This window comes from Anastrepha obliqua, chromosome 3, assembly GCF_027943255.1.
Source record: "Anastrepha obliqua isolate idAnaObli1 chromosome 3, idAnaObli1_1.0, whole genome shotgun sequence".
In the NCBI taxonomy this organism is placed as follows: Eukaryota; Metazoa; Arthropoda; class Insecta; order Diptera; family Tephritidae; genus Anastrepha; species Anastrepha obliqua.
Window position 1 is genome coordinate 7,332,178 of NC_072894.1, and position 288,358 is coordinate 7,620,535.

Consider the following 288,358-nt stretch of genomic DNA (forward strand, 5'->3'; position numbering starts at 1 on the left):
CTCAATGAAGTGCGCGCGAATGCAGCGCATGAGGAACTGCTAATTCAACTGATTGAAGAGCGTGCGTGTGCTGTGCGCCACTGCAATTCACTCAAATAGGTTTCGCTTCAAATACATTATAGACGCCGAAGGGGTATACAATCACCAGATGCTCCAGCAGGAGTAATACACTTGTAAGAATGCGCGCATTTCCACATTACAGGTATGTATGTGCGAGTACATGCCAGCATACCCTACAGCAAATCGGCTTATGCGCAGACCAGCGCGTATCTACTACGCATTCAGTGCCCAGCAAATCCGTGTACTATTGACAAAACCACTTATCTCGACTTAGCACTTTCTATCTGTCTACCGGTGGAACTATCACATAACCACATAGGCAGCTTACAAAGGCATTGTAATAAGAGTTGAATTAAAATGTAAAATTTTTGTACAAAATTTCACAGTTTATTGGTCTAAAAGCAAGACACGAAACATCAAATGACAGAGAAAATACTTTTTCTAATAGCGCTCGGCTCTCGACAGGCTATGGCAAACTTACGAGTGAATTTCTGATATGAAAATGCGCTGTAAAGGCGGTGTAATACTGTGCGTCCCTGTACGTTGCGGAACACATCGAGATGCATACCACAAATAGGAGGAGAAGCTCGGCCAAACACCCAATACAAGGTGTATGCGCCAATTAAATACGGGTGATCAGATTGTTGGTACTTTTTCCAAGAGGATGTTTGTGACAGATCACGCGTGACTACTGTCAAACTAAATACATAGTTTTTTTCAGTATTCATAGACGCTTTGTCATGGAAAGACTTACGCCTCAACAACGTTTACAAATCGCACAAATTTATTACGAAAATCTACGCTCTGTGAAAAGTGTTCATCGCGCGCTCAGGCCAACTTATGGTGTACATAACCGTCCAATCGAACGCACTATTCGGCAAACCATCGGCAAAACTGAGACTAATTTTACATTATTGGATGATACTCGACCGATTAGACCACGTGTGGCCCTAAGCGAAGAGAATACGGTGACTGTAAATGAGAGTTTTACCGAAGATCCGGAAGAATTGATTTGGCGCCGATCTCAACAACTATAGTGCTATAGGACTACTTGGATGATTTTACGCAAAGATCTTGGTTTGAAAGCTAGCCCAAGATTTGAAGCTGGCCAATCTTTTAAAGCGTTATAATCTCAGTTGTTGGACTCTTGAAAAACCCGCCGCAAATCCGCATTTTTGGACCCGAATTTTGTTCAGCGATGAGGGCCATTTTCGGCTTAATGGCTATATCAACAGGCAAATTTGCTACATTTGCACTAAAGAACAACCTGAAGCCATTCAAGAACGGCCAATATACCCATTGAAAATAACCGCTTGGTGCGGCCCATGAGCTGGAGGAATCAGCGGCCCATATTTCTTCAAAGACAAGGCTGGTGCCAATGTAACAGTGAATGGCGAACGCTAGCGCGCCATGGTGAACGACTGTTTGAAGCCGGCCCATATAGCCTATGCAACAATTTATTTACTTCGTTTTCGTTTCGGTGAGTAATTTATCTCTAGTCTGGGACCAGTGGATTGGCCACCAAGATCGTGTGATAGCACAGCTTTCGACTTTTATTTGTTGAGGTATTGCAAGGCTAAATGCTTTGTGAATAAACCAGCTTCGATTGAGGCATTGGAACCCAACATTACTAAAGTTATTCACGAGATACTGCCCGTACCAGTTGGAAACACCAAGTGAAGCCAAGTCCTTCTCCACCTAATCTTTTCAGTGCAGAGGAGCCGTTCCTATTCCTCTGCTACCACCAACTGGTACCGCATCGTTTGTATCTATTCATCGGATATTGTCATCGTCCAATCTTGGAATGAAATGACAGATAAATTGGCTGGGAAAGGGCTAGCCGCCCAAATTATAGACCCAGAGTTATTTTGTAATCTCTTTTATAAGAAAGTAGCGGATTTATTGCAATCAAAATCAATGATAGGTAGCTTCGACCTAAGCGGATTTAGATATTGTATGGAATTAAAGAAGTATAATTTTAGAATCATAATAGGAATTATAAATAGGCTTTGTAGATTGAGTTATCGTCTATTTAAAATGGTATTATACTCCAGTGGAACTTGCAAATTCCATAGAGTGGAAGATGAAACCATCAAAACTGTGCTGATGCATAAGTGGCACAAATACCTGGGTACACAAATGTCTATCAGAGGGAGAAAAATACTAAAACTACCAAAAATGCAAATACTAAAATTTATAAAGAAAGTTGGGCTCAAAAGTACGCTCTAAGTCCACGAATCCAATTGGGTTTTCAGGTCGCCGTGCCAAATTATCTCATTTTAGTAATTATCATTTCATTCATTGTTTTCTTGAGTCTCTAGCGGGACATAGGGCAGCAACAAAATCTACGTGCCATCTCTTCCGATTACTAGATATCGCCTTCACTATATTCCAGCTTAACTCGACTTGAGCCGCCTCGCGATCCACAGTTTTTTTTCCAGGATTCCCTTGGTCTACCAGCCGCTTTTTCTTTCGCTGTGAGTGAGTTCCATTCAAATTTCATGCGCTACCCGACATCTTCTTCTTCTTGCCGAAGTTTTAGGCAGTACTCTCCGGCAGCAGAAGTAAGAGTCTCGCGGCGAATCTTCTGGCTGTCTGTTGCGATTGCAGCTTTACGATATTGAACATTCTCTGGGTAGTATTTGACTGCAACAAAATTATGATCCGAGTTGATGTTCGGCCCTCGGATTGTACGTACATCTATACGTGTCTCCCATCTATCACAACTTGATTGATCAGGTTTCGCTATTTTCGCTCAAGAGACAGCCACGTAGCTGGGTGTATTTTTTTATGCTGGAATCATATTTCAGGCCCCGGGGAAGTCGATCTGCCTTTGTTTCGTTGTGCGGACTGAATTTTCCGACTGTGTGGCCAAAAATTCCCTCCCTGTCCTTCCTGGCATTGAAGTTGGCAAGCATGGTTTTTATTGCATGGCAGGGGCAGCGCTCATAGGAACGTTCCAGGCGCTTATAGAAGGAATCTTTGGTCGCATCATACTTCTCTGCCATGGGGGCGTGGGCGCAAATGAGCGAGATGTTGAGAAATCTTGCTTTGATGCCGATTATTGCAAGACTCTCGTCCACCGGAGTTAACGGAAGTACTTGGCGACGAAGTCTCTCTTCCAGTATAAATTGAGCTCCAGAGGATGCTTGGGCGGAGCCCAGAAGTTGTGAGCTGATTGATTCTTACGCAGAAGAATCATCCTGGCCACTTCCAAGTGAGTATAAATCAGCGACTTGCGTGGACTTATATACGCGGAACCATCGTCCCAACCTGTCCGACATCAGTGCCTTTTATAGCTCGGGCGTAACCCTAACTTCTTGCTAAATCTGGCTTAGAACTAACTCCAGATTACAGATAAACCAACGATGGTCGGCGTAATCTAAACAGCACGAGAACTGTGACCTAAATTAACGCCATCTCCATTATTGCTCTGCGCGGGCTCAAAAAGGCTACTTCTTTGCTTACCAGTGGAATTTTTAGAGTTTGTTAACTTCAAAATGAGAATTGTTTCTAGGAGAACTTCAAAGTGCGGAACGAACCTCAAAAACAGCAGCATGACAATAGAACCCTTGTACCTAAAAGCGCTTAAGCTTGCATGCCAAAGTTGCTGCTGTTTATAAGTTCCTAGACAAGGATAAAGTTGAACCCTAATTAATTGCCTACTTTCAGCATTCATTTTGTTTATAGACAATGGAGGTATACGAGTACTTATTGCTGCTGCTGGACATCCACAACTTTCTTATTTTTTTAATTCTTTTCACACCAGTTACGAGATGGCTATTACATAATAGATCTTTTATGAAATGGAGCCGAATTTTTTTGCAGTGTATGCATCTCCTTGTGTGCGTATTTGTGCGCTGGCCAGTACCGTGAGGTTCAGCTGGGTTGTGGGTATGCTTTGATTATTCTCGATTTCTGTGATACCACTTGGTGGTTGCTTATTGCTTTTTGCCGCTTATTATTGTTGCTCGGCAGACATTTACTCGTACACAGTTGCTTGTAAATCGAAATTATGATATTGCCATTGCATAGGCTTAGAAGTTCAATCAAAATATTAACTTGTATACAATACAAACTCATTTCTTTGTAATGAGTTTTGTATGGCCAAGAGTGGAAGGTTTGGTTGGGGGATGATTAGTGATGGAATGGAAAAGAAACAACAATAATAACTATACAGGAAAATCAATTTGGTTCAATTCACGTTGTTTGCAGAAGAAAATCATAGTATTGACATACATAATCCATCTCTATCAATGGAAGAATAGATCTGAATCGCCAATTGTATTAATCTATCGTAAATATTAGGATTTAATATGAAATGTAGAGTAGTGGGGAAAATGATAAAGAGAGTGTTTGTTTCCCTTTTCGCATAAGTAATCATTATTTTATAAATTTCAATGAAAAAAGTCAAAAGCTTTCGAATATCGAAGAACAATTTAAATATACGTATACATATTTACATGTACTTATAAAGGGTGGTTAATTTTTAAAGGCCGGTGTTGATTTTGAATAAAATACAATTTTTTTTAGGAAATTATTGTCATTTCTCTTTATTATGATAATATTGGTAAAGCTCAATTACGTATAGAAAAGTATCGGATAAATGGCCGCCGCGGCCTCGGCGGCACGCCTCCATCCGATGGTCCAAATTTTCGATTACGCTGAGGCATGATTGAGGTTCAATGCCGTTAATGTGCAGAATTATCTCATCCTTTAGCTCTTCAATTGTTGCTGACTTATCGACGTATACCTTTTCTTTCAAATAACCCCAAAGAAAGCAGTCCAACGGTGTCAAATCACATGAACCTGGCGGCCAATTGACATCCCCGCGACGTGAGATTATTCGGCCATCAAATTTTTCGCGCAAAAGAGCCATTGTTTCGTTAGCTGTATGACACCAATGATGAACAGTTTTTTCTTTGGTACATTTTCGGTTAGTGTTTTCGACTTAGTAACTGACTTATCACTGAATAGAAATAAAACAGATAGTTTGATATTTCAGGAAACGAAGCATTTTTTATTTTTCTTGCTTCTTTCATTAAAATAGAACTTTTCACTCTAAGCCAGCGATATGGCATTTGAGTTTGATGGACAGAATAATGATTTTTGAATAAGGTGGTCACAAAGTATTTAACAAACAAAACAAAAAACAAACATAAAAAATAAGGAAATATCCGGCTTTCAGAGGAGGCATAACACTGTAATCCCTCTATTTGCAAGAGATATCAGGTGCTTACTGATATCCAATCGGAGGAGGATTCAAGTCATCATGAATTGTTGATCGCCAGAACAACACTTCCAAATTGCGGAAATTTACTTCGCAAAAAAAAATAACAGTCTAATGGTTAGACGCGATAGAAGTGAAACCTTCCGTAAAACAAACTGAGAGAGAATGAGACGAAAGCAGCATTAGAAGCGGGATAATTATAGGTTCATTATAATATTGCTCTAAAGTTCATATTTTATTCATCCTCAATGTTTTCAATTTCAACAAATGATATAAGTGGCTTATGATAGCTAAAATATGATACAAATGCTTTGGTTTCGATGTTGTCAACATATCTTTCAAATAACGCGTCAATTGTTGTTTTTGATCGTGTTGTCGATTCAGTGCGATTGTTACACATTTTTAAATTGAATGTTGTATTGAGAAAGTCAATTAAAGGAACCGCTGTGTCCAATGCAAAATTTACGTTAAAATCGCCACTTAAAATCATTGGAACTTTATCGTAATCTTTTCTAAGTATCCGCGATACTTCTGGTGTATACTTTATTAAATTTTCGTGAATGAATTCCGTGATGCTATTTATTGCGGTTTTTTTAGTTTTATTTTCTTTTTGTTTTTTTTTTTCTGTCGATTTTCACGACACTTTTCTGCATTATTTTTCGGCATAATTGCGGTAAATATTTAAAAATGAAAATATTTACGAATATAAAAATACGGACGCAATACAGCACACGCGGTTGCTATTATGAGCGTCGTAACGCGTATAGGTATTACACAGACGTACTAACATACACACAAACATTCGTAGGACGCTTGGTCTAAGCAAGTATTAGGTAGTGTAGTATAGGTATACATAATGCCTTCTCGCTCACCGTGGCTCCGTAATACGCAGGCGCGCACACATACGTACTAGCATACATACAAACATACATACGTATGACGCTTGAACTAAACACCAAAGCAAGTAATAGGCAGCGTAGTACATACTACAATACTCACTATACTAGCGTGGCTCAGCAGTACGCAGCCACACACATATACGTATATCAACATATAACGCTTCGTAGCCAAGAGTGGGGAGGCTACGAAGCACCGCACAAAGAGGAGACGGAGAATAGGGAACGCTGTATAACTGTGTTCTATCTCATTCTCTCCCAGGCTATATACTATAAGATCTATATGTATATCTCTTTTTAGTGTCGCTTTTTCGTTTCATCGAGTCTCAAGTCACTCCCAACCATTCTAAAGAGGTTTTCACTTCAAAAAAAAAAGGTTCATAGAGAACTAGAGACATCATTGGTACTTATTTCTTTCGAATTGAGGCAAGAGCCATGCTGACTGAATTTTTGTTTCCAAAAATTACACAATTCCAGCTACACATCGACGACATTTGGTTCCAAAAAGGCGCTGCGACTTGCCATACAGCGCGCTTAACAATCGATTTATTGCAATATTCAAGCATCTATAGACGCCACACAACCAGATAAGCAAAAGACCAGACCTACCTACCCTAAATTCAACAACAGTAGATACTTTTATACATTGATTAAAGGATTTTTCTAATAAAATTTCGCTTTAACGGGCAATGCTGTTGGCAACACTATGAGCACAGTTGGTGCATTTGGTGAAGGCATCTTTTGGCCTAACAGATTAACCTAATGTAACTAATCATGATTCGAAATTCACTATGCCCATTGATGTTGGTGTTTTGTATGTAATGTCACTTGCTATTATACTCAACATAACAGAACATTGCAAAATGCACTCGGCTATTTAACGTATTCGGAATACACAAGCAAACTTACATATACATGTACGAGTATGTGTGTGTGTGTGGATTTTTCGTAAGGAGCATGCCCATCTCCATCTCCATCTCTATCTCTATATTCATTATCATTTCATGTTTTTATTGTAATTTCTTTTCATTGCAAATAGTAATTGATTATAATTTACCACGACATAATGTCATTTTGAACAAGATAAAATGCATCTGGGATCGAAAGAGGACAGCTTAAGCCATGGGTACAAGAAGTTCCATGCGTACTCGTATATTCCTATGTATCAAAATATACCCGTAATATGCATATCTGTGTGTGTGTGTGTGTGTGTGTGTGTGTATTGCATATGGGCTACAGTTGCATGCATTGCCTTTGGATTCAGCAGATGGCCAAAAGTTGTGTAACTACTCACTATTTACGAGCCTATTTCGCTGTAAAATCATAAATGTTGTTGCTGTTGGAATTGGAATTGGGCGAGTGGTGAATAATTGAGGCGTGTAGTAAAGTGTTGCAACATAAAAATATACAATGTGGCATATACTAATTGCAAGCGACGAGTGTTTGGCAAGTGAAAGCACTTGCCATCTTAGGTTTGCGTCACAAAGCGTTTAGTCTATTTGATAATAAAGAATTGGTCAAGTTGGCTTAGCTATTTGTGTTCACGCCACAAATACTCATACATACATGCGCACATGTGGAAAGACGGTCGTACAAGTCGTGCTTACAAATGTATCTTACAAATAACCCAGCTAACACACACACACACACACACACACACGTAATAGGTTCATTCGTTATGCCATGAATGATTATGCGCGGTGATTATTCATATCAGCCTGACTGCTCAGTAGGTCTGTTCGGACGCGTCATTTAGTTCGGACATACGCACGTACCTATGCATACATATGCGCATGTATGTATGTGTAGATGGTAGCACTCATACCGCAAGTGGTAACAGGCAAAAGGCAGGCAGCCACGCAATCCCTCTTGCCAACCTGCTTCATCTTTATAGCTAAGCTAAACGCTTTATGGCAAAAAGGACTGCAACGGATTGACTGATACAGGCCATGTTATTAATCTGGTGGGCACTGCTTCTGTGCTAAGCGCACGCGTACACCTTGAATGCTTTGATTGCTTAAGATTTATGTCGGTCATATTGCATCATAAAGGGTTATTGTGATTGTACAGCAAAAAATAGAGCGGCATACAGACACATAAATATGCATACATAGTGTGAGCTTTAAAACATAAAAACAAAGATAAGCGGCTATTTTGTTTGTGTTAAAAACAACAGAAAGTTCTGCACAGTTATTGATACAAATTAAAATCTAATAAGGCGCATATGGACAACAGTGAAAGCATGGACTTTGATCAAACGATCTTCGCCATGCCGCTTGTCTCCATACTATCAAGAGTCGTACCCGGAAAAAAGATACAGTGTGGTGTTGCCAGCGGCACAATTGTGGTGAAACTCTGAAAATAAGCCCGGGAAACACTGTTTTCGCATTTTCATGGGTGGCTCCAGGACCAAGCATGGTTCCGGCTCTGTAAACGACAAGGAATCCAGCGGGACAAAAGTACACTACGCTCCTGGAATGCACGCATCTGTGATTCAAGCGGAAGTGTATACTGTTCAAGAACCGATGAACTTTATTGCGAAGAACAGTTAAAGTGGCAGATGTGTCTGCATCGCACAGACATCGCTCCAACCACTTCAAAGGTAGTTGAGTCCTGTAAATCCAGTCTGAACTATGTCGGTAGACATAATAGCCCGAGCTAACATGGGTCCCGGAAATCGTAGGTATCGCGTGTAACGAGATCTCTGCCTCTTTAGCTAGGATGGGCTCTGAAGCCAACTTCTTTGGCCTGGAGCCCGTTCTGCCAACCGCTTCTACAGCCATCAAAGTGGCCAAAAGCGAGCCTAGCAAGCTAAGAGAGGTTGCAGATGGACAAAACTGAGTTACCTGTCTTTAAGCAGAAGGGACTGTAGGCAGCTGGTTGGACTAATAATAAGCCACTTTTTATGAGAGAAGCACATGAAAAAGGTAGGCATCTGGGAGAGTGCTCTCTGACCGCCATGTGGAGAGGAGAATGAGACGGCCTTCGCTCGAATAAGACTTGAGATATTTGTCACTGATGTGTTAAGAAGCGGCCACCTTGGCTCCTTGGCACCCAAAGATCTACGCAGATTTCCTCGAAGGTCTATTAGACCTCCGCCAGCGCTTTATGGATTTCGCGAACAGATTTATTCAATATTTCATAGTACATTCTGTGTCAGAAGAAAATAATCGGTTTTTTCTTGTAACTTCAAGATATAAGTATTTCATTCTGCTTTTTGCTGCGTAATAGTCGCACTCAAGGGATACGACGCCAGTGCTAACTCAGGTTAGTGTCGTTCGAAACGTTCCCATTAACGCAACCAAACAAAAATGAGTGAGAAGTACGCGAAGCGTTTTGTGGCGGTATTTTTATGCACGCATTCGAAAGGGCCGAAATTATCTTACGACGCGGCTACAAAAGTAATTAAAAAATCAAAAAAGTTTGTTGTGATGTGGAATCAGCGGTATAAGGTGTACAAAAATGTTGATGACTTTTCCGAGCGTGGCTTGAAGCCAGTGACAACAAAAAGGCAGGATAAAGTGATCGTCCAACTTTTTAAGCGGGAACCTTCTTTGTGACTACGCCAAGCACGATCAGTTCTTGCTAAAAAGGGAATAGATGTGAGATGTGAGTATCGAACGTCGACTGAAATAGGCGAACATATCCTACCGTCCCACATCATCAAAACCACTGCTCTGAGAAAAACACATTGAGAAACAACAAAACAAGAAAATGGCGTCACAGTATTGGACTGGACTTCCTAGTCCCCAGACGCCAAACCCTTTGAAAATGTGTGGGGATTTATGAAAACGCATCTTTTCGGAAGGCCAATCCATGCTTTAAGGCAACTCGTGCATCAAGTTCGCAAAATCTGGTCCTCTTTGTCGACGAGCTACGCCAAAAAACTGTTTTAAAGCATGAAGAAGATGCCAACGATGAAGACTACACGGCTTATTGAGTAATTGCGACTCGTAGGTTTGTACATACCCCGACTAGAATTACAGTGAGGCATGCCGAATAATCAGTTAGGCCCGAATTAGGCAGGCCTTACTGAGGCATACCTCACTATTATCTTACCAGGCCTACGTTACGCAAGGCAAAGATTGGCATGCCAGAACAATACCAAATTTGGTTGTGGTCACGAAAATCTGTGGCAGTGTCGCACTTAGGCATAAATTGGAATCCCTAACTGATTTGTAAAAGGGCATCCGGAGTATTACCGAAGTTTGGTTTTTCGAACCTGCGCCTAATGAGGAAGATGTGGCGATATTTTTCGGGACTTGGGCCTAGTTTGGCTGCCTTATGACGCGCAAATTTGGAATGCGTTCTGCCTTATTTGCGCCTAATCACCGCCTTACCAAAATTTCTAGTCGGGACTTTCATGTAAAAAAATTTTAAATAAATATCTTTTATACTTCATGAATAACCGCGGTTCCTTTTTTCTGACACAGACTGTAGATTTGCCCAATTTGGAAGTGTTGTTCTGTCGTTCAACAATTCATGATGATATGTCAAACATTCTTCTTCTTTTCTTAGCATCACAGTCCTTGGAGAACCATTGTTTCATTCACAACCTTTCGCCACCCGTCTCTAGCTAAGGCTACTTCCTTCTGCCGCCGCACGTTCATCTTCAACGTCTTCGAGCCATCTCTTTCTAGGGCGTCCCCTTCTTCGGCCTCCAACAGCGCGCAATTCAACTGCCTTTCGAGTTGTTCTCTCTTTGGGCATTCTAACACGTGTTTAAACCATCATATCCTCTGAGATTTTATAAATCTTATCACAGTTTCGTTATTTGCTAAAAGTTCCAGTTCATGATTATATCTTATTCGATAAGTGCCGTCCTGCTTACTTATTGGTCCACAAATTGTTCGCAAAATATTTCCCAAACAGAAAATTTCAATACAGTTTGCCATTCTCGGCCGTCAAGCCATAGTTACAAAGATCGATAGCAGTGGAAATTGTCAAAATTTTCATCACGTCGTGTATGGATGGCACACCCTGTACGTGCATATGCATAAGTAGCATACGGTCATACTGTGAAAAACGCTACTTTTTCCGCAAAATCTTTCAACAATTGTTCGATATACTCACACATATGCGAGTATGACCACATTTGCAATAATAAGCCTCGGAGATTTCCTGTCCAATTATGTGCTCATGAATAGACATCACGAAGACATCATTAAAATAGTTTATTGCACTGCATACAGATTAAGTAAAAGCCAAACTCTGCACAAAGTTACATAACTCAAAGTAAAATAAAAACTCAATCCCACACAAAGCCTCGCTCATCCTCGTCCACATACTCCTCCACTTCCGGATATTCGTCGCTCTCATTGCTTTCGTCGCTGCTGCGCGAGAAATGATTGAATACCATATCGCCATAACCATGTGGTCCATCGCCACATCTTCCCGCCATCGCGCCACCGCCATGGTAATTATCATCGTAACTAGTATCACCGTGGCTGTGATCATATGCGCCTCCGTGACTGCCAACAAATTCTTTCTCATAGCCACCATCGCCGCCCGCATGCGAGCTCTTGTGTGCGACGTGTCCACCGCCATGTCCACTATGCCCGCTAAAGTCTTTGCCTTGCATGGCAAAGCTTAGTATTTTATAGATCGTTTGTTTTGTGCCAGTGCCGCTGCCCTTGCCATTATCTCCGCCGCCACCACCACTGCTACTGGCACTGCGTATATGTGAATAGACTGTGTGCGTGTGGTGGTGTGTTTTAATCCTGAAAGGTACATGTATGATGAGGCGCTTATGTGCACGACGCGTTGAGGCGCTTGTGAGTGACAGCAAAAGGATAAGTGTAAGCGCCGCAACCATGGGCACTAAGCGCTCGTATAGGGAGCCGTATTTATGGTAGGATATGATTTTCACGCTACCGTCGGTGGGTGACTGCGTCTCGGTTCGACCGCTTTGCTGGAATAAGAAATGGGTGGGAATTAAATCAAACTTTGGTTTTTTTTTTAATTTTTTTTGTGTAAAATAATCACCCAGCTTTTTGCAAATTTAATACGATAGCTTTCACGGAAAGGATGAAAAGAAGGCGCACTTTTTTGATTTACTTGAAAAATGTGCATTATGCGAGCGCTAGGAAACAACTGCACAAACTGTTTGACTCAACACATCGCGTTTCTTTCACCGCCCTAGCTTATGCTGTACTGTGGAAATATTTTGCATATCTCGTGCATTTTATATGCCAAATTTTGCACAAGTTTTGATTGCAGCGCAAGTTCAGCGGCCGGCGAAGGCAACATTTATGATTTAATTTTGAGTCGTTAACTGCCAAAGATGGATGATAAAAGTTGAGTGCAATTATGATCATGAAACACATGCTAATTTTCAAAATGTGTACATAAAGCAAGGGTGAGACAGCAGGATTTTTAAAAATTATTACATTTTATTTATCGTTAAATTTAGTTTTCCCATTTAAATGAATATAAGAATCTAAGCGACATTAAATTTTCTCGGCCTAACGAGCCACTTTTCCAAATTTACCTAGTTTCCCTGTTTCTAAAAAAAAGTCCATTACTCAACACCAAAAACTTATTCTTTCCACCCTTGCTCCCGCACAATAGTCAGCGCATATGCATTGTGGCTGCGAAAGCAAGCAAAAAAACAAAGAAAAAGACGCAGTTACACATTGCATCAGTGGCGCCAGCAACAGGAAGCGGGCGATCGTGGTAATAGCGCAGACACACGAAATTTAGCGAAGTCCTCAACCATCTATGCAATCCTTCTGCCAGAAAAATGTGAAACACAGATGGTGCTCCAAGCAGTAAAGAAGGCATTCCCACTATTTAGGACTAGTAGCGGCATGCTAATCCCCTACCCTATCAGAAATCAAAATAGATTAACGAAACCAACGCAAGACTGAGTCTTGTCGAGGTGCTATGCTCCCGAGAGGAGGGAACAAGGAGAAAATAAAAAAAAAGAACAAGCGGACTCCCTTTGCACGTTGGCGACACCAAATATCGCAGACGATGGAACGATAAGCTGTATGAGCTTTGCGACGTCAAAACATGGCGCAGCGAATAAAGATCCAGTGGCTACGTTGACTTGGTCATGTCGTCCGAATGGATACAAACGCTCCGGCTCTGAAAGAATTCGATAAAGTACCAGCTGATGGTAGCAGAGTAAGTCTGCTCTACGTTGGAATGAGTAGATGGGGAAGCACTCGGTTGCACTTGGTGTGCCCAACTGGCGCCGGTTAGCACGAGAAAGAAACGACTCGTGCTTTGTTAAACTCGACTAAAATCGCACAAGAAAAAAGAAGAAGAAGATTTAGTTATGAAACGGAGTGTAGTTGCATCGCACAGTTGCAAAAAATTTGATTTGCGAAAATCCCACAAACCCATCAAAAAAGTAGGATGGACCACGTTGGCATGTAGCATGCAACATACCGTTGCCATACACTTTTTCACACTGCATAATATCTTAAATGTGTGCGGAATAACAAATAAAAGAAAATATGAACAAAGTCGTAGCTGAAAGCTCAGAGGCATTAACTGTAAAGCGCTTTAACTGCAAGCAAAGTTAGTAATCAAAATAAAAAAAAGTGTTGAGAGTAGATCCGCATATGCTTGGATAAAAGCTGGTAAATGTGGCCTGTGGCTTATGTCTACATTGGTTTAGCGATGCACCTGTGACGTGTTTGAAATGGCTGAATTCAAAATATGTAATTATTAAAATTTTGCTATAATAGTAAAAATAGCAATAATCATCACATGCACCATTGAATATTTGAGCAAAAGAGGTTGCTCAGATACTAGGGTGATGCCTTGCTATTTTTTGCATGTAATTGGGAAAATTTATTCTGGAAAATAAATCACTGTAATAAAAAATCAACGTCGGCCTGTGAGTTATTTCATTCTTTATTGCCTTTAAATACCATCATTTTTGGGTTAAAAGAGGATAAGCAAAAAATTCTTCTTTTTGAAAAGAAAATATCTTAACTGCAACATGGGTTTTTAAATTAATAAACCAGAAATATCGCACAAGTTGTTAATACACGAGACTCACCTTAAAATATTGGCCGAAGGATAAAAGCTAACAAGTTGAGAAGGACGACGAATCGACATTTCAGCGCCTTCTTCAACACTTCGCTCTATGAACTTCGTGAAAAGATTTTTTTTTTTTTCAAAGTAAATTTTCAAATTCCGAAGCGTTGTTCTGGCATTAAACGATTCATGATGACTTACCAAACCTTATACGTATTTAAATACAGGGTACTGCACTCGAAGTGTAACCACTTTCAGACCGCTCGTGCAGCTGATGCACGGGTCATCAAAAGACTGCAACGTCACGTGAAATGATTCAAAAAGTGAAGAAGCGACTTGAGCGAAACTCGTCGTGCCAACCAAATGGCGAAAGAACTGAAAACATCTGACCGCAGCATCCAGCGCATACTGAAAAATTATGTCAAAGCCAAGTCTTACAAGATCCAAAAGGCGCATGATCTCACACCAAAGCAACAACAAGTCAGACTTGAGAGAGCGAAGAAGTTGCTTGGCTTGGCCGAAAGCGGTAAATTTCCGAACATTGTGTTTTCTGACGAGAAATTTTTTCAAATGAAGCAATTCGTGAACTCCCAAAACGATAGGGTTTTTTTGATCAACCGTTCATACGAGAATTTTAGTCATCGATTGGCCACCAGGAGGCAGCACCCGCCACAGGTATTGGTTTGGGCCGCTGTAACCGCAGATGGGCGTTCTCCAATCGTTTTTCATTTTCATCGAGCCTGGCGTCAAGGTGCGTCAATGCGAAATATTGTCGGGAAAGTATTCTGGAGGCTGCTTTGAAGCCGTGGGCAGACAAACATTTCGGTGGCAGACCATGGATGTTTCAACAGAACTCGGCACCTTCTCTCAAAGCTCGTGTGAAGCAAGAGGGGCTAAAAAATGACGTTCCGAACTGCATAACGTCCACACAATGGCTCTCAAATTCACCACACGCGAAGCGGATGAATCATTCTCTTTGAGCCATTTTGCAGAGCAAAGTCCGAACTAAAAGATTCACCAGTCTCGAGGCGCTGAAAAAGGCCAATGTCCGCAAGTGACCCAAAGTACCTGCGAGTCACATTCGGGCAGCTTGCAATTCGTTTCTGGAACGTCTCAAGGCCATAGACATGACAATAGCTGGTCATATCGAGCAAAAGTAAATAGATTCTTAATTTTATATTATTTTCACACATTTTTTAATTAGAATTGAATAAAAGTAATTTTCCAAACTAAATTTATGGCCTTTTTAATTGGTTACACTTCGAGTGCCGAGTTTTTTGGGTGTTTGCCCAGGTTCCTCCTTCAATTTTTAGGGCGTGCCTTGATCTTGTTCCACAAATAAAGGGTCTACCATTTTATGCCGTTTTCGAACGCCTTTTCTTGGCAGAAATCCACTCACAGGTGTGCCAATGCCTGCCGAGAGGCGACCGCTATTAGAAAACAAATGTTTCTATCATGACTGGAGATTCAAGAGCGTACCCTTTTGAATGGTAGTTATGCCAACTCAGTCGACTACGGCGACCGTCACTGTATGTATGTATTTGGTGTGGTAAAAAGTTTACAACTTTTTTGAATTTTATATCGAATTTTCTCTTTTATTACCCTTATTTTGAAAAGCGGCAACACACAACAAGAAGTTTTTTGAAGCATAATGCCACATTTAGATCACTCTGAGACATTCAGAGCTTTACCTAATATACAAGTATTTTATGAGCTCCTTATAAGATGGTATTTACATCTGTATATACAAATTTACTTACTTATTTATGTAGATGAGTAAAAGAGTAATGCTGCCAACAATTTACCACTTTTCCCAGGTAACTCTGTCTAAACTCAAATAACAGCCCAAACTTGTTAACAACTATTCGCATTTCATTTGATTTTATGCTTCCAACTTTTTTGTTGTCATTTCATTATTTAGTTTTGACACAATTTAGGCGAAACTTGATATAAAAACTTCCATTTTATGGCTTATTCGTTCTGATTGTGTTACGTTTAATGGCAATAAGAAGTGTCTATGGAGACAAAGTCAACAAAAAGTAGGAAGTGAAAATATGAACAACAACAACAATATGTGCAAAAGTTAGAATTTAGATTATTGTAAGTGGCATACTATTGGATTGGAGTTAAAGCTCCTGGAACTTTTATGTATTCGGTTGGGGAATAACTTCATAGCGTTTTTATATTTTATTTAATTTTTTTTAACTATCTGTTTGCTGTAAGTATTCATTCGAGAGAACGCTTTCTGCTCTACAAAACTATGTGAATTGTATTTATTTAATTTTTTATTAGTCTTGAGACTTAGAAATAGAATACCCAAAAGGCAAAAATCAACAATTTCGACACCTTCTCTTCTCTCATCCTGCTTTTCGTCGCGGTCAAATAGCTGTCGAAGCAGCTCGGGACATTTGCGAGGTGTATGGAGAAGCTGTCATGGGCAAGTACAGAGATGGTTTGCAAAATTCAAAAATGCCGACTTTGACGTCGATGGCACGTCTCGCAGCGGAAGGCCATCTAAATTCGTGGCAGAACGTCTCAAATCACTTTGTGAACGGTCGCCAAACCAGTCGTGAATTGGCGGTAAATGAACTGCGATCAAAAATCGTTTCCCAATCACCTTCATTCAACGGGATTTACCGAAAAATTGGAAATCTGTGTGCCTCACAAGCTCAACGAAAAACACAAAGAAAGTCGTCTTAAAATTACTTCTCAACGCGTCATAAACAGCACTTTTTGTACCGAATCGTCAAGGAAGATGAGAAATGGTGCCAATACATCAAGATGAAACAAGGAAAGGAGTGGGTGGCTCCAGGAGATACACCAAAGACGAGAGTCAAGCCGTATGTTCATCCAAAGAAGATCCTGATAAGTGTTTGGTCGGACTGGGAGGGCATGGTGCACTGGGAAATGCTCGAAAAGAGGGCCAGGGTCAACAAGAAGCTCTACCAGCTACACCGCGTGGATGAGGCTATTCGACTGAGAAGACCTAATCGGCATGGTCAAACCGAACTCCTTCACGACAACGCCAGACCCCATGTTGCTGAAGTCATCAAAATCGCATTCCAAAAGATCGAAAGTGAGGTCATTCGCACCCGCCGTATTCTCCGGACCTTGCACCGATCGCTTATCATCTCCTCCGCTCCTCGTCAAACCATATGAAGGGCGAAAGGGCGTTACCTTCGATAACAAAGAGGCCCTTAAAAACTAACTCAACAACTTCTTTGACACCAGACCAGGTTAGGTTAGGTTAGGTAGTGGTGGTTACCCAGAGAGTGGGCTCACTTGGACGAAAGAGTTTGGTTCATCCTTTGTGATACCATTGCAAGAGGGGAGAAAGAGGTGAAGGAAATGGACAATAGGACGAAAGGGAAAGTGTTGGGGAGGACTGAGTGTTTGTGTACTGTGAACGGTGACTGGTCTGCGGTTGTGTTAACTTCTCTATGCTGCTGATGAAGTTCATCAGTTTTTTGTTATCCAGACCCGCTATATCAGCAGGCGCAGAAAAGAAGTGAGAATCAAGATGCTTGAATCTTAGTCACGTGAGAGCTGGGCAGCTGAGGAGCAGGTGCTGAGATGATTCCACTTCATCCTCCATACAGCTGACGCAAAAAGGACTCGAAGGGATTCCGAGTCTCACGGCATGTGTACGCCGCGGGCAGTGCCCCGTGTGGATGCCCACGAAATTTGAGAGATGATATTTCGTCATCCTCAGAATATCCCTCGAACGCCTCCTATCCAAACGTGGCCAGAAGGACTTTGCGACCCTTTCCCAGCGCTCGCTGAGTTGGTGCAAAGCCCATCCTTCCAGGAGTAGAGCGCAGGTTGTCAAGGGGATCCCCATCCTCTCCTTTTGCGGGCACACCGCCTCACAGGTCCCTTGTCTGGCCAGCTCGTCGGCTTCGCAGTTTCCAGCAATGTCACTGTTGCCAGGTACCCAAATTATCTGTATATCGAAAAATTCTGATGCAATCGAGAGAGAGACCAGGCGTTCCCTGACCAGTTTCGAGTGCACCATAATAGGGCCCTAATTGCCGCTTGGCTATCGGAGTAAATATTTACCTTCTTAACAGTTATTGCGCTAGTAAGTAACCAGACCAGGCATCAAAAAATTGGTCGAGAGGTAGGAAGAGGTTGTAAACAGGTCTGAAACCAAATTTGTCGGCATAACTACTCGTAATAAGTATTTTCTTGACTATTTATGCTAAAGAAAATAATAACAAGTAAATAAATAATATAATTTTCTTTAATTTGCAAATTTTCTAATATACTTTAGCAAAAATGATTAGTGTTGCTGAATTCGGATTAAAAAAGCATATATTTGCAATACTAGAATGGGTGGGTTGTATGGTGATAGCTTACGCCGATGATGTTGTTATTGCTGTGTCTGGTAAATTTGTATCTCCATAAGAGTACCCGCAAGGGAGCGATGGATCAAAAAACACTTGGAGAAGGTCGATGTTGCGCAAACTAGCAGATGCCGACATCTCATGGGACGGTGCAAAAACAATAGCATAGAACCGTGTACGATGGAAGAGTCTTGTCTTATGGTACTATGCTCCCGGGAGTTGTGAACAAGTAAAAAAAAAAAAAGATATACTTTCTAGGTGGACAGAAAAGTGTGGTCTAGGAGTCAACCCAGGCAAAACACAACTCATATTGTTCACAAGGAAACATAGAATTCCTCAGTTAAGTCTTATTATGCTCAAGGGGGAAACTCTTGTAATTTCGGAAGAAACCAAGTACTTGGGTCCAACCTAATAGATAGGAAATTGACTTGGAAGTCAAATATCTTAGAAAGTGTTAGGAAAGCGAGCCTAGGTAAGACCTGGGGAATTGAACCTAAGATTGCTCATTGGTTTTATACTGCAGTTGTCAGATCCATTCTTCTAAATGAAAATGTTGTCTGGTGATGTGTTATGCAGAAAAATACCTATTCCAATTTATTGCGTACTGTTCAGACATAAGCGGATTTAGAAATATGTGGCGTTATGGAAACCACGCCATCCATGGCTTTGCACATCAAGTCACATCTGCCACCCCTGGATCTCTTCTGCAATTACTTAGCGGCTTGTTCCGCTTTAAGGCTCGGAGCGAGCTCACAATGGTAGACATTCAACATGAAAAACGAATATTCAACCATCTTAGACTTCTATACCCAGTGATTGTGTGATTATCACCCTCCCATTCTCTGCTTTGATAGGAATTTTTCAGTGAAAATCCCTTTTAGTCTAAAATGGCTTGAAGAAGGTCCATCATCTAATACCCCCCGTTAAGATCTACACGGCGGGATCTAAAATGGATACCGGTGTAGGATCAGGACTATATTGCGGAGAGCTTTTTACCAGCGAACCTTTTGAACTACCGGATCGCTGAAGCCTAGAAAGTTGGAGATAAACAGAATATCACTAGCAGATATCTGCATTCTATCAAACATTCAAGCTGCCCCAAGAGCTCTGGATGCATTCCAAATAACTTCAATGAACTAACAATAAGCTTCTTGTTATGGACGCACTAATCAATTATGTAAATCAAAAATCCGTGAAATTGCTAAGTAAACATGACCAAGCCTACATCTACGTACATCCAAGAATATTATAAAATAGAGTAGACTTCAAAGTAGGACCTTAGGACCTCACAGGACATTGTCTCATAGAAAATCACGCTAGGAGATTAGGAATGCGAAGGAGTTGGAAACAATTCAACATCTTTTTTGCACATGCCCGGGTCTAGCCAGAAGCAGGAACCGATATTTAAGATCCTACTTCTTAATGAATATAGATAATCTATACACTTTGTCCAGAGCTCAGGATGGTTCAATCTGAAAGGGGAAATGTAGCCCAGCCCAGCGCCTGTGGCTCACAACGGGCCGATTTCGTAGTATAAGTCGCATCGCTGTCCGTATGTGCAATGCGGCTGCCAAATATAGCCTAACCTAACAATGCATGTAAGAGTCTGTATGTATACATACATATGTATCTCTAGTCGATTAATTTTCTCTTCGAATAGCTCCACATATTTTCTCTCCACCTGAGTTCAATGTAGAATTGGACCTTTTTCAATTTACTTTTTTCTTCGATTTTGCTCAAACGACTGCGGTTAATATGCATGAAAATGTTAAGCTCACCGCATCAAAATTAAGGATCGCGATTTGCGAACTGGAATTTCTGATTTGTCGGCATTCCAAGCGAACACCACTTTTAGAAGCACTTTTGTACATATAAACACATAAGAATGTATGAATGTATGTATTGAGTCGCGGGCGTACTAAGATATTCATTCTTCTCCTATAGCGAAAAAATACACTGGTGCCCGTGGCCTGTGGCATTGATGTTGACGCTCGTGTTGCCATGACTGAAGCGTAGCAAACCAGAAGAAAAACAACCGGTGGTGGTAGCTAACCGTTCGTTTGAGTAGTAAACACCATCATTACTGCCACCCATAGGCCACCCAAGCAGGAAGCGTTGCACAAATGCTGCTGAGGCGTGGTATGACGACGATTTTCCACAGCTACACAGCTACTGATGGCATGACCGAACATTGAGAGCAGAGCTGAGCAGAGCAGCGGCAACAGCCGCAACCATAGTACGAGCAAACGAAGAGCTTGGAAAGTATTTGGTCCGGCGCAACAACTGTCGTTGATTTTCGGCTGGTTCATAGCTGTTAACTTTTTACATAATAAAAGTTTATGAAGCAATAAGCAAAATACTGAAGTGTTATTAGACGTAACGAAGACAGCGCACACGCCAAGAAGAAAGTCAAGGTCCAGATGCTTAACTGAAACGCCTAACGACGCTATGTACTCGTATGTAGTCAACAGCGACTGCGACTGTTGCTTCTACTGTTACACAAATTGTTGTTGGTGCTTGTGTTATTGATGCTATTATTGTTGATTTTTATATACAGAGTATGTACAAATGTTTGTGTGTGTGTGTGTGTGTGTATGGGAGAGCAGTAGATTTCCACTAAGATTTTAACGGTTATTACAATGAGTTGCAACAATATGCCAATTATGCAATTGAAATTTATCATCGTGATAAAATCCGTGCAAACATACAAACTTACATCTAACAGCACAACTTTGTTTGCAAGGATTTTCTTCGAAAAACAACTTCAAATGTAAAAACGGCAAACCGATGCCGGGGCACTTAACTATGCAATGACTAATTTGGAGCATAAGCGAACTGCTGCCGATTCCTAAAACTTGTATAGAAGGGATGCCGGGATACTCGAAAATACTATATAACGAGAAAGCCGACGTCCCTTAGATTAGATTAGATTAGATTTGTGGGGCGGTTGGTCAAGTCCAAGCACTCAGTCAGGCAGACCATTGTCCTACACCCGGATAGTTTACAGTGGAAGGAATAAAGAGACAGGATGGATATAGTGTGGATGGTAAGACGGAGAAATTGGTTGGAGTTCACTCTTCTGCGAATCTTTTGGTTTCATTCATGAATCTTAAGAGATCCGGAAGAGGAAGAGTATGAACTTCATCCATGCTCAGAACAGCGCACCCCAACAGCCTACGTCTGATTCTAGAGAACGCCGAACAGCTACAGAGAAAATACACAGAGCAGTGTCCTCATTTCAATGACAAGACAGGGATATTAGGTCGTCAATGATATGCTGACCACAGGCGTTGTGCCCTGTGATAAGACCTACCAGAACTCTCGGGTTCTTTCTAACAGGTGGCGCTAAAGTAATCCTCCTATCAGAAAATGCTATAAATTTTGCGAGTGGCCCCTAATGTCAGTTCTGTTTTGACATTTGTGTAGTAAGCACATGCGAAATACACGTTAATAAACAATGTTACGCTACACTGCTCCAGAACGCGAAATATTGCTGACTATTTATTTGACCAATAATCGGTCGGTGACTTTGGCACACCGTGAATTTCGTCACAGATTTCCTCGCCGTCCAACGCCGAAGAGACTGGCACAACACGAGATGCTGCCAGGCGTGGCAGACCCCGGAGTAGCCGTTCTGCAGAGAATATTGCTGCTGTAGCCGAGGATGTCATGAAAGCGCCGTCGACATCGACCAGACGACGTGCCACGCAAATGGGTATCAGTCGACGGTCTTTACAGCGAATTTTGGTACAAGATTTGAAGATGTTTCCGTACAAAGTCCGAACGGTGCATCAGCTGTTAGCTGCTGACCGCCAATCGCATCTAACATACGCTCAAGCCATCCTTAATCACCACCAAGAGGAAGATGATTTTTCATCAAAAATAATCATGAGTGATGAGGCCCATTTCCATCTTAGCGGGTACGTAAATAAGCAAAATTTACGCTTCTGGGGCACTGAAAATCCGCGTGTAACCCACGAAGAGCCATTACACCCGCTCAAAGTCACTTTATGGTGTGCTGTTTTCGCTGGAGGAGTCATCGGACCTTTTTTCTTCGAAGACGTCGCGGGCCAAACGGTTACTGTGAATGGTGAGCGCTACAGAGCAATGATCAACGAGTTCTTTTTGCCGCAACTTGATGAATTGGGATTGGAAAACATGTGATTCTAACAGGGCGGTGCAACGGCACACACTGCACGTGCCACAACCGATATGCTGAAGGATGCATTTCCCGGGCGCCTAATCTCCCGTTTTGACTATTTGCGCTGGCCAGCAAGATCGCCTGATTTGACCGCTCCAGACTTCTTTTTGTGGGGCTTTTTGAAGTCGCGGGTTTATGTCAACAAGCCTCAGACTCTTGCAGCTCTTAAAGACAATATCCGTCAAGAATGTGAGGACCTATCGCCGGAAGTTTTGGCCAAAGTGATGTAAAATGCCATAAAAAGGGCTCAAATGGCAATCAACTGTGGCGGCGGCCATTTACATGACATCATATTCTCGACTTGATGTAAAAAAAATTAAAAGACCAAATAAAAATAATCCACAAGAAGAATCAAAGTTTTTCATTTTTTTTTTAATTACAGCCAAAAAACATCGCAAGGTTACTTTTGCGCCACCTTGTACTAAGTTTTAGGAGAAAGCTCGCTAATTTCCTGTGTGGTTCTTTCACTTAAAAACACTTAGCTACTCTGCAGGAGCCCAACTCAGAACAGCCCCTTCTATGGGTAGACCGCATGAAGTAGTCAATCTATAGTTGATCCGTTGCAGAATTGACCCCTAGGAAGGGTTCAGACAATTCAAAAGACAAGTTTATTACTCAAAAGTTATATCGCCTTCCAAATACTCTCCATCAACTGCAACGTTTGTTCCAGTTCTCGAAACATTTCTGGAATTCTATTTTCGGTGTATCCTTCAGAGCCGTCTTTGTTTTTTTCCATTAGTTTTTTTTGGCTGTAAAACGAGTTCCCTGTAGCAGTTTTTTGACTCGTTCAAACAGAAAGAAATTGCTTGAGGTCATATCAGCTGAACTCGATGGCTTTTAGATGCTATTCGTTTCGTTTTTGGTCATAAATTCATGGATAATGCCAAATTTACAAGCTGTTTTCCGACAAATCCTTTCTTTTTTGACGAATTTCTTCACGTAAATGCCTTACAACGTCCTAATAATAATCCTTATCAACTGTCTGACTTTCTACATATAACTCGTGGTGTACAATACCATTATAATCCATAAAAATCGTGAGCAACGATCTCTCTTGTTGGACTGAAAGCGTCGTGGTTTTTGCTCTTGGTTCATTAGGAGCTCACCACTCGGTCCTCTGTTGTCCGGATTGCATGTCCTACTCATAAACACGTCTCGTTGCTGCTGTTGTTGTAGCAGCATAAATATTTACCAGCATAAATATATACCAGTACATATACGGGAAATGCTGCTGATCTGACACTCCTTGGCTGGATATAAATCCGGGTCGTTCCGATAACGCATAACCGACTGTCATGGAAATGATCCACGTCTCGTCGTTAGTAATGATACGTTTCATGAATGTTGTGTCGGTTTCAGCCTTGGAAATCATGTCTTTGGCGATATCAACGGGTTGCCTTTTCTGTATGTAATTCGGATCCGACTTCGCAGCAACATGGCGCAAACCCAAATTATTAACTACTTACAATGCCTTGAATGGATCCATAAGCAAGTTTAAGTACTCTACCAGCTCTCAGATGGTTTGCGGTTATTGATCAACTTTTCTTTCACTTGGTTGATGTTTTCATCAGTTTGCGGCATCGACGGCCTGCCACCACGTTTGTCATTCTCCATGGGCTCACGAACTCTTCTGAAGCGTTCATGTCACTCGTAAGTGGCTGTAGAGGATCACTACCGAAAAAATGTTCTAACTTTTCTGAAGTTTTCGCACCATTGAGTCCATTTTCAAAGCAAAATTTAATACCAACTCGTTGTGTAAATTCAAATCCATTTTTAAAACTGTAAAAAATCGAAAAAACGTGCAGAGGTGGATTTGCTCAAGACGGCGTAACTTTTACAAATGTCAGGCAATGGCTATAAAATTTTGGTAGGAATATTAATCACAGATATGGCAACCGGATAAAAAAACAAAGCAGAACTCGAATCAGAACTCAAATCAGTTGACTTAGAACGGCATCTGGTGATTGTTCCGGGAACTTTTGGATCAAGGTGGTGGGTACATATGCATACATACATATGTATGAAGGTATACATGTATGTATGCATATATGTATATATGTTAAATAATCACATTTCAAGAATTCAATTAAGTCTATTTATGCACTCATCGGACAAAACCCAAAATGTGTTGCATTAAATTACTTCCCTAAAACTAATTACCAGTATCCGTCTAATTTTCTTTAATTTAACGAAAATACTCAAATATCCAAGTATGCAAAAGAACTACTGCCACTAACCACTCACAATTTTTGGGCTTATGCACTGCATATATGCCCATACTTAGGCTACTTATAAGTCTGAGCGTATTTTATGTGAGTGTTTGACGCTTTGTAAATATGTATGCAAGTGGTTTATATGTATGTGTGCAAGCAAGAGTATGTAAGTGAGTATTTAAATAGCGGTCAATGGCTGCTTACTTCGAAATTCTCAAGGAGCTTGCAAACTGAGTAAACTTAAGCGTCGTTCGCAAAGGAATACTCCCATTTAAATTTGAAATTCTTCACAAATTACAAGGAACCTAAAGGAAACCAAGTGAGGATATCAAGGAGCATTTACCCTGCAAACCAACTACCTGCTATTTACCCTGCTAACTTGTGGGTATCGTTCACCTGTGAAGTTGTGAGCTTTGTAGTAATTTTATATTCTACGCCGTGCACTTTCTACCTACTTCCAGTCTATACGTGTGATGATTTTATTCGCTCGCACTAACAGAAATTTTTCAATACTGCTGTGCTGCTCTAATTGACATTCAAGTTGTGAATGATGTGGGTAACATGTAGTGAACAAAACCTTCTGAACTCATGAATGTTGTTGTTAACATGTAGTGAACAGAATTTCATGAACTAGTGAATTTCGTTGTTAACATGTAGTGAACAGAATCTTTTGGGCCGGTGAATGTTGTTGTTAACATGTAGTGAACAGAATCTTTTGGGCTGGTGAATGTTATTGCTAACATGTAGTTAACAGAATTTCATAAACTAGTGAATTTCGTTGTTAACATGTAGCTAACAGAATCTCATGAATAAGTGAATTTCGTTGTTAACACATAGTTAACAGAATCTCTTCAAAAGGGTAATTTTGTAGGTAATACTTACGGATCCTATATACAATAATCCTTCAAAATTACTGATACAAATGGTTATTTATTGAATATTGAATCATTTTAATATTTATTTAGTTAATTTTTTGTTTCTAAAGAAAATTAATACAATTAATATAATAATTTTTTTAGTATGTTCTATTTATGTACAGCTATTAATTTACTATTTACATTATAAAATTACGTTAAGTTTTAGTTATTTATTTTAATATTTACATTATAAAATTAGGTTTGGTGTTAGACAAATTTTAGTTTTAGTTATTTATATACATTAATTAGTTAAGTTATTAGAAAAGTTTACGGTTTAGTTTTTATGTACATAAAGTAGTATAATATTTACATTCTTAAATTAGGTTTGGTGTTACAAAGTGAACACGAATTAAAGTAATTTGACATAAATTAGTATAATATTTACATTTGATTACTCTTTTCTAATAAAATTTTATTTAGTACCTGAAGAATAGTTTTGTCTAAAATGGTTTGGTTAAATAGTTTGCTTTTATGCCGGTATTTAAAATATCTATTTTACAGAAATTTAAATTGATGCCTAATTAAATAAATAGCAATTGCATGTTTTTTCTATTTTCGCATAAAGTTTAAAATTGTTCGCATTTTACTTCTAACTCCTCTACGGGGTTTCTCGCACTGTTTTGTTCAATTGTGGCCGCTTCGCTTTGAATGTTGGTGTGAGTAGTCCATTTTGTACCGAAAACGGATCGGGATGCAAATATATATCCTTGACCTGGTATATAAATACAAAATTTGTAATTATTATTAATTTTAAATTATGATATTATTACCACGTCATACGCTACTAGTATAAGTAGATATGCACTGGGCTACTTACCTGTTCGAAGGATTTCAGTCCGCTCTGCTTACCCCAATTCAGCATATCGCTCCTGATGAGTTCTCTTACTTGTGGATTATTGCAAGGCACCGAAAGTGTGCCCTTGACGCGATTGTCGTTCGCCCACTGCTTGAGAACATCCACATCAGGCACGACGACGGCTATGATGCAGCTCTAAGTGGAAATTGTTAATTTTCTCTAAGTTAGTTTTAGTCACAGAAATCAAGTTCGCACAAGAAGAAACCATTATTTGCTTAAATTATCAACACCTACCCGTGGAATACGTTAGAACCGCGCACGCACACCTCCCCAGTGTTTTGACTGGCGAAATACTCCATCTCCTGCACATCCACAAGCTGTAAAAGATTTGTTGATATCAACTCTCTGTATGTAGAAGTATATGCAATTTGTGAAATTGAATTGCTTTTGATGCACCTCTTTTTCTGAAAATAAAAATACATTTTATTAGTGTAAATATATATATAATTGCAAAATTTACTAAAAATTGTTCAACTTACCTTTTCGCTTGGAGATTTTCACAGAATTAAACGCGATTCATTTTTGTATTTGACATTTGCAACTTGTTTTTTGCTGTCACTTTCGCACTCACTATAGTTAAGTTTAATAAGTATTCACGAAAATTATGAGATAAATATATGTATAACCCATCGAAAATGACAAAAGAATTAAATGTGATTGTGTGGGTATTATTGGAAAAATTGTGTGAATGTGTTGGTAAAATTGGAAAAACTGGTGAACGTTGGTTTGCAGGGTAGCATTTGAAAGCAAATAGCAAAATACTACTACTACCATATAGTGAAATGGCGAATGAATGAGGACAAAAAACAAAAAACACACGCAGCTCAGAGAGGAGCAGAAGCTCGTACAATACTCGTACAAGTGGAGGAATACGTGCATTAGGGTTGCTTTAGGTATTTTCAATATTCGAATGAAAACCTATGTAGTATGGCCCACTTGTTCATACTTTGTGTTTGTTAGTGTTCGGGCGAAATGTAAGGTGAATCGAAAGCAAGCGTATACAGGTCAACAACCTACGGTTAGATTTCGCATAACTCCGCACATCTGTGTTGGAGCATTGGATGAGAAAATAAAAAGTAAATATTTTTCACTTCAATGCGCTGCGGAAATCTGAAATTTATTTATTTCAAAACAAATGACATTACATAAATCTTGCTGAAAGCCCCAGAGAAGTTGATTGATCTGCACTTAAGGTGTGTAATTCGTCGAGAGGATTTATCGTACGCTCAACATGCCTATTGTAAAGGCAGATCGGTAGAGTCGGCCATGCACACTATTGTTAAAAATATCGAGGTGTCCCTCTCTCAGAAAGAGTTCACAGTGGGTGCCTTTATCGACGTTAGAAGGCTTTTACCAATGTCCTCCCGAAGACAATCACTAGATCTCTGGATACAATAGGATCGAAACCGTCCTTATTAGGCACTTCTCTGGGTTGTTGTGTTCAGTGGCTTGCTAAAGGAGCTGGAAAAGAGAGGCTGTAAGGTTATTGTTTACGCGGATGAAGTGGCCCTTATTGTCAGAGAAAAATTCTTAGATACTCTGTGATGGAACTGATACAGAGCTATCCGAATCTAGTTGTGAAATGTACTGCAAATTGCGGTCTCTCGATAAATCCTCTAAAGACGGAGGTCATCCTATTTGCGAAGGAATATAAAATACTTAAAGTTCTTCTCCCCTCAATAGCAGGCGCCCGTTGATGCTCTCTGGCAAGGTCAAGCACCTGGGACTTATCTTTGGCAGAGGGCTAACGTGGAAGCCTAACCTTGAGGAGAGAATTAAGAAGGCAACAGTTGCCTTGGATGGTTTTAGGAGCGCTATCGGCAAAAGATGGGGCCTCTCGCCTAAATTTACTGTTTTGCTTTATAACACAATTATAAAACAAATTTTGCTGTACGGAGTCCTTGTCTAGTGGAACTCGCTGGAAAGGACGAGATCAGTTAAGCAGTTCGATAGGGTCCAAAGGTCTACCCTCATTGGAATCAGTGGGGCGCTTCGTACCGCTCCTAATCCTACTGTAAGAAAAACTGCTGCTGCTCCTGCCGCAATCAGCTACGGATACTCAAGGATTCTTAAAATTGTTTAGTTCATATCCATGGTGCTGGATTATTGTACTCCCACGCTAGATTCGAGCGAACTTTTTCCATACACATTCCTTCAAGGGAGGAGTGGGCGAGGTGTAACATTTGGAGGCAAGGCATGGCTCCCCATCAAGCTCAAATTTAGACATGTGTAGTGTTTTCCAAGCGGAAGTAGCCGCTGTAAGGAAGCAGTAGATTGGCTGATCGCTTCTGTAATTACCGTGAAGGAGGTAAACATCTATTCCTACAGTCAAGCGGTAATTGGGGCCTTAGGCTCGCGTGCGTAAGAAATTTGTCGGGGAATGGTTGACTTCTCTCTCGATTGTATCGAAATACTTCATTTGGGTTACCGGTCACAGCGGCATAGAGGGAAATTGCAGGGCTAGACAGAGGAACCTAGAGATGGCTTTATTGCAACAGGATAGGATAGGAGTTCCCTAGAGAACCTGTGGTCTACTACTGGAAAGATGGGCCTCGCGTCAACTCAGCAAGCGCTGTGCTAGTGCGCAAACGTGCAAAATCGCGAGATCCTTCTTGCCACGGGTGGGTCGGGGGCGTTCGAGAGAACTTCCAGAACTAACAACGCCGCAGCTATAGAGCTTGGTACTATAAGTATCCTTACCGGACATTGTACGTTAGGTGTCCATGCGGTGAGGCTTGGGTTTGCTTCAAGTCCTTTCTGCAGAAGCTGTATGGAGGCCGAGGTCGAATCATCTCAACACCTTCGTCTTAGCTGCTTTGCTCTCGTCGGGCTTAGACATCTGGGCTCTCACTTTTTCGCTACACCTGCGGGTATTGCGAGTTTATATTGGTCGTCATACTCTAATCCAAAGTCCCTTCTTCCTTTTCTTCATCTTGTCTGGTTCCTTCCCTTCTACTTCCCGGACAAATTTTGTTTTGTCCAAGTGGGACCAAGCTATCAATTGCTCGAACTTCGAACTCGATATACTTTGATGACAATAACCGAAATCAATAAGCAAGGAGAAGCATACCCTCAATACCAGAAAGTTACAGGATTCCATGCAAATAAGAACACCCCTAATGCATGCATTATGTGGATCGTTGTTGCTATAGCACTGCGTTGGTTGCGATGGTGTAAAAACAAAGGAAAAATGCCTGAGACGTATAGTCAAAATTAAGTTAACAAAAATAAAAGGAAAGGAGCATTAAGAGCGTAGGCACAGGCTTTAAGCTGCTGCACTAACAAAAAGCATGGGGTAACAGTAGCAGGGAATTTGGTAGCAAACAAGCGAGTGAGCGCTATTGAAAAGCTGCTATTTCACGTACATTTTTTCCACCGATGCTATCCCTGAATTTGTTTTATAGCAAAGAAAGTGAGGTAGTTGAGCGATTCAAGTTGTCAAGTGATAAGCTGGCTAGTATTACTCGTATACTACTGTGGGCAAAAAGTAAGGTGAATTTGGTTGTAAAAATAAAAATCTTTATTTATTCTCGTAAATCAATTTCATCCCCTTCAAAATAATCCACTCTCAATGCAATACACTTATGCCAACGACTTTTCCAATCCCCGAAACATGCCAAATAGTCCATTTCCGGTATAGCCATCAGCACCTTCTTCGATTCAGCTTTTATCTCCTCAATCGACTCGAAACGCGTTCCCCGGAGTGGTCTCTTGAGTTTTGGGAATAGCCAGAAGTCACACGGAGCCAAATCAGGCGAATACGGTGGTTGCGGAACGATATGCGAGGAATTTTTGGCGAAATGGTCACGAAGAACGAGTGCAGTGTGAGACGGTGCATTACCGTGATGCAAAAACCAAGAGTTGCTGGCCCATAATTCTGGTCTTTTTAGACGAATTGCTTCACGTAAACGACGCATAACGCTCAAAAAATATTCCTTATTAACAGTTTGGCCAGGTGGAAGGAATTTATAGTGCACCACACCACGAAAATCGAAAAAAACTGTCATCATGACCTTTATTTTTGAATGACTTTGACGTGCTCTTTTCGGTCTGGCCTCGCCTTTAGCACGATATTCGCTTGATTGGTCGGTTGTTTCAGGGTCGTAAGCATAAATCCCCGTCTCATCTCTCGTAATGATGCATTTGAGCTTGTCCTGATAGTCTGAAAGCATTGTTTCACACACATCAACGCGACGACTTTTTTCCAAGAAATTGAGAGTTTTCGGTACCAAACGAGATTTGAGTTTTCGTAGGCCCAAATGGTTTTTCAAAATGGTTTTCACAGATCCTTCTGATATTCCGATCATATCAGTAAGGTGTTTAACAGTCAACCGACGATTTTTGAGCACTAACTCCTCCTTTATTGACGTGTTGGTCATCTGTTGACGTCGATGGTCGACATGGTCGAATCACCAAATGCCTTCTGCAACATGCTAAACGTTTCCGCAGCCGAAATTTCATTCCGCAAACAACATTTGATGGCACTTCTCTGCTCAATCAAATCAGACATTGTAAAAATCGAAAAATGCACTCTTGGTCGTTTGGTAAACACAAGCGTAAATATATTACTGATAATGACATTCACGTGAAAGTTGGTCCAGATGTTATTAACAGTGCTGCCAACTCATGGAAAAAATAACTAGAGCGAAATTTTAATCCCGCGAAGTTTGACAAACAAATTCACCTTACTTTTTGCCCAAAGTAGTATATAGTAAGTATTATGGACATTGTTGTCAATTCTTCTAAAAATTGGTTTTATTTGTAGACTTGTGAAGACTGAATTGAAATGAAGTAAATTGAAAAATGTTGTAAATAATTGCATAATTTTGAGACTTATTCATTGTTGTAGATTTTGGTATAGAATGTTTTAAAGTGAAATACGTACGGTTATTTTTGGCTTTTTTAGATTTATTTCTCAAAAAAATTTTTTTTTTAATAATTTTATCCTTAAAAATGAAAAAATTTGAAAAATGTCAAAAAAAATTGCAGATATTTCATTTAAAAAACTCTAAAACAAAATTGAATTTTTTAGTTTATAATTTTTGTCCGATTATTTTGCTGTTAAATTTTTGAAACCTCACAGTTTTGTCTTATTTATTAATAGTTGGGACTATGCTCAGTAATCCCTGCAAGATTCATAATACAATTCTCATAACTTTTCGGCTTATCTTCAACTAAGCAAGACAATTATGAAGGAAAATGAAGGAAAGGTGAGACTAAATTATACCGATCTATTAACATTTTATTTTAAACTAGCTGTACCCGGCGCGCGTTGCTACGCCAACAACTAAAATATATTTAAAGAAAAATCAGTACACAAATATTCAATTCATTCCAAACCATTTTATTGATTTTGTTTATTTCGAAAAAATTGTAACCGTTATAAAGTTTAGTTTCAATTCGATGTTTATTCAAGTGCTGTGGGATACACAATATTTCTTGTTTTTCCATCTGGTGCGTAGACGAATAAATCAGAAGGTTTTCCGACACGTGAGCAAGCCACATAGAGCTGTCAATGGGAGAAGCATGGATTCTCCAAATTTAATCCACATACTTGTAACGATTGTCCTTGTGCTTTGTTAATAGCAATTGCGAAAGCGAATCGCACCGGGAACTGTAAACGTTTGAGTTCGAATGGCATATCTGTCGGGATCATTGGGATACGTGGCAATTGTTGCCTCGATAACATTGTTCATCATTTTCTTGACTGAGAGTCTGGTTCCGTTGCAGAGTCGTGGTGGATTTATGTTTCGAAGAAGAATGATGGATACGCCAATTTTCAATATAAGAACGTGTGGCGGCATCCCTGGCAAATCAAGCGAATTCAAGAATTCAGTTGCATAGTTGACAACCTCGTCTTGATTGTCCACATCGATGGACTTATATGTTGTCGTTTCACTGGGTATTCCATGCTGAATGATGAAGTGGATGGTATTGACATCGATGTTTTTGGGCCATATAGCGTTTGCTTTTAGAACCACCTATTTTTTTGAGAATGGTAACACAAATGACATGTCAAATGTGTTCATAATTTACTTAAAGGTTTGACATTTACGAAATGGTACGCTATACGCTTGAACAAAATTGGGAAATATTGAAAACCTATTTCCAAAGTCGTGAGTCTTCTTCTTCTTTTCTGATTTTCACATCGGTGGCTACGTCAATAAGCAAAATTGTCGGATTTGGGGCTCAGAAAATTCACACGTTACTGTAGAGAAGCAAATGCATCCACAACGAGTCACTGTTTGGTGCGGTTCTTGGTCTGGCGGCATCATCGGGCCATTTGTTTTTCGAAAATGAGCGAGGAGCCGGGGTTACAGTAAATGGCGAGCGTTACCGTGACATGCTCAAGGTGTTTTTGTTTCCAAAAATTGAAGAGGATGACATAGACGACATTTGGTTTCAACAGGACGGTGCAACTTGTCACACTGCCAAAGTTACACTCGAACTTTTGGCTACCGTTTTTGAAAACCGAATAATCAGCCGAAATTCCGATATCAATTGGCCGCCTCGGAGCTGTGATTTAAGCCCGTTGGACTATTTTTTGTGGGGAGCCGTTAAGGACAAATTCTATACGAACCACGAAAGATACGATTGATGCTTTAAAACAGTTGCCATTCATGAAATTGGAGCCCAAACAATCGAAAATGTGCTTAAAAATTGGGTTGATCGAATGGCCTACTGTAAAGCCAGTCGTGGCAGTCATTTGAACGATATTATTTTTCATTCATAAATGACAATGTTCAATCTTCAAAATAAAAAAAAAAAGTTTGAAAAAATATTGATTAGTTTTATAGGCGATTCAAAAAGCAAATTTTACATGGCCCACCCTAGAGTTAAAAAATCATGTTCCACACCTTTTTTCGTCCACACAATGGCTTTCGAGTTCGCCAGACGCAAATCCCATGGACTATTCCATCTGGTCCATTTTGTAGAGCAAAGTGAAGACTAAAAAATATGCCAGTATGGATGCGCTGAAAAAATCGATTATACGAGAATGGGCCAAAATACCTCAAGATCACACTCGTGCAGCATGCAACTCATTTTTTGACAGTTTGAAGGCTATAGTCAAGGCGAAAAGGTGGTCATATCGAGCTAAAGTGAATATATGTTAAAATTGTAATCATTTTTGAACAATTTTGTCTTTGAAATCAATAAAAACTAATTTCACACAAAAAAGTTATGGTGCTTTGAATAGTAACACCCTGTATTTTCAGCTGATTTGCTGTACGCATTTGAATATAACTTAAAAAGTTAAGTAAATGGAATACCTTTTTTTCATTTTTTAAATTAATTTTATTTACTCGTACTGTCAACGTCTTGAAATTTACAATTGAATTTCCACGTGAAAAATGTACTTTTCCATATATGTGGTATAAAATGTTAACGTATCGATATAATTTAATCACACCTCTTACTTTCACTTCACAAAAGTCTTGAAAATTACATCCTATTCATTATTAAATCAAAAGTAATTTTAACTATTTTTTTTATAAAACAAATAAAAAATTTGGCTTACACTTCTATTAGGAGTTTGGCGGAGGTACTGCTCCTATTTTTGGTATGCGTCTTGATATTTTTCCTCAAATGGAGCGACCTACAGTTCTAAGCTAACTCCGTATGGTAAATGGTTTTTTTAGGAGCTTTTTCATGGCAGAAATACACTCAGAGTTTTGCCATTACCTGCCGAGGGATGAGCGCTGTTAGAAAAAACGTTTTGTTGTTGTTGTAGCATAACCATTCCCCATACATGTACGGGGAATACTGCTGAAGTGACAGTCTTTGACCAGATATACTTGAAAATCCGGGGCGTTCCGGTTATGAAGAACCGACTGTCGTGGGAACGAAAAAACTTTCCCTATCATTTTGCTGTTTCCTGCGCGGAGACTCGAACCTAGCATTTTTTTATATACGAGAGGGCTTCAATAAGTACCCGTTATAGAAATACCCATTTTTTTTCAAAAAATTGTTTTTTATTTTTCAACTAGTCCTTTTACCCTTAATACCACTCAACATTTAAAATAATATTAAAAATCAAAAAACAAAAATTTGTTTCTCGTTTGGTTTTTATTCCCTTTGACTTAAAATATTTTTATTAACAAAATCATGTATTATTATACATAAATATATACGTATGTATGTATATGAGTATTGTTCAAACAATTTATTGTTCAAGTTCGTTTTTTTTTCACCTGAAATATTGCAGTTTTATTCTTAGTACTTCCGAATTTCAATTAAATTTTCTGGCAACTGCATTGAAATTCTCTCGGAAGTGAATTCCAGAACCTGCCCAATTCCTACAGTTTACTCTTCCTCTTTTGCCTTGGGCTCTCAAATATTTGAATGAGAACTGCGAAAGCTTCGGCGTGCATGCTCCTCACACACACACACGTTTATGTACAAGTATGCAGCATGTAAATGACACATAAAAATGAAATAAAAATCACTTCAAAGCGAATAAGAGTAGTGCCTTGAGGGCAATGAAAATGCATGAATTGACATGAATATACATACATACATACATAAGCATCGCACTGTGAGTAATATGTAAAGCATGTGGAATGTCCTTCAGTGTTCCTGCACAAGCGAAAGCAAAGCGGAACGGAAGCAAAATACAAAGTAGACACACGCAAGTGAGTTCATTTTTCTATCAAACATATTTTGTTTGGTTTGGTTTCCTTCTGTGCAGGTGTATGTGTATGTGCTTCCCTCTTTGCTCGAATTTTCTTAGCATGCTGAAAGTCAAGGATACGTCGGAGGCTGTACACAATTACTGAACTGTGATATCTTTCATCTGCTATCTTTGTGATAGATCTACGGCACGATTGAGACGAATTTACCCATAGCAATAAAGAGCGAACATTAATTGATTCCCTACATCTTTTAGAATTGCCGGTACGTCGCTGAGTTTCATCAGTCACTTTATAATATGCTGACATTCAAAATGTAAATTCTCATTGGAAGACATTGCATCAAATGGATTTTAAAAATTATGTTATGATTTCACGAACACGACTTGAAATGAGCGATTCTTTCTCCAAAATATAAAAAAATATTACTGCATTATTAGTTAGAATTTAAAACAGTTATACGCGGTTTCACCAAAGAACTTTAACATTTATCAGCCTGTGTTATCAGTCTTTTTGATACATATTAATTTTCATATTTTAATTTCTTTTATTTCAATTGTTTCTTAATTTTTATGTTTGTCTAAAATTTATAAATATTTCTGATTTACAGTGAAAACTCGAATCTTCCACGTAATTAAAACCGGACTCAGTGCAAGTTTTGTGGTTGCCGCAAGTACTGAGGTTTTTCTTCCATACTAATTAAAATAGTTTTTTTACTGAAAGCAATCCAAATTTACCCAAGACCCAAGAAAAGAGAATCGATACACAACAACTTTTTGTCGATTTCAAAGCTATGACTCGATCTCTGAATTTGATATCGCGGCAAAACTAATACGGCTATGAAAAATGACGCTGCAGCGCCGGCACAATTAGGAAGGACCTCTCTGAGCCGTTTGATAGTAAACGAGGTTTCACACAGTGTGACTCTCTGTCGTATGACTTCTTTAACCTGAAGCTGGAAAAGATCATGCGTGCTGAAGAACTTAATCACTCAGGCACAGTTTTTTTTATAATAGCGTGCAATTGTTGGCGTACGCCGATGATATTGACATCATCGGCCTTAATAATCACGCTGTTGGTTTTGCCTTTTCCAAACTGGATAAGAAGCGAATGGGTCTGGTGATGAACGTGGACAAAACGAGGTACCTCTTGTCTTCAAACACTCGCCAATCGGCACCCACGTCACTGTTGACAATTATGATTTCGAGAATGTAAGAGACTTCGTTTATCTAGGAACCAGCATGACAACATACGATGAAGCGTCACTTGGAGTGTTTGAGAGAAAGACTCCTTGCACGTTAGCGCCGGCGAATATCGCAGGCGAGGAACAATGAGCTTTGCGACGACAGAGACATTCCGTAGCGAATAAAGATCCAGCGGCTTGGTTGGCTGGGTCGTGTCGTCCGAATGAATACAAACGCTCCGGGTCTGAAAGTATTCGATGCGGTAGCAGATTTATTCGGTGGCAGCAGAGTAAGAGGATGGCCTCCTCTGCATTGGAAAGATCAAGTGGCGAAGAACTTGACTTCACTTGGTGTGTCCAACTGCCGCCGGGGCTGTTGATTTCGTTTTACTGCGAGTTATTGTTGCTTTATGCACGTGAAAGTTTACAATTAATGCATTAATCTTAGTTTCCGCATTTAATTCTAAGCAGCGCAAATGTTCTCTTTGCCATTATGAGGCCGCACCATGCACAAGTTAACGCAAAACTGTCAATTTTTCAGCAAGTGAATTGGACTGCACTTATGGGCTAATTAACTCAGTTGATTAAATTCAAAAAATCCAATTACCAGAATGACATCGACGGTACTTCGCAAGGAGAATCTATTAAATGTGGTATCTTAGAATGATAGAGAAAGGATTGCGCTATCTGAATTTGCCGTGTCGTAAGAGTCCATCAATAAACAAACAAAAGGTAGGGGAATTACTTGTTTGTAAAGCAGAAGAGTAGGCGAAAACAATGGAAACAACCAAACACAAGATACGAACACATTATACGCTCTCACACTTACTTTCTAGCCACGGCGTCTTCCGCATAAAAACGCAAAAAACTTCATTTGAAGGCGTTATATTCGTTTGTGCTTTACCAATTTAACACGCGGCACTTCGTTTTCATTAGTTTGCTTAGTTTAAATGCCACAAATCACAATATTGCCAAGCCATTCACTGAATTTTCCCAAACATATAGTTTTTCCTACTTTTGATTGTTTTGCTCGTTTGTTTTATATTGCGGTTTTCAGTTGACGTCAGACTTGTCAAAATTGCGAAAAATAATGTAACTGTTTTTTAATGACGCCACCGTTGATACTCTATTCGCTTTGGGTGCTATCGGTAAATCAGCTGATTTGTTGTTTTTATTTCGCCGTGTTCATGTGGCTGTCAGCACAGAATGAAACAAGGCGAATTTATTCTTTGCTTTCTACTTTGGCGTGATAATCAAACGTACAAAACAGTTTGGTCTAGTGACGCCACCTTTAATGAATGCGCATTGGCACTCCCCCAGGTTTATTCTCAAAAATACAACGTAAAAAGAGCAAGAGCGAAAGATAAAACAAAAAATGTTCCAAGTACATTTTCGAACGTCCCAAGTACTGAGTACGCAATGAAAAAGAAAGTTGTGTCGCAAGTATCGAGTATTGTTGTTATTTTAACAGTAATAGAAGCTCCGTCAGTGTAGGGTATATCATCGGTCGTCTTCGTCGGGCACATGTAAAGGTAGGCCCAGGAAACAAGCTGTTTCGACGGGTTGGATTCAGAGGGCGAAGGGTGTTAGATGAGTAGGTTTTAAAGAGCATGTGAAAATGTGGTTAGTCTCGTGCGGGGTACCTTCATATGCCGGGCATATGTTTGGTATGTTCGGGGTCAATTCTGTATAAGTAGGAGTTTAACCTGCTACAGTATCCAGAACGTAGTTGTAACAGTGGTTCGCGTGCCTCACGGGGAAGCTGGAGATCTTCATCTGCAATAGGTGGTGGTTGGACTCCGATTACGGCATTCACAGGACGGGAGCTTAAGAAAGTGGTGACGGTCTCCCGGTGAATGTCGTTTATTGACTGTCTGAACAGTGTCTGGTCCAGTAGATTTCTGTCAGCTTTGTTCTGGATCTCATCGGCATAGTATTTATAAAAGATGTTTGCTGACGTACCTAGGAGGCGGCTCTGGATCAAACAGGTGCCTGCAAGGGTGAAACCCCCGGTGGCACCCTAGCAGGAACTGCTTGCTGAGCAGTTTATTGTGCTCCATTACAGGGAGCATTTGTGCCTCATTGGGAAGGTGTTGAATAGGGTACATCAGGAGGCAACCCGTCGCTGTCCGAATGGCAGTATTTTGGCATGTCTGTAGCTTTATCCACTGCGTGTCACTAGTTCCAGGCGATCAGACAGGAGCAGCATAGTTTAGAATGGGCCGACCAATTGCCTTAAATGTCGATAGCAACAATTCTTTGTCTTTGCTCCAAGTGCTACCGGCAAGCGATTTGAGGACTTTGTTGCGGTTTTTGGACTTTAGTGGCAATTGCGGTTGTGTGCGCTGAGAAGGAGAGCAAACTGTCGAAGGTTATATCCAACATTTTGGGATTGTTTACCGCCGGAATTGGTTTGTCATCGACTTTTACCTTGAGGGACAGTATAACCTCCTTTTTCCAGGTGGTAAAGAGGGTCGCCGTGGCTAAGAGGGTCGCGGGGGAAAGTTGGAGATTCCTCGTAGTGGAAAAGCTGCCATTCCCATGGCAGCCGGTTCTACGTTACCGGATTGACTCGCGTTTTTCCCGACCAAGAGCTGCCGCCCCAGTAAACTAGCCCTGTCTAGTGAACAGTATCGAGTGTTTACTGTATTCATGTTTTTTGTTTTTTTGGAGTATGAAACAAATGTTCTTTCTTTTCTTTCTCTTCAATTGGCAGATTTTGACAGAATTATTCTGGCAACTCTATATAGAGTTGCTTATAACGGTAAAACGAGTAGTCATTTGAAACGAGTACTCATTAGGAAGCGACTACGTCACCTGAAGGGCGCCAAAAGAATATTATTTTCCTGCAGGGAATTCACTTGTGGGCTGCTGTTATTCTTAACCATTTATTACATTTAAATTTTCTTCTTTTGTGCCATAAATTTGAATAAAACAGAGCATGTGCGGCATTTAAATTACTTTTTGGGCACTTTAATATGTTATTATTTACATTTTTGCATTCTAACGCATATATTTTTCAAAGCGAACATTTTTCAAACCTTTCACGGTATTTAATTTCAAAATTGATATACGCAATGCGCGCTCTGGAAGAGTTCCCTCCGAATTTAGCACATTATTATACAGTTACATGTCGTGTATATGTATGAACATGCATAGCTACATAAATACATACATATGTCCATGCGCAAATTGTAAGTCTGAATGTACGCCTACATATGTGCGTGGATAAGTACTTACATACATACATACGTATATGCATAAATTAAACAGGCGTTTGCTTTTGCCCGCAAGACACGCTCTAAAAATGTCAACAGAATTTCGCTGGAAATTAATTTTGTAATTACAAATGCAAATTATTGAGATTAAATTTTTAAGCCGGGCAGAAAAAAATGTTGGGGAAAATGGAAATGTGAATACGAGGGCTGCCTTTTGTATTATACGAGCGTTTTGTGCCTTTGCAACACTGCTTGTGATGAGCTGTCATTCGACATTTCTATCGGACGCTTTTGTATTTTTTAGCATAAATTTGCTTATAACAATTTTACCTACGAGCTTTATTTATTTTTTTTACAATGAGTTGAAAAATTCATCTCGCCCAAAAGATGAAATTGACTCGGAAACATTTTTGTGCGATGATTTATTACGATATTCGAGACAGGAGTATACTGATCAACTTGCTTCGACTTTTGGCGTTGAAGCGCCACACTTAGTCACTGTGAAACGCTGCTACAACAAGACTCAAAGTGGCCGTCGATCCTTGTAGGATGAATGTCGTGAAGGTCGTCCAAAAAGGATTGTCATGTCAGATCGTCATGTAACATATCGTGAGATAGAGGCGTCCCTAGGCATTAGTGGGACCAATATACAAAGTTTGATTGAAAAGTAATGAGCCTTCCCGCGCGGAGCGTCTGCCAAGCGATTAACCGAATCGGCTTGTGGGGGAAAATGATCGTTGGACCTTCCACTTCCACTAGAAACCGGTCCCAGTTCGCTGGCAACAGCGGTGCAGTCAACATCGCTCCGCGAGTGAAAGCTGTTTTAAAAATGTGTTAGGATTTTGCAGTGGCGAAAATGCAGCGATCGTTACAGCAACGTTATTCGATCAAATTTTGCGTACAGCTAAACAAAACGAGTACCGAAACCATTGGGCTACTCAAGGAGGCTTACGGGGACCAATCTCTGTCCAGTGCTCAGGTAAAACGGTGGCACAACTCATTCAAGGAAGGCCGTTTCAAGGGCGTCGAAGACGAACAGCGATCTGGAAGGCCTTCGACGACGTAAACAGAAGATGTGAACCGGGTTCGTGAATTTTTGAACATTGACCGTCGTGCCAGTCTACGTGAGATCAGTGAAGAGTTAAATTTAACTTATTACAATGTGCGGGAAATCGGCCCGACCTCGTTAACAGATGGACCCTTCCGGTAGATCTGCAGGCAATATATAACGCACGCAGTGCAGCACTCTAAATAAGTAGTCAAACACGGATTATGTCCACGGTAAAATCCTGCCTGGCACTTTGGGGCTTCCCGGACTGGTGGACTATGCACTCACGCCTATACTTGCCATTCGATCGTTTACGACCCTCCTACCCTCCAGGGAAGAGTGGGAACGGGACGATGTGAGACAGGGCGAGTCCATCCATGTATACACAGATGACTCAAAGCTCGAGGGGAGGGTGGGCGGAGGTGTATATTCCAAACATCTGGGGATCTCCTTCAGTTTTCGACTCCCCGACTACTGTAGTGTCTTTCAGGCTTAACAGATGGCAGCGACTCTGATACAGTGTGATGCGATATCCGGAAATGATATCTACATTTTCACTGATAGCCAAGCAGCGATAAAATCCCTCACAAAACAGTCGACAACCTCCAAGGTAGCCATGAAATGCCGCCCATTTCTTAACGAGATGGCTGAGTCATTTCACCTAAAGGTAACATGGGTTCCTGGCCATCGCGACATTGAGGGTAACTGTACAGCCGATGAACTAGCAAGACTCGGCACTAAATTGTCTGACGAGCACATAGATAATGACATAGGGATACCCTTACAAACATGTAAGCTACTCATCCTTGAAGAAATTGTAAAGAAAGCAAACGAAAGATGGCGCAAAATCGCCCGTCAATTGTGGCCGACTCTAAATGCTAAACGCACAGAATCTCTGCTAAGCCAAAATAAACACATCTTAGCACATTGACCTCAGTCAAACGGGGCACTGCCTAATAGGTAGACACGCCCAAAGGATGGGTGTGCAAACACATGACTTCTGTAAAAGTTGTCTAGATGAGTACTAGGAAGAGACAATCTCGCACCTACTGCGGCACTGTCCTGCTCTATCCAAACGTAGGTTTACTATTCTGGGTAGACAATTTTTTAATGAGTTGGAAGATCTCAGTTCTACAGAAATCAGAGATATTTTAAAATTTTTGAAAAGCACACACTGGTTTTAGAAGTGATAGGGACAAGCTCCCTACGCGGCATCACAATGGGCTATGAGCCTGAGTGTGTCCCAAAGGACAACCGCTTCAACCTATCCTGAAAATTGATTCAAGCGAATGTATGTAGGTTCGGCTAGGTTAACCCACATGGCATTAAGTCACGTATAGATCTTTTGGTCCCTAGCGATACCAGACGTAGACTGATTTAAAGTCTACTTCTACATCACGTAGGTTATCAACGCTTTTAGCAAACCTAAGCAACGCAGAAGGAGCTATTTTGAGATATCCTCCAGACCCTCAAACTGTGTTCCTCCCAGACATTTCGAGCGCATTTTTTGATAATGTCGGACAAAAACACAGAAGATGCTCTAAAGTTTTCTCTATATTCTTTCTGCACTTCCTGCATTTGTCCGTCTTAGCAATCCTTAACTTGTACGCATGTGCCGCCAATAGATTATGACCTGTCAGCATACCTATAATAGTTCTGCAGTGTTTTCGCGAGAGCGTAAGTACGAATTGAGTAAGTTTTTTGTCATTAGTTCTACACATGACATTTGCAGCTTTGCATGTCATCAGATTAGTCTATCTAGCATCCGCTTGCCTTTTCATGCAATCGTCCATTTCATTGTAAATTATATTTAGCGGGTTTTGTATGTCGTTCCTTTTTTTAAAAGCTAGGTTAGCAGCAGTTTTAACTATTTCGTTTCCTACGATGCCTTTGTGACCCGATAGCCAATAGATGTGCAGCCTTCTGTTTATGGCTAGCCTCTCTACATATTGTTTCCCTGCTCCGTGGGATATTTTTGGACTTAATACAATATGAGATTATTGCTTTTATTGCTGCTTGACTGTCCACGTAAATATTAATTATTGAGTTATTTTCAGTTTTTTCAGCAAAAACTTCCGCTTGGAAAATACTGCTCTGATCCGGCAGCTTAATTGCCTGTCTAATCCCTAGTTTTGAACAGTAAATACCCGCTACCACTTCGTTTAAAGTTTTAGAGCCGTCTGAACTACGGTCAGGGTTCATGCCTTTGTGCCATCCTTCCTCTTCAATTGTAATATGAAACCTTAACTCCCAATTAAAGCGCGGAGTCATATAGTCTGTGGAACCTGTACTCCTCTTTCCTATTGAACAAAGACTGAAGGTTCTGTAAGTAAATACTCCAGCAGCCACTGTCCTTCCCGCGGATTTTGCTGCAAAATTTTCCGCCATAAGTTCAGTAGGTGGTGTGCTAAGTATCGTTTCTAGTGCCACCGTAGGAGAGGTTTTCATTGCTCCTGTTATGTACAGGGCAGCGAGTCGCTGAATCCTCTCCAATTAAATATGTCCATTTTCTTGTTGTCTAGCACCAATGCATGAGTGAGGGCGATAGACCCCAAATAACGCGAATGTATGACTTCTAAGGAGGTAATAAAAAAGCCATTTTGATTGTTATTTTACTCTAATTCTATTATTTTTATTAGGTGCAAAATATTATATAAAAGGCAACCCTCGTATAAATATGTATATAGATACCCGTATTACAGCTTCGTTTTTGTTTTTGTTTTGCCTACTCCTTTGAGCCCAGCAAAATTTAATAATTGCGATTACGTACTCCATTATTTTCAACTTAGGCTTTACATTTTATTTACAATAAATCGTAATCTCTTTCTTTTGCGAAGGAACTCAAATGAAAAGACTCCTATTTTGCGTGTGTAATAAAGTGGGTAATTAAAATTAGATTCGCATCTCAATGGCTTCCCATGAAAATTATTCATTTTACAGCCGAGCTATTTAGGCGTGCGTTTTACGTATAGAATCATGCTGCTGAATGGAAAATTTTTTTTTACAGGGCCTTCAAATGTACCTACTAGAATTATTTGGTTGGGGTAACTGTTTTATGTTTTTGCGAATTTATTGCGCAAAACAGTGAGGCTTAGAATTGCACAAAAAGCGTATTTATTGGTTTATTTTTGATTCAGGTTGTAGGGTTTAGCAACGCATAATAGGATGCCATAGGATGATGAAAATGCTTAGTATCAGAGGGCGTTTGGAAGATGCGGAATACAGGGGATGCAACCGTCACAAACATTCGCGTTTATTCGCAGTTTATAATACATATTTTCATTACTCTCCGCTGTATATTTGAGCACCGGGTTTGAATTGTACAAGACTGGCCTGTTCTTATGATTTAGAAAAAAGTTGTACAGAGTGGGCCATATAGCGTTTGCTTTTTGAACCACCTATTTTTTTGAGAATGGTAACACAAATGACATGTCAAATGTGTTCATAATTTACTTAAAGGGTTGACAATGGGAAATTTTGAAAACCCATTTCCAAATTGGTGAGTCTTCTAGAGACTCTAGAGACAAACTGTGAGAAATTTGAAAAAAAAATAAAAAAAAAAGATTTGCCAAAAAGACAGTTTGTGAATCAATTTGTTAATCGTGTTCGTGTAAGTGGATCGTTAATGGATAAAACAACACGTGAACGTGCTCCTACAGTGCGTACACCCGAAAACATTGCTGATGTAGCCGAAAATGTGCGTGAACATCCAACAACCTCAACTCGTCATCGTTCTCAAGAATTGAACATTTCACGCACTTCTTTGAGGAGAATTTTGCATAAAGACCTCGGTATGAAGGCTTTCAAAGTTCAATTGGTGCAAGAACTGAAGCCTAATGACCATCCAATGCGTTTTCGGTTCGTTCAATGGGCAGAAAATCGTTTGACCGAAGATGAGCATTTTTACCGAAAAATCATCTTTTCTGATGAAGCTCATTCTCACATCGGTGGCTACGTCAATAAGCAAAATTGTCGGATTTGGGGCTCAGAAAATCCACACGTTACTGTAGAGAAGCAAATGCATCCACAACGAGTCACTGTTTGGTGCGGTTTTTGGTCTGGCGGCATCATCGGGCCATTTTTTTCGAAAATGAGCGAGGAGCCGCGGTTACAGTAAATGGCGAGCGTTACCGTGACATGCTCAAGGAGTTGTTTCCAAAAATTGAAGAGGATGACATGGACGACATTTGGTTTCAACAGGACGGTGCAACTTGTCACACTGCCAAAGTTACACTCGAACTTTTGGCTACCGTTTTTGAAAACCGAATAATCAGCCGAAATTCCGATATCAAGTGGCCGCCTCGGAGCTGTGATTTAAACCCGTTGGACTATTTTTTGTGGGGAGCCGTTAAGGAAAAATGCTATGCGAACCATCCAGAGACGATTGATGTTTTAAAATAGGAAATCGAAGTTGTCATTCAGGAAATTGGAGCCCAAACAATCGAAAATATGCTTAAAAATTGGGTTGATCGAATGACCTACTGTAAAGCCAGTTGTGGCAGTCATTTAAACGATATTATTTTTCATTCATAAATGACAATGTTCAATCTTTAAAACAAAAAAAAAAGTTTGAAAAAATATTGATTGGTTTTTTTTTTTTATAGCCGATTCAAAAAGCAAATTTTACATGGCCCACCCTATAGTTTTGTATTGTATCGCAAAGGTTTTTGTAGGCAGAATTACCTGTAAATAAATATGGTCTACAATCATTTTTCGAGGCAGTTGTGACGCCGTTCACCACTGTCTTTGGTATTTCTATTTATGCCCATCTGTGAATTCTGTAAGCGCACGACCATATGCCGTTCGTTCGCAACCAAATTTGAATATTTTTTGCTACTTGGCGGGGTGAAAAAGTGGCTTAAAGTGATTTTATTATCGCACTTTAATAAGTTGTTTAGAAATAATGATTAAAGTAAAGAGGTACTAACAATTTGAAATAATAAATAAAAATAAAGTATTTGTGAAAGTGAATCAATTGAGATCAGTGCACATCTTCATAGGGGAATGGCGTTGTGCAAATATGGCATCACAAAAGTGGTTATCATATCGCGATAACGCTCCTGATTGACGGTAACAGCTTAACCATCTTCATTTTCGAAGAAAAACGCGCAATAATCGTTTTCGCACTAACGCCGCACCAAACAGTGACTTTTTCCCTTGTTTACCGTCTCATTCAATAAGAAATGAGCCTCATCGGACATGATGATTTTCTTCCAAAATTGCTCGTCATCTTCAGCCATTTCGATGACTCTTTGGGCCCATTCCAATCGACGAGGCTCGTCCGCAGGCAACAATCTTTGCGTCAATTGAATCTTATACGGGAATATTATTTTTATTATTTTATTATTATTTATTGTTCGACTTTCTTAAAATAAACATTACATTTCATTTTTAATCATTAACATTAGAACGTACGACAATGACACTAGGTCGTTTGTCGAAAGAAAAAATAAAAAAAAAAAAACAAAATCTTACATTTTACATATGTTACTATGGTACTATGCATTGAATTCGCTTAAAATTAATTTTCTATATTCTATAGCACCAGTGATGAACTTAAATAAGTTATTATATCCAGAAGGGCAAACACCATTTAAAATGTCTATGATTTCATCTCGGTTTAAACTATATTTTCCAAAAAATCTTTGACGAATTCTTTTAAGTATCGGGCATTTTCCTAAGAAATGTGTGATGTCTTCTAATTCATTTAAGTTATATTACATAAAGTGCAATTTAAATCCCTTTGGCTTCCCAAGTATATTAAATCACATCTGGCTTTCATAATTCACATAATTTTATAGATTCCAGTATTATCGTTTAAATAGCTTCTGGCGTTGTTATGGTCTAATTCCTTATATAATCGGGTGCTTTGGTGTGCCCTTTCCCATAAAGTTCGAATATTCGAATCATGAAGATTTTCTATTATTGAAATTATATTTCTATTCCACTCTCTTTTATTTGAAGTGCCCCAGTTACATGTTATATTTAACGGGAATAAATGCAATTCAATGCGGATAATTCGTTGTAAAGTGGTCCGAGCAATGCCCAACTGCTGAGAGCGGCAATTTTGAGATGTCCTTGGCGACGCCTTGGTCGGTTTTGATTTGACCTCTTTGGATTTAGAAAGAGCATCACCAATCGAAAACCTTTCATGCAAACGTTTAATGATGCTCTTAGAAGGCGCACTTTTCACATTGTTTAATTTTGTATACGCACGTTGAGTTTTCACAATTGACTTCTTTTGTTGAATGTAAATTTCAACAATTTGGGAGCGCTCGCGTGGCGTGTACTGTTCCATGGTAAAAAATTGATTGGACTGACGCTTCCAACGCGGTATGTCACTAAGCGATCTGACGTCTCTGTCAAAAGATACAGAGTTGCCAGATGGGTCCCGCGAATATGGGCAACCCTGTGCATTCAACTTGAATAACTAGAAAACTATTAGCTTCCGGCAGCTAAGCGTGGTCATATTTGTTGAGAAGAGGACCGTAACTCTCCAACAGTACCATTTTTGCCTCCAAAACGTTTGTCCTTATTTCAAAGCCGGCCCTTATGAAATATTAATTTACATATTTCTAGCGCATTAAACTAAAGAGATTGATGCTAAAGAGCCTGAAATTTTAAGTTTCATGTATTCACTCAACGCTTCCAAGTTTATATTTTCGTTATGTAGTGCGTAGGAGATTAGCTCGCGCACATGTACGTATGTATGTTCGTATGCTCGTGCGATGCCAATACGCCCATATGCATGTCGTATATTTCTTTATTTAACATCCCGTAAGTAAATTCCCGCGGGTGCTCAAACCTCAGTCCTCCTGATTTACGTCTCGATTTCTTGCATTCCATTTGATAAAAGTAAGCAAAAACATGCATACACCAATTACTATGCTCTGATATCTTGTAACGAAGCTTTTAATAAAGTTTTATTTGTTGTTGTTGCTCTAAGTAATTGGCGTAATAGGAGATACAAATGTAAGATCCAGCTTTTAATGCCATAAAAATCATATGTAATTGCCATAACTAAAATAAAGTTTCATTTTGTGCCAAAAAAAAATTGTAAAAATAAATATTATACAAGGAGGAAATTCAAAGTGAAGACGAAACCAAAGAAGCTGTTCATTTAGCCCACGCCACTGCCATATTTCTACTAAAATGGAATATTACGTTTACATACATACGAGTATTTATGTGTGTACAAGCACCAAAGGTATAGGGATGGTGCAAAAATTTATGAATGAATGAAAAAATGCTCAAGGGGCAGGTAGAGACATTCCAAGAGCAGCACGCGTAAACTTAATCCGAATAAAGCTAAAAGTTGCCATGGCCCATTCGAGTGTACCTCTCAGTACAGTGTTCGTGTATGAATGGTAACTCGACACAGTAAAGTATGTGTGTGTGTGTGTGTGTGTGTGTGTGTGTGAGTATTCATTTATAAATACATTACCAGACTGTTGTGCTGCTTTTATTGCTGGCCTGAAATGTATTATTTTGCGCTACAAGGTAGTGGCCCGCCAAATAATCCCTGAGGTCCTTAACTACTATAAAAATGTGGACTACAACTAAAAAGTTCGCAACTATGGCGAATGTATCAGGTGTTTTTTTAAGAACTTGAGAACTTAAAATGACAATAAAAAAGAGAAATAATCTAGTAGATAAATGAATTTCATGGCATTTACTATATTTTCGAATGCATCGGGTGGTTTTTTAAGAACTTGAGAACTTAAAATGATAATACAAAACAGAAATAATCTGGTAGATGGACAGATTTCATGGCATTTACTAAATTTTCGAATGTAACGGGTGCTTTTTTAAGAACTTGAGAACTTTTAATGAAAATACAAAAGAGAAATAATCTGGTAGAAAAATAAATTTCATGGAATTTACTATATTTTCGAATGTAACGGGTGCTTTTTAAGAACTTGAGAACTTAAAATGACAATACAAAACAGAAATAATCTGGTAGATAGACAGATTTCATGGCATTTACTATATTTTCGAATGTAATGGGTGCTTTTTTAAGAACTTGAGAACTTAAAATTACATTTACTATACATATTTTCTGGCACTTACTATATTTTCGAATGTATTGGGTGCTTTTTTAAGAACTTGAGAACTTAAAATGACAATACAAAACAAAAATAATCTGGTAGATAGATAGGTTTCATGGCATAATACTTTATATTCTGATATCCGTTATGTATCCGCCGCGGCTAAAAGTTACCCGTTTTTTTTTTGTTTTTTTTTCTTAATTTGGTAGATAATTTCATGACAATAATTTTTTTGTATTTGTTATCCGGCATACGAGTATGTCCGCCGCGGCTACGAATTACCTGGCCCATTCAATCTGTCCCACTTTTGACGACTTTTTCCCATAAATCTACTCGTACGGCGTCAATGGTGGCTTAAATATTGCAATAAATCGATTGTTAAGCGCGTTAAATGGCAAGTTGCGCCATCTTCATCATCATCATGCATAGCACTACAGTTCGGTGTGAGCCTTAGCTTACTCCACAATTTTCTTCCATACATCTCACTGTAGTTCGTCGCTCCTATGCTTCTTAGATCGTTCTCAACATTGCCTGACCATATTTTCTGCGGTCACCCTCTTCGCTTTTCGCCATTTATGTACTCGTATGCGTGCATCCAAAACTTTATGAGATATTCGTTCATCTTACATTCTGCAAACGTCTCCTAGTCATCGGATGCGATGCGATTTAACAAATTGCATGAAGTTTTCACCTTGTCGGTATTCCTCTAGTTCGTTATTATATCTGATGCGCTAGAGACCATTTTCTTCTTTTGCTAAACCCAGTATACTTCTCTTTTGCGCTGTCTCTTAGCAAACAAATGTCGTCGATGTTTAGCTGTTGAATTTTTGGAAATAAAAATTCAGTCAGCATAGCTCGATAGCGTTCGCCATTCAACGTAACGACAGCTCCTTCTTCATTGCGAATGAAATAAGGAGGGATGATGCCGCCAGTGCAGCATGAACTTCGCGAACAGTTCTTCTTATTTACTATTTTACTTTTATTTTTTCAAACTAAATTTCTACAATTTGAAAGCGTTTTTCGATCGTTAAACGATCCATGATGACTTGCCAAACTTTATTGTATAGAAAAATCAACATAGTTCGCCATTCTTAGCTGTGAAAGCATAGTTATCGATATAGAAAGCTCTCATGTAGCTAAAAGAAACACCCGATATAAGTATATACTATCTACGGGAGGGCTGGATGGATGAAGCAACTGAAGCGCATCAAATTAGGTTTGCCACTGTATGGCAGAGTGGAAATGTTCAGCAAGTCCAAGGAAGCGGAAGTGGCAATGACTGCATGTATCCAACATCCAACATCCTAAATATTTTTATTTTATTGTTTTTCTTCGTTCACAATATTCCAATGTTCATATATATGCATTTATGTATTTACTTTTGCTTGTACTCGAAAGTAAATACGCAAGTACCTTTGTGCATTAGGTGCTGCCGAAATTAATATGCTTTTAACAGCAAGCAAAATGCGGGAGTTTGAGTTTGAGTTAAAACTTAGTAGGTTAACATAGAAAGTAACGCCAACAGGCTCATGTTCTTAGGGAAGTGAATGAAGTCGCATACTATTATGTAGCACACACAAACATACTTACGAAGGTGGTTAGTACTAAAATTCCCAAATCTGAACTGCCAGTTTCTGCGTTTTTCTAAGCAGTTTTCTTTTCTGAAAAATTAAAACTCTATAACGCATTGATAGGGCCGTGGTGTGTTCACTGCACCAGCGACCACCTCTTTTGGTAACAACAAGGCCAGACCCAGCTGGAAACAGGTAAATCAGTGTTGTAAGTGCGGGCGGAACAAACCATATAAGGTGTTGGGACACGTGTATTTGAATCAGTCGCGCGCTATGCGCTGTCAGAGTCATTTTTGTTGAGGGTGCATGAGACACGTGAATGAACTGCAGAAATGATACATCAATTGGTATTGCAAATATGGTTACGAGAAAAACTCCCTACAGGATGGGAAGAAAGTGTATTTGTACCAATACATTTAATAGCTGATAAAACCAAGTGTAGAAACTATAGAAGCGTCTCCTTGCTGAATACTTCTTGCTACAAAATACTTACAAATCATCTCTACAATAAGCTAAATGGATATGCTGAAAAAACTATCAACGACTATCAGTGCGGCTTCAGGGCAGAACGACCAACAATTGACCAATGTTTCTCGCTGTCCCAGGTATTTGAAAAATGGCACGAATACAAAATTATGCTATGCTGGCTTTTTATAGACTTCCAATAGGCATTTGACAAAGTTACCCGAATTCATATTGAACATCATTTAAAGATGTTAGGCATACCTTGTAAACTAGTACGCCTGATTGGCATAACTTTAGCAAACACTTGGGCAAAAGTGAGAATCCAAGGTAATGTCACCGACCGTTTTGAAGTAATCTCAGGTGTAAAATAGGGAGATGCGCTTTCAACCCTGCTTTTGAACCTGTCGTGGTTTCGGTGAGCAATTTATCTCTCGTATGAAATCACCTTGTACCTGTATATGAAAAATGGATCTCCCTCATGTTCGGCAAATACACAAGTGCGGAAAGCGATGTACATATCTACATACATATTTACAAGGTATACGGGCTGGACGATTGTTACGGTACGGGTAGCTTTGACGCGTCCTGGTGTAACATAATTTAAGGCTCGTAAATTTTCTCAATTACTTAGGCGGGTGTCAGTGATCCTAACAGTAAGTTATATGCGACAGCTATGGGCTCAAATAAAAATGGTTGTACAAATTAAGCTTAAAAATATGATAAGCAGAGCGCTTCGTGCGTCTTAATTTTCTCACGTTTGCTTTGAATTTACTTTCGAAACATAATATGGAAAAATAATGATATTAAGATATTTTTCGAAATAAAATTCAACAGTCCAAAATATCAGCCAATCAAAGACTATTCTTATAATTTAAACAAAACTGGTTTTTAGGTCTACGCGCAATTTCGCCCCAGGGTATTAAACAGTTCCGCACATAACGGTTGTATGTATGTAATAGCATACAAGTTTAAAAATATTTATAGACACATACAGTAAAACCTCTGCTAACGGATACCTTTATTAGTGGGACATCTCCATTGGCCGGACATCTCCCTTGGGCGAACTCTATTTCCTATACCAGGTTTTAAGTATGAAATTGCTCTCTCTTTTAAGCGGATATTCTCTTGGCTGAACACGTACAGTTATTTTTTGTCGAATTGACACAAAAACCTATATTAAGCGGACGCGAACCTCTTATAAGAAGACACTAAGATTTTTTTCATAACAAAACAAAGAAAATCTCTGTTGAGCGGACGCGAAGTCCTCATAGACAGACAAAATATTATATTAAAATTGTGAGCAAGCAGTGACTTGCACACATTTCGTTTGGTTTCCGGAGTGATTTGTTGTTGTTTAAGTTAAGCATACCCTGGTAAGCATAAAGACTGGCTTGAGTAAAAAAAAATTGAAATGGCTTAGAGACAAAACATTTCGTAAACGAAGCCTGCGTAAAGATTCAAACGGAAACCACGATAAACTGTCTCCAAAAGCAGGTTTTGGCCAAAATAGAAATGTGTCAATTGAATTTAAGCCGGAAGATGACTTGACGCTAGCAACGCTGGCTTCGTTATTTGTGTTATCAAAAATTCTTGCGGAATCTAATTCAAATGGACCGAAAACCTAGATTTCGGGTTGAATTTTGTTGCTGATGAAAACATGGAAACTATTGACGAACATAGTACTAAAACTGAGAGTATTACCGAAGAATCAAATGAAATTTTCTCAAACGAAACAGTGTTGAATGCAGTTTCAAACTTAGCCCTTATGTCAATAACCGGGTACCCGGGTACCCTTTTCCATCTTAGAGATAGTACAGTTCAAACACTGCTTGATAAAAAAATGTTTCCTCCCGGATCCTCGTTATTTGGTCAATTCTACATCCATCTATGCTTTTAACTTTTTTTTATGAAAATAGCATTTGATTCCTGGGGCTCAAACGTACCCGGGTACCCACTTGATTCCAGTGTATTGCTCGTGCTGTAATTGTAATAAAATCAATATTGAAAGTGTCAAATTGGAGAAAGGGTATCAAGAATTACTACATACAAATCATTATTATTGATAAAAAAAAATGTATGAAAAATATTTACTGAACATTAAAACATTCAAGACATTTACAAATAGATTTTGAATGCTCGTCACAAACAGGCTTATTACATTCTGAGCATGATTTTCGTGTTTTTCTCCTCTTTCTTAATTCACCTTTATAACATATGTAGCACGAGCCTACAATAATTTTTCGTCTGGAATTATCGAGTGCTTGTGGTTGATGTTGACTGGTCGATGCAACAGTCGGAGGTGCCAGAGGTTGTCCAATGACACTTTCAATTGCATTTCTCTGTAGGCGTCAAATCTTTCCACACATACTGTTTTCTTTTTCCAGGATTTGCTTCATTATACTTCTGGTACTCCATGTTTGCTTTCCTGTTAGTGTGTCGTATAATAATATCAACCATTTCATTCGTGACAATCAATCACATCTCTGGCGAATTATATTTCGAGCTGCAGTTTGAGGTTGGATTGAAGTTGCTGTTTTATTCCATATTGTACTGTCCTTGGCCACAACAAAATCAGGCTCCGATTCATGTGATGTGCCCATTTCAGTAGGCTCGTCGTCATCTTCCTCTTGCTCGACTTCGCTATCACGGTCACCTGGTATCTCTTCACTGTCAGAAGTCTCAGTCTGACGTTGTGACTGTTCTCTCGCTAACAGAAACCACTCTTCATCCTCACTATCTGACGTGGAACTCTCAGGGCCTGACTCATCTCCCAGTAACGCGGCCAAATACGCTGACCTCTCTACAGCAGTCAACCTAATAATGAAATACATAAAAGATCATTTTTTTTACTTTCATCAAAGTCGTAAATTTATACCGAAGTACTAATTTTATATAAGTTTACCTTGCGAATTCTTGCTTAGATAGTTCTTCCATTTTCTTCTCAATTAGGTTTTTTGTTTTGAATCACACTGAACTCGTCTACACTTCTCAACTACTCAGCGAATACTAAGTGAAATAGACGCCAAAGACGCGGTCACATTACAACCCAGGTACCTTATGACGTCAGGTCTTGACGTCATAGGGCTCGGATAGTCGCACATCTGCCTACTATTTGTAGGTGAGCGTGCGACTAACTGAAAAGCCGATACGTTATAAGAATAGACCTGTTAAAATGCAAAGAAAAAAGATCTGAAAAATACTGTACTTGTTCATTCAGCTACAGATCTTTCAATTATGTATACATAGTTTAACAATAAAAAAAAAACCCGTGTGCACCACTAAATACGCATATACGCATTTTATATAAGGTCGGTACCCGGGTATCCCGGTTATAGAACAATGTCGAAAAAGTTGGTTATAGACAAGGGGGTTAAAGCGATTTTGCAGCGACAACTTAACTGCTTTCAAATTGTAAAAAAAGATAGAAATCCAAAGTAATATATCCAGCTATATGTAATTTATCCTGTAAATCCTGGCTGAACTATGTCGCAGCTGGTGGTAGCGGAGAAAGAGGAAGGCCTCCTCTGCGTTGGTGTGTCCAACTGGTGCCGGTTAGCACGAGAAAGGAACGACTGGCGCGCTTTGTTAAACTCGGCCAAAATCGCGTAAGCGGTTATCGCGCCAATTAAGAACAAGAAGAAAGTCACACACTGACTAAGGCTTTCGATCGCTTTTACACCTCATTAACCCTTTCACTACATCTTTTTATTGCGCCATCCAAAAAATCCAAATTTTTGTCTGAGTATTTATTTTAGGACCAATAACAATAAAAATAAATTTTTTTTATTTTTTTTGTTAAGTGCTTTTTTTTAATGTTACCATATGGCAACAAATGTTTTGTATCGGTTTCAATCGCAAATAAACTTCTTCTGCTATCTAATGCAAGTTAACACCTTACGAGAAATTTGTTGCCATATGGCAACAAGCTTAGTTTTAAAAATTAGCACAGCTTTTAAAACTGCGAGGGAAAAAATATTTATACGCCAAATGACAGATTGAACATTTTTCTATATACTTTATTCAAAAATTGTTGAAAACATTTGCCCAAAATGCCTCAAAAATCTAAAAATGCAAAATACAAATTTCAGAGTGAAGTGCTATATGCCAGAAGGCTTTCTTTAAAAATGTTGTATTACCGATATATTATATAATGGGCGGTTATTATTTATTTTATTTCTGTTTAACCATTAAACTTCAATTTTTGAAAATATGTAACAAAAAAGTTGATATGTTTTACAAGAGAGTGTTGACGGCCTTTTAAAGTTTACTGTTGCCATATGGCAACAATATCGCGAAAGGGTTAAAAAAGAGCCGATTGGCTATTTGAGTATATATTTCTTTCCCTTGTAGAGAGCACACTTTTCTTTAATACCAACAGGCTTTCTTCGATAGCCAGAATTTCAGCTTGAAATACACTGCAATGATCCGGTAGCCGGAAGGAAATGTTACTAACAAACTGTTACTAAGGCAATCATCGTGGGTCCACTATTAATCTTTAAACACAAATCCTCAACTAGACCGACGCCACTGAACAAAAGTAATTGAATATCATCAGCATTGAACATGAACATGAACATTGACACACTGACACAGAGAGAATATATCATTTATAAAAAGACTAAACAAAAGGAGACCAAGGATAGGAGCTTGCAACATACCGGAGCCAACAAAACAAGACGTGGAATAGCTAGCTTTGAGTGCACTACCTTTTGAGTTCTTTCTGTTTGGTCTGTTCTTTCACCTTTTGAACTCCTCCTAAAGGTAGTTGATCATAAGTTTCACAGAGCTATCAAAAAATCCAAGCATTTTGTAACAAAAATTATGATTTACCGAATGAAATGCGGAAAGCAAGGAAAAGTAGACAGTCGGTTCCACGTTACCGGAACGACTCAGATTTACTACATACCTGACCCAGGACGGAGTGACAGGCAACACTCCTCTTATATGGGGAATATTTTTGCTGCTACAGCAAATTTGTTGGATTTTTCTAAACTTTGCATAAAGTTTGAGAATTTTATTTTACGTTTTTGGTTATAGAGTGAATCAAATTAAAAATAACAAAAAAATTTTAACTCGAAAAACGTTGTAAATATTAAAGAAGTCGTCAAGAACCCTGTTATGCTCGCCACTGTAGATGCCACTATTGCATCGCGAGTTAATCGAAATATTCGAAAGTTATGAGTGTACACAAAAAGCCACACGTGACTATAACAACAACAATGAGTAACCCATTAAGCAAGTCAGTTGTAAATAAAATTTTAAATTTTTTTCTTTAATAAAAACTACAACTAACATTCGGAGTGCCTAAAAACTTTCTCCTGCCGCAAACTTTGTGTATTAATTCACGCTTCATCGATTAAAATCAATAAAAGCGAAAAACTTTTCATGGTGGTAAAAAACTCAAACACTTCTGAAAGCTAAAAAAATTTAAGGTTTAAATAAAGAGCTATGCAGAATCTGAAAAGCTCCAGCACTCCACTAAAAGCAATTAGTAAATTTCACGATAAAAGTGATTTGATTTAAGCTTTTAACTAAATTAAATTTGGAATTTTTTTTTTTTTTTTTTGGTTGCAAAATTTCAAAATATTCGCAAAGAGTATTAAACGTAGATGGGCAAGTGTATGTGCATCCAAACGCATGGAAAATTGCAATAAAGTTAAAAGTATGGCAATAAAATATATTAATTTATTTAAAAAGCCGACAGCGGTTATGCATTTAAGCCAGCCGAAGTTGTTAAGCCCAAATGAATGGTCGTCGCGTATGGTAAAGCCGTATTGGTCACATTAATGTCATTTGCGAATTTTATAACCGCAAATATGGGCATCTATGTAGGTGAAAAAGTGCGCAAATCCGCAATTCAATATATGGCCAACCGCCATCGTCTGTGGATTACACTGAGTATTTAAAGCTTAACGCAGTGAAATTAAATGCCGGCAAACATTCCGGCCACTCAGCATGACATGTACCCACCATATACACATACATACTCGTATATGTATGTATATGTGGTGTACCCACTTGCTAGACAAACAACATCTTCGCAATCTTAATGCAACCCATTATAGTACACATAAATTTTTTTGTTCACTTACCAAACCATGTAAAAACTTTAATTTGCCATAAAGTCCTAGTTAAGTAGTGCATAAGTATAACTTTATGTGCCCATTCCGCATCTGCTCCCACATCCATTCATTTGCTGCGCGTCCAACTCTTCTGCGCTTGTACGCAAAGGCAACATACCTCGCGTCATTACGCTGTGGCAGAAGCGGAGCATAAATGTTCCGGGAAGGCTGACAAGCTCGCAAATACATGCATGCATGCATAGGAGTATTTACAAGTTTGGCGCACCAAAAGCTTCTGTGTTGGTATTTGTGTAAGAATTTTATACATAAATTTGTACATTTAATTGTCGTTTGCGGCCGTTGCCTTTGGTGTTCGCTTGACTGCCCTGGGTGATAAACTACAGTAAGGCACATCAGTTATTGGTGTTATTGTTGTAGCTGCCAACGCCATCAGCGCCGCCACAGGTACCCATGGCGCACACAGGTGGCAAGTTAATCAGATATAGGTGCATATATGCAAATATACATACAAACATGCATTAAGGTGACCCTCTACAGGCGCCTTAAGAATACATACAGTAGACCTGCTTTACTGACATGAGCAGACAAATTCAGAATTTATCTATTCATTCTTTCATCAATTCGGCAAACCTCACTAAAACTAGTATTGTCCTCTTCACCAGAAGGAGGAAGCTTGATGGACTCATTCTGCCTAAACTGAAAGGAGTCACAATCTATGTAGCTATCCAAAGAAATCAAATATCTTGGAGTAATCCTCGATAGTAAACTCCTTTGCACGTCACACGTTGGAACAAAGACATCCAAAGCAGTGACAGCCTTCTAGCAATGCAAGGGTATTTTTGGGAAAACGTGGGGTCTTTCTGCTAGCAAAATCCGATGGATCTACATGGCTATAATAAGATCTATTATCACCTATGCATCAGTGGTCTGGATGAGTAGATTCTCTCTAGTGGGAGTTAGGAGAACCTTATCGAGACTGCAACGCACTGTGGCCGTCTGTTGCACCGGAGCTTTTCCGACTACTTCAGCTACGCCATTAGATACTTTGGTTAGTCTACAACCACTTGATGTTTTCATCCAAGGAGAAGCCTTGAAGACCATCTGCAGGCTAAAACGCAATGGGAATTGGTACGGTCCCTATCCGGCATTGGACAACAGAGTAGGCATGGACTTCGATCCAACGATCCTTGTCATGCCCCTTGACTTCGTGCCATCCAGAGTCGTGCTTAACAAGAGATAAAGTGTGGTGGTGCCAGAGACTCAACTGCGGTCAAACTCAGAAAATGAGTCCGGCAAACTCTGTTTTCGCATTTTCACGGATGGCTCCAGGGCTGAGCACGGTTCCGGCTTTGGTGTCTACGTGGAATCAAGCGGGACAAAACTACACTTCGCTAGTGGAATGCATGCATCTGTGTTTCAAGCGGAGGTGTATGCTGTTCAAGAAGCGATGAACTTTATTATGGAAAACAGATGGAGAGGCAGATCTGTATGTGTCTGTAGCGACAGCAAAGCTACGCTCATGGTCTAAGACAGCCCTTCAACCACTTCAAGGGTAGTCGAGCAAAAAGTAGGTTGAATTTTGTTGTAAAATGAAAAATCTTTATTTATTCTTGTAAATCAATTTCATCCCCTTCAAAATAATCCCCTCTCGATGAAATACACTTATGCCAACGATTTTTCCAATCCCCGAAACATGCCAAATAATCCATTTCCGGTAGAGCCATCAGCACCTTCTTCGATTCAGCTTTTATCTCCTCAATCGACTCGAAACGCGTTCCCCGGAGTAGTCTCTTAAGTTTTGGGAATAGCCAGAAGTCACACGGAGCCAAATCAGACGAATACGGTGGTTGCGGAACGATATGCGTGGAATTTTCGGCGAAATGGTCACGAAGAACCAGTGCAGTGTGAGACGGTGCATTATCGTGATGCAAAAATCAAGAGTTGTTGGCCCATAATTCTGGTCTTTTTAGACGAATTGCTTCACGTAAACGACGCATAACGCTCAAATAATATTCCTTATTAACAGTTTGGCCAGGTGGAAGGAATTCATAGTGCACCACACCACGAAAATCGAAAAAAACTGTCATCATGACCTTTATTTTTGAACGACTTTGACGTGCTCTTTTCGGTCTGGCCTCGCCTTTAGCACGATATTCGCTTGATTGGTCGGTTGTTTCAGGGTCGTAAGCATAAATCCAAGTCTCATCTCCCGTAATGATGCATTTGAGCTTGTCCTGATAGTCTGAAAGCATTGTTTCACACACATCAACGCGACGACTTTTTTCCGAGAAATTGAGAGTTTTCGGTACCAAACGAGATTTTACTTTTCGTAGGCCCAAACGGTCTTTCAAAATGGTTTTCACAGATCCTTCTGATATTCCGATCATATCAGTAAGGTCTTTAACAGTCAACCGACGATTTTTGAGTACTAACTCCTTCACTTTATTGATGTGTTGGTCATCTGTTGACGTCGATGGTCGTCCGGAGCGCTCCAAGTCATCAACACGTTCTCGACCCTCTTTGAAGTCTTTGTACCACTTATAAACATTTTTCTGCGAAATCACCAAATGCCTTCTGTAACATGCTAAACGTTTCCGCAGCCGAAATTTCATTCCGCAAACAAAATTTGATGGCACTTCTCTGCTCAATCAAATCAGATATTGGTTGTTTGGTAAACACAAGCGTAAATATATTACTGATAATGACATTCACATAAAAGTTGGTCCAGATGTTATTAAGAGTGCTGCCAACTCATGAAAAAAATAACTAGAGCGAAATTTTAATCCCGCGAACTTTGACAAATAAATTCACCTTACTTTTTGCCCACAGTCGGCAGACTTCATATCCTGATGTTATCATGAACCCGTTCTGCCACTCCCTTCTTCAGCCATTAAAGCCACGGTTAGCAAACGGGTTCCTCTAACCCACAAGCGAGCCTGGCAGGCTGAGAGGGGACTGTAGGCAGCTGATTGGACTGATAAAGGGCCGATTTCTATGGGCGAAGCACAGTGCGCTCTGTCCACCATATGGAGAGGAGGATGAGTCGGCGGTCCCTTTCTGTGCATCTGCCCGGCCTTCGCTCGAAGCAAGCTTGAGGTCTTGGGCACTGATATGTAAAGAAATGATCATCGTGCCTCCTTGGTACCACAAGTTACTCGAATATTCAGATTTCTTCGAGGTCGAGTAGATTTAAAGAAAATTAAAAAGGAAACCCGAGTGCAGTACCATGAACTTAATTGTGTCTGAGTGCTGTACTTGATCGTCAAAATTGATTAGACTGCCTTATACAACGTGTAAGCGGCTCATTACGACTAAAATTCGTCTTGTGTTAAGGTAAATAGAACATACGAGGTGTGTTCAAAAATTAAGGTGTATTTTAATTTTTCTCAAAAAAAATCTATTTATACATCAATTTCTATTTTATCATCTTCAAAATTATCCCCCTCAGATATAATATACTTGTGCCAGCGTGTTCTCCCATCCTCGAGAGGGTTCTGATATACACTTTTTGGTATGTCCTTGAGCTCTCTCAGCGATTCGGTTTTTATCTCCTCAATCGCCGCATCCGCCGTCCACCCATGGGTCTCTTCAATCTTGGGAACAGGAAAAAGTTGCAAGGGGTCAAACCTCTTCAGTACGGTGGCTGTGGCATGATAAGGGTGTTAATTTTGGCCAAATAATCTCTCACAAGCAAATATGAGTGAGCAGGTGCATGCTCATGATGCAAAAGCCATGCATTTTTTTCCACAACTCCGGGCGTTTCGAATCGCCTCACGCAAATGGCGCAGAGCTTCAAGATAGTACTCCTTATTTACCGTACGACTTAATGGTAAGAACTCCTGATGCACATGGTAATCGAAGAAAACAGTCTGCAGAACCTTGATATTTTATCAAACTTGGCATGCTTTGTTTGGACTTGGCCCTCCTCGACTCTTGCATTGGGACGATTGGGCTTTGGTTTCGATGTAATAAACATACGAATATGTATACCCATGACTTGTCACCAGTTATGACCCTTTTAGGCAAATCTGGATCATCGTTGATGTCATTTAACAATTCCATGCGACGTTCTTTTTGGTCAACATTCAGCAATTTTGGAACGAACTTCGCTGCCACACGCTTCATGAACGAATTTTCCGAAAAGAGTGAATGGCATGAGCCAACCGATATGCCAACATTTTCAGCAATTTCTCTAATTGTGATTCGACGATTCTCCATAACAGTTTTCTTTACTTTCTCAACATTTTCATCGGTTGTTGATCTGCTGGGTCGTCCAGAGGGAGCGTCGTCATTCACATCTTCTCGCCCTTCTGTGAAAAGCTTGTACCACTTGTAAACATTTTTTGCGACTTCTTTAATTCATTTTTTTCGACAGCAGAAAATCGCCGAACACGCAAAACACTTCTCTTCTGTATGCGTCTCACGAGGCAACTAAAGACCCTGTATTGCTAAAACCGTGAACATATCTTCTAGGCGAGTGTACCAACATAAAAAGAGTAATAGTCGAAAGTCGAATGTACATACATACGTAGCCCGCGAAATTTGAAAGTTCGCCTTATTTTTTGAACACACCTCGTATACTAAGCGATGTATTTGATCGATCGTGGAATGTTTTTCTCTAAAACCAAATTGGTGAGAAGGTATTCGTTTTCCAAATAGCTTTCCGATTACTGGAAGTAGTGACTTCATTGGGGGGTTTTCCCGACTTTGGAATCATTTTGATTTCAGAAATTTCCAGTGCATTGGTATATATTTGAATTTCAAGCATGCATTCCTTATTGAAGTTAGTTTTATTAATGCTTTAGGTGATAAAATTTTTAAGCAAACCGGCTGTGATTAAGTCATATCCTGGACTTTTCTTTAATTTTAAGCTTGAATTTCCTTGGTAAAACTTTCAATTTCAAGATATTCTTGGATAGTGGGAGGTGGCAAGGGATAAAGAGGCAAAGCGAATGTGTCTGCTGGTGAACGAGGACAAAACGAAGTACCTCCTGTCTTCAAACAAACAGTCGGCGCACTCGCGTATCGGCACCCACGTCACTGTTGACAGTTATAATTTTGAGGTCGTAAAAGACTTTGTGTATTTAGGAACCAGCATTAACACCGAAAACAATGTCAGCCTTGAAATCCAACGCAGAATCTCTCTTGCCAACAAGTGCTACTTTGGACTGAGTAAGCAATTGAGCAGTAAAGTCCTCTCTCGACGAACAAAACTAACACTCTACAAGACTCTCATCATACCCGTCCTAACGTATGGCGCAGAAGCGTGGACGATGACAACAACCGATGAAGCTACGCTTGGAGTGTTCTAGAGAAAAATTCTGCGGAAGATTTTTGGACCTTTGCACGTTGGCAACGACGAATATCGCAGGCGATGGAACGATGAGCTGTATGAGCTTTACGACGACATAGACATAGCGCAGCGAGTAAAGATCCAGCGGCTACGTTGGCTGGGTCATGTCGTCCGAATGGATGCAAACGCTACGGCTTTCAAAGAATTCGATGCGGTACCAGCTGGTGGTAGTAGAGGAAGAGGAAGGCCTCCTGTACGTTGGAAATATCAGGTGGAGAAGGACTTGGCTTTCCTTGGTGTGTCAAATTGGCGCCGGTTAGCACGAGAAATAAACTACTGGCGCACTTTGTTAAACTCGGCCAAAATCGCGTAAGCGGTTATCGCGCCAATTAAGAAGAAGAAGAAGATAACTTTTTCTTTTTCATGTTGTTCGTTTTTTTTTTATTATTATAATGGTATGAAGAGTGTTGTTAAGAACGAGAGTTGCTGTTGTGCCAAATACATTCCCCATACAATTTTCGACCGAATATAAATTCGAATCGGCTCTCTAAAGTAGACCCAACTGTGCGACTTTATTTTGCAGTTTACGTTTTTCGAAATCCTTTCTGATGTAGCGTAGGCATCTTTATCTCTATTTTTGTCATATTAGCAACGATTTCTCTGCCTCTAATATATTTTGATCGACTCGTGGTCAATAAAAATTCAAACATCGCGGAGATGTAAAAAACGTGACGAGAATTCGCAGTCGATATGTGAAAAAATTGGGTGATGATCGCGTTGGTTAAGACTGAGGCTGCATACATATGCATATATGCTTGTATGTGTGTGTGCACATACACTTCAATGGACAAACGTCAGTCAACGGCAAACGAAGTATTGGAGGAAGGAGCGTATCGCGATGCAATTATTTCTGCCGCAACGACGGCTGCGCAATGATCGTCTGCTGCATGGTGTGTCAATTGGCAATAATTTGTGGAATATAGTAGAACTACTACAATGTTGCTATCTAAACACGAATGCCAACGGCCATATGACTCTACCTCCACTGCTGCTGGTGGCATTGCCACTCTGGCCATCGAACAATCAAGTGTGGAAGGTAGACGAAGAAGTGGTTTTGCTAAAAATATTCATAAAATGAAAATCGAAATTGTGTTACGTTAAATCTGAGGTCATGCAAAAGTGTATACAAATGTGCCGGTTGCTTTCCTCTGGCCAGCTTTGATGACAGCCACCGAAGCAGTGTGTGTGTGTGTGAACCAATCATAAGTGACTTGACTGAGTGTATTACAACAATGATTTCCCCTAAAATCGCATATATCATGTCGTAATTTAACGACCTTTACATGATCAACGCCAAAGCTAAGCTAATCATAGTGCGCGCATTGATCGGCAAGTACATTCATGTGTAGTAAGTTGGGTATGTATGTATGTAGATATAGGTATGGCCAATGTATACTACAACAACTTAGGCAAAGCGGTGGAGTGGCGGAGAACAAATTATTCAGTGAGTACGACGCTTTTGAGCGGAAATTCGGCTGATAATGGTTTCAATGGAACACATCGTATTCGTATGCGGACTGCCAGAGTTAAGCAATCGTGCGCTGCACAGTGACTTCGTTTGTTTTGATGATCTGAAAATAAGCCTTTTTTATATTGGGTTGAGGAATAAGTTCGTAAAGCGTTTTTACCGTTCATTTGTTTTATTTAAACAAAAAACAATAATGATATCAAAAAGTTAATCATTTATATATTCGCCGATGCTGTTTACAACCTCTTCTCACCTCTCGACCAATTTGTTGATGCCGTTCCGCCAAAAATCGCCTAGTCTGGTGTCGAAGAATTTGTTGAGCCAGTTTTTAAGGGCAACAAAGAAGGTAACGCCCTTCAAATGGTTTGACAGGGAGCGGAAACGATGATAATCGGTCGATGCAAGGTCCGGAGAATACGACAGATACTGAAGGGCATCCCATTCGAGCTCTTGGAGTGCGGATTTGACGACTTGTGCGACATGGGACCTGGACCACACCAAGTCAAGCAAATTTATTCTAAGCCTGATGTGCACCTTAAAGCAGATCTTTATTTTAATCTCTATCATCAGTGAGTACCACATCCAATACTTTCAGAGCTAGGGTGCTTATAGCCGAGGGATCTTTATTCGCTGCGTTATTTATATGTCGTTTTAAAGCTCATAGATCCATCGTCTGCGCTTTTCGCTGTCAAATATCCAAAAATTTCTGGGGCACTCCCATAACCGCCTCACCGGATATTGCCATCGTCAAAGCTACTGCGCCATACAATAGGATCAGAGGCTCATAAATAGTGACAAAAAAAATTTTGGAACTCATTTGACAGCGAGAAACTAATAAATAAAATTTTGATTTCCATTCAAAATTATTTTCATCAAATGAGGTTAAATAGAGCAAAGAGAGGAAACTCAGTTTATCTAAGTCAATCTTAATGCACAGCAAAACTCTTGCCTAAAATGAGATCAGGATCCTCAAAAGAAAGCTAAACAGCAAAACTGTATAGATTCGGTTTGACTAGTTGAGGTAGGATATCTAGTTTTAGGTTCCTGGTCTTTTTTAATACTGCACGGGAGTATAGAGTCGCAATTGCATACTCAAGGCACTTTACATTTAAAACGATTTTCACAAGGTTCTGCCTTTTAGAAGAGATTTCTGTCGAGTATTTCAGCCTTCGGATAAGTAGTGCCAGAGAATGGCAGAAAAGGTATTGTATTGTCTCCTTCTCTTGCACATGCCGACAATTTAAGTCTAGATGAGTTTTTGAAAGGCTACGGTTACAGTATTGGAAGGAGAGAGGAAGAAAAATACAGAATGCCGGCGGATCTGTTCACATAACTTTGCAAACTTACCACTCGTTAAACCGAGAAATGTGAAATCGACTGAGAAATTCGGATTTATTTGGAACTCTGAAAAAGGAGGCACCGAGGTGCACGGCCTTCAGAAACGAGCCATTGTTTCGTTAGCTGTGTGACAATTTGCACCGTCCTATTGAAACCACATATCGTCCACATCCATATCTTCCAATTCGGGCCATAAAAAATTCGTTATCATCTCACGATAGCGAACACTATTCACAGTAACTGCCTGACCGGCCTCATTTTGGAAAAAATACGGCCCAATGATACCGCCGGCTCATAAACCGCACCAAACAGTCACTATTTGTGGGTACATTGGTTTTTCGGCAATCACTCTTGGATTATCATTCACCCAAATGCGGCAATTCTGCCTATTGACGAATCCACTGAGGTGAAAATGTGCCTCATCACTGAAGATGAAGTGCGCGATATGCATTTTGATTTGAACGCCTGTTTTCATAATAAGCCTGAATAACTTTAACGCATTGTTCGATTGTGGTTCGAGTGTGGTTCAAATTGAGTTAGTCTGAAATTGAAAAATGTCAAATGAAATGTAAAAAAAACTTGACGTTTAGTTGTGGTCACATTCAACATCGGCCCTTGAATATATACTTTATATATACTTAATTATTTGCGGTAAACCTCTTTTTATTTTTCGACATATTATAGTCTCCTTTTTGGGTGATATACCTTATACAAGACTGCTCTAGTTTGTAGATGCCTTCCGAATAATAGGAAAAATAGCCATTTCATTCATTCATCTCCTCGTTTTAATAAAATATTTTTAATATTTTTCTCATCCGCCATTTTTTTCAAATTGGAGAACGAATAGTAGCCCAAGGGATCAGAGGAACTCTATTTCCATTATTTTTGCACAACTGCTGAGGCGTGTGCTGGAGTGTTGTCAGGATGGAAATGGAAAATCACTCGACTTCTTCGATTCAAACGAATGGCAATCACAAAGAAATAGTAATTTCAATTGACGTTTTGGCTGATGAAGATATGCTACTAACTAAACATAGTCTCGATACAAGCTACGAATAATTAATTAATTCCTCTTACTATAAAGTATGGGTACATACGTACATGGGTACATCGGAGTTGGCACTTGTGAACTAGACAGCCTGTTTGGCCAAGCTCCTCCTCGTATTTTTGGCATGCGTCTTGATGTTGTTCCACAAATAGAGGAACTCCGACTCCAAACAGCAAAGGGTTTTGTATGAGAAGCTTTTTCATGGCAGAAATACGCTCAGAAGTTTGCTATTGCCTGCCCGAGAGGCGATCGCTATAAGAAAAAACTGTTTCTTTAATTTTGCTGTTTCATGCACGGAGACTCTAACCTGAGCACTCCCGGATGATTAATTCCATAAACTGTGTTATTGGTTTTCATACTGTCGTTTATCATCAATAATCCGGGCACTCCAGTAATCCACACGTCCTCGTGATGCTGGCTGTACGTATTACCGAGTCAGCACTGCATATAAATGTATTTACTCACATGCTTTGCTAAATTATCTCTTAGAAAGGCACTGTGCGCAGCCGCGGTGAGAATTGTTTTTGTTGCTCTATACTGCATTTCTCACTGATAGGTGTCTCTTTGCTTTCATTGCAAGGCGAAGGTGCTCTATGGTTTACGCAGATCGTGCAAGAATCGTGTTAATGCCATTGTTACTCCTTTTCGTTGTTGTTGTTCTTTTTTTTTTTGTTTTTGCTTGTTCCAGCTCATTGAGGTTTCGTTGTTGGTTTCATGTGAGCAATTTAAGTTGTTTAGTATTTTTGTTTTTATTTTGCTTTGGCGGGTAATGAAAGTGTGCCCTTGAGGGCGTGTCAACAGTCGTGCCAAGCATATTGACGACGACCACAATAATACAACGCCAACAACACAACAACAACAACCACAGTTTTCTACATAGCCAATGATGTTTAGTATTGTTTTAGTTGTTGTCGTTGCTCCACGTAGCGATTTTTGGCGCGCATGCGTTTCACATTAATGCGATTGGAATGCACAAACTACAGCAACAACAACAACCATATATGTATAATATGTGCATATGTATGTGATTGAACATATTGTATGTATGTATTTATATTGCAAGCTAAATTGCAATGCCTTGGATTGCTTTTCTATTTGGGTATTCGTGTATTGCTTGTTGTTGCCAAAACAACGTCACTGCACTTCAATAATGTGGCTAATAGTTTTTGTTGCTGTTGCTGTTGCTGCTGTATCGATGCAGCAGCGGCTATTAATGATAATCATGACGATTCGTTCTGCCCCTCCAAGAAGTTTTAATGGGGTTTACGTGATTTTGATGATGAGTTGCGACCGGCTTTCGCGGAACTAATGTGCAACAAGCAGCGGCAGCAAATGCAACAACACAATTGTATTAAAACGCCTCCACTCAATGTATTATATGGTATATGCATACATGTGTATGTATGTATGTATGTATGTACAAATGTATAACTTGGCAAGTCTCCCGTCTCACCTTACCACTTCTGCCTTACAACACTCCACAGTGCTTTAGTTATTTGTGGCACTCTGCATGTTTTATGGCAAAAAATGAAAGTGTTTCGATGTTGCATGCAACCTAATTAAGTTTTGCACATTTCCTAATTTGCTTTTATGCACCCATTTGTTACAGTAAAGGCTGGTACCACTCATTGAGCAGTGGCATTAATACGTTCCCGTATCAGAATGCTGTGCTGCTCATGGCACCAGCAACAGATTGCAGTTTATTGCTATGCAGCAAAGCACAGCAACAACAACAACCATATCAGGCACTGCAAGCATCAAAAACAGTAGTCAATGTGCTGCCAAGGCGACAAATGTTGCAAATAGAGACATAAATAACTGGTATTCGACAAGCGTGTAACATGAATGATCAGTTGCAATAAAGCAATAACGAAAAATGTTGCATGCTCGGCTGCTGGCATTACACGCCGGTGACAAATTGTCTGAGCAGTGATGAAAATATCAACGTCAGCACAACAAGTCGATTGAAGTGGAGTGGAAAAGTAGTTTATACTACAAATGTACATATATATCGGGTGTTTTTTTAAGATTTGTGAACTTAAAATGATACTAAGCAACAGAAATATTGTTAGAATGAATTTTTTTATTATAAAATGGTAGATAACTTCATGCCATTTATTAGGTTGGGGAATAAGTTCGTAGCGTTTTTATCGAAGATTTTTATTGAAACAAAAAACAATAATTATATCAATCGGTTAATCAATTATATGTTCGCCGTTGCTGTTTACAACCTCTTCCCACCGCTTGACCAATTTATTGATGCCGTTCCGCCAAAAATCGCCTAGTATGGTGTCGAAGAATTTGTTGAGCCAGTTTTTAAGGGCCTCTTTGTTATCGAAGGTAACGCCCTTTAAATGGTTTGGCAGGGAGCGGAAAAGATGGTAATCGGTCGATGCAAGAACACGGAGAATACGCCAGATGCTGAAGGACATACCATTCGAGCTCTTGGAGTGCGGTTTTGACGACTTGTGTAACATGGGAACTGCCGTTGTCTTGTGGTTTGACCATGTCGATCAGGTCCTTTCAGTCGAATAGCCTCATTCACGCGGTGTAGCTGGGCAATACAGAGCTCCTTGTTGACCGTGGCATTCTTTTCGAGCATTTCCCAGCGCGCCATGCCCTCTCAGTTCCACCAAACACATATCAGGATCTTCTTTTGATGAAGAACCGACTTGACTCTCAGCTTTGCCGTATTTCCTGGAGCCACCCACTCCTTTCTTCGCTTCATATTGATGTATAGGCATCATTTCTCATTTCTCGTGACGATTCGGTACAAAAAGCGTTGTTTATGACAGCGTGTTGCTCGATGACGGGCGAGATGCGGAGAAGGCAGCTTTCTCAGTTTTTTCGTTGAGCTCGTAAGGCACCCAGGCTCCCAATGAATGAAGATGATTGATCGTTTTATGATCGCAGCTCATTTTTTCCGCCAAGTCACGACTGGTTTGGCCGTCGTTCTCCTTCAAACGAGAATTGAGACGTTCTTCAGTGAATTCAGAAGGCCTTTCGCTGCGGTCGCCATTTTTGAACTTTGCAAACCATTTTACTGGCTGTAGTCTCGCGACTCGCTTATAACATCTTCTCCATACACGTCGCAAATGTCCCGTGCTGTTTCACAGCTTTTTGACCTCGATGAAAAGCAAAGAAGAGCAGGTTTCGAAAGTGTTGATTTTTGCCTCCTGGGTACTCCATTTCGAAGCCATAAAACTAATAAAAAATTAGATAACTCAAAAATACAATTAACATAGTTTCGTAGAGCAGAAAGAGTTCTATCGACTGCATAGTTACCCTTTGCCAAATAGCAACTAAATCGTTGTAAAATAAAAGAAGAAAAAAATATAAAAACGCTATGAACTTATTCCCCAGCCCTATATTTATGATATCCAGCACATGTCCACAGCTGCTACGAGTTGCATGGTCCATTCAATCAGTCCAATTTTTGACTACTTTTTATTATAAATTTGCCCGCATGGCGTCAATGGTGGCTTGAATATTGCAAGAAATCGATTGTTCACTGCGCTGAATGGCAAAGTGCGCCGTTTTGTTGGAACCAAATGTCGTCGCTGTTTAGCTGATTAAATAAATAAATAAATAAAATTCAAACAGCATAGCTCGATAGCGCTCGCAATTTACTGTAACGAGAGCTGCCGTTCCTCAGCTCGAGCTGCCGTTCCTCATCTCTAGAGAAATAAGGACCTATGATGCCGCCAGTGCACCATGAACTTCGCGAACAGAATTGTTTTTTGTTTCAAAGTAAGTTTCCACAATATGGAAGTGTTGCTCTGGCGTTAAATGATCCATGATGACTTGTCAAACCTCACTGAACAGAAATGTCGACATGTCTATCGTTGTCATGCAGCTAAAAAAGCACCCAATAGTACTAAGTGTTAGCACCAACTTTAACTTTTCAATACTAGCTATGCTGCAAAGACTGCATGGACCTTTCAAACGAATCTCGCATGAAGCTTTATTTGTGTGAGTGTATTTGTGTGCATATATTTTACTAAGCAGGCAAATCGGAATAATAAATAAGCAAAAACGATTTATTTCTCTAAAAGATTTCAAGTGCAAATTTTCGCAAACAGATAAAACAAAAAAACACTTTGAAAGCAACAATAAAAAAAAACCAAAAATTGAGCATTTAAAAAAACGAATAAGTACTTTGAAGCCATCAAAGGAAGCTCAAGTTTAGTAATTAAAAAAAATATGCTACAAAGGCGAGTCATACAATGCACATGCACACACACACACACCTGTATGCATACATGCCCTGAAATGTTATATGGATATAAAAACAATAAAAGAAAAAATTAGAACCCGCCGCAGCATATTTTAGCAAAACCTGTGGGGTTGCTTGGAGTTATTCAAATACTTCGTAACACTAATTTGCGTATTTGCTTTTGAATTGCTTGCGAAGCAATAGAATACCAAAAATATTCCATACACCAAAACCCATCCCCCTGCAAGTAACATTCGCAACCCTAAATAGATTTGCAACTTTTTCTCTTTTAATCTCTTGGCATTCAGTTTCATTGTTATCTTTTGCCTTTTCATTTAATTTGCAGAACGCCAAGGACAGCACAGACACAGACATAGCCAAGAGCAAGGGCAAGTACATCAGCAACAACAACAACAGCGAGGAGCCCAACGTAGTCCATTGCCATCCTCATCAACAACCCTAACATCCGGTGAAGCTCTTACGCTTCGCGTGGTAAATCCTTTAGACAACTTGACGACACACCAACCACGAGGCATACGAGAAGGCAACGTGAGTGAGCGGAATCAATTTGGTAATCGGGTGTTGTGCAGAACTCCACCACCAGTCTACGATTCACTGCCAGCCACACCACCACCCTCTTATACGCCGCATAGTGGTGTGGATGTGGGTGTTGCTGGTGGGGCTACAGCTGATGGTGGTGTGATTGTAAACGCTGTTGCACGTAGTCCAGAGATCTGGCAACAATGTCAACCTTTCAGCGCTCAACTGGGCCATAATGCCGCAGATTATCGTGAAGTTGTGTTGCCGGCAAATAGTATTGTATATCATCAACAGCAACAAAGACAGCAATTAGTGCAACATAGTGAGAATGTGGCGGCAACAGTTGAGCAGCAAGAGCAAGAGCAACAGCAAGAGCGATTACTTGAAGCACATTTGCAGCTTGGAGAGCAACAACAGCAGCAGCAACAACAACAATTGCGCCGTCGCAGGCGTTTACATTTGCTGCAGCAACAGCGTCTATCGAATATTAACGCCGCAAGCACAGACAGCACCAGCAGCAGCAACTGCAGCTTTGACTATAGGCACAACAACAATTATCATTTTAACAGCAGCAATCAACTCGGCGGTAGCAGCAGCGATAGCGAGGCTTATGCTCGTTTGCCAGTTGGTAGTGAACGACGCCAACAGTGCCGTCAACAGCGTATTGGCCGCGGCTTAAGAGGTATGCCCACTGTCAATTCGATGACATATCGATGGTTTTCGAGAAAAGTGACATAATTCAAAAATACAAAATACTGAGTTAGGTCAGTTTTTTAGATAAGTAACGCGCCAATTCGATCACCTGACAAAACAACACTAACGCCATCTCTCAGAATTGCTTCAAGATTCGCTTATGACGCTTTTCCAGATAAAAATATATAAACTCTGTAGTTGATTTTTGCTTTTAACGGCAAAACTCCGAATTTTGAGTTAATTTTGAGTTATGTCGCTTTTCTCGAAAACCATCGATATGAAGTTGTCGATGGCACATGCCAGCCTTTTCGCTTTTTTACTAACTAATTTTCATGTCACTAAAATTTTAATGCATTACTGAAATTTTAAAATCTCTTTCATATTGAGGCCCAACACATTTTTATGTCATAAAGCCATCATCTTATTCCACCGAACGAAATGAATACATAGCCTACTTCGCTCCACTTAAGCAATTGCAAGTCCAACAAATTCTCCTCCTATTTACTCTTACTTTTTTACTGTATTTCCCATTTTAACGTATGGATGCCTGGTTTGGTGGGAAGCTCTTCGGAAGCGCTATAATATCACTAAGCTGAGGAACAAAAGGACTGAATGTCGTTTTGTACTTACTTCCCGTCAATTTTAAAGTTATTTCCTTCCCTGCTCAAAGTGCAATCAGGTTGAAAGAGGTTGGTCGCTGGAGACAGTCGCTCAAGGGGCATGGTAGCAGTTTTAGGCAGTATTTATCGTATTTCTCTCTCATGCACTTCTCCAAACTTCGTACATAGCTCTCTATGATCAAACTGCAGTTTGAGGCTCGTGCCAGGGAAATCTTTCCAAGTAGGTAGAATTGGAATGAGGAGAAAATCTGCACTGAAGTTGGTAAACTGTCTACGCAGGCGGCTCCAAATGGAATCGGGAGACGGAGCAGAGGTGTTCTCTAAATCAGCCAATATAACTATTTCCTTAAAACTGCCGAAAACTGTGTTTTTCAGACAGAAGTCTTTGCCATCCGCCAGGCATGCGAGGGGAATATTAACACGATAGTCAAGCCGCGATTAAAGCTCTAATGACGCCATGGTGATACAAACTGGTCAACTACTGTAAGGAGGAGATCAAATCTGGGTTCCAGGACATAGGAACATAGAGGGGAAAAAAATTGCTGATGAGCTCGCCGGGGTCGACTGAATTGGTCTCAGAGACCTCCTCCTCGGCCATTGCCATCCCACTGACTGTTGTTAAAGGGGAACTACACAACTTATTTCGCAAGAAAACGCAGAAGCGATGTAGCTCCATCTCTTCATGTGCTATTTCGGAAACCATGTGGCTCCGATACAATAAACGGAAGATTCAGAAAGTCCTCAAAGTTCCCATTCACGCCATTCATTTTTCCAAACTCTTAGCTGTGTTTATCGGTCATTAGACGACCCGCACACATGCGGAAAAGCTAGGTTTACCATTAAATCCCCATTGCAGAAGTTGTGGGGACCTTTCAGAGAAGAATACTGTTGACCTCTTTCTCTGTAAATGTCCGGGTTTGGTGGCTAGATGATTAAGATTCCTGAGTGCTCCTTTCCTCGAAAACCTGGGGCAATGCACCAACCTAAAGGTTGGCTCTGGTTGGCTTTAGATATCTGCCTGTTGGGGGTCTCATACTGGCGCTTTACTGCTACTTGGTGAGTGCGAGACTGATACATCTAAATAAGCTTTTGTGTAGCTTTTGGAGGTAGTTAGAAACAATATTAATAGGGTAGGTCAATAAATCAATCGTTTGACAATTTAAAGATGATACTCAATCGCAATCCGAAAGGGTTTTTGCGACGAAGCGAAATCGCCATTAGTTGCTGAAATCAGAGTTCTCCTTCTTCTTGATTGGCGCGATAACTGCTTACCCGATTTCGACCGAGTTTAACAAGGAGCGTCAGTCGTTTCTTTCTCGTGTTAACCGGCGCCAATTGGACACACCAAGTGAAGCCAAGTTCTGCTCCACCTGATATTTCCAACGCAGAGGAGGTCTTCCTCTTCCTCTACTACCACCAGCTGGTACCGCATCGAGAACTTTTTCCATCCAGGAGCATTTGTAACCATTCGGACGACATGACCCACCTAACGAAGCCGCTGGATCTTTATTCGCTGCGCTATGTCTATGTCACAGTAAAGCTCATACAGCTCATCGTTCCATCGCCTGCGATATTCGCCATTGCCAATGTGCAAAGGTCCAAAAATCTTACGCAGAATGTCTCTCTCAAACACTCCAAGCGTCGCTTCATCGGATATTGTCATCGTCCAAGCTTCTGCATCAGACAATAGGACGAGCGTGTTGAGAGTCTTGTAGAGTGTTAGTTTTGTTCGTTGAGGGAGGACTTTCCTACTCAAATGCCTACTTAGTCCAAAGTAGCTTTTGTTGCTTTTCATTGCATTTTATTTATCAAACCGCGCTGGAAGGTGTAGCAAAATATTCTGTTAGTTGAACCCTATTTGACCGCAGCCCCAATTATAATACTAAAAGTCAAAATATTTTAGACTTAGTTCGTAAAGATAAAATCACCAACGACGACTTACGACAACTCATTCCCATGGCAGTCAGTTCTACACACCGGAATGACCCGGGTTTCTCCCGACCAAGGGCTGCCATCCCAATAAACTTGCCCTGTCCAGCGCGCTGAACCTCACTGAGGACAACTTTACTAATATTTCTTGCTCTGCCTCCTTATCGAAACACACACGATTGCTTTGGTTCTTAACTCAAGTTCTTCTTTTTGTTTTCATAGATGCCTATTGCCCTGACTTGCTACACGCCTGCTCTCTTATCCTTCATCAACATCTCGAACAGCCGATTGAAGCCAATGACACTAGCGACAGCTCTGTGAGCAATTTTACGCCTACGCCACCAGCTCGCACCCAAAGTCGGTGCTCAACAGATTATGTGGAAATAGAAGAAATCCGTCCAGTGACTCGCGATCGGGAAGCTGAACTATTTAGAGAGCTCCAGCCTGGTAGTTGGCAGATTCAGGCTGCTCGAGCGATTAGCACACCTGAACTAGTCTGTAGGAACGATGTTGGCGCACCGTTAAACGTGGCATGCGTTAAAAGCCCAGACGTCGAGTACCAAAGATTAATAAAGAATTCAACTCAACGGGACATGGGTCAGAATTTGAGCCTACGCCGGCCGCGTATCTCACTGACTTGGGTATTAAGAGAGCAACAACAACAGAGCCAACAGCAACAACCAAACGAAGTACAAACGCCAACAAATGATGGTGACGACGAACCGGGTACTACGAAAAAACTCGGTAATGGCACAGCCGAAACACCGAATAATAATAACGGTTGTGTGATTGGTACGGCCGAACCGAAGCAACGCACCGAAGTGGTACCGACACAGTTGACCACCACGTCGACTACAAATACGGCTACTACCACAACAACAACCACAACAACGAAACGATATCGTCTAAAACAATTGCCCGGTAGTAATGACCCACTAAACGGGTATGCTACCACGCCCACCGCTTATATGCCAGCTAATGCTTTGGCACCACAAAAATTTTTCAGCAATCAAAATTTGCTGGAATACAGGGATAAGTCACGTGCACCCTCCCGCGAGCTATTATTCGTCTGTACACCACAACGACTGCCGAAGAGTTACGATACCAGCGACGCGCTTTCATTGGCCAAGAAACGCAATGAGATACGTAAGAGGCTGGCATCTAAAATGGCAACATTGCAGGCGAACGGCAGAGCCAAGGCGGATGGTGCTGAGGCAAATCAATTGGCGAAAAATGGTTGCGCGTCGGTAGCAGCATCGGGTGCGGCCAACACCAATTGCGTTGTTTTGGAAAAGGATGAGCTAAAGTCTTTGAAAGGCACTTACTCCGAACCAAGTCTAATAGCGGCATCGGACGGCCATCAACGTCGACACCGGCATCGCAAACGACGCGAACGCAATCGTGGTCCAAAGTTCGGTTACGAGATTAGCAATGTGGATGAGTTTCTCTCGAAGTGTTCGCTAGCTTCGCCCGGCAACATACCGGTCGTATTATCGACACCCAGTACTTTGTACCAAACGCGGCCTGGGCAACATCAAATCGAAATTCCACTACCACTGGGCATGGTCGTGAATGCGGTTTTCAAAAACCAAAATTGGTTATATGTACAAACGCCACACGCGGAAGAGGGTTATGTTGGCTATTCCTGTTGTCTGCCCCTCGGCATACTACCGCCCAGCGCGCGTAGCGGCAGCACGAGCAACAACAAGCCAGCACCCTGTTGGGAGTCCAATGGCGATATATTTCCTCGACCTGGTGGCAATATGACCGATTCCGAAAAGGAGATACGACTACGCGGTGGTACACGTTCCGATGGCGCACGCACGCCACGCGGCAAGCGCGGCGATGCAGTCGGCACCGATGACGATGCGAAAAATGGCAATACCTCAGTCATTTCCGCCGCTGCCTCCACTTGCGGTGAACATCAGGTGGATAGTTTGTATTTACGCGCAGCATCACAGCCGCGACTAGTCGAAAAGGCATACGCACAGCTCAAATCCACCAAACAAGCGCTGGCTTTGCGCAACAGCGGTAACGATGAATACGTCACGCTCCAGCAGCAGCAACACAAGTCAAAGTTGCATGTGCAGAAACATATGCAACAACAACAACAACAACTACAGCAGTTGCACCAGAAGCACCTGATCACTGGGCCGTACATCACGAACGGCCATAACGGTCAACACCTTCATCCAAAGAACGCGAACATTTCGACTATGGGTAGTGTTTCGCAAGCTGCTAGCGTAGCCTCTGTGTCGCACAGCGCCAGCTTTGCGGCGAAGACTCCAATCAACGGGAGCGTGCACGACACCAATCAACAGCAAAACGCCGGCGTCTTACACATGGCCAGCAGAAAGCAGCATGGCTTACGTCAAACGCTTGTCGCCATCAATACTGATTATTCCACCGACAGCATTGTGCTGCACAAGGGCGAAATAGTAACGCTTTGTGAGTGTCGGGAGTCCAAAGATCATCAGCAGTGGTTCTACGTGCGCACCCGGGATGGGCGTGAGGGCTACATACCAGCCGAAGTGGCCGGACACGGCTACTTGTAGGCGCACACCGGATTCACGACCACTTTTTGCATACTAATCATTTAAATACGAGTATAAAAGATTTTTCTAGTTGTAAGTTGCACACTCATTCCAGTCGCTTAGTCTGTAGCAGCTTAATACTTCTTAATATCAATTATGAATAAAAGCAAAACAAACAAAAAACAAAAGAAAAACAAAAGAAAAAAAATAAGAAATCGGCTCAAGAAGACAAATGGTGGATATATTAACTATGAATGCTAATAAAAATGTTATATGTACTTTAAGTATACAAGTGTTGTTTGTATGTATGTGTATGAACTAAACGATAATTGCAATGAAAGCTGTTTACAAATATAATATGAAATAAATTATCATTCATCATCACACCAATTTAAATTTCGATAAGTGTTTGATTTTGACACTAAACATACCAAAAGGAGTAACTACTCCTACGGCAGCACTTGAAAGAATACTCAACCTACCACCGATTGACATTGCGGCAGAAGGTGTAGCAGCTCGACCTGCCGCAAGACGTAACGCAAGGGTGAATTTACCTGTAAAATATTCGGACATAGCTCAATAGGTATGAGTTATCGGACCAATATAGTCATGTAGAAGAGATTCCGAACAACCATAGAAGAGGGATGGAAAAGAGGTATGAAACCTAGCCCCAATGCACTTAATACAGAATGAACGATATGAAGTGTTACCTATTCAAAACACCATAACTTTTTTGTGTGAAATTAGTTTTTATTGATTTCAAAGACAAAATTGTTCAAAAATGATTACAACTTTGAAATATATTCACTTTAGCTCGATATGACCACCTTTTGCCTTGACTATAGTTGCTTTCTGCACGAATGTGATCTTGAGGTATTTTGGCCCACTCCCGTATAATTGCTTTTTTCAGCGCATCCATACTGGCATATTTCTTAGTCCTCACCTTGCTCTCTAAAATGGTCCATCGGATTTGCGTCTGGCGAATTCGAAAGCCGTCGTGTGGACGAAATGAAGTGTGGAACATGATTTTTTAACTATTCTCACTATCTTAACTATTCACACGAGCTTTATGAGTCGGTGCCGAGTCCTGTTGGAACGTCCATGGTCTTCTAAAACATTTTCCCGATAATAAGTCGCATTCACTTTGACACCAGGCTCGATAAAAACGATTGGAGAGCGTCCATCAGCGGTCACTGCGGCCCAAACCATTACTTGCGATGGGAAATTGCTTCGAGTGGCCATACGTAGGCTCAAATTCTCGTATGAGCGTTCGGTCAAGCAAACACGATCGTTTTGAGTGTGTATGAACTGCTCAATTGGGGAATTTTTTTCATCAGAAAACAAAATTTTAGGAAATTCGCCATGTTCGTACAAGCGCAACAACTCCTTTGCTCTTTCGCACCGAACTTTTTTTGCTGGGGTAAAAAATCGTGCGCTGTTTGGAACTTGTAAGCCTTGACCTTAAGCTCATTTTTCAATATGCGTCGAATGCTGTCTTGCGATATTTTCAGTTCTTTGGCCATTTTTCTTCCACTTGGACGTGGATTTCGTTCAAGTCGAGCCTTCACTTTCCGAACCATTTCTGGCGTTGTTGCGGTTTTTTTGGTCCACCTCCATAGCGTTTTGCAATGCTACCAGTATCATTGTAACGATTTACAGTGCGATACACAAAAATTTTATTCACTTTGAGGTGACTGAGCTCACGAACAATGGCTGGTTGTGGTTTTCCAGCCAAATATAATGCAATCACACTATTACGTTTGAATTCCATCACAGAAAAAAAAATCAACTAAACTGAGACGCAAATGATGATGATTTTGATGGCTTATAAACAATATATTGAACTGTCATTAGAACAATTTTGATGTTGATGGTGAGCTGTTTTAGAGATGCAGGCAGTGTGAAGTTGGTAACACTTCATATCGTTCACCCTGTATATTTACTGACGGCTCGAAAAGGATGGACGGTGTAGATGTAGGGATTTATTGCGCAGAGCTGAACATCAGGCGGCCAATTAAGCTCCCTGACCATTGCAGTAGTTTTCAAGTAGAAGTCTTTGCGGTAGGAAAACACTAGCAAGGGCATCGACCAACTCCAACATAAATATATACGTTGACAGTCAAGCGGCAATAAAGGCAATAAACTCATATGAAATTTCATCTAAAAACGTTCTTAGGACCAGGGAAACCATAGAGAGACTAGTCGCAGACAGACGGGTTACACATCTATTGGGTACCCGGACATAAGGGCATTGCAGGAAACGAAATTGTAGATGCGATTGCCAAAAGCGCTGTACAATTCGAAAAAGAAAACGACATACTGTCCCCTTTAAATACGGTATACAATGGCATTGCTGCGGACATGAAAACACGGATAGACAGGAGTTGGAATAATCTAGCCACTTCTTAAACCGCGAAAATTATGTGTACACAGAGTGCTGATAAATACGCCAGATTCGTACTAACCCTATCTAGAAAGGACAGCAGAACTATCGTAGGTATACTGATCGACCACAATTTGTTAGCGGCACACGCATCCGAGATAGGAATTACAAACAACGATAACTGCAGATTTTGCAATGAACTAGAAGAGAGGGAAACTCTCGAACACTTTCTATGTTCTCGCCCTGCATTAGCTTTAACGCGAATGAAATGTTTAGGAACTCTATAATATGAGAGATTAGAATGTCAGTCGGGTTTAAAGCTTCAGAGCTTACTTAGATTCGCAAAAGACGCAGGCTTATTACAAGAAGCCCATTACAAGGAAGCGTAAGGGTCAAGCTCTTATCTTACCTTATACCATAACGGGTTAAATGAGCCATTTTGAACTTTTGCATTGGAAATGCAAGTATCGCTTTTGCACATTTGACTTCATAACTTTTTGGTGATCAGGAACCCAAATCATTTTCACCAAAAGGTGGCTGCATGGAAAACAGTTTTTCATTGCTTAGCCAGCCCTGATTTATTTGTAAAATCGAAGCAAAATCAGGGAGATGGAGTGTGGGCTCGGGAAAATAGGAACACTAACCTCATCTCCCCGGAGATGCCTTGATAATTAATCTACAGTCATGATACCATTTTTTTTATATTGCTGATCGTATTGTAGTCGGTAAGTTGCACATTTCTGCGAATACTGTTGCGTAAAGTAGTTCAATCAAGTTCTAGCTGAAAATAATTTCAAGAAAATATTAAAATTTTAGATTGAAAGTAGCTACCAAAAATTGAAAGTTTTGGTAAGTAGCTCATATTTTATTTCGATTGCTTTAGTAATACTCTAAATTACTATAGATAATTATTAAATAAATTTAAAAAAAATGGTTAGAAATTTATAAAATTCATTCTTTGACAACGAAAAGATGCCAAGCGGAATAGAACTCGAGACCTCATTGAATTTAAGAAATTTAAGATGAAATGGGTAAGTATTGCGTAGGGATCTAGTAGGAATATGAAAATGAATAAAGCGATGAACAATCAATTTCTTATTTAATTACACTAAAAACAAGAGACAGTGAGATTATACGAGTAGACCTTCCACTCCCTAGAGACTTTAAGTTAATTAAAATCAAACGGGAATTAAAGGAAGGGATAGGATTTGAGAATTTTAATGACCTGAGAGGATATTTGAGGAACACCTTCCGTGTACGTTCAATTATCTCAATTGCAAATTGGTGGCAAGGCCTCTAGATAAATTTTGCATATTCTAATCTAGAGCAAAGAAAGGAAGTAAAGAGTAATTTGTAAGTGTAGGGGTACGAGAACATCGAGCTATTACGCCGTATAAAACCCAATATTGAGTAAGAAGTGGATACAGTAAAGTTAATGTGACTATTGAACGAAAAATGGGAGTCAAAGATCACACCCAGATCTTTGAATTTATGAACCGATTGAAGTAAAGTATTATCAATGCTATAAGATGACTGGAAAACATTTTGAGTTATAGCTGAGAAAGTGACATTAAAACATTTCTTAACCGATTTTACGCAAATATCTGAGTTTGAAAGCGTATAAAATACAGCTACTTCAAGATTTCAAGACGGCCGATCTTCCAAAGCGTCATAATCAGCCCAATCATAGAATCCGTCGTAGACTGTTTTTCTTAGAACCTAAGAAATTGTGATCATACAATTCGAATAGCTCCAAACGTATGTACATTCGAAATTCGCAGAGTAGCATTTACCGAGTATACTCGTAACGTCAAATCTTAGAGTTTCGTACAATTTTTCTACGACGACGTTAGACTAACGGACAAAAATTAGAACGAGTAATAAAAAGAGGATTTAAAAGGAAACAACTAAAAGAGCTATAAAATGTGAGTCCTAACTAAACTATAAATAAAAAGAAATTTTTGAAGTATATGTTCTTTTATGTGGCTTCCACAGGTGTAAAGTTGTAACAACGCGGTAGAAGTATGCTACTTTGTTGGAGCTAATAAAGGAGAAATCAATTATGGCATTGCTCCTGTAGGATCATCATAGGGCTAGGTTGCAGTAGAGGAATTTTTCTTTAGTCATCATCATCATCAGGTAGCGATTAGAGCTCAGGGTGAGCTTTAGCTTCATCCACAATCCTCTTCCTAACTCGTAGCTTTTTCAGGTCGGCTATGGCTTGGTTAAGCCAGGGATTTAATGTATTTCACGACGTCTTCTCCCTGGCATAAGTTTAGCAACTCATCGTCGTAGCGTATGGGGCCAAACACCCTTCGGTGTACTTTTCCTTCCAAAACTCTTAAGCTACTTTCGTCTTTGCTTGTCAATGTCCAGCACTCGCAGCCGTAGGACAGCACTTGGATGTACAACACCACTAAAGTACAACACCATTAAATTAGAGAGAGTGCAGATAACTGCATGTGTGGGCATCACTGGTGCTTGTAGAATATGTTCCACTGCTGCGCTCAACGTTATTCTGCACTTACTTCCTGTGGATCTGCAGGTTAAATCCTTTGCTGCTCAGAGCGCTATCAGGTTGAAGAAGCTTGGCCTCAGGAGACAATTTCCTGTAGAACATAGTAGCATCTTGAAGCAGATCTTCCATTCCTTCTCTGTTCTTCGCACTGATCTCTCCATCCGCAAACTGTGTTTTGAGGGTTGTGCTAGGGCTATCTTTCCGAGCAGGCAAGACTGGAAGGAGGGGAGAGTCGGCACGGATATAGGTACCTCCATCTTCACTGACGAATCCAAAATGGAGTCTAGAGTGGGAGCGGAGGTTTTTTTCTAAATCAGCCAGCATTTCGGTCTCCTTTAAACTGCCGGAAATGAGCAGCGTTTTTCCACCAGAGGACTTCGCGATCCTGCAGGCATGCAAAATGCTTCAAGATCGCTGTGGGGAGGGAAATATTAATATTTTTTTCGATAGCCAATCTGCGATTAAGGCCCTGTCGTCGCCGTATTACAGCTCTCTTCTGGTGAACTCCTGTAAGGAGGAACTCAAACATCTCGGTCGAGCAGGAAACATCTCCCTTATCTGGGTTCCTGGGCACAGGAATATAGAGGGACATGAAATTGCTAATGAGCTTGCCAGGAAGGGGTCGACAGAACCAGTTTCAGATGTCCCACGTCTCAGACATCGTTGTCCCTTTGTCCGTTGTTAAAGGGAAACTGCACAATTAATTTCTAAACAAAGCGCAAGACAGATGGAGGTCTGTCTCATCGTGCGCTATTTCGCAAACACTATGGCGCCAATACGAATAGAAACAGAACGCTTAAGGTGATGGGAATCCCCCGCCATTCAATTTTCAAACTCATTGCGGAGTTCACTGATCACTGGGTGATCGGTACTGATGCGGAGAAACTTGGAATTCCGTACAACTCCTATTGCAGAAGCTGTGGGGATCCTGCAGAGAAAGAGACTGTTAAAACACTTTCTCTGCAAATGTCCGGCTCTGGCGGTTAGGCGCTTGAGATTCCTTAGCGTGCCCTTGGGGGATGACTTGAAGAAATTCTCCAGCCTAGATCACTTTTCCTTCGTCCACTACATCAACAGCACTGGATGGCTGTAGAAGGGTTTCTCTTACCAATAATTTTTCTTTGGTCCACTTTATGGTATCGAAATGGCATGTAAGTGCTACTTGAAGTGCGACTGTGGCACTCTTGCCCTTTTACCTACCATAAGAACATTGGGATTTAGCACAGGACCTGTGCTACGCAGTCACCGTGGAATTTACATACAAAAGTGATTTTTGTTTATTTCAAAATATTTATTTTATATATTATGTATGTAAGTATTCTTCTTCTTCACTATTGTAATATGTATACCATTACTGATTGTAAATAAACAGGTTAACCCCATCAGACATTTGCTAATATTTTTTAAATGCTGCAGTAGGGCTACTACAAACTCGTATGAATAAACTTTAACTCCTCTTGAACCATGTGAAATTGAATGATTTGTTTCCTTCCTCGGTACACATCCTATTCCACTTAGCCTTACGTACAATGTAGATGCTTTGCATTTTCTTAGGGCTAATATTTTTTTAATTACAATTTTTAGGTATAACCTAAGTTATTTGTATCTATATGCGTACTTGTAGAAGTTATAGTTATTACAACAAATTACTAATTACTAAAATTACTACTAAAATTTGGCGAATTTAATTTTTACTTGACTGTGGAAATATTACAGCTTTGCAATATTTAAACTCTTAATCTAAAGACATAGTAGTGTTAATTTATTAAATTTTAAAAATTATAAAATTTTATTTAAATATTTTTATTTAACAGTTTTGGTTGTTTTTTTCTTTTTTTTTTGTTTCGCTTCGAATTTTGCACTGATCAATTAGTATAATTATGTTTTGTAAAAATTTTAAAAATTTTGAATATCTAATTTTAATTATTGCTTCATCTCACTCATTCATTTATGTATGTATATTTGTATGTATGTATGTGTGTATGCATGTGTATGTGTATGCACACACATCTGTATATAAATAGAATTTCGATATATGATTTATAGTTGCTTGATTATAAATTGTTTAAATAACGGGAAGAGGTACCTGTTTCATGACTGACAACATTTTACATATGTATGTATATATGTACATATGTATGTATGTATGTATTTATATTACAATATTTAATATATCATTTATTAATTGCTTTTCATCGCACACCATAGAATTGAGCAAAATTCGTCGATGCTTTTAGTAGCAAAATATGACTTGCGAATCCTTTAAAGCCGACCACTTACAAGCAATTCACTTGTCCAGTTTTTCTTTCGGTTATAATTACACGAATTTATTTTCTTTCTTTTCCTATTCAACATGAAGAATGTTCATTCTCTATCAACATACTCTACTTTAGCTGATGTAAAGCAACACCGTGAAAATTTAAATAGAATTTTCGTCGAGTTCCGGTGCACTTTTGGAGTAGCTGTTAAAATCTATTGCTATGCTTTGGACAGTAGAGCTATGGCCTTGCCGCCGAAATCACACAGTTCAGGCAACAATTGCTACTATCGCTGCTGCCACACAAGTTACTCCAGGCGCTTGGGCAAAAAATGTGTCTGTCCAAACAAGTATTAGCAGTCATTCATAACAGGCAGTATTGCGTGCATATTTGAATTTTCCCCCCTTTAGAGCTTTTAACCATCAGGACCCCGGTCTAGAATTTTTGGAAAAATCCATTTTTTTGATATTTCGAGATTATAGGCTTTTAAGAATATACTGTGAAATTACTGGGAATTTTCGACTTTACAGCCGTTTTAACAGGTAGAGTCAGATTCGTCACGCGGCCACTCTCAAAACTTTAAACTCGATTACCTCGAAAGTACTTTTTTCGGTCAGGTGTTGCAAACAAAAAACAAAAAACAAAAAACAAAAAAACAAAAAAAAAAAAAAAAAAAAAACTGTTCAACCGAATCGTCTTTACTATTTTGTTCACATCAATGGCTATCGCCCGTATTATCATATTATTATTTCAATTGTTTTAATTAAAAAACTGAAAGAACCCCGATTTTTAGAGTGTCAAATTCAAAACCGCACCATTTTGTCATTTTTTTATTCTAGTGCGGGACATACATATTTTGCCACAGTCATACGAATTAATAATTTTTTTGGTTTTTGTACTTCACATAAATATAAGAGCTAAAATGGACAACATCGTCCACAGGTCCAATTTTTCGGGAGGGTCAACTTCATCAACCATTTTTAAAATTATTCAAATTAAAAAAAAACTTTTGAATTAAAAAACAAAGAAATTTTTAAATTAAATAAAAAAAATTTATTTAAAAAAAATTTAATTTTTGTATGTAAAAGAAGTTAAATAAAAAGCTTAAAAAATTTAAATATCGTTTTTTTATTTATTTTTTATTGTAAAAAAAAAATTCCTGAAAATACCCTAAATTTTCGAGCTCTACACCACCAGAACCCCTTAAGGTAGGTAGGTACGTGAAATGGTTGAAGTGCCAGTCTGGCACTCCTCAAGTACACAAAAGCGTCGTTTTAATACCATTGCGAGACCTCCGACAGGCAGATATCTACAGCCAGCCAGAGCTATTGATATTATATAATGGAGAAGATTGGTGGGATTGAGGTTGGCGCACTGCCCCAGGCTGTCGAAGAAAGTAGCACTCAGGGATCTTAATCGTCTAGCTACCAAATGCGGACATTTACAGAGAAAGTGCTCTACAGTGCAAAGGATATAATGATAAATGATAAACCTAGCTTTTCCACGTGTGTGCCCAACGTCCAATGACCGGTAAACACAGCTGCGAGTTTGAAAATTGAATAGCATGTAGACCTCAGGACTTTCTGAATCCTCCGTTTATTGTATCGGAGCCACATGGTTTCCGAAATAGCACACGAAGAGATGGAGCTACATTGCTTCTGCGCTTTCTTGCGAAATAACTTGTGTAGCTCTCCCTTAACAACAGTCAAGGGATGCGGATGGCCGGGTAGGAGATGTTGTTGTTTTAACAGTAATAGAAGCCCCGTCAGTGTAGGGTATATCACCGGTCGTCTTCGTCTGGCTCATCTAAAGGTAGGCCCAGGAAACAAGCTGTTTCGACGGGTTGGGTCCAGAGGGAGGGGGGTGTTAGATAAGTAGGTTTAAGAGGGTATGTGAAGAGGTGGTTATTGTCGTGCGGAGTATCTTCACATGCCGGACATATGTTTGGTATGTCCGGGTCGATTCTGGATAAGTAGGAGTTTAACCTGCTACAGTATCCAGAACGTAATTGTGCCAGTGTTACGCGTGTCTCTCGGGGAAGCTGGGGCTCTTCATCTGCAATGGGTGGTGGTTGGTCTCCGATTACGGCATTCACAGGGCAGGAGCTTAAGAAGGTGGTGACGGTCTCCCGGTGAATGTCGTTTATTGACTGTCCAAATACTGTCTGGTCCAGTAGATTTTTGTCAGTTTTGCCTGGATCTCGTCGGTATAGTTTAAAAGGCGTCTCCTGACGCGCCTTAGAGGCGGCTCTGGCTCAAACAGGTGTCTGCAAGGGTGAAACCTGCGGTAACATCCCAGCAGGAACTGCTTGCTGAGCAGTTTATTGTGCTCCATTACATTCATTCCCATGGCAGCCGGTTCTACGTTACCGGAATGACTCGGGTTTTTCCCGACCAAGGGCTGCCGACCCAGTAAACTAGCCCTGTCTAGTGAACAGTATATCACCTGGGTAGGAGATCTCTGAGACCAATTTAGTACCCTTCCTGGCAAGCTCATCAACAATTTAATTTTCCTATATATTCCTATGCCTTGGAACCCAGATCAGAGAAATGGGACCTGCACATCCAATGGTTTTCACCTCCTCCTTACAGTAGTTGACCAGTTTGGATTTTCACCACGGCGTCATTAGGGCTTTGATCACGGCTTTAATATCAGAAAAAATTTTAATATATCCCTAGGTACCACGTTCTTTAAGCATCTTGCATGCTTGGCATATCGCAAAGACTTTTAAGAAAATATGTGAATAAATTAACTGAGAGGAAACCTCTAGTGAAGACAGAGGTTTCAGCTTCGGTGCAGATATTTCCCTTGTTTCAATCTTTTAGGTGTTAACTGCTTAAAAATGCTACCATGTCCCTTGAGAGATTGCCTCCAGACGACTTAAATTACAAGACCATTAATTCTGCTTGCATTTTTCGCCTGCTTAGTTCGTGTTTTGTGTACGAGGTGTGTTCAAAAAGTATCGCGAATTTTGTGTATTTTCAAAAGTTATTTATTTACTCATAAATATCTATTTTGTCCCCTTCAAAGTAATCCCCATGAGATATTATGCACTTGTGCCAACGTTTTTTCCAATCTTCGAAGCACTTCAAAAAATAATTTTTTTTTATCTTGTTCAACTCCTCCTTCGACGCCGTCTTTATCTCGTCAATCGTAGCGTTGCGTCGTCCTTTCATGGACCTCTTCAGTTTCGGGAACAAGAAAAAGCCACAGAGGGCCAGATCTAGGGAATACGGTGGCTGTGGCATCATTAGTGTGTTGTTTTCGGCCAAAAAGTCGCGCACAAGCAACGATGTATGAGCCGGGGCGTTATCGTGATGCAAGAGCCAATTTTTGTTCTTCCACAAATCCGGGCGTTTCTGGCGGATTGCTTCGCGCAAATTGCACATAACTTGCAGGTAATATTCCTTATTGACCGTTTTAGCCTGTGGCAAGAACTCATGATGCACAACGCCCATGCAATCGAAGAAAACGGTAAGCAAAACTTTTACATTCGAACGAACTTGTCGCGCTTTTCTCGGGTCTTGGTGCGTGCGGCAGCTTTCATTGAAATAATTGCGCTTTGATTTCCACGTCATAACCATAAACCCACGATTCGTCACCAGTTATGACCCTCTGGAGCAAATTTGGGTCGTCGCGGGCAGAGTCTAACATCTCATTAGCAATGAGCAGTTTTGGTACGAATTATGCGGCGACCCATCTCATGTCCAAATCATTGAAAAATCGAATGCCACGAGCCAATCGATATGTCTAGTTCCTCAGCGGCTTCTCTAACGGTGATTCGACGATTGGCTAATACCATTTTCTTCACTTCATCAATTTTTTCGTCTGCGTCTGTTGTTGAAGTGCTTGGGCGTCCGGCACGCTTTTCGTCATTCACATCTTCTCGGCTTTCTGAGAACATTTTGCACCACCGATAAACGTTGCTTTGATCCAAAGTAGCTTCTCCGTATGACACAGTCAACATTCGGAATGCATTCGCTCACTTAATTTCGTTTTTCACACAAAATTTGATACAGGTTTTTTGATCCATCTTTTTGAATAGGCAAAAATCGAAGACGAGCCGAAAGACGTGCATGCAAAGCAGCTGTCAACAATTAACTGAACATTCAAAATGGCCGAACTCGTCGGCATGAGTGAGAGACGTGAGTACGAACATATCGCCACAAAAAAATCGAAATTCGAATATACGCAATCTGCGAAAATTCAAAATTAGGGATTCTTTTTGAACACACCTCGTATGTGATCAAATAATTTCAAAACACTTCAAACTATAATTTTTTATTTAAGTTTTTGAAGCATGAAAATTCATCACTTTAAGCTCCAGCCTCATGACAAAAATATAGTAAAATAAAAATGTGCTCTCAATTCGGCGGCCAATATTTATTTAGTGTTTTTTGTGTATTTCTGTTGTGTTTTTAAACTAATATGTAAATGGATTTCGAAACAAATACATATGTACATACTTAATGAGCAATAAATGTAAAACAAAACAAACAAAAATATCAGTGATATCAGCCACACAATAAAGTAAGGATCAACACAGGCTTTCCAGGTGGAATAAAGCTAAATTTTGTTCAATTTAAAATCGCTAAACATAATTGAGCAAATTACAAAAAACCGAAAAAATATCAAAATATCAACAGCGTTCGAAAATCATTTTGTTCGCTCGCTATTATTGTTTATTTTTTCGCGCAATAATAAAAATATACAGTATTATTCGAGCGTATATATGTACAATTACATTGGCATAATAATGGTGTATATAGTTTCAAAATAAATAATACACAATCACATAAATATTTAAAGAAATAAAATAAAAAATATATATGAAATAAGCTATGCTGCAGCCCCACTGGATTTGCAGCGAGGCTATTGGGGCACATAGCACTTACATGTTAGCGTGAACAAATACAATCCGCTTTCAAAGGTATTGCTTTTCAGATTGAACACCAACTACTGATGCATTTTCATCAAGTGCCGCCTAAGAAAAGTGCCGGCTTTGTAAAATACATGAAATGCAAAGCAGCAGATGAGACTCAATAGAGCAGATGAGCAATCGATGCGCGCATGAATCGGACACTTTGGGAAGCGGTCATATGGCTTATAGCACTGGGCTGGCTGTTGCTATGATCGCCCGCGGTCACTCGCATTAATCCAAAGTGCCACTAAGAGAGAAATAAGTGTAGGAGTACTCCATTTTAGATGAAACTTTTAGTAATTTTATATAAAATTTGCCGCTACGAAAAATATTGTTTTTTATAGCATGAAAATAATTAGTTTTCTCTTACTGTTAAAATACTAATTCTCAGCTAAGGAATGCTTGAGAATTACAAAAGCCCTCAAAGATTTGAGAAAAATAGATATGATGATCTTAAATAAACTTCTATAAAAAAATTGTTTCTCTCTTTGATAAATGTTTTTTGTTTTCTTTTTGTTATTTACTGAATTTTTCCATGCAACAGTTGTTAGTGTTCACGCGGCAGAGACTTTTTTAAATTTTACGTTACAACTAAACGCATTTACACACACACACACGCACTATAGAAAAATCCAGAAATTTTTATATAACATGACTTGGACTGGAGCTAGGCGAGGCAGTCAATGCATTATCACAAATGCTCTCGTTCGTCTCATCCTCCACGCCTGCCTGATACGACTTGGCCAATGCGGCCAATGACGTTGATGCTGTTTCAGCTTCTTCCGCTGCTTCATCAAATGCGCCTGCTGCTATGTTATTTACAGTTCGGGGTTCTAGTAGATGACTCATCGCTTTCAAATTGCTCGGCTTCTCCTCGTCACGATTTATGTTAAGCACTGTATCGTTCATGCAATGATAATGCGGCTTCTGCGATGTACTTGGACGCGAGTAGTCCAAGTGATCATATTCATCTGTGAATAGGAGAAAATGCAAATATTAGATTTTAGTATAAACAAGAAAAACCAAAAGAGCAAAACAAAACTAAAAGAGGCACAAGTAACAAATAACGAATCTGAGACATTTGAGAAGGTGAGATGTGACAGTGCGTTTAGGAATGAGTTACTCGTATTAAATGCAAAGGAAATAGGCTGTGCCATGTAAAACCTGAAGATGCCACTGAAAAAACTAAGTTGTTGTGAAATTTGTATCATGTTAACCAAGGCACATTGAGCAGGTAATGGCAGTAGAGCAGCTGATTTGATTTTGTTTAATTATTTTCGTAAATTATCAAATTTTGCTTAAGAGGGAACGCCACTATGAAAATTCAAAAAAATCGATTTTTTTTGCATAAATTGTTAGCATCACTTCTCAAGAAAATGTGGTACAAATTTTAAAGCGAAATTCGCTTTATTCCCGTCTCGATGTGCACTTAAGTGAGCGCCCGTAGCGCTTACGATACGATGCTTTATTTCAAACGCGTTTTTCTCGAAACGACTTTTTTTGATGCGGTGGCAATGATTTCTCGAAGACTAATGAACCGATTTTAATTTTCTTTTTTTCAACATTTTTGCTATCGCGTTGGCTATCGTTGTACGTAGTCGATTTTCAAAATTTTGAAAATAACTATTTTTTTGGGTCTGTTGAAAATCAAAAAAATGGTGAAAAACACACACATCGAAATTCAAATCACCACCATTTTGTCAAAACAAAAAAAAAAAAAACACAAAAAAAAAAACGGCTACGTACAACGAAAGCCACTATTGTGTAGAATAATAAACTTTTTGGTTTTTTGATTTCAGATGATTATTTATTACCGTATCGCTGCCATCAGATGACGACATTTTTTTAGCTCGTTACGTTTATTTACAATACATAAATTTGTCAATTTTCAATATTTTTTAATAAAAATTTACATCAACATAGTTTAATACATATATAATAAATTGTCTTTTGTCCGATCCTCGAATAATCATACCTACTCACAAAAAAAAATTCTCAAAAATCGACTATTTTTTACCCTCCCCAGTGGCGTTCCCCCTTAAGGGGTTAGGGGTAGTCAGAATTTTCAAAAAATCGATTTTTTTTTTTGCATTTTCTTAAAGTATAATGTTTTAAAAATATTGTGTAAAAATTTGAAGTGAATCCGACAAATATTTTTCAAGTTATTCAACAATTAACAAAGGGCGCTCGGCCGCTCCGGAGCCGATAGCAAAACTTTAAATGCGTTTTTCTCAAAACTATGTTTTTCAAACTGGTGAACACTGTAACTTAAAAACCGCTACGTAGATTTCAATAAAATTTATACAGCTTTTGAAAAACATAAAAAACTTGTGCCTGATCGAAGGATTTTTTTTTTTTGCAAAAATTTCGATTTTTTTTTAACAATTAACTGTTGGTTTTTTTTTCTAAAATCTGGAAAAAATTTTCTGAGGCCGCCATTTTGTTCATTTTGAAAAAAAAAAGCTTCGATCCGGCTCGAGATTATCTATCAATAAAAATAATTTTTCTCATCCGATTGGTTTTAGATGAATCTGCAAGGACTTGTGATGTTCACCGCAAGGGACTTCTGGAGAAACGGGCTTCACACAAACAGCGATAACTTTTGCAATTATTAATTTTTTTTTTTTTGAAATTTTGGTGAAGTCAAGTTAAAACATGATGTTTTTATGCTATGTTTTTATTTTTGTTAAATAAATTAATTAAGTGGCAAAAAAAAATTCGTGAAAATCATCATTTTTTCGGGCCTCTGACTACCCCTAACCCCTTAAATTACTCCAAACTGTCAATATTTGTTGGTAGATTTTGACATTAAAAATACAAAACAAACTACATCACTCTTGTTGTTTTTTGCTCTACTGCTACTACTCCTTCAATGGACCTCGATATGAACAATTAATATCATTTTACATATCGCACTTGTTACGTTAAAGCGTAACAACTCAAAATCTGAACATTTTCAGTAGAGACGAAAAACTGTTTCCGTAAATATTAATAATATATTACAAGGAAAAAAATATGTAATTGCACGAAAATATCATTAAAAGCAATATAACGATTGTTTCATTCTTATTTGTTTAGTAGTTGCGCTAAAATAACAAATTTTTGAGTTGTTACTCTTTTCCTGAAACTTTCTTATGCACTTAGTGGTGCTATTTTGAGTTGTCTCTGTTTAACTGAAAAAATAACACGTGACTTAAACAAACCGTTTGGTTGTAAACAGGCACAATTCAAAATGTTACACTTTATGTGACTCAAATTTGTTCAAACACTTGGAGACAACTAAAAATGTAACTCTTTAGTTGAGACAAAAGAAGTCATTCTGAAAACAAAGAGAGAGTCATAACGGTTTTTTTAACGAAAGACTAGACAAACCACTGAATGATTTTTACAGTGGGTAGAGATGGCCACTGTACATTGTTTTCTTGCAAAAAACTAAAATTTGGAAATTTTGAGTTACTACGCTTTAACGTAACAAGTGCGATATGTATTTTGTGTATGTAAAAACGGTTTGTAGCAGAGAAAAAAAAAAGACACACCACCTATCCAGATTTAAAACAGGAAAAAACAAGAAACTACGATTTTTACTCTCTAACAAAAGCTATCTTGAGAAATTTCACAACAAAAAAAAATAATCATAATAATAATAATTGGTTTCAATTCGATGGTTGTACAGCGAAGTTTCCTATTCTAGTTTTGCTAGCGGAATAGGCCGCGATTACAGCTTCCTCTCTGTATAAGATGTTTGGTACTAGCTGGTGATTGAACCAAATTTAGTGAACTAAATATTTATAAATGAAAATAAACAATATTGATTAAGGTTCCTTGGCAACGTAATTGAAAAAAATAAAAGAATAAAAATTAACAAAAAAAACAATTTGATTACTTGTTTTCTCTATATACACAAATTGTTCGATAAGTAGATAAGTGCATGGCATTCGGGTAGAATTACTGCATTTTCGACAGCCCGTGAAGCAGAAATACCACCAGTTGGTTAAAATTTTTACATATATTCTGATAAAAAAAAAACTAATAAAAAAAATAAAAACCAAAAAAAAAAAATAAATAAATAAAAAAAAACATAAAATAAAAATTAAAAAAAAAAAACAAAAAAAATAAAAACAAAAAAAAAAACAAAAAACATAAAAACAAAAAAAAATAAAATAAAAACAAATAAAAAAATAAAAAAACTATAAACAAAAAAATACAAATAATAGAAACCATAAAATAAAAAAAAATAAAAACCAAAAAAAAAAAAAACAAAAATAAAAATAAAAACCAAAAAATAAAAAACAAAAATAAAACAGACAAAAAAATGAAAAAAAAAATTAAAAAAAAAATTAAAAAAAAAACAAAAAAAAATGAAAACAAAAACCCAAAAACCAAAAAAACAACAAAAAAAACGAACAAAACGAACAAAACGCGTTCAAAAAAAAAAAAAAATAAAAGCCAAAATAAAAAAAACCAAAGGAAAAAATCAAACAAAAAAACAAAAATAAAAACAAAAAAAACAAAACATAAAATAAAATATATAAAATATATAAAAATAAAAAACAAAAACAAAAAATAAATAAAAAACAAAAAAAAATTAAAAAAATAAAAATCCAACAAAAAACGTTCAAAAAACCAAAAAAAAAACTTTCAAAAAACAAAAAAGCACTCAAAACCTAAAGTTAGTTTGCTATTAATTTATAGAAATCTTTCACTTCTATGTTTACATTATTAAGGGTTACCCTGACATTCTAACCGGAAGTTAACTTATAAATACAGTCAGCGCCAAACAAAAGCGTACGACACATATTGACAAGTTTTGACTATTTCTCTTTTACTTTCAATCTTTTTTCTTAAAAATGTACTTTCAATTATTTTTTCATAAAAATGTAGTTTATACTCCAACAAAGCCCATGCAGTGCAAAGTTTGAAACTTTGTAAAAAAAAATTATATTTTCGTCTTCCAGCAAGATTCCGCTCCAGCCGATAAGACAAAACCCACTCACCAGTGGCTAAAAAACAAAACAATATTCGCAGAAAATTAGAAATCTGGAAGTCCAGGTCTGAATCCATTGAACTACAGGTTGTGGTCAGAATTGGAGAACTTGGCCTGTCGAAGAACTCACAGAAATTTGGAGTCTCAAACAATCTTTGGTGCGAGCAGCGACGCCAACATCCATGGAAACCGTGCGTGCTACAATAGCTGAATGGCCTAATCGTTTGAAGGCATATGTAAAAGCAAATAGTGTCCATTTCGAAAGAAAATTTAAAATTCTTTTCTTTAGTATTTACATGATTAAATAAAACTAACTTCATTAAAATAAAAGTATTATAATTTCATATCTATAACGGACTTAACTTGTAACAGAACTTATGGCAGGACTAAGTGATATTTCTAATAAAGCAAAAATCATAGCAAACAAGTGAAAGTTTTTTTTTGACATTTCAAAAAAGAAACTATTCGTTAATTAAGGAGGGCATCTCCTACAGAACTTTCAAATTAAAAATTTTGTTTTCTTTAAAAATTGATTTACAATCTAAAGAGTATCTTTTCAATGTTTTAATCTGGAAAGAAAGTATAAAAATTCCCATAAAGTCAGTGAAGTGATGAGCGTCGAACGAAAGCTTTTTTTTTTTTGTTTTTTGTTAAAGCGAAATACAGTTTGTCAAGAATATCTTTGCATAGTGAAGAAAGATTTAAAATTTTAGCTTTGATCGAGAATTCCAACAATAAATAAAAAAGCAAACAAAAAATGTATACACACTAGAGCGGGTCGATTTAAAAATCGCTCATTGCTCTGTGAAAATCGTATTCTAGGGATCAAAATAAGAAACTTTGCCGAAGGAACCATACCTCTAAAACGAATTCTGATGTCCTCCAATTTGGGTCGAACGAAAAATCCCACTTTGACCCATTTAGAGTGCTCCAATCGAGTACAAATGTATGACCGACCCCCACTAACTTTGGACGGCCGATCCACCCATGCCAGTGGCACACCCCCTGGAACTAACCTGGGGGGTTCCCCATTCAATCATTTCAAAATATCACTATTTTTGGCCTTTACATGAGAAAAGAAACTAAAAAGTTCGACCCAAATTGGGGGACATCAGAATTCGTTTTAGAGGTATGGTTCCTTCGGCAAAGTTTCTTATTTTGATCCCTAGAATATGATTTTCACAGAGAAATGGGCGATTTTTTCGCCTCCCCACAAATGGACCCGGCCTAATACACACATTCCATTACTGTAATTGTCTACGACTATTAGGCGCCATTATTAAAAACACACACATTACAAAAACAACAACAAAACAAGATGTTTACTCTATTTAAAAAGTGTCAAAAAAATCTTTGCATAACTGATGAAAACAACAAAAAATGTAGTTATTTTCCGCGAATTTCATTAATTTGAGTTTTTTTGCAAATGGTATGGAATGTGAAAGGGGTAAGAACTTATTTAGTAATAAGTTTAGTTGTGTCTTCAGTGCTACAAGTGATCTCAGATTTGAATAAAAAAAAAGCCAGGAAAATGAGTTTCAAAAAATATTAATCAATTAGTGTATTTCAATCACTGCAACGGCAAATCAGCCAGAGAAATCGCCGATATGTTCTCCCTCAATATTAGAACTGTATATAATATAATGACGCAGCGAATTGAACGTAAAATTATTAAAACTATTTATAATAGCCCGCAAAGCAGTACAAGAGGATTAGCTCTTCAAGTGGAAAAAGACTACGGGTCAAGAGTTTCTCATGAAACTGTTCGACAAGTGTTGCAAAAACACAAATATTCTTCAAGAGTGGTTAGTAAAAACCCCCTGTTATCAGCACAAAACGTTGATAAAAGATTGCGATTTGCGACCGAGCACATATCACCTCCCACAGAGTACTGGGATGACGTTATCTTCTCAGATGAGACGAAAATGTTGCTCTACTTCCATGATGGACCCCAGAGAGTTTGGCGTAAGCCTCTCACAGCACTACAAAACACAAATATTATCCCTACAGTAAAGTTTGGAAAACTGTCAGTAATGGTTTGGGGTTGTATATCAACACTCCCATGGTGAAATCAAAATTTTGGACGAAATAATGACCAAGGAGTATATCTTTATATTTTAAAAAACGAATTGACTTCCAGTATTAGAAAATTCGGCTTTGTTGACCCGGAAAATTCGAACAAATTTAAATACAAATACTATCAAGGTAATGATCCCAAACATAAATCTTATTTATGCAGCTCCTGGTTACTCTACAACTGCACCAAAGTTATTGATACTCCCGCCCAAAGTCCCGACATTAACCCAATCGAAAATTTGTGGGTTCATTTAAAAAGAAAAGTAGGAAAAAGATCGCCAACTATTAAAACTGAATTAATAAGATTCATCAGAGAAGAGTGGGGGAAAATACCATTGGAATGATATTCCGCAACTATTTAAATCGAATGCGAAGTCGTCTTCAAGCGTGGACATACAAAATATTAACCCCAAAATACTGCATTTTTTGTTGTTTTCATCAGTTATGTAAAGATGTTTTTGATACTTTTTAAATAGAGAAAACATCTCTTTTTGTTGTTGTTTTTGTAATGTGTGTTTATTTAAAAACTGTTGGCGCCTAATAGTCGTAGACAAGTACAGTAATGGAATGGTGTATACATTTTTTGTTTGCTTTTTTATTTATTAATGGAATTCTCGATCAAAGCTAAAATTTTAAATTTTTCTGCACTATGCATATTCTTGACAAACTGTAACTTATTTTAGTAAAAAAAAATTGTCTGGTTGATTTAAGTTGATTACAAGATGCTGTACATTTTAAGCCGCCATTTTTTTTTTTTTGTTTTTTGTGAAAAAAATTTTTGTATATTCGTTTAAGCATGAATATTAATATGTAATTTATTTTACATAAGATAATAAATACTTTCAGTTTTTTGCAAAACATGATTGAAAAATTCGTTGTCTGGAGGAGCTGCCCCCCTTAATAGTAAATGCTAAAAAACTTATACCAAAAAAAAAGAGGAATTCTTTGCAAGTGTTTGCCTCAAGATAGACAAAGTGTCAACTATGTAATACAAAAAAAACTACTAAACATAAGCAACTTTTAGGAAATTTACAAAATAATTGAATACATTGACGATAGTTATACGCACACCAAACCACATATGACTGTTTGCTTGAATTTGCTTTCTTACCCTCAGGGAAGAGTTTCTTGCAATACACTTTGACTATGTACGTTTGTCGTAAAATTAGCGTTTGCGGATTTGCATGTTAGAATTGATGAAATTAAAAATGTGATTAAGTAAAAGCGGAAAATATATTCAACATTCAAACACTTACCAGGGTTGTTGCAACCCTCTTTCTGTTTAATTTCATCGTAGACATGCTCCTCTTTCAAAGGATCTTCGTACGGATTGTATACATTCGGATTGGTGAGATCGGCATTTAGATTCTTGGCAAGCATATCGTGTGAAAAATTCACCGAATACGAAGCAGCTATACATCGAAAACAAAATAGTGTACAAATATTAAATGTCATCACACCTCAATCGCTGGTCAAATTTATGCAACTCACATCCAGTGCTAGCATTTGAATTGTCTGCGTACATGCCGCTACGATCCAAGTTGTTGATTTTCGGTCGCATATTGTTGAGTAAACGCTGTTGTTGTTGGTCTTGATAGCCGTAAACGGGATTGTCGAAATTGTGACGATCTCCCATACCTTGACTGGTATCGCTAATGTACTGCACGTGCTGGATTTCAGTTTTCAAGTTAGAAACGCGTCGACGATAGTAAATGACGATCATAATGCAGCCGAATAGAATAAGAAAGATAAAGCAGCCCCAAATGATACCCAATTTATTGGCTGCGGAATTTTGATATGAAAAAAATAAATAAATATAAATTTTGATATGAATTAATAAAAAAAAATTAATCAAATACACTAAGTGTGAATATATACTTACAACCAGCATTCGCTTCTTGTATGCGCTCTTCAGCCGCAAGCATATCACAATTTTCGCCCGTATATCCCTTGCGACACACACAACCGACTGCAATGTGACAGACGAAGTTCTGTGATGCACACTCGCATTGCGTGATACAGTGTTTGCCGTAGAAGCCCTCGGGACAGACTATCGATAAGTAAGTAATGCTACATATAAAAATGTCTATGTAATATTTTTATTGCAAAAAATTTACCTTCTTCACAACGCGTGCCCATCCAACCAGCTGGACACACACAAAAGCCATCGTTCTTGCGACAAGTGCCACCGTTTTGGCAACGACAATGCTGGCCGCAATTCGGTCCATAGTATTCATCGGGACAAGAAATGTTGCAATTGGCGCCAGTCCAACCGGGCAAACACAGACATTGACCGGAAACATGATTGCACTCACCGCCATTTTCGCAATGGCATTGGTTCTTACAGCCAGGACCATAGTAACCGCTCGGGCAGGGGTGTTTACAAGTCAAACCAATGTAGCCGGCACGGCAGACAATCTCGCCGGTAATGTGGTCGCAGCTGGTATTGTCTAGCATAAGTATAAACATACATATATTTAGATATGTATACATACGTACATATGGGCATGTATGTGTAGAAAAGAGTAGAAGTTAAACCGGTCTGTTCTGCTTTTTGATTAGGTTCAAAAACATCAATCAGTTTGTGGCGATTTTCGCGATTCCGAAGACTATTCAAACTCGGTCCATTCCATTCCGAAGTAAATCTTTATGTTAACGAATTTAGCTGCATTTACAGAGCATTTGAATATGTTGAATACGGGGAGCGTTTGGTTACCTTTCAAAGTTTCAAATGGATGCAATCTATACAGATTTTTCAAAGATTTTTGCTAGGGTAGCTCACCCAATATTAACAGCTAATCTCAATTTTTTGAGTGGTTAATTTCCTATCCTAATAATAGACACTGTGCCGTTCAACTCGATAATGTATCGCCTTATTATTTTGTTGCTTTGTCTGGTGGCGCTCAAATTTAGTTCAAACGAGGGAGTCAACGCCGACACCGAGGCGTATTTTGGAGAGTTCGACAAATCCTATTTTTTGGAGGGGTTAAAAAAATGTAAGGACCGTTGGGGGAAGTGCATCTTTCTAAAAGGGAACTATGTTGAAAAAAATATATATACAGGGTTTGATTGAAAAGTAATGAGCATTCCCGCGCGGAGCGTCAGCCAAGCGATCAACCGAATCGGCTGCTGGGGGAAAATGATCGTTGGACCTTCCACTTCCACTAGAAACTTGTCCCAGTTCGCTGGCAACAGCGCTGCAGTCAACATCGCTCCGCGCGTGAAAGCTGTTTTAAAAGTGTGCTGGATTTTGCAGTGGCGAAAATGCAGCGATCGTTGGAGCAACGTTACTCGATCAAATTTTGCGTAAAGCTAAACAAAACGAGTACCGAAACCATTGGGCTACTCAAGGAGGCTTACGGAGACCAATCTCAGTTTAGTGCCCAGGTAAAACGGTGGCACAAGTGGTTCAAGGAAGACCGGGAGGACGTCGAAGACGAAAAGCGATCTGGAAGGCCTTCGACGACGCAAACAGACGAAGATGTGAACCGGGTTCGTGAATTTTTGAAAATTGACCGTCGTGCTAGTCTACGTGAGATCAGTGAAGAGTTAAATTTAACTTATTACAATGTGCGAAAAATCGGCCCGACCTCGTCAACAATTGGACCCTTCATCACGACAATGCGCCGGCGCACACCGCCTTTCTCTGCACCTCTGCATTGGCCAAGATGGGGGTTCCGGTGCTTCCCCGCCCTCCCTACAGCCCAGACCTGTCCCCTCCGGACTTCTTCTTGTTCCCGCGCCTGAAAAGAAGGCTGAAGGGGAGACGTTTCGACTTCATCAAGGCGATCCAAAAAAACTGTGACAGCCGAATGGAGTGCGATTCCGGCGGATGAGTTTAAAAAATGTTTCCTGCAGTGGAAGGTGTATTGACGCTTAAGGGTCCTATTTTGAAGAATATTAGTTATATAAGCCAAACGGTTTAATAAAACTGCTTAAAAAAAATAAGGCTCATTACTTTTCAATCAAACCTTGTATTTTCAAAAAAAAAAATGGTGTCTTCACGGGTACTTATTGAACCCCCTCGTAAATAAAATTAAAAAAATAAATAAAATTAAATAAAATAAAATTAAAAAGAAAATTTGAAATATCTAATAAAAAAGATAAAATAATTGAGAACTCAAATTTTTAATAAAGTGTAAAATTCATTTTGATTTCGCTCAAATATTTCTGAATCAAAATGCAGACACAGACCGTAAAGTGTTTTTCAAATGAATAATGTCACTTACTTTGCGCCGACTCCGGGCAACGTTCTCTGCACCCAACACCGAAGAAACCATGCGCGCATGGCTCGGAGCAGTCAACACCAGTCCAACCAGCAGCACAAATGCAACGCCCACTATCTGGATCGCAGGAAGAGTTATTCAAGCATCTGCAAACTTGATCACAATTTTCACCATAATAGCCAGTTGGACAATTTGTTTCGCAATGTACACCTTTTTTTGTTTTTGCATACGTTTCATATAGTTTTTATGTCCACAATTACAACGTTAACGTAAACGTAAACAACGCAAGTCAAATGAACGAACAATAAATACAGCAACATATTGAGCGTAAATGGGGGAAATAAAGAATAAAAATTAACATGAATAATAGGGGTTGTATTTTATAAGGTTTGGGTATGAAAGTATGTGTATATGTACGTATGAATTAAGGAATGTATGAATGCAGCGGGATGAAAAGGTGCCTTGATGAGAATGGGTTTTGATGAAATTCAAGATATGCCGTCCGATTTATACAAGACCATTAGAAAGCCACGATGTGAGTTAAATGTTAAACTTTTCGAGAAGTTTTTGCAATTAAGTAGTTCATATGAATTTTTCACATAATTTAATGGGTTAATGATGAGTCAAATAAACAATATTGAATTGCTCTTGTGTTATATGAAATATATAGGGTTGGGGAATAAGTTCATAGCGTTTCTATATATTATTTCATTTTACAACGATTTGTTTGCTGTTTGGCACAAGGTAAGTATTCAGTCGATAGAACTCTTTCTGCTCTACAAAACTATGTTAACTGTATTTTTGAGTTATTTAATTTTTTATTATTTTTGAGTCTTAGAAATGGAATAACCAAGAGGCAAAAATCAAAATTTTCGAAGCAAATAAAATAATTATTTGCCTTTCATCGAGATCAAAAAGCTACCGAAGTAGCACAGGATATTTGCGACGTGTATGGAGAAGATGTTATAAGCGAGTCGCGAGTCTACAGCCAGTAAAATGGTTTGAAAAATTCAAAAATGACACGTCCCGCAGCGGAAGGACCTCTGAATTCGATGAAGAATGTCTCAAATCACTTTTGAAGGAGAACGGTCGCCAAACCAGTCATTAATTGGCGGAAGAAAAGAACTGCGATCATAAAATGGTTATCTCAATCATCTTCATTCATTGGGAGCCTGGGTGCCTCACGAGCTCAACGAAAAAAAAAAAAGAAAGTCACCTTCAAATTTCTTCTCAGCATCTCGCCCGCCATCGAGCAACACGCGGCCATAAATAGCGCTTTTTGTACCGAATCGTCACGGCAGATGAGAAATGGTGCCCATAAATCAATATGAAGCAATGAGAGGAGTGGGTGGCTCCAGGAGATACGCCAAAGCCGAGTGTCAAACCGGATCTTCATTCAAATATGTGTTTGGTGGGACTGGAAGGGCATGGTGCACTAGGAAATGCTCGAAAAGAATGTCACGGTCAACAAGGAGCTTGCATTGCCCAGCTACACTGCGTGAATGAGGCTGTTCGACTGAAAAAAACTGATCGACATGGTCAAACCAGGACTCTCAGCATGTGGCGTATTCTCCGAACTTTACACCGACCATCTTTTGCGCTCCCTGTCAAATCATATGAAAAGCGAAAGGGCGTTGCCTTCGATAACAAAGAGATCCTTAAAAACTAGTGCAAAACTTCTTTGACACCAGACTAGGAGATTTTTGCAGGAACGGCATCAAAAAATTGGTCGAGAGGTGGGAAGAGCTACGGGGAATATAGAATTGATTAACTTATTGATGTAATTATTGTTTTTTGTTTCAATAAACGTCTTCGGTAAAAATGCTACGAACTTATTCCCCAACCTTATAAATACAATAAAGTTCGATTATTATAATAAAACTTGTTAAAAAAAAAAAACAAAAAAAAAAGGTACCAAACCAAATGTTACTGTTGAAAGTCGTCAGCATATTAGGAAAATTAATAAAAATTTATTTTCAAATATAATATTTTTAAAGGTGTCAGCCTTCAAAAAATGGCCTTCATATGGAAAATGGAAACAGATATAGCCGGTTCTGCTGAACCGATTTTGATGAAATAAAATTTAAATGACGTAGAATTGATGTCGTTATCGTGTGAAATACGATCATTCGAAAAAAAAAGAAAGTGTGTGGTAGTTCACGGAACCCGCACGATTGAAGTGAAACTTCTTTTATCAACAAATCAATAATTTAACTATTATTTCAATATAATGCATGCAGAAGTCATGGAAAGCATGGAATGGAATTTTATTAAACAGAATTATTTATTTATTTTAATATAAAAAGAAATGAATTTATTGTACTCAATTACATTTGGTTCTCGGCATTGTCATTATCATTATTGGATTCGTTTTCCAAAAATGAAACAAGGGCTTTATGGTAACTGAAATACGTAAAAAATGATCTACATTCTAATCTATCAAGGTATCGATGAAATACTGCATCAATGGTAGTTCCGCATCTTGTTGTTGGTACTACAAATTATCACTTATCGTACAACCGGAGGATTCACTGTCACGGTGTTCAACAGTAGCTCTTAATTTTTTACGCTCCAAATACTCACGTTGCCGTTCAGCACCTGTTTTCGGTTTCCGTTTTTGTTGATTTGATGCCATATTTAACAGAAATCAATCAACAAAACAAAATATGTTTGTAAGATTTGCTCAAAACTACACACACACTCTATGACGCGTCTCGCGTTACTAATAATATTGTGTTTGGGATAACTGTCAACTGTTTCCACCGAAATGCGTTCGCAAAGTGTATGGTCTTTGGTATGGTAAACAGATTTATGATACATTATTTTGCGGCGACAGCACAGCGCGATAGCCCAGCGGCTAGCAATGTGGGCTTCCGATCCGAAATCCTTGGTTCGAATCACAAGAAAATTTTTTTTTTTTTTTATACATTTATTTCATTTTGTTTTATGATATGTTTATGAGCAGATTTTTTTCATGGCAGAAATACACTCGGAGGTTTGCCATTGCCTGCCGAGGGGCGACCGCTATTAGAAAAATGTTTTCATTAATTTTGCTTTCACCGAGATTCGAACCAACGACCTCTCTGTGAATTCCGAATGGTGATCACGCACCAACCCACTCGGCTACGGCGGCCGTCAATCAAATGTCATATTTACAAATTACATTCGATAAGAATGCAATAATAAACGACCGCATTACATTCACGACGACACGCCACGCCAGTCTTTTAACAGATGGCGCTGGCATAGCGTGAGTTTTACGTAGTTTAGCGTAGTTTTACTCCTCACAGCGTTTCATCCACGCCACGCTTTTAACAGATGGCGCTGGCGTAGCGTCACATGTCGATGAAACGCTATGGTTTTACTCCTCACAGCGTTTCATCCTTCGAGACAAAAGAAGTTTCACTTCAAAATGTAGTATTTTTTCGGACCGTTAAATTCAAAAAAGGGCCAAAAAAAGGTTTTTCATCTTTGTCAAAAATTTTTTTTAAGTTCGTAGTTCACACGATAACGTTCACGATCGACGTTCACACGATGTTCATACTGAACACGAACTCTTTTGTCTTTCTGACTTCAGAAAGGAAACCGTGCCGCTAGCGACATCCCTTTTTTGTGAAGACCATTTTTTGAAGGCTGATAACTTTTTGAACGAACCTCGCCTCGTATGACCAAAAAAAAATTTTATTTTTCAACAATGAATCAAAAAATAAAAAGCAAAAATAAAAAATTTCTTTTCGTTTCCCTTTTACACGCTTTGAAAGAAACATCCAAAAAACACCCCTTCAAATGAGGCGAGGGCCTTAAGTTAAACTAATGGTGTGAAAGGTAAATATTATAAATAAATGGAAAATACTTAAGATGAAGTCATAACGCGCACTTAAAATCACCAAATTGCAGGTACAATTGTTTACCTTTTCGAATTCTTCGTGTAATATTTTGTATAATTTTAAGTTAACGCTTTGACCTCTTCTCAGATAGTCTTAAATTCGATGCGGTTGTAGTATGAAGGAGTGTGATCGGTTGTGAGTATGTATGCATGAATGAATGTGTCTAACTAATGAGGGGAATTTTAGACGATGCAGCTGCTCCACCCACATAACGAAACACCTACCTCCCCAGCCCTGCTTGCACACACATTTTCCCGTGGCCGAATCACAGGCGATCGTATTGCTGGCATCGCATTCGCATTGCAATTCACATCCGAGGCCAAACGTGAACGCCTCACATTTCTGATCACATTTTTCGCCAGTCCAGCCAGGTGCACAAGTGCATGTGCCGTTTTGCGGATTACAACCTGCATTATTTTTGCAATCACACTTGAATTTACAATTTTCACCATAATAGTTTAAGTCGCAAGGACGATCACATTTGATGTTTCTCCAACCGGCAGTACAACTACATTGTCCCGTTTCGGGTGAGCAAGCGGCGCCATTCTCACAATCGCATTTTTGAGCGCAATCCTGTCCATAACGTCCCTCCGCACAACGCTCTGCGCATCTCTCACCTTGGAAACCCGGTGCGCATATGCAGGTACCATTGATCGGCGAACAACGCGCGAAATTTTCACAATCACAATTCAATTCACAATTTGGTCCGTATTTAAGGAATGGGCATGGCCGATTGCATTGGGCACCACTCCAGCCATCCTTACAGTAGCACTTGCCCGACTCTGGATGACAGAGGTGCGTATTGACAGCATCGCAATCACAAGTGTTGTTACAATCATCGCCGTATTTATCGAAAACACAAATGCGTTCGCTGCAGTCATCGCCGCGCCAACCGGGCGCACATTGACAAGCGCCTGTCGCCTTGTCACAAATTGCGTCATTTTGACACTTGCATTTCTCCGTGCAATTCACGCCGTAAGTGTTGAATGGACACTCTTCATAGCAGAGCTCACCCAAATAGCCCGGCGGGCATTCGCATTTGCCCGTTATGTGATGACAGGGCCCACCTTTGAAGCACTCGCATTGTTCTTTACACTGCTTGCCAAAGAAGCCAACCGGACACTTATTGGCGCAAACATCGCCCGTCCAACCCTCGGGGCACAAGCAATTGCCACTCTTCGGATCACATTTACCGCCATTCTGACAACGACAATCTTGTTTGCATTGCATGCCATGTTTGCCGTCGGGGCATAGATCCTCACATCTTTGCAAATGAACACACAATAAAAAAAAAAAACAACAAAACAAAATGTAAACAATTTAACAGGTAAACACTTTGGGGAGAAAAATTTGTATGCGAGTAGCCACGCATTATTAAATGGCTAGCCGAAATGTATAAGCACACATATGCAATGCACTTGTATATGTGTGAGTTAGTAACGCGAAATATTTCAATAGCAACCAACTTACAGTGGCCCCGTAAAGCCAGGCGCACAATTGCATTCGCCCGAAATGTGATGGCAGCTGCCGCCATTCTCACAGCGACACTCCTCCATACACTTGGCACCGTAGCGATCTGGCGCGCATGTATCGCCACACTTCTCACCCGTATATCCTTTGGCGCATTCGCAGTCACCGGTGGCCGGATCGCATGTGGCATTGTTCATGCAATCGCAGGGTTTGCTGCAATCGCGTCCCCAATAACCCGCTGGGCAATCTGTATTAGAATTTATGGTTGATTATTTAGTTGCATATGTAAGTATGTACAGGTATTGTTGTTGTGCCTTAATTCTGAAGCGTATTGCTTTTGTTTGATATTTATTTAAAGCTGCAGTTGGTATCAGTCATTTACTAGTACAATTAAACATTCAGACAGCCATATTAGCGCTAGTTCACAGTTATGGTGCTGGACACGCTCACTTTGAAAGCGAATTGTTCATTGCTTGACACCGAACTTTGGAAGGGGGTAGAAAGGGATCTTTAGGGGACTTAAAGGATTTGCACCCAAATGCGGTTAGCGTGAATGTAAGGCATGTGAAATGTTTTGGGTTGGAATAAAAAAAAATGTATTGCTTACAAAAAGCGAACGCAAAAGCACAAAAAGCGAAAGCAAAAGCACAAAAAGCAAAATCAAAAGCACACAAATCTAAAGTACATAATATCGAAATTAATAACAAATTATGTGCTAAAGCTAGGTGATACGGCAATAAAATACACTTTTGCTATAACAACAACAAAGGAGTTGTCTTATTGTAAATTATTTATTAATTACACTACGTAACCATTTTTTTTTACATCAGCCAACGAAATTTTTTTCTTATATTCCTTGACCAACCAAGCACAAAGATCGCATTGAAAATCGTGCCCATGGCAGTCGGTTCTACGTTACCGGAACGACGCGGATTTATATCCGGCCAAGGACTGTCACTTCAGCAACTTTCCCCGTACAACAACAACATCGCATTGAAAATGCTTTACCAAAATACTTTTCCAGCTGTGACTATTTGCAAATAGCTCAAATTAAATGTAATAAACTTATTGGAACGAAGTTGGAGCGAATGTACAGGGTGGGCCAAATAAGGCCTACTAATGTTAAGCACAGATAACTTTTTTATTTTTTGACATATTTATTTTTCTCTTTTTGTAAGTTATAATTGAATTGTTGGAAATTTATTATGGAACCTAAAATGATCGAGTTTTTCTATTCTTACACGATTAGCCACACAAATTGATATTTTAAACAATGTTTTGATGTCGGATGAAGCGCATTTCCATTTAAATGGTTATGTCAACAAGCAAAACTGTAGATTTTGGGGCTCTGAAAATCCAAGGGCAACACATCAACATCAGTTGCACCCATCTAAATGTACTGTTTGGTGCGGTGTTATGGCCACTAGAGTTATCGGTCCATATTTTTTCGAAAATGAGGATAAAACGCCGGAATCGATTTCAGGAGCTTTTTACAGAACATTGATTGAAAACTTTTTGCGGCCTATCCTAGTTTGTGGCAGTATCCTAATTTGTGGTTTCAACAAGATGGAGTAACTGCGCATACTGCTAGGCAAATTTTTGTCGAACGTCTGATTTCCAAAAATTCAGATTTCCCTTGGCCATCTCGTTCGCCAGGTTTGACTGCCTCCGACTTCTTTTTATGGGGATATTTAAAAGTCAAAGTGTATCTTAATAAACCAGAGACTATTAGAGAGCTGAAGCAAAATATTCGCGGCGAAATACTGAGCCTGAAACATTTCGTGGTGTTATGTAAAACGCGTTAAGAAGAGCCAATCTTTGTATCGAAAAAAATTGTGGACATTTGTCTGATGTAAAATTTCATACATAATTTCCATAATATATATTCAATGTAAAAAAACAATTAACCAAAATAAATGATTATTGCAAAAGTTATTTGTGTTTAACACGAAAAGGTAAAAAGACAAGGCGCGCCAATCCCAGACGTTTTTTCTAACTCGAGTACCTACTAAAACTAAATGATTCTAAATTGATGATTCCTGTTCAAATTGGAATCTTTGTATACAGGGTGGTCCATATAATGTTTTTTGCAATCATATGTTATTTTTACAGTGGAAGCTTTTTTCAGCTAAATATCTTGGCAGATAGTCACTATCATATCTCCTCGGAACGAAATGAATCAATCGCCTTAGGCTTGAACAACGTAGAGCTCGAAAAATCATTTTCTGTGACGAAACGCATTTTTATCTCGAAACGAATCGATCGTACAACCCACAAGAGATGGTCGAGAAGTAAATTCATCCTCAGCAAATGGCAGTTCGGTGCGGATTTTGGAGCTACAGAGGCATTATAAACAATTTTTTGTAGCCGGAAATTAAAGGCCTGTGCTTGGATGATTTTTGGTTGCAGCAGGAGGACGCGCCATGCCAAAATCGATATTTTGCGCACCAAGTTTGATAATCGGAGCAGCGATTTGACGCCGTTAGACTTTTTGCTGCGGAGTGTCGTTAAGAAATAATGTTATGCGAACAACCCATAAAAGATTCAGGCACTTAGGGCTAATATCAAACAAGTCAATCGTAAGATAGAGTCAGAAATCGTCAATAAGCTTTTGGAAAAGTTTCAAAACAGGATTCGCTACGACATTAATGAAATCATGTGCCTTAAATTATGGCAATATTTGCTGTTTCGCACTAAACGGATAGTATTTATTTTTGTAATTTTTAAAGAGAACCCACTATATAGATCACCCTTAACATGCATTGTAAAAAAATCGATTCAACGAAATGTGATGAAATTTTAAGAATTGTTTTTCATTTATTTTTGTACGTGAGCACTAAGGGTGGTTAAATTTCAAGGGCCGATGTTAAAAGTGAACCACACCTAAACGTCAACGACTCCGTTGGACTTTTTTCTTTGGGGTTATTTGTAAGAAAAGGTGTACGTCGATAAGCCAGCAACAATTCAAGAGCTAAATGATGAGATAATTCAGCACATTAACGGCATAGAACCTCAATTATGCTTCAGCGTCATCGAAAATATGGACCATCGAATGGAGGTGTGTCGCCGAGGCCATTTGGCTGATATTGTGTTCCACACGTAATTGAGCCATACCAATATTACGAGTATCATAATAAAGAGAAATGACAATAATTTCCTAAAAGAATTGTATTTTATTCAAAAACAACACCGGCCCTTGAAACTTAACCACCCTTTACAACACATGTGCTCAAAAGTCCCAGGCCTAACACATATATGGCACTAGTTTTTTTGCATTCACCTCTTTTTAAGTTAGTACTAACCTTAAAAAGACAGCTGCTAAAATTTCATGATATTCTACTCATTAATTCCTGAGTTATTGTGCTAAGAGTGACGCTACTTTTGTTATTTTCAAAACAATGAATCAAAAAGAATTTCGTGTTTTATAATAATAATTTTACACTGCCTCTTGATGGAAAAATATACCGTTCAAGCGAATCAATGGCTTGAAGAGTGTTATGGGGACTCCGCGGACAATAACAAAACGATGGTTTGCTGACTTCAAAAGTGGTCGTAGAGACACCAATGATGCACAACGCAGTGGACGTCCAAATGAGGCGGTAATACCAGAAAACATCAAAAATATGCACAAAATCGTTTTAAATGATCGAAAAGTGAAGTTGCGTAAGTTTGCTGACATCGTAAAGATATCAAAAGAAGGTGTTGGCTTTATATTGCAGGAACATTTTACCAGGAGAAAACTCTGTTCAAAGTGGGTGACGCGTTTGCTCACTGTTGACCAAAAACAAGAACGTATTGATGATTCTGAGCAGTGTTTGGCCATGTTTAAACGTAATAAACCGGAATTTTCAAGTCGATATGTAACAATGGACGAACCATGGATCCATCACTTCACTCCGGAATCAAATCGATCGCCATCTGAGTGGACAGCAATTTGTGAACTGGCAATCGAGTGGTAAGGTTACGGCTGCGGTATTTTGCGATATGCGTGGTGTAATATTTATCGACTATTTGGAGAAGAGAAATACCATCAACCATGAATATTATATAGCGTTGTTGGAGCTTTTGACGGTCGAAATCGGAAAGAAACGTCCGCATATGGCAAAAATAAAATGTTATTTCTTCAAGGCGACGCATCGTGTAACAAGTCAATCAGCACAATGGGAGCACCAGAACCAGAACCCTGCACCTACTGCTTGTTCACAGACCTAAAAAAATGCTCGCCGGAAAGAAGTTTCGCTCGAATGAAGAGGTTATCGCTGAAACTCAGGCTTATTTTGAGGCAAAAGATGAATCGTTCCACTAAAGTGGTATTGAAATGTTAGAGCAGCGCTGTAATGATTGCGTTGTTCTTGATGCAAATTATATTGATAAATAAAGCTAATTTCGAACAAAAAAAACGCGTTTTCTTTGTTAGGTCCGGGACTTTTCAGGTATGCTTATTAGGCCGGGTTTATTTGTGGGGAGGCAAAAAAATCGCCCATTGCTCAGTGAAAATCATATCCTAGGGATCAAAATAAGAAACTTTGCCGAAGGAACCATACCTCTAAAACGAATTCTGATGTCCCCCAATTTGGGTCGAACTTTTTAGTTTCTTTTCTATAACTCACTTAAATTAATTTTTTCATTTACATATCGCACCCTAAATACAAAAGGGTCACAACTTAAAATTTTCCACACTCGAGCTTGATTTGTTTACAGTAGCACAGAAAACAAACTATGCGACATTTCACGCTGAAATTTGCCATGTAAGCTTATAACAGTCCTACCAAAAACCAAAAAATTTATTTTTACCATATGTCATCCGCGGACCGTTTTATTGATAACGTCTCGTTCATATTTGAGTAGAAGGGACATTTTGAGTTGTGACCCTTTTGTATTTAGGGTGCGATATGTTCTGACTAAATAAATTTCTTAAGAGAAAAAATAGATATTATTATAAATGAATAATAAATATTATTATAAATAAATAAAAATAAAGAAAAAACATAGCCATTTAGCAGATTTTTTCATGTAAAGGCCAAAAATGGTGATATTTTGAAATTGGGGGACATCAGAATTCGTTTTAGAGGTATGGTTCCTTCGGCAAAGTTTCTTATTTTGATCCATAGAATACGATTTTCACAAGCAATGAGCGATTTTTTAATCGAACCGCCCTAATGCTTATATATGACATGATATAGGTTTTTAAAATTGAAACTGTGAGGATTTGCATTAAACTTATAGTGAGTTTCTATAACAAAAATTTTAAAAGAAGACAAACAAATACCTCAAAGAAGAGTTTGCGAAACGTTTTATTCTGTTACAACAATAACGAATCTAAAATTTCCCGCGATTAACTTCATAAGCACAAACTTTTATTTTCCTTAAATCGTTAAGCCGATTTTTTAGAAAAAATTTAACGCCTTTCTGTTCTGATTTTGGCACAAAAAAGAAGTTTCTATTACGAAAAAATTATTCTAGTTTCAAAAAAGTGTCGATTTAGAAAAAATAATAATAATAAGTGGACCCAATGATTTATTTTGCATAGTGAAGAAATTTCAAAGATTAATTTGTGATACTTTTGATAATTCTTGCGGTCAGTATTACTGCTGCAAAATAAGTTACTGGACTAGATTTTTATAATATACAAAAAAATAATACTAATATAATAACGAAATTCTGGATTCAAATTATCGGTGAAAACATATCCATCGACATTAATAATAAAAAATATATGTCACGTAGTGTAATCGAAATAATTTAAAAAAAAAAACGCCAATAAACGAAAACATAACAAATCCAAAGCAAAAGCAAAAGCAAAAACAAAAAAACACAACAACAAAAGCAACAGTAGACTATTTGGACAAAATACAAATATACGATATGCAAAAACTTGTTATGTATGTATGTAAGTATGTGAAAATGTAACGAACTTATGTCGCACGTCTCGCCACCCCAGCCTTGTTCGCATTTGCACTTCTCCGGTGCAATACATTTGCCATGTTCGCATTTTTTACTGCATTCGGGAACGCAACCATCGCCATTCAGATTTTCTGTGTAGCCATCTGGAATTGTAAAAAATTTTAGTATATCCATCGAAATCCAGCAATTAAAAGTTTTGGTGAACAACTAAAAATTTGCTCCTACCAATGAAATTTTAAAATTCAATTATTTTTTATATAAGATGTACTACTATACCTATATACATTTTAAAGAATATATGTATAACAAAAGCGACCGCCGTAACCGAATGGTCTGTGTGTGACTATCATTCAGTAGGGCTCGGGTTCGACACCCCTGTACAGTGGGCATGAAACACCAAATGATAGAAAAGGTTTTTTTAATAGCGGTTGCCCCACGGCGGGCGCTGGCAAACCCTCGAACTGTATTTCTGCCATGAAAAAGCTCCTCCTAAACACCAAAAACAAAAAGGCACCGTCTAGATATTATTCACTACTGACAGATAGGCGTCACATTTGAAATACCCGTATATTTACCACGTGTAGCAAATTAAGGGGTCACATGGGTTTCGTGGGTTCAAAAAATCGATTTTTTTTTTTTTTTGTTTTTATGAAATTTTACACAGGTGTTCGAGATACAATTTACTCGTGCTTGAACGACGCATTTTTTTCATTTACAACTATTTAAAAAAAAAAATAATATCAAGCAAATTTGACCGAAATTTTCATTTTTTTGGAAAAATGTCTGCCAAAATTCCAATTTTTACTTTTTTTTCTTTCCTTCGTTCAAGCACAAGTTTATGGTCTTAACTAAAACATTTATTTTTGTTTTTTATTCATTTTTGATGATCCTGTCAGGAGTTATGCTGACAACGCGGACGCACCTTTTTTTCAAGGGGTCACCGGAAATGACGTCACAATGGAGGAGTTTTAATTTTTTTTTTTTTTAAATTTCAGAAATTATTCTTTAAATATGTATCTATAACGCAGAAAAAAGTTTGAATTAAATAAATAATTTTTTACATAGAAAAAAAAAATATTGAAAATAGGCTTTTTTTACCCGACGAAACCCATGTAACCCCTTAAAAACTGTAACGCGGCCGCCGCAGCCGAATGGGTTGGTGCGTGAATGCCATTCGCAATTCAGAGAGAACGTAGGTTCGAATCGAAACACCAAAATGAAGAAAAAGTATTTTCTAATAGCAGTCGCCCCTCGGCAGGCAATAGCAAATGTCCGAATGTATTTCTGCCATGAAAAAACTGCTCATAAAAAATATCTGCCGTTCGGAATCGGCTTGAAACTGTAGGTCCCTCCATTTGTGGAACAACATCAAGAGGCTCGCCACAAAACAAGAGAAGGAGCTCGGCCAAACACCCAAAAAAAAGGGTGTACGCGCTAATTATATATAATATATATAAGTTTTTTTATGAAATATGATGCGCCTACCGGTTACGCATTTGAAATATAAGGCGCTCCTGTTGCATCCTATTTATGTACGATTATTCTTGAATACTTCGAATTTGTTTATTTTTATTGCCCAGTAAAAACATATTAAATAATTTTTGATGCGTGGCTAAATTGAGTAGACTATAAATAAAAGAAAAACATGGGCTTTTCGAAATAAAATAAATTTACGAATCGAAGATCTGTTTTCCGGTTGAACGCCGAGTATGTACGATTAAGTGTGTGAGCCACTGTACATATAAAAAGTGATCAGATTGGAGGTACTTTTTCCAATAGGGTTTTTTCATAGATCACGCGGGACTACTGTCAAACTAAATACATAGTTTTTTCTGTATTCATTGACATTTCATCATGGCAAGATTTACTACAACAACATTCACAAATCGTAAAACTGTAGTACGAAAATCGACGCTCTGTGGAAAGAGTTCATCGCGCGCTTCGGCCAACTTATGGTGTACATAACCGTCCCACCGAACGCACTATTCGACAAACCAACGGCATAATAGAGAATCATTTTACATTATTCGATGCTACTCCACCGATTACACCACGTACAATCAGAAGTGGCAATATTCGACTGATAAGAGAATTGATTCGGCGCCGATCTCAACAACGTGACCTATCTTATGGCACTACTTGGACGGTTTTACGCAAAGATCTTGGTTTGAAAGCGTATAAAAGACAGCTAGTCCAAGATTTGAGGACGGCCGATCTTCCAAAGAGTCATAATTAAAATCGTTGGGCTCTTAAAAACTCGCCGAAAGTCCGCCATTTGTTACCCGAATTTTGTTCAGCGATGAGGCCCATTTTTGGCTTAATGGGTACGTCAATATGCAAAATTGTCATATTTGGGCTGAAGAGCAGCCCGAGGCCATTCAAAAACAGGCATTACATCCATTAAGAATAATCGTTTGGTGTGGCCTATGGGCTCGAGGAGTCATCGGTCCATATTTCTTCAAAGACAAGGCTGGCGCCAATGTAACAGTAAATGGCGAACGCTAGCGCGCCATGGTAGACGACTTTTTGAAGAACCAGAAATTGAAGCTCGTGATCTCTGCCACCAACAAGAAGTTTTTAACAAGATGGCGCTACTTGCCATACAGCCCGTGATACAATGGATTTATTGCGTCGTCGTTGCGGTTAGCAATTTATCTCTTGTCTCGGACCAGTGAATTGGCCACCAGATCATGGGATATCACCCACACCTTTGAACTTTTATTTGTGGGGGTATGTAAAGTTCAAATGCTTTGTGGATAAACCAGCTTCGATTGAGGCATTGGAAGCCAACGTTTCTAAAGTTATTCTCGAGATACAGACCGAAGTCCTCCAGCAAGTCGCGAGTCATTAAAAATTGGTGTTTACGGATGGCCGAATTACAGCGCAGTTGCGGCCAACATTTCAAAGGGATTATCTTTCAAAAACAAATGTTGTGCATAATTCTACACAAAAATAATAAATATTGTCCAATCAATTCAAAGTTTGGTTGCTTTATCTCAATGTAAAATCCGATACCTCTAAATTGATCACCCTTTCGTACTCATTTTTATACTGACCACAACAAGCGCGCACAATACGGGTTTTCATAAGCGTACGCGTCTTATTCACAGTTCGGTGTTTTATTTGATATGATGAGCAACGCGGTGGTACATTGAGACACCAGACAGTTTGGCGTTCCTGATATGATTGCAGTTCGGTGGTGGTGACCTCAACGGGATAACTAGAAAAATTGTAATTTTTTTTAGTTTTTATTTATAAATACATATTTACATACTCGTATATCTTTAAATACTCACTTCTCACGTTTTTTACAAACATTTGGGCCCTCCAATCCATCAGATAAGTTGACCAGCAAATCTTCTGACAAAACGACGCTTACTCCGCATAGAACGATGAGAAGAGATAATAATTTGGAATATGTTGTTGTTAACGATGGCATTTTGCCTTGAGCTTAGCGGATACGCAGCAGGTTTATGAAGAGAACGAAGAGTGCAGTAGATACTATGTATATGTGTGTATGTACCTATGTATGTATGTTAACTAGTAGTAAAGTAATAAAAGAACAAACAATAAAATGCAATTGCTTTCAATGATTAAATTATTCCACTCATAGTTCCAAGTTCCCAATGTTTATGTGGCTGCTGATTCAGTGGGTACAGGCGCAATGTACTGCATCAGTGGAGAAGGGCACAATTTTTTAACTGCAACAAATGAAAGTAAACAAAATGAGATTAAACTTATATTGCATGTGAATATGAATAATTATTTATGATTAAGTAAACATATTTTTTTATTCGTTTGTTTGTATGGATATTTTATGCAAAGTTCACATTAATGGGGGTTTTTTTAACACAAGAGATCTGGCAGTCAGCAGCTAAAAAAGAGACTAATTTGGGTTTTCGTGTGAGTTCACTAAATACTACAGAGCTTTGAATCTTTCGTTTAGAAGTATTTTTTTAAGCACAATAGTTCGGCAGAGCACTATTAGGCACGTCACAATGGGTCCGTTGCCTCCGTTGCGGCAACGTATTCGACTGACAGCTAAATTGATTATGGGGTTAAGGGTAGTCAGAATTTTCAAAACATAGGATTTTTTTCCATTTTCTTAAAGTATAATACCTTAAAAATATTGTGTGAAAATTTTAAGCGAATCCGATAAATACTTTTCGAGTTATTCAACAACTAACAAAGAGCGCGCGGGCGCTCCGGAAACGATAGCAAAACTTTACCTATACCTGTAAAATATCAAAAAAAAATATTTTTTTTTTTTTAAATGTTAATATAATCCTTTAAGAATGTGTCAAAAATTGTTAGAACGTAAATTTAAGTATTTCTTATATTATAGATCGTCAACCGTGACAACTCTATTCTTTGCGTTCGAGCGCTGGGAGAGGTATAGTTGTATTTAAACTTTAGACGCGTTTTTCTCAAAACTATATTTTTCGAATTGGCGTACACGATAACACGAAAAGTTTAGACCGATCTCCCTGAAATTTTGCACACATCTTTTTTATGATATTACTTTCTATGTGTTTAAAGTTTTCGAAAAAATATTTTTTTAAGCCAAAATATGTAGTAGGAAAATTCGCCCCAAATTCATTTTTTGTTTTTTAAGCATTTTATTCCGCGAATTTCTTTTTTTCATTTATTGTTAATTCATATAGAAATTATGACATTAGTAAACAAACAAATTTTTGGTTTTTTGTATTCAGGTCACTGACGCCGATGCTACAATGCCAGCCGATTGAGAAGCCCCGCTGCGACCTTCCTGGAAGAATTGAGTGTACATCCGCCATTTTAAATGATTAAAATAAAAAAAATAATTTTATATTATTTTAATGTATAAATAAACTGTATGCCAATTCTGCAGAAAATATATTGACTTTTTCATTTTAAATGTGTAAAATGTGTAAAATGTGTAAAATGTAAAATGTGCTGGCAAGCATGCTACTGTTAGTTGCACGAAACCAGATACACAAATGCCCAAGTGCTGTAATTGTGGGGAGGAACATCCGGCAAACTACAGAGGATGCCTGGTAGCAAAGGAACTACAAAAGATAAGAGACAATAAGACAAAAATAGCTCCAACTAATTCAGCTAATCGTGGAAATGCTTTTGTTAAATACACTGAAAATAGACGCAGCACGGAAGTACAAACAGCACAAACAAAAACATATACAGATATTGCAAGAGAAAATATACCCAAATCTCGAAACAATGGAAACAATAGTAAGCAAGAAACTTTTTATAAATCTCTGGAAAAACGTCTGGATCGACTCGAAAAGCTCGCAAATAAAAATTTATAAGGATGGAGAAATCACTTCGAATTATGACATGGAATGCGAACGGTTTAACAAAACATTTGAACGAATTAGAACTAGTTCTTCAAATAGAAAAAGTAGATGTGTGTCTTATATCAGAAACTGACTTAACAACCCGTACATATGCAAAGATGAAAATTAAAGCACTTATTATACAAATCACCCTTTAAACAACGACAGAGGAGGAAGTGCAATTCTGGTTAAAAATAGTATACGACATATTGAAAAAGAAAAAGTTTGCATTGAAGAATTTCAATCCACTAGCATAGCAGTAAATGTCGAAATGAGCGAAATATGCTTAACTGCGGTATATAGTCCTCCACGACATAATACTAAATCAGAGCAGTATAAACAACTACTTCAAAAGCATATGGGGAGACTCATAATCGGAGGAGATTTCAATGCAAAACACGTTCATTGGGGCTCGAGACTCACAACAACTAAAGGTCGTGAACTCTATAAAGCTGCAAGAGAAACTGGCTGTGAATTTATCTCCACCGGCAAACCTACTTATAGGCCAACAGACCAAAATAAAACTCCAGATCTAATTGACTTCTTCATTGTAAGAAAAATTTGCAAAAAATCCTTGCTAGTATATTAAGGAACAGACCTAAATTCAGATCATTCACCCGTATATTTAAAACTAAGTGAAGGCATTGAACTTAAAACAACAAGCGCCTACTCTGACCAACAAGTTTACTGATTAGAAGTATTTCAAATATACGCTTAATCAAAACGTTCAAAAACAAAATACACTCTCGTAACATAATGAAATTGATGAAGAAGTATTATTGCTTACCCAACAAATCCAAAATGCCTCATGGTATAGCACACCAACTCAAACAGCAAAACAACCTGGACTTCGTTATCCAAATGAAATATATTCCCTTATCGCCGAAAAAAGAAAGTTAAGAAAAAAGTGGCAACGAACCCGACAACCATCGCTAAAAACTTTGTTAAATAAAATGACTCAACATTTAAGAGAAGAAATTAATAAACTAAAAAATGTATCCTTCAATCACTATGTACAGGAACTAACAGCGGAAAAAAGTACTGATTACTCCCTATGGAAATCTACAAAATACCTTAAAAGACCAACTATACAAAACCCTCCAATTAAAAAACCCAATGGCTTGTGGGGTAAGAGCGATATTGAAAAAACGGAAGTCTTTGCTGATCACTTAGAAAAAACATTTAAGCCTCATGAAGCACATCATGCACCGGCTTCGATCTTAGCACCGCTGAAACCTTAAATAATATTCCTCAAAAAACATTGATTAGGCTAACAAAAATTATAAATGCATGCCTTAAGCTAAAATATGTGCCAACGTACTGGAAAATTTCCGAGGTAATAATGATACCAAAACCTGGCAAAAGTCCTCACGAAGTGTCATCATACCGTCCAATCTCCTTGCTACCTATAATGTCCAAACTACTCGAAAAAATCATTCTGCAGCGGTTAAAGCCTTTGATTGAAAACAAACGCCTTATTCCTACGCACCAGCTCGGATTTCGAGCAAAGCACTCAACAATCGAACAAGTGCATAGGATCAAAAATGTGATAGAAGAAGCAATTGAAAAGAAAAAAGTGTGCTCTTCCATATTTCTCGATGTTGCTCAGGCCTTCGACAAAGTATGGCATGACGGACTACTCCATAAAATTAAAATCTTGCTTCCAAGGCAGTTTTCGGACCTATTTACTTCTTATCTAAATAACAGATATTTCAGGATCAAGTGCGATAGCTCTTATTCAAGCCTAAAGCGAATTAAAGCCGGGGTTCCACAAGGCAGTATCCTTGGCCCTATACTTTACGTGCTTTTCACATCTGACCTACCGGTATCTGAGACTAGCACTATAGCTACCTTTGCTGACGATACGTGCATTTTAGCAATTGGAGATGATGAGACACAGTCCTCTCGCAAACTTTAGGAAGATGTTAACAAAATCACCGAATGGACTACAAAGTGGCGTATAAAACTTAATGAAACGAAAAAAACCAAATGATCTTGTTCCAGAAATTTTGATGACTGACAAATATATGAGCCCTTGATTTTGAAAGTTGACTAAGTCATATTTTCCTTGTTTCGAGATAATTAGAGTTTTGCGTTTTAAAGGATTAAAAAATATTTTTGCACTATGGAAAATGATTTTTCGACAGTAAAGTAGTGCCAACAAACAAGAATTTATTATGGTTGTGAAATTTATAACCATTTTTAACTGGATATGTGCTTTTGAAAGGTTGCAAATGACTTAGTCGACTTTCAAAATTAACAGAATGACTTTATAAATGACTTATTCCAAGGAAACATTTTTATTAGTAATTAACATTTTATTCAAACTCATTTCATTGTAACAAAGTAAATTATTTGTTAATACATATTTAGGGAAGTAAAGTGTTTGTGAAAGATTGGTGGGATATAGGGTAGTAAATCCATCATATCTTTATGTTTTTCTTTTGTTATTGGTCTAATAGTTGTGTACAATGGAGGCAAATCAATATTTTTGTATATTTTAGGTCTTCCTATTTTAGGTGAGAGGTCTAATATTTTGAATTCGGAATTGTCATCTAAGGAAGTTTTATAAAACATCTTATATGGAGAATTTTTTAGAAATCTGATCCATTGAATTTTTAGCCAAGACACAGCTTCTCCATTGGTGTTTTTCTTTCTATTATTCGTTGAATCTTTTAGTTGTTTTGTTGAAATGAAATTTTTCTGAGCCATTTGTACCACCAAAAATGGGTTTTTTTTACATGCTTCTATTAAATTATAATAATGCTCAGGTATGTATAAATAATTCGATTTTTTAATTTTAGTTTCTATCATACCAAAATCGCGATCATTTGGCAAAAAAGAATGGCCGGATACCATAAATTTATGATCAACAGTTTCAACATTGTTATCAGATGACTGTACAATTTTTAACCAAACTAAAGCTATATTATATTGATTTTACGATTTTGTCCTGTGCAGACATCACTGTAAGCTATGACGTGCTTTTGAGTAGTAATGTCCTGAATGTGCTTTAAGATGCAGGACGCAACTTCCTGTGATCCTCTTGAAGCGATTGTTTCATCCCATACATACATTTTAGCATTTTCATTGTGGAAATTATGAAACCCCAAATTGTATACATACATGTTGCGCTTATAATAAGCTACCGAAACAGAAAGTTTTGTATACGCAAGTGCTTTCTGTAGATCAAATGTGAAACCGTAATATTCACTCGGGTTATCTTTTGCTTTTTGTATGTCATCTGTTAAACTTTTTCTGGCCTGTTCGGCACTGATAAGATGTGAATCACAAATTTCCATAAGATGCAACTTCTCGTCTTCGTTACTGGATGCTTCTATTTTCAGTTTTAGTGAATCACACTTTTGGCAAGTGTCTTTATGAGGAGTATGAAAATTTAAGTTGAACTCCGTATTGAAAATTTTCCTGTAAGTCCACTCCTTCACACATGATATATTACTTTCATCACATTTTTTCACATACAGCTCATACATTTTTCGGATATCTAAGTCAGCACTTAAATACTTTCGACCTGAAGTGTGATGTGATCTCGTGTAATGGCTCTCACATGCTGGAAAACTCAGAATATGTTCTCGTATCACTTTAATTTTATCTTCATCTGTTTCTCTAGATGAACCAAGCATTTTGCCACGTAAATCCATTCCAGGTGATTTGGCATTTAAGGCACCGTTTAATCTTCCGTAAGATATTTTAAAAGTATCCAAAAAAAAAGATCTACAAATGGAAACTTCTGAATTCCGTAAATTTATATGATACTTATAATTACATTTTCTCATATATCCTTCTTCATTTCTGGGTCGTCTTTGCTTTATTGATAGTTTTCGAACCAAACCGTGCAGAAACAAATTCTGTTTTTCAAAACTTGCTAATTTCCAAAAAAAATCAAAATTTGCTTTCCTATCTTCATATCCAATTGCATTTATACATTGTTTGGAACAACGGCAATCTTTATGTTCGAAACAAGCTTAGACTTTTTTGTTTCATATTCCTCTCCACTATTTCTCTTCATTTTTCTTATATTTTGTGCATAATTAAGTTGATTTCGGCTCCTCTTTCTTGATTTCATGTTGATTTCTTCCATTTGTAGGGGTTCCGAATTCACTTTCACAGTATCAGTTGATTCATCTGAAGACGATATTGCTCTTATTCGTTTCCATTTCTTGGGAGCATTACTTAAACTTCTTCGCAGTACAATGTCTACAATTAACTATAAATAGTACGTTTTTACATTTAAATGATTACTTGATCATACCTGAATCGTTATCTGAAGGCATTACAAAATTATTATTTATTTTCCAAAATTTCTCAACGAACTGACTTAGTTGACTATCAAAATGAACAGTTTCCGTATTTTGTTTAACAACCAAAAAATACACTCAATTTTACGAGTTAATTTTCATGGCATACTGCTAATCTCTTCAGATTATGTTAGTTCATTAGATTAGATTAGATAACAAATAGCTGATAAACTCGATTTTTAAAAATTTTGACTTAGTCGACTTTCAAAATCAAGGGCTCATATGTAAATTTCTGTCAGTTGTCTTCCAGTTATATACGTATTTCCTGTAAATACTGTTGAATTTAATAAAATAATATTACTTGATAGTTGTGAACTAGGTGTAATAGAATGAAATGTATTTAAATATTTATAACGTTTCAATAAAAAAAAATTTTTTTTAATAATTTTATTTTACAAAAATAAAAACATAGCATTAATACATCATTTTTCGACTTGACTTTGGAAAAATTTCAAAAACCTAGATTAGCAATTGTAAAGTTAGCGCTGTTTGTGTGGAGCCCGGAAGTTCCTTGCGGTAATCATCACAAATGCTTTCATTCATTAATTCATCTAAAATCAATCGGACAAGAGAAATTCGTTTTATTATAATAATAGATAATCTAGTGCCTTTGTCATAAAGTTTCATGCTTTGAAAAACAAACACTGATTTTTTTTTGTTTGTAAGTCATTTATAAAAAATGTAAGTGCAAAGTTGTAAATTATCGTACGAGTAGGTACAGCATTTACATAAATAATAAACCCTTCGCAGCTCACAAAACCAATTCAAGCAATCATTTGTCTCATTCTCGCACATTATTTATTCAAATCTGTGTACTAGAGGTGCATGCTAAATAAAAATTAAAAAAATAAAACAATTATTACATGATTTTGTTTATATTCCGGACGTGACTTGAAAACTGTATCGGAGTCCATTTACATAAATAATTTTGTACTATTATGTCAGCTTTGGCCGAAAATGAGATCAAAGCTGGCTTTATACATTTTTTTGGTAGCATTAATTCTTTTCAAAAGAAACTATGCTTAGCTGGTTCTCAGATGACTAGCTTTTTATGCCAAAACTAAATTCGAAAATTTGTTATTGACTAACGAGATGATTCAATTATTAAAGGTTTGCTCACTTGTGACATTCGAATTCTGGCACTCCCTTTCAAAAGGTCGCATTTAAGAAGGGCGAAGAAAATGGATAAATTAAATACCGTTTTGGTAAAAACGGTAGCAAAAATTGTTTTGTTTTTACTTAAATTATAAATGATACAAACGGAAATTGCTATTAATTAAATAATTATTAATTAATGAATTAATTTTGAAATTCAAAACTGATCACGAAGTTGGGAAGTTTCGCCAATATGACGCTATTATGTTACCTATGATGATCCTATGTTATGACCCTAATGAATACTTCCATAGAAGCGGATTCATTAAATTTAGTTGACTAAAAACAATTTTTGAACATACTCACGCCTTACGTAAGTTTGGAGTTTTGACCCCTATAAATATGTTGTTAACATATTTATTTTTAAAGCAACCTAGTAAGTACTACCGCAACCTATATTTGAATGCATTGGGCTCAGATTGTCTAAATTTTCATCTTCCACACGCATTGTTCCAATAAGATTCTCTGTGATAGCTTGATTTAAGCCGCATATCAGGACATACTCAACATTGTTTTGGTCCATACCGAGCAAGTTCTTGCTCATAGCACACCTTTTTGAAAATGAAATGTTTTTCATATAAATTTTAATTTTCCTCCACTTTTACTCAAAATTTCAAGAGTAGCAACCCAGTGTCTTGCTAAGGGTGCCGATTTGTCAAGAGGAAACGAGAAAGCTGGTTACTGAGCAACCCTTTTATTATTGAATCATGGACTAACGACTGGCGTTCGTTATTAAAAATAAACATTTTTTTATCACAAACAGACTCGTTTTAAGTATATTATTTAGCTTTACTTTTTCTGGTAGCATTGCCTGCGATTGCAGTTGTTTTTGGTGTTCTTCTGCTTTCAGCAGTCAAATCTCTCTCTCGCTACTTCAGTGTTGCTTAGCTTTGGATATAAAAACGCACTAAAATGCCCATTTAAAGAAAATAAAACACCAAATTGAATTACTTAAAGAACTTTGTATGCGTGACAAATTGTCTTTAGAATGTTCGTATTTTTAAGTAAATGTGTTATGCTTATGTACAATTTAATTTATGAGTTTTTTTATTAAGCGAACTCTTTTAGGAACGACTTTCTTCCTATATTTGAGGTTAGGTAACTAAATAAGGTACTCTTTTTATAAAAAATGCAGTATGGTTTCTTTAGTATTTTCTGGTATTTTGTTGCTTATTTTTACTATGATGCGCTAAGTCCCACTAAGAATTGATGACCGAAAGAAACGATTACACCTCTATGGTTTTAATTCTCATTCAGTAAGTTCAAACGCTTTTTAAAATGAGTGAAAAGGTTTTCAATCTTAAGAAGAGTTGAGAGAGGGACATTTAATATTCTTCATAACCTTAAATGGAGCCAAAAATTAAATTTGCACTTTCAAATTATCACATTTTAAAAGAGTCAACAAATTTTCATTAACACTAAAATCATCTCAGAGTGACCTTTTTTACCTTCTTTTGTCCAATAATATAGTTTTTTTTTAACTTACAATTTCGTTAACTTTGAATTAAAACAAAAAAACAAACACAAAACTTAAAAATTTTCGTATTTTGTGTATAAAAAAGCACTAAATTTATTGCGAAGAGCAAATGGTTGGCAACACTGCACAACTCGGCAAACGTGACGTCACGCACTCTTGATGGGCGCAATCTTGTTTCTATCATTCTTGGCACAAGCGACTATTCAACGTGACCGCACGGTTTTTTTTTAATTAATTTAATTTTTATTCAATTTTCAATATTTGAAAAACAAATTAGATTAATTGGCTTTGAGATTATAATTGAAAATATATTTCAAAACAAAACTCATTTGGAAAATTGAAAACAAACAAACAACTAAAGCTGATTGATATTTTTCATTTCGAGATATCAGCGAAAATTTAGAAGCACAATCATAATGCACACCTACACGGATGGCTTGAATTATGTGCCATTTTTGGCGGCAGAAAACTCACGCATGATCAACGGCCAAGGCAACGGTGTTTGCCTCAAATCAGCGCGCCGGTAATAACACCAACCAACCTGATAGTACAGCACCCACGCATAATTTCCTAACTTCCTAATTTCCTAGGGCTTCCAGCATCACCAGCTACAATGGTAACTATGAGGGCGATCTGAGCATGTTTGGCAGCAAACCATCGCTACAGACGCTGGCACACCAACGCCGCCTGGAACTGGTCGAAACCGATTCAGACACCGAGTACAAGCGTGAATTGGAAGCATATCAGCCTCAAGTGCACAGCAGCAGAAGTCAACTCGCACGACTGCTCATCTACTACTGCGATTGTGTTTTAACCCCTAGCCGACGCAAACAAACCGCAACATTCACAACCCGACTCCACAACAGTGCGTACTACCAGTGTATGAGGGGATTGTTGTGCAGAACGTGCGCCTGGGCGATTTGGCTGTTACGTTTGATGCTCTTCTCGCTCTTGCAACTCACCAATTGCAACTATGGCTGTTGGCGAAGTTGTATTTTGTTGAGGAATACAGCGCGTCGTTTGCTCTGGTGGATGACGTTGGCGAAATGCGGTGATATGAAACTTTTTTTCATAATTCTACTGGGCACACCACTCGTATTTGCCGTGGCTATTGTGGGCTTTCTGCTGTCCATTTACTGTACTTTTCGGGAACGTCTGAGCGGATCAAATTTCCTTCAACGAATGCGTGCGGCATGAACTGCATGCATATACATTTTCGAATATTTTAATAAAAAAAAAAATAAAATAAGTGAAATTCATATAGGAGTTAGGCAAAATTTCAGTTAGCAACTTTTATAAAGCGCACACAACGAAATGAAGATTTATTTGTTTATTTTATATCAAATTAAATACAACAAATAAATGTATACTACTTGGTTTTGTTTTTTCTCATTTTGACGAGTATTTCCGTTTTTCATTAAAGAGCAATTGATGCGAATATAGGCAGGCATATCGTACTCGTACACTTGCAGCACACGTACAGCGCTGTTCACAAAAATAGCAGTCCAGTATTATAAAGTCATTCATAATAGCTACTAAAATCATTTTGTTTTTTACTGCTCCTATGCACAATGCGGCCGAATGGCTTGGTGCGTTACTGCCATTCGGGAGTGCGTAGGTTCGAATCTCTGTGAATAAAGCAGCAAAATAATGGAAAAAGTTGCCCCTCGGCAGGCAATGGCAAATCTCCGAGTTTATTTTTCGTCGTAAAAGCTCATCATAAAAAATGTTTGCCGTTCGGAGTCGGCTTAAAATTGTAGGTCCCTCCATTTGTGGAACAACATCAAGATGCACACCACAAATAGGAGGAGGAGCTCGGCTAAACATTTAACAGAACTTTGCGCGCCAATAATTTATTTATTTTTATTAACGCAGCATGAGCAAACCGCTACATTCTTCGCAAAAATTTTAAGTTTTATAGTTTTTTTGTTGCGTATGGTAAGTTTTGTTTACGATTCAATCTAAACCCAAAAACATGTATTGTGTTTCTAAATAAAGATGCGACTAGATATTGTTTTAAAACAAAACATATAAAAAATTAGATCCTTTCTATTTTTCTTCAACATGCGGCTCTTAATAATATCATGAGCCCATCTACAGGTAAAATCTCCCAATCAGTCGATTCATGATTGCTTAACTGTTGAGAACGTCGAGATATCGAGATTGAAGACTTCTCGGTAACAATACAACAGCAATATTTTAAACAGAACGCCCAATTTTTGGTCTGCCAGTGCTTTTCCTATCCTCGGAAGAACCACTTTTTTGAAAATTTTCACCAACCTATTAATTGTGGACTCATTCGTGCGCTTATTTTCACCAAAAAAAACACAAATTTCGGGATATGTGGTTCTTAAAGATTATCCATTTTTATATTGTTTTAGTATTTATGCATTTTATATTGTATTAATAATAAATTTAAAAATTGTAACGCGTTGTTCTATCGTATACCTTCTACTCAAATATGAACAAGACGGTATCAATAAAACGGTCCGCGGATGACATATGGCAAAAATAAATTTTTTGTTTTTTGGTAGGACTGTTATAAGCTTACATGGCAAATTTCAGCGTGATATGTCACATAGTTTGTTTTCTGTGCTACTGTAAACAAGTCAAGCTCGAGTGTGTTCTTCGAATTTAACGATGGAAATTCAAGTTGAACAAAGAATTTGTTTGAAATTTTGTTATTCCAACAAAATTTCGGCTTCAGACGCCTTAAAAATGTTGCAGACAACCTATGGGGACTCTGCTCTATCGCGTGCACGTGTTTTCCAGTGGTACAAATCGTTCAAAGAGGGCCGTACATCGGTTGAAAACTTGCCTCATGAACGTCGTCCAGCAACATCAGTAAACGTCGAAAACATCGGATGATACGATGATAACAGCAGGTACCGCCTAGGAATTATTAATTACTGATATCTCGGCATCACTTTTGAAAAATGGGCCCATCCAAGAACTGCACAGAAGAAAAAGCGAACTTTTATTACATCGTTTCGAAAAAACGAAAATGTTTGCCGAGATTTAGAAGTAGTTTTCGGAGAATATGTACTTTTTCATCTTGATTGGCGTGATAATCGCTTACGCGATTTTGGCCGATCCGCGCGATAGTCGTTTCTTCTTCGTGCTAACCGGCGACAGTTGGAAACACCAGGTGAAGCCAAATCCTTCTCCATCTGATCTTTCCAACGCAGAGGAGCCCTTCCTCTTACTCTGCTCCCACCAGCTGGTACCGCATCGAATACTAACAACAGAAGAAGATTACTAGAGTCTGAATTGCTAGCTGGGAGCCACCTTTACTCATCATAAAGCACATTGGACGGAGTTCTCAGGAGAGAGCATGCCAATTGGCCTATTACAAAATGGTGCAATAGTTTGTGGAACGCCGAGAACGAAATGGTAATGTTCGACTCTAAAGCAATTCGCGAATTCGTAGGAAGGCCGATCAACACGCGTTAAAACCCGACTTGCGCTGGGAAGATCGTAAAACACATAATTGATTGGGCGTGCTTTTTATACTACGTAGGGGAACCGATTTATAAAATTCGTGGAACCACAGATCAATTTCTATATATGGAATGATATAATGGAAATCTGTAGGGGATGTCAAGAACGTAGTTAGGTGAAAAATATGCGAGGTCTGGTAAGCTATACGCACTGAATGGTGTCAATAGCTGGTAGGCTGATCATATCTTAAGGGGGGAAGCTGGTCTAGAGCGCAAAAAATGGGCATATTTTATGAATTTATTTTGACTCAACAAAGGAATCAATCGAAAATCTGTGAAATAGGTTTAATAATATAGCTTTCATGGTACAAATACAAAATTTTTCGTCTGAATTAATTTCAAAATGGCCGCTGTCCAGCAGTTCTCCTAAGGCGCCTTTTTTTCTAGTGGGTCCATTGCCGAAGACGTAAACTCCTTAATTTTTGTCCTGGATCAAAAAATAAAATTTTATTAGTTTCTATATAACAACAGAAAGAGACGTACGTAGGATTTTTTCGATATTTTGTTTTTTCGCGAAATGGTGCACGTTTGAACAAAAAGTTACAATTTTCACTATAAAGAACGACATAAAATTGTTGATTAAAAAAAAAAACTATGTAATATAAATAAAAAAATCCTAGGTACGTCTCCGGAGAAAGGTATTTCGAATGTATTGTCAAAATTTCGTAAGAATCGGTAAAGATTTGTTCGAGTTATGTCTTCGGCCAGTTTAAAAAAAGTGATTTCGAGAAAAACGCGTTTAAAGTTGTAAATAGCGTTCGGGGCATACCTGCGAGGCACTGCCGTCGAATGAAAAATTTGGGCATTTAGACATTTTTGCTGGCATCCCTCATTTGGTATATTATTTCTAAGACCCTAAAGCACCTTTTAAGACAAAAAAAAATTTTTCGATTTTTTCAAAATTCTAGACCAGCTTCCCCCCTTAAGTAAATATTAAATGAATAACAAGATAAACGACTAATATCTAGAATTAGTACTTTTTATTTATTTATATTACATGTAGTGCTGCTATTTTTATGAACAACTTGAATTTTTCGATTTGAACAATAACGGTGTTGAATAATCAGAATAAAAGAACACTTTCATCTATTTCTCTTCTTTTACCTGCCTTATATCATATAATATTTATCATTGGTTGGTTGGTTGGTTTAAGGGTGACTCCGCATCGGAGTGCCACATAGACCGCAAGTTGGGTCCGTTGTGTTGCCCTAGAGCTCATTATGTTATATGATTTCCCCACCTAACCGAGATTTTTACTATAGATGTTGGTCCAAGATATTAATTCGTTTCGGGAATTTAATGAGAGATTCGATTTTCAGGTCCGAGAGTACTGAAAGATTGTCAATTGTTGGAGAGCCTAGAAGAGCGAGTCGACTTCTGGCTAGGCCGGGACAACTGCACAGCAAATGCCTGCTCGATACTTCCTCATCTTCGTCCTCGCAGTATCTGCACAGATCGTTTTGAGGAACCCCGAGCCGACGTGCGTGAGTGCCCAAAAGGTAGTGGCCGGTGATAAGAGATTATATAAGCCTTAGTTCGTGTTTCGAAAGACTTATAAGGGTTTTTGTCTGTTCCAGACTGTAGGATGGCCAGATTTGTCTGGTCGTAACGCAAGTAGTTTCCACTCGCCACCTCCGATCAGCAATGCTGTGAAAATTTATCATTAGAATAAATTAAATTGACTTGCGCTACAAAATTTATAAGATTTTTTTCAATGCAGGTATAGTGCTGCTTTTTTTCTGCACATAAGTGTATGCATATGTATGTACCTATACATGTGGGAGTGTTCGTATACACTGAGGCGTTGTAAAGAACTGAGTGTGACAAATTCGCATTATGAGCGATGAGATTGCGGGAAAAAAGTTAAATGGCACAAAAAAAATTAAATAAAATTACAAAAAAAGCAAATAAATTGCTCGGATATTATCTTCGAATATTCAAGTCGCCTACGGAAGGCGAGACTGTTAACCCTTGGCAAACCGCTTTGTGAATGCCTCGAAGAGCTGACCGGAATAGACGTAAAAAAGATAAGGCTTCTCAATAGCACAGGCTGCATACTTATAATCGTGAAGGAATAACTCGTTTGACTTGTTGGTAGCGAGGTTGCGGCAACAAAATGGTGCGGAAGCGCTATTTGGGTTCTTGGCGAATCACCATTTCAACCAACCAACTCACCAACCAAGAGTAAACCTTCCGATTAACAAATTGATGATTCTTGGACTCATTAACGTTTATCACTGCATATATCATCCTTAGATTCGTTTATAAGAAATCTAAAGATAGATACATAAGAAAACACAAAGATATATTTAATGGCTTAAACACTATTTTTCGATATCATCTCAAGGATCAGCTGTATGCGCTGTACGCAAACATAGACAGAGTAACTGCTTAGTCGGTACCTGCACCAGTAAGGAAAAAGAGAAATTAAAAAAAAATCAGATATTTTATAGTGATGACTTAGGAGATTTTAAGGAAGTTCAGATGGAATTTTTAGGATCATTTTTTTTTTTTGCCGACTCGGAAATTTGTCACAAAACCAAAGGAACATTTTTGGCTTTAGTCAAGTGGGAGGGGGTGCATTGAATTACGATATGGCAAGAGCAGTTGGTTTAAGAATGATAGATTACAATGTGTGTCCCTCTGAAACAAAATTGTGAGAGTGGCTTCGGCTGCCGCGTTATCACGGAATTCGGCAGCAAATTTCTGCTCGCTCATTTCAGAAGCTTTTTTACGCTCGTTCAATCTGTTGTTGTTCGGTGTTGAGCACTCTTTTTGAATACTTTTCACCATGCTGTTGAAGGGCATTGCACATCTACATACATATATCCTCGTAGCTATAGAAACTCAACTTAAAAAGCGACGAGACGAGATCCAATTATATGTTTTTTTCATTCGACTAAATTTCCATATTTCTCCATTGTGATTTAGATAAATGTTTTTGTTTTTTGCTTAAAATTTTTTTTTTTTATTTCTGTCTTATTATGACTTTTTTTAAATTGACAGTGTTATGTTCAGAACAAGAAAATTTGACGCCTCCACCCCATGCGTCAATAAGTAGTTTTGTTGGTCAAAAGTCAGAATTGTTGATTAAATTTATATTTGTATTTTACAGATCGCTGATGGTAATGTAATATTAATACTATAATCAAATACTAGCCCCTTCGATTCGCCACTTCTCTGCTCGCTATCTCTAGGCTCTGAAGCAACAACAAAGTTATCGAACAGATTTGCCACTAACGAGTGTGGTTATACCTCATAAAACAGATATAGCTCACTATTTTTAATGTTGCCAAATATTTTTTCTAATATTAGACAAGTTTCATTGGACCGCGATTACACAGAGCAAATTTTATTGCTTCAACTTTCCGAATCTCTTTTGGTATTGCCCCGCCTTGTTCCCACACGGCAGCTGCAATGTTTGCAATTGTTTAGTTTTTAGTCTAAAGTCAATAACCACATTCAGAAGATCGAGAACGCAAAGGGTACTGACAGAGCACGAGCATCACAAGTGACTGAACGCCGTCTTATGCTGGCCACATAAAACAAATAGAAACTAACGGCTGAAATTCATTTCGCCACAAATTTTAGTTGCACGCTGTTCCTTGCTGAGTGAACATGGAATGCGGAAAATAATATTGCCATGTATGGTATTTATTTGTGCTTCAAAAGAAGGGGGGAAAGGAAGATTTTTTTTCACACTTTCTAAATTAGCGTTTTTGCCTACTTCACTTTATTTCTCTAATAAAATTTGCCATGATTAATTTTACATTTCTGTCGTTACATTCATCGCTCTTATTTTTCCACATTAATGGCTAGCTTTTGAACAAATCGATAAGCTTCTCAATAAATGCTTTGCTTTGCCATTTGTCCGCTTATGTGTAAACTTGAAAATTTCAAACCAAATGAGAAAAAGCGTAAATTTCGCCACACACAAGCAACCGATTGCAAGTTTACAACTTTTTTTGTCAATTCTTGATCGGTTTGCCAACAGCACCGATTGTTTCGATTTTATTACCGTCAGTGGCCTGCATTACTAATACTCATTAAATGCACCTAAATATTTTGGCTTCATACATTCAAAAGCGAAAAATCAAAACAATATCGGAAATTGTTCATTTAAAAAGCGCGCGTTACACATCTGTCTAAATTTTGTTTGCTGGAATGTTGGTACAACTGTCCTCTATAGTGTCGCAGCGTAATTGAGCGTGATCTGTCAATTACCTTTTTTTGGCATTTAATTGTATCAGTCAACCGCAGATGTGATCTGCGCTTTTCACTATGGATAAAAATATCGAACAAAGAATTTGTGTTAAATTTTGTGTTTTCAACGGGATTTCGTGTGCTGAATCGTTGAAAATGTTGCACAAATCCTATGGCGAGTGTGCTTTATTAAAAACCCGGATATACGAGTGTTATAAGGCTTTTGCAGAGAGCCGAGAAGTCGTGGAAGATTTGCCCCGATCTGGTCGCCAATCAACGTCTTCAACAGATAAAAACGTCGACAAACTCAAGGAAATGGTGCTGGAAAACCATCAAACCATCATTTAAGTTTGAGGGACGTAACTTAGCGTACCTCACGAATCATTTCGCAACATCTTTCCCCATCAATTGGGCATTCGACGCGTGGCTGCTCGACTCGTTCCTAGAGAGTTAAATTTCTTTCAAAAAATTCATCGGAAGAAGGTGGTTGAAGATATGCTTCGGACCTAACGCTTATCCAGCGCATCATAACAGGTTATGAGACGTGGGTATATGAGTTTGACATGCAAACCAGTCAACAGGCGACTGAATGGCTCTATCCACATGAGCCGAAACCCAAAAAACCACGTCAAAGTCGATCAAAAGTGAAATTCATGCTACTCGTTTTTTTTGATTATCATGGAGTTGTGCACTCCGAATTCGTTCCAAATGGTTCTATGGTAAATAAAGAATTTTATTTGGAAGTCATGCAACATTTGGGAGAGAATGTGCGCAGGAAACGGCCCAATTTGTGGAAAGGAAACTCATGGATCTTGCTCACTGATAACGGACCGTCTCAAAAGGCGCATCTTGTGAACACTTTTTTGACCAAAAACTCGGCAAATATAATCGAACAATCACCGTATTAACCAGATTTAGCCCCCTCTGACTTTTTCCTTTTCCCAAAACTTCTATTGCAACTCCGCGGACGCCGCTTTGAGTCGACACAGGCCATTAATGCGCTGAAGGATCTCAAGAAGATCTCTTCAAACGCGTTTAAAAGGTGCTTCGATGGGTGGACTAATCGTTGGAATGGAGCCTTCTTTGAAGGCGTCAAAATAAATTTTGATGATTAAACAATTATTTTGCATTTTATTGAACAATTTCTGGTACTTTTTTGACAGAATGTATATTTGCCACTCGCTACTAATTTGAAAAAAATTCAAAGCAAAAACTACCCAGCTTGAGGAAATCCACTCAAATCAACTTTGTTCTACGTTTCATGGCAACATTTTTTTGTCCATTGTGCATTACAGTGCTGATAGCAAATAATTTGCTATATTAAACATTTTATTAACAAGCAAAATTCGAACTTCTTCAAACTCTATACGAATGAACTGTATCGACGTCAGAGAAACGAAGAAATGAGTTCTTAGTTCGAATGAAGACTATCAATGGCACTAAGTAAACAAAGAAGCAGTTTTCCAAGAAATATTTACGTGCTAAAATGTTATTTGTAAATTAAGCGTAGCGCTTACGCGCAGATAAAAAAGTACATACATACATAAATAAGTTCATAAAAAGTGATTTCAAAGGGGAACCAGAAAAGTACAATAATTGGCACCCAAGTGTTATTGAAGTGAAATTGAAGCACAAAAATATGTTGAAATCACAAACTGGGTTTCGCATTCCTCATATGCACAAGTATTTTAATTCTATGTGGACGAGTATTTGTGTAGGTATGTGTGTATGCATGTATGCATATATATTACAATACATATACATACTTATGTAGATATCAAAGGCAAGCCATAAATGTGGGTAACGATTGCTAAACTGAATAAAAATGTGCTACTTAGAAATCGATGTTCGCTTTTTACGATGGCATTGCGTTACATAATCCCATTAAACGCTCAGATATCCACCAACAATTGTCATTGAAAACTTAGTAAGAACATTTGTGGCTTTCTCAAAGTGCATTCTCATAGTAAAAAGTCTGGAATGCAGGCATATCTCACCACCTTCATGCACATACACACAGGTGCGTATTAACTTATAAATGCATACCTGCATATTCTAAAGGCAGAGTTTTAAAGCAGGTGTCTAAAGTGGGTCAGAGTTGCATTATTGACAGTATAATAGATTTTTCAAAGTCAGACTCAAATTTCGGTTTAAGATATTTAGCTGGATATATTAAGAAAGACGGGTATAATTTTTTAATTCGGAAAAAATATGTGTTGTTATTCGTAAGCTTGCACGAGTGGAAAATACTTCTAAAAATTAAGATTTCCATGGCCAAGTTCATAAGTACTTATGTATGTACAGGGTACAATATGAAGTGTTACCAACTTCACACTGCTCGTATCTGTAAAACAGCTCATGACATCAACGTCAAAATTGTTCTAATGACAGTTCAATATATTGTTTATAAGCCATCAAAAGCATTTGCGTTTCAGTTTTGTTGGATTTTTTTTTCTGTGATGGAATTCAAACGTAATAGTGTGATTGCGTTATATTTGGCTAGAAAATCACAACCAGCCATTGTTCGTGAGCTCAGTCACCTCAAAGTGAATAAAATGTTTGTGTATCGCACTATAAAACGTTACAATGAGACTGGTAGCATTGCAAAACGCTATGGAGGTGCACCAAAACAAATTGCAACAACGCCAGATATGATTCGGAAAGTGAAGGCTCGACTTGAAAGAAATCCACGTCGAAGTGGAAGAAAAATGGCCAAAGAACTGAAAACATCGCAAGACAGTATTCGACGCATATTGAAAAACGAGCTCAAGGTCAAGGCTTACAAGTTCCAAAAAACACACGATCTTTCACCCCAGCAAAAAAAAGTTCGTGCGAAAGACCAAAGGAGTTGTTGCGCTTGCACGAACGTGGCGAATTTCCTAACATTGTGTTTTCTGATGAAAAAAATTTCCCAATTGCGCAGTTCATAAACACTCAAAACAATCGTGTTTACTTCACCGAACGCTCATACGAGAATTTGAGCCTACGTATGGCCACTCGCAGCAATTTCCCATCGCAAGTAATGGTTTGGGCCGCAGTGACCGCTGATGGGCGCTCTCCAATCCTTTTTATCGAGCCTGGTGTCAAAGTGAATGCGACTTATTATCGGGAAAATGTTTTAGAAGCTGCTTGAGAGCCGTGGACACGCAAACATTTCGGTCGTAGACCATGGACGTTCCAACAGGACTCGGCACCGTCTCATAAAGCTCGTGTGAACCAAAAATGGTTAAAAAATCATGTTCCACACTTCATTTCGTCCACACAATGGCTTTCGAATTCGCCAGACGCAAATCCGATGGACTATTCCATCTGATTCATTTTGGAGAGAAAGGTGAGGACTAAAAAATATGCCAGTATGGATGCGCTGCAAAAAGCGATTATACGAGAATGGGCCAAAATACCTCAACATCATATTCGCGCAGCATGCAACTCATTTTTTGACCGTTTGAAGGCTATAGTCAAGGCAAAAGGTGGTCATATAGAGCTAAAGTGAATATACATATGTTAAAATTGTAATCATTTTTGAACAATTTTGTGTTTGAAATCAATAAAAACTAATTTCATACAAAAAAGTTATGGTGTTTTGAATAGGTAACACTTCATATCGTTCACCCTGCAGTTCATGTTTCCCAGCAGTATGGAAAAAGACTATAGTTTTCCCAGTTACAAAAAAGATAAATGCCATTTAAGCTGCTATTATGACAATGGACCTATCAGCATACTGCCCCTATTTTCCAACATTTGCGAAAACTTGATGACAAGACAATCGTCTACTCTCTCCACTACAATCTGGCTTCAAATAAAATCATAGTTGCTCGACAGCTATGGCTAAAATACTGGACAATGTACGAATTAGCTTTGACAATGGAGACTTGACACTACTTTGTTTACTTGATTTTTCTAAAGCATTTGGCTCAGTGGATCACAAATTGTTGTGTTCGAAGCTTAAACACGATTTCGGCTTCTAAAACAGTGCGGTGAAGCTCATGGCCAGCTACCTTGGGCGGCAGAACGCAGAAGGTTAAGACCAGAAAATTAGCATCTCAGCCTAGATATGTGCACACTGGTATTCCGCAAGGCTCTATCCTTGGTCGACTTCTATTCAGTCTCTTTGTCAATGATGTTTTTATCGTTTGTCAGTATGTGAATGTCCATCCATTTGTTGATGATATACAATTGTGTTGGGTATGGGAATAAGTTTCCGTCATTTCTTAGCCCAAGTTAGGAATTATTTAAACAATTCAATAATACATGGCATTATTTGAAGTATGTGCCATGGGAAGCTACAACTTTACTCCATCTTTCAGGCAGCTTTCGGATGCCTCGGACGTAAAATTCGAGTTCTTTTGACTTAATCCATTCATTGAGCCAGTTTGCGATGCTTTCGTAAGAAGTGAATCGCTCTAATAAGGGCTGACTGCATTGATCAGAACAGATGGTAATCCGAAGGTGGGTGGGGCAAGATTTCCCAATTCAGTCCCTCTAAATATTTCTGGACCGATTGAGCAACGTTTGGCCTGGCAAAATCAGTTTGTGATGTCTACCGTCCCATTCCAGCCGCTTTTCTGTGAGAGCTCGATTCAAACGCATCAGCTGCAGTCGGTAACGATCGCCAGTGGTGGTTTCAGATGGTTTAAGGAGTTCATAATAGATGGTACCCTTCTGATCCCACCAGATGCACAACATAACCTTTGAAGCATACATATTTTTTTTCGCTGTCGATGGACCTGCTTCACCTGGTAGGCTCCAACATTTTCGACGCTTAGAGTTATCATAATAGATCTATTTTTCATCCCCAGTGACGATACGATGCAGAAAACCGTTTCTTTTCTGACGTTCAAGAAGCATCTCACACTTCACGAAAAGTCTCTCGATATCCCTCTCCTTCAATTGATGTGGCATTTAGTTACCTGCTCTGTGGACCATTCCCATCGCGTGTAAACGTTTACCGACGGTTGATCTGTCAACATCCAACTCTTTAGAGATATCATCAAGGGTTCGACTTGCGTCTGCATCCTACAATTGTTGTAGTTGAGTATCTTCGAATTTTTCGGTGCCCCTTCGCGTTGATGATGTGATGAGGTCACTCACGTCGAAATTGCCATCGAGACCTCACATATACACCTTCAAATCACCAGTAAATTACTAGAACGAACACAAAAATAGTGTCAGTAGCGACACCTCTTTTGCGAGGGCGCTAACTTATTCCCATACCAACTACACTGGTGTAAAAATTTAGACTGAGAAACTTTCATGTTGAAATCATTCTAGTTGTATATACTAATGTTGAAGTACTATTAAAACACCATAGTCTTTCTCTGTACTATTGATATAAATAAATAAAATGAAATGAAAATAAAAGGTACTGAAATATAATTCATTTGTAACGGTATGTTTTTCATGGCAGAAGAATTTAAACTTTAAAGATCTGCAACAAACTTTTTTTACCATAGTCCAGCTCCTTAGGAGGGAGCGCATTTGTAAGTCTTTATTCTCTAGTAGGCACAAGCCCAGGATTTTGTCTTTTCTGTGCCCTAATGCTTCATAATTGGTGATTAAGTGTTCCATGGGCTCCTCCTCATCACAGCAGAATCTGCATAATCTAGTACTAGTCCTACTGTGTTGAACTGTTTATTGCAGCCAAACTGGCTTGCAAGTTCGCAGAGTGCACAGAGTAATTTGAGGCACTTTACATCGAGGTTTAAAACAGATTTTGCTGTTGCTATTAAAGCTTAGGAACTTTTTTGAGTGATTAAGGCCGTTTGGGTTAGCTTAGTGAAATTGTATATCTTAGTAAAATTGAGTACGGGTTCCGTTCGGTCATTCGCCTGGGTCATGCATGCTGCATGTTCAACCCTGTTTAGGATGTCCTAAAAGTTGTTTTGTTGTCTAAAGGCTTTTCGTTGTCTTTTTATTAATCTGTTGTTTTTGTTTTAAAATAATGAAATAACTAATTGGCGCGTACACTTCTGTTAGTTGTTTATTCGAACTCCTCCTCCTATTTGTGGCGTACGTCTTGATGTTGTTCCACATTTGGAAGGACCTACAGTTTTAAGCCGACCCCGAACGGCAAATGGTTTTTTATGAGGAGCTTTTTAATAGCAAAACTACACTCGGAGGTTTGCCATTGGCTGCCGAGGGGTGACCGCCATTAGAAAATACGTGTTCTTCATTTTGGTGTTTCACGGAGATTCGAACCTACGTAGACCTACACCATTCCCAGGTTGTATTTAAGGCATCTTGCATCAAGTTCCTTTTGATTAATTCGGGATTGCCTTTAATTATTACAGAAATGCTATCTGCTTTTTTTTGTATACCTTTCATTGTTAAGGTCAGCCAGGATAGACCAAAGCAGTGGCGTTAATACATACCATCTGGTCCGGGTGATTTATAGGGTGTGAACGAATTGATTACACATTCCAACCTTTCAAAGTCTACTATTTTATAGATAGTAGAGTTTTCTAACCTGAATAGACTGTAGGCTGGCACCCTCTGAGCGTTGTCACAGAATGCATTGAACCTGCAGTCAGAAAAGTGGGTTCTGAGAAGAAAAAATTGAAAAATTTGAAAGGTCGAGCCAAGAAGCACCGAGAGATTTGGTAACTCCTTAAACACTCAGGCTAAAAAGCCCATTGTATGATATTTAAAACTGTGGAAAGTGAAAGGGTAGATATGAAAATATCCCCCAGTTTGAGATAACGAATTTTACTTGCTCTCATGACATGGGAACCTAAAATTCGTAGCCTTGCTCTAGCAAATGCGCGACACGCACAGAGAAAATGCTCAGTGCCATCCGCCTCCTCTAAGCAAGACAGGCAAATCGGGTCCTCAATTATATAGTGGTCAATAGTGGTCATATGTTGACTACATGGCTTGTGTCCTGTAATAATATCGACCATCAACCGAACATCTTTTCTTCCAAGTTTTAGAAGAAAGTCCGACAGTTTTCTGTTCGGGCTTGTCACAAAATACTTTGCAATTCTGCAGCGTTCTCGACTGGGACATCGCTCTTTTGTAAATTGCATACATAATCGCTGATCCATTTCTTGATTCCTGCATAACTGATTCCGATTATTAGCTCTGGTTCCTGTGGGGGAGCTGCTGATCCACAGTTGGCCAATTCATCGACAATTTCAAGCCATTGAACCCCGCAGTGTCCTGGAGGCCCATTTAAGTACGAGCCTTTTCTGTCCTTCAACAGAATAAAGCTTCTTCTAACATTCTTGAACAATCTTCGCGGTTTGCTTTGCGTTCTCCAGAGCCTTTAGTGCAACCTGACTGGCACTAAATACTCCAATCTGGTTCCCGCTCCATCTCCTCTCGATTATCCATTCGGCTACTTTCAGAATGGAAAAAATTTCCGTTTGGAAAACAGTTGCCATTCCTGGCATAGCATAGTGATACTTATTCGTTTCAGTATCATCCGGCTCCATAACCTATTCCATGCTTGGACCCATCGGTAAAGAAATTATCCGTCAAACCTCTTTGAATGGGGTTTTGAGAAGAAACTCTAATGTTCCGCCAAAATTGCTTGTAAAAGAAGCATCCGGAGCCTTAGCTAAGGATTCGCACATACAAAGAGAGTGAATTCCTAGTGATCTATTCTGCACATCTAACAATTAATAATTTTTCCATGAATGATTCATTTGTCCGGTGATTGCACACCTAGACGATATGACAATTTATGCGTGTACAAATATATATTTAATTGCGTATGACTGTAAAATCCAGCAGCTGTTTTGAAATTTGCTCATGTATGTATGTAGGTATATCTTTTTCAATAATCAAAATATTGTTAAATTTGATATTTTACTCAGACGTAGCAAGTAAATGAAAAAGCTTTTAAAGTTCAGACAAATACGTGAATATAAATTTCCAAAAAAATGTTTAAAAGGCAAATTTATATAATATTTTGTATTTATATACAGAACGAAATGCATGAATCAGTTTTGGATCGACACATTTGTAAACACATACACATATAAGTATATACTTCTACAAGTACTATGGAATTTGAATTTAATAGTACCTTCGGTGATAGCGACAACTGGTTAGGAAATTTTCTAGTTCGCCACCATCACTACGTACACAACACATGGGCTGAAAAGTCCTAGGCCTAACACATAGGTGGCATTAGTTTTATTTCATTCACCTATTTTTCAGTTAGGACTTACCTTAAAAAGACAGCTGCTAAAATTTCATGATATTCTATTCAGTAGTTCGTGAGTTATTGTGCTAAGAGTGGCGCTACTTTTGTTATTTTCAAATTTCAAAAAATTTCGAGTTTAATAATAATAATTTTACAATGCCAGTCACAAATCAATCAAAACAATGGCAAAACTATATTAAATGAATTGAACTGTGAATTGCTCCCACATCCAGCGTATACGCCAGATTTCGCTCCCAGCGCCTACTGGCTGTTCGCAGACCTAAAAAAATGCTGACCGGTAAGAAATTTCGCTCGTATGAAGAGGTTATCATCACTCATAATGAGGTCTATTTTGAGACAAAAGATAAATCGTTCCACAAAAGTGGTATTGAAATGTTAGAGCGGCGCTGGAATGATTGCGTTGTTCTTAATGGATCAACGTAATTGATGAATAAAGCTAATTTTGAACAAAAAAAAGAAGTGTTTTCTTGGTTAGGCCCGGGACTTTTCGGCCCGTGTATTTTGTAGACTAAATGTATAATTTTGCTTTGCCAGAATAATTTGAATGTAGAACAGAAGGATAGATTTCTATACTTATACAGTAATTAGATATTGGGTAGCCTAAAAAGCTCAGTAACACCCGACTTTAAATCATACCATAGTAAATGCGCGATACTTCAATAGTGCCATAATCCAAACAAACTTTTTTTCAGATAGGTTATACTGGTTATACAGTAACCATTTTGGTCCATAGCGATACCAGAATCTGTTTTTTTGTTAGCGAAAATATTCATCCCTCAAAATGCGCGTATTTTCGCGAATTTTAATAGTCGCTCAAGCTCCAGTTCAGGAATAGATCCCAGTCTTTCAAAACTGAGTGCACCCAGGTAACATAGTCTAGTTTTCGAGAGAGAGACGAACAGCACCATGGAAGATACTACAGGGCTTCTCTTGTACTCGGCTCATTACATCTCCTGCAAGCATCGTTTTTGTTTTTAGGAAATTTGCAAAACCTCTTCTTCTAAGTTGTAAACAAACAACTTTGGTTTTTTGGATTATGACTTTGTAACAGTAGTGGATTATGACCTGATAGTGAGTGCATCCTCAGGGAATCATTCGTTTCGATTTCAACAAAACCTTCTTACTCGACCCTGCACAATGGGTCAAATTACTGAGTTTTCTGAGTAAAGTGAAAAAATTCATAGTGTTGACTTACTAATTTTGTTGTTGTTATTTCAATAAAAAAACACTTCAAATCAAAGTCGATAGCATTTTATTTATGCCAAATTTAGAGTATCGCTACACAGTCGCCCGAGTCAAAGTCTTTTGATCCAGTTCTTGCTACGCAAATGCGTGCACGTTCAGCAGCTTTTGCTGAATTTTAAATGCCCATTTCACATATTTTGTTGATAATAAATCCAAATGTATCAAATGGAATGTATCAAATGGAAAATGGAAAAAAAAACAAAATAAATAAATTTAAGCAAAAGAACTCAAATGATTAAAAACTTTAACTTTTTGTAGACCTTTAAAATGTTAACGCCTTAAAAAATATAAAAATTATTTGATATCATGCGAGGCTTGCCTTTTATATTTTGCGCCTTTGCAACATTGTATTTTTAAGTTAAATTAAAGTTAAGTTAAACTTGCATATAACGTTTTCCCCTACAAGATTTATTTGTTCTTTTTTCCAGTGAGTTGAAAAATTTATCTCGCCCAAAAGATGAAATGACGTCATGAAAATATTTATGCGCTGATTTATTACTATTTTCGACGTGGATTATCGAAACAGGAGTGCATTGACATCAACTTATTTCGACTTTTGGCGTTGATGCATCACACAAATAGCCACACTTGGACACTGTGAAACGCCGGTACAATGAGCTCCAGCGTGGCCGCGAGCCTTACAGAATACATTTCGTGAAGGCCGTTCAAAAACAGTTGTTATGCCAAAAACAATCGCTGCTGTGTGTCAATTGATAATGCGAGAACGTCACGAGACATATTGCAAGATAGAGGCATCCTTGAGCAATAGTGGGACCGTGGGACAAGCTCAAGTCAAAAAAGAACGCGCGAGTCGTTGGTGGTAAGAAATGTTCAAAAAATTCAGCCGCGGTAATTCAAAGCACGTCTATGATATCGTGACGAATCTTGGATCTGTGCATATGAGCACAAAACGGCAATACACAGTATGAGTTTTTCGGCTCACAGAGGAGAATTTTTGAGCACTCCAGAGATCGAACTAATGGGTCCTCCGCCTTAAAACTTTGATTTGTCACCTAATGATTTCTTTTCTTTCCCGAACATCAAAAATTAAGTGCGAGCTCAACGTTTTTCAACGCTTGAAGCAGCTATTGAAGCCTTTAAACAGCTCGTTTTGCAAGTATGCACTTCTTAGTGACAAAAGTGCTTTAAAAATCGGTTCAAGCGAAGCAGAAGTATATTGACTTCCAGGTAAAATGTTTTGAAAAACAGTAAAGGCATTTTATTTATTATTTTACTGTGTTTTCATTACTGGGTGCAAAATATAAAAGGGGACTGCTATTAGCTTAGTGTGAATTTCGCCAGCTCCACTTCCAATAAGTTTGTAATGCCACAATAGGTTCGAAAAACACACAAAGGAACACAAATTTGAAATGTCTTTAATTTGCTTTTTTGGTCATGAATGGGTTATTTTTTTATTTCCTTTTTTATAATTTTTTTTTAGTTTTTTTTAATTGTTTTTTTTTTTATTTAATTTTTTTTTAATATATTTTTTTTTAATTTTTTTTAATTTTTTGTTTTCAATTTCATTTTTTTTTTTAATTTTATTGTTGTGTTTTTAATTTTAGCGACCTGTTTGAAATTTCTCTGGAAAAACACACAAAGGAACTCAAATTTGAAGCGTCTTTGTTTGCTTTTTTTGTCATGAAAGCGTTATTTTTGTATTTTCTTTTTATGTATCTTTTATTTTTTTTTTTTTTATTTTTTTTTTATTTATTTTTTAATTCAATTTTTTTTTAACTTTTTTTATTTTAATTTTACTTACATTGTTTTTTAATTTTATTTCAATTTTTTTTTGTTTTATTTTTTTTTTAATTTTGTTTATGGTTTTTTTAATTTTTTTTTTATTATTTTTTATTGTTTTGTTTTTTATTTTTTATTTTTTTTTTTTGTTTTATTTTTATTTTTTTATTTGTATTGTTTCTGTTTGTTCATTGTTTTTTTAATTTTTTTCTCTATTTTTTTTTTATTCTTTTTTCTTTTTTTTTTTTTGCTTTATATGGTTTACAAGAATTCTCCTTTTACAGCAATTCTTAGACTTTCTCATTCAAATAATATGGCTTCGAAGCTATTATTAGCCAGAGCTGTTGATATAATGGAGGAGATTGATTGGATTTAGGTTGGCGCACTGCTACAGACTTTCGAAGAAAGGAGCACCCAGCGACAATAATCGTCTAGCTATGAAACCCGGACATTTACAGGGAAAGTGTTCAACAGTCTCCTTCTCTGAAAGGTCCCCACCGCTTCTGCAATGGGGGTTAAATGTTAAAGATATCTTTTCCCCGTGTGTGCCGATCGTCCAATGACCTGCAAGGTAAACATGGCCACAAGTTTGGAAATTGAATGGCGTGGAGTCCCCAGGACTACTGCGTCTATTGTACTGAGCTCTGTTTGGAGCATAGTACACGAAGAAATGGAGCTTCATCGATTCTGCGCTTTCCTGCGAAATAAGTTGTGCAATTCCCCTTTAACAACAGTCAGAGGGACGCCGATGACCGGATGGAAGGCCTTTGAGATCAATTTAGTCAGCCCCTTCCTGGCGAGCTCTTCAGCAATTTCGTATGTTTCTATATCGTGGAACCCAAATCAGAGAAATGTTACCTGCACATCCAAGAGATTTCATCTCCTCCTTACAGGAGTTGACTAATTTGAATCTGCACCATGGCGTCGTCAGAGCGTTGATTATCAGAACAAATATTAATATTTCCCTCGCTACCACGTTCCCTACGCATTCTGCATCCTGCAAGATCGCAAAGACTTCCGCCTGAAAAACTCTAGCAGCATTCGGCATATTTAAGGAAATATGTATGTAGATAAATAGACTGATTTAGAGAAAACCTCTGTTCCCCATCTCCCGACTCCATCTACGAGCAGTCAGTGAAGACAGAGGTACCAGCATAGGTACATATCTTCACTCCACTCCGATTCTGCCTATTTGGAAAAGATTGTCCTGGCACGACCCTCAAACTCCACTTTGCGGATAGAGAGATCTGTACGAAGTTCAGTGATATACGAACATACGAAGGGACAAAAATGCTACTATGCCCCTTGAGAGACTGTCTCCAGAGACCAACCTCTTTTAACCTGATTGTACTTTGAGCAGCAATGGAAAGACCATAAAAGTCGATGGGAAGTAAGTGCAAAACGGCATAAAGGTGATGCCCTACCCAGTTTAGTGTATTATAGCCCTTCCGAAAAGCTCCCAACCAAACCAGGCATCCGTACGTTGAAATTGGTAGAACCACTAAGTTGGGCATCCAAAAAACAACCTGTGGATTGAATCCCAATTTTTGCCGAACACAGATTTGTAGGAGTGGAAAGCTATGCTGGCCTTCCTTACCCGATTTTCAATGTGTAGCTTCCAATGGTGTGGAGGTTTATATTTATTTAGCATCAGCTATGTTTTATCAGAGTTGGCTTTGATGCCGCATCTAGCAGCCCAGCGATTGAGTTCAGAGAATGGCCTTTACAAGTTCTCAGCCATGACTGGAAGAATCGGAACCGATAGCATAGCTAGCAGCAACTAGCCAAAGGAGAGGCGACTTTAGCCCCTCCTACCACCGCATTAGCTTCGCCACAGCCTAGCAGAGGCGAGAGCCCGAGATAGATAGGAGATAGTTGCATAGGGAAAAATATAAATGTGCCAGTTCTATGTAATTTTTGGCAGCTATTTTACAGTGCTACCAACATAAGTTTATTTATACCAGTTTTTTCCGCTATACGCTGTTAACGCTTGGAAAATCGGAGACGCCTTATGTTAATTTCATCCTCGAAAATATTCAGAACTTTTTATTTCACCTAATATTTAGCGATTCATCGTTTGACAAAGAATTCACATGGAAATATGTTTATGTGTGTTTACATGAGTATGTGCCCATATTATATTATGATGATGATACAAAAATTTCTAACATATTTACACATTTTTTAATAAAACGCCAGACAGACATTCATGCATGTATAATTTATCTACCTCATTAACAGCACGGAAGCTCATAGAAAATTAAACTGCCGCATTCACTTTCACGTACGGCTACAAATGTTTGTACAAAACAGTCGAAAAGCGAGCACTACTAATAAGTGGAGTAAATGGTAACCTGCAATTAACGTTAACCCATAACTATCGCCGACAAAAAAAAACTTTAAAATTAGTATGTACAAATGTGTGAGAGCTGGCTTATACATTAAAATCGCTGCTATTTGCATGACACGTGTAAACATTGTCTTCTTTTAATGAGTTATTTGTACAACTGGAATATACATAAAAAAATAAAAATAAAATATTAAAAAAATTAAAAGTTTGAAGTTCAAGGTTGGCTAGAAAGTTAAGTGAATCCTTTAACTGTTTACGTTTTCTTTGTACCCACAAAACTGTATGTAGGTATGTATAATTGGTGCCCAATAAAGGGTGTATTTATTGGGTGTTTGGCCGAGCTTTTCTCCTATTTGGGGTGTGCGTCTTGACAAAATATAAATGTTAAAAAACTGAAATGTTAAAAATAAAACTAATAATTCGAGTTGGAAGCCTGTTGAATTATTGATCGGGGAATAGCGTTTTTACCCAAAACTTTTATTTAAAACAATAATTGATGCTTTCCCTTTCAATGCAATCGGGCTATTCGGGACATGTTCTTCGATTTTGATGTAACTAAAATAATAGCAAAAAAGTAGTTGACAATTTTTTATTTTGCAAAAAAACATAAAGTGCGAAATTTTTTCGAAATTCAATATTTCAAAAAGTATATTTTTTTTTTAACTTTTTCCAAATCAAGAGGACACTTAAACTCCAATTGAGGTGAATGCCCAGTAGCTATATTAAAATCAGTTGTTTTTGAGTAATGAATTTTTGAGTGAAAACCTGTTTCGCACTTTTCGTTTTTTGGCAAAATAAAAAATTTTCGACTACTTTTTTGCTATTGCTTGTACATGAAGTCGCTCGTGCAAGTAATGACGATCATTAAAATCGGTTCATTTTTGACTAAGTTATGAGCAATTAAAAAAAAAATTTTCTTATATAATTAAAAAAATCGATTTTGAGCCGAAAAACAAAATTGCCGATACATCTTGAAAAAAAATTTTTTCGGACGAACAAAAAAACACGTGGCTCATTATTTTGACCAGAGAGCAACATATTTGAGTTGCATCGAAATCGAAGAGCATGTCCCGAATAGCCCGGTTGAATTGAAATGGAAAGCATAAATTGTATCAATAAGTTAATCAATATAAATTCGCCGTTGCTGCTTACAACCTCTTCCCACCTCTCTACCAATTTGTTGATGTCGTTTCGCCAAAAATCACCTGGTCTGGTGTCAAAGAATTTGTTGAGCCAGTTTTTAAGGACCTCTTTGTTATCTAAGGCATCACCCTTACGCCCTTCATATGGTTTCACAGGGAGCGGCAGAGCAGAAAGGATGATAAGCGATCGGTGCAAGATCCGGAGAATACGGCGAATGCTGATGGACCTCCCATTCGTGCTCTTGAAGTGCGGCTTTGACGACTTGTGCGACATGGGGCCTGGCGTTGTCGTGAAGGAGTATCGTTTGACCATGTCGATCGGGTCTTTTCTGTCTAATAGCCTGGTGTAGTTGGACAATGTAGAGCCCCTTGCTGACTGTGACATTATTTTCGAGCATTTCTCAGTGTCCTCCCAGTCCCACCAAACAGATATCACGATATTCTTTGGATGATTATCCGGCTTGAATGGAGACACCCACTACATTCTTTGCTTCACATTGATGTATAGGCACCATTTCTCATCTCTCGTGATGATTCGGTACAAAAAGGGCTGTTTATGAACGCGTATTGCTCGATGACGGACGAGATGCTGAGAAGCAATTTGAAAGCGACTTTTTTTGTTTTTTCGTTGAACTCGTGAGGCACCTAGGCTACCAATTTTTTGGTAAGTCCCATTGCATGAAGGTGGTTGAGAATCGTTTAATGATCGCAGTTCATTTTTTCCGCCAATTTACGACTGGTTTGGCGTCCGTTCTCTTTCAAAAGTGGTTTGAGACGTTCTTCATCGAATTCAGAGGTCCTTCCGCTGCGGGACGTGTCGCCTTTTATGAAACTTACAAACCATTCCCGTGCTGTAGACTCACGGGCTGTTTCGGCTTTGACATTTTTTTGACCTCGATGAAAAGCACAGAAGAGCAGGTGTCGAAAATGTTGATTTTTGCCTTCTGGATATCCCAATTCTAAGCCTCAAAACTAATAAAAAATTAAATAACTCAAAAATACAATTAGCATAGTTTTGTAGAGCAGAAAGACTTCTATCAAATGCATATCAGGGCATGAAAATCATGACGCCAACGAACAGCTGGACAGTCTAGCGAAATTAGGCGCTACATCGAAATTCCACGAACAGAACCCTTTAATGGGATTGCCGAAAACCCGCTTAAGGGAAATTATCAATGACTGAGAAGACACGGAATTTAACGAACACTGGATGCAGAGTCCACGACAGAGGCAGGCAAAATCATTTATCCTTGCTTCCAGCAAAACGTCTTGTAGGCTCCTAACCCTGCATAGAGAGGCCGGCTTTACGAGCTCTCACTAGATTCTGTGCGGGACACTGTAGTCTTCGTTATCATTTCAGGAAACTAGGGTTGGTTGAGTCAAGCCTGTCTGCCGTTTTTCAAGCTGGGCGATGCAACGTCAGAGCGCATCCTCTGCGAATGTGTAGCTTTCGTAAGACGAAGACTCACACCCCTAGGGCGTGAGTCTAAATCAAGTGCTGCCATACAACAAACAGTCTGAGGCAGTGCTCAAATGTATTAGAAGCCTCCAATTATCAGAACAATAGACCATATTAGACGTCGCAGTGCACAAAAACAATTTCCTCAATGACGGCAATCAACTTTTCAATAATTTTGTTTGTTTTTTATGTGACAAAACTGTGCAGTTTATTCCACAAAAAGTAAAATTCATTAAGCCGGCCATACACATACAGTTTCAACTGATAGTTTAAACTGAACAGTTTAAACCGTCAGTTGAAACTGTACACTGTTGAAGCAAACACACATACAGTTCAATTCTTCAGTTTTGGCAATGAATTCGAAGAAGCAAGACGATAATAACAGATTTCTTCGTAGCACCAGGTTCAATTTCGTCCAATTTTTTTGCTAATTTGGTATATGCATCATCTCTTTTCATACGGTCATGATAATCATGACTCTTTACTTGCCAAAGACAAGGTTCCGATCGATACATTTCAATAAAATCGCTAATTATTTGATTAGGTTTATTACGCGCCATCTTAACTACGCGAAAATTATACTTTTAAAAAGGAATACCACAGAATACAACACACTTCCTCTTAATTGAATTGAGAAATGTACAGCGAACCCCCACACACGTAATAATCAGTTTAAACTTTCAGTTTAAAAAATTGAAAATTTCATTTGTCTCAGTTCAACTGTAGAGTTGAATTGAACTGAAACTGAAATATCCACACACGTGGATGTTAGACTGTACAGTTGAATTGTACAGTTTAAACTATCAGTTGAAACTGTATGTGTGTGGCCGGCCTTAGAGTTGGGTTCGATGTTGGAGAAATAGGGTAGATTTTAAGTTAAGCGAAGTGGCGAGGTAGATTCTACGACTATTCGAAAATCCCCCCGATCGGAGTAAACTCCAAATGCTAGTTCCGGAATCTCTCCCACATATGTACATACATATCTACAACTTTCAATAGGCTTATGAAACAATTTATTAACTTAACAAATAGGAAAATAGTCATGCAATGCGCTCAAGCTTCACACGCCTTTGCTCTTTGCTACGATCCCTGCTATTAGATTTTATGACTAACTATTTGCTTTCAAAACAAATATTTAATCTGAAATTGTCGAAAATATTTGTTTGCTTTGTTATTAAAACAAAAAAAATTAATAATTCTCCATGAAAGCTGCTGCAAAGTCGACATGCAGCCTTTTGAAAAGTCTATTTTCGGTGCGGAAATCAACTTTGGGTTTCTTGGCTTGACACAATAAATATTGGGTAGTCGAAAAAGTCTTTTCGTATTTTGTCAATAGATGTCGTTGGAGTCATCTATCTCCAGTGCTACCAATCACATTGTGTCATATCATATGGTGTTAGAAAGGTGACATTTTAAGCTTCATCTAACCAAAAACATTAAATTCGGAGAAGTTGAAAAAAAGTTATAGCTGTTCAAAAATGAGTGAAAATAATGAAGAAATTCGCTATATTTTGAATTTTTTTTTTTAAATGGAAGAATGCCACGCAAGCCACCAATGAAATTTGTGAAGTTTACGGAGACGATGCTGTATCAGTTCGTGTAGCACAACAATGGTTCGCTCACTTCCGTTCTGGAAATTTCGATGTGAAAGATGCACCTCGCTCCGGTCGATCTATCGTTGAAAAAGTCGATGAAATTATGGAAAAGATTGACCAGGACCGTCACATAAGCTGCCATAAAATCGCCAAGACACTAAACATTCATCATCAAACGGTTTTGAACCATTTAAAAAAGGCTGGTTACAAAAAGAAGCCCGATGTTTGGGTACCACATGAATTGTCTGTGAAAAATTTAATGGACCGAATTAACATCTGCGATTCTTTGCTGAAACGAAATGAACCATTTCTGAAGCGAATGGTAAAAGGAGATGAAAAGTGGGTCAAATACGACAATAATGTGCGAAAAAGATCATGGTGCAAGGGTGGTGAAGCTCAACAAATGGTCGCAAAGCCAGGATTGACGTTTCGAAAGGTTATGCTGTCGGTTTGGTGAGATTGGAAAGGAATCATCCACTATGAGTTGCTCCAGCCTGCTCGAACGATTGATTCTACACTTTACTGTCAACAACAGTAAACCTTGCACCATCGGACTACCATTTGTTTCGGTCAATGCAGAACTCCCTTAATGGAGTAAAGTTGACTTCAAGAGAAGCCTGTGAAAATTACTTGTCGCAGTTTTTCGCCGAGAAACCACAAAAGTTTTACACTGATGGAATAATGTCTCTAGAAGAAAAATGGCAAAAGGTGGTCGACCAAAATGGTACATATTTGGTTTAATAAAGTTCATTATAAATATAAAAAAAAATGAGCTGAAGTTTGATTAGAAATACGAAAAGACTTTTTCGACTACCCAATAATTCAGTACCATATTTTTTTACGTCGAAGTATAATTTCAGAAACTGCTATAATTTCCACATCAGATACGAATTTTTGAACAGATTTTATATTTTACCCAAATCGACCCAAAACTGAGCACGAAACTATTTTCAGATAAGTTACCTTTAGAAAAATTTTAAAATTTTCTGGCGCATTAAAAAATGTTTGTCTGGGTCAAAAAATACAGCCTATTTTCACATATAAAATCTTAGCGACTTTGACTAGAAGTGAATGTACACCAAAAGCGCAAAGAGTGGCAAAAATATTTTTATCGTTTTTGTAGTATTTGATTGAATATATTAAAACGCCATTTGATGAATCTAATTGCACGCTTGTATGTATATCAGTGACCGTTAAATGGTGGTTAATAATGAAATGTTGACTTGCTTCCAAATTAAGCCTCTTTACCATGCGAAAGAGATTTTTGCGCTTCAATAAAATTTCATTTGATTGACCTCAGCGAACGGTCAATGACAATATCTTCGCTTGACTGACATAAAAAACTAACAAACACACAAAAACAAAAAAAACGAAATACAACTCGACTGACTTTAATAGTTGTTACATAAGTGTGGTGTAGGTATTTGTATTTTAAATGCATTTTATAAAAAGTATTTTCGCTTTACATTTGAAAATACTTTCTATTTCGTAATTTAATATTTTTCCTTGGCCACACCGCCATCCATGCGGAAATTTGGCAATAACAATAATGTAATGTTCGCTATACAATACCGGTAGCCGAAATACGAGGGGGGTCCAATAAGTACAAGTGTTAGAAATGAAGACACTATTTTTTCAAGAATTTTTCTTTTACTTTTCAACATAGTTTTTAGAAAGATATACTTCTCCCAACGCTCCGGCCATTTTTTAACCCCTCCAAAATATAAGACTTGTCGAACTCTCCATCTGACTCGGCAATGATTTCCTCGTTTGAACTAAATATTTTTCTGCGTGCCATTTCATCATGTTAGGGAACAAGAGAAAGTCCCCCGGGGGGTGCGGCAGCAATTCATACATTTTGGCGGCGACAACTCCGGATGAATGTGGCTGGTGCGTTATCGTGGTGAAACAACAACTCCTTTTTCGCCAAATGCGGCCGTGTATCCTTCAATTTCTTGTAGAAGCGGTTCAATAACTCACTGTAGTATTATCCAGTAATCGTTCTTCCCTTTTCTAAAAAATCCATGAAGATAACGCCATTCGCATCCCAAAAACTCATCCATGACATGAGCATCCCATTACCTTTCCGGCCGATGGGACTGTCTTCGCTTTCTCTAGAGCAGATTCAGGAGGAGATATCCATTGCTTTGATTGTTACTTAGTTTCTGGTGTGTTATGATGAATACATGTTTTATCAGCGGTGACAACTCGTTGCAAAAATTCTTTCGGATCTCGCTTAAATTGCTTCAAACACTGATTCGAAGTTAACAACTGCATCTGCTTGTTGTTGCTGGTGAGCAATCGCGGCACCCATCGGGCCTACAAATTTTTCATCTTCAACTTATCATGTCGACACACCTATGGCCTCTGTTACTTCGCGCACTTTCGTTCGTCGATCAGCGAGAATCATGTCATGGACTTTTTGAATGATTTCCTTGCTTACCACGTCTGCCGGGCATCCTGGTCGATGCTCATCCAATATCTAACTGTGGTCATAGATGGCGAAGCGTCCCCATTAGACAGCATTCAACGTTGCTTTTATTTCCTTGCATTTTTTCCCATCAAAAAACAGAAAGCGAATCACCGAACGTTGCTGCTCTTTTTCCATTTTCGCGAAAATCACGAAACACCTCGTACTCGAATAGCTGCCAAATCGAAACTAACCTATCAATCCGTCTGAAATTTGTTTTGCCGTCGTTTGGTAGAAGGCAGCACACGGTGCTAACACCAACTTCCCTCAGGAACGCCCTCTGTCATCAAACACGGATACTTATTGAACCACCCTCGCAGTCACAGCTGAGCGGATGGTTAGCCGACTTCAACCACTCTTTTATTGCGCCATATGTAACGGTCAAATAAACGCGCTTGTCACTGATTTCTTCATGCTGATTGCATAACTTTTAGATCTGGGTGCAAAGCTTCGTTTCGTACCAACCATGGCACATTGGCACCCACCTTTGACTGGAATCTCTGCATCATTTCCAGAATAGATTTTGAGGCCGAGCCTCATATTTCTACTCCGTACGTCCATATTGGTTTAAGAATTGTTTTGTATGTGAGGGCTTCATTGTCTAGAGGCAATGCTGATTTGTAGCCAACTAACCAGTAAACTGAACGAAGTTTCATCCCAAGTTGCTTCCGCTTTGAAAATATATGCGATCGCCGCGTTAGACGCTTGTCTAGCAGAATACCTATATATTTGGCATTATCTGTCTGTGAGCTATTAGAGCGTTGTTTAGAGATGAATGTTGTCAAAAGGTGAATCGAAGTTGTTTTATTATTTATAGCATAAAAAACGTTTTAAAGGGGAAACAATTCTTCAGAGCCGACCTCATACTGGAAGACCTCGCAAATTGACCCACAGTAATGGATGCCATATAATAAGAAAAATAAAAAAGAATTCAAAAATTACAACAACGTGGTAAACAAAACATCAAGTGGTAACAGAAGTTCTTGAAGAGATTAATAAATAATAATCCATCCAAAAATAGTTCACACGGCCTCGAAACTTGCTGGGTATAGCGCGCGAATGGCTCGAAGGAAACCACTCATCAGCAAAGTCAATCAAATAAAAGGACAGAGTTTGCTAAGGAATATAAAAATAAGCCACTTAATTTCTGAAGCAACGACATTTTAGCGACGAGAGTGCGTTCAACATTTTTCAATCAGATGGAAGGATGCGAGTTAGGAGAAAATCCAATACTGAATTTGATAAAAGCAATACAGTAACTATGTATAGTGAATCAAGGTGTGTGGGTGTAATGGTGTGGGGATGTATGTCAACAGCAGGCGCGGGTAATCTTGAATTTATTGATGGTATTATGGATAAATCACCTTACCTAAATATTTTAAAAGAAAACTTGCGTAAAAGTGCGCAAAAACTGTGCGTTGGAAATAACATTTATTTTCAACGAGATAATGATCCCAAACATATGCCTCGCATTTCTCCAACACTCCCACAGTCTCCGGACTTGAATCCCATCGAACATTTGTGGGATGAACTCGGTAGGCGTGTCACTAAAATTACCATATCGGTCAGTCCATAAGTTCGTGCATATTTTACCCATAATTTCACTTTTGTACGATTTTTGCATACAAAAAATTATTTGCGGAATATAACGGAACTATTTATATTTTTTTGGATATATTGTGCATTTAACAAATGATTTTAATCGCGGATAGTTAAAAAATAAAATGGAATTTTCGCATGCGTATAATAGGCATATTTTGTATTTTTTTTATAAAAGTGGTAAAAATGCAACAACTGCTGCTGCAGAAATAAACACTGTTCGCGGAGAGGATACCGTGGGTGTAAGGACTGCGCAAAAGTGGTTTTCAAAATTCCGAATTGGTAACTGTGACGTGGAAGATGCCCCGCGCGCTGGTCGTCCTGAAGTCTTTAACTCCGACGCCTTGCGCGAACTCGTGGAAGCTGAGCCAAATTTGACAGTCGATAGATAGCTCAGAGGTTAAATTCATCGCATGGAATAGTTCACAGGCTCCTGGTTCAGTTGGAAAGGGTTTCAAAGCTGGGGAAAATGGGTTCCGCATAGACTTTCCGTCGCCAACCTTCAGCAGAGAGTGAATGTGTGTTCTCAGCTGCTGCGACGGCTTGAAAATGAAAGTTTTTTGAACCGTATCGTTACTGGGGATGAAAAATGGGTCCTTTACAATAATCCTGTTCGCAAACGCCAATGGTTAGATAAAGATGAAACGCCAGAACCGACCCCCAGAGATAGCCTTCACCCCAAGAAGATGCTCCTATCTATTTGGTGGGACATGGCCGGTATTGTTTATTATGAACTTCTGGAACCAAACCAGACGATAACTGCTCATTATTATTCCCATCAGCTTCAAACCTGAATGAGGCACTTAACAAAAATCGACCGTCTTTAGTAAATAGACGCAAAGTTTTGTTTCACCAGGACAACGCAAGACCTCATACCGAAAGGCAAACATTAGGCAAGCTAAACGAGCTCGGATGGGAGCTAATGCCGCATCCACGATACTTTCCAGATATTGCACCTTGTGATTATCACCTCTTCCGTGGACTTCAATCCCATATGAGTAACAAGAACTACTCCTCAAAAGAAGCTATAAAAAGGGATATCGAAGCGTATTTTGGCTCCAAGGACAAACAATTTTTTGAGCAGGGAATTAAAAATTTGCCTAAACTTTGGGAAGACATAGTAAATAATGAAGGAAAATATATTACTGATTAATAAATACTTTAAACATCTTTTTTATTCATTTTAAAATCACCTTTAAAAAACGCACGAACTTATGGACTGACCTGATAACTAGCAAAACCCAACTAAAGGAGGTACTCCAACAAAAATGGCGGAATTTGAGTGCAAATGTAACTAAAAATTAGTTAACTCTATGCCAAATAGACTTATTGAACTCATCAGTCAAAAAGGAATGCTTACTAAATATTAAAATTTCATTGAACTTAATACTTTATTTGTGAAATTGAATTTGGTGAACAATTTTGTCCTTTAAGAATCCTGTGATTTTTTTTAATTTTTCATTCATGGAATAAAGTTTTGTTAAGTTTATTTTAGTTTTAAATAAACAATAAATTTGTGTATTTTTTCTTAGCATAACATTTTTAATAACATTAATTTTTTCTCAAATGAAAAATTTTCTTTCTCGAATGAAAAATTAGTGGTTGTGCGAATAATTGTGTCCCTGTGTGTACGTGCTCCTCTCACAATTCGTTCACAATATTCGCCGTCGGAAAGGAAACACAAAAAAAGTAAGGTCCGTACGACACAAATTTTATGCTTATCACTTTGAGTCATTCAAAACTGGAAATACAGTATCTGGCCATTGAATTATGGCCGATGGCATTTTTTCTGAAAACTTCAAATATCAGGTAAAATTTTCTAATTTGGGCTTTTCCAAATAAAAAAGGGTATTAAGGGGTTTTTAACCTGTTCTTAGATGTTTTTAAGAATTTCCGGTCAATTGGCCCGCTACGATGAGAAAAGGACCAGTTTTTTTTTGCTTATAAGTGAAAAGTTAAGTATGCAAGTGCCTGTGGGAATTAATGCGATCTTGTGTGAAGAGCATAAAAAAACTAATTGAGATCGTCTGAAAAGTGAAAGAGTTGAATAGTGAATATTCATATATCTAAAATATAACAACAGTAAGTACAAAATATGCATATCTTTTGAATTTGTCACGTGGATTATACTTTTTTTTAATTTATTCAGTTTTTTTTAGAAAACGGGCCCAAAGTCGGATTTGACATCGGGACAAAAGCAACAAATTGTAGTTCTTTTGAAAGTCAAGAACCGGAGCTATGCAGACATAGCAAGAACCGTTGGAATATCCAAGGCGTCTGTGGTAAATGTTGCCAAAAAGTGGAAAAATACCAACAACGTTTTAGCGGTAACTTCAAACAATCGCCAAAATTGTCGCTGAGAACGCGTCACCTCAACCAGGCAGGATCACAAAATCATCCAAACAGTTCTCTGGAACAGAAATGCTTCAAGCCGGATGATTTTAAGAGAGGTTCAGGCATCTGGAGTAAATATTTCGGAAAGAACGTTACGATGACGCTTATACAAAAATGGACTTTTTTGCAGACGACCAGCAAAAAGCCAAAACTGACAACGTATATGCGAAATCGGCGGAAACTTTGGGCACAACTTCACATATACTTCGACGCGGAATATTGGAAAAAGTAAGTTTAAAAAAACATTTTTTTCCTTTGTCAAATAGCAGTAAGAAGATGTGAATATTCACACTTTTTTGTGGTTTTGTTTTTCTTCTTACAAATCATCTTCAGCGATAAATGCCGATTGGAACCGGTCACAAAAACAGCAAATTTTGTTCGCAGAAGAGCCAGAGAACGATATTCTCAAGATTGCGTGCTTCCAAGGGTCATATACCAACCCCCCCCATGTTATGGTTTGGAGCTGTCTAACCTCAGAGGGACCAGGTCCGCTACATTTTGTTGAGGGAACAATGTGCTCTGTCCAGTACGTGGACGTGCTGGAAAACGGTTTGCTGCCATATTTAGAAACCCTGAAGTGTCCGAAAGACGTATACACCTTTATGCAAGATGGAGCTCCATGTTACACATCCAGGATGGCAGTATATCGGCAGTATACCAGCGGAATAATACCACAATACAACAAATTGTGTGGTATAATGAGCAAAATCTTAAGATGAAGATAACACAGTGCGTAGCCAGTATGCCACAAGGAATTGCGGCCGTCTTAACAGCAAGGGGAGTGGCCACGAAATATTAGTTTAAAATAAATATTTTTAATGCAAAAATGTCAAGAAGCTTTTAATCAAAAAAGAAAATAGGAAAACTTTTTTAAATGCTTTAAACCCGTTTGCTCTCAAAGCCATAAATATGTAATTTTTATCATCGGTCATAATTCAATGACCAGATACTGTAATGTAACTTTTCAAAGCATAAACATTTTACGATTTAAAATAGCGCGTATGGCGCGTATGATATTATTATTTCCTATGGTTCTAGGGAGGAGCAAAGGGCATGCATGCGCTCATAATATTTTAATTTGAGATAATAAAAAGTAGGAGCTGATATTTAGCATTTGGTTTTCAGTCAGTTTTCAAAAATTTCTAAACGTTAAATCCTTTCGTTTTATTTACTTCTTGTCAGCTCTAATTGATTTTTTACGGTCGGTCATTATTAACGGTCATAATTAAATTAAAGAAACGATTCAATAAACCGCTTGTAGTGTCCACTTCTACTTTATTTCTGTTGTCCACATGTACATTTGTACTTCGTTCGCTTTATACTCACATATTTACGATTTTTGCATTGTATAAGTGCACGCTCATGAATTTTAGAATGATAACGCAATGAGTTACTCTTCTGAAGTAGATGCAAGAGTCATTGGATTTTCCTTATCAATTTAATGGCTACTCGGCACATATTAAACGCAAAATTAAAAACCAATTAGCCATTTCAGACTTGTGTCTTTAATTCAAAGAGATTACATTTATAATTACTCATTTTGAAGGAAGCCTGTATGGTTGTATACATTCATACATTCCTATGCGTGTTTGTATATGTATAATTCGATATTTTACGCTATCTGTACTCGCAGTACGGGTTCAAAAAAATGTATCCAAAACATACCTATAGCCCATAAAGTCTGCGTGTACCTTAAAATGCGTTCACATACAAGTAGATTATCCACTTTTTTGTGCTGTACTCCCAATCCGTAATTAAAAAGCGAGATTACCCATACAAAACTTCTCTCCCTAAATCTGAGATTACAAAATAAGCCTAGTTATAATACCATAGTTTTTTACATTACCCTGTGTCATAGCTAATTATATTTGAATGAATAGAAATGGCCACAAGAGACTTTGCGTTTTCTTCGAGGGAAATAAAGGTCAAAGTTCACAATTTATCTAATAAATTTAGGTTACTTTGTTCAATAGCAAAATGTTAGTATGCACTTCCAAAAATTATGTCCTTGTTTTACAGAGATGATGTTGGGTGGAAGTACATAGTTCAGTAAAGGGCACCATATCCTTGGCGGGTATAGAAACGTTGCGGTTGATCCTCTTATGTGTTCTGCGCTGAAGTTGGGGTATAGTACGCCGGTTCTGGTTGCTCTCGTTGATTTGCGAATAAGAAATTTGTGTGAATTATCAATTTTTCTATACCTTGCTTTCAAGTGACCGAAAGCGTTCTCTACTATTCTCCTAAACTTGGAAAGTCGGTAATTAAAAACCGTTTCTCTGCATCTGACCATTGAGTTATAAGCGTGAGGCTTCATAAGAATCTGTGTAAAGCGAGTTGCTGAGTCTCTCAGCACAGCCCACATTTGTGCAAAAAATTGGTTTCGTGTTCTCGCTGAGAATATGCTTTAAGAACGACTGCTCGAAAATTTGAGAACCAAAAACTCCAAAATATTCCACCAAACCAATTTCTATGAAGAAAAACCATTCAAAAACAGTATTGTCAGCTCATTGTCAATTTTGCAGGTAATCTGAATGAGTAGATTAACTTTGTTAACTTAAAAGATCAATGGTTTGGTTGCTTGTGTGGCACGTAGCGCGGTCTTGTTGAAAATAAACGTTGTCCAGATGAATACCACCCAATTCCGATCATAAAAAATCGTTAATCATTTCTAACTGTTGCTATAGCCTCATTTTCGAAAAAGTAAGGTCCAATGACTCCGCCCGACCAGAAACCGCACCAAACAGTCACACGTTGAGGATAGAGAGGCTTTTCAACAACATTGCTTGTTGACGAAGCCACCGAGGTGGAAATGGGCCTCATCACTCAAGATGATTTTTCGATGGAATTCCGGATCATTTCCAAGCATTTCAACGACCCAATCAGCAAAGACACGACGCTGTTGATGATCGGCCGGCTTGAGTTCTTGTGTTAACTGGACTTCATAAGCCTTAAGACCCAAGTCTTTATGCAAAATACGGTGTAATGACGTTTGTGGAATGTCTAATTCCAAAGAACGACGAGGAATGGAAAAACCTGTGGTTTCTTCAACACTTTCGGCTACATCAGCAATATTTTCGGCTGTTTTTGAGCCACGTGCACGGATTTTATTCTTCACATCACTAACTTGTCACAACAGCTCGAATTTTTTCACCAATTTCTGTATTGCGGTCCGACAAGGTGCTTCAGGATGACCCAAAAATGTTCGAGTTTTACAAACCGTCTCTGCCAAATTTTGACCATTTTTATAGTGAATTTTAATAATTTCAATGCGTCGTTTAAGCGTTTGGCGTAGTTTCTACTTGTCAAATATCAAAAAATGACAGCTGCAAAAGTGGCATCTACAGAAATAGCGGGCTATTCAAAATAACACCTGTTATTGGAAAACCCTTTATTTAAAACAAAAAATTTTAAATATGTAAAAAAAAAAATTTTATTTTATTTGAATTCTGTTTTTTTATATATATTTCACAAAAAACATTGTTTCGTTATTCTAAATCTTTTTTTTCTTTTCTTTTTAAAAAAACGTTTTTTTTTTTATTTAAAATTTTTATTTTTTTATTTTGGTTTTTAATGTTTTAATGTTTTTTAAACATTAAAATTTTTTTTATATATTCATATATTTAAAAAAAAACATTTAACATTTGTATATTGAAAAACTTTTTATATATTAAAAAAATATTATATTTACATGTTAAAAAAAATTTTAAATAGTTTTTTTTAAATATATAAAAACATTTTTAAGTTTAAATTTAAAAAACATTATTTAAAAAAAAATTTTATAAAAATATAAAAAAAAAACTTTTTAAATATTAAAAAAAAAGTTTCAATAGAAAAAAAAATAAAAATTCTTAATTAAAAAACAATTTTGAATTTTAAATATTTCTAAAAACAAAATTTTAAATATATATAAACAAATTTAAATATATAAAACAAAAAATTAAATTAAAAAAAAACAAAGAAATTTGTTGAAATATGTATATATAAAAAACAAAATTGAAATAAAAAAAAGCAAAAAAAAATGTTAATTAAAAACAAATTGAAGAAATAAAAAAAAAAATAAAAAAAAAATAAAAAAAAACAACAAATTTATATACAATAACAAATATTTATATATTTAAATAATTTTTTTTAAGTACATACATTTTTCTTTTGTAATATTTATATATTTAAAACAGTTTTTTATGTATTTAAAAGTTTGGTTTTTTATATATTTCAATTTTATTTTTCTTATTTAAATTTGGTTTTTTACATTTTTTTTTAATTTCTTCAATAAAAAAAATTGTGAATATAAAAAAAAACTTTACAATAAAAACATATATTATACATTTTGTTTTAAATTAAAGAAATAAAAAAAACTTGAAAAAAATTTAAAAAAACAAAAAAAAAATTTTTAAATATATATAATATAAATTTTTAATTAAAAAAATTTAAAAACAAATTGAATCAATTTAAAAACAAAATTTAAATAACAAAAGTAATATTAAAATACATTAAAAAAAATTTTAAATATATAAAAAATGTTTAAATATATAAAAAAATTATATGTACATATGTATCTATAAATCTTTCAAAAAAATTTTTTAAAATAATTGTGTATTTAAATAATTTTTAGATTTAATTAAAGAAATAAAACAAAATTTCAATAATAAAAAAAAGTTTTTTGAAATATATTATATATAAAGGAACAAAATTGAAACAAAAAATACATTTCTTAATTAAAAAAAAAAATTAAAAACAAATTGAAGAAATTTAAAAAAATGTTGAAATATAAAAAACAAAATTTGAAAAATAAAATAACAAATCTATACTATGTATGTATAAAGGTGAATGTCTGTACGTTGTCGGCGCATCACTACGAAACGACAACACCAAATGACGTAAAAAATTTTATACGATCATATTTTCACCCAACGAAGGTTATAGGCATGTTTTTTTGATGGAACTCCCTTCCCACAGCCCCCAGGCCGCGCCACCACTCTCATTCGCCACTAATAATCGAATATTTGCTTAAATTTAATCTAAAAAATCTTAGTTTTTCCTATTTCCCACTATTTATGGCACAGTCTAGACTTCATAATCCGCATAAGCTGTTGAACTATGACCCAAATGCAAAGTTCATAAACGGTTTGAGATAGAAAATTAATAAAAAAATAATTTTGCTTGATATTTTTCTGATTGGTTGTTTTGGTTTTATTCAACGAGGCATAGCAACGGTTGCCGGGTATTGTAATATTATGGTTATAATAATAATATAAAATATTATTTTCTATGAAATTATTGTTTGTATTTCTTTTATATAATAGGACTATGAATAAGTTCCTTGCGGTTTTACAACAGATGGCGTAACTTGATTATTATTCCATCGATCCACATTTCCAAACATTCATTGGAGAGCTACTGTCGTAAGGCACAAACGTCAGTATAAGTTTTTTATTTGAAGCGTAAACAACAATATTTTTACCACACTTGAAAATGTCGAATTTCGTGCCAAATAATGTGTTTTTGCGGGGAATTCTTCTTCATTATTTTAATATGAAGAAAAAAGCAGCCGAAAGTCATCGTATCTTGGTGGAAGTTTATGGTGAGCATGCTCTAGCTGAGCGAACGTGCCAGAAGTGGTTTGCACGCTTTAAAAGTGGTGATTTTGGCTTGGAAGACGAAGAACGCGAGGGTGCGCCGCCAAAGTTCATGGATACCGAATTGGAGGAATTGCTCGATCAAGATCCGGCTCAAACGCAAGAAGAGGTTGCAAAAACTTTGGGAGTTGATCAATCAACCATTTCCAAACGTTTAAAAGCCATGGGAATGATCCGAAAGGTAGGCCATTGGGTGCCGTATGAATTGAAGCCAAGAGACGTTGAACGCCGTTTTATGGCATACGAACAACTGCTTCAACGGCACAAAAGAAAGGGTTTTTTGCATCGAATTGTAACTGGCGATGAAAAGTGGGTCCATTACGACAATCCAAAACGTCGGGCAACGTATGGATACCCTGGCCATGCTTCAACATCGACGTCGGCGCAGAATATTCATGGCCTGAAGGTTATGCTGTGTATCTGGTGGGACCAGCTGGGTGTTGTGTATTATGAGCTACTGAAACCGAATGAAACGATTACGGGGGATGTCTACCGACGACAATTGATGCGTTTGAGCCGAGCACTGCGAGAAAAACGGCCGCAATACGCCGATAGACACGACAAAGTTATTTTGCAACATGACAATGCTCGGCCACATGTTGCACAAGTGGTCAAAACATACTTAGAAACGCTCAAATGGGATGTCCTACCCCACCCGCCGTATAGTCCAGACCTTGCGCCATCCGATTACTATCTCTTCCGATCGATGCAACATGGCCTGGCTGACCAGCACTTCCGTAATTACGATGAAGTCAAAAAATGGATCGATTCCTGGATTGCGGCAAAACCGACCGAATTTTTCACAAAGGGAATCCGTGAATTGCCAGAAAGATGGGAAAAAGTAGTAGCAAGCGATGGACAATACTTTGAATATTAAATTTGTAACCATTTTACGTCAATAAAGTTTCAAATTTCGAAAAAAAACCGCACGAACTTAACCATAGTCCTATTACATTTCCTAAATCCCTCAAAACTACTCCTACGCGAGCGGGGCCGCGGGTTAAACCTAGTAATAAATAAAATTAAATTTCAGCAATTATTATTATTGAACAAATTTCACTTGATTCCTGCATTTTGCAAAATCTTCACCACCGCGAAAATGAGAATAATAAAGTTGGACAACGCGTTGTATGTAATATCCTATTGGAGCGTTTATGTAGTACAGATTAGAACATCAACGATTTTATGAATGAGATTGCTCTGCTAATTAATCAACATCTTGCACAAATATCAATTATCAACAATTATATACTGTTCAGATTTAATTGCTAATGAATGAATTAACATACATACATACTCGTAGGCACATGCATACGTCAAGTTATGATTATACCAGCGCCTACGAGTCATCGATTAGTCACCAAATACACTGTAAATATGTGTAGCCGTATATATTGGATGTGCTTCCTATATGTAAGCAATGTGTATTTATTTTTAACATTGAGTTAATAGTCAACTGTAAATACATACATTATGTAAAATCTCGGAGAAGATACGAAGGAACTCTTAAGATTCCAATAACAAAGATAACGTATACGCCTGGACGTCCGCTCCGAGAGCGAAACAGAGTGAAAGAGATAGTTTTGAAATTACAGTAGCATATGTAGTTATGAGCATCTGAGAATATACCTGTGTGCATATATATATACAATTCTGATATTCATAAGTACATACATACTCATATGCCTACATCTTATTACATTCCATGAACTATAATGAAAATACCTGTAAAAATAATATAAATGCCGGTCTAATAAATGCTACAGATTTAATGAAATTAGTCACTGGACAAATCTCTAAAGTTGACAATGAATTGGTCAATTATTCAACCACACAATAATTGAATAAGTTAATATGCCGGTACAGTAATATCATGGATTAGCAATGCCATTTAATTGCGGACAATTAGGGCTGTATAAAAATGTATTTAATTAATAGTGTTTCTTTTTTCTGAGCACAAAAAAATGTCGCTCTATTAAGGCGCCTTCACGCACATCAGTAACAGCACGTCACTGTTCCATCACTTCCTTTAAACATTTTCGTTTCTTGAAAATTATGTAAATGGCACAATTTGTATTGAGACGGCGCCGTCACGAATCAGTTCTGTTAGTCTTGCGACCGTCACGTTTGGACTTCTATTTTCCTATAATTTTATGTTTTGGCTGACTGATCTGGAAAAATGAGTGACGATGAAAAGTTGGTTGAATGTGTTCGAAAATATCCTGTACTTTATGATTTATCTAATAAAAAGTACGTGGGTACAATTTTGGAAAATTTTATACGGAGCAAAATTACTGAAGAAATACATGGGTAGTTACATAGTAAAAGGTAATGCTGTATTCACATCAAGCTCCATGGTTTGTCAGTCGATTATGTACTTGTAATATATTTGTGTACACGTTGTTGTTGCTAAGTTAATCGTAGACTAGTAACAGCGGAAATTTTATTCGCTCTTAGTAAAAAAATGATAATATCAACGAAGCTTATATATACAGGCAACGCCAAAGGAAAATGTACACCTAATATTACCAATTTTTTATTTTATTTTTATTTATTTACTTTGTAATTTCAATTCACACAGTTCACACTACAACAACAAATATGTATATAAAGTTAAGTTTCGAATTTTGTATAAAGTTTTACAAATTTTTTTTTACAATTTTAGGCAAATTTTTGTTAAAATTTCAAACTTTTTACTCAGAATTTTTAGAAAATTGTCGGGTATGCAATTTTTACTATTTATTTATTTTTTTTTTAATTGAAATTCACACAGTTCACACTACAAAAACAACTATATAAAGCAAAGTTTCGAATTTTGTATCAAGTTCTACAATTTTTTTTTACACTTTTAGGCAATTTCAAACTTTCTTTCTACTCAGAACTTTTAGAAAATTTTCGGGTATGCAGTTTTATAGGCCATTGAATTTTGGTATAATAAAGTGCAGGTTTCAAGTAGGTAAACACTTTTTTTGGTCGTGGTCTTGTGCATCTTCGCCATTTAACGCCAATTCCACTACCAGCTAACCTGCCTTAACCTTCGCTCGTCACTTCTAAGCTTCCCCTTGCTGGTGTGTTGTCCCATAGCAAGAAAAGACTCAATTCTATTAATGCCGCAGCCTTTCTTGCCAATGCGTCCGCTACTTCGTTACCAGTTATAGCCCTGTGTACTGGTACCTAAATTAACCTGATGCGATTGTTAGGTGCGCACATTCACTGTGGATATTCAGTTTCTCAATGCATTCAAGGACCAGTGAGGACAGGATGATAAAGCCTTGGGTGGCATTACGGTTCAGAAAAAGTTCTTTGATAATTTAATCGTTTGTGGGTGGTCTGGTGCATTTTCTCCATATAAAAAAAATTACGAGCATTCGTTATATCGAAAAAAAAGCAGTAAGAAATTTCCAAAATTAATGCGAATTTTTAGCCAATTTAAATTAGCACAATATTATACTAAAAGAACTTTTTTTGTTTTTTTGTTAAAAATTTGAAAATTTTAGTTATATGATTTGTTGCAGGATGAACAATATTTTTTATAAAAAAATTATTAAAACTTTTTTTTTAATAAATAAATACATAAAAAAATTAAATAAAAAATAAATAAATACATAAAACATAATAAATGTGTACTATTATTCTACACACAAGTGTATATAGAATATTTTAAAATTGTCATTCTGTACCAATACCAAATCTGTATTCATCCATAAACTACTAACAAATCGAATATTCTGCTAGAAGTATATTAAAATTCATGCAATCTTTTTACACTACCAACTGCATTATTAGTCATCCAAAAACAACAATGCTGTATTTGCACAAATTTTTAATTCGCAAATGCAATTTCATTTTCCTTATTCATACAACTACATGTGTATTTAAGGCTGTACTTATGTATGTACATTTTATATTTGGTAAGGTACGAGTCCATTCGTGTATATAAGTGTCTGCATATATATGTATGTAATAACTATGTGTACATACACACGAATGCGTAAAATGAACAAAGTGTAAATAACAACACGTATTCTCGACCAGCTAAGTGAGCGTTTAATCAGCCGACATTCTGACAAACATGTGAGCGATTACAAATACAAACATAATGCACGCCATACTCAGTGCCGCCCTTTCCGCAATAATGCTTCATAAACGTGATTAAGGTATTAATTTCATACTGCCGCGTGTTGACAAAATATTGCAGCGAAAAATTAAGGAAGCCAAAGATATTGTGACATTTCGTCTCATATAATAAAAATATTTAAATTATTTATAATATGAAAATTTAATCTACTTGCACTTTCAGTTTCGAATTTATTTGGTTTGGTTTCAGTGAGAAATTTCGTTGCGAGATCTGGGAGAGACATGATAAGTAGAGTATTTCGTAGAAGTAAAAGTAGTGGAAAATTCCAACACGAATAAAGGGGTAAACCTATAATGGCAACTACATACATACATACATATATCTCGATTGGTAGGTGCATAGCAAGTTTGCTCATAGATCTGTACAGAGAACAGATAAAACGATTGAACAATTTGATATCTTTCCACCAACTCTGAAAAAAATTAATTCCTCAGTTGTTGGCTTAGCTGAACTCAGCAGTAAAGGCACGCCCTTGGAGCGGTTGCTTGAGAGAGGGGATGAAAATTAGAGAAAAGCTACTATCTATCTATTGCAAGATATCAAAAGCCAGTGATATTCCCCTGATTGCCACCGCCATATGTATACGTATATGATTATATGACAACATAAAGGAATCGAGATAGATATGGGCTTAAAATCATGAGTGGAGTCTCTCACTGTCTGTCCATCCGTGGGCACGATAGCTCGAGCAAAGCATATTTCACTCTGACAAAAGGTTGATATTGAAATTGGATGGCATCTGTCAATAACCATCCCACCCTTAGGTATAACGAAAATTTCCAAAAAAGAAAAAACAAGCAAGATATCTCTGTTATAATAAAAGAAAAATTATTAAAATTTGTTAAAATACCCATAGGTTGTCTGCAACATTTTTAAGGCGTCTGAAGCCGAAATTTTGTTGGAATAACAAAATTTCAAACAAATTCTTTGAATTTTCATCGTTAAATTCGAAGAACACACTCGAGCTTGACTTGTTTACAGTAGCACAGAAAACAAACTATGTGACATATCACGCTGAAATTTGCCATGTAAGCTTATAACTGTCCTACCAAAAAACAAAAAATGTATTTTTGCCATATGTCATCCGCGGACCGTTTTATTGACAACGTTTCGTTTATATTTGAGCAGAAGGTAAGAACGATGAAAGAAAAATTTCGGAAAATTGGAAAAATTTTGGAAATTTAGTAACCGGTCCAATTTACAACCGTGATATCATCTTCTTCTTCTTGATTTGCGGAATAACTCCTTACGCGATTTTGGCTGAGTTTAGCAAAGCGTTTTCTTTCTCGTGCTAACCGGCGCCAGTTGAACACACCCAGTGAAGCCAAGTCCTTCTCCACATGATTTTTCCAACGCCTTCCAAGGAGGCCTTCCTCTTCCTCTGCTACCACCCTCAGGTACCGCATCTGCTACCACCCACAGATACCGCGTTCCAGAGCCAGAGCGTTTGTATCCATTCGGACGACATGACCCAGCCAACGTAGCCGCTGGATCTTTATTCGCTGCGCTATGTCTATGTCTACAGCTCATCGTTCCATCGTCTGCGATATTCGCCGTTGCCAGCGTGCAAAGGTCCAAAAATCTTGCACAGAATCTTTCTCTCGAACACTCCAAGCGTCGCTTCATCGGATGTTGTCATCGTCCAATCTTCTGCGCCTTACGTTAGGACGGGCATGATGAGAGCCTTGTAGAGTGTTAGTTTTGTTCGTCGAGAGAGGACTTTACTGCTCAGTTACCTACTCAGTTCAAAGTAGCACTTGTTGGCAAGAGCGATTCTACGTTGGATTTCAAGGCTGACATTGTTATCGGTGTTAATGCTGGTTCCTAAATATACGAAGTCTTTTACAACCTCGAAATCATAGCTGTCAACAGTGACGTGGGTGCCGATACGCGAGTGCACTGACTGTTTGTTTGAAGACAGGAGGTATTTCGTGTTGTCCTCGTTCACCACCAGACCCATTCGCTTTGCTTCTATATACAGTTTGAAAAAAGCTGTTTTAAAAAAGGCGCCCAAAAGAGGATTAAAAAGGACGGTGCCGCACCTATTTTTTTTTAAATGCGTGTATCCCGATAACGACGTAAGAAAACTTGTCCAATCTTGATACACGTATTGCGCCCTACCTCAGTTAGATCCGACCTATTATTGAGATCGCATGCAAGTCACGTCGACTAAAATCTCCGGCCGTTCGCTGGATGTTACAAGCTTTAACTTTCATTATCTATCAGTTTGATTAATTCCCAAATTTAATAGACAAATCAAAAAAAAATTGTACTAAAATGTGCGCGGGTATATAAAATTCGGTGCGTACGGAATTTAGCTCTTCCTTACTTGCATTTCACAACTTGTTTTTGTTTTAGGCTGTATCTCCAACTCCAGACAAGGGAACATTATCCCTTAATGATTACTTTGGTATAAATATCCGTCTGTTATCGTTCTTTGTTATCTGCTGTTGTTGTCATATTCTCTTCTTGCAGGTTGTATTTGCATGACAAAGCCATGCGATTATCAACTAAAAGTGCATCAACAGCTTACTGCGCTCCAATACGTTCCTGCATTGGCACACCTATAAGTACACAGGCGCGTGTGTATGTACTCGTGTATGAACAAACAAATAAATAAATGACGCCGTCAGGCCACTGCAGTTGGTGCGTCTCATTATCTGTTTATGCTACGGACAGCAATTTACAGTGATTTCCACACAGCGGATACCAACATACAGATATGAATTCGTATGGAGTTTTGAAATTATAATCCTAGATATGTACCTACATTTGTACATATTTGTATCAGAGTAAACGTGTGACTATGTGATAAGTTTCTTTTCCCTTCTTATCACGCATGAAGGACCGTAATCCAACATCATTGCACCAACTGCTCTACGTTTGCAAAGATAATATTTTTAAATGCATAGTATAAGTATCATACACACATACATACATACACATATCTATTTTTGCTGATAAACTCACATGCATATGAATTTGTTCCAGCAGTTCACTGAACGGTCTCTTCATTGTTTTGTCACTTGATTGGCGACTGACAGCTACTACTTTGTTTACAAGCATCCATTGCCTTTTATGAAGTTCCCGAAACACAGGGTGTTAAGATGCGAGAAAAGTAGATTATAAAATAAAACATTAATTGATTTTAAGCCTGTGAATATTTTTATTAATCTCCAAATGAGCAAATAAAAAAGGTCCTAAGATTAGTCTTCACAAATTAGAAATGGACCTGTGCGCTAGAAATTATAAACGAGTACTTTTATGATATACGTCGAGTGCTGCGATTTAATCTTCAAATTAACGTTAAATTGAAGGTAGATAGATAGGTGTAAAAGCCAAGAATAGCATCCATATACACCCTGCGTTAAAATGGAAAAATTACGAGGGGTTACGGGTAGTCAGAGGCCCGAATAAATTATGATTTTCAATAATTTTTTTTTGCTAGTCAATTGCTTTATTTTATAAAAATAAAAACATAGCATGAATTAATACATCTTGACTTTAGCAAAATTTAAAAAAAAGAAGAAAGAAAAAAGAAGTGACTTGCAGTGATCATCACAAGTCCTTGGAGATTCATCTAAAATCAATCGGACAACAGAAATTGATAACGCGGCTCTGATACGGAGCACAGATAATCTTATGCTTGATCGAAGCTTCTTTTTAGAAATTAACAATATGGCGGCCCATCAAATATTTTCCAAATTTTCGAGAAAACAAACCGAAAATTAATTATTTAGAAAAAATCGAAAATTTTGAAAAAAAAATCATTCAATCAGGCACGAGTTTTTTTTTATGTTTATCAAAATCAGTATACATTTTATTGAAATCTACCATCATAAAAACATGCCTATAACCTTCATTCGGTGAAAATATGAATGTAATATAATTAATATATACAAATTTTGACGTCATTTGGTGTTGTCGTTTCGTAGTGATGCGCGGACAAAGTGCAGGCATTCACCTTTATAGTATAGATGTATGCATATACATACTTATATACTCTTAAAAATTTGTATATATTTGGAATCGGTCTAGAAGGCATTTATATGGTACGCTCTGCAGTCCCTTATTTTTTCCGACACGTTGTCGTCAAATTTCTATATAAAATTTAAAATTTATTAAAAAATAATACTGGCATTCACTATGACTAAAGTTAAAACAGAATACACAGAATAATCAAATCAAAACTGCAGTTATGAAAATTCAGGAGCTTCCAAAGCATTTTTCCCCTTCAGATATTCTTCAATGTGCAGGCTTGTTTTACTATGTATGTATGTGCGCTCATTTCCACAGCATTTTGGATTTAAATTTATTTCAATGTCAGCATTCTCCAAAGTGCCGTTTTCATGAAGAGCAAAGCTATGTGCACTATGCAAAGCTTATGATGTATACGCGTATGTGTGTAAGTATGCGTGCACATATAGTTTGTATTGTATTTCGCAGCGTCAGCTGAGACTTTGTCTTATGCCATCGTACAGTTAAAAAGCTAGGAGAGGGATTCAAGAAGACTGATAAAGCACAGAAATATAAGAACAATGCACTTTGGCGGGCAGTACATGCTCTGAGTGAGTGAACGTGAGACTTATGTACACATCCGACAGCCAGACATGCATATGTACATACATATGTACATATCGCTCATTTACTTCAATAGTGTCATAACACGAAAAACCCGAGTTAGCGAGAAAAACTACTTCAATGTTTTACATTTACTATGCTTCCCTAAGTAAAAGTCAAACCATATTTTCATATGATGAAATACTGTTAATTGATAACGCCATGCATTTTTTACACAGTTTAAAAGACGAGCTAAATATTTTTTCTTTTTTGAATTATGACACTATTGAAGCAAATCAACGATGTATAGTTGCATTTTTAAATAGACGGTGAAAAGCGTTGCAAGGAAAGGAAATAGCATGAAAAATTATGACTAGATAGAAGAAAAAAAGATATGTATGTAATATACATATGTAGATAAAAGCTTGTAAACAATTTGTTAAATAAGTTTCGAAGCTGGGGTAACCAAATCGAGCGTAAAATTATACTTCATACAATTTATTACTAGCATTGTACCGAACTGAGTCTGAATCCAATTGTTAAGGATATTCACCACATTGAGCAAGTGGTGTGGCGTGCTGGCAGAAATGCCCAGGGTAAGTTAGTTTAGTGAGCGCACATTTTAACATTGTGATAACATTACTAAGAACTAAGAAATTATCTAAGAATGATAGAAAAAAGATTGCGTCCATCAGAGAGTGCGTGACGACGCATTAGCTGAGTTGTGCAGTGTTGCCAACCATTTGCTCTTCGCAATAAATTTATTGCCTTTTTGTATCCAAAAGGCGAAAATTTTTAAGTTTGGTGTTTTTTTTAATTTAAAGCTACCGGAACTGTAAATTAAAAAACAAACTGCATTACTGTACAAAAGAATGTTAAAAAAAAGTCACTTTGAGAAGATTTTAGTGCCAATGCAAATTTGTTGGTTCTTATAATATTTGATATTTTGAAAGTGAAAATTTAATTTTTTGTTCCTTTTAAGGTTATATTAGAATACTAAATCTTCTCTTAACTTTTCTTAACACGTTTTACACATTTTAAAAAGCGTTTGAATTTACTGAGTGCGAATTAAAACCATAGAGGTGTAATCGTTTCTTCCGGTCATCAATTCTTAGTGAGACATAGGGCAGCAAGAGGTGTGTTCATAGTAAAAATCAGCAAAAAAATACCAGAAAATACTAAAGAAACCATACTGCATTTTTTATAAAAAGAGTACCTTATTTAGTTACCTAACCTCAAATATAGGAAGAAAGTCGTTCCTAAAAGAGTTTCGCTTAACAAAAAAACTCATAAATTAAATTGTACATAAGCATAACACATTTCTTTAAAAAAACGCACATTCTAAAGACCATTTGTCACGCATACAAAGTTCTTTAAGTAATTCAATTTGGTGTTTTATTTTCTTTAAATGGGCATTTTAGTGCGTATTTATATCCAAAGCTAAGCAACACTGCTGTAGCGAGAGAGAGATTTGACTGCTGAAAGCAGAAGAACACCAACAATAACAGCAATCGAGGGCAATGCGAACAGATGTTAAAAAAAAGTAAAGCTAAATAAAACTGAGTGAATTATTGAACTAATTAAAAAAAAAAATATTTTATAAAATTATAAACATTACATTCTAATTAAAACAGGATAGAAAAATGTCATGAAGAAAGAACTAAAACTCCGAGACTAAATACCAAAATAAAAAAGCCAAGTCAAGTTACGAATATGGTAATCTGTTCATACTGGTGCTAATACGACGTCTCTCACTGTTAAATTTGCTGAGAGTAAAATAACGGTACCACGATAGGCGCCATCTCATTATACTTTCCATCATGGAAATCATCGAACTTTTGTTTACAGTTTCACTTAAAATTTTGCAGCCAATTCGCGTAAAAGCGCAAGAATAATCAAGATGAAAAAATGTGAAAAGATGATTACTGATGTGCGGAACTATGATACTATAATGCAGGCCATATTTTAGTAATATCGTAATTTTTTCTGGATAAATTAGTGGTAAAATGCTGCAATAAATATCCAGAAGCTGATTTCTCCATTTCTAATAAGAATGTGATTCATAGGGACTAAACTCACGATAGTTTTATCACTTTTTAGTTATTTTAGCCTGTACATATTTCTAAGATACGCTAACGGGGTTGTTTGCTCGGTGGCTTGCCTTCCAGTAAATGTCTATGTTGGTGATACCGTCAACAATTTTTTTCTGAATTCAGATCAAATGGGATTTATAAAATTTCTTGAAAACGAAAAGACTAAAGTGAGTAAATGTAATCCAATTTGAATGCATATTTTTAATGAATACATAAAATCTTTTCTAGCGTCCAAAAAGAGGCCTCACAGCTTTTTTTGGGATTGTGGAAAAAAGAGTAAGATTATTTTTTCAGAAAAAAGTCTAAAAAAATGTTTCTTATCTGCAGGGAACTAAATTCGAAAGCCTTTAAAAAAATTGGTAATCCATATAATATTGTCTTTGGAAGTTGATATGTTTTTTTCAAAGGAATTTCCAAAACAAAATTATTTGTGGAGTGCCTAACTTGAAAAATTTCAATCATTTTTGTCAATCTATGCAACTGTATGATTGTTGTTGTTGTAGCAGCATAAACATTCCCAATACATTTACGGGAGATGTTCCCGAAGTGACAGTCCTTTGCCGGATATAAATCCGAGTCGTTCCAGTTGAATCTGTTGTCAGACAGTAGAACTGTCGTGGGAACTTTTTAATCTATCTTTAAAAAAAATATCCACGATATCTAGCAGGAATATACACGAGTATTCCCACATTTACTAACTGCAACTCATTCGCTTAGTCATGGAATAGCTAAAAAAAAGAATGCCAAATATTTATTCAATTAATAATATGGACCAGAAGAAAAAAAATAATAAAAATTGGTTTGCAAACTTATGTTTTTGGTAATGCCAAATTCTTCTCTTTTAGGTCTTTTGTTACCTGCATGTTTTTATTACTCTTTTATCTTATCTTAATTGACTAATTTTTTGTGAAATTATTTGGGTATGCAGTTTTATAGCTTAGAGAAAATGAGCAAACAATTATAAAAAAGAGAAACGGGGGTTTTAAGGCAACTTTAAATTTGCTCTTTTTATACTACAATATGTAATATCCATTTTTTTAAATTCTAATTAAAAATTTTGAAATCTTAAAGAAAAGTTTTCTAATTTTTCTAATTTTTGTACCGAGTTCAAAACTTGGATTTAAATAATATTTGTTGTGGAATAAACTACCTTTTAATAAAAACCAAAAATAATGAAAATTAAGAAAACAAAAAAAAAAGTAGGTAAAACTGGTCAAAATGTTGTGCTAGTATAGTTTTTTCGCGTATGTTGAAAAAAAAACACCTACAAAAAAATTGCTAGAAAAATTATTGTTTCATATATATACAATATTGGCCAAAACTAAACACCCCCTAGTGCATTTTTTGCAATTGCTGGTTTTATCAAAACAATGAGACAGAAATAAAAATAGTTTGCATTTTATTTTTGTTTAAATATTCACTTATTAAAGTATTTGTGACCAATTTTTTTTATTTCTAAATTTTAACATAAAATAGTTGATTGTAGTAAAAAATTCTGTAAAAGGAAGATGGGAAGGCATATCGCAATATGTTATTGATAATTTAATATCTTCAATACCTAACGGATGCGCTGCAGTCATCCAAAATAAGAGATTTTCTACAAAATATTAGCATAGAAACATATTTGTTTACACCAGTATTGGGGATGCTTTAGTTGTGTCCATTGAATTTTTGACTACTATGAACAATTTTATGTTAAACTTTTGAAATAAGAAAAGTCAAGTTTCAAACTTTGTACAAGAATTATAAATTTTTTTTTTTTAATTTTAGTCACAATTAAAAAAAAAAATTAGGACAAGCAAATGCAAACAAATTTTATTTCCGATCTCATTGTTTTGAGAAAATCAACAATTCCAAAATATGCACTAGAGGGGTGCTATAGCTTTGGCCAATACTGTATGTGTCTATATACAGGGTTGCCAATATTCGACGGACCCATCTGGCAACCCTGTATCTTTTGACAGAGACGTCAGATCGCTTAATGACATACCGCGTTGGAAGCGTCAGTCCAATCAATTTTTTACCACGGAACAGTGCACGCCACGCGAGCGCTCCCAAATTGTTGAAATTTACATTCAACAAAAGAAGTCAATTGTGAAAACTCAACGTGCGTATAAAAAATTAAATAATGTGAAAAGTGCGCCTTCTAAGAACACCATTAAACGTTTGTACGAAAGGTTTTCGACTGGTGATGCTCTTTCTAATCCAAAGAGGCCAAATCACAACCGACCAAGGCATCGCCAAGGACATCCCAAAATCGCCGTTCTCAGCAGTTGGGCATTGCTCGGACCACTTTACAACGAATTATCCGCATTTATTCCCGTATAAGATTCAAATGACGCAAAGATTGTTGCCTGCGGACAAGCCTCGTCGATTGGAATGGGTCCAAAGAGTCATCGAAATCCGTCGGGTCCGTCGAATATGGGCACCCCTGTATATATATATTTTTTTTAATAACACAAAAACAAACATCAGTTAGGCTTACTCTCGCAACGCTCTCAATTCAGCTTTAGTATCTACAGTTGCTTAAGTTTCTTACAGTAATTTGAGTTTTGAGTAGTTGCTTATGCAGCTTTCCATACAAAGGTCTGGGGAAAAAAAAATTTCAGACCTTTACGTGCAATAATTCGTCACCTGGAAAAACAGCTGACAATCCATAGTCCGTAGCTGATGCAAATTTACATAAAAATATGAATACAAAATTATCTTTAAAATTCTCAATGTTCAAAATAAACTGCAACGACAAAAACTTTATAGTTAAATATTTAGAAAGTAAGTAAATCTTCTCAGTAATTTGTTCTAGAAAAACACTCGGCATTCATAATTTTTATATTTCCTATTCGATTTCAAATATCAAGATACCAACTGTCGGTGAAACTTTTAAGTTTTTACAAACTATGATTTATCGTACTACTCTGGATGTTTTTCTCTCTTTGAGAGCGAATAATTAATCACCACACTCCAATATAATGTACGCACACAAACTTCTTACCATTGAATGCACATTGCTATTGCACACATTATTAATACATAGTAAATAACCAACTGTACATAGAACTGATTGAAGGAAGTAGACAGCTACACACACTTCTACAGCGATATTACATGCACAACTGAAGTCGGAGTCAATGAGTGACAGACGAGTTGCCGACGACTGCATTCCTCCTCACTGATAAACTAGTATTTCCAGTCTCTATGCTTTTCGTTTTCAATGCATAACAATATGGGCATACTAGTACTTCCTCTCCCAATGCCGCATACGAGCTGAGTAGTTGATGGAAATGTTCTTTGAAGAAAAACTATGCGGGCAGCCACTCAATTGAAGCAAACAATCGAATGGGCGTTTGGGAGGGGGTGTGTTTGTTTAATTGCATACAGACTTATTTATGTGCGTACAACTGGTACTGATCACAGAAGAAGTACAGCTTCTGGCTTATAGGAATTTCTAGGGAAAATAGAGAATAAGTTAAATTCAGTATTTATGAGTTTTATAACATGCAGTGCACTCTCTCTTAAGCGGGCACCTAAGGGACTGGCAAATTTGTTCGCTTATGAGAAAAATATAAAAAGAGTTCATAAAAATGTGTAATAGATGTATGTTTAAGCAATTTTATTTCCAAAACAAGAATATTATTATAATACATACAAACACATAAGACAAAGAAAGGATTTTCATCAGAATATTTTCAACGGTGTCAAATTCAAAACCGCGCAATTTTGTCAATTTTTTTTATTCTAGTAGCGGAACATAGCTACAGTCATACTGATTCGTAATTCTTCTGGTTTTTGTGTTTCAGATAAATAAAACAGCAAAAATGGACAACACCGTCCAAGTTCAATTTTTCGGGAGGGTCAACTTCAGCGCCATTTTTTAAATTATTAAAATTAAAAAAAAAAATCATTTTTGTGTGTAAAAGAAGTTAAATAAAAAAGCTAAAAAATTTAAATATCGTTTTTCATTTTTTTTTATTGTAAAAAAAATTCCTGAAAGTACCCAAAATTTGCAAGCTCTAGACCACCGGAACCCCTTAAGGTCATTGTGGTTTGGAGAAAAAGATTTTAGTTTTCTTATAGCTAAATAAGCCTCTTTATAGGAAGTTCACTTGTCGTCAATCTCATTTTCTATTTCATCTTCCGACGAGAAGGCCAGCGATTCTTCGGAAACAGTTAACATTTCAGTATTGATATTTTTCAAATCTGCACCAGTAATGAATATTTCATTATCTAAATTAAGATAGTCTTCCATGTCAAGTTGGATTTCGCTCTGAACTCGATTAATAACGTTGGAGAACTGAGCAAGTGCTGATAGCGGAAGCTTTCTGCTGCGGTCCAACCGCTTTCGTTATTGGGCATATCTGTTTCCGCCAAACAACCCAGCTTTAATGAAACAATTTTGTATTGTCTGTGGACTCATTTGCTCCCACGTTTTGTGTATGAAACAAACAACACCTAATAAATTGATTGATTTTGACAACTCCATAGCAGAATTTGTCTCTGCCATCCGAAACAAAATTTGTTTTAAAAATAACGATTTATACATGAACTTAAAGTTTTTTATAACGCCTTGCTGTAGCATTTGCTGGGAGAAAAATAACTTTAACATTTTTCAATTTTCCGCATTATCTAGAAATAGAACGACGCTCGGCTCTTGAAGTTGCATTTTTCTATCGAACTGCACGAGAAAATCTGTTATCAAATCAGACATCAGCCAAGCCTCTTTGTTTAATCGCCACGTAACGGGCAAATTGTTCAAATTTATGTTGCGAAATGCCTGAGGTCGTGCAGATTTCCCAATAACAAAAAGGCGCGGTTATATTGACGCAGTGTAAAATCGTGAGCCATTTTTCCACCTGTGCATTTTTCACCTTTCAATGCAAATGTTTTATCGGGTAATGCTGGGAATAACAAGCCAGTCTCATCTGCATCATAAATGTTTCGCGAATCTTATCCTTCAATGAAATATGGTACGTTTTCGGTAAAACTTTTCACATCATCTTGATGAATGATGCACTAAAATCGTAATTGAGTCTCACTGAGATTTCTTTAGCTTTGCTCCTTATAAGTGTGCCCGACAAAGGAATGCCTTTGGGCTTTAACAGACTCCTTTTTCTCCACGGATTGGCATCAGTGTTCCAAAAAACGTAAAATTTGGTATTTGTTTTTGATGATGCAAGACTTGCAATTGCATTGCAAGCAGCTTGAGTTTTGCTGATCTTTGCCAACTCGCGCACACTAAGTTTTTCATTGAATTGTATGAATTCCAATGACATTAACTTTGCATTTTAAACATACAATAAGATACATACATACATACATACATATTTATATTTTTACTGCATTAAAAACAAGTTTTTCGGATTTAGGGGATTCCCCTCTATACATACAAGTCTTATTGAATAAGCAACACAGAGAACGTTAAATATAGAGAATTCTCACGAGCTACGAATAGTGTGAATTGTCAAAAATGAAGTGAAACCGCGAACACTATTTCACCTCGCTTAACTCGACAGCGGGGAAGTTCTTAACAGAGCTGATTACAGTGAATTATGTACAAGTACATTGGCTCTGCTCAGTTTTTGGTTTCTGTATGAAATCAAATTGACGAATGCCGACGGCATTTTGCAAGGCATTTGCTTGTGCATTTTTATGTTCCCTTGGTAAACGAAAATTTATTCAATTTGTATTTTCAAACAAAGGTGATGAAGAAAAATGATTGAATTTATTATATGCGCCAAATCAAATCAAAGTAACTTTATATTTTGATTTAATTTACCTCTCACATTTTGGTATGTGCGTTTTAGTAAATTTAAAACTAAACAAATTTGATGAAAATTTTTACTAATATTTTGAGTCGAAATTAATTCATAGCATACAAGTGTTTTGGTATATCGACATATGTACATATTTACATTTGAATATGCATTTTTTGTTCCTTTGGCAAACCAAATCTTTTTCAATTTACATTTTATTACAGGGAATAATAATATACAATAAATATATACATTTGTATGTATGCATTTTCTAGATAGTATAAAACTTTAAAATAAATAAAGGAAACAAAGAAACGTATTTGCATATATGGGACAACTAAATTCAATTGCATCTTTATTAAATATGTATATGTTGCACGCATATGTGTGCACTGAAGCAACATGACCTACCTCACGAGCATCGCCTTATATTTCATGTAAATAACCTAACGATCAAATTCCTGCCTCACAAAAGCTAAAACAAATTTCTTTTGAATACTCATGTACATATTTGTATGTGCGTATGTACACTTGGTGCCCATATCCCTTCAAACAAATCAAAAAATTCTGTATACAAAACGCTTCATTACCAGGCACACAGAAAGATGGCATATGCAAATATAAATATTGAATTCAAGCAAAACAATGCTTATTAATATACACATATGCATGTACATACAAGCGCACACACAGGGCATTCGCTTTATTCCTCAAAATGCGTATGTCGTTCAAAGCTAAAATTCTATGCCTAGCGACTACAAGAACAAAATGCAGTCATAGACGCAGGCGTAGCGGCCATCATTCTAGTTGCCATAGCGCTGAACAGTCGCGGCGGCGCCGAACAATTTCAACTATTGTAGTGTGCAACAAAAACTCATCTTCAAAAAATTCATTGATAAATTCGAGCTCATAGTTCTAAGAGCAAGAATTTTCATTCATAAAACGAGCCGCCCATATGCCAATTTTCTCGACAATTCGAAAATAGTCAATATTGGAATATTTCGCGTAGAATTATTTGCCAATATTTGATAAATCTTCAATTTTTGTCAAGTCGAGTGCCCGCGGCATCGTACATATGTATGCAAAAATATATGTATGTAAATATGTCTTTCTAAATGCTCGACAGCCGCAGCTGCTGTGCGTCAAGTGCGCGCATGAGCATACAGTAAGTTGCAGAAGAAAACAAGTAGCTTAAAAAAAAAGGTCTGATTCGGACATTTTAATACTAAGATAAAATTTGGAAACAATTATTTTATGTTAACTGATAGTAGGCAAATAGTTAATTAGTAGATTACTTTACGTATGTAGTTTTTCAATTGATAAAAAGTGCACAAAACATATGCATATGTATATCTGCAGTTAGAAACTTACTCTGAAATCAGAGCATTTGAAGATGCCTGTAACATTTCAAGCTTACTGTACATACAATGCTGTGCCAATGAATGTGCGCTGCGCCATGAGTGCGCGCTGGATTTCTTGCGAAGTTTTACCGTTTTATCTTGAGCTGTGGCTGGTGAGCACACATACACACAGCATATACATATGCGCAAATGTATATAAATTCACAAATGTATATAAATTCACAAATTTACATTTGCATATGCCATCTTCCTGTGCGCCTGGTAATGAAGCGTTTGCTATAGAGGATTTTGATTCAGTTGAAGGTAATTCAACAAAGTTTTACAGACACCAGACAGACAGACTAACTACATATGTACATAATTTGGATGATTTGGAGAAATTCAAATATATAGGTCATATTTAAAAGGTACCTAACATTCTTTGCTTCTAATCACCAACAAATTCTTATCGACTGCTGCTAAATTTACATAATTCAGCCCCTCACTGTTAATTTTTGTTGAAAAATCTGTCTATGGTGAATTGTCTTCGCGAGACGAGTACCCCTCGAAAATGAACACTTTCCAGTCATTAAGACTTCTCTATTCATTAACGTTCTCTGAGCAACAGCTGTACGAATATGATGCAGAGTAAACGTAAAAACAATGTTGCGGGCTGTCCGGTTATGGGGCATTAAAATACCCTTTGGGGTGGACAACAAGTGTCCGTGTTCTGTCATGAGTGGGTTGTCCGCTCAAGAGGGAAACATTTTCAAAACCCTTAAGGGGTTATATATAGTTAGAATTTTCAAAAACTCGATTTTTTTTATTAATTTTTTTTTTCTTAATGTACATAGGTATATTTAAGAACACACATAGAAAATTTAATATCATTTCTGTGAATATATTCCAAGTTACACGCAAATTTGAAAAGACGTTTCAAAGTGCTTGAAGAGTGCTTTTCAAACTTTAAACGCGTTTTTCTCAAAATGGTGTTTTCAAAGTCGGTGACCACCATTACTGGAAAACCGCTAAACGGACTAGTCTCAAACTTTAACACGAGCTTTTGAAGTGAAAACTTCTTTAGAATCGTTGGGAGTGATTTGAGAAAAAGTGAAACGAAAAAAGCGACACTCTTGGCTACGAAGCGTTATATTATATGTTGATATAAACGTAGCGACGAACTAAATAACTTTTAGGCCAGCGCCGACAGCATGGAGCGGTAGCCGAGCGACTAGCAATGTGATCTTCCGATCCAAAATCCTTGGTTCGAATCACAAGAAAAAAATTTTTTTTATACAGTTATTTCTTTTATTTTATGATATGTTTATGAGGAGCTTTTTTTCATGGCAGAAATACACTCGGTGTTTTGCCATTGCCTGCTGAGGGGTGTGCGCTATTAGAAAAATAGTTTTCCTTAATTTTGGTGTTTTCACCGAGATTCGAACTGACGTTCTCTCTGTGAATTCTGAATAGTAGTCACGCACCAACCCATTCGGCTACGGCGTTTGTTTAATTTTACTGATGCAAAAATGAGTAAAAATATATGAATAAAGTTTGCTTACTGTTTACACACTTTCCAAAGGTGACGGAGAACCAAAAAAAAAGTCGATTTTCAAACAAATACGAGTGCATATGTGTAATTGTGTTAGAGTTTCGGTCACGCAGGTTTTGCTGGGGACGCTCATAATAGCAACCGCGTGTGTATTTTTATATTCGTAAATATTTTCATTTTTAAATATTTACCGCAATTATGCCGAAAAATAATGCAGAAAAGTGTCGTGAATATCGACAGATAAAAAATCAATAAATAGCATCACGGAATTCATTCACGAAAATTTAATGAAGTATACACCAGAAGTATCGCGGATACTTAGAAAAGATTACAATAAAGTTCCAATGATTTTAAGTGGCGATTTTAACGTAAATTTTGCATTGGACACAGCGGTTCCTTCAATTGACTTTCTCAATACAAAATTCAATTTAAAAATGTGTAACAATCGCACTGAATCGACAACACGATCAAAAACAACAATTGAAGCGGTATTTCAAAGATATGTTGACAACATCGAAACCAAAGCATTTGTATCATATTTTAGCTATCATAAGCCACTCGTATCATTTGTTGAAATTGAAAACATTGAGGATGAATAATAATAAAATGAAGAAAATAAAATATGAACTTTATAGCAATATTATAATGAACCTATAATTATCCCGCCCCTAATGCTGCTTTCGTCTCATTCTCTCTCAGTTTGTTTTACGGAAGGTTTCACTTCTATCGCGTCTAACCGTTAGACTGGTATTTTTTTAATATATTTTTTAGTAATTAAGCGAAGATTTTTTTCTCACCGATAAATATTTTTTTTATAAACAATTTAAGGTCGAAAGATTGGTAAAAACTCGATTTTTTTTTTTCTTTTTTTTTTTTGAGAAACCGCCATTTTGTCAAACAAATTTATTTTGCTTATTCCTTCGATTAATTACTAAATTTAATATTACTTTAACGAAATCTATTTGTCTCAAAATGTCTTTTTTGAGAGCAGCTCCCGGAGATCAGCTGTAGCTCCTTTCCAAATAAATATTTTTACTAATACAGTTAAAAAATAATATGATATGTGTACAAATTTTTAGATCAATAACATTAAAAGTTTTCTCAGAAAAAATTCGGGAAAATTCGCTTTTTTTCGGCCTTCTAACTGAATATAACCCATTAACTGAAAAGACTGTCCGTTTATGGAAGGTATCCGTTTAAGAGCAATGTCCGTTAGGAGAGAGGACACTGTATTCTACAGTCCCGCCAAACACCAATAAAATTAAAAAAAAATAATAATAATATAATAATAATTACAACAGAAGCAAGCATTTTGAGAAATCCAAATAGTTGTTTAGACTGGAGTAAAAATTTGGTTAATGGCGTGTGTGGCTTCTTCAAAAAGCACATAGTACGTTGTTTCTGTTGCTGCGGTTCACTAAGAGAGAAATACCTCGAAAAGCTAAATTTGCTCCGACTGGCTTCTACTGCCCTCAAAGAAAATTGCCGTTCGCAAAGGGTTAAAATGTGTTGTTGCAGCATAAACATTCCCCATACTTACATACGGGGAATGCTGTTGGAGTGATAGTCCTTGGCCGGATATAAATCCGGGTCGTTTCGGTGACGTAGAACCGACTGTCGTGGAAACGACTTTTACTTAGGGAGACTTAGTCTATTGAAAACTTCCAAGCCGTTTTGCATTGTGATTTTTGGATTATGAAACTTTTACAACAATGAATTTAATGAGTGAAATTTTCGGGTAAACACGTATGTACATACATATGTACATATATTTGTATTTATATAAGACCCCGCCCACGCTCACTTCAATTAGACCTTTTTCTCTTTAACCCATTATGTACTAGCGTTGCCATATGGCAACACTGTAGGTTGAATTTACAGTTATCCAAAACAGCAAAAACCAGCCACCTTAGATTGTTTAAGTTATTATATTCGTGTAACGGAAAGCTTTCACCATTGACGAAGCGATTTTGTTTCTATTTTTTCCTTAAATTCGGCGAGTAAGTCTATGGTTTTTCTAGTGCATTTTGTGAATCGCGAAAAAATGTCGCATCGGAAAAGGTAAGTTGAAATATTTTTCATAAATGTACATATATTTTTTTGGTTGTAAATATTTTAGTATTATGAATGTATAAATATTCTAAAGCAACAACAATTTCTTGTGAACTAATTTCTAATTTTCTGTTGTCGAGGTTATTTCTCAGCGTTGCCAAATGGCAACGCTAGTCCATATGATGTACAACTATTCTAAATAATAACTTTTTTGTGTTAGCTTGAAATTGCATGAGATAGAAGATGAATTGGAACAATGGGATGATGCTCAGGATGTTTACATTGAGCCACCGGAGGTTGCAGAATACACCGACGAGGATTCAGCGGATGAGGATTCTGGTGGATTCATTGACAACTTGACTGGAAGACAACTCTTGGCTACTGCTGAAATCGTCACGCGGAGAACGTCTTTTGAGGAAACCGAAGATGAGGTTACAGCTCATGGTCCAGCTAAAAAGCGTAAAGTCAGCTATAAATGGAAGAAAGCTGACTTGCCAGATTTACCCTCCACCGAATTCGAAACGACAATTTCTCAGGACTACGAAGGCAAGACTTGTACGGATATGTTTGAATTATTTTTTGATGAGGGCGTTTGTCAGTTTCTAATTGACCAGACCACTAAGTACGCATTATTTTTGAACTGCCCAGATCCCCGTATAAACATAGCGGAACTTAAATGTTTTTTTGCCATTTTGATTGTCTCGGGTTATAACAAGTTACCAAGTAAAAAATCGTACTGGGAAACTGGCGATGATATGCGAAATTCTTTGGTATCTAATGCTATGCGGCGAGATAAGTTTATACAAATCATGCGATTTGTTCATGCGAGTGATAATACTCAATTGAACAAGAACGATAGAATGAGTAAATTACGACCGTTGATGAACGTTTTAAAAAATAAGTTTCTTGAGCACATTCCAATCGAACAAGATCTAAACTACGACGAAAGCATGATTGAATATTACGGAAGACATGGATGTAAGCAATGTATTCGGAATAAGCCTATTCGTTTCGGATATAAAGCTTGGTGCCTAAATTCTGTCAGTGGATATTTAGCTAATTTTGAGGTGTATCAAGGTTCGATTCCAGGCTCTAATTTGGAACATGAGCAGAAATTCGGTAAAGCGACAGCTCCAATGCTAACTATGATAAACGAGTTACCTCTAGCTATGCGGACACAAAAGCTGCGGTTTTATTTTGATAATCTTTTCACAGGTATTCCACTATTGATGCACTTGAAAAAGATGGGTTATGGTGGTACTGGTACTCTTCGCCAAAACCGATTACCTAAAGAATGTCCGATTGCTAAAGTTGAAACCATGAAGAAGAGAGAAAGAGGTTCGTATGAATATGCTAGTCAAGGCGACGTCGTTGTAGCCCGCTGGATGGATAACTCTGTTGTGACAGTCGCCTCCACCGATCATAAAGTACACCCGCTTGGTACAGCATCTCGATACTCGAAGGCTTGTAAACAGAAAATCAAAATTCCTCGACCCCATCTTATTGGTGCTTACAATCAATCAATGGGAGGCACAGATCTCATGGATGCTCACATAAATAATTACAGGATTGGTATTCGAAGCAAGAAATGGTGGTGGCCTATCTTTACTTGGCTTATTGATGTTTCAGTAAACAATTCATGGATTTTGATGCGCAAATCCGGTAGGAATATTTCTCAGTTAGATTTCCGTCGTGAAATTGCTCAAACATATTTGAAAAAGTACGCGAATCCTCCAAAAGCGGGCGGCAGACCATCAACCTCTCAGTTTGGAGGAAGGATACTGGAAGGAGTTAGGTTTGACGGATTACATCATTATCCCCGGTCTGTTGACAAGAAACGAAGGTGTGCTGGTGAAAATTGTCAAACTATAGGCAGGGTCACATGTTCAAAGTGTAATGTAGGATTGTGTCTCAAGTGTTTTGAAAAATTTCATACGAAATACTAATTATAATAAAAATAATGTATAACTCTATGAACTATGAATAACTCTACTACAAGATAAGAATAGTTAAACTATAATAAATACTTGTTTTCTTAACACAAATTAAGTTTTATTTCATTCAAAATAATTCATCAAAAATTTTGATTTAAGTACTCGTATGTGCCTTGCGTTGCCATATGGCAACAGTCTAAAACTCAAGAATTATAAAAAAATTTTATATTTTTTTTTCATAATATATTTATTTAGACATCATTTAGTATATCCATGAAAATACTATTAAATATAACGTGTTTTGAAACTCCGTCCCTAATGGGTTAAGTTAATCTTTGCCCTACTTCGAGGTCGCTGTGGGTTATTCAATCTCTACCAGCATTTGTACCAAGTACAATTACAACAACTACCTCATATCATTTCTATTCGCATATGCAAGTTTCTACAATTTGTATTCTTCCATTAAGCATTTCTACACCCCGACAGCTTACATCTACATACTCGTATATATGTAGTTACTTATGTACACTTGCATATACACACACGTCTTTACAACCACTTGTACGAGATAAACACACTTACACATATATGTAGCTACAAAGCGAAATTGGAAAAAGAAAACAAAGAAAAAGATTGGCCTAAGAAATCAAAATAGAATGAAGCAAATGATTAAAATGGAGAAAATACTTCGTGAGGGAAGGGAAGAGGGAAAGCGTTGTGATAATTGAATGGGACGACGATTAGCTAAACAGTAAACACCAAAATGTTAAACCCCCTTTCAGCCCCTTTTAAAAACAAACAAGGAACAATCAAATCGATTGTTGAAAGCGCAAATTAAAGAATTCGGTAGTGAAATGAGGTAAGAAATGTGATGACAGCGCAGCAGATTTTTAAGTAGGCAACCTTTGGCACACCGCAAAACGCGATGTAGAGAATAGAGATGTACTCGTATTCCATCAGTCTTGACCGCAAAGCCACAAACTTTCTCATACGCAAACAAAAACAAAAGAAATACTTACCACTGTATATATGTAGATATGTGCGTACGTATGTGCATATACAATTGAAACAACGCAAATCTCGCTACTAACACTACACTAATTGTAGTGTTCGAATGCTATTTTTACAGCCGCTGATTTGTTTCGCAACTAAACTGGTCTTATTTTATCACTCTGTATTGCGCTGATTTTTTTTTTTTTTTTGTGCAGTTTTTAGTTACTTTCCAATCTTTCACTCTACCACACTTTTATTTAAATTTCGTATTATTTTTATATATTACAGCATCAGCGCAGATTTCTTTGTCGATAAAAAAAAGGTATCTTCACTGCACCGAACGACACTAAACCGGTTTCACTGCCATATTTCGCTTGAACTAAAATTCGGACCAGAGAAAAAAAACAAATAAATACACCTCAATTCAATTTGTATTTTGCTAACTGAAGCACTTCTGTAAAGCATTAATTATTTGCGTCACAAATGTTAGGTACGAAACCACTGATCACTGTTTGCTCCTACCCAATTAAAATTAATACAAACGATATGATGACCTTCTATACGCGTTATTGCATTTCCGAGCATTCATGCATACCTAATTTTAACGAACTTTCGCACATATTATAAATATCTTTGCTTTGCAAAACGCACTCAAATTAAAATATTATTTAACGCTAACCGTGCAAAATATTAAACAACATTTATCACTTAACCAAAGAATCAACTGAAAAGACATGAAATTGTCCAATTTGACATAGTTGTCAAACTTTTCTTCCTCTCTTTCCTTCATTTCTCGAGCCACTAGCGCTGCCAGATGTATTTAATTAGGTGTCAATAGGGAACATATTTAGTTTAGGGTATTCATTCCTCTTCTACTCAAGAATAAAAGATATGCAATAGTAATTCACCAAGGCGCTGATCACTAACTGTGCAATTACTCCCTAGCGCCAAGAGAAATCTACTTCAGTTTTTAATAACGTTTACACTATCAACTTTTTAATAGCGATTTAGCTAAAAGTCAGTGAACGAACATATTTATTTGATTTTGCATTCTGTTTTAGCATGAGTTTTTACAACCACAGATAGAAATAATATCGTTTCATTCTCCCAAATGCAAAAACATAATTAATATAACTGTTCGATTAAACTCTTTTACTCGGCGCTTGCACGGGACAGTTTTCCAAAAACAATAGCAAAATATTCATACTTTTCTCTAAAATATTCACAATTCCTCATTATCTTCGGCAATGTCTCTGATTTTTCGAAGACAGTAACTTTGGCAAGTGATTTGTCATAATTGGCCAATTTGGGGATGTTTCTTTGTAATTCGCGAAAGAAAGAAAAAAATGAACACAAAAGAGCGCGAAATCCGGAGATCTTATTTAAATTTGGAGATTTGGGTAAGTATTATTGAAATATTGTTTCAATCTACGCTTCACTCAAAATTTAAACCTAAACCAATCGGTGTCAGAGCAAGCAATTCGTATGAAACGACACTAACGACGGTTGCTTAAATGAGAATTGTTCTTACAATTGGCAGCGCACCTGAGTTATGTAAACGGGTATTTTCTTTTTTAGACACTAATACGTATTTTCGACGGCCGTCGTAGTCGAATGAGTTGGTGCGTGACTACCATTCAGAATTTGGTAAGAACATAGGTTCGAATCCGAGTGAATTTCCGCCTTGAAAAAGCTCCTCATAAAACAAAAATATCTGCCGTTCGGAGGCGACACAAAACTGTAGGTCTCTTCATTTGTGGAACAACATCAAGACGCCCATCACAAATAGGAGGAGGAGCACGGCTAAACACCCAAAAACAGGCGTTAGCGCTAGTTATAAATAAAAAAGAGGTTGTCTGTAAAGTCGGTTTACTGACGATAGTTTAACGTGATAACGTCATAAGAAAATACTGATTGAATGGTTCCATTTTTCAAAAGAAAATTTTAATTTTATTTGTTTGATAGATATTTTGTATGGATATAGAGAATGAGTTAACATTAACATAACATAATATACTTTAACATAACATAATATAACATAACATAACATAACATAACATAACATAACATAACATAACATAACATAACATAACATGCTGTTCAAGCAAGGTAACGACGCATGAGCAAGATAACGACACATTTTTTGGTGCGTGCAGCCGGCTACATAGAATTATAAGACGTTATCACGTCAAAAAATAATAGCATTAAAACAACAGGTATTATTAACAAACTTGGTTTTATTTTAAATTCTTCAAGTAAATCAAATTAATAATAATCAATAAGAAGGCATATGCAAATACAAATACGTGAATTTATATATGTACATATGCGCATATACATACACATATGCGCTCACTTAAGTAGGAGAGAGCAAGATGTCGAACGTTGCCGTTCGTTTGCTTTGTTTGCTTTGTCGTTCGTTCCGCGCTTTCGCTTGCAGTTCATTCAAGGTAACGGCAATGAGCAAGGTAACGACACATTTTTTCGAATAAATCTTTTCCTTAAAGAATAAAAAGTTTATATTCAATATTCAATATATTAAATTCACGCTGCAAGTTTATGAAAAGGCTTGGATGAGTGGCAGCATCGTGGTTATACTTTACCAAAGTTCACATAAATCTAAAAACAATCAGGGATCTTCTGAAATTCAATTGGAAATGATTTAGCAGCGATTTGGGTCTCCGGCTCAGAAACTGGTAGGTGTTCAACAATTTTATAGAAATTGAGAAATTGGAATCAAATATAAATGTCATCAATCAGTTGTTTTATTGGTGCATGTATTATTTACTTTTCCATAAAATTGTGGACAATTTGTCCCAAAGAGTTTATATTTAAACCTTTCTTAAGGCAATTTAAAAATAATTTTTAAAGAAATAAGTAGTTGATCTTAGCTGCAAATTAGCCGATTTTAAACTATAAAAATGTAGCAATTAAAACTAGCAATTAATTTCAACTTATTTTAATATATTTAATAAACATAGCAATATTGGTATATATTTTTCTAATAATTCCAAAAATGTTGTGCTTTGAGTTGCAAAAGAGAAGATTTTTTGTTTGAAACGAAAAAATTGCATAAAATAAAAAAAATAAAAATGCTTATCTTAATTTAAAAATAATAATAAATAAATAATAAAAATAAATAAGTAATAAAAATAAATAAATAATAAAAATAAATAAATAATAATAATAAATAGATTAGATCTACAAAAAAAAATACATATCTTTATTTTATATTCGAATTACCGCAACCAATAACTTCTCAGAATTATTCAAACAAAAATTTCCGCTAAATAGAATACTAAATACGCTGAAGAATCAGATTCGAACATAATTTCCGATCAATTGAAATCAGTAGGATTGCAGAATTTCATTATCCATTTATGATTAATAATTAATTAAGTATAAGTTCTGCACACTGGATTACTTGCACTGTCATTTTTAGAGAATTTTACAGTTTTTGGATTCATATTTCTTTATTCTTTTTTAATGGCTCATTGGAATGTTTTTGGAGTAATATTTTAGAATTTTCGAAATAAAGATATTAAAATACTTGTTTTTACTTGTGAAAGGCAACCGAAAGAGGAGATTAAATACGTTTCCCTGAGAGTCGGTTCTATGTAACTGGAACGACCCGGAATTATATCCGGTGAATGACTTTCACTTCAGCAGCATTACCCGCATATGCATGGGGAATACTTATGATACTACAACTACTGCTAGGAGATTAAATAATATCGATGCTTGAACTTTCTACAACAAATTTATTGAAAAATGATTTTTTCTTATACAAATTCAATGGGAGTTTTCAAATTGACTTACTCAAAGGCTTTAGAGGTCCCGGCGAGAGCTTGAAAATTTAGGATATTTTCAAGAATTTTTGTTTTTAATAAAAGAAATCAAAAACAATATTTAAAATTTTTGAGCTTTTTATTTAACTTCTTTTACATACAAAAAAGACAAAAATTTAAATTTTAATAATTTCACAAATGGCGCTGAAGTTGATCCTCCCGAAAAATCGGACCTGGACAGTGTTGTCCATTTCGGCTTTTTTATTTATCTGAAACACAAAGACCAAAAATACCAAATTATTAATCAGTATGACTGTAGCTATGTCCCGCTACTAGAATAAAAAAAATGACAAAATTGCGCGGTTTTGAGTTTAACACTCTAAAAATCGGGTTTTTCAGTTTTTAATAAAAAAAATACGAAATAATTGAAATAATAATATGATTCTAGTAAAGGCGATAGCCATTGATGTTGTGAACAACATATTAAAATTTCAAACGATTAGGTTGATAAGTTTTTTTTTTTTTGTTTTTGACAACACCAGACCCAAAAAAGTCGTTTCGATATAAACGAGTTTAAAGTTTGAGGTACAGAGCGTGCGGATCGCTTTTTTTTTGTTAATGGGCTGTAAAACCTATAATATTGGGAATTTCCGCACGAAAATTGCACAGTATATTCTTAAGATACTATTTGTACCTTTTGAAATATCGGAAAAACAAAAAATCTAATTTTTTAATTTCTAGAGCACACTCTCCCCTTAACTCCACACATTTTAGTTGCAAACATCGTAATATGCTGTAGAACTACAAGACAAATCTCATAGCTGTATACCGACCTTCGTAGAACTTTATTTCGAAATTCGAAGATACTCAGAATGTAAATGTGGCGGTTGGTACGATACTATTTTTGGTAGAGTAAATAAGATTTTAGTGCCAAGTGTTTTTAGATAACAAACAAAATTATTATTTCTTACGATGAATTACTGGAAGTGAGTGTGTATTGCGTTAGGCAAACATATAAAACGGTACACAGGTATACACTTGTCAAGTGAACCGGTAAAAATGAGCATAACTGCAAACAAACCATCGTCGGATGCTGAAAATCCACCTGAACTGCGAATTCTTTGCTTCGATCTGACCCATTACAATGGTACCACACAGTTTCTTTTAAGCTGCGCGGGTGTCTTCGTGCTATACCTCATTTACGGGTATCTCCAGGAGCTCATTTTCACTGTGGATGGTTTCAAGCCGTACGGCTGGTTTCTCACACTCATACAGTTCGGCTATTACATATGCTTCGGTGTGATTGAGCGAGATTTGGAGGCGAGGCGCAGGAGACAGCTTTTACCTGGTGGCAATGTTGAAGCTGCACATCGTCGCATACCAATGCGCACTTATTTTCTACTTGCCGCCTTAACACTCGGCACTATGGGACTGTCCAACTCTAGTTTGGGCTACCTAAACTATCCGACTCAAGTGATCTTTAAATGTTGCAAATTAATTCCGGTGTTGGTGGGCAGCATTTTGATACAGGGAAAACGTTATGGATTCCTGGATTTCGCAGCTGCAATTGCGATGTGCATTGGATTAGCTTGGTTCACGCTCGCTGACTCGCAAGTGTCGCCGAATTTCAATCTGACTGGTGTAGGGATGATATCAGCGGCTTTGTTGTGTGATGCAGCTATTGGAAATGTGCAAGAAAAAGCGATGCGCGAATGCCATGCACCCAGCAGTGAAGTGGTGCTGTACTCTTATGGATTGGGTTTCATTTATTTGTTTGTGATACTGATGTTGACAGGAAACTTTTTCAGCGGGTTTGCCTTCTGCCTAGAGGTATGTACTGGTTCAGTTACGTGCGTGCGTATACAAGCTCTGAAATTTCATATGGCCTCTTTAAATTTTAGCACGTTTTGGAAACATTCGGTTATGGCTTCTTATTCAGCTTATCTGGTTACCTGGGCATACAGTTTGTATTGGCTTTGGTGCGTAGCTGTGGTGCCCCGGTGGCTGCTACAGTCACAACAGCACGTAAAGCAGTAACTATTGCTTTATCGTTTGTTTTCTTTAGCAAACCTTTCACGTGGCAGTAAGTTACCAATTAAATGTAGTTCAAATAAGAACTGGGTGTATTTGATATAAATTTTCTATTTTCAGATACTTGTGGTCAGGCTTAGTTGTTGTATTGGGCATATATTTAAATGTTTACAGCAAAAAACACAAAATGACCGTACGAGACCTGCAACACAAATTCAAGCATGCACTTAACATCTTCCGTGGATGGGAAAGATCAACAAGTCGCAAGTTTTTGGTGGAAGTTTAGTTTTAGATGTGTAGAATTAATTTCCCATATACATTTTGTATATGTACCTATAACGTTGTGTATACCAAAATTAGTGTAAATATATGCAGTAAGTCATTAGAGTTGAAAGCAATAGTTCGCTAGGATGTAGTTCTACTATAATGAATTTATGCAAGTTCCATGTGATGTTATTTTCTTGAGACTTATGTTTGACCCATTAATTGCAATGTACCTTTTTAGTAATTTAATAATCCACCCAAATTTATATCAAGGCGGCCTCTTTATTCGGACAACTTTGTGCGTGACTACCATTCAGGTTCGAATGTCGCTGTGGTAACGAAATATGAAATGATAGAAAACGTTTTTCTAATAGCGTTTGCTCCGCGGCCAGCAATGCAAACCTCCGAATGTATATCTGGCATGAAAAGGCTCGTCGACAAAAATTATCTGTCGTTCGGAGTCGGCTTGATACAAAACTGTAGGTACCTCTATTTGTGGAAGAACATTAAGGAGGTTATATGCAGTTAGCAAGGCCGAAAAGAAGCGAATTTTTTCTGAGAAAACTTTTAAATTTATTGATCTAAAAATTTGTACACATATTATGTTATCTTTTAACTGTATTTTAAAACTTTTTCTTTTTCCTTGTTCACTCCACTCGAGAGCATAGGGCCTCGACAAGACTCAGTCTTGCGTTGGTCTCGTTAATGTGTTTTGATTTCTGACAGGGTAGGTGATTAGCCTGCCGCTCCGTTAAAACATAGTATTAGTAAAAATATTTGTTTGGAAAGCAGCTACAGCAGATCTTCGGGAACTCAAACTAAAAAAAAAAGACAATTTGCGCTGACCACTATATCTCTGAACTGGATCCTCTGAAATTAAAAAACCAAACAGATTTCGTTAAAGTAATGTTAAATCTAGTAATTAATCGTAGGAATAAGCAAAATAATTGTTTTTTTTTTTTGACAAAATGGCGGTTTCTCAGAAAAAATCGACTTTTGACCAAAATTTGGCCTTAAAAAGTATTTATCGGTGAGGAAAAATCTTCGATTAATTAGTAAAAAATATATTTAAGAAGCTCGTGTTATTGATTTGTGACTAATCGGTTTCACCGTTTTCGAGTAATGTTGGTCACCGACTTTGAAAACACCATTTTGAGAAAAGCGCGTTTAAAGTTTGAAAAGCACTTTACATAGGAAAGCAAACGTTTTTTCAAATTTGCGTGTAACTTCGAAAATATTCACCGAAACCACATTAAATTTTTTGTGTGTATTCTTAAATATATGTACATTAAAAAATATCGATTGTTTGAAAATTCTAACTGTATAAAGCCCCTTAAGACGCACAGCACGAAAATCGGAGGAGGAGCTCGTCCAAACACCTAACAATTATATATACATTAAGGGAGGGGTCTAGGATTTGAGCATTTTTTTTAATGAATTTTTAAGACTTTGCTTTAGAGATATGAATAGTGAAAATGTATTTAAACTTTTTGTACATTATAAAGCATCATTTCAACAATATTGTACTAAATTTTTGTAAGAAAATATCGGGAAATAAGCCGGTGAGGTAACTTTGCCGAAAACGCCTTTTCCAAAAGGTGATTTGCAGTGACTATCGTATCTAGTTGTAGAATCACCTGAAATAAAATAAACAGAATTATTTGGTTAAATTATCACCAAAACCTCCCCCCCACTGGCTCCGATTTTTTTTTTTTTTTCATTTTTATAATACGTTGCCAGCGCGTTTTTGAAGCAAAAAGTGCGATTTTCACTGATTTTTTCGCTGTATAAGTGGAAACCGCCCTTAATGTAAAACAAAAAAGTGAAAAATCTCTCAGTGGGGGGGGAGGTATTTTATATATAGAAGTTGTATACCAAATTTGAAAAGGATCGGTTAAATATTGTTGAAGTTCTAATAGTCACGGACTTTGAAAAAGTGGTTTCGAGAAAAACGTAACGCTCCGCTCCAAACGCTCGCAGCTGTCGCAGAGGAGTGGGGACAAAAACGTCTATAACTCCAAAAGTTTTGCTCCGATTGAGCTGGGAGCTTGGGACAATATTTTTGAGATGATTTACTATAAGAAAAAGCTATTTCCAAAAAATCGATTTTTTTAAAGTCAAACCCTAGACCCCTCCCTTAATTGGCGCATTAGCACTACATGCCATGTGTTTATTAGAAATAATATATTGCCTTATTTATGTAGGTGTTTTCTAGAAATTAAGTGTAAATGTGTAAACACCAGTTACTATTACTTATATTTTGATATGTTATCCTATACCTTGTAGTTGCAAATATATGTACATAAGATGTTCAAATACAAAACATGTTTTAAAAACCAAGCACGCTCATGAATTCGCATTTACTACCTAGTATTAAAAAGCTTACTGTTCTAAATCGAATTCCATAACTCGCTTAATGAAGTCCTTGCGTTCTTTCGCCGATGCAATTTGGCCTACCATTTCGTCCAAAAAGCGTTGTTGATGATTGATTATGAATTTGTTGCACTGTATTATAGTAGCGCCCGTGTATAGCGTGTGGAATTTGGCTCGAACGTCTCCTATCTAGTAAATTTATTAAATGCATTCTCTTCAGTCACAACTGCACTGCACTGATGTTTCTTACCATTGTTATCAACGGCAATGTGCTTGTCACAATGCGATGCGATCGATGCAGGCATCTAATTATCGCCACCTTGGTCCGCTCATTGCAATATTTTACGCGGAAGCCGTGCTCAACTGTGCCCAGTCCATAGTCGCCGTAGTACTTCTTCACGTTGCGGAGGACACATTTGGTAAGTACGCCATCGTGAAAGTTCAGCACCTTTGCAGGTACTTGTGGTACTATACGCACTACGATATACCTAAAAATGCGATTTAGTAAGAAATAAAATCTTGTATAAAAAATTATTTGATTAATTTACCGGTTTTTAATGCGTACCATTTCCACACGTGAAAATGCCGATAGTCTGTTAATGTTCGTAAATAAACATAAAACAGCTGTTCATATTAAACCGCGAGTTGCCAGATCAAGCTGTAATTTTTTTCGCTTGTCTAAAATCACTTCTCATGCATGGTGCGAGTCAAGGATGATAGAATACATGGTTGCGCCTTCCGTATTCGCTGTGTCGTCAGAGCAGATGAATAAATGAACAAAAGACGGGCGACTAGGCCGCGCCAACTAACACGGCCGCTCGCTTTCCGAGCGGGAGCTTTAAGGGTTTCGTTGGTTCAAAAAATCGTTTTTTTTTTTTTGGCTTATTAATTTCTACAACATTTCAGGAATATTATCCTAAATTTTCAAGTCGATCCGAATAATAAATTTGGAGATACTGCCTTTGGAATGTGTGCGCTCCAAGCCACTTTTATTGTTACTCAAAACTTTAAACGCGTTTTTCTCGGAAACGTGTTTTCAAAGACGGTTGTCAAATGTTCTCGAAAACTACTCAACCGATCTCGATGAAATTTTACACAGATGCTCGAAATACAATTTACTCGTGCTTGAACGAAGGATTTTGTTTTTTTTCAATTACATCTATTTAAAAAAACAAAAGTTGCAAGCAAATTTGACCGAAACTTTCATTTTTTTGGAAAAATTTCTGCCAAAATTCCAATTTTTACTTTTTTTCTTTCCTTCGTTCAACCACGAGTTTATGGTCTTAAGGGGGGGGGGGGTTAGGGCACAAAATCGAAATTTTTTTTCTTCACTCATCTTATAGTAAATCATTTCAAGAATGTTGTGTCAAAATTTTAAGTGGATCGGAGCAGAACTCTCAAAGTTATAGCCTTTGTAGGCACTCTACCTCGAATGAGGAGCATCGATAGTTTTTCAGAGTCATTTTTTCAAACGCGTTTTTCCCGAAACGACTTCTTAAAAGTCGGTTCCAATCACAACTCCGAAACTATTCAACCGATTCTTTTCAAATTTGGCACACGTTTTCTAAATCAAAAATACCTCCCCCCTACACTGTTTTTTTTTTATTTTTTTTTTTTTTAAGGTTGTTTTTCACTTACAAATATGGCGAAATTTTTCGCCAAAAATGCTCGCATTACGTCATACTTTAACTGAAAAATTCGACTTTTTTAGTTTCAGATGATTCTACGACGAATGCCGATTGGCACCGCAGAGCACCTCTCGAAAAACATATCTCCAAAAAAAACTCTGTCATTGGCTTATTTGTCAATATTTTATTATTAATATTTTTTAAAAACTTATTGAAAAGATGTACAATAACATGCAACTGATTTTATTAAAGTATCTTAAGCCATATTTCTGTAAAAAATTCAAAAAAAAAGTGTTTTTTTTTAGCGCTAAACCCTACCCCCCCCCCCCCCCCCCTTAACTAAAACACTTTGTTTTTTTATTTTTGATGAGCCTGTCAGGAGCTATACTCACGACGCGGACGCACCTTTTCTTCGATGCGTCACCGGAAATGACGTCACAATGGAGGAGTTTTAATTTTTGTTTTTTGGAAAATTTGTAAAAATCGAGGCTAATGGGCGGCTCCATTTGGTAAACACCCTCATCGACGCATGCCTCCCTTCTGCAATCATATCCAACTCGAAGGATCATGTACTATGCAAAATGAAAAAAAAATATCGGGCGCCCCGATAATTTTTGATTTGGAATGGAAATAGAAAGCTTTTGATTGCTTTCGATGGCTGAAACTCAACCCTTTTGCTTTTACCTCTGATTTGTAAGTAAGTTTGAATTGGAATTTTGTGATGAAAGTAATCTTGTTGTTGTTGCTGTTGTAGCAGCATAAACATTCCCCATACATATATGGGGAATGCTGCTGAAGTGACAGTCCTTGGCCGGATATAAATCCGGGTTGTTCCGGTAACGTAGAACCGACTGTCGTGGGAACGAAGAAAGTAATCTCGTCGAACAGCGTTTAACACAATTAACCTTTTAACTGTTCGGTGCGGAAATGCATAGGTTAACGGCTTTAACGTTGCAGCGATTGGAAACCGTCGTTTAGCAAAACGTTCGCAACAGTCGGAACGGTAGGCGCTATTAACCCTAGGGTGGCTAGACTTAGAAGATGTTACGGTATGGCCTGAACAAAAGGAAATTACTAGTTTGCGAAGAGGACGAGTAGGTGAAAGCAATAGAAACTACCAATCACAAGAAATTATACGCACGCACACACACTTTCTGGCTACGGCGCCTGCCGCATAAAAACACAAAAAAAAACTACCGAGGAGAAACCCGAGTCAACCGATTCTGCTTACCGGAGCGACCCGTATTTATTACATGGTCGAATAAGTTCATAAGGTGAGAGGGTAAAAACAATTTTTTCAACCAAAATTCATTTCATTCTTCAACATAGGTCACTTTTGGGGCGATACACTTTTCCCAACGGTCTTCTAACATTTTGATGCCTTTCGAAAAATGATCGATAGAAAGTCCTTCAAAATACGGGTATGTTTCCCATTCAACTTCTTCATTTGATCGAAATCTCTGGCCCTGAAGCCATCTCTTCAAGTTTGGAAACAGCCAATAGTCGCTGGGGGCCAAATCTGGAGAATACGGTGGATGGGGAAGCAATTCGTGCAATTTTGCTTCGACAATCGTTAATTTGTGAGTCGGTGCATTGTCTTGGTGAAACAACACTTTTTTCTTTGCTAAATGGGGCCGCTTTTTCTTGGTTTCGTCGTTCAAACGGTCCAACAAGCTGGCATAATACTCGCCGGTGACCGTTTTACCCTTTTTAAGATAGTCGATGAAGATTACACCGCAAGCATCCCAAAAAATGCTGGCCAAGACCTTTCGATTGTTCGATTGTTGCGTCTTTGTGCGTTTTGGTCGGCTTTGGCCGGCTTCCAACCACTCTGCCGACTGTTTATTCGACTGTGGCGTGTAGTAGTGGATCCATGTTTCGTCCATTGTTATGAATCGACGCAAAAACTCGCTTGGATTGCGGCGAAACAGCTCCAAACAATGCTCAGAATCCATTATTCGTTGTTGTTTTTGGTTGATTGTGAGAAAACGCGGCACCCATCTTCCGACTAGCTTTTTCACACCCCATGCAAAATCGTTCCTACTGACCCTTTCGATATGCTTACGGCCTCTGCTAACTCGCGCTCTTTCACTTTACGATCATTCAGTATGATACGATGGATTTTTTTGATGTTTTCTAGAAAAACTGCTTCATTTGGACGTCCTGAACGCGCTGCGTCCTCAGTGCCCGTACGATGAATCCATTTTTTTCACAAAACCAAAAGTAGCTTCACTTAAACGACTGTAACTCACAAACTAATCGGCAAAATGTCATGAAAATTTGACAAGTAGCTCCTAAAGGGCGGTTCTCACTAAATACCATATGCTTTTGATATTGACGCCGCCATTTATGCCTCACCTTATGAGCTTATTGGACCATGTAGTATATCCCCAAAAGGACTGTCACTCCAGCAGTATTCCTTGTAAATATTTGTGGAATATTAAAGCTGTTCCTTAAGTCAAAGTTTCGCGGCTTTCACGAGGCAGGTAAAGCCTTTCGTCTGCGATGGTTGGAATCGGTTGGTTGACGGCATTCGAGTTCGGGACTTTAGGATGAGACTTACGATGAATGCTGTTGATAAATAAATAAATAATGCCTATCTGCAAACTATCTTATCAAGCAGTTTTAGTTGCATTTCATCAGTACAGTTGAATCTCGGGTACAGGACTAGGCTGACCGGCTGACGTGGCCTTTATGTGCAACAAAGTCTTTGAATGGATATGCTCTTATCAGAAGCGTTATGTTTTGACATTTTTTCATCGTATTTAAAATAAATTTGTCTTTTTGTCTGCTTTGGATGGAGATTATCACCAAGAATATTGTCGCTTTCTTTGAAAGTTCATCGTCGGCGCATTGCCCATGCATGCCCTTGTTACCATGGACTAATAGTATACTACGGTTGTGGTACAATGGGAAGCCAGATTGTTCAGAAATTGCATATATTCGACAGCTAAGGTTGAGGTAGTAGGGATTTATGAGCAATTTGGCTGACAGAGTTGGTTGCTCCATAGAAGCTTCCTTTATTGTGGTCAATTCAGCACTCAACAGGTTGCAGTGGTCAGGTGTAAGAAGATTCAGGTTTAGTGAGTGCTCGATGAAGTGAATGCTACTTCCTAACAACTAAGCTAAAACAACAACTATATACCATTTTTTTTACCAGAACCATATATAAAAATAGGTCTGTGACGTTTTACTAACGGGTGATCAATCATGAGGTGCTTTTTTCAATAGTTAAAAAAAAACAAAAATGTAAATTATGTTCAAAACCTTTATTTATCATTTGAAAGGACATTCTTTGACATTTACTTTTTGAATATGACTTCATTCGAATGTTGGCCGCAACTACGCTTAAGGTGGTCCATTCTGAAGGTCCAATTTTCAATCACTCGTTCGAGCATTTCGACTGGTATGTCGTGAATAACACGCGTAATGTTGGCTTCCAGAGCTTCAATCGTAGCTGGTTTATCAGCATAGACCTTGGACTTCACGAATCCCCAAAGAAAAAAGTCCAAAGGTGTGATATCACAATATCTTGGTGGCCAACTCACAGGTCCTAAATGTGAAATCAGCTGCTCTCCGAAATGACTTCTCAATAAAGTCATTGTTTCACGAGCTGTATGGCAAGTGGATCCGTCTTGTTGAAACCAAATGTCGTAGAGATCATTAGATTCAATTTCAGGTAGCAAAAAGTCCGATATCATGGTACGGTAGCGAGCACCATTCACAGTTACGTTGCGGCCATCATCATTTTTGAAAAAATATGGGCCGATGATTCCACCAGCCCATAAACCACACCAGACCGTTGTTTTCTCTGGGTGTAAAGGTAGCTCTTGAACCTGTTCTGGTTGCTCTTTATCCCAAATACGGCAATCTTGCTTATTGACGTAACCATTGAGCCAGAAATGCGCCTCATCGCTGAACAAAATTTTGCTCGAAAACAGCGGATCTTCTTCAATCTTTTCAAGAGCCCAATCAGCAAAACGGTGACGTGCAGGAAGGTCATTTGGCTTTAGTTCTTGTACGAGCTGTATTTTGAATGCTTTTAAATGAAGATCCTTCCGTAAAATTGACCAAGTTGTTCCATACGACAGTCCAAGTGGGGGGGTAACGTTAATTCATGGAAAAAAAGGCATATTTTTATGATTTTTTTTTGATGACACAGTTAAAATTTATGCGTCAAATCTTTTACTATTGTACATAAAACTATAGCATTTGAAGTATATTTTGTGAAATTTTCATCCAAAAATATTTAAAAATACGGCAATGGCAGAAATTCTTCCGACGCATCTCAAAAAAAGTAGTTTTGCGGTGCCCCTCATAACTCGGTGTTAAATCATCTGAAATCAAAAAACCAAAGTTTTTTCGTTAGATAATCGTTTTCTCCGGTTAACGCCGAGAGGGTTTTTTGAAATTAAAAATTTTTCGATTTTTGGGCACGTTACAGTCAAAAACACGATATTCGCGTAAAAAATCGGTGAATTAGTTACCGTAAAAACAAAAGTATCAACAAATTCGAAAAAAACTCTTCGGCGTTACCTTGTAAAACATCTACAGAAAAAGTGTTCAAAATTTCAAAAGGATCGGTGCAGTAGTTTCAAAGTTATGAGGGGCACCGACTTTGAAAACGTAAGTTGTGGGGAAAACGCTTTAACGCTAACGCTAAACGCGGTTGAGCCAGGTAGGTAGCAACACTTACATGGCTGTATCTTTGTAAGTTTTGCTCCGCTTCATCTAAAATTTTCACAGAATATTCTTGAAAGGTTCTTCATTTAAAAAATCAAATAAAAAAAAAATGCAAAAAAAAAATTTAAAAACGTTACCCCCCCCTTAAATTTCACGGGCTCTTACACGCTGAAATTGTTGTTGACTGTAATTTTTCGCTCAACGTTGGAACACGCCGCCTTTATTTGGCAGTGATACCAGAAATTTGTAATCGACAGGATCGAATGTATTCAAAAAGTGTTTCTGAAGTTTATACTAAGATCAGTAAAGTTTTCACATCCTATCCCATTTTACACATCACGTTTGCTTTTGATCAACCTAAAGTCCTTAGAAAGTATTTATAATACCGATTCTTTCGCTCTCGTTTGTTTTCAATATGATTAAAGGCGACATTGACTGCCCCTTTCTGCTTCAATGTATTAATTTTCTTACACCTCCCAGAATTCTTCTTCTTACTCTCCTATATAAATAAGTTCAATTCAAATTACGCTCGTAGTGCTCCCATTGAACATGCACTTGGTGACTTTAATGAGGTCTGGAGCGCTAACTTGCTACATTTCTCAATTTCTGAGAAGGAATTCTCTGTACTAACGAATTCGCTTTCCCTACAGGGTAACAGCATTGGGGATTTATACTGCACTGGCTGCCCCACTTATATAGCCGTTGAATAGAGAGAATTCGGCGCTTGTATTAAGAATTATTAGTTTACTCTCTTTTAAAATTTGAATTTATTAGCCGTGTCGTAGAGCAGCTGTGACTTGCAAGTCATGAATTAGCGCCGTGAGCTGAACGTATTCTCACAGAGACATTATGAGAAGACACCGTACATTTGTACGGCATACATACGAAAGGCATATGTGCCTTGGTGTAAATGTAAAAATTTCACAAATATTTGTTCATAAGCACTTTACATATTCAAAAATTGTAAATCTTATTCTCTGTAATTAATCCGCAAAATATATGAAAAAAACTTGCAAACAACAACTGACTTAATAAAGAGCAGCCCACTGGATCGTCATTATCAGTATCGTCAAATATACTAATTTTTTTTACCAATTCTCCACTGATAACGCTTCGAATAGGCAAAAAACAGCAATAGACTTATTAAGTGTCAACGGTATAGTTGAAGCAATCAAATTGCAACCGTCCGCGGTGCTGGCAAGTAGTCGGAATTCAAGCCAAGATATGTACATATTAAAATAGCGCCAAGGCGTATATTTCACATAGTACAATACTTAAACCGGTTTTTTGAAAAAGTCAGCACAGCAGCGGTTATCTCAAGATTTCTGATATTGTCCCACGATGACCGATACATATTTTGTTGGTGTCGATGTTGGCACGGGCAGTGCCCGTGCAGCGCTAGTCAATCTGAAGGGTACAGTGCTGAAGCAGTGTGTGAAGCCGATAAAGACTTGGAATCCCGAAAACGATCACTACGAACAATCATCCGACGATATTTGGCGCTCTGTGTGCCATTGTGTGAAGGTAAGGCAGAAAAAAACAGTGCTTAAAATATAAACAATAGTTATGTACACATACACATACACACACACACATACAGCTGTGTTCAAAAATATAGTAGTGCAGCACCTCACAATATTCATATTCATTTTTCTATATGTTAAACATTACAAATTAAACTGGTTTTCATGTATTCCTAAGAATAGCATACAAAGAAGAGAATAGTGAAAAGATGCCGTTGGTTTTCCATTGGTTTGTGTAATTTTTTGATGACTTTTGCGAAGTGCACCGAAAAGTGGCTGTTCATAATTATAGTAGTGGTTACATTAAAGGAAAAACAAAACTGAATAACTTCATTCAAAAATGATTTTTTGAGTTCTTCATACTCAATACAGTCTAATATTTATGTGTATAGCCTTTATTAACACACTTTTATTAGGTCGGGTTGTATGTATGTATGTAACGGAATCTTTGAGCTTAATTTTCACTGACTTCTAAAAATCTGATCGACTTGAAATTTTGCATACTTATCAAGGACCGATGACAATGCAATAATTTGATAAAAGTTTTCCATTATCCTTATTCGGATTGCCAGGATTAATATTTTTTTTTTACTGTGGGCAAAAAGTAAGGTGAATTTTGTTGTAAAATGAAAAATCTTTATTTATTCTTGTAAATCAGTTTCTCAGGCTCCCTCCACGAAATAAGTTCTTCATCCCGATTACTTCTTTATCACGGCCGACAACTGCATAGCTTTAGACTCACAGTCGATAAGAAAGGAATTAAATATAACACGAATATATCGAATCATTTATTCACTGACTGCAATGATAACAATAATTTTCATTCATAATAAAAAAAAATAGTTTAAAGAAACTAAAAAATACGCTTTTTTGCTAATCGAACTAAAATGTAGAAAATAAAAAATAGTTTAAAAAAAATTAAAAAACCCGCTTTTATTGCTAATCGAACTAAAAAGTAGAAAATAAATTTTAATGACAAAGGGACCTATAATGAAGTAATAGCAAATCGAAGGATCAGTCATAGTCAACTACCTCAGAACAGAGTTATAACAAAAATTAAGATACAAATAGAGTAATTCAAATTAGAGTTAAAAGCGTGGGATGCTTGATATAGTAAATATTAGAATAATTCTATTGGCAACTACCTATGTACAGAATGTTATGAAAGTGAAGCAAAATGCATCCCACGCTTTTAACTTTAATTTGAATTACTCTCTTTGTATCTTAATTTTTGTTATAATTCTGTTCTGAGGTAGTTGACTATGACTGATCCTTCGATTTGCTATTACTTCATTATAGGTCCCTTTGTCATTAAAATTTATTTTCTACTTTTTAGTTCGATTAGCAATAAAAGCGTGTTTTTTAGTTTTTTTAAACTATTTTTTTTTTTAATAACGCCTTCGTATCAGCAGGGCATGGAACCGATAAGGTCCTGACAACGCTTCAAGGGGATTTGAGATCATTCTTCCTGTACCATTTGCCAAAGCTCAGCTTTGTTTGAAGCATTTGCCGTTGCCACAACCCGTTTAACATTTCCCCATAAGTTTTCGTTCGTTCGGACTAAGATCTGGGGACTGAGGTAGCCATAGCGTAAGATCGATCTTTTCGGAAGCAAACCAATCTTTCGCAAGCTTGCTCGTTTGTTTCGGATCGGTGCTCTGTTGAAATATCCATTTTATAGGCATTTCCCAACTGACATATCGCACCCTAAATACAAAAGGGTCACAACTCAAAATACTAAGATTTTCAGGAGAGACGAAAAACGTTTTATGTAAAAATTATTGTAATATTTTAAGAAAATATTGTTCCATCATGAAAATATACAACATTGAAGAAGGTTCTACTATATTTTTTTCAATTTTATATTATGTTTGCGAAAATAAAACAAAATTTTGATTAATGACTCTTTAACTGAAATTTTTTCGATTAACTAGTGATATTATCTTAAGTTGTGCCTTTTTAACTGATAAAATGTTTTAATTTTATAAGTTTCCTAACCTAATTGAACTCACTTTTTACAACTAAAGAGGCACAATGCAAAATAATATACCACGAAATTTATCACTTTTTACAATTATAGAGGCAGAACTCAAAATAAAACTCTTTATGTGTAATAAAAGTAATCAGCTGTTGTTGAGCCCATTAACGCAACTAAAAATAATTCTCTTTAGTTGATCGTGCGAAAGCAACACACTTGACATTAAAATAGACATAACTGTATTTTTCCAGTTAAAGAAGATAGTTATGTGAACGAAATATTTGCAGCAGTTAGAAATGTGTACTCTGAATTAATTTATGCAAAAAACTCAGTTTTGGAAAATTTTGAGTTGTGACCCTTTTGTATTTAGGGTGCGATATGGTAGCATTGTAATTTGTAATTTTTTTTTTGTTTTTGTTTTTTGTTTTTATTCCTTGATATCTCTTGTTATAGTTTGTACATGAAATTATTTACATAGTTATATGAAGAAATAGGTACTGCTCTTAATCAGAGCATAGGGCGGAAACAAACTCAGGCCAACCTGAGCGATCTTGTGAAATGTTTCGAATTTTATGCCAGGAACAACTTGATTGGTATTCCGCGTGTGTTGATCGCATCCAAGTTGTTCGTGGCCGTCCTCTTCTTCTGGAGCCTTGTGGATTCCAATCTAGGGCCATCTTTGCGATGTCATTGTCTTCTTTGCGTAAGGTGTGCCAACGCCATTTCCTTTCTTTGATATCAGCTGCGATAGGCTTGCACATTGAAATATTTAAAATTTTATATTTTGTAATATGTCTACATAAACATGTCTATCCACAATGCCATTTATCATTTGAATAGGGCCAACGCCTTTGCAAGCCCATATCATTGTACTTAGGTCACCGTGCTTAACTGGCTTCTTTGTGTACCTAGAATTATATTTGGTGTTTGGTGGACGTCATACATACTGCCTAGAGCCTGTTCCACCAAATAAAACAATTTTGCTTTCGTCTGTCCACTATATGTTTCGCCACTTTTCTGCGGACCCGACCAGATGAGCATTTGCAAATCTGAGTCGTCCTTTCACATTCTTCCTAGTCAAAAGAGGTACTTTTCTAGAACTTCTGGCATTTAGATTTTGCTCAATTAGACGACGACAACGGACTGTAACGTCACTGACCGAGATTGATTCATTTCATTTTTGATAACTTTAGATGATGCTGACGGCCTTATTTTGCTAAAGCGCACAATGCGTCTGTCTTCGACAGCGGTTGTTTGGCATTTTCTACCCCGATTTTCTGGCTTTTTTATAACGAATCGCATTAAATATCGTTGTTGGTGTGCAGCCAACAATATTTTCAATTTCCTTATACGTTTTGCCTTTTGCTCTTAGGCTAACTATCAAAACTCTTTTCTCAGCCGTTCTTTTCCTGTCTACTAGAATAAAAAATTGTTACAAATCCAATAAAAATAATTCACCAAAACATTGATTACTGCATTACACTTACTATTGAAGCCTTTTGTTACACTAATAACTTATTATAATTGGTTTGCAACCACTCACACCAAGCACTACCATAGGTAATTATGAACAGCCACTTTTCGGTGCATTTCGCAAAAGTCATCAAAAGCTTACACAAACCAATGCAAGACTAACGGGATCTAATATCTACCCAGCAAGAAGAGTGGTGGTCAGGTTACCCTGCACATGACCGCCACGCGTGGTCGTTAAACTGTCACTAGCCCCGCCCCTTTACAATCACTTTGTTAAAAGCGTTGGGAAAATTGTGCCAAATTTTTTGTGTACGTGTGATTTTTTATCCCTTTCATACATATGGATTCGTTTGCCAGTGCCAGTTTCATATAAACGTAGCGACGAACAAAATAACTTTTAGGCCAGCGGCGACAGCACAGCGCGATAGCCCAGCGGCTAGCAATGTGGGCTTCCGATCCGAAATCCTTGGTTCGAATCACAAAAAAAATTTTTTTTTTTATGCATTTATTTCATTTTGTTTTATGATATGCTTATGAGCAGATTTTTCTCATGGTAGAAATACACTCGGTGTTTTGCCATTGCCTGCTGATGGGCGACCGCTATTAAAAAATGTTTTTATTAATTTTGCTTTCACCGAGATTCGAACTGACGTTTTCTCTGTGAATTCTGAATAGCAGTCACGCACCAACCCACTCGGCTACGGCGTTTGTTTACTTTGACTGATTTAAAAATGAGGAAAAATATATGAATGAAATTTGCTTACTGCTTACACCTTTTCCAAAGGGGACGGAGCATAAAAAAAAAAGTCGATTTCCAAAGAAATACGAGTGCATATGTGTGTGTAACATATAAAAAAGTGTAATTGTGTTAGAGCTTCGGTCACGCAGGTTTTGCTGGGTATTCTCTTCTTTGCATCTTATTCTTAGAACTCAAATGAACACGTGTTCATTGAACACCGTTAAACATATCGAAAAATGAATATGAATATTGTGAGGTGCTGCACTACTATATTTTTTAGCACAACTGTACATACTTAGGTATGTCTGTAGGTGCATGTTTACATAAGTAAAATACAAAAAAAGGATCGCCCGAGATGCACAAGGGTCAAAATGCTGCAACGGATGAACGGATGTAGAGAATTCAGTTGCGATAGAAATAAAAAATTAACTTCAAATTAAAAAAATTAAATTAATTAACTAGATTTTTTACTGTTATGAGTTGAGTTATGTCGTCGTCAAATTAGTTTATGACCGCGCAGGGTACGAAGTGACATTCTTTTGAATTAATCGCGAAAAGTAATGAATAATGAAAAAAAGGAAATAGAAAAATGTTTTTCGGGAAAGTTTCTAAAATTAAAATTAAAAAATACTCAAAATGCAGTTTAATTCATTCATTTTTTGCGCCTAAAATTAAAAAAAAACATAATTAACAAAATATTTAAGGTACATTTTGCTTGCACCGAAAACATTACCGAAATGAGGAATCAAACGACTTTAATGTGTTGTTGTTGTTGTAGCAGTATAAACATTACCCATACATGCACGGGGAATACTGCTGGAGTGACAGTCCTGGGCCCGATGTGTAGTACATAAATCTGGCTCGTTCCGGTAACGTAAAACCGATGGTCATGGACATTTTTTGGCCAATTGAGTTCCCCTTAATAAGTTCCCGAAATGTTTTAACGGCTATTTGGGTTAGAATAAAATTAAACTAAGGATGCATTTAAAAAAAATGTGATTAAATGTGTCGTTGCCAACTACTGTTTTTTTTTTTTTTCGGCGCAACTAGCAAGTGCAGCACTCAGACAATAATTAAGTTCATTGTACTACATTTGGATTTCCTTTTCATTTTCTTTAAATCTACCCGATCTCCGAAGAAATCTGAGTAGATCTTGTGGTACCAAGGAGGTCGTTTCTTAACACATCAGTGCCAAAGACCTCAAACCTGATTCGAGCGAAGGCAGGGCAGACGCACAGAAAGTGGTCCGCCGTCCCATCCTCCTCTTCACAAGCTGGGCAGAGTACACTGGCTGAGATGCCCAACCTTTCCATGTGCTTCGCCCACAAAAAGTGGCCCGTCATCAGTCCAACCAGCCGTCTGCACTCCCCTCTGCTTAATGACAGAAGGGTTTGCGACAGTCGATCGGACAGGACAGGTAACATCAGTTTAGTCCATGTGCAGCCTCTCTCAGCCTTCCAAGCTCGCTTGCGGGTTGTAGTAACCTATTTGCTAACCGTGGCTTTGATGGCCGCGGAAGGGAGTGGCAAAACGGGCTCTGGGCTAAAGAAGTTGGCCTCAGAGCTCATCTTAGCTAAGAATTCAGAGGTCTCGTTTCCCACGATACACACGTGTCCCGGGACCCATGTTAGCATCAGCGACATAGTTCAGCCTAGATTTACAGGACTCCACTACCCCTGATGTGGTTGAGGGCTGTCTAAGGCCATGAGCGCAGCTTGGCTGTCGCTGCAGACACATATCGATCTGCCTCTCCACCGGTTTTCCACAACAGAGTTCATCGCTTCTTGAACCGCATACACCTCCGCTTGAAACACAGATGCATGCATTCTAAGAGCAAAGTGCAGCTTTGTCCTGCTGGAATCCACCTAGACTCTAGAGCCGGAGGCAAGCTCAGCCCTGGAGCCATCCGTGAAAATGCGAAAACAGTATTTGCCGGGCTCATTTTCAGAGTTTGACCACGACTGAGGCTCTGACAGCACTACACTGTATCTCTTTTCAAGTACGACTCTTGATGGCATGGGAGAAACGTTGGATCGAAGTCCATGCCTTCTCTGTATTCCAATGCCAGACAGGGGCCGTGCCTAGACTAAGCACATTAATTAGAAAATGAGCTAAGATTGTAAATTTATTACAATTTCGATGAAAAAACTACAACTGAAAATTTTTACCTCCATGATTTTGACTCATAAAAAAATGCTATATTACAAATCTTTTTGGGCGATAAGGAATGAAATCAACCTTTGTTAGAAACTTTTCGATTAAGCCGATTGTGAAAGGTATCTGTGTACATTATACTAATACATATGCAAGTACAGGGTGGGCCAAATAAGACCTACTAATGTTAAACACAAATAACTTTTGCAATAATCATTTATTTTGGTTAATTGTTTTTTTACATTGAATATATTTTATGGAAATTATGTATGAAATATGATTATACATCAGACAAATGTCCACCATTTTTCTCGATACAAAGATTGGTTCTTCTTAACGCGTTTTCCATAACACCACGAAATGTTTCTCGTTGAAGGCTCAGTATTTCGTCACGAATATTTTGCTTCAGCTGTCTAATAGTCTCTGGTTTATTAAGATACACTTTGACTTTTAAATATCCCCATAAAAAGAAGTCGGAGGCAGTCAAACCTGGCGAACGAGGTAACCGAGGGAAATCTGAAATTTTGGAAATCAGACGTTCGACAAAAATTTGCCTAGCAGTATGCGCAGTTACTCCATCTTGTTGAAACCACAAATTAGGATACTGCCACAAACTAGGATAGGCCACAAAAAGTTTTCAATCAATGTTCTGTAAGAAGCTCCTGAAATCGATTCCGTCGTTTCATCCTCATTTTCGAAAAAATATGGACCGATAACTCTAGTGGCCATAACACCGCACCAAACAGTACATTTAGATGGGTGCAACTGATGTTGGTGTGTTGCCCTTGGATTTTCAGAGCCCCAAAATCTACAGTTTTGTTTGTTGACATAACCATTTAAATGGAAATGTGCTTCATCCGACATCAAAACATTGTTTAAAATATCAATTTGTGTGGCTAATTGTGTAAGAATAGAAAAACTCGATCATTTTAACGCGTTGTGTTGCACTGTAAGGTTCCATAATAAATTTCCAACAATTCAATTATAACCTACAAAAAGAGAAAAATAAATATGTCAAAAAATAAAAAAGTTATTTGTGCTTAACATTAGTAGGTCTTATTTGGCCCACCCTGTAGATAGTGCTTGTTGAAGTTTTGCTACCAATGCCTATAAAAATCGCTTCACTAATTTCGTTTTTTTAATTTCAAAAAAAAAAAAAAAAATTCTTTTGCTATATGAAATATATATATAAAATATAACAAATTAACATAAAATAAATGCAAGTAAAATAACAAAATATTAAAATTAAAAAAGTTTCTAAAAAAATAAAATATTTTAAGATCTTAAATTTAAGTTATTGTATAATAAAAAAATAAATTATATTTTAATTCATTTTAAATGGAAAAGAGATGCAAGGCAAGTTGCGAAATAAATTTCCATCTGCATGCACATTTTGCCGACCCCTTAATAGAATCAGTTGCGTAATACCTATTTCGAAATACTCTTTTTTGCTGTCATTGCAGGAAGTAACCTCAGATGCCGATAAGGCAAAAATACGTGCAATCTCTTTCGATGCCACTTGCTCCTTGGTCGTATTGGGTGCAAATGGTGAAGCGCTCACGGTGAGTAACACCTCTAGCAATGAGCAAAATATCATTCTCTGGATGGATCATCGCGCACATGCCGAAGCCGCTCTTATCAACTCAACAAAGCATGAGCTACTGCAATATGTCGGCGGCCAAGTATCGTTGGAGATGGAAATACCGAAGTTGCTATGGTTGAAGAAAAATATCAAAAATACCTGGAAGAATATTTGGCGCGTGTTTGACTTGCCTGATTTCCTAACATGGCGCAGCACAGGCGCTGATACGCGCTCACTTTGTTCGGCGGTCTGCAAATGGAATTACGATGCGATGAAAATGTGTTGGAGTGCAGAATTTTTGAAAAAAATTGACTTGGAAGACTTGTGTAGAAATAATTTTGAAATAATTGGACAAAGCATTTGTGAGCCGGGCACGGCGGTGGGAGCAGGTTTGTAAAAAAAAGCGAAAAATGACGTTGCATACAATACTTTTCAATAAAATAACGATAATGTACAGGTTTAACGAAAGAAGCAGCTGAAGAATTGTCGCTGCTGCCGGGCACAATTGTCGGCACATCGCTTATTGATGCCCATGCCGGCGCTCTGGGTATGTTCGGTTGTCGCGCCGTATTGAATGAACACGATAAACAGCTTGAGGCAGCGCTCGACAATCTGCAGGGCAAGTTGGCACTTATCTGTGGCACATCTACGTGCCACATGAGTCTAACTCGTGAACCCTGCATGGCACATGGCATTTGGGGACCCTATCGGGGTGCAGTACTGCCGAATTACTTTCTCAACGAAGGTGGACAAAGCGCTGCCGGTATATTGTTGGATTTTGTCGTCAAATCGCATCCACAATATACTGCCATACAGGCGAAATTGGGTCAAAATGAGTAAGGAAAAATTCAAAAAAAAAAAAAAAAAAAAAATTGTTGCTATGATTTAGATGAGTTCTTATACTTCTTCACAGGCATATCTATACATATTTAAATAAGCTTTTGAAGAAGATGACCGAAGAGCGTAAATGTGAGGATATGTGCCAGCTGACAAAGGATCTACATGTTTGGCCAGATTTTCATGGCAATCGATCGCCTATAGCCGATCCGAATTTACGAGGAATGGTAAAATATTTTTCAATTGTAAAGATAATAATTTGAGAATTCAAAAGATAAATTTCTAAGTGAAATTAAGTATCTACATACATAGTTGCGCAATCAGGCCGAGAAAATAATCCAATATTAGGTCTGTTCATGCAAAAATTATCTAGTAACCTGCCCGTAACGTAAATTCCGAGAATTCTCTCTCAAAGAGAAAAATATCAAAAGAAAAAAAGGACTTGAACGCAAAACCGGTAATAATTTGCAAGTTTGACGAACAGCTGATTAAATTGTTGACAGCAAAAATTACAAAAATTAAAAATTTTTTCACTTGAGCTACCTTGCATTAAATTAAAAAAAGCAAATAAAACGCTATAAGGAGTAGCAGCAGAAATAGTGGGGCCTACAGCACACAAATCCCTAACACTAAGTACAGATACCACAATTTTCCATGCGGAGCTCTTCACCATAATGGAAACAACAGTGGAAATCATATCCAAAAGAGGGTGCGAGAAAGTAAAAATTAAAATACTTTCGGACAGCCAATCGGTTTTCAAAGCCTTAAATAGCTTCACATTCAAGTCAAAAGTTCTAATAGAGTATAACAATGCACTCAACAAACTGGCCACTCATAATCGGGTCTCACTGATTTGGCTACCAGGACATGAGGGACACGAAGGAAACGAGAAGGCAGACTTTTATGCAAAAAAAAAAAAGGGCAGAAAGGCTATTTATTGGACCAACCCCATTTTCCGGCTTTAACAAATGGTATACAATAAAAAATAATGGTATAAAACAGGAAACCAAAAAATGGATCCAAACAAAAATCAGGGAAAGCAGGAACGGCACAAGCAGCCTTAATCACTCCAAAAAGTTGTTGAACTTCAATGCCCACAGAGCAAAATCTGCTCTAACGCTAGATAAAAAGGACCTCAGACTACTTTGTGGAGCACTTACAGGTCACTTTGCCTGTAATAATTTGTAACTTTAACAGAAAGGCTACAATAGGGTTATCTAATACAAGATTACGCAGGTTCTGCTGTGATGAGGTTCTTAATCATCAACTGTGAGGCTCGTACCTATCAGAGGAGGAAGACCTACACGTTCCCACGACAGGCGGGTCTACCTAACCGGAACGACCCGGATTTATATCCGGCCAAGGACTGTCACTTCAGCAGCATTCCTCGTATATGCACGGGGAATGTTTATGCCGCTACAAAAACAACCTACAATTTCTCCCTCCTAAGCAGCTGGTTCAATTTCTCGGTATACTAAATAATTGCAATTAAGTAGTTAGGGGCGCACAATAGATCAATCTGGTCGCAGTGCATAAAGGCCTTAGCCTAACCCGTACAATCATTACCATTACCAAATAACATGCAAAATAACGAGCTTCGGAATCACAACATTTCGTTTTGTCCACAATATTTTTTTCTATTTCATCATCGGTGTCAGATGAAGAACATTCCATTAGCAATTGCAATTCGCAAATTTTAATTTGTGTTTATTTTTAATTTGCGATCAGCTGTTTCTCTCACTTGCAAATTCTTCCAAGTAAAAATTTATCCAGTAAAAACTTGCACCTTCCCCGCAAAATGAAATGTCATTTTGCTCTCTCACTTTCCCTACTTTACAGGTTTTTTGGGTAAATAAACACCAAAACGTGATAATTTGTAGCAATTCTTGCAAACTATATATAAGGTGATTTTTTAAGAACTATGGGATAGTTTTTCACAGAAACACACGTAAAGTTAAGAAAAATGCATGCAATTTTTATTTAAATCGATAGTACAGTCCATATAATTTAATGTTTGAAGATTATTTCATGCAAATGTTGACCGCGACTGTGCTTCAAATGGTCCGTCCATCCGCTTAGTCCAATTTTGGCATACTCTTTCCAATGTTTCGGCCGGTATCTCACATATAAATGCTTTAATGTTGTCTTCCAATGCGTTAATGGAAGCAGGCTTGTCGGAATAGACATGAGCTTTAACATAGCCCCACAAAAAATAATCTAAAGGCGTTATATCGCACGATCTGGGTGGCCAATTGACAGGCTTCGAACGTGAAATAAAATGTTCACCGAACTCGCCTCTCAACAAGTCCATTGTTATGCGTGCTGTGTGGCATGTGGCACCGTCTTGCTGAAACCACATCTCATGCAAGTCAAGCTCTTGCATTTTGGGCAAAAAAAAGTTGGATATCATTTCACGGTAGCGCTCACCATTCGCGGTTACGTTACGATTCGCAGCATCCTTGAAGAAGTGCGGTCCAATGATACCTCCAGCCCATAAACCACACCAAACTGTGACCTTTTCTGGATACATTGGTAGCTCTTGCAATTCTTCTTCTTCATTGATGCAAAAATGAGCTTCGTCGCTGAACATAATTTTTCGATAAAAAAAGTGGATCTTAAACTTTCTTAACAGAACACGCATTTTTATAATAAAATTCAATGATTTGCAAGCGTTGTTGGTTTGTAAGACGATTCATGGTTAAATTATAGACCAAGATGGATGAAGATGTTTCACAGTGAAACAAAACACGAAACATGCGTCAGCTCGTTAAACCAACTGTTTAAATTAAAGCTAAAAATAGATAGATAGATAGATAGATAAAAAAAGATAATAGCTAAAAAATCACCCTATATTTGCTTCACGAACAGACCTATTATAATTGTCCCATAAATCCTTTCCAATACGTTATATTTCACATAAACAGTTCATAAATCATTCACATTTCATTCTTTCAGATCACGGGCCTCAACATGAATGACGATGAAGAGGCGTTGGCCCTTCTGTACTTGGCATTTGTACAAGCGTTAGCAGTGAGTAGCATCATAATTTATTGATAAACATTGCGGCACTTCAGTCTCATACATGCAAAATATATTTTATTATCAAATCGTTCACAGTATGGCACCCGTCATATCATTGATAATCTCGTTGAGAAGCACAAACGTGTACCTTATAGTAGTATGCTGTTTTGCGGTGGCCTCGCTAAGAATAATGTGTATGTGCAAGCGCATGCAGATATCTGCCAACTCCCGGCTGTGATACCGGACGAGCAAGAAATGGTATTGGTCGGTGCCGCAATGTTGGGGGCTTGCGCTGCGAAGGCTTTTGAGAGTTTAGAGGTGAGCTAAACTACTTAGTTTTGTATGAAAAATTAAACTTAGTTATTATATAAAATGCGATTTCTACTTGTAATACAAAGGCAACCTCCAAAGAAATGGGCGGCAATGGCGTGCTCCTGAAACCGAATAGTTCCACTAAGGATTTTCACAATCGCAAATACCGTGTTTTCCTGCAATTACTAGAGGATCAACGAAAATACAAGAGTATAATGGAAATGGAATGCTCTTGTACATCTATTGTTTGACAATTTATTAGTGTTAAATAATTATCTGATGATACATTATTCTATGCGTTTTTGTGACTTTTTTAATTTTTCTACGTCCTTTTGAATTCTACTATATTTTTACATAAATTAAATGTAGTTGACTAATGATATACATTTTACGAAATTAACAGATTTTCGTCGTGGTGTAGTTTCGTGATATACAGAGTTCGTCTATATTTCACGCATAAATTCCAACATCCAAAAATAAACTTTTCCAAATTAATATTAATTATTAAGCGATAAAAGCGGCTGCTTTTGTTGTGATCTTACCGCGACATACGGGACATGAAACTCGTATCTTTTCGGAGCAGTCTTCGCAGAGGCAAACATGCCCACAGGGCAGAATTATAACCTGAAATAAAGGAGAAAACATAATTTATGTCTCAAATATATTAAGATAGAATTTTTTCTCTATTATTATTATTATATAATGATACATTCTCTTGTTGATTGTTTGGTTTACTAGATTCTACATAACGGTACTGCATTATAGGCTTCCAAACTAACCAATCGTAAGAATCATAGCTGTTGTATATATCTAATTATTAAAAGTATAAATATTTAATTTCTATTTAACCCATTAAATCCCAACCTTATATAAAACAATTTTTTTTTAATGCGTTTATAAAACGTTTATTGAAATAGTGTAATTAAGCTCCTTAAAAAAACACGAAAAAAATCAAAGAAATGCATTTTTTGGGCTGTACCCAATCGAGTACAATGGGATAATACAGGGTGGCTGATGAAAGCCGCTACCAAAAAAAAATTGAATAACTTTTTTTCTTTTTAAGTTATCTGTTCCATTTTTGTTTTAATTTGCAGATTGATCTTTAAAATTTATTAAAATGGATAACTGGGACACGCAAACAAGAATTTGGATAGTCCGCCGCTATCACGCACTGGAGTCCGTAGCTTTGGTACAGAGAGAGTACAGGCGGATGTTTGGCGGCGATCCCCCGAGCAGATGGACCATAATGAGACTGGTGAATAATTTTGCTGAGCAAGGAACAGTCGCAAGAAGGCCTTATCATCGAAACCCACCAGTTCGGACGGAGGAAACGATCGCTGCTGTAGCTGCAGCTATACAAAGCAATCTAAGGGTTTCAACAAGAAGCTTATCTGCTCAACTTGGTGTCAGCCGTCAGTCTTTGCAAACAATAATGCACAAAGATTTAGACTTATTGGTTAACAAACTGAATGCAGCACACTTGCCGATTCGCTTGGAATTTTGCCAGAAGATCCTGCAAATGGTGGAAGAAGACCAAAACATGTTAAACTGCCTTTTCATGTCTGATGAGGCCCATTTCGATTTAAACGGCTATGTGAACAAACAAAATTGTCGAATATGGAGTACTTCTAACCCACAGATACTCCACGAGACGGAATTGCATCCTCTTCGCGTGACAGTGTGGTGTGCGGTTTCTTCACGCTGTATTGTCGGGCCTTATTTTTTTGAAGAAAATGGTCACACCGTTACGGTTACTGGAGACCGTTATTTGAAAATGCTGAAAGAATTTTTCTATCCAGAACTACGCCGAAAGAGAATTCCTTTCAACTCTGTGTGGTTTCAACAAGATGGGGCAACATCTCACATAGCCCAGACTGTTATGACAGAGTTGCGACGAAAATTTCCCAATAAACTGATTTCAAGAAACTCCGAATTTCGTTGGCCCCCCAGGTCGCCTGACCTTACTGCACCTGACTTTTTCTTGTGGGGTTTATGTAAACAAGAAGTTTATAAAACAAAGCCAACAAATTTGGATGAACTAAAACAATCCATTCGGGCAACAATTGCGGCTATTCCTGTCGCAACTATCAAAGCAGCAATGAACAACTTTTTACTAAGATGCCGCACTTGTGTCAACGAGCATGGGGGGCATTTAAATTCAATTATTTTTAAAACTAGTTAAGCTACATTTAATAAAATTTAATGACCTTCAACTTGAAAAAAAAAAAAATAAATGAATTCCATACACTAAAAAAAAAGTTATTTGAGTTTCTTAATGTAGCAAAATTCATCAGCCACCCTGTATGTATATACATTGCCTGTATATGAAAATATGGAGTATTAAATAAAAAGACACTTTCAAAGACTTCCTTGGTTATTAGTTCGGTTAACAGTATGGAAGTTTTTGAAACATTCTCTCTCTACGCAAAGGGCTATATTGCATAACTCGCAAATCCATCGAATTCTTTGGTGACACTCCCTGCACCTCAGCTGATTCGATATCCTTTTGGAAAAATGGTTATATGAGGAACCAGCTATTGATGCCGTTGTCGATCGTTTTGAAGATATGTCCCGGATATTATAATTGCGTAAATAAAATCGCACAATTTCACGTTGGTATTGCAACAAGTCGCATTGACTCTTACTTGCCATTTTATAAAGCTTCCATGCGTTTACTACGCACGAGCTTATCATTGTGGTGAAAAGAGGCCACCACCATTTCTTTCCTCTAAACTTTATATTGTAAGTATTCAAAGTGGTCGTGGAGGTCAACTCCTCTCATTCCTGAGTTGTATTCCGCTATCAACTTCGGCTGATGGGCATTCACCTTGCGCCTCTCTTGTCTTGACCATCGTTTGACGGTATGTAAAGGTTCAATTCTATCAAAGTTTGTTCCCACTGTCACAACGCTATTGTCATTCCACGTCACAAAAAGTATTCCTGAGTCAGAAAACCTACAAAATTTGATACAAAACAACTATTCAAATAAATCATTATGATAAACTTACATAAAATCAAACGGGGAGACCGTTGCTTCTTTTGTAGTTCTTTGTTCGTTTTCAGAGGACATTTTTTGGTCCGCCGTTTACGAACAGTCCCAGTAGCCTTAAATCCTTGTTCTTTCAAAATTCTAAGAAGGTCATATGACGTAAAGAAGAATCGAAAAATACGATTCCAAGGTTGGAATATCATCACGCAATATATTATCCTCTTCAATGTCCTCCTCATCTGTGTCCCAGTGGGTATTTGGCGGTATAATAGCGAAGCCGAAGTGACTACGGTCGCTTGATTCAATATAGTCGGTGGCCGCAGAAAGGTTGTGAAACCTCTTTCCGTAAAATTTGTTTACATCCATTACCAAATCTACATGAAATATGCACACAAAATATATATTAATGTTCCCACTGTACCCATGCGAGTACACTAGAGTTTAAACCTACCGAAATGCACTTTTCCACAACTTTTTTCGTATTTTTGTTATAAAGTATACAAATTGTATGTATTATGAATATTTCAACACTGAACTTTTTCCGTGATAACTTGTATTTTGCCAAACAGAGAGCTTATTGCAAACTAAACCATGAAAAGAAGAAAAATAGCAAAGGTGCACGCAAAGACAAGTGAATAACAGATAACGGGACTCAAAAAAAAGTAGGAGAAACATGTGTATTCCTTTTCAACATTGCTCTGTATTATAAAGTGGCGAGTACATTTAAAAATTTGTAAGAGATGCTTTTTCTGTACTCAAGCGAGTACAATGGGATCGAATGGGTTAAAGCAACATAGGAAACTAAGCAATGATATACATTCTGTCAAAAAAGGACCGGAAATTTTTTAATAAAACGAAAAATAACTGTTTAATCATCGAAATTTATTTTGTCGCCTTCAAAGTAGGCTCCATTCGAAGCAATTCAGCGAATTCTCCTTAATGACCTCTATCGACTCGAAGCGGCGTGCGCGGAGTGGGAATTTAAGTTTTGCGAAAAAGAAAAAGTCACAGGGCGCTAAATCCGGTGAATGCGGTGGTTGTTCGAACGTTCACAATAAGAGCCTTGTGAGATGGTGCGTTATCATGGCGCAAGATTCATGACTTTTCTTTTCACACATTGGCCCGTTTCCTACGCTCATTCTCTTCCAAACCTCGCATAGCTTCCAAATAATATTCTTTATTTATTCGTAGAACCATTTGGAACGAATTGCGAGTGCACAACACCATGACAATCAAAGAAAACGACTTCACTTTCACTTTTGACCGACTTTGACGTGGTTTTTGCGGTTTCGACTCATATGGACAGCCGCCTGGTTTGCATGTTAAACTCATATACTCACGTCTCATCACCTTTGTTGTTGTTGTTGTAGCAGTAATACAAGCCCTGTCACTGTAGTGTATATCACCGGTCGTCTAGCTCATTTAAAGGTAGGCCCAGGAAGCATGCTGTTTCGACATGTTGGGTCCAGAGAGAGAGAGGGGTGTTAGATGAGTGCGTTTTAAGGGGCATGGATTGTAGTACAATGATCTCCTGACTGAGCGCTTGGACTTGCCCAACTCCCCACAAATCTAAATCTAAAGGGCATGTGAAAAGGCGGTTAGTGTCATGCGGGGTGCCTTCACATGCATGACATATGTTTGGTATGTTGGGGTCAATTCTGGATAAATAAGAGTTTTACCAGCTACAATATCCAGATCGTAATTGGGCCAGTGTTACGCGGGTCTTACGAGGAAGTTGGAGCTCTGCATTTGCTGTAGGTGGTGGTTGGACTCCGATGACGGCATTTGGTGGTCGGGAGCTTAGAAAGGTGGTGCCGACCTCGCGATGAATGCCGTTTATTGTCTGTCTAAACACTGTCTGCTCCAGTAAATGTCTGTTAGTTTTGTACTGGATCTCGTCGCCATTCCCATGGCAACCGGTTCTACGTTACCGGAACAGACTCGGGTTTTTTCCGACCAAGGGCTGCCGCTCCAGTAAACTAGCGCTGTCTAGAGAACCGTTTTATTTCATCACCTGTTTTGATGCGCTGGTTTAACGTTGGGTGTGAATTCACTTGCTCAAGCATGTCTTTAGCCACCTTCTTCCGGTGAATTTTTTGAAACAAATTCAACTCTTTTAGAACGAGTCGAGTAGCTATGCGTCGAATGCCCAATTGATGGTGTAAAATGTTGCGAATTGATTCGTGAGGCACGTTAAGGTTACGAGCTACCTCACTCAAACTTAAATGATGGTATTGCAGCACTATGTCTGACTTGACTTTGTCGACGTTTGTCGACGTTTGTCGACGTTTTCATCCGTTGATGGATGACCAGATCGGGGCAAATCTTCCACGACATTCCTGCCCTCTGCAAAGGCCTTATACCACTCATAGACCCGTGTTTTCTGCAACATTTTTAACGACTCGGCACACGAAATCCCGTTCAAAATACAAAATTTAAGATAAATTCTTTATTTGTTATTTTTATCCATAGTGAAAATCGCGGAGCCCACCAGCGGTTGGCTGATATAATTAAATGCCAAAAACAAGCTAATTGACAGATTACGCTCAAACTCTGCGGCACTATAGAGGACAGACATTCCCGGCACTATAGAGGACCAACATTCCCGCGAAAAGAATTTAGACATACGTGTAGCGCGCGCTTTTTAAATGAATCCTTGCCGATATTTTTTTGACATAATGTACTTTTCTCAAAAACGTCAGAAAATTTCCGTAGTGCCATTATCTGCATGATTTTCAATTTCAATATCTCCTTAGTTTGGTTTTTAAGTATGTATATAATGGCCCCTATTATGAGTTGCATTCGATCTTCGATATTCGTTGGTTGTCGAAGATCGAATGTCAATTTGGTATTATGAGCGGTGCAACCCTATCGAAATTTTCGTTGTTTACCGAATTTAGAGTCGAATGCAATTTTGCTTTCGATTGTGTAGCGTATTGTGGGAAAACTTGTTAAAATGTAAGTTGTTTGCGATTATTTATTGTTTTATAGTAACCAAATAATAAATATATGCTAATGTTGTTAATATTATGCAGGTCGAAAGTCGTGAGTACCAAACAGCAAATAGAAAGGCTAGTTGCATTAATGGAAGAGAATCCACAATTCGCAAAAGGGATTTCCACCAAAGTACAAGCAGCGAAAAAATGGGAGGAATTTACAACGGAGCTGAATTGCTTGGGACCACCAGTGAGAACGGCAGCAAAATGGATTAAAGTTAATAATGGATTTTTTTTTGTGATGTTTATAGAAATAATTTTTTTTTTCCCTTGGCAGGTATGGGCTGAAATACGTAGAGGAACTGAAATACATATTTTTTTCGAATGACGATTAATTGAATAAAGAAAATTTATAACAAAAATAAAACAGAAACTGTGGCGTACAGGTTCTATTTAATACTTTTTAAATTTTTCTATAATATTCTAAGAATTTCATTTTTTATGTTTCCTGCTTCTCCGTTATTTGGCTCCACTTGAATATCTTCAGCATCATCCGGAAGTTGAACATTATAAAACAAGCAAATGTTGTGCAAAGCTGCACACACATTAATAATTTGTGTTGCTTTTTTTGGAGAATAGTGAAGAGCTCTTAGCTCGGGTGCACTGCTGGAACTGGTTTTCTGTACTGGGCAGTAGGTTCATAAACGCCTTTTTAGATAATCTAAAGTTCTTTAAAAAACTGTAAGGAAATTTCTGTAATATTAAGTACGTCAACACATTTTGAAAATACTAAATTTACTCAGTGGAAGCCATTTCTAGGGGATTGGATGCGCCCCTCAGCTGTTTTCTACACCTAGCTAGTTCCACTAATCTTTCATCGACCGATGAATCGTCGAACCACAACTCCGTTGTACTCATTTTCACAAAAAATACTTTTTTTAACTTTTAAAATTGTTGTTAGCAAAGAATTTCAACACAATCGGTTTTTCTTTTATTTTGATTTGCTGTATCAGCTGAGAAAAGATTATCTATTGTAAATGCGTCGAGCGATCGAAATTCACAGTAGTCCTATTCTTCAACGAATGAGCACCATAATACCAAATGAAAATTCGTTCGATCAGCACTTTCGACTATAGTCGAAGATCGAATGTTGCTCGTAATAAGGGCCAATATTTTAGTCTCTTAAGGGGGTCTTCTGGTCTCGAGGCCCTGAAATGAAGGGTTTTTTTGGGGATTGATTGTGACAAATCCTGTGAATATTTAAAAAAAATTTTTTTTTATTTTAAAGGTACATGTCTTGGCTTTTATAAAATGGTTTTGACTTTGAAAAAAATTAACACCCGCGACCTTGAAATGGCGCTGAAGACGTCCACCTCCAAACGAAACAGGTCTCCATTTTGGTCATGGTTTTTACACCTGGGTAATCAGAAAGCAAAAATTAGATATGCGTTGTCTTCAGAGTTGCCCTGGTTAAGTTTTCCCGTGACAGATTTTTTTTTTTTAAATTTTTTTCAAAAGTAATGCAACAATTTGCAAAAAAAATTTTTTTTTGCTCATTTTTTGAACTTTAAAAGGTTATAAAAATGGAATGAAAAAAAATTTCAAAAATCGTACACGGGGAAACTTAGCGGTAAGTTTTCCGAACCTTTTAAGACCAAAACCATTGAAATCGGAGTATAACTACTATGAAAAGTGTGACCAAAATGCTTAAAAAACACGATTTTCGGGGAAACGCGTTTAAAGATAAAGTTTATGATAAAACGGCCGGAGGAGGGTACACTTCGGTGCCCAGAAAAATGTGAAAAAAATGCGATTTTCAAAAAATCCTTTCTGTGGCGTATTCTCGCATACACATACAACAAAATTATGCACAAAAAAAAATCGATTTTTTTTTCGCTGGAGACCAGAAGACCCCCTTAAGAATCAAAAAGAAATCCAAAAATATAATCTTTACATGCAACTTGTTGGGTAAATATATGTAAATACATAGGTACATATATAAACTGAAAAAAAATTCCCACTGGCTCATTCCCGTCTTGCCCCATACAAATGGTAGCGTGAGATTTTTGCTTACCTCTTTTGGATTCGTTGAACACACTACACACAATTGTTCTGTGGTAAGATTTAGTGGCCGTGTACGTGCGCGTCTTTCACGCCGTTCCTTTTCCAAAGTTTCTTTGATTTTACGCTCATCACGTTCTTGTTTCTTTTTGTTATAGAATTTACGAACCATGACTCCAACTAAAACAGCCGATATTGTGCCACAGACAAAGATTTTAACGCTGGTTAGTAAGAAGAAAAACATAGAAACCTTTACTGATTATATATATATACATATATAAGTATTTTTTTTATATATAAGTATGCCTTTACTTCCACACTTACAGCATAGACGATTTGGCCTCTTCGAATTTCTTAATTAACGTAGATTTGGTAGCGGTTGTCAAAAAGAGGGGGCCCACTGGCGACGGTTGCAAACGCAACATTTTGCCATCCAATTCTAACTCCCCTATGGCTGTGATGAAACTACCATCGCGCAGCACTTCTTCAGTAGTTTGCAAACCCTTTTGGCGCACACCAGAAAAGAAGCCGAACACATGATCGAAAAAGGAAAGCGAGGAAGGTTCATAGTTATCATATACTACGTCCATATCTAGCACGGCCGCGCTGAGTGCGTCGATGATTTCCACACTACTCTCATTGTTGCGCAATTCAAAAGGCATCTCATTCGATGATACATGAATGAGCTTCCGTTGTTCCGTCCAGAAACCGGCAAAGCCGCGTGTTACACGGTGTTCACTATACACAAAGTGACAAAAATTAAATTCATTATAGTAATTTAAAGATTTATTTAACTCACCTCAGTTTTATCACTTGCAAGACACCGGTGACGGATGGCGACATAACACTGCGCATCGGCACACCGATTGGTGTGACAGTGCCTCGGACAACAGCATAAGGTATCTTCTTGTCCTTTTGTGAGGCTACATAGTTCTTCAGATCGCCATCGATAGCAAGTTGTGGGGCTGCCTGGGATTGAGAAGTATAATGCACATGTAATCAGTGTGTAATTTGATACTTCGCCATCAGCTGTTGGCACTCTGAATTCACCTTGAGGCAGTTGACATTCTTTTTGTAGCTCACATATTCTCTTACACACAAACCCAAGATTAGTAAATCAACACCAAGCGCTATAGATTCGTGTAGAAATTCCATGATCGCTACACCCAAATATATTTTTCAGAACAACTCGAACGCTATTTACATTTTTCTGGAGTCGTGAAAAATATTGGTATGAATGTGATGGAAAGTGTGGGAAATGATAAATGAGCTCAAAAACGAATTGTCAAAAAGAAATGGTGCCAATTGAAGGTGCTGCCAAGCACAAAAACAAAATGTAATAATTTTTTTAAGAGAGATATTTCACTTCCGCTACTAACTGTTATTGATTTTAAGGGGATATATATACAGTATGCAAAGTTCGTATTAGTACACCCTCTTACAAATAAAAATACCACGTATATTTTCAAATTTACTTTAAAGCAATTGATTTCAATCGTAGTGCGGTATTGTATAATTCATAAAAAAATAGAATAATAACAAAAAAACACCAGTCTAACGGTTGGACGCGATAGAAGTGAAACCTTCCGTAAAACAAACTGAGAGAGAATGAGACGAAAGAAGCATTAGAAGCGGGATAATTATAGGTTCATTATAATATTGCTATAAAGTTCATATTTTATTTTCTTCATTTTATTATTATTCATCCTCAATGTTTTCAATTTCAACAAATGATACGAGTGGCTTATGATAGCTAAAATATGATACAAATGCTTTGGTTTCGATGTTGTCAACATATCTTTGAAATACCGCGTCAATGGTTGTTTTTGATCGTGTTGTCGATTCAGTGCGATTATTACACATTTTTAAATTGTTGTATTGAGAAAGTCAATTGAAGGAACCGCTGTGTCTAATGCAAAATTTACGTTAATATCGCCACTTAAAATCATTGGAACTTTATTGTAATCTTTTCTAAGTATCCGCGATACTTCTGGTGTATACTTTATTAAATTTTCGTGAATGAATTCCGTGATGCTATTTATTGATTTTTTTTCTGTCGATATTCACGACACTTTTCTGCATTATTTTTCGGCATAATTGCGGTAAATATTTAAAAATGAAAATATTTACGAATATAAAAATACACACGCGGTTGCTATTATGAGCGTCCCCAGCAAAACCTGCGTGACCGGAACTCTAACACAATTACATTTTTTTGAATGTTACAAACACATATGCACGCAGGTTTTGCTGGGGCGTGACCGAAACTCTAACACAATTACACATATGCACTCGTATTTGTTTGAAAATCGACTTTTTTTTTTTGGTTCTCCGTCACCTTTGGAAAATGTGTAAACAGTAAGCAAACTTTATTCATATATTTTTCCTCATTTTTGCATCAGTAAAATTAAACAAACGCCGTAGCCGAATGGGTTGGTGCGTGACTACTATCCAGAATTCACAGAGAGAACGTCAGTTCGAATCTCGGTGAAAACACCAAAATTAAGGAAAACTATTTTTCTAATAGCGCTCACCCCTCAGCAGGCAATGGCAAAACACCGAGTGTATTTCTGCCATGAAAAAAAGCTCCTCAATAACATATCATAAAATAAAATAAAATAACTGTATAAAAAAAATTTTTTTCTTGTGATTCGAACCAAGGATTTTGGATCGGAAGCTCACATTGCTAGTCGCTCGGCTACCGCGCCATGCTGTCGGCGCTGGCCTAAAAGTTATTTATAGTTTATATAGTTTATATCAACATATAATATAACGCTTCGTAGCCAAGAGTGTCGCTTTTTTCGTTTCACTTTTTCTCAAATCACTCCCAACGATTCTAAAGAAGTTTTCACTTCAAAAATATGCGGTTTCGGAAAAGGGTAATTTTTTCGGACGAGCGTAAATTTAATATAAAAATGTCCGATGGACGCATAAAAATTTGGAGAGAGTGTAATACTAGCCTTCAAAAACGAAATTTGCATCCTTCTTTCAAGCACGGTGGTGGTTCTCTGATGGTATGGGGATGTTTCGGGGCAAACGGAGTAGGAAAGTTGCATTTTATTGTTGGAATTATGACTGCGAGGCAATATAGTGATATTTTGAAAAAGAATCTACGCAAAAGTGCCAAAAAATTGGGTTGCAAAATAAAAGGCTGGAATTTAGAACAATGTATATTTTGGAATTTCTGGCAAACTATAATGTTTTTTTTTAATGAAACTTGGTGGAGATGTTAGTGAGGTGTTAAGAAACACTCTTTATAACTTTAAATTATTCGGGAAATAATAGTTTTTTAATTATTTACATTCAAAATGCCCTCGGGAACTTCACTATAATTTGCCACATTACACTCTATATTTTTTAACATTTCACTAAAATTCACCAAATATACACTCCCACGCGTGTTTGTACCCATTTTTATGCTAATATTCTAATTATATCTATTAAAATTAAATGCAAATTCATTTGCCTATGCAATCACATTCCAATTTTAAGTGCGAACAAGAAGAAGATTGGAATTACAACAGTATGGTGTTGCCGGATGCCTGCAAATGAAAACAAAAATTAAGTACTTGAGTTTAGTGTTAATGATGGGAATGGGGGTTAATGTGCCTGCTTACTACATACACGCATATGACGTTTTAATTTTGGGTTCAATGGTTTTAACACAGAAAGGAGTTTTACGCAAAAATACTGTGCATTGCGTAGCCGGAGTTGGACTGATGAGGGTTATTTTTTTGAAGTGCGGCCGAAGGCCGCCTACGCGATAAAGAGTTCCACGCAAAAATACTGTGTTAATTAATTTAATTTAAGGGGGGACCCTCATTTATCGGGTCAAAAAAATCGATTTTTTGGAAATAATTTTAATCTATTCTACAACTATTTAAGAATATACTTTCAAAATTTCAAGTCGATATCTGTATTTTTGAAGGAGTGACAAAATTTTTAACAGGACGCGACGGGTGGCCTGATCGCCTGTATCCAAAACTTTAAACGCGTTTTTCTCGAAACATCATTTTTCGATTTTGTGTACACAATTGAGAACGCTGTATTGAACCAATCAGGCTTTACAATAGCTCATTTTAAAGATAATTAAATTGTTTTCAATGTGACATTAAGTGTTTTTAAAAAAAAAAAGATTTTCATATTTTTTTGTAATTTTAAAGTCAATTTTTATGCATGAAAAATCACTTTTAACATAAAACTGGGTAAAAAATATCAATTTCGACATTTTTTTTTTAAATCAAAATGTCACATCGAAGGTATTATCCTAAAGTTTTAAAAAAAATTTGGTTTTTTTATTTCAGAAAAAAATTCAGAGCGCTAGAATGTACACAGATAGAATGAGGTGCCATGGACGAGGTGTATATTTCCATACTTAAAATGTTTTTTTTCTTCTCCGAAAATTTTTGTAGACAGTCAAGACATTTATTAAAGTACTTTATGAATTACAAAACGTTTGAAGTTATTTTACCTGAGAAAAAAATTCCCAAAAATGATGCATTTTTCGACCGTCTAAATGAGGGTCCCCCCTTAATTTTAATTACTTTATTATTTTTAGTGATACGCTTAATATCATTGTTTTTAAGTTTAAATGAGTTGTATGTTTTTATTTTCAAATTTATTTCTCAACTTTAAATTACAGCAAAAAATACTGCAGTTTTACAATGAACCTTCCACTGAACATCCCTGCGTGCGAACTTCGTTTTCATTTCAGGTGTATGGCAACACCAACTTTTCGCTAAATTAGAGAACTTTAACATTAAATTACTTAAAAACTATAAGCCTCCGGCAGGTTCTGTTTTCAGTTTTAAGATGGGGATACACCCCTCTATAACCCCCTTTTTACCGTTTTTTCCAAAGCGATATACCTTATACTAAATTTTAGCCAAACAAATTTATATTCCAACAAGATAACGACCCTAAGCACACGGAGTTGGATACAAGGTTATGGATCCTTTATAACTGTCCAAATTATCTCAAAACACCACCACAAAGCCCGGATATTAATCCCATAGAAAATTTATGCTCGATTTTCAAAAAGCAACTGAAACATTATCAAATAGGGAACCGAGAACGTTTAAAAAAAGTCCTCAAATCAGAGTGGAAGAAGATTTCTCCAAATCTCACAAACAAATTGTTGGAATCTATGCCGAAGAGATTGTCTGCTGTTCTAAGGCAACGAGGGTATCCTACAAAATATTAATTTTCTGATCTATCTTTTATTTACTCTTTAAATCATTAAAAAAACATGTGTACTAATACGAATTTTGTTTCTGTGAAAAGTGTTAATTTTTTTCTTTCTTATTTTTTTTTGCAATTCAATACTATTTGTGAGTGGTTTTGTTATTTGGCCTTATTTTAGTTAGTTATCTATAAAATAAAACGGTTTCAAGCATTTGTTTTAAAATTAATTTGAAAATATACGTGGTTTTTTTTATTTATAAGGGGGTGTACTAATACGAATTTTGCATACTGTAGTTAGAATTTTCAAAAAATCGATTTTTTTTTATTTTAATGTACTTAATGTATATACATATGTATATTTAAGCATACACTACTTTGGGTTTTTAATTTCAGCGGACTTAGTTCAGACATATAGTGGTCAGCGCAAAATGTCTTTATTGTGAAGACTTCCCGGAGATCAGCTGTAGCTTCTTTCCAATACTCACTGAATACCAACACCTGTGTTCATAGCATCTATACTGACTTCAGTAAAGCGTTCGATCGAGTTGACCATGACATCTTGCTATGCAAGCTCAGGAAATATAGCCACGGCGACAAAGCATTAGACTGGCTTAGGTCATATCTATCTTGTAGACACATGAAGGACAAAGTAGATGGCCACCTATTAAATGAATATGCGGCTAACTCTGGTCTCTCGCAAGGTTCTTACCTCGGTCCGATTCTTTTCAGCATATTCGTGAATGATATTGGCAATGACTTCAACTCGGAATACCTACTCTTTGCAGAGGCTCTTAAAGTTTATCGATCAATCACTAGTGTACTGGATAGTCATCTACTACAACAGGACGTCGATAAACTCTCTGACAAACTGGATCTCAACTTTAAAAAGTGTGCTGTGATGCCCTTCTCGAGATCGCGCACTCCCTTACCTGCTGTGTACACACTCAATGGTGATAAAATAAGGGAAGTGGATGACATCAAAGTCCTCGGTATCACGATTGACATCAAACTAACTTTCCACAAGCACATAGATGGAATAACCCAGAGAGCTTTTAAGACACTCGGATTTATAGCTAGGAATAGTAAGGACTTCAAAAACCTCTACTCCCTGATTTGTCTTTTCAAAACTCTAGTTCTTCCAATACTGGACTATGGATCCATTATCTGGTCTCCATACACTGAAGCAGGCATTACTAGAATTGAAAGAGTGCAGCGTAAGCTCTGCAAGACCTTAGCCTTCCGGCATTCATCATCAACCGTTTCAGCCACAGACGATATCTACATTCGGTACAACATCAACAGTCTGCGGGCTCGCCGTCGGATAACTGATCTGGCGTTCTTCTATAAAGTGGTAAATGGTATTATTGATGCGCCGGAAGTACGCAGCTCCTTCGAGCTTGCTCCGGCTGGTCTCACTCTTAGGAATAGTCGTCTACTGAAAACAGTCGCTACCTACAAAAGCTACGTCTATAACGGCCCGTGCAATAGAATAGTCATCAGCGTCAACTCACTTCATGGTATTCTCGATTTCTATGGTGGAACCTACGATACTTTTCTGCGAAATGCCAAAAATATCATCCTATAGTAATACCCTGATTTTTTTCAAGAACCTTCTGTCCCATAATCTTTATCATTGTATATCTTACCAGCCCTCTATAAATTCTGATTCTGTACTCTCTTTTTCTTTTATTTGTATTTATATTGCCGATTGGCGTTTGTTTTAATAAAATAAATATTTTTACTAGTACTAAGTCTTAAAATACAGTTGAAAGATAAGATAATACGAGTATGTGTACAAATTTTTAGATCAATAAATTTAAAAGTTTTTTCAGAAGAAATTCGGGAAAATTCATTTTTTCGACCTTCTAACTGTATATTACCTCTTAATAAAGGCAGTGTAGTAGTGTAATTCGAACTGTTTCGTGGTATATACCAACATTAGATCTTGGGTTAATTTCCCTTTGGAGATATAACACATAAAGAAAAGATTTTCGTGAAGTTTTCACCGCGCGGCAGGTAATGGAAAATCTCCGAGTGCATTTCCGATACGAAAAAACGTTGCATAAAAAACAAGGCGAGTCAGCTTCTAATTCAATCAGGCATGCAGCTGCCCAATATTTTTTATGCCAGTTTCAATTGATTTATGAAACGAGACAGTGAATTGCTTGAGTGGTAGAATGTTTGCATTTAAAACCAAATTGTTTTTCGCTTAAAAGTTTAATTTTCTATACCAAATTTGTTTATATTAATTTTATGAGATATTCATATACAGTAGATTCTGTTTTTATGCGGTTTTGAAATAGTGCGGTTTTTTAAAAAATTAAAAAATGCATGTCGACCTATGGGGAATTGTACATATAAGCAAGATTCAGATTATATCAAAAATGCTAGCTCTACAAGTATGGAACCGTCTGCATAACCATCCAGATCAGACGTGTACATTTCCTTAAGTGGCGGAAGTGATTTTACGCCAAATCCTAAACGAACGCGCAACATGTGGGTATTTATTTTTCAATTCTGACGTTTCTTAAATAAAGATATAATTTTCAAAAATACAATTTTTGTTTATGCGATTTTATTTAATTATTTCAGATTTATGCGGTTTTTTGTACTTTTAAAACGTATCTATAGTTTTACTATAGAACTGGTAGCTTTTTTTTATGCTGTTTTTTTATGCTGTTTCTTGCGGAACGTATCTACCGCATAAAAATAGAATCTACTGTATTTTGCTGATATTAGGGAGAAGGCTTGTCCTTTTGGGTATAACTATGTTTTTTGCCTTTATTCAATTTTGCGGAAATAAGCGCTATTCAACATATTATTAAATAATGAGCAATATTCTAACTTCAATGTGCGCGGCACATTTTTTAAAACAATATTAAGTATATTATCCAGGCCAGACGATAGTTTTGCTGAAGATGTACACACTATGAATTCGTGGAGAAATAATTTGGATCCTCTCTTCACCTCGGCTGTGAACTATCCCAGGTCCGTTGAAGAAGGTGTAATATTAAAAGCTTGTCATCTTGGAATCCGATGTGTAATGAAGCCGTGATTCTGAACAAGTCTTCTCATTACCGTATATTAGTCAGGGACTAATAGGAAGTAGTGGATATTTGTAGCTACAAATTTGGCGGAATGTTTTACTCTGGGCATTCATAGTGAGTCCTTGTTGATGTAATAGCAGAAGGATTCCGTTTAATGTTAGAGGAATGCTGCTGAAGTGGCAGACCTTGGCTGGATGTAAATCCGTATCGCAGACACGACTATCATGGGATCGAAGGATTTACTTTGTTGTTGTTGTTTTTGTAGCAGCTTTCTAAACCCTCTCAGGGCAATGTATCATAGTTACCTGTCGTCTTCGTCTAGCTCATCTAACGGTAGGCCCAGGAAACTTGCTGTTTCGACAAGTTGGGTCAACCTAAATCCCATCAACCTTTTCAATTACAGCTGTGATTGACTGTACATATCTGCCTGTTGGAGGTCTCAAAATGGTATCAAAACGGATCTTTATGCTACTTGGGAGATGCCACAGTGGTGCTTCAACCATTTCACCTACCTGGATTTTTTTAAAGTATTTTTGGGTGTCAATAGTTTTTGTTTTTCTCGAATTTCTCAACAATTAGGCAATTATGAAGTGACTGTTTTACAGATTCTACCTGTAGACGTGAATAGGTAGGTTCGAGTCTCCGTGCATGAAACACCAAATAATAGAAAAAAAGTGTTTCTAATAGCAGTCGCCCCTCGGCAGGTAATGACAAGCATCCGAGTGTATTTCTGCCACGAAAAAGCTTCCCCATTTGCCGTCAGCTTAAATCTGTAGATCCATCCATTTGTGGAACGACATCAAGACGCACACCACAAACATTGGGTTGGGGAATAAGTTCAGAGCGTTTTTATATTTTCTTTTATTTTACAACGATTTGTTTGCTGTTTGGCATTCGCTAGAACTCTCTCTGCTTTAGAAAATTCTGTTAATTTTATTTTTGAGTTATTTATTTTTTTTATTCGTTTTAAGGCTTAGAAATGAAATACGCAGGAGCCAAAAAATCAACATTTTTGAGGTCAAAAAGCTGCCAAAGCAGCCTGGCACGTTCGCGACGTGTATGAAAAAAGTGTCATAGACGAGTCTACAGCACGAAAATAGATTGCAAAGTTCAAAAATGGAGACTTTGACGTCGATGACACGTCCCACAACGGAAAGCCTTCTGAATTCGATGAAGAATGTCTCAAAAAACTTTTGAAAGAGTCCGGTCGCCAAACCAGTCGTGAATTGGCGGAAAAAAATGGAGTGCGAGCATAAAACGATTCTCAATCACCTTCATTCTATGGGATTTACCGAAAAATTGGAAGCCTGGGTGCCCCACGAGCGCAAGGAAAAAAAACACAGAAAGTCGACTTCAAATTATTTCTCAGCATCTTACCCACCATCGAGCAACACGCGGTTATAAACAGCGCTTTTAGTACCGAATCGTCACGGGAGATGAGAAATGGTGCCTATACATCAATATGAAGCAAAGAAAGGAGTGGGTGGCTCCAGCAGATACGCCAAAGCCGAGAGTCGAGCTGGATCTTTGCCCAAAGAAGATCGTGGTATGTGCTTAGTGGGACTGGGAGGGCATGGTGCACTGGGAAGTGCACTAAAAGGATGCCACGGTCAACAAGAAACTCTACCAACTACACCGCGTGGATGAGGCTATTCGGATGAGAAGACCTAATCGGCATGGTCAAACCGAACTCCTTCCCGACAATGTCAGGCCCCATGTTGCACAAGTCGTCAAAGCCGCTAGGAAGAGGAGCTCGGCCAAACACCCAAAAAGGGTGTAGGCGCCAATTACATAATATTTGCATTTAATATATATTTATATATAAGTACAGGTCAGTCCATAAGTTCGTGCGTTTTTAAAGGTGGTTTTAAAATTAATAAAAAAGATTTTTAAAGTATTTATTAATCAATAATATATTTTCCTTCATTATTTACAATGTCTTCCCAACGTTTAGGCAAATTTTTAATTCCCTGCTCAAAAAATTGTTTGTCCTTGGAGCCAAAATACGCTTCGATATCGCTTTTAACAGGAGTAGTTCTTGTTACTCATATGGGATTGAGGTCCACGAAAAAGGTGATAATCACAAGGTGCAATGTCCGGAGAGTATGGTGGATGCGGCATTAGCTCCCATCCGAGCTCGTTCAGCTTGCCCAATATTTGCCTTGCGGGATGAGGTCTTGCATTGTCGTGCTAAAGACGCTCGATTTTTGTTAAGTGCCTTATTCAGGTTTGATAGCTGATGGGAATAATAATCAGCAGTTATCGTGTGGTTTGGTTCCAGAAGTTCATAATAAACAATACTGGCCATATCCCACCAAATATACAGGAGAATCTTCTTGGGTTGAAGGCCATCTCTAGGGCTCAGTTCTGGTGTTTCATCTTTATCTAACCATTGGCGTTTGCGAACGGGATTATTGTAAAGGAACCATTTTTCATCACCAGTAAAGATACGGTTCAAAATCCTTTCACTTTCAAGCCGTTGCAGCAGCTGAGAACACACATTCACTCTCTGCTGAAGGTTGGCGACGGAAAGTCTATGAGGAACCCATTTTCCCAGCTTTGAAACCTTTCCCAACTGAACTAGGTGTCTGTGAACTGTTCCATGCGATGAATTTAACCTCTGAGCTGTCATATCGACTGTCAAATTTGGCTCAGCTTCCACGAGTTCGAGCTAGACGTCGGAGTTAAAGACTTCAGGACGACCAGCGCGCGGGGCATTTTCCACGTCGCGGTTACCACTTCGGAATTTTGAAAACCACTTTTGCGCAGTCCTTACAATCTCGGTATCCTCTCCGTGTACACTGTTTATTTCTGCAGCAGCAGTTGTTGCATTTTTACCACTTTTATAAAAAAATACAAAATGTGCCTCTTATACGCGTTCGAAGATTCCATTTTATTTTTTAACTATCCGCGATTAAAATCACTTGCTGAATGCACAATATATCAAAGAAAATATAAATAGTTCCGCAGTCTCCGACTATCATCCAACGCGAACGGTTGTGATTTATCTGAGTGCGCATATATATTCAGTGAATAACTATCAAAGACTACAAACTGGTAAAACCCACAAAACAAAAGAACAAACAAGCAAAACAATAACAAAATACCAAATCGGCGACCACAAACAGGTAAAACCCACAAAACAATAGAACGAACAGCAGCATACCATATTGTCAAACAAACAAACAACAATAACACAAACCCAAATAAACGTGCAGCTGCACTATCAACAACTAAAAACTAAACAAGGAACAAAGGAAAATAACAATTACACAGGCGATAACAGAAACAAAGTAGAAAAATGGACGATCCACCGGATCGAGGAAAAACCAACAACCAGCTCGTTTTCACAACGAACAAAAACAAAATAATGAAAAATAATACTAACGCACCAAAATACCTAGTTATATCAAGAATCGAAAACACAGAAACGCTAGTAAAAGTATCCCCCTTCCTAATAAAAAGGGTTATCGACTCAGTGTGCGGTGGAGAGGTAGAATTGTGTAAAAAAATAAAAAGTGGAAATATTTTAATAAAAACGAAAACCCATGCACAAGCAACAAAACTAATTACTCTCACATCATTCACACCCACCATAAAAGTGGAAGTGACAGAACATAACACCCTAAATACCACAAAAGGTGTTATTTTCTCAAGGGAATTGAAAGGAATACCAGAGGAAATAATCAAAGAAGAACTGAAACACCAAAATGTAAGTGAAGTAAGAAAAATAATGAAAAAAATGGACCAAAGTTTAATCGAAACCGGTTTACTAATAATCACGTTCGACCACCCAACACTGCCAGACGACCTACTTATCGGCTACGAAAAAGTAAAAATAAGACCGTACATCCCACTTCCCCTCCGATGCACCAAATGCTTAAAATACGGACACTCGCAAAGAGTATGCAATAATACTCAAGTATGCATAAACTGTGCAAAAGCCTCCCACACCGACCCTGAACTAAATGAGAAGTGCACTAACCCCACTGCCTGCAGCAGTTGCATCCAGCAAGGAATTAACGACACAAACCACAACGCCTTAAATAAAATATGTCCAATATTCTTAAAAGAAAAGGAAATACAAGCCATCATAACACTAGAAAAAGTGGATAGACGAAAAGCAATCAGTACATACGAAGACCGTCACCCACAAAACACATCATACGCAAAGAAGGCAGCAATTATACCAACATCAATTCCAACACAACCCACAACTCACACACCAATATCAACCAGAACACCAAAAATTGACAAAACGCAAGCAACCAGCTCCAACAACACCAACAATAACCCATCACACTCATCAATCTTACCATATAATTCGACTCCACCACATACATCGGCCTCCACGCAAAGAGAACAAACCGACTACTCAGACGTCTTACTCAACAGCACCATTACTCCAGAAAATACCATACAAAAAATAGTGAAAGAAAACAAAATCAGAATCCTGCCAAAAAATATATCCAACAGAACCAAAAAGGAAATAAAAAAGATAAACAAGACAACAAAAAGAGCCAAGCGCAGCACAAGCCCAGTTACTTTAAACAACGGCGATTCTGAATCAATGGCAACCGACTAAACAACAAATAGAGTATACATACACCAATTATCCATACACGAACACACTCACATAAACACACACATAAGTACAATAATCTATACATAGTAATTTATAAATAAGCAAACGCAACCACAAGAAAATACTTAGATAATATTTACACTATAACTCCACTTGATATGACGTTTCAAATACTGCAATGGAATATGAACGGTTATATAAACAACTACAATGAATTATTACTACTATTAAAAACATACAAACCACAAATTATATCTATACAAGAAACCCACTTACCCTCAAACTTCCAAAAAATTCCTATCCCCAACAATTTTTTACTGTACTCCTACAACTCAAATCTGCCATATGGTGGAGCAGCCCTTCTCGTACATAAATCCATCCAACACCAAATGGTATCAACAAGCAAAGATTTCGACAACGTAACATTAGAAATTTATTCTGTAAGAAAATTCAGAATTACATCGGCATACATTCCGCCCTCCTCCAACTTTCAGACACACAGCTTAGAAAACGTATTGAACCAAACACAGGACTCATACATTATTACAGGGGATTTTAACAGCAGGCACCAAGACTGGGGCTCACACAGAAATAACCGAAAGGGTAACATACTAGCAAACTTCATCAACCAATCCAACTATATACTTTTAAATGACAAATCTCCCACTCACCTTTCCACACATAACACTCTCACTCACCTCGACTTGACTTTCTGCTCTCCCGATCTCGCCGCACATGCGGAATGGAAGATCCTAGACGACTTAAATGGAAGCGACCACTTTCCGATTATTATTTCCTTATTTCCAACAAGAAATCACTCGCAAACACTCTTCAAGCCCAAATTCCAAGTCAATCTTGCAAATTGGGCACTATTCGAAAGAAAATGTACTCACTACGAGTCAATCAGACCTATTAGCCATAACATTAATTCCGAAGCCTTCAACCTAAAAAAAATTTTACTACAATCAGCTAACGAATCAATCCCTCAAACAAAACCCCATTACAAATCGAAAACTGTCCCTTGGTGGAATAGCCACCTTACTAACTTAAAAGCAAAAAAAAAATAGACTATTCAACATATTTAGAAGAAATATGACTCAGGAAAATCTCCTTAACTACAAGAAAATTAATTCCAAATTAAAACGCGAAATAAAGACAACCAAACAGTTATCGATACAGAAATTGACAGAAGACATAAATCCCAATACACCCACAAAAACCATCTGGACAAACATTAGACGATTCTGCGGATATAAATTATCTCAGGCTATTCACTGCCAACAATCGCACAAAAATCCAAGCCAGATGTATACAAACCCCAAAGACATCGCCAATGAAATCGCTACATTCTGGAGCGAAAACGCATCAGATCTCAACTTCCCTATCGACTTTCAAACCAGAAAGAGAACAACAATAAACACCCCAGTCGACTGGATTCCTTCCAAGGAGTCGATAATTATAGAGCAAGATATAAACTACATAGAATTAACATCAGCACTCAGTAAATTGAAAGGGAAAACACCAGGCATAGATAGAATATCGTATCCAATGATCAAAAACTCTTCAAAGTCATTTAAACAACGCCTGTTAAGATTCTATAACTCCGTTTTTCAAAATTACATTCCACAAAGTTTCAAATATAGTTTAGTTATACCGCTCCCGAAACCCAAAACACAGAAAACCCTTGCAAATTCGTATAGACCGATATCACTTAACCTCTGTCTTGCTAAAGTTCTAGACAAAATAATCGCAAATCGGCTTTGGTGGCTTGTAACAGAACACAAGCTACTCAATAACCGTCAAACGGGTTTTATGAGAGGAAAATCAACAGCAGATACCCTACTTTTCTTAGATTATTTAGCGTCAACTAGACTCTCTTCAAAAAGCCATCTAACGCTCATATCCCTCGATTTCGAAAAGGCCTACGACAGAATCGGCATACACACTATAGTGGAGCAGCTCAAAACGTGGAAACTCGGCCCCAAAATTACGAAATACGTCATAAACTTCATGACCCACCGTAAATTTGCGGTACGCGTAAAAAACCAATTATCCGATATCCGGCCCATGGCCAATGGAACCCCCCAGGGCTCACCCATATCCGTCATCATTTTCCTCATCGCCTACAACAAACTAAGCTCCATCATATCTCGTCACAAAGAATTCGATTTCTGCGCATACGCGGACGACTTCTATATAATAATTAAAGAAAAAAAAAGGAAAAAATCCAGTAATAGACATGAGGAGCATTTTCAGGGACATACTAGACTGGTGCAAGCATTCAGGTACAAAACTATCTCAAACAAAAAGCAAATACATCCACATATGTCGTAAACACAATTGCAAATGCACAATCTTATCGCAGGAAATAAACCTCCAGCCAAGCAATGAATTAAGAGTACTAGGCGTCATATTCAACAAAAGATACATGTGGAACTCTCACATAGATTTAATGAGCTCAGCACTGATAACACAACTTAATGTCATAAAGTGCCTGGCCACCCCAAAGTTTAACTGTGATACCCAAACTTTACTAACATTAGTCAAAACGCTACTCATTCCGAAAATAAATTATGGCATTTTTTTGTACGGGTTCGCCTCAAACTCACAGTTGAAAAAAATCAAAACAATACTTAATTCAGCTATAAGAACTGCCCTGGGGGCACTGCGTACCACTCCAATTGCTAACATACTTTTCGAAGCCAATATACGATCGGTAGAAAATCAGAGAGACTTGACCACGGCGAGGTTATTTAAAACAATTTTTGTATCAAAACACAACCCGCTCCACAACATCGCCCAAAACTACAAAAAAAGAAAATACATACCCAAACAAGAGCCAGCCATAGGCAAAATATTAAACCTCAGTGCAAAACTCAATCTACCTACAAAACATCCAAAACATACCATCCACAACTCGCCTTCCTGGATACTAAACCCTAATACAATTAATACTACCCTAAGTAACTTAAACAAAAACAACACGAACCCAATCCAGTATCAAACAAAGTTCTACGAAATTAAAGAGAAATACCACAACTACACCTTCATCTACACAGACGGATCTAAGACCGACAACAATACTACATACAGCATAACCTCACAAAACGAAGTTATAAAAATGTCAAACCTACCAAGCTACAGCTCAACATACTCTGCAGAAATTATAGCCATAAGTGAAGCTATAAACACAATAAAGAGCAAAAACAAAAACTTCGCAATATGTTCCGATTCCCTCTCGGCCATCAACTCAATAACAAACATATACAACTACGATCACTACACAACCACCATAAGAAACATAATGATAGCGAAATACCCTAAAATCAAACTAATCTGGGTGCCGGGACACGCCAACATTACCGGAAATGAATTCGCTGACTACACCGCAAAACAAGCACATCAAACACCAACGCTAATGACAGATAACTTCAACTTAACCGACATTAAAAAACATATAAAAAAACATTTTGACAACAAACAGAACCACACATGGACCTCAACCAATGACTGGTACCAACAGGTAAACCACACAAAAACCCACATAACGGACTTTATAAAAAATAATAAAAATAGGGTGACCCGACTAGACGTCATAAAGTTCGGGCGTCTTCGGCTAGGGCATACAAAGACTACACATGGACACTTCATGACTAACACCAACCCAACTACGTGCACGTGCAACCCGGACGTAACATGTACCATACCCCATATCCTTCTTCATTGCCCACTATACACCGCCCGCAGAAGACAAATCTTCAGCAACTCAAACCCAATGACGCATCTATCTTCTCCAACCTCCGATTCAATATCCGTAATAACCAAATTCCTTAAAATAACCAACCTATACCATAGAATTTAAGACACAATACAAAATAACTCCATATACACAGCTTAAGCGTAAGGCCTCGATGCTATCGCTTTATTTACAATTAGCTTATAAGATTTACTCTTTAAGTCAATTTTTTTTAAATAAATAAATAAATAGTTCCGTTACATTCCGTGAATAATTTTTTGTATGCAAAAATCGTACAAAAGTGAAATTATGGGTAAAATACGCACGAACTTATGGACTGACCGATATATACATATAAGGCCGGGTCGATTTGTGGGGAGGCAAAAAATCGCCCATTGCTCTGTGAAAATCATATTCTAGGGATCAAAATAAGAAACTTTGCCGTTTGAAAAAATTACGAAGCAAAAAGCACTTCAAAATTTTCTGTACCAAAAAACAGCCAACGAATGGGTTAATGGACTGTAGATTTTTAGAGAATTTTAGAAATTATTTGCTTTGTGCAAATATTTGTGTTTGCGCTTTTTGCATTTCTACCACTTTGAATTTATCGTTAACGCTTCAAAGCGAAATATATGACCATTTGAATATCGCCGATAAAAAATGTCTTGTTTATAAAACAAAGTAAAAATACATATTTCACAAAGTAAATACTGGCAACTATTTGATATTTACACGACATTCAGATCTATCTCGAAACTTTTGGTAACTAATTTGGCCAAAACAAACATTTACTTTGTCAAATTTATTAGATTTCTCACACCGCTTCTAGAGTCTGCTGATAGCGCTTACTAGTTTCAACATCTAAGAGCATGAGTCAGATATGTATGTATGTATGTGTGTATGTATGTACGTATGTATGTATGTACGTATGTATGTATGTATGATGTATATATGTATGTATGCATATGTGTGTGTGTGCTTGTGTGTTTGTGGCGCACCTATCTCAATCAGAATAAGATGACACACGCTTTTATTTGGGATACCTACAAGAAGTTAATTTAGACTAGTGAAAGACGTTGCAGCAGGCAGTTTGCATTTTTTATCATCTATTGCTGAGTTCAACAAGGACGATTTTTATCACAGAAAGTCGTTTTTTGTAAGAAAAAATTGTGTCTAAGTTGTGTTTTTCCAAAAAAAAGAAAAGACAAAAAACAAAAGAAATAGGAAAATTTTATATAATATATTTCTCCGAAGTAAAAGTAAAAAAAAAAAGCTCTGATATGTCGAGAGCGCATTCAATAATTTTGGTAAGCAACGTGGCAAGAAATATGTGATACAACCCACAGAAAAAGCTCGTTTTTTGTATAGTTGTGTAATTATATAACTGCATGTGTTTGTGAATAGTTTTTTACAACTTTTAAGGACACAGGAATTCAACGTAAATAAGTATACAGTGACTGCCGCAACCGAATGGGTAGGTAAGTGACTACCATTCGGAAGTGACCAGGTTCGCGTATTCGGGCATGAGACACCAAATGATAGAAAAAGTACTTCTAGTAGTGGTCGCCTTCCGAGGTAATGGCAAACCTCCATGTGTATTTCTGCTACTAAAAAGCTCCTCATAAAAAAACCATTTGCTTGTTGTTGTTGTAGCAGCATAAGCATTACCCATACACGCACGGGGAATGCTGCTGAAGTGACAGTCCTTGGCCGGATATAAATCCGGGTCGTTCCGGTTACGTAGAACCGACTGTCGTGGGAATGTCTGCTGTTCAGGGTCGACTTAAAACTGTAGGAGGAGGTCAACGAAACATTTAATAAAGTGGTGTAGGTAGGCAGGAAGGTCTGATGGCTACCTATATGACACATTTACACCTGTCGTTGGTCTATTGAGATACCACTAGAATTTTTTCCTTGCAGTATGGGATCCCTTTTAAGCCATACTGCGGTTTGTATAAACTTTTAAGCTTAAGGGGGGCAGCTCCTCCAGATGAGTAATTTTTTAATCATTTTTTGCGAAAAACTGAGAGTATTTATTATCTTAAATGAAGGAATAAAACAAAAATTTTTTTTAGAATAAAAAAAATTTTTTTGAATAAAATTTTTTGAATAAAAAAAATAAAATTGAATAAAATTTTTGGAATAAAACAAATAAAAAAAAATTTTTTTAATAAAATTTTGTGAATAAAAAACAAAATTAAAGAAAAAAATTATTTGAATTAAATTTTTGGAATAAAAAAATAAATAAAACAAATTTTCTTGAATAAAATTTTTTGAATAAAAAATAAAATAAAAAAAAAATTTTTTCAATAAAAGTTTTCGAATAAAAAAAAAAATAAAAAAATTTTGTTTTGAATAAAAATGAATTAAAAAATAAATAAAAAAAATTTTCTTGAATAAAATTTTTGGAATAAAAAAATACAATAAAAAAAAATTTTTAAATAAAAGTTTGTGAATAAAAAACAAAATTAAAGAAAAACATTTTTTTAATAAAATTTTTTGAATAAAAAAATAAATAAAAAAAATTTTTTTGAGTAAAATTTTTTGAATAAAAAATAAAATAAATAAAAAAAAAAATTAATAAAAGTTTGTGAGTAAAAAAAAAATAAAAAAAATTTTGTTTTGAATAAAAATGAACAAAAAAATAAATAAAAAAAATTTTCTTGAATAAAATTTTTGGAATAAAAAAAAAAATTTTTTTTGAATAAAATGTTTTGAATAAAAAATACAATAAAAAAAAAATTTTGAATAAAAGTTTGTGAATAAAAAAAGAAAAAAAAAATTTGTTTTGAATAAAATTTTTTTTTTAAATAATAAATAATTATTTTGTTTGGTAATAAAATTTTTTTTTAATAAAAAAAGGGCGCTTCAGCTGCTCAAACGTGGCTTCTTTAACTTGCGCCGTGGAATGCACAGCCGCTTGTGATCAATTGAAATCAACCAGCCAAAAATTTTTCATTATAATAAGTTATTCCGCTTTGTACTTATGTACCTATTTTTAACGAAAAAAACAATAAAAATTTGAAGTGAATAAGAAAAACTTACACTGTTTCTCGTAAACAAATTGATAAACCAATATTTCTAGTGATAATGAATATAAAATTTGAGGTACATACAAAGGCCAATATGTTAAAACATATCCTTGCAAAATTTAAAGTTGATGTCTTGGTTGCGTTTTGAGTTATATTCGACAGCGCGGAAATTTCGTGAAAATACGAAAATACACAGTATTTCGTGAAAATACGATTAAAGTTTTCGTTCCTAGTCATCTTTCGTTCGACGCTCATCACTTCACTGACTTTATAGGGACTTTTTAGACTTTCTATTAAGGGTGTAACCCACTAACTACGCTCGAAAAAAAGGCTATTTTCGGAAATTTTTTTCAAGCAGGCTATGAATGATATTGATATAAAAGTTGTTAGGCTTGATAAATAAAGTCTTAAAATACAAGAAAAAAATTTTTTTTATTCATTTTTTGCAATTTTTTTATACAAAAACTATAGCTAAACATAACACCATGATTTAGAGATAGGTCGCTGGTCCACACGATATCTCGAGAACGGCTTATCTGAAACAGAAAAATCAAAAAGTTTTAGATTTGTTATAACAGTAGCTATAAAATAAAGTGAAATTATTAATTTTTATTAATAAATAACAAAATGCCGGCCAAAAAACAAAAAAATTTTAAAAAACATGATTTTTTACACTGTTTTTTGTGAAAAAAAATTAGTAAAAATCAAAATTTTATTACGAAAGTTGTTTATTTTATAGCTATTTATGTGTAGAATATGTGGTTAAAATTTCATGAGAATCGTTCCACTGGTTCCCGAGAAATCTTGTGGACCAACCGAAAAAACGTTAATTCGAGAAAAATGCAATTAAAGTTTTTTTTTATGAAAAATCATGAAAAAAACTTACCTAAGTTCAATCTGCGATTTTAACATGATGTTTCTGGATATATATACTTTCGAAAAATGCAAAAAAAAAATAATCGATTTTTCAAAAGTGAGTTAGTGGTTACACCCTTAATGAAACTCTAAAAAGCAACTCTTTAGATTGTAAATGACTTTTAAAGCAAAAACCAAAAAAAAAAAAAAAAATGGAAAACTTGAAAGTACTGGAGGAGCTGCTCCCTTAACGTCTTTAGTTTAAAATGCGCTATGTTTGTTAAAAATGCACAATGCACTACCGAGCGTGTAAAGTCTTCTTCACCCTCAAAAAGCAGGTGTCTAATAGTTTGCTCCTCTTCTGCATTAAAGCAGCTTCTACAATAATCGTAGTGTGGAACTCCCAGTCGTAGAAGACAATGGCCGGTTGATTCACCCATCAATGTTCTTATTTACCTCGTCCACAGCCGGTTTCCTTATTAAACTCAAGATAGAGCAGGGTTGGATTGAGCGTATGTGGCTTTCTTCTGGCTGTAAGTGGACGAGATGTCTCAACTTTCTCTGCGCTATATCGTTGCATTTAAGGAGAAGGTGCATTGGAGTCTCCCCGGATTGGTCACAGAAACGACAGAGGTCCACAGTGAACCATATGCTGCATTAATGAAAAGTATTGCTTCCATTATTCGAAAAAGTTTGATATACTCCAATGCATGCTTGACAATTTTTGAGTAACGAGCATCGAAGTGAATCACATCGAGAGCTCTAGCAAGCTAGAAATTCGAAAAGCGCATGCATATAGCGTTTTTGCTTTAACGATATGTATTTCTATCCAGCATTGCTTGATAGAGACTTCAAATTGTATTGACCTCCATTAGAATTCCCCAAGTCGACCGTCGCCATTCGGAGCTTGCTTAAAGCCCAAAGGTATTCCCCCTTCTTCTCGAGTTGGCTCCACATTCAAGGAAAAGGTACTTTCATGTCTTTGAGCAGAGTTATAAAAAGCAACATAACTCGCCGGCCATATCCCGAGTCTGTGCAGATGATTTTACGGTCTGAAATGACTCAGAAGAATGCCTGCAGGTATTGTCAGTTTCTACTTTGAGGGTTTTTGCTGTCGAAATTTTATAGTCAGCCAAGAGGAACTCATATAGAGGGTCCGGCTCTCGAAGTGTAACCAATTAAAAAGGTCACTTTTATTCAATTCGAAGTAAAAAATGGGTAAAAATAATACAAAATTAAGAATCAATTTACTTTTGCTCGATATGACCACCTTTTGCCTTGAGACGGTCCAGAAACGAATTGCTAGCTGTCCGAATGTGACTTGCAGGTATTTTGGCCTACTTGCTGACATTGGCGCTTTTCAGCGCCTCGAGACTGGTGAATCTTTTAGTTCGGTCTTTGCTCTTCAAAATGGCCCAAAGAGAATAATCCATCCTCCAGAATACTTTCTCGCATTAACCTTGACGCCAGGCTTGATGAAAACGATTGAAGAGCGCTCATCTGCCGTTATAGCGGCCCAAACCATTACCTGCGGCGGATGCTGCCTCCTGGTGGCCAATCGATGACTCAAATTATAGTATGAACGTCAGAAAATAGAATGTTCGGAAATTTACCGCTTTTGGCCAAGTGAAACAACTCCTTCGCTCTCTCAAGTCTGCTGCTTTGGTACGAAAAATAACTTATACACACTTTTCTTTTATTTCCCACAGTTCTCCAGCGTTTTGTGGTTTTCTTGGATTTCATCCAACCTATGCCGCATTGAACCGCGTGAGACGAATACCTGTGAGGGCCGCCAGACATCCGGTGCCATTTGTGAGTCGTGCGAGCTGTTGTCCATGTGCGTACATCATTCCAGCGGCTGGGTGAATATTCCAGTTGAAACATGCGATACTGAAAAGGGTTTCTATTGTAATTCGCGTCTGGGTGCATGCAGCAATACGACCGGGCCGTGCCATCCGTTTGCAGTGCAGGGTAATTTCCCATGCACTTCGTATGGTGTCTTTCCCGATCCCTACGACTGCCAGAAGTATCACATGTGTTACTTTGCGGGTGCAGCTCTGGTATCGGCGACCGTTGAATGCGGCGGAGATAAGGCGTTCAGTGCGGCGACTGGCCAATGCTCGTTAACATTGAACGATTCCATTTGTTTGAATAGGCAGTTCCAGTGTGAGAATGCTGGCGAAGCGCACGCTTGGCCAAGTAATCCAAATATTTTCTACATTTGCAAGACGTTGTGGAACCAGGATGATCGAGTGCTCTATCCAACGCTTTATCGTTGCGCTGATGGTGAGATGTTCGATGATTACTACTGTCGAAACAGCACCACACCGATTCAGTCTACAAGTGCGGCCACAGACGTGATAACCAGTACACCTGAGACTACTAGTGCTATAGCACCGACAACTTCAAGTGGCAGATGTACCGCAGTTGGTCTGACTCCAGATGCTCAAGATTGCACTAGTTATTACTACTGTTCGGCGTTGAACGGAATTAGGCGTCATCACACATGCCCAACTGGAACTCATTTTAGTAATCAGTATGCGTCATGTATTTTTGGTTCATGTAAAAACTAATTTTTAATGTGTAAATATATTCCAAATGTTATAAATCATTACTTAAACACTTTTTAAAAGGATGTGCAATGAATTATTTTTTGTTACGAATTACAGGTTATTCAAGTCGCTGGGAGGTGGATATATTTGCTGTCCCAGTTAGATAATTTTTGTGCTATTTCTTGCAGTTTTGTTTCGAAGAAATTTGATTGACTATGATGAGAGGTGTGCATGATTCAGGGTGAGCCCACGTAAGACCGCCTATTTTCGACTTAGAGGCATAATCTTTGTGTGTCGGCGTTGTTGTTTTACAGCGTTCCTGTGTGAACGCACTGTATAATTTGTGGTAGAAAATCTACTATCGAAAAAGGCGAGAATTGTGTGGAGACGAAAACAGGTGGAGAACAGGTGAAAAACAGGTGGAGAGACAGATCTGTATGTGTCTGCAGCGACAGTAAAGTTGTGCTCATGGCCTTAGACAGCCCTCCAACCACTTCAAGGGTAGTTGAATCCTGCAAATCCAGACTTAACTTAATATACTGATGCTAATATGGGTCCCGGGACACGTGGGTATCGCGGGTAGCGAGACCTCTGACTCTTTAGCTAGGATGGGCACTGAGACCAACTTCTAAACTAGCGCTGTCTAGTGAACTGTTCATCGCCAACTTCTTTGAACCGGAGTCCGTTCTGCCACTCGCTTCTGCACCCATCAAAGCCACGGTTAGCAAACGGACTACTGCAACCCATAAGCGAGCTTGGCAGGCTGAGAGAGGCTGCAGATGGACAAAACCAATAACATAGATTATCGCAGATCCTCCTTTCATTAAGCAGAAGCGACTGTAGACAGCTGCTTGGAACAGGTAGGCATCTCAGACAGTGCACTCTGTCCAGCATGTGGAGAGGAGGATGCGGGATGAGACGGCGGACAAATTTCTGTGCGTCTGCCCGGCCTTCACTCGAAGCAGGCTGGAATTTTTTTGGCACTGATGTATTAAAAAGCGACCACCTTGGCTTCTTGGCACCACAAGATCTACTCAGATATCTTCGGAGGTCGGGTAGATTTAAAGAAAATTAAAAAGGAAACCTGAGTGCAGTACAATGGACTAATGTTGTCTGATTCGATTATAAAATCAAGCTCCGATAGTTGCTTCGATTTCATCTTCAGTACCTGCACATTCATAATATGCCAAGTATTTTCGATCGGGTTGAGATCGGGACTATTACCAAGACATTCCATAGTCAAAATATTTATTTACAACAAATAATCCTTAAACTGGCAAGGTAAGGTAAAGGTAAAGCCGAAATAGTTTAAAAAGTTAACAAACCCCTTTAAAACATTTCGCAAATAATTAATATTTCCACATTTGGCTCGAAGACATTACGACTAATTTTCCTGAAAGATTACATCATCCACTTATGAATGAAGCTATTCCATTAAAAGTATCGGATTTCCAGCGAGTAAGCGTTGGTATAAAGGTCCATACACCATTCCAACTACCATGACTAGTTGTCCAAAACTGTACTAAGAAAAACATCCCCAAACCATTCGGCTGGCGCCCTGTCTAACGCTACGTCTAACTCATTCGTTGCTACAGCGTTCGGTAACTCTTTGCCGCACAAAACACCTTCCATCGGATCCGAATAGGTTAAATTTGGACTAAGTCAAAAACAAAATAACATTCCTCCAATTCATCTTAGTCCAACTCTAGTGCTGTTTGGCCCATTGTAGTCCTTTCTGGCGCATTTTCATTATTAAAAATGATTTTTTTGCGGGTCATTGAGTTCATAAACCCATATGCTGAAGTCCTCTTCGAACAGTCCTGGCTGAAATTTCCCTGCCATTGTCTTCTTATATTCGCATATGTTTTGAATCGATCCTGTAAGCTCATGAGCTTGATAAGACAGCCTTAAGCGGCAGAAGTTTTCTGAGCTCCTCCTTATGGCCGAGTTCCTCCTGCTATTTGTGGCCTGCGTCTTGATGTTACTCCACAAATGAAGTGACCTACAGTTTTAAGCCGACTTCGAACGGCAAATGGCTTTTCATTAGGAGCTTTTTCATAGTAGATATGCATGCGGAGTCTTGCCATTACCGGCCGAGAGGCGATCGCTATTGGAAGACCTTTTCTATAATTTTTTAAATTATTTCTTACCTCTAAAAAATCACCAATAGCTGACTTACTAAATCCCACATTAGCACTAATTTCGTGAAAGCTGTAGTTATCGTGACGTAAATTTAAAATTTGATTTCTTTACATTAGCTCACTTTTTTACGGCTCGGAATTATTCAATGACCTTTATAATGATAAAAAAGGTATGTGAAAGAAATTGCAACTTACTTGATTCCTTTGAAATTTATTCCTAAAATGTAGCAGGATTTTTAAAATCGTTACTGAAATACATTTTTTTAAGTTTAAGTTTTTAAAGAAAAAAAACCTCATTGAAGATACGGTTTTTTTAGAGCGGCACCTGAGATAATGCGCTCTTCTTGGCTACTCAGTCGACGATATGAGGCTAACTGGCTTCGAAAACAAGCAAAATTTTCAGGTGTAAAGAGAGACAAAAACTCACAGGAGATAAATCAGGCACCTCTACACTATTTAGGAAGGGCTTCAGCTCTACGGCGATATCCTCGGTCCTTATTTCTTAAAGGTGCCCAAGGAGCTGCACTCACAGTCATCCAGAAGTGGTCCATTAGGTCCAAGCGGCAACAAATTATACAAAAGAACAATGCATTTTTATGAATTTATTTTTACCCCAACCTATTATAATATATGCTCCATCTGATGATCTCGAAATTGTTTGGGATCCATGCGCGGGATTCATAATTCAACCCCGCAGAGCTTTAAAGTTCTTTTCAATTATTGAGAAAGTGTGTAGTTGCGATGTGATTTATAGGTAGAAAAGTTATCTTGGAATAAGCTAAGCCTTCAGAAAAGGCACTCGGATGATTTAAGAAAATGTCTAAAAATAAAAGACCTAGAAAAGCGGCAGCAGACCTGTACTCGGTCAACCTAAGGTTCAATTTCCTAAAATTATATCGCAAATACCATACAAAATGAATATGCAAATATTAAAAAACTAATTAAGATATTGTGGACATACCACTTCATAAATAGTTCGTTCTAAAGGGTGATCAGCCTTACACGATCTTGTTAGCAAGATTGAAGCCGGGCTGGAAGCTGATGAATACACAATGGGCGTGTTCGTGGACATTGAGGGGGCTTGTGATAATGCCACTTTCGGCTCGATATGTTCATCTGCCGAATGACACGGAGTTAATCAAACCATTGTAAAATGGATACGAGGGGTGCCTTTTATATATCGGGATTTGGCAACCCTGGTGTTGCAATCTGGTAACTGACAGCTGTATCGCAAAGTTTGACATTTTTTGGCTTTTACGTACTTAGAACGTTTTAAAATACCAGCGCTATTTGTGTTGTTTACAGTAACTTAAAAGATTCATCTCGGTCCAAAAATGGAATTAAATCGTGAACATTTTCGTGCGATTATTTTTTACAACTTTCGACGTGGATTAACTCAGAAACACTGCATGGATGAACTTAATTCATTTTTTGGCGATGAAGCTCCATCAAGGACCAGTGTTTATCGATGGTATTGTGAATTCAAACGTGGGCGTACTTCACTCCAAGACGAATTTCGTGAAGGTCGTCCAAAATCAGTTGTTGTTCCGAAAACCATTGATGCTGTGCGCGAACTGATATTGCAAGATCGTCATGTGATCTACCGTGAGATTGAGACAATCTTAGGCATTAGTGGGACCAGCATACATTCAATATTGCATAAACATTTGATTGTCAAAAAAATTTGTTCGCGTTGGATCCCACACAATTTGTCAATCGCTCAAAAAAGGCTCGGGTCGATTGGTCGAAGGAAATGCTCAAAAAATATGATCGCGGGGCTTCGAAACAAGTCTATGACATCGTGACAGGTGATGAATCATGGATGTACGCGTATGAGCCCGAAAGTAAACAGCAGTCGACTGTATGGGTGTTTCAAGATGAGCCAAATCCAACAAAAGTTGTTCGCGCACGAAGTACTTCCAAGCAAATGGTCGCCTGTTTTTCGGAAAAACTGGACATGTCGCAACCGTACCACTAGGATAACGCAGAACAGTAAATTCTGAGTGGTACACGACCATTTGTTTGCCAGTTGTCTTCCAAGAAATTAGGAAAACCAATCGCCAAAGACGGATCACTCTTCACCAGGACAATGCGAGCTCTCACACATCGGCTCAAACAACTGCATTTTTGAGCACCCAAAACATCGAATTAATGGGTCATCCGCCGTTTAGCCCTGCTTGGCACCGAATGACTTCTTTTTATTCCCGTACGTAAAAAACAAACTGAGAGGTCAACGTTTTTCGACACCTGAAGAAGCGGTTGCGGCATTCAGAATGCATGTTTTGGAGGTACCTCATTCAGAGTGGCAAAAGTACTTCGAGCGGCGTCGAACAAATCGCAGTCAGGGCCAGACAAGGATATCCCCAAGGGGGTGCTCTTTCTCCGCTGTTGTGGTGCTTCGTCGTAGACTCTCTATTAGTGGAGTTGCAGGAACTCGGTTTTCACGTCCAAGCATATGCGGACGATGTCTGTGCGTTAACATCAGATAAATCCTTAAGGAGGCTTTGCACGAAAGTGCAGAGGATCTTGACAAAATCGATGACTGGTGCATGAGACAAGGTCTTTCCGTTAATCCTAACAAAACAACCATGGTCTTGTTTACGAGAAAACGGAAATTGGATGGACTCAGTCTCCCAACACTGAAAGGTGTGACACTTGGTCTTTCCGTTGAAGTTAAATATCTAGGAGTAATCTTGGATAAGAAGCTGACTTGAGAGACACACGTTTCACTGAAGTTGAATCACGCATTAAGGATTTTTCAGCAATGCCGCAGAGCCTTTGGTAAGACCTGGAGTCTGAAACCTGCTGTGGTCCTATGGATATACACGGCACTTATCAGACCAATCATTACATACGCTTCTGTGGTCTGGCGGCGACGGAGCATGGTTAAGTCCACAATCCGCGAACTATACGGGCTAGAAGGAAGTGTATTTTTATGCATCACGGGTGCCATGAGTACAACCTCTGGTGATGTCCTAAATGCTATGCTTGATTTGCTCCCCCTGGATCTTAAGATACAACAGGAAGCAATAAAAGCAATGTGTAGACTAAATAAATATGGTTTCTGGCACGAAGACGGAATTTCGGTACACAGAAAAATCTTTGAGTTGCTATCTGAGCAGTATGCACTGTTTTTGGCATCTAAAGGCGACCTGATACCCACAGTTTCATTTGGAAGGAAATTTGATGTTAGATTTTCATTGCGTGAACAATGGACCAATCCAGAATGCATGCGCGGAGCTTTGACGGATATTTTCTTTACCGATGGGTGCAAGAATGAAATGGGGTCTGAAGCCGGATGGTACTTAAACGATAGTAATAAGTATCACTATGCTATGGGGGAAATGGCAACTGTTTTCCAAACAGAAGTTTTTGCCATCCTGAAAGTAGCCGAATGGATAAGCGAGAGCAGATGGAGCGTGAAAGAGATTGGAGTTTTCAGTGACAGTCAGGCTGCATTGAAGGCCCTGGAGAACGCGAAGCAAACCTGAAAGATTGTCCAAGAATGTAAGAAGAAGCTCAATTCTGTGCCAAGACAAAACAGGCTTGTACTTATATGGGTTCCGGGACACTCCCGTGTTTAAGGAAACGAAATCGCCGACGAATTGGCCAACCGTGGATCAGCGGTGCCCCCACAGGGGCCAGAGCCAATAATCGGAATCAGTTATGCAGGAATCAAGAATTGGATCAGCGATTATGTAGGCAATCTGCATAAAGAGCGATGGTCCGGTCTAGAACGCTGCAGAACTACAAAGTGTTTTGACACAAGTCCGAACAGAAAACTGTCAAACTTTCTACTAAAACTTAGAAGCAAAGACATTCGTTTGATGGTCGGCATCATTACAGGACACAACCCATGGGGTCAGCATATGACGATCATTGGAATCATTGAGGATTCAGTGTGCCTGTCATGCTTGGAGGAGGCGGATAGCACTGAGCACTTTCTCTGTGAGTGTCCTGCCTTTGCTAGAGCACGGCTACGAGTTTTGGGTTTTGGGTTCCGATGTCATGAGAATGAGTAATATTTGTTCTCTAAAACTGGAGAATATTTACAGATTTGCCAAAGAAACTGGAAAATTCTTACAGTACTAACTATCTCTATCTCTGCCTCTATTTTTTCATATCTCATTCTCTGATACTTTTCTCCTTCCCTCCTTGACTATCCAACCCCTTTACAGAGCTTTAAATCTAATGAGCTTTCAAGGCATTCAAGAGAAGCCATTAAATCCATTGAAAGCAACCGTTTGGCGCGGCCTTTGGGTTGGAGGAACCATAGTCCTATAACAGTGAATGCTGAACACTATGACGCCATTATAAACGACTTCTTGATGCCGGAAATCGAAGCCCATAAAGCTCACAACATTTTGTTGCAACAAGACGACGGACGGCGCTACTTGCCGTAGAGCTAGTCAAACAATGGATTTACTGCGTTGTCGTTTCAGGAGCAATCTCGACCAGCCTCGTACCAGTGGACTGGCCACCAAGAGGGTATGATTTCACACCTTTGGACTTTGGACTGCAAAATTGTCATAGTCCAAGTTTCTGCGGCATACAAATTTTTACCAAATAAGCAATACTGAAAGTTAACAGATAAAATTGAGCTCACTAATATCAGGAGAATGTGTCCTCGATAAAATTATAAATATTTTGCAACTGTTTGATGATTTTTTTTTTGCAAATTAAAATTCTATCATATAATTAAATGATAATACTGCCGATTCAATTAAGCAAACTCTTATCAAATGTATTAAATAACGGCCTTGAGTAGAAAAGTATATAAATTAAAGTCATTCACTTTGAATTTTAGTCAACTATTCTTCTTCATCGAATCGCACAAAGTTGAAGTTCATAATAATTTCACTTGAAGATGAAAGTGTGGTGTTTTCTAATTTTTATGGTACACAATTTTTCAAACAAGAAACATAGTTAATAATGAAGGACCCAATTGCCTTTATTTCATTCAAATGCAGTTAAACTAATACAATATAAGTAATATCTTTTGAAAAATTCTCTTCTTTAGTCGCTCGCGCGGATTTCCACCCAAGATTGTACAACCACCGGCGTGGACTTCGTTTGTTCGACGGACGGTAATGTTGAAATTTGCTTGGATTCAACTGCCGCAACTGGAACTGAAATAATCACATGCGCAACGGGTTTTACTTGCAATAGCGAAGATCCAAAGAGTGGCTGCCAAAGCAGCCAATCAGCAGCGAGTACCACCACAACCGCGAGCGGAACTTGTGCGGATAATTATTTGAAATTAGCTAAAAGCGATTGCATGTCTTATTATAAGTGTGTTAATGGAGTAATTAAATCGTATACTTGCCCCACCAAAACTTGCTATAGTACTGACAAAGCCGCTTGCAAGATAGGCACTTGCGTGAGTGGAGTTTGTACATCGTAAAACTTCTGTATGGATAAGAGAATCGATGTGGTTAGATTCTGCAGTATTCTTTAGTATTATATAAAAATCTGTATTATATTTAAATGTATACTTAGACATATGTATGTGTATGTACTTATATATGCCTTAAATTTGGATTAAATGTTTAATAAACTAGTCTGGTATTAATTAAGAATTAGACCAAATCACACTAAACTACTTTCAGTCTTACAATTTTTATTTGGATGAATAAAGGCGTAATTGTCAGAAGATCTCTTCTTCTTGAATGGCGTGGTAACCGGAGTTATATACACTTAGAAGACCGAAAAAAGCGAATTTTCTGAGAAAACTTTTAAATTTAGCGATCTGAACTGTATTTTAAGACTTAGTATTAGTAAAAATATGGCGGCCGCCGTAGCCGAAGGTTTTGGTGCGTGACTACCATTCGGAATTCACAGAGAGAACGTAGATTCGAATCTCGGTGAAGCACCAAAATTAAGAAAAACATTTTTCTAATAGCGGTCGCCTCTCGGCAGGTAATGGCAAACCTCCGAGTGTATTTCTGTCATGAAAAAGCTCCTCATAAAAATATCTGCCGGCCCATAAACCGCACCAAACAGTCACTCTTTGTGGGTGCATTGGTGTTTCGCCAATCACTCTTGGATTATCATTTGCCCAAATGGGGCAATTCTGCTTATTGACGAATCCACTGAGGTGAAAATGTGCCTCATCACTGAAGATGATTTTCTTCGAAAATTGGTCATTCACTGACGACGCTTGAAATGGTCAAGAGGCTTTAGTTCTTGAGTCAATTGCGCCTTGTAAGCGTATAAATGCAAGTCTTTGTGCATAATGTTCATCAACGACGAGCGTGAGAGGTGCAATTGTTGGGCCCGACGACGAGTTGAGGTGGATGGCTCTTCAACCACACTATCGCGAAAAGCAGCAATATTTTTTGCAGTACGAGCTGTACGAGCATGCACTGGTGTTTTCACATCTCCTACAGACGCGGTTTGCTCAAATTTTTTTGATTGTACGCACATTTGGATGATTAAATTGACCGAAAAATTCACGAAGTGCGCGATATGCATTTTGATTTGAACGCCCGTTTTCATAATAAGCCTGTATAACTTTAACGCATTGTTTGATTATGTATCTTTCTATGGTTTAAATTGAGTTAGTCTGAAATTGAAAAGGGTCAAATGAAATGCAAAAAAAAAATTAAAGTTTAGGTGTGGTTCACATTCAAAATCGGCCCTTGAAATTTAACCACCGTTTATATTAGTAAAAATATTTATTTATTTGGAAAGGGGCTACAGCTGATCTTCGGGAACTTCTCACAAAAAAGACGTTTTACGGTGACCACTATATCTCTGAACTGGCTCCTCTGAAATTAAAAAACCAAACAGATTTCGTTAAAGTAATGTTAAATCTAGTAATTAATCGAAGGAATGAGCAAAATAAATTTTGACAAAATGAGGTCTTTCTCTTCTTCTGCTACCATCAGCGAATAATTGCAGAGCCGGAGCGTTTGTATCCATTCAGATGTCATGACCCAGCCTATTTATAGCTGAATTTTTATTCGCTGCGCTATGTCTCTGTCGTCGTAAAGTTCATGCAGCCCATTGTTCCATCGCCTGCGATACTCGCTGTTGCCAATGTACATATGTCTAAAAATTTAGACAGAATCGTTTTCTCAAACACTCCAAGGTCATCGGATATTGTCATCGTCAAACCCTCTGCGTCTTAAGTTAGGACGGGCACGATGAGAGCCTTATAAAGAGTTAGTTTTGTTCGTCGAGAGAGGAGTAGTACTCAGTTACCTACTTAGTTTAAAGTAACATTTGTTGGCAAGAGAGATTCGCTGTTGGGTTTCAATACTGACATATCGGTGTAAATGTTGGTTCTTAAATAAACGAAGTATCTTACTACTTCAAAATCATAACTATCAAAAGCACCGTGGGTGCCGCTGCACGAGTGCGCCGGCTGTTTGTATGAGGAGGTACTTCGTTTTGTCCTCGTTCACCATCACGCCCATTCGCTTTGCCTTTATCCAGCTAAAGGGTATTTACGATCCGAGAAGCCAACATCAAATTAAATAATTGTTATAATCAATCTGAAGAGCAAATTGACCCAAAAAATGTTACGCTGCCGAGAAAGAGGATAGGACGCTGCCTGTCGGACCATGCTGCGATCGGGTACATCGTTAGGCATTTGAAAGTTGAGAAAGAAAGAGAGATGGAATTGCGAAAAGCTTAAGATGTTGACCGATACGAAAAATACTTGAATATTCTACCAGCCGGATTACAGAGGATTTCAAGACCGAGGCGCTCAACTGTAGGAACAAAAGCGGCGACCTGATGATTGACGTATCTTAAGTTATGGAGGCAGCAGTTATCGCATCTACTGAATGATGATAAAAGTGGATGTCACGGAGAAGTTGAATGCCCCGATCCTCCAATCGAAGAGATTACCGTTCCGTAACCCAACGATGATACCAAACGAGTTTTGAGGCAGGATGATTCTCCGTCGTGTGACAGGCAGTCGGCGCACCCACTTCATTGCTCACAGTTATAATGATGAAGCAGTATGAGACTTCGTTTACTTAGGAACCAACGTTAACACCGGTAACAATGTTAGTCTTGAAATCAAACTGAGAATCTCTCTACAACAATTTCTACATTGGATTAAATAGGAATTTGAGTAGTAAAGACCTCTGACGACGAACAAAAATTCCACTTTATAAGCTTCTCATCATGCCCACCCTATTCTATGGTGCAGATGTTTGAGCGATTAAAACATCCGCGAAAGATTTGTTGATATTTTCAGGATGGCGACGGTGAATATCGCAGACTATAGAATATTGAGCTCCCTGAACTTTACGGCGACATAGTTATAGAGTAGTGAATTAAAGATGAAGTGGCTCCATTTGATACAAACGCTCTGGCTCTGAAAGTATTCGATGTGGTACCAGCGGGTGATAGCACAGGAAGGGGAAGTCCTCCTTAATGTTGAGAAGATCAGGCAGGAAACGGCCTGGATCCATATGGTGTGTGCGATTGGGGCAGGTTAGCACGAGAAAGAAGCAACTGGTGCTATTCGCTATTCCTTCGATTCGTTCGTGGATGAATAACGAAAAGTAAAGCAGACAGAAACACAACGCTGGACAGATCTATATTCAGAGGAAACTGTCTGCAATTGGTTTGAATAACCGGCACAAAAGAAAAACGAGACAAATGATGTAGCTTTCTGATTGTGGCTCAAATCTAAGAGATAGGACTTTGTTAAATAAATATGAACTGATATATTATTCTTGCTCTATGGAATCTGTCTTAGGTAATCGACCATACTAGAGCCTATCAAATTTTACTTCGACTAAGTTGTGCCATAAAGTGACCAAATTGGAGCATGTCAAGAAAGCAGGAGGTCGCTCTTGCTTATCCAACAACACAACACTACATTTTGTTGGGTTCCCGGCCACTTTGGAGTGGAGTGGATGAGTGTACAAGGAAAGGTTCTGGGTGTGACCTTTAATAAGTGGTAGAGGCCATAAGCAATCCTCAATCCTTGCGGAAACCAATAGAAGGGGATCTCTAACTACTAGCAGCAGAGTTTCCAAAACGCTCTGGGCGGAACTGAATCTTAAAATCACACAATGCCTGCTTGGATCCAACAGATCAACTATCAGCGTCCCCACAGCTGTTATAACGGGTCATTGCTCTATTGGTACCCTAGTCAATAGAATGAGTGTACCTCACAATGACTTATGCAGGAACTGTGGAGATGAAGAAGTTAGCCGGTACAATAACTCCTCTGTGAAGGTCCTACACTTCAAAGAAGCCATGCCAAATATCTTTTGTTATTATTTCTTTGAACACCTGGGAAATTTAAAAAGATCTGAGTGGTTTAAGCAACTTTGTTAGGGAATGGGTGTGAAATGCAGGCATCTCAATGGGCCTTAAGGCCCCCGAGGGTCTTGCCTTAGACAGGCAACCTGGCTAACCTAATCTCACCTAAAATGGATGTTGATGATATAATCTGAACATAATAGTAGACCCTTTCATAGAAATATTTGTTTTCCTTGCTCACTCCTCTCGGGAGCATAGGGCCTTCCATCATACACGGTTCTGTGCTCTTGTTTTTGCACCGTCCCATGAGAGGTCGGCATCGGCTAGTTCGCACAAAATCAACTTTCTCCAAGTGTTTTTAGGTCGACCGCGACCTCTGCTCGCTTGCGGGGTTCAGTCCAGTCCTATTCTTGTGATACTATCTGGTTTTATTAATGCGTGACTTATCTATCGCCACTTTCTGCATTTCATTTGCCTAAGGATGGGTTCCTCGTTTGTTAATCTCCACAGTGCGTCGTTACTGATGATGTTTGTCAGAATATTCTGCAGATGATGCGAAGGCCTTTGTTGACGAAAGATTGTAGCCTCTGTGTGATGGTGTTAGAGACTAGCCATGTTTCGCTTCCGAAACGCATGAGCCGAATATTCGAAGTTTAGTGCGCCTGGCGAACTGCGAACTCCCCCATACTGTATGCATTCGCCCGAATGCCGCCCTTGCTTTGTTTAGCCTGCAGTTGACATCTTCATCTGCTTCACCATCTGTCGTGATGATGCAGCCGCAGGTAGCAAAAGCTTTCGACAAATTCCACCGGGCATCCGTGAACCAATATCTGCCTTGCGTTATTGTGGTTAGCTCTCATAGCCTTTATCTTGGCGATGTTGACCTCCAGTGCATGCCAGCGCGACTAGTCTGTCCGCCTTCGCTTTCATAACAGAGAGTTTGTGAGAGAGGAGGCAGATGTCTCGTGAAACTCCATAGGATGCCTTTTTTGTGGAGGATCAGTTGGCTCATGACGTCATCAATGACGATGGCGAACAGAAGGGGCAGCAGGGGACAACCTTGCCTTACGCCTGCGTTGGTAGCGAATGCATCGCTGATATCGACTTTGTGGTAGAGGGTTTCGACGAGGCGGATTATCTTGGCGGGAACTCCCTTTCTACTCAGTGCCAGCCATATTGCGTGTCGTTTGATAGAAGTCTACGAACAGTATGTAGAGCGGGAAGCGCCATTCAACTGATTGTTCTACTATAATCCGAAGGCTTGGTTAACACAGCTTCGGGGCGGACGAAAACCAGCTTGCTCGTCTCTTAAGGAGCGTTCGATATCTTTGAGCCTGCCTTGTATGAACGCAGCTACAATTTTGTAGATAGTGTTAAGTAGGGTTATTCCTCGCCAGTTGCCACAGTCACGCAGGTCGCCTTTCTTGAGTAGCTTCACAATGAAAGAAATATAAGGACTTTTCATTACGTTTAAACAAAGCGGGTAGCCGTTCGAAACTCAGTTCGAGGTTCTGAAAATTTTATGATATAAAACGATTTTATGAGCTCCTTTGCTTTGCGAATCAATAAGACGAAGTAATACAATATTTCCATTGATTCTTCTGCTCTTTTTAAGGTTTTTGATGTGAATTACCATACTAAAGGTTAGCGTAGTTTCTAATTCCCACGAGATAATTGTCGAATATTCTTTCGAAATAGTCAATAATAATAGTTGCCATTAATGAGTCAATGAGGCACCAATCTTAAATACACTTAGATATTTTCATGCACAAGCAGCGATAATATTCGCCCCTCATTTACTCATTGGTTAGCCCGTAGCCCAAGCAAAGCTATTGATCGACCATTACCACAATCTTGTCGGTAAAGAAAAAAGCTTCAAGATCTATGACAATTACACACGAGTTTGAGATAGATAATGCGAGTGAGGCAAAATAAAAATAATAACACGATTAAGCGACAGAGGGAAGGTATTCGTAATTATGTCAAGGTTGTTTGAACATTTTTATCTTCACCGACGCTAATATGAAGGCCAAGTATTTTATGCCGATAGTGATAATAAATTAATTGTGTTACAATTCTATTTCATTGCGTCATAGTGATTAGATGTTAAAAAACCTGCTATCGAATTTCTAAAATTAATTTAAGCTTAATTTATCGAATGTTAATTTGTTTCACTAAAACTATGAATTATGTGGAATTTCCCTTCATTTTTATGTTTTCTTCTTGCCACACAGTGCATGAAATCGTGACCCTATTGCGAACGAACTTCAATTCGTTTTATGAGCCCATGTTTATATAATCCTTACCCACTATTTTGATTAACAACTTCAACTTTTGTAAACCTGCAAACACCCCCGTGCGCACGGGCCTGTCTCAGCTCATCATGGTCGGGTAGCGGAAGACAGTTTCGTCGTCAACGATTGGGGTATCCGGATCTTCATATTCTCTGTGACATATACAGTTTAGCAGGTATGAGAAGAGTTTCCTCCTTAACTTAAGCTCGCTCTGTATGCCAGTAACCAGATCGCCGTCTTTGTTCTTACAGGAAAACGTCCCGGTCTTAAAACCTTTTGTAAACCCCCGAACTTTCTAGTAGTGCTTTCGGGCGTTCTTCCTATTGGCCATCATCTCAAACTCCTTGCACTCACATATTCCGGCCTCTAGCTTCTTCTATCTGATAATGCGTCTCTATTCCTTTTTCAGCTTCCAGTAGGGATTCGCCTTGCGCCCGATCGCAGTGTGGTTCCTTTCTTTCTGCGGCAGCATCGCATCGCTCGACCTACCAATTGATTTTCGGGCTTGCCGAAATCCGAGCAATGTTGTTCCATTGCTCATGTATGTCGGACTGTTGGGGAGTGCTCTTCGAGAGCACGAGTGCGAGTCGAGTGGCGAGTCTTCTGGCTGTCTTCATGCTTGAGGTTTCAAACCTGATCACTACCGCTGAACTGAAAGGCCAGAAAGCATCGAAAAGATTTATTTTCACAAGAAAAGCTGTTAACCAATCAATTTCCAATTCAATTTCAGTGTCAAAATTAACATCCCGAAAATTAAAGGCAATGTTGTTATTAAACTTGGGCATCGGTACAAATTCTCTAAATCATAAGCATGCGCCGGGTATACACATTTTCTTATCATTCGCGGTGATTCCTTGGTATCTAAGAACCAATTAACTGTTACAGCCCATTCTTGTCATGCAATTTCTTAATCTGGAATTCTTTTTGAGATAAAATTGACAAAGAATACGAATTGATACGTACGCACCCACTTTGGTTTTGTGTGGATTAGTTGAAGCGTGAAATTTGATGGATCTGAACAGAATGAGAGATCTTCTATATAGAACATTCTGGCTGCTGGTATGTAATTGAAGCAAATTAAACATAATAACGATAATATATATATATTATTACATTGTCGGGCAAAGAAAAGACGATACTTTCAAAATGTTTAGTTATTTGGATTTATTTATAAAAAAAAAACAATCATTTCACAAAATATGTCATGGCACTACTTTCATTCAAGTATTTCCAATATAAAAACACACACATTGCCGTGGAGGATATATTTTTTAGTCCTTTGGAAAAAAAACTATCCGATATACTTACATTAACTTGCTTGGAGGCTGGTCGGTTGGTTGAAGTGGTGATTCACTCGGAATCCAACTAGCGCTTTCGCACTACTTTTTTGACACATCCTCGCTACCAACCTGCCTGACTATGCCCAATCTGTGCGGTTTTCTTAAGCCTTATTCAAGGTTGCCAATATTCGACGGACCCATCTGGCAACCCTGTATCTTTTGACAGAGATATCAGATCGCTTAATGAGATGCGTCAGTCCAATCAGATTTTTACCATGGAACAGTACACGCCACGCAAGCGCTCCCAAATTGTTAAAATTTACATTCAACAAAAGAAGTCAATTGTGAAAACTCAACGTGCGTATAAAAAATTAAGTAATGCGAAAAGTGCGCCTTCTAAGAACACCATTAAACGTTTGTACGAAAAGTTTTTGACTGGTAATGCTCTTTCTAATCCAAATCAAAACCGACCAAGGCGTCGCCAAGGACATCCCAAACTCGCCGTTCTCAACAGTTGGGCATTGCTCGGACTACTTTACAACGAATTATCCGCATTGATTTGCATTTATTCCCGTATAAGATTCAATTGACGCAAAGATTGTTGCCTGCGGACAAGCCTCGACGATTGGAATGGGCCCAAAGAGTCATCGAAATCCGTCGGGTCCGTCGAATATGGGCAACCCTGTAGGTTGTTGACATCTAAGTCAGACAGTTGTTCGAGATTCTTAAACAGTGGTTTGCCCAGGATTGACATTCTCTCCTTCCGTAAGGTAGGTCATTCACAAGGGATATGGAAAATCGTTTCCTTCTTCTCAGGTTGTTTACAACTGCGCCAGGGTGTGTTGTGAGGTACGCCCATTCTGGCTGCTTGTAAACCGATAGACCAAAAGCCAGTGAGCCAGTTTGTTCTATGACTGCCGTGAGTTTCCAGGCGTACCGTCGTTTCATGTTTAGTATATCAATGTTGACGCTTGTTTGAGGTTCTAGGTGGGCCATGACGTTATGCTAATTTTGTGTGTGGTTTAGTGTCTCCATCTACAATCCGCGATACGGAGGCATTTTGGGGAGATTGCATTCTTGATTGCACCCAGTGGGATGAATACCGATTCTGCAAAAAATGTAACCCTCTTGCTAGTTCATCTGATTTTTTGTTACCTTCAATGTTTCGATGTCCCGGGACCCATATCAAGGTAACGTTAGGGTTTTCACTCAAGGTGGCAAGGCTATTCCTGCTTTGTTCCAGCAGTTTAGAGTTTGTTGTAGGCGAATCCATGGCCTGGACTGCAGCTTGGCTATCCGAAAGAATAGTGACATTGCCCTTATAAGAGAAATCTGCGATTAATAACCTACAAGTTTCCTCCAGTACTACCGCTTGGAAGATACTGCAAACATTAGGAAGACGGATTGATTTCTCAGTTCTGAGTCTATGAGAATATATTATATGTATAGCAGCTCCAACATCACAATTCATTTTTGAATCGTCTGTATGGACTGCAAGTTAGGTTCGGTTAGGTTGACTTGGCTGACTGTAAGACATCACTTAGACCTATTGGTCCTTAGTGTTACCAGATGGAGCTTGACCCTTACGTTTCATTGTAGCAGGTTTCTTGTAATAATCCTGCGTCTTTTGCGAATCTAAGTAAACTCTGAAGCTCTAACGCTGTATTTACTGTAGTGTCGAAGTTGTTTAGTAAAAGTTCCTTACTCCATCCTCGCGAGATGGAAAGAGAGTGACGAAATTCCTATTGTATGTCACCGTTGGGTCAATGTAATCAGTCCTCTCCGAGGTGTGCTGAGTTTATCGCAATAATAGGACATGATCGTATTACACAACCCGTTATTACACAAGCTGATCTTTGTATTCCGCCGATTCATTTGGTATAAGAATCTCTTTTTAGAGCTTTCCACTAAACCACCGATCCATACGATAAAATTGGTCATATAACCATCTTGCACAATCTTCTCTCAAGCATACGTGGAATGATGCAGAGCCGTGCAGAGCCAGAAACTTGATGTCGCTCGTACAAGAAAAGTGGTCCTCAGTTGAAAGACGCTTTTCGGGTAAGAACTGTTAGTATTTAATTGCGTTCACATTCCCATTCACAAAAGGACAGCTTTCCAATTTCAAGATAGGAAAAGCATCCAAGTATCATTCGACTGCTTCTCAGACAGACGTTACGTCGGAAATTGAATTGAATTGAATGACTATTGAAATATTCACCGCGTCTTCTGCGAATGTACGACATTCGATTTCACCCGAAAAGTTTGCCTGTTGATTTCGACTCCAATTTATTATTGAAACTCACTCCAGATGACTTCAGTTGTTTGGATTCTATCGCAAATGTGAATTCAATTAACACTGGTTACGGCTGGTCTTTTTCAGTCAACCGGAAAAGGCTTTACATTTTAAAATTCGGCCTTTACATATTTTAGAAGAAAACTGCCTATAGTAGTTTTGATAAAACTTGGTTTCAGGTCGCAAAGCCAAAGATTATTGTCAGACAATTTACTAATATGTATTACTTTGATTTGAAGCCACTTGAACTAAGTATCCGCTTTTCTTGACATTACTGTAGAGATACATGGCGGTGCAAATACAAATATTTTTTTTTAATTAAATAAAATAATTAGTAATTAATTTCAAGTATGCACGCATTTTGTCGTTATAAAGAGAAAGAAATTCCATTGTTCACAGTATTTCTTCTACTAGTGACAGACCAGGTTTTGAGTGGAAAGAAGCTCTCAGTGACAAAATAAAATATGATTAAAAAATATACCTGTATTTGGACCACCATGCATGCTTACATATATAAAAGTAAATTAATTAAATTTAGCAACATTTTTTCACAGTTCCTGCTTGGAACCTGCTCTCTCGCCTTCACACAAGCGAGGCGTGACACAAAGCCAAGGGATCTACCGGCACTGCAAGTTTTGAATGCCAAACGCTCGGCCTCTTCCCTGATCCGAACAATTGCCAGTACTACCATAAATGTCAGAGCGGTGGCACACACACGCGCTATAAATCTGGTCCCCGGAAACGCTATTCGATCCAGTTACAATCGTGCGCTTTGTCCTCCACCGGAGTTTGCTTCACGCCCGCTTATAAGTGCACAGCTGTCGGTGATCAGGGCGCTTGGCCCGGTGATTTGCGCATAATATATGTTTCACATGCAAAACTAGTGGAAGTGGCGGCAAATTGCAGCCAGTGCTATTTAAATCCGTAGACGGCACACTATTTAATGGAATGACGTGCGTGTGATGGTGCAGTGAAATGCAAGAAAATGGAATATCGTAGATGAAGATAAAGGCACCTACACACGGCCAAATTAGTTTCAAATGACAGCAAATACAATTTTTGAAATTTTTTGTTTCATTTGTGTTTCAATTTCTGATTTGTGCGATTTTTTTATGCATCATCATATTTTATTCTTTAATAAAGCCTGATTAGGAAAAAAGAACCTTTTAAGAGCTTTTTTGTATAGCACCAATTACACAGGTATCCAATTTCTTTAGCCCTATGAATTTAAATTGAATAAAAATAAAACAAAAATAGCGAAAAAATGTTATTTTCAAATTTCTAACCAAATTCGTTTGTGTTTATTTCGTTTAAGCAAATTTATTTTTTAAATAAGTAATACACATCTTCATTACACGCAGCTGTTGGTGATGAAAGGAGAAAGTAAGGAAGAAAGTTAGGTTATAAAAAGCTTTTCAAAGAACAAACGAAGAAAGGAAAAGGAAATAGCGTCTATAGTTAAAACTAAAATTTAGCTACAAATTAAGAGTATAAAGAGGGAGGAAATAAAGCAAGGTAGCTAAACAATTAAAAAAATTAGAAGCGAAATTGAACCAAATTCTAAAAAAATAAAGGGTGGTTAAATTTTAAGGACTGATGTTGAATGCAAACCACACCTAAACGTCGAGTTTTTTCTGCATTTCATTTGACACTTTTCAATTTCAGACTAACTCAATTTGAACCATGGAAAGATACGCAGCCGCGCAACGCTTTAAAGTTATTCAGGCTTATTATGAAAACGGGCGTTCAAATCAAAATGCATATCGCGCACTTCATCTTCAGTGATGAGGCACATTTTCTCCTCAGTGGATTCGTCACTAAGCAGAATTACCGCATTTGGGCGAATGATAATCCAAAAGTGATTGCCGAAAAACCAATGCACCCACAAAGAATGACTGTTTGGTGCAGTTTATGGGCCGGTGGCATCATTGGGCCGCTTTTTTTTCCAAAATGGGGCCGGTCAGGTAGTTACTGTGAATAGTGTTCGCTATCGTGAGATGATAACGAACTTTTTATGGCCCGAATTGGAAGATATGGATGTGAACGATATGTGGTTTCAACAGGACGGTGCCACTTGTCACACAGCTAACCAAACAATGGCTCTTTTGCGCGAAAAATTTGATGGCCGAATAATCTCACGTCGCGGCGATGTCAATTGGCCGCCAAGATCATATGATTCGACACCGTTGGACTTCTTTCTTTGAGGTTATATGACAGAAAAGGTGTACGTCGATAAGCCAGCAACAATTCAAGAGCTAAAGAATGAGATAATTCGGCACATTAACGGCATAGAACCTCAATTATGCCTCAGCGACATCGAAAATTTGGAACATCGGATGGAGGTGTGCCGCCGAGGCCGCGGCAGCTACTTGGCCGATATTTTGTTCCGTGCGTAATTGAGTCATATCAGTATTATCAAAATCAGGAGAAATGACAATATTTTCTTAAAAAAAATGTATTTTATTCAAAATCAACACCGGCCTTGAAACTTAACCATCCTTTGTAAAATGAGAAAGCTCCAAATTTCAAACACGAAATGAGAAACTTTAAAGAATAATATTTAGTACAAAAGTTAAACCAAAACCTTAAGATAAAAATTTTATGAGAAAAGGAGTAGAAATTTTAAAATAGAATATTGAACAAAAAATAAAGAAAAGTATAGGTGGAAAAATTAGAAAAAAACGAAACTGAAGCCGTACGCAAAAAGTAAGAAAAAAATAGTGGAAATATTAAAATGGAACATTCTTGAAAGAGTGAAGAAGAAATAGATGGAGAAATTACAAAATACATTAAACTGAGCCATAGCCGAAAGGTAAAAAAAGTAGTGGAAATAACAAAATTCATCACTGTTGAAAGATGAAAGACACAAATAGGTGGAAAAACTAGAAAATACGTGAAAAATAGTAAAAAAAAGTAGATAGAAATATTAGAAAAGGCATGAAACTGAAGCCGTACGCGAAAAATAAAAAAAGTAGTGGAAAAAAGTAGGTAAAGAAATTAGAAAATACGTGAAACTGAAGACGTACGAAAAAAGTAGTGGAAAAAGTAGGTGGAAAAATTAGAAAAGACATGAAACTGAAGCCAAAAAAAATAGTAGCCGTACGCAAAAAGTAAAAAAAAGTAGTGGAAAAAAGTAGGTCGAAAAATTCTAAAAGACATGAAACTGAAGAAAAAAATAGTGGAAACATTAAAATGGAACATTCTTGAGAGAAGAAGAAAGAACGCAAAAAGTAATGGAAATATTAAAATGAAACATAATTGAAAGAGGAAAGAAAAAATAGGTGGAGAAATTAGAAAATACATGAAACTGAAATTTCTCTTCTTCCTCTTCGTTCGCTCTCTTCTTTCTTTTCTAATGTTTCCACCCTAAGTAAAAAAACAGAAGAAAGGAAAGAAGTGGTATTTTAAAATATAACATAACAAAAAGCTGGAGAAAATTGGAAATAGAAATGGGTCAAAACATGTCGTATAAAAATAAACAACGAAAAAAAATTATAAATTAAATTAAATATAAAAATTAAACTAAAACCATACACCAAGAAAGGAAGAACAAACTTTTAAAAAAAAAAAAAAAAAAAATATATAATAATAATAATAATCATGCAAACATAAATAAAGCTCACTACTATAACATTTGCATATTGATTTGCTTATACACAAGTCATTAAAATTAGTCTCTTAGGTGCGATGTTCAATCATCACGTTCGCTCACAACTGGATGCAGCACAATCGATGCGCCATTGCAGCCTGTACGGTCCGTTATAAAATCGTGGAAATTACTCTCCAAAGCCCACATGAAACGTTTGTGACCAGGCAGCACCTGTGCCGAAAAAAAACAAAACAAAGAAAAACAAAAACAAAAACACATTGCTACGTCGTACACTGAAACTCTCATTACTCATTTTTTTCTAACCTGAGTTGATAACCGGCATTCGCCACCATGTTGCACATCCTTCAAATTGGCCGCCTTAAAACAAGTCTCTGAGTTCCACATGTATATGTCGTTTTCGCCCTTGTAGCGGAAGAACAGATTCGTGCCCCCATCGGCACCAAGCAATACCATTTGCTTGCCATAAGGTTTAGCGCCCACATCCACAATCGAACCAGTACCCTGTCCAACACGCAAGTATTGCCCACGTATGGAATATAAACGTGGCGAGCTGAGGTAAGTGAAGAAGAGCGTCGAGGTACCATCCGGAGTGGTTGTTAATGCCATGTAGAGAACGTCGGTGGAGGGTGCAGTGGCTTTGGGTAAAACGATGCGATACGATTTGCCGCCTGAGATATCGTAAACGAGTATGCTGCGGGCACCCGCATCGGCAACATAACTGTGTGTGAGAGAGAGAGAGAGAGAGCGGGAGGAGAAATGATGAAATGTTGTTGTGGGTGTGTAAAATTTTATATAATATATACATATAAATGTGAATAGGGAAGGCTAAATCTCAAGAATGATAGATTACAAGATTGTGATGTCACTGGGAGTATTTCTGGCTGTGAATAATTGAATAAACAATAACAATAAAATTAATACAAATAAATAATTATTATCACGCCAGTTGATTCTGTCAAATTTGCAGAGAGCAGAATGGCGATGCGCGTATGCGGCCACCTTCTGTGTTCTTTCCGAACTTTTTATAGCCACGCACATTTTTGTAAAATTTAATTTGGGCTGGATTTTTTTTTTTTATTTTGGAATCAGTTAAACTCATATACAATACATATAAAAAAATGGGCGTGGTTTTCATTCGATCGCAATAATCTAATAGTTATATCGGATCTAAATGAGGTGGGAAGCTTAACGTGTAAGCGGGCGAGTTTTATTCGCTCGTTAACGAGATAAACGCATTTACCGAAAATGGGCGTGGCACCAAACATTTCGAAATGCGTTGCATTTCTTTTCTTGGGTTAATTATTTGCACATAAATGGTACTAGGTTTTTTTGGGAAGATTAGCGTTATATGGGAGGGAGGCGTGGTTATTAACCCATTACTACCCATTTTTAATACCAACTTGTCTTGGTCAAAGAGTACACAATATGCATACCAATATTAAAATATTTAAATTCTTGGTCGAGTTATCGTGCGCACGGATGGAAGGACTAGCATTTTGATATCTATACTAATATTATAAAGAGGAAAACTTTGTTTGTTTGTTTGTTTGGTTGTAATGAATAGGCTCAAAAACTACTGGACCGATTTTAAAAATTCTTTCACCATTCGAAAGCTACATCATCCACGAGTAACATGGATTATATTTTATTTTGGAAATAGGGCTCGAGATATAGGTCAAAACGTGGACCCGGGTAACCTTCGGATGTGTATGTACAATATGGGTATCAAATGGAAGCTGTTGGTGAATGCTTTAGTCCAGAGTATTTTTCATGCCACTCCGTGACTAGGGTCTCGAGATAGAGACCAAAACGTGGACCCTAGAATGTGTTTGTACAATATGGATATCAAATTGAAGCTGTTGGTGAATGCTTTAGTACAGAGTATTTTTCATGCCGCTCCGTGACTGGAGTCTCGAGATATAGGTCAAAACGTGGATCCGGGTAACCTTTGGTTGTGTATGTACAATATGGGTATCAAATGAAAGCTGTTGACAAGTGCTTTAATACGGGGTAATTTGGTAATTTTCATACCTATTGATGACTAGGGTCTCGAAATATATGCCAAAACGTGGACCCGCCGTGTCTTTGCATCGAATTAAACCAAACTTATGCACATTGTTAAGTAAGTATTGAAAATGGGTTTCGTAAAGTTTGGTTGTAATTCGGAGCAGTGGCAACGGGTACAGCGTTCTTTTGAGCCAGCCATAATGTCGCTTACTTTTTTAACGCTTGGGGCGGAACCGAACTGTCAAATTGACAGTGTGAGTTACAATGTGTCAATATTTCTTTCTGATTTGGATGCCATAAGGAAAAAACGTAAGTGCAACATGTAAAAATTGTTTGTGAATTTTTTTGGAGTGGATTTTGGAACAGTGAATAATTTCTTACGAAATTTGAGAATTTAATGTGAAATCCGAATGAAATTATGTGTTCGTGGAAAAACAATTTTTTTTCGTTTTTTTTTTGAAAAATATAAATGGATAATGGTTAAAAAAGCTCCAATGCTTAATAAAACATATAAATTGAAACGAAAAATTCATGGATGATCAGGAAAAAAGACGATTGTTTATTCATATGCGCTGATTTGAAATTTAAAAACAATCTTCTTTTTTCCTCATTTTCAATTTATATTTTATATTTACTCAAAAACAAAAAATATTGTTTATGCCAAAGCGCTTGAATAAAGAATAAAGAAATAAATAATATGAAAATCATATATTTTCTGTTCTAAACCATATCTATTCTATTTTAGTGTGCCCAGCGAAGGGGGCCGGGTTTGCTAGTTATATATATAAGTGTCCTAAGCTCAAGTCCCTAAGTATAGGGGGGCGGTTCAAAAAGTATCCATGACAGAGGGCATTTCTGAAGGAAGTTGGTGTTAGCTAGGTGTGCTGCCATCTATCAAACGACGGGAAAACAAATTTCAGACTGATTGATAGGTTAGTTTGGATTTGGCAGCTATTCGAGCAAGACGTGTTTCGTGATTTTCGCTAAAATGAAAAAAGAGCTGTAGCGTTTGGTAATTTGCTTTTTGTTTTTGGATGGGAAAAATGCGAGGCGTTTAAAGCAAAGTTCGATGTTGTCTATGTGGATGCTTCGGCATCTATGACCACAGTTAGATATTGGTTTCATGAATTTTAACGTGGGCGAACATCCGTTTTTGATGAGAAGCGACTAGGACGCCAGGCAGACGTGGTTACTGAGGAAATCATTCAAAAAGTCTACGAAATGATTTTCGCTGATCAACGAACGAAAGTTCACGAAGTAAGAGAGGTCGTAGGTGTGTCGACCGGAAGGGCAATTAATATTTTACATGATAAATTGGCAATGAAAAAATTATCGGCCCGATGCGTGCCGCGATTGCTCACGGTGGACAACAAGCGGATGCGGCTGTTAACTTCGAATCAGTGTTTGGAGCTATTTAAGCGAGATCCGAAGGAATATTTGCGTCGAGTTGTCATCGTTGATGAAACGTGGATTCATTATTACACACCAGAAACTAAGCAACAATCAAAACAATGGATTTCTTCCGGTGAACTTGCTCCAAAGAAGGCGAAGACAGTGGAACTGGCCGGAAAGATCATGGCGACGATTTTTTGGAATGCGAACGGCGTCATCCTAATGGATTTTTTAGGAAAAGAAAAAAACGATCACTAGACAATATTACAGTGAGTTATTGGACCGCTTTCACAAAAACTTGAAGGAGACACGGCCGCTTTTGGCGAAAAGGAAGGTGCTGTTTCACCATGATAACGCACCAGCACTTTCATCCGGAGTTGTCGCCGCCAAACTGCATGAATTGCATTATGAATTATGCCACACCCCGCATATTCAACCGATCTGGCTCGCTGCGACTTTTTTGTTCACTAACATGAAGAAATGGCTCGCGTGAAAAAAATTTAGTTCAAACGGTGAAGTCATCGCCGAAATAGAGACGTATTTTGGAAGGAAGGTTGGGAGAAGTGTATTTTTCTCAAAGGGAACTATGTTGAAAAAAAATTTTTTTTTTTTTGAAAAAAATGGTGTCTTCATTTCTAACACGGGTACTTATTGAAACCCCCTCGCATAAGCCGTATCTATCTCGATTCCTTTATGTTGTTATATATAAGCAAAATTATACTCCCCTTGGGCTCAAATTCGCGGGTATAAAAAATATTATAATTCACTTACACAAACGGCTTATTATGTTTTGAATAGTCGACCACCAAAAATTGCAATCGGGATTCTGCAATTACCAGATCAGTCAAATCTATGATCTTTACTACTTTGTTGTCAGCTGTATTGATTGCTACGATTTTTGGACCGCAACGGCGTATCGGTTGTTCCAGCGTATTCACAAGTCCAACGTCTAACGCCCACAGAACACCCTAAAATTGTAAAAAATTAAATAAGGTTAAGATTCATCAATTAATAAAAAAAATTGCATGATGCGGAGAAAAGTTTCAGAGGTTTAGTTGAAGATTCACTCACTTATCCATATGTTTTTTAAGAAATAAATTAAATTTTTCAGAATGATTAGAGTGTCGAAAATGTAAAAAATATCACCAATCGACGATTTTATGTCTAAAAAACGTGAAAAAATTATCTATAAAAACGGCCAGACATGACATATTTTGTTTCTATTTCTACTTTTAGAATATATGCAGGGTACCTACATACGGAAGCTGGAAACATGCACATAGGTGGCCATAACTTCCCGAAGCCATCATTTTTCTTTCTGCTCTTTTTCAGATAAGACTTGGAAGACTACAATTTAACTCAAGAAATAAAGAGACATGCAATTATAGTTGCCATATGTGGAAATCATACCAATTTAGAAATCTTTAATTTTCTTAAGTGCGTCCATTCATTCTTTCATGAGGTCCACCTTGAATTGGAAGCATCAGACGGCGATGCAGAATCTGTTTCAGAACGCATAAAATGCGAGGAGAGTTTTGACACTGTCCAATCTGCAAAATTTATTTCATAAATGCAAGCACAAGGATCTTCCAAAATCAATGAGAGGCCTTGCGAGGGAGCTTAATATTTCTGAGGTTCTTATCCGTTGCCCATGGATATCTCCGGTTTGAGTCATACGTTATACGCAGAAGACAGTTTATGTTGGAACAAATACGAGAAGAGCGACTTATCCGATGAAAACGCCTTCGAAACAAAATTAAACACCCTTAAGTGATTAAGATGTTATGGCTTTTTCTGGCCAAACAAATGTTGACTAAGACCAAAAGACCAACCGTAGAAATGACAGATGGTTATGTTCAAACTATACAGAGGCCCCTTGCGAAAGAGCCTAATGCTTCTGAGGGTCTTATCCGTCGAATTCTCCATGAAGGTCTACGGTATGAATCTTACGTTATGCGCATAAAGCAGTTAGTGAATATGAATAAGAATACCAAACGCAGAAATGACAGATTCCAAGTTATGTTTCAACCCCAGAGAGGCTCCTGGTGTCATGCACACGAAGCTTCCAGCCACTGTAATTGGGTTGGGTGTCGTGAGCAACAAAGGTCATGCCAGGCCACCACCATTCCTTATTCAAGGATTTCGAGTGAATTCTGCTGCATATATCGAGGTTCTATCGGTAGCAGTGAAATCCTGGAATGTTAGTGAACGCGGTGATAGCCCATATAGTATATCTTTCAGCAAGATCCTGCTCCTTCACATACAGCGATGGCTGCACGAGAATGCATGTCTAAAAATTTCCATACCCACATAACATAGAACTTATGCCTGCCTAACTCCACAGACCTTAACCCCTTGGAGTATTACTTATGGGGCGTAGAGGAGCGTGAAACCAATAAGCAACCTCATAACACTATTTCTTCTCTGAAGGCTCCGTAATGTTCAATATGAATAAGAAGCAATTGATCCGGGCATGCAATCGTTTCGAGAAGTTTATTCCAGCTAATGGAAATTTCATTGAATTATTTTATAGATATATTAGTTTGGGGAAAAATAAATCCATTATTATTGCGTAAAATTTTGAGCAAATGGTTTAAAACTGTTTTATGGACGATCTTTAGCTATTGGGCGAAGCTACGTCTACTAAAATGCCGGTCAACTTCGATGATTTCTGTGATTTTATCGACATTATCGACATTTTCTTTGACATAAAAAGATATATTTAATGCCTGAATGGAATCGACGAAACCAAAATTGCTCATAATTAACTATTAAAGTAACGACACCATAAACACCATTCACAATTTCAGCAGCCTGGCTTGCATTTTCGCCTTTAACCTTTAGCAAAGAAAAACTGTAAAATGTAATGAAATTTTCTCTTCGCTGACTTCCATTGTTGACACTCTGTAACTTACAACTGAATGGAACAACACAAAAAAAAAAACAGAAAAAGGTTTTTTTTCGTGTGAATGGAACAACAAAAAAAAAACAGGAAAATTTTTTTTTAGTGTGAAATGCCACCTTGACAACGACCATAAACTTTAAATTGTTTGATCTGCCGAGAAAATAATACATTTACTTTTCCCCAAGCTAATATAAAAGGTAAATATTGTGTAAAAAAATCGGTTAGTTTTATTAAATTTCATTCAAAATAAAAGCTAATTGGTTTTACTCTCAAGTTCTCCTCAAATACCGAACGTATGTACCCTGTGCCGCTCATGCTCAACTGAACAAGCATGTGTCGGTTTGTGCTATTGATCGGCAAATAAACGAACACCCACTCAAATATTTATGCGCAATGCAGTATGACTCGGATATTTTTACATTTTTCTGTGAATGCATACGTACTCGTATGTACATATATGCACATGCATATGTGTCTACTATTTTATTTGCACATACATATAAATATACTTTCATTATTAGGCTATAATAACAATTTTCATATTTGCCTCCGCAATTGCATTGCCAGCAAAATGGTTACGGCGCCAAATTCTCTTCATTGCTGTAAATATTTTAAATTGGCCCATATTGTGAGGAATATATTGCGCATTTCCATAGGTATGAAAATACCAAAGTGTGAAAATGTCAACTATGCAACTACAAATACACACATACATACATACATTAATTAACTATAGCACTAGGACTTATTGACTTATTGTGACGCTATCACAATTTATTTGCTTCTGATTTAATTTGAATAACTTTTGTTTTTCATTAACCTTCAAAAATCATATAAATCCAAGTTTTAACTTTGTGTAATTTAAATAAAATTCAAGAAATTCTTATAAAAATTTCAAACTTATTTATTAGAAAAAAAAATTTTTTTTAATGCGCAGTTTTATAGTGCATTCAATTTTGGTATAAAAAAAGTGTAAATTGAAATTCGGAGTCAAGGGTCAGCTTAAAACTGTAGGTGTTTGTTTTCGGACAAGTGCCCAATAAAGGGTGTAAGCGCCGCAAAACAAACAAAAATGTACTCTATAATAAAATTATAATTAAATCTGTTCAAATATTTCATGTTGCCTATTTTGCTAGAGTTTGCAGGTGTAGAAAGAACTTTGAGCGTTTATGTATGCCACTCAAGCAGCCTATCAGAAAAAGCTATAAATTTTGCGATTGGCCCCTAATGCGCTACACTGCTCCAGAAAGCGGAATATTGCTGACTATTTATTTGACCAATAATCGGTCGGTGACTTTGGCACAACGTGAATTTCGTCGCAGATTTCCTCGCCGTCCAACGCCTACTGGTGAAACACTGCGACGTTTAACCGCTCGCCTCGAAGAGACTGGCACAACACGAGATGCTGCCAGGCGTGGCAGACCCCGGAGTAGCCGTTCTGCAGAGAATATTGCTGCTGTAGCCGAGGATGTCATGGAAGCGCTGTCGACATCGATCAGACGACGTGCCACACAAATGGGTATCAGTCGACGGTCTTTACAGCGAATTTTGGTACGAGATTTGAAGATGTTTCCGTACAAAGTTCAGACGGTGCATCAGCTGTTAGCTACTGACCGCCAATCGCGTTTAACATACGCTCAAGCCATCCTTAATCTCCACCAAGAGGAAGATGATTTTTCATCAAAAATAATAATAATCATAACCATCTTAGCGGGTACGTAAATAAGCAAAATTTACGCTTCTGGGGCACTGAAAATCCGCGTGTAACCCACGAAGAGCCATTACACCCGCTCCAAGTCACTGTATGGTGTGCTGTTTTCGCTGGAAAAGTCATCGGACCTTTTTTCTTCGAAGACGTCGCGGGCCAAACGGTTACTGTGAATGGTGAGCGCTACAGAGCAATGATCAACGAGTTCTTTTTGCCGCAACTTGATGAATTGGGATTGGGAAACATGTGGTTCCAACAGGACGGTGCAACGGCACACACTGCACGTGCCACAACCGATATGCTGAAGTATGTGTTTCCCGGGTGCCTAATCTCCCGTTTTGGCGATTTGCACTGGCCAGCGAGATCGCCTGATTTGACCGCTCCAGACTTCTTTTTGTGGGGCTTTTTGAAGTCGCGGGTTTATGTCAACAATCCTCAGACTCTTGCAACAATATCCGTTAAGAATGTGACGGAAGTTTTGGCCAAAGTGATGGAAAATGCCATAAAAAGGGCTCAAATGGCAATCAACTGTGGCGGCGTCCATTTACATGACATCATATTCTCGACTTGATGTAAAAAAAATTGAAAGACCAAATAAAAATAATCCACAAGAAGAAACAAAGTTTTTCATTTTTTTGTTAAATTACAGCCAAAAAACATCGGAAGGTTACTTTTGCGCCACCTTGTAGAAAGATGGGTTGCTGAACTTAAACGTGACCGCATAAGCCTTTAAGACGTTCTACGTCAGGGTTGTCCAAAAACAGCAACAACACCTGGAATCGTAGGGAAAATACAGGATCCACTATTGGAAAATCGTCAAGTGACTCAAAGAGATTTAGTAGAAGCTCTAGGCATCTCAAGCAATATTTTGATTGAATTATTGGGTTTCAGAGAGCTGTGTGCACAACGGGTGCCGCATTCGTTAACAATCGAACAAACAAACATTCGAATGCGATTTTCTTCGCAACATTTAGAGGTTTTTCGAAAGAATAAATGGATGAGACTTGGGTTTATTACCATGATTTTATGTCAAAACAAAAGGCTAAAGAGTCGTGCGAACCTGGTTATGGCGCTCCGAAACGAGTTCGTGTCCAGAAATCGCCTAAGAAGGTGTTAGCATCAGTTTTTTGAGATGCAAAATGAATTTTGTTTGGGGATTACTTGCAAACTGGTAAAACAATAAATTCTGAATATTATTGTAATCTCTTAGACCAGCTGAAGGAGAAAAAGCGTAAAAAAGAAGCCAGTTTGCAAAAAAAAAAATATATATTTTTCATGAGGGCAATGCACATTTAACACATGCCACTTTTTGATACATGCCACTCGAGGACAGTATGCAACTAGGTGACACATCCCTAGTGACTCAAAAAGCGGTGAAGTACCTAGGTATTCAACTAAATTGCAGGCTTACGTTCTGGGCCCAGATACGGCACGCGGCTACTAAATAAGCGAAGATTACAGGAATGCTGAGCAGACTAATGGCGAAGATCCGTGGACCAACCCAGAGTAAAAGAAGGTCGATCATGGCTACCACAAACGCAATATTTCTGTATGGCAGCGAAATATGGGGAAATGCGCTAAATTGCAAAACCAAGCGCAAAGCACTGGAGGCTGTGCAACGAACAGCGGCACTCACAGTTGCTTCAGTCTACCGCACTGTCTCAGGTGCAGCAGTTTTTGTGATCAGTGAGGACCTTATGGCTCAAGAACGAGTAGATGCGTGGGACTCTAAGAAAAAGCACACGCCATCACTAACTCCGCGGAACGGAGATGCCAAGTATGCAGCGGTGGCAAAGCCGATGGGAGACTGATACGATTGGCAGATGGACGGCGAAGCTCATTCCTGCAATAGGTAAATGGGTTCAAAGGAGCTTCGGTTCCTCTCGGGCCACGGATACTTCTGTAGTAGCTGCTACGTTAGCTGCGTCATGTCGTCCCAATGCTCGCTCCCGCTCTGAAAGTATTCGATGCCGTGCCAGCTGGTGGTAGCAGAGGAAGAGGAAGGCCTTCTCTGCGTTGGAAAGATCAGGTGGAGAAGAACTTGGCTTCACTTGGTGTGTCCAACTGGCGCCGGTTAGCATGAGAAAGAAACGACTGGCGCGCTTTGTTTAACTCTGCTAAAATCGCGTAAGCGGTTATCGTGCGAATTAAAAAAAGAAGAAGTTCCTGAAAGGGAGTCGCCCCAGAAGAGGAGGAGAGATTGTTTCAGTGGTCACATCACACGACGTTATAGACGACGGTCGCTGTAAGTGCGAAGGCATTTTGAACCCTATCTCACCCACCAAAAAAAAAAAAAACAAAAAGAAGAGCATTTTGACAATCCATGAATTAAAGTGCGAATTATTGGAGCGTCCACCGTATTCACCAGATTTAGACCACTAATGACTTCCATGTGTTTTCAGACCTAAAACAATCATGCGTGTAAAGCGTTTTCATTAAATGAAGAGTTCCTAACAGCTGTGAAAGCGTATTTTGCTGCCCTTCCAGATTCTCACTTGAGGGAAGGGAACTCATAAATTGGAATCTCGTTGGAAGAGGTGTATTGATGCTCAGGAAGACTGTACTGAATAATAAAGTGCATTTCAAATCATAAAATTGTGCTTTTCTTATCGAACCGCAAAACTTTTTGAACACCCTAGCAAATGGTTTTATCTATAATAACACTTCCATGCCATCTCCAAACGGCTATTGGTTTTCATGAGACGCTTTTTCATGTCAAAGATGTATTTGGAAATTAACTATTCTCTGCCGAGGGGCGTTCACTGCTCGAAAAACTATTTATTGTATATAATTTGAGGAGAAATTGGAAAAAATTGAATTTCGTGTGCTTATCAAGCCGATTCATCCTTAGAAACCCACTGTTTCGACTGTTGTTTGGTCTCTGGTGTGTGGTGATGGATCCATGTTTCGTCCACGGTTACAAAACTGCGCAAAAACTCCTCCATATTGCGATTAAATAACGCAAAACGTTCCTGTGAAGTTGTTACACGATTGCGTTTGTGGTCGACTGTGAATTACTGGGTAGTCTGATAAAGGTAGCTGTAAAATACAAACTAACTGACGCAGCACGTTCAAATTTTGACAGGAGTCAACTGACAGATGCCTGTTGACAGGAGCAGTATTTCTTTGTCAGTAAAGAGGTCAGAAATACAAAAAATCACGAACTTATTGACCCGTCCTCGTAATTTGACATTTCACAATCTAAGTAGGCTGTGAAAAAATTACTGTATTGGCGCGGCGCAGAGATATAGCACTTAAACCGATAGGTATAAATATAAGAATTCAGTATAGGACCCAGTTTTATAGTTTCTTAACCCCTATTTTAGAAACTTAACTCCAAAAATTTACTCAGTGTGAATGCTTTATTGCACATTGCGTGGATTTACTCAAATTTAATACAGTCTAATAGTTTTTCTCAACAATAGTTCGCCTACGCAAATAAAGATAAACAGAATTATTCCTTTTTATATTCGCAGTTGTCGGTCGGCTATGGCGGCATATGCCTCTTGGCCATTACAGACACAGAAATGCAAAGCGGTTGGCAGCGATAAGCGCATATCCCAGTGACAGACACATCAGACCTTTATATCCTAAACTAATTCTCGTCCAAGTTTTTTGATTTGTTTTTTGTATCGTTTATCGTTTTTTTTTGTTTTTGTTTTTTTTTTGTTTTTTTTTCTTTTACTAGCAGCTGACTACTTTTCGTATTTACCACAATTTGAAGCAGCAAAAAGTTTGCAATTGTAGTGTCAGATGCGTTGCCAGATGATATCGCATTCTGTGTGGCCCAATATGCTGACCCTGCTCACCCACAATGGCATTGGCAGTGACCTCGTCTGCACCGCCAAGGCGACAACACATAATCTAATATTGGTGGCACAAGCACGCTCCGTTTACGCAACCACACACAGACACACATAACAAATAAGCATACACACACATACACATCTAATTGTACATTTGTATATACGTAGTTAGTTATTTGCTATAAATTAAATATTCACTAAATAAGTATGGAGGGTAGGGAAAAGATAACTAACTAGATTTATTACCAAAGCGCTCTACACGACGCCGCCCAGTGTTTTACTGTTGCATTGCACGAGTCATACACTGGACGTCAGCCTGTAGCACTGTACGATGGCATACTCGTGTATACTCACATGTGGATCCACAACAATATCGACGACGGACTGCAATGCTTGGCAGGAGCCTTCCTCTTGAATGGCCCAGCACGGATATGGCGCTATCTTGGCCACACACTGGCCCTTCTTGAGTTGCACACGACCCAATGTGAATGGCACACCCTGTTTGTAGCGTGGCAGTGCGACGAAGACGTCATCACGTTGTAGTTGGGCACGCGTCACGATCACATTGCGCGGCACATAGCGGCCGGATTGTACGTAAATGTTTTTAGTCGATTCGCAGGGCCAGCGCAGATTGTTGCCGCTTAGCTGGAAGGTGAGTGCGGTAAGTGGGTTTTTGTTCAATTTGCTGACATGCTTGTTGGTGGAGCCACCATAGTTGCCATAGCTATCATAGCTGTCATGGCCAGCTGCGTCTGTCATGTCAGCTGGGTAATCGAGTAGTTCATTGCTGTAGGCAGCTAGCGTGGTTGTGGGCAGAAGGGAGCCAACAAATGAGATGAGAAAGAGTAATAGTGAGGCGAGTTGGGAGTGGGTGGTGCTGTAATGCAACTGCATTTTGTGATGATGGTTGCGCGTGGTAGTTGGCGTGTTTTCAGCTGTCGTCGTCGTCGTTGTTGTTGTTGTCTTTTTATAACCACTACACTTTCTGCGCTCCACTGTTGCCTGTATGCGGCTTAAAGAGCTATTGCTTATTTATACTTTTTGCGTAGATTTGCAACTTCGTCTTGTTTGTTCACTGGAACTGCCAGCAGCGCCACCAAAAATGGTGCATTTATAGCTGCTGTTCATGCTTCGAGAATGTTTACTGTTCGAGCATTCCGCTGGCTGCGTGCATTTCACAAATGTTTGTTTTAAGTTTTTTACTTTCTTTCTTTTGTTTGCTAGTTTTGTTTGGCTTACTATTCATTGTAACATTTAAAGATATGTGACTTAATTTAATATTGCACAGTGGCTAATTTCGCTGAGTAAATTTTCTACAAAACGCTAAAGAAAAAAGAAAAGATATTCGGTCTGTTCATGTAAAAATTATCCACTAACTTGACAATGACTTAATTTTCGAAAATTCGCTCTCACTAAGAAAAATATCAAAAAAAAAAAAATATTTTTCGCTCTCACTGAGAAAAATATCAAAAAAAAAAAAAAAAAAAAAAACATGAACGCAAACCCAGTAACAATTTGGAGTATCGAAAAACTGATTAAAGTATTGACAGGAAAAATCACAAAAACTTAATTTTTTTTTTCACTTGAGCTCCCTCGTATTAAATTAAATTAAAAAACAAAAATAAATAAAAGAATTAAAATGCAAAATAACGAGCTTCGGAATTTCATTTTGTCCACAATAATTTGTTCCATTTCATCGTCGCTGTCAGATGAAGAAAATTCTATTGGCCATTGCAATTCGCAAATTTTAATTCGTCTTTATTTTCACTTTGCGATCAGCTGTTTCTCTCACTTGTAAATTCTTACAAGTAAAAATTTATCCAGTAAAAACTTGCAACTTCCCCTCAAAATGAAATGTCATTTCGCTCTCTCACTTTTTTGCAAGTTTCTTGGGTATATAAACACCAAAATTTGATAATTTGCTTAATGAGCAGACCTATTGATGGTCTATATAAATTTTCAAAAAAAGCAGGCGAACTGTGCATACTAAATAGTACATATGTACACCTTTGCGCACAATAGTAGCAGCGCGACATAGTGCAAAGTTCTGGGCATTTATTTATTTTTTATTTAATTTCTGTATATTTTTAATAAAATTATAGTTGGTACTACAACAAAAATCATGTAACTTAATGTTTGAAACTTTGTAGACAATTTTGAAAAATTCAACACGTTTTCATTTCAAACTTTAGACAAATTCTGGGCTTACAAATACAAATTTTGGGTATGTAAATGCGGTAGCCTTTTCAGTTGTGGTATCGAAATGCTGGCATTTTCCTTATGCGTTTTCTCCATACAAAAAAAATTTGTGCATTTGTTATGTGGAAGAAAATGCAGAACACCATCAACAAAAAAAAAAATCAAAAATCAAATCAAATTTTGATGCATTGTAAAGTGACACAATTAATACTACAATTAAAGGGTCTATAAAACTGAATACCCAGATTTTTTATAGAAATAGAAATAGAAAGTACATAAAACCATCAACGAAAAAAATTATCAAAAATCAAAGAGAAGGAATTGTAAACTGACGCAATTAATACTATTTAATTATATTATTGAATTCCGTACTTAAATCTTATAAGTTCATCCCGCTTTTGGCGCGCTATTTCGACTATTTTGAACTTTATTTAAATTGAAGATTGCTAAGCTCCCACTGAAAACCCATTTATTTGGCTTTAAGTCAACCGATAGGTTTTTACAGCGCCAAAGGAAAGCCTCAAATTTAAATTTGCAAACATTGGATGGGTTAGATTAGATTTGATCACTTGGTCAGGAAGACCAATGTACTATAAGCGGATAGATTAAAGCAGAAAGAATAGAGAGAAAGGGGTTTCTCACCTGATCCCCATCGAAGATAAAATATATGTTTATAAATGTCAATCTATAGCCCTCTTGGATTAGTCAAGTGTTAGCTGTCTTACTAAATGTCGAATAGCTGAAGCAACTGGTATAAATAAACCTATGTTGGTAGCGCTGGAAAAGAGCTGCCTAAAATTACATTTGCTGGGAAGGACTTAATAAGGATTAGTGAGACCGCGTTCATAGAGGTAAATATTGATATGATAGCTTCAACTCGTTACTTGTGATGCTCGTTTGTTTTCTCGTTATTCTCAATGTTGTTGTTGACTTCAGACTAAAAAATAACAACTGAAAGGTGTGTGAACATGAGGAGCACCGCCAAAAAATAATTCTCAATGTTGAAAATTGTGAGGGGAACTTTGGCTGCCACTTCACATGGGGATCGACAGCCGAAACCTGCACGATAATTTCACACACATATTCGCACACTCGTCCAATCAGTCTTTGTTTAGATGGCAACGAAGTGTCATTGGATTTTTTATTTCGTATCTCTCTAGCTCAAATCACTAATTCAAGTTTTTTTGTTAACACACCTCAAGTGACATACGCCCATCAGTTGATTTTTTCAAATTCGCTTAGAACCGAATAACGGTCTGTTGGAGAGCTCACCTTTGAAATCTTTTATCCATGATGTTTAAGCAACAAAAATCTTCGTGCATGAACGCGGTCTAATGAAACTCTCTTGAAATGGAGTTGTTAGTATTGCAAATAGTGAGTTACCAGGGGTATATTATGGGGTATAACCTAACTTGCTAGCATCGAATCTTCCTCGAAAACTTTGTTTTTACTTTCACATGCAAGTTTCTCGTCAAGATAGCGAGCAGATAAGTGGCGAATCAAAGGTGCCTTATATAAATTTTGTTAAGTTAAAGGCAAACATGGACATATGGACCTATTGTATAGGGTGATCAATCATGAGGTGCTTTTTTCAATAGTTAAAAAAAAAACAAAAATGTAAATTATGTTCAAAACCTTTATTTATCATTTGAAAGGACATTCTTTGACATTTACTTTTTGAATATGACTTCATTCAAATGTTGGCCGCAACTACGCTTAAGGTGGTCCATTCTGAAGGTCCAATTTTCAATCACTCGTTCGAGCATTTCGACTGGTATGTCGTGAATAACACGCGTAATGTTGGCTTCCAGAGCTTCAATCGTAGCTGGTTTATCAGCATAGACCTTGGACTTCACGAATCCCCAAAGAAAAAAGTCCAAAGGTGTGATATCACAAGATCTTGGTGGCCAACTCACAGGTCCTAAACGTGAAATCAGCTGCTCTCCGAAATGACTTCTCAATAAAGTCATTGTTTCACGAGCTGTATGGCAACAGAACGCTGATTTTCATAATACAGTTGAACAATTTGTAGACGTTGTTGCGGTGTGAGTCTTTCCATGATGAAATGCCAAACGCTGTTCAACAAATCCACGATGACAGTTAGCCACAACTAGCGCGCGATCTGTAAAAAAAAACGCAAATGAAAAAAACTCCTCTTAATTGATCACCCTATATAATAAAAATATCAGTTCTTTTCGAAGGTAACTTTATTAATGCCCAAGGTTACACAATTCTTACACTAAGTTAACAAATATGAGCTTAAAATCGAATAGTGAGAGTCTAAATGCGAATTGTTGTTGTTGTTATGTAACAAAGAGTAATGATTGGTTTAGATAATTTCATTAAAGAAAAGATCAGTTCGTGAGGGAGCAAATTAAGAAATGTGAAGAGGAGATGGGAGAATATAACTAGGAGAAGTAAGGAGAGAATGAGTAAGGAAGTATGTGTTGTTAGTAGTGCGAGCATGGATATGTAACTATACTATATTTATTATGCTTGTCTTTAGTGAGCGTAGTTTTTACCCTAGCTCGCTCACTTAAATTGGCAAATTCGTCCATGTCATATACATACACATGCCCCACAAAGTCTGCGTTCACTCTACAATAACTTTTTAGTGAATGAAACAAACAACATGATTTTATAATTTTTATAAATTTGTATATATTTATATGTTTATTATATGTTCAAGTTTCAAAAACAAAAATAAATTTCAAGATTCCTCACATAAGTTTTTAGATAACGGTGAGTAATGGCTGTAACAAGTAAATAAAGCGACCATAAAGTTTGCGTTCAGTCTTAAAGTGTAATACAATACAATGATATGCTATATGCACAAATCTAGTTTAGTTGGATATCCACGTTGTTTCAGGACTTCACTCAGCCTATTTGGCATTGAACTTACTAGTTTCTCTGTTTCCTCTGCTGTTATCTTCCTCCATTCTGCCTGCATGACGTTCCGCAAAACCTCTTTACTAGTAATCACTTGCTGACGAATTCTTTTTTCCAATAGATCCCACAGATGCTCGATGGGGTTAAAATCTAGAGACTGTGGCGGTGTTTTAAGCTGTTTTGGGGCGTTGTACAAGTGCCAAAGCTTAAGGGGCAACACCACTGTAGAAATTTCAAAAAATTGATTTTTTTTATAAGCTTAAAAAATTCTTTGAACCTTTTAAAATACAGAACAAAAAGTTTCATACGTTACCGAAGTTTATTTCATAAATATTTTAAGCTTTTAACCAAGCGTTAGTGACTGCTACCTAACGACTTCTCCAAATTTTCAAACTTTAAACGCGTTTTTCTCAAAACACGTTTTCTGAAATTGGCACGCAGCATAACTCAAACAATTTTAAATATTTTTAATCAGGTTTTTCACTACGTCTGTATAATAACCTTCTTAAGAGAAAAGCGTAGGGGATTTTCGATAGATTAATTTAAACGATTGTTATAATTATTTAAGTGCCGTTTTTTTAGTCCAAAATAGAGTTTTTTCCTTCAAATGCTTGCTAATTCCACAAAAAATAAATATTTTTTAAATCCCCTACGTGTTTCTCTAGCTATTCTTATCTAGATTAAGAAAAAAAATGTTTCTTTGTTCCAGATTAAAATTTGCACCCTCTGTGCTGCGTGCCGCGGAACTCCTTCAAGAGAAACCACATTACAAAAATGTCTCCAATGTCGCCATTTTGTAAAATTTTTCGATCAAACTTTGTAGTTTTGTATTTTAGTATATAAGTATAACTTCCCAAATCAGTGTGATTGTTTTCCCTTTCCTTCTATACAAAAAAATTCTTTAAAAATCGTGTTTATTTTACGCGTGTACACTGGTGTTACCCCTTAACGATCTCGGCTGTGTGCTTCGAGTCGTTATCTTGTTGAAATCAAAATGTTCCTGATAAGCCGAGATTTTCTGCACTTTGCTTGAAGTTCCGTTTTAGTATGTTCAAGTATCACCATTTATCCATCGTCGAATCAATAAATTCTAACTGACCGCCATGCAGCCCCAAACCATAACCCCGCCACCTCCGCACAGTGCGGCCGATTCCCGAAAAGCTGGCCAAAACTCAAAAAATTAAGTAATTGATTCAAAATTTCTTACTCGGGGGTTGTCGGGGTCGCTGATTACGAATTTGATCTTAAAATTTTGAAAATCCACCCCCTTCCATCCCTATTGGCCACCCCCTCACGTGAAATAGCGTATATTCAAGAACATAATCAAGATGCATGTAACACAAAAAATAGCATAAAAGCCAAGGTAGCAAGTGGTAGCAGCTGATTCTTGTTTTATTCAGTAACCATTACTTTTTTGAGTAACCTTTAATAGGTTTCAAAGCAGCATATGACGGCGTTGTATTACTATACAGTTTGAAAACTCAAATTTTATAAAAAAAATTGAAAAAATGTATCTACGTATTGCTGCAGCTAAAAATTTTGTGTCGAGGTATTGATATGTACTAAAGATTTCTCGTATTTTACTAACCTTCGGAAGATGATTCCATTTGGTTTTGTTCAATTTACTCCATTACAAAATCTTTCAAATGTGTACAACTTTCACTATTCATCGACAGTAATACGATGCTCAAACGAAGGCCACGTTGCGACTGAAAATACAGAGGATACTTAGGGTACAGGACGTTGCTCTGAACGGTTTTCACTAAAAACAAAAAAACTCTATGTAGAAACTTTTTTTTTTCGACTTTTGGCCAGCTTTTTGGGAATCGGCCGCACTGTGCTCCGTGCTTAACCGTGGCAACAAGATTTTGCTTTTCAAGAGCAGTTCCAGGTTTTCGCCAAACAATTTGACGGCCTTTTATTCAGAATATACAAAATTTACTCTCGTCTGAAAATATTATATTACTTTTTTCCAGAACTCGGGAGGTTTATTTATGTACTCATTAGCAAACTGAATGCGTTTACGTCTGTTCACAAGAGAAATGAAATGCTTTCTTCGGGCGACTCTATCATGGTATCCAGCTTGACGTAGAACTTTTCTGGCAGTTTCAGCGCAAATGCTTTTTTTAAATGTTTGATTTATGTTTTCAACTAATGTTGAGGATGTAATCCGGGGGTTAACCTTTGCAAAGTTGATTATAGAACGCTCTTCCCGGGTCGATACTTTTTTCGGACGCCCTAACCTGGACTTCGTGCGGTTTTACAACAGATGGCGTAACTTGATTATTATTCCATCGATCCACATTTCCAAACATTCATTGGAGAGCTACTGTCGTAAGGCACAAACGTCAGTATAAGTTTTTTATTTGAAGCGTAAACAACAATATTTTTACCACACTTGAAAATGTCGAATTTCGTGCCAAATAATGTGTTTTTGCGGGGAATTCTTTAATATGAAGAAAAAAGCAGCCGGAAGTCATCGTATCTTGGTGGAAGTTTATGGTGAGCATGCTCTAGCTGAGCGAACGTGCCAGAAGTGGTTTGCACGCTTTAAAAGTGGTGATTTTGGCTTGGAAGACGAAGAACGCGAGGGTGCGCCGCCAAAGTTCATGGATACCGAATTGGAGGAATTGCTCGATCAAGATCCGGCTCAAACGCAAGAAGAGGTTGCAAAAACTTTGGGAGTTGATCAATCAACCATTTCCAAACGTTTAAAAGCCATGGGAATGATCCGAAATTCAAATTTCGAAAAAAAACCGCACGAACTTATTCATAGACCTATTAGATGTAAAAATTCCAGTTTGCCGAACATTTGTTACAACTCGCTGAATAGAGGAATACGTTCTCCCAATAGATTTTCCAATATTTCGGAAACTTTTTCCGTCTTTCCACATTTTTATAATTATTTTCCTCTCAGAAACGCTTATTTATTTTCCCTTTCCTTCCATGTTCTTTAATTATCTCCAGTTATAAATAAAATGTTCAACAAAGCTTTGTTAACATTGAGTCGAAGTAATGCGCAATCAATAATTAATATCTTAAAATTAACGGTATCATTAAAATAAACAGGCTGAACGCAGACTTTTTGGTGCCACATTTACATGCTGCTGAAATTATTTTCCCGTTATCTAAAAAGTGAATTGAGCAATCTTGTTTTTTTCCCCCCCCTTAAAAGCTGGGAATGTAGTGAATAAACAAATTGTAAAGATTTCAATTTAATCATAATATTCTATTTTGTTTTTAATAAATTTAAGAAGGCTATTCGGGTGAACGCAGACTGTGTGGGGCATGTGTATATTGCAATAGATTTCGTATTTTCGTTTTGATATTTAAAATTTTACTTGAATTATTCGTCACAGACAGTTTTTTTTTCAAGCTTGAGTGTAAGAGACATCCAATTCAAGGTTAACAACCTTTGTGTCTTGCGTGAATCTGCTAATATTATAAAAAAAAAAACACAAACAAAAAAATGTGCATTCCCACCAGTTCACATTCCCTAAGTACAAACGACAAATACAATTTATCAGCTTAACTACTCGAAAAATAAAATAAGACTTTTAACGCAGTTATGTCAAATTCACCTACGGCACACAAAGCGTTCTAGATCAGATTTATTTGCGCAAATAGCACATTTCATTGCCATACGACACCATCAAATACTAAACAAGAGCACGCAGAGCATGCCCACAGTGAAGCAGCGTAAAATACGATGCAATAACAATACAATAATAGTCACATACACATCTCCATCTGTACATATATGTGTACAGTAACACTACTTAATACACTTAACCACGGTACGTGTCGTCTGCTTGACATTGATCCAAACGCTCAAATGGAGAAGTTGTGTTGTAAAAAAACAAAAAAAACTTGTTTGCAATATCTTATTTACCTTCCGGTCAGGTAGTGAGAGAGCGCCCGCACGTAAAAGTGCAATGTGCATACATACTAATGAGAGAGAAGGTATTCATACCAACACAAGCAAACGTCTAGCAAAATATCAGGCGCTTGAGTGAACACCTGATTTATGTATTTTTTGCTTGTTTTATTAGTTATTTGCAAAAGAAGAAATGCAATTGTTTATTTTGCATCCTGCAATTCAGAAAATATGTAGAATGCATAGGAGAATTATGAAGAAAATATTACGAATACTAACGATGTGAAAATCAGTTTGTAAATCAGTCATGCGTTGTAAATTTGTGACGAAATTGAAATTTGGTTTTTAAGTGGAAACAAATTTTGATACAATAATAACGCTGCTTGCTCATTTTATCATGTTTTGGGCTTTCTTGATAAGAAAATAATAGTAATGCAAAAGAAATACCATGCGATAAGCAAAATGAGAGAAAATTTTCATTCGAAAATATTCAAGCTCGACATGTATGTATGTACTTGTATATATATCAATAACTAGCAACAATGCGGTGCAAAATTCATGTGCACGAAAATCAGAAAAGCAAGAAAAATTGTTCACTTGAAGTTACTATATATTGGAGCAGACGCCCGCACAGTGTGATGCAATGTAGCAGGCAAGCAATCAAGCAACTCAGCAGCTATCATATTTCGCCAGACAACATTGAGTCACCTGCTATGCGTAAACTGATAGCATTGCACTGTGATTTTAATGGTTTATGTCATTGACTTCAGCAGCACCCGAATCAAGTTTATCGCTCAAACCAATTGCCATGAATTGATTGTGTAAACCGTTGTGTTCAGTGGAGAGGTGTTGCTATAGTTGTTACAATTTTTCTTTTCCAAATTTGCTAACACAATTTTGTATGCTCTGCTCTTAGTTAGTGTCGAAAAAGGCAAAGGCAATTTTGTAGAAAAAAAATCATGAAATTCTCGATTTCGATAAAGTAAAACAAACGACAACTACTTCTCTCGGCATATACATAAACATCATCATCATCATCATAGTAAAACATACACATATACATACACATATGGTCATTAAAATAGGTACGCTGCCTTTAGCTATCGATTTTCTCGGAATCGGAATTGTTCGAAACGAATCATTGCTTTGATGTTAGTTTAAAATACCCGTTTTACCAGGTTGTTCAATAAACTTTGCGGTTCGATAAGCGAGAGCGTTGTTACTAGCAACAAATTTTCTCTTATTTGTTTTTTTTTTGTTATGTTGGTACACTCCAAGAATGATAGAAAGAAGATTGCGCCCATCAAGAGTGCGTGACGTCACGTTTGCCGAGTTGTGCAGTGTTGCCAACCATTTGCTCCTCCCAATAAATTTTGTGCTTTTTTGTATACTTAAGGGGGTGGTAGGGTTTAGCGCTAAAAAAACACTCTTTTTTGAATTTTTACAGAAATATGGCTTAAGATACTTTAATAAAATCAGTTGCATGTTATTGTACATCTTTTCAATAAGTTTTTAAAAAATATTAATAATAAAATATTGACAAATAAGCCCATGACAGAGTTTTTTTGGAGATATGTTTTTCGAGAGGTGCTCTGCGGTGCCAATCGGCATTCGTCGTAGAATCATCTGAAACTAAAAAAGTCGAATTTTTCAGTTAAAGTATGACGTAATGCTCCCCCCTACATTAATAAAATTTTTTTTTTTCATTTTTGTAGTTTTGGTGACAAAAAAACGTAAAACGAGCATTTTTGGCGAAAAATGTCGCCATATTTGTAAGTGAAAAACAACCTTAAAAAAAAAAAATAAAAAAAAAAACAGTGTGGGGGGGTATTTTTGAT

General features: G+C 37.6%; 9 protein-coding genes across 13 annotated transcripts; 5 read left to right on the top strand and 4 right to left on the bottom strand.

The window, feature by feature from the left end:
- Window positions 1–63,246: 63,246 nt before the first annotated feature.
- On the top strand, window positions 63,247–77,034 carry LOC129240564 (uncharacterized). Its single transcript, XM_054876464.1, has 3 exons — window positions 63,247–63,346; window positions 70,727–71,602; window positions 74,385–77,034. The coding sequence occupies exons 1-3, from the start codon at window positions 63,247–63,249 to the stop codon at window positions 76,715–76,717; spliced, it is 3,309 nt and encodes a 1,102-aa protein (XP_054732439.1). The 3' UTR covers window positions 76,718–77,034.
- Window positions 77,035–88,206: 11,172 nt separating this feature from the next.
- Window positions 88,207–186,259, bottom strand: LOC129241657 (protein draper). Of its 5 annotated transcripts, none has more exons than XM_054878106.1 (14): window positions 186,118–186,259; window positions 185,549–185,901; window positions 114,620–115,024; window positions 114,380–114,543; window positions 111,335–111,466; window positions 105,420–105,666; window positions 104,174–105,213; window positions 100,066–100,272; window positions 97,954–98,286; window positions 97,719–97,886; window positions 97,328–97,618; window positions 97,093–97,248; window positions 96,906–96,980; window positions 88,207–89,747 (listed from the first exon to the last, which is right to left on the bottom strand). In XM_054878106.1, exons 3-14 carry the CDS (start codon window positions 114,760–114,762, stop codon window positions 89,419–89,421), a joined length of 3,285 nt encoding a protein of 1,094 aa, XP_054734081.1. In that variant the 5' UTR covers window positions 114,763–115,024; window positions 185,549–185,901; window positions 186,118–186,259; the 3' UTR covers window positions 88,207–89,418. The 5 variants fall into 5 exon arrangements, with proteins under 5 accessions (XP_054734081.1, XP_054734082.1, XP_054734080.1 ...); XM_054878107.1 differs by having other exon boundaries at window positions 96,948–96,980; window positions 186,077–186,259; XM_054878105.1 differs by having other exon boundaries at window positions 186,077–186,259.
- LOC129241659 (uncharacterized) lies at window positions 123,880–124,943 on the top strand. The gene is made up of 2 exons (XM_054878111.1): window positions 123,880–124,130; window positions 124,198–124,943. The coding sequence occupies exons 1-2, from the start codon at window positions 124,024–124,026 to the stop codon at window positions 124,802–124,804; spliced, it is 714 nt and encodes a 237-aa protein (XP_054734086.1). The 5' UTR covers window positions 123,880–124,023; the 3' UTR covers window positions 124,805–124,943.
- LOC129240569 (piggyBac transposable element-derived protein 3-like) lies at window positions 182,588–184,467 on the top strand. The gene is made up of 3 exons (XM_054876469.1): window positions 182,588–182,604; window positions 182,816–184,223; window positions 184,336–184,467. The coding sequence occupies exons 1-3, from the start codon at window positions 182,588–182,590 to the stop codon at window positions 184,465–184,467; spliced, it is 1,557 nt and encodes a 518-aa protein (XP_054732444.1).
- A 3,923-nt stretch (window positions 186,260–190,182) lies between the features above and the next one.
- Window positions 190,183–193,749, top strand: LOC129241658 (adenosine 3'-phospho 5'-phosphosulfate transporter 2). Its single transcript, XM_054878110.1, has 3 exons — window positions 190,183–191,140; window positions 191,212–191,393; window positions 191,462–193,749. The coding sequence occupies exons 1-3, from the start codon at window positions 190,370–190,372 to the stop codon at window positions 191,625–191,627; spliced, it is 1,119 nt and encodes a 372-aa protein (XP_054734085.1). The 5' UTR covers window positions 190,183–190,369; the 3' UTR covers window positions 191,628–193,749.
- LOC129241660 (ribonuclease P/MRP protein subunit POP5) lies at window positions 193,743–194,587 on the bottom strand. The gene is made up of 3 exons (XM_054878112.1): window positions 194,527–194,587; window positions 194,229–194,466; window positions 193,743–194,167 (listed from the first exon to the last, which is right to left on the bottom strand). Exons 1-3 carry the CDS (start codon window positions 194,544–194,546, stop codon window positions 193,988–193,990), a joined length of 438 nt encoding a protein of 145 aa, XP_054734087.1. The 5' UTR covers window positions 194,547–194,587; the 3' UTR covers window positions 193,743–193,987.
- A 6,543-nt stretch (window positions 194,588–201,130) lies between these two features.
- Window positions 201,131–214,198, top strand: LOC129240849 (FGGY carbohydrate kinase domain-containing protein). The gene is made up of 7 exons (XM_054876878.1): window positions 201,131–201,813; window positions 209,620–210,127; window positions 210,196–210,574; window positions 210,652–210,802; window positions 213,531–213,605; window positions 213,693–213,914; window positions 213,995–214,198. The coding sequence occupies exons 1-7, from the start codon at window positions 201,631–201,633 to the stop codon at window positions 214,157–214,159; spliced, it is 1,683 nt and encodes a 560-aa protein (XP_054732853.1). The 5' UTR covers window positions 201,131–201,630; the 3' UTR covers window positions 214,160–214,198.
- Window positions 214,199–214,324: 126 nt separating this feature from the next.
- On the bottom strand, window positions 214,325–223,156 carry LOC129240850 (mitochondrial E3 ubiquitin protein ligase 1). The gene is made up of 5 exons (XM_054876879.1): window positions 222,945–223,156; window positions 222,694–222,863; window positions 222,219–222,632; window positions 221,908–222,115; window positions 214,325–214,532 (listed from the first exon to the last, which is right to left on the bottom strand). Exons 1-5 carry the CDS (start codon window positions 223,047–223,049, stop codon window positions 214,413–214,415), a joined length of 1,017 nt encoding a protein of 338 aa, XP_054732854.1. The 5' UTR covers window positions 223,050–223,156; the 3' UTR covers window positions 214,325–214,412.
- Window positions 223,157–265,691: 42,535 nt separating this feature from the next.
- On the bottom strand, window positions 265,692–278,626 carry LOC129242576 (major royal jelly protein 1). Its single transcript, XM_054879304.1, has 4 exons — window positions 277,910–278,626; window positions 269,908–270,104; window positions 266,041–266,455; window positions 265,692–265,947 (listed from the first exon to the last, which is right to left on the bottom strand). Exons 1-4 carry the CDS (start codon window positions 278,447–278,449, stop codon window positions 265,819–265,821), a joined length of 1,281 nt encoding a protein of 426 aa, XP_054735279.1. The 5' UTR covers window positions 278,450–278,626; the 3' UTR covers window positions 265,692–265,818.
- Between the last annotated feature and the right edge of the window lie 9,732 nt (window positions 278,627–288,358).

Excerpts from the sequence above, each read along its gene's own strand:
- LOC129240564 (XM_054876464.1), top strand. The coding sequence starts at position 63,247 with ATGTTGCTATCTAAACACGAATGCCAACGGCCATATGACTCTACCTCC. Across the intron at positions 63,347-70,726 it reads CGAACAATCAAGTGTGGAAG|AACGCCAAGGACAGCACAGA; the intron begins GTAGACGAAGAA and ends TTTAATTTGCAG. Across the intron at positions 71,603-74,384 it reads TATTGGCCGCGGCTTAAGAG|ATGCCTATTGCCCTGACTTG; the intron begins GTATGCCCACTG and ends TTGTTTTCATAG.
- LOC129241657 (XM_054878106.1), bottom strand. The coding sequence starts at position 114,762 with ATGCCATCGTTAACAACAACATATTCCAAATTATTATCTCTTCTCATC. Across the intron at positions 111,467-114,379 it reads TATTGTGCGCGCTTGTTGTG|ATGGCTACACAGAAAATCTG; the intron begins GTCAGTATAAAA and ends TTACAATTCCAG. Across the intron at positions 105,667-111,334 it reads TGGCGAGACGTGCGACATAA|ATTGCCCAGCGGGTTATTGG; the intron begins GTTCGTTACATT and ends ATTCTAATACAG.
- LOC129241659 (XM_054878111.1), top strand. The coding sequence starts at position 124,024 with ATGCACACCTACACGGATGGCTTGAATTATGTGCCATTTTTGGCGGCA. Across the intron at positions 124,131-124,197 it reads TGCCTCAAATCAGCGCGCCG|GGCTTCCAGCATCACCAGCT; the intron begins GTAATAACACCA and ends CTAATTTCCTAG.
- LOC129240569 (XM_054876469.1), top strand. Across the intron at positions 184,224-184,335 it reads CTTGGCTTATTGATGTTTCA|CGGGCGGCAGACCATCAACC; the intron begins GTAAACAATTCA and ends ATCCTCCAAAAG.
- LOC129241658 (XM_054878110.1), top strand. The coding sequence starts at position 190,370 with ATGAGCATAACTGCAAACAAACCATCGTCGGATGCTGAAAATCCACCT. Across the intron at positions 191,141-191,211 it reads GGTTTGCCTTCTGCCTAGAG|CACGTTTTGGAAACATTCGG; the intron begins GTATGTACTGGT and ends TTTAAATTTTAG. Across the intron at positions 191,394-191,461 it reads AGCAAACCTTTCACGTGGCA|ATACTTGTGGTCAGGCTTAG; the intron begins GTAAGTTACCAA and ends TTCTATTTTCAG.
- LOC129241660 (XM_054878112.1), bottom strand. The coding sequence starts at position 194,546 with ATGGTACGCATTAAAAACCG. Across the intron at positions 194,467-194,526 it reads ATGGTACGCATTAAAAACCG|GTATATCGTAGTGCGTATAG; the intron begins GTAAATTAATCA and ends TCGCATTTTTAG. Across the intron at positions 194,168-194,228 it reads CATTGCCGTTGATAACAATG|ATAGGAGACGTTCGAGCCAA; the intron begins GTAAGAAACATC and ends TAAATTTACTAG.
- LOC129240849 (XM_054876878.1), top strand. The coding sequence starts at position 201,631 with ATGACCGATACATATTTTGTTGGTGTCGATGTTGGCACGGGCAGTGCC. Across the intron at positions 210,803-213,530 it reads ATCCGAATTTACGAGGAATG|ATCACGGGCCTCAACATGAA; the intron begins GTAAAATATTTT and ends TCATTCTTTCAG. Across the intron at positions 213,606-213,692 it reads CATTTGTACAAGCGTTAGCA|TATGGCACCCGTCATATCAT; the intron begins GTGAGTAGCATC and ends AATCGTTCACAG.
- LOC129240850 (XM_054876879.1), bottom strand. The coding sequence starts at position 223,049 with ATGGAATTTCTACACGAATCTATAGCGCTTGGTGTTGATTTACTAATC. Across the intron at positions 222,116-222,218 it reads GAGGCCAAATCGTCTATGCT|CGTTAAAATCTTTGTCTGTG; the intron begins GTAAGTGTGGAA and ends CTTACTAACCAG. Across the intron at positions 214,533-221,907 it reads GTTCAACGAATCCAAAAGAG|GTTATAATTCTGCCCTGTGG; the intron begins GTAAGCAAAAAT and ends CCTTTATTTCAG.
- LOC129242576 (XM_054879304.1), bottom strand. The coding sequence starts at position 278,449 with ATGCAGTTGCATTACAGCACCACCCACTCCCAACTCGCCTCACTATTA. Across the intron at positions 266,456-269,907 it reads AAACATAATAAGCCGTTTGT|TTATGTTGCCGATGCGGGTG; the intron begins GTAAGTGAATTA and ends TCTCACACACAG. Across the intron at positions 265,948-266,040 it reads AATGCCGGTTATCAACTCAG|GTGCTGCCTGGTCACAAACG; the intron begins GTTAGAAAAAAA and ends TTTTCGGCACAG.